This window comes from Cryptomeria japonica, chromosome 3 (assembly GCF_030272615.1).
Source record: "Cryptomeria japonica chromosome 3, Sugi_1.0, whole genome shotgun sequence".
Classification (NCBI taxonomy): domain Eukaryota; kingdom Viridiplantae; phylum Streptophyta; class Pinopsida; order Cupressales; family Cupressaceae; genus Cryptomeria; species Cryptomeria japonica.
This window is the reverse complement of record NC_081407.1, coordinates 274,638,998-274,927,355: the sequence shown is the minus strand read 5'-3', so window position 1 is coordinate 274,927,355 and position 288,358 is coordinate 274,638,998. Positions and strand designations below refer to the sequence as shown.

The 288,358-nt window shown below is 37.3% G+C and overlaps 3 protein-coding genes across 9 annotated transcripts; 2 read left to right on the top strand and 1 right to left on the bottom strand.

Moving 5' to 3' along the window:
* The first annotated feature begins 10,956 nt into the window (after nt 1–10,956).
* Nucleotides 10,957–13,193, top strand: LOC131063909 (RAN GTPase-activating protein 1). The gene has a single exon (XM_057997878.2). The coding sequence runs from the start codon at nt 11,109–11,111 to the stop codon at nt 12,759–12,761; it is 1,653 nt and encodes a 550-aa protein (XP_057853861.2). The 5' UTR covers nt 10,957–11,108; the 3' UTR covers nt 12,762–13,193.
* A 44,304-nt stretch (nt 13,194–57,497) lies between these two features.
* LOC131063886 (cinnamoyl-CoA reductase-like SNL6) lies at nt 57,498–60,034 on the top strand. Of its 2 annotated transcripts, none has more exons than XM_057997836.2 (6): nt 57,498–57,692; nt 57,913–58,082; nt 58,405–58,593; nt 59,037–59,190; nt 59,390–59,576; nt 59,672–60,034. In XM_057997836.2, the coding sequence occupies exons 1-6, from the start codon at nt 57,563–57,565 to the stop codon at nt 59,778–59,780; spliced, it is 939 nt and encodes a 312-aa protein (XP_057853819.2). In that variant the 5' UTR covers nt 57,498–57,562; the 3' UTR covers nt 59,781–60,034. The 2 variants fall into 2 exon arrangements, with proteins under 2 accessions (XP_057853819.2, XP_057853818.2); XM_057997835.2 differs by having other exon boundaries at nt 59,384–59,576.
* A 33,889-nt stretch (nt 60,035–93,923) lies between these two features.
* Nucleotides 93,924–281,271, bottom strand: LOC131063905 (uncharacterized). Of its 6 annotated transcripts, XR_009111181.2 has the most exons (15): nt 280,982–281,271; nt 279,248–279,350; nt 277,713–278,054; nt 254,689–254,825; nt 254,051–254,200; nt 240,143–240,244; nt 238,976–239,140; nt 238,537–238,647; nt 207,420–207,517; nt 206,783–206,906; nt 152,253–152,342; nt 101,110–101,154; nt 96,045–96,249; nt 95,878–95,895; nt 95,119–95,252 (listed from the first exon to the last, which is right to left on the bottom strand). XR_009111181.2 is itself a non-coding variant. In XM_057997873.2 (14 exons), exons 1-14 carry the CDS (start codon nt 281,066–281,068, stop codon nt 94,675–94,677), a joined length of 1,896 nt encoding a protein of 631 aa, XP_057853856.1. In that variant the 5' UTR covers nt 281,069–281,269; the 3' UTR covers nt 93,924–94,674. The 6 variants fall into 6 exon arrangements, 5 of the variants coding, with proteins under 5 accessions (XP_057853856.1, XP_057853859.1, XP_057853855.1 ...); XM_057997873.2 differs by lacking the exons at nt 95,878–95,895; nt 96,045–96,249 and adding an exon at nt 93,924–94,719 and having other exon boundaries at nt 94,932–95,252; nt 277,713–278,030; nt 280,982–281,269; XM_057997876.2 differs by lacking the exons at nt 95,878–95,895; nt 96,045–96,249 and adding an exon at nt 93,924–94,719 and having other exon boundaries at nt 94,932–95,252; nt 277,713–278,030; nt 279,248–279,361; nt 280,982–281,268.
* Nucleotides 281,272–288,358: the final 7,087 nt, after the last annotated feature.

Here is a 288,358-nt window from a genome sequence, read left to right as displayed (position 1 = left end):
ACCTATTGTGTGAATGCGCGAACCTATCTGATTTATGTGTTTTTCATAGTTTTTCTTATTTTGAATAATTTTTCCGATTGGATTTTTGTACCAGAGGCTTGTTTGAGGTTTGATGATGATTTCCAGAATTGGTCTTGATCTGATTCGATGCTTTTGCATGGTTTTATGCTTATTTGTCTTCCTACATTATTGTGGTTGTATTTGCACTCTCTCCATGTTGATAAGCCATGGATGATGAGATGATTATGTTGTTATTTTAAACCAGCAAGTGGATTGGCCTTGCTGTGAGGCTATCTTCATATTTGATGGCAAATTTGATGAATTGATATGACTTTGTTTATTGATTGGCCAAGAGGCTCATTTTTTATATTTGATGTTGTTGTAGCCTTGTATATGTTGTAAAAGTATGTGTGGATGTTCTTGGTTGTATATGAATGTTATATTTTTATATTTCATTACGGTTTAGAGCCTCTTGTGATTTATTATTGGGCCATGTTAGGGGGAGTGGGCTTCCATGTGATGACTGAGGTCACGAGAGATAGGCTTGCATGAGGTTCCTTTTAAGGATGCATGAAGTATAGACCACTAGGGCACATTGAGAGTTTACCTTGATTTGTAAATAAGTGATAACCTGATAATTGATGGGTTGGGTAGCTAGATTCATTAATAAGATAATAAATTGATTTGAGCCTCACGACTTAGTCCTAGGGAGGATGTTTTAGGATAAGCATGAGAAGGTCATGAAGACGGTAAGCTAATCTCCCTTAGTCTCTCATAGGTTGAGATGGATCCACATGTCCATTAGGCTAGTGCCTTATGTTATTATTGTTTTGAGGATGGCATGTGATGACACTCCACTCCTACATGTGTCCCCCTTGATGATTTATGATTATGCCTTACTGGATGCATTTATGTGTTGATGAGTTATACGCCTCTGGGAGTTTATTCTTGTTATTGTGGGAGTTCTTGCATGAGAGTCCTTGTGTGATTAGTCCCTTTGGTTAAAGGTGCCAGTTTAGGTTTAGAGTGTGTGTTGGGACCTTGTGTGGGGTGGTTCCTTTGGTTCCACATGGTCGGGTGGTTGGTTCTTTTTAGCCATTGGGATGTTCTCTTGGATTCTTCGTGCGTGGATGTGGATTCTCCTTCTTGATGGATCATGGATGTACTTTGTAGCAGATTTATGTAGTGAATATGATGGAATCCATCTATGTAGTATCTTGTATGTGGTGGATGGAATCATGTAAAAGGAAGATCTATGATCATGATGTATTGTTATGTAAATATATTCATAAGTAGTTCATAAATGGTAGTTAGGATATGTCATGATTCGTAAATGTGGCAATGAGATGTATGAATATGTTCTTGTTAAATGAAGGGAATGATTTCATGTACCCAAATTTGGTAATGGAGTTGCAATTGAAATAGATGTGATTTACGATATGATCTTCTTGTATTGGTTAGAAAGGAGTTTTATGGTTATTCTTTATGTTGTGATTTAATATGTGAAAGAACCTCAAGAAATGGAATAATCTTAAATGTAAGTATTGAGGATGTTAGATAATATGGATAAGCTTTAGATGACGATGTCTCTATGTGTGCGCATTGGAAATTAGGAAAAGTATGCATAGAATGCAAAAAGGATTATTGAAAGAAAATATTAGGAGTCTTGTGTTATGCATTGGGGTCACTGTCAAATGAAATGATCATGTTAGGAAAGTGGTTGCATAGTAATGGAATGTATATCATGCTTGATAGATAGTAAATGACTTGTATATGATGTATGTTGTGTACTTGTATTGAAAGTAATGGATTTATATTGTTATATGTTTGTAAGTTAATAAATCAACTCTATGATTGAAGGATTAGAGTGACATTGTTCTTGCTCATGCTTAAGTAAAGAAATAAGGGAATTAGTTTATCATGTTGGTTAAAGAATGAATTATAGTTTATACATTATGAGTAGATAATCATAATAGATGGAATGAGATCATGTTAATATTATATACAATTGATGCAGGTCTAATTGGATTAGTAAAGATGGATTATACCCATGCATTAGGATTGCATTATCATGGAAAAGGATAAGAGCAGGTAGATAGGAAATGATGGGTTACAACACATTTAGATTTGGTGCATAAAATGAATGTAGGAATATGGGGTTGTTTGCATTTTTAAAGAAGGAATGTAATATGTTAGTAAAATGGTAGAATGGTATGCATATCATGATGGATAGATAATTTGGTAGGTTGCATATCTCATGATTAGGAAATTAAATATGATGCATTAATTCTAGATGGAATATGTTTATCATGTGAGTAGGATGTCATTATGGAAGTTAATTAAGTAATGACGTTGAAGTACCCTAGGGAAAGATTAATGATGTTATGTTATTTCCGCTTGCGTTAATTAGTGAAATGTCTAATGATGCATGTTCATAATGGATAAATGATAAATGAATGTAGTTAAATTGAGATGTTATGTGTTACGCTAGTTGTTAATAGATGTTAATAATTTTTTTTTATCCCCATTAGTGTGTTACATGTTTAGTTTCTATAGGGTATCTTAGTGGGCATTACAATAGACATAGGGATTCAAAGGAGTATTCCCCCCTGCCTTGGTCCTTTATTTTCATCTTCTTTTGAAAATATATGGACAAAGACTTGAGTTTTTCCTAATTATTGGATGATGAAGAAGCTTGGGCCTCCCTATTATGTGGTACTAGAACATTTTGTGTCGCCCTCATAGTGTCGCAATATTGAAAGGGGTTGGTGTCTACTGATATGGAGATCTCTTGTCCATTGTAAGGGAGCTTGAGGCATTGATGATATGTAGAAGGTATTACTTTATTTTCATGGATCCAAGAACGACCTAAGAGTATGTTATATGTCAAGTCTATGTCGAAGACTTGGCAAATTGTGTCCTTCAGCACAGGCCCTACCTGGGTGGGTAGCACCACTATTCCTTCTGATGACCTTTCTTCATCATCATACGCGTTGATAGTGGTTTTCTTTTTGGGATCAATAGCTTTCTCTGAGAAGCCCAATGCATGGATAAGTTTTGAGGTACATATATTTAGGCCAACTCCTCCTTCTATTAGCACTCTTTTCACTCGATGTTTATAGACTAGGACTTCAATATGGAGTGGGGTATTGTGTGGATGACTCAAAGAGACATCATCATGCTCTAAAAAAGATAGGTTATGAGGCACCATCATATGTGCCACATGGCTTGGAATCAATTGACGTCCAGGTTGTTTGGAACTGTAGTATCTATAAAAGCTTGCTCCAAAATGTTCTTGTGTGTTGGTGAGATTTTGAGAAACTCTAATATTGATATGTGGGCAGGCATCTTTTGCAATTGGTCTACCAAGATGTATTGAGTCTTAGGAAGAGTTGTTGCTTTAGATGTTCTCCATTTCAAGACATATTTTTGTGCCCTTGTTGTCACATTTACCAACACATATTCTTGTTTATCCTTGATTTTTATGACATTCACTTGGTTGTCATATGTCGATATGTGATTAATGATGTTATCGTAGATGTCGTTTATGTGGTCTCCTTTGTTGTTGGATGTTGTTGCTCCTCCCTTGTCATAATTAGGAAGGGGATCTTTGAATGCCTCATGGTCACCATTGGTCTTATGACCATCAACCTTTATATCACCCTTTTCTATCATGTCTTGACCTAGTTTTTTTAACCTTAGGCAATCATTTGTGTGGTGCCCCTTGTTTCGATGATAGTCACAATAGTGTGTCATTCCACCATGGTGGTTTTACTTGGGGTTCAAAATTGCCTATGTTTGACAATATGATGAGTTTGTTTGCCAAGAGCTCTTGAAACACAAATTTTAAGGTTTGTCCCAATGGTGTGAACGTTCTTTGATATTGGGGAGGTGGAGTGTTGGTGTTACTCCCTTGATTGTTGATCCCTTGATTGTTGTTGTTCCCTTGATTGTTGTTGTTTCCTTGATAGGTAGTGTGTTGATAGTTGTTAGTGTCTTGATTGGTATTTCTTTGATTGTTGTTGGGTGGTGTCCTACCTAATAAATTTAGCGTTGGTTGCTTGGATTTGACGTTGTTGGCATCAACCACACCATCATTAACAACATTCTTGTTCCTAGTCCAAAACTTGGATTTGTCTGAGTTGTTGTTGTATTGATTGTTATAGGTGTTTTTGTTTGATGAACTAGCACCTTCCTTATAGAATTTGAGGGTTCCCTTCTTGATCAAGGCTTCTTCCACTTGAATGCCATTCTCGATTGACTTTTGGAAAGTAGTTAGACATTGTATTTTGAGTTGATAACTCATTTCATCATTCAAATTGTCTATGGAAATTTCCATTTTCTCCTTTTCCGACATATCACGTGGGTACCTTGAGACCATGCACCTCCATCTTTGTAAGAACACCATTAAAGTTTCATTGTTCTTTTGTTTTGTATTGGATATGTCAAGAATGGTGACCTCATGTTGGATATTACAGGAGTATTGTGAAATAAATTTGTTCACTAACTCATCAAATGACCTGATAGGAGGTGTGAGTTTTGAAAGCCACTCCATTGTTTTTCCTCCCAAACTTCTTGGGAATAGCATCATCATGTAAGTGTCATTATGGGCAAACTCCAAGCTCATATTGCAAAGTTCCCTAACGTGATCACGTGGATCACTCTTACCATTGTATTTGTCATACTTTGGTATATCCAAGTTTGGTGGGAAGGGTATCATGTTTAGCCTTCTATCAAAAGGATAAGGACAAATGTCCTTTAAAGAGTGCCTTGTCGTGGAGCTTTGTTGCATATCCTGCATCTGTCATTGGAGTGCTTGGAGTTGTTGTGTGATGTTGGCTAAGAGAACATTTTCTTCGTTGAACCTTCGATGATGGGCATCCCCTTGTTCACTAATGTTGTTGTAATTACGAGTATCATCTCGGTCGTGAGTGTTGTCTTGGTCATGGGTGTCATCTCCTCCCAAGTACTCTTGATTCCGAGTATTGAATGTGTAGGCCTTTGCCCTTTCTCTTGGGATTCTTTCATTCCTTGAATTTTCCATGTCAAAATCCTCGGGAATCTTGACTCCTTTACTATTTAGTATGAGGAGGTATTTTTGTTAATCTGAGTCTATAAGCCTTTCCATGCGTTTTTGGAAAGTGACACTTTGTTGGCATTGTTGGATGAGATCCTTGGTGATTTCTTCTTCCCCCGTATGTGTGTATTCATAAAAAGGATTTAACTCCCTAAGACTCATGCTTGATTCTGGTTGTGAGTCCGATTTTTTGTCTTTTCGAGATCAAGTGACAACGGGCATTAATATACTTCTAAATAAGTGAATTCTTCTTCTCTTAGCGGGGTTGATATTTCTTCCTCTCTTGGTGGAGTTGGTGGTTCGGGTCGAGCTTCGTTGTAAGTGATGCAAATTTTTGGAAAGAAAGTGGGATTGATTTTCCCCCTTTGTTGAGACGTTGGTTGAATGCTGCCTTCTGAGTATAAGCTCTACTTCTCAAAGGCTCTTCGTCAAACTTGTTGGTTTTGCCTTGAAGATATAATCGCATGTGACATAAGAAGATACAATGTTATACAAAGAGTTGACGGTTAATGTAGAGAAACTTTCTCCTCTTGATAAGCTCCCTAGGACTTGGTTGTCTCTTCTTCAACTTAGTCTTTTGACGAAGACTTCTTCTTCTCAAAATACGAGGAGTGGTCATACAAATGATCAAAAAGTTGATGATGTTGGTTGATATGGATACTTCGTTTTGAATACTCAAGCTTACTAAGTCGAATAGAGGGTTTGTTCAATAGGCCCCTATGACAAAGTATGTCAAATGATATGGATCAATTTTCATGATATGGAAACTAAATTTGATAAACTTGAATACCTAGCTAGGTATTGTTGTTGAGATAGTTTGGATGATAAATTATGATCACTTGGTTTGATAATCCTCTAATGTTGTTGGATGAAAGTCTTGCCTAAATATAGTTGAAAAGTTGATAACCACCTCAAACGGTGCTTTGTTGGATTTGAAAGTCTTCTTCACTTATGATTTCTCCTTGTTTGAATTGATTTTTGAGTTGATTGATTGATATTTTTGTAAGATGTTTTAAAATTTGTGACAAGAATACATAGCACACATGAAGACAATGGTCATCCTAATGCTAAACATTTAGTGTATTCTCTTTGAGGATGTGTTCAAATCCCCAATTTTTTCACTGGTTTGGATACAAATAAAACACACCAAATAGAATCTTTATTCAAGGGTCATTGACATTATCATAGCCCACAACTAGATACTCCTTCAACTCAAACAACCGTGTCACCCCTTAGAGGGTGCCCATTTTTTTGCGTTTTTCGAGAAATTAACCCAAAGAGAATTGCTCCTGAATTGAGTAGTTATCTTGGGAGATGTATGGTGAGTGATCTTGGGGGCGAATTCTTCCCCATCCTTGCACTATGATATTTCCAATGTATGGCAACTGACTCAGCTCAAAGTTTCTACTTCTATGGTTCATAGTAAAGGTTTCATTCGGCGCAACAAATGATAAACTCAATTAAGAGGCTTCCCAACCTTTAGAAAAAAGGTTTTTCACATCACAAGGATACTAGGGGAAGGATATCAAATACTCACTTTTGTTGGAGGGGATTTTCATCAGCCTCTACTTTTGATTATAGTGGGTTGGTAAACTTGGCAATAAAGTTGTTGCTCACTTGGGTCGTACCCTTCTCACTAGCCCCCTCAGGGCTTCGAGAGGCCCTCTAAAGGTTGTAAATGCTTGGAAGTAAATAAAGGATGAAAAGAATGGGTTTGGCTTTTTGGTCACCCAATTAAGGGGAGAACATATACCTACCACTCAAGACAAAGCATACAATGTTCTTTTTACCCTTCAAAGCAATGATTATTTAAGTCCTAATTGGAGATGTTGCTCCAATCAAACATGGTGTTTATTTTAGCCCCACATAGCAATTATTTTCTAACTAAGAAAGTGAAATCATGGTCAACAAAATGAAAGCACATTGCTATAAAGTAAATTGATTTTGCAAAAGGAACAAGTTGATTGTTCTTTTTAACTTGCAAATAAAGATTGATTGTGAATTTTACCTTTGGAAGAAAAGAAAGATTTGTTGTTCTTTTTAAGACCAAATTGAGGTGTTTTGCTCCTAACTTGCAAAAAAAATTCGATTTGTGGTTCTTTTTACATTTGCAAGTGATGTTCTTTTTAAGCCCCAAAACAAGTTTGATTCATTTTAAAGAAGCAAAATGAATTTGTGAGGTTTTTTTTACCAAAAAGGAAATATGAATTCTTTTTAACCAACTTTGAAAAAGCTAAAAAAACAAAATCCTAATTTAATTCTTCCAACCTGCAAGAAACTATTAGAAACCTGTAAAAAAATAGTTAGCGAAAATTCCAAACACTTAGTGGGCTAGACAAGCCTAATTTGCCAATCGAGATTACAAATTTTTTGAACTCTGTGACAAACATGCTAAAACAAAGCATAAATGCGCTAAAATAGAGAACACAAGCGTTAAATTGTACTGCAAATGTGCTAAGCTGTCAGAAGTCAGAAAATACAAAAGATGTAAATGCGCTAACATAGAGGATAAATGCGCTACGCTATACTGCAAACGCGCTATAACAGTGAACAAACATGCTAAAATAGAGAACAAATGCACTAAAACAGAGGATGAATGCGTTGAATCATACTGCAAATGCACTAAAAGATTTTAGAAAGTTTCTAGGTCGGACCTGCACAAAAGCGTTAAAATTTTGATACATTCAGGGGTCTAGCCCTATGGTGGGTGCAAAAATGTGCACCTAATTTGTTGGGAGCTTGCAATACAACAAGCAAACATCAAATGCACCCATGAAACATTATATCAAGAAATATGAATGAAGAAAACATGTTCATCAAACCAAAATTGCTCAAAACCGTCTCATGGTCCTCTATCTCCAAGGATCTTCAAGATTCAAGGTGGCCCTCACTTGGAAGAGCACTTGATCTTTAAGATGGCAACCTAAAGAACGAGATTGAAGGATGAACTATAATCAAAATGGATGCATCTAAGATCCTAGTGATTAGATGAAGAACTATTGATATGATATGCAAAATGGAGGTGTATTTCCAAATTGAAAGTGATGTAATTAAGATAAGACGAAGATGAGATGTGAGAATGCTGTGAAATTGATATGAAATTAAGATAAATGATGGTATAATACATTATATAATCTAAACTATGATACAATTAGGATGACCTAGATTCTTGAGAATGAACCATTGGAGCTCCTTGATAACCCACACAACAAAATAATTATAATATGGATGCATAAAAAGTGGATTGTTTGATATGAGACAAGGGCTCATTTTATAGAGTGGGAGGTTTGAAAACCAATGGTCAAGATTAAAAGGGTGATCAAGGACTTCTATTGAAAGGGAATGAGGTCTCAGGTTGGAAGGCTTAGCCTTGTGACAAGTGTCACAAGGAGAAGTGGGTGTAAGGGCAACTATGGTCCTACATGTGTGGTCTGAGGTTTGAAAGCTTAGCCTTGTGACAAGTGTCACGAGGGGAAGTGGTTGCAAGGGTAAATATGGTCCCACATGTGTGAGCAACCTTGGGAAGAACAAATATCCTAAGGGAAAGGGGGATGTGTGCTCACAAATGTGCGAGCAACCTTGGGAAGAACAAATATCCTAGGGGAAAGGGGGATGTGTGCTCACACATGTGTGAGCAACCTTGGGAAGTCCAAGTGGATTAATTAGGATAATGAGGGGATTATATGAGTTCTAGAAGAATATTAGCATACTAATGAAAAATGTAGGAGAATACAAGTGGAGGAAAATAGGCATTTTTCGATAAAATAAAAAGATTTATTTTAGCCAAAAGGGTGCAACTTGCATTTGTAGGATTTTGCAAGTGGGGGGACTATTCACAAATAAATAATGATTTATTTAAATGCAAAGGAATTTTTAATCAAATGTTAATTCAATTAAAAGGGAAAAGGCTATTAATTAAATAAATAAGATTTATTCAATTTAGTGGGTAAAGGGTACTTAATCATACCTTAGTTTAATTAATGGATTAGGCTAGAAGAAAGGGTAATTAATCAAATCTTTAATTTGATTAGTAGGTCAATTAGAAGAATAGGGATATTAATTATACCTTAGTCTAATTAATATGATGAATAAATGATGAATAAAATTCATTTAATTAGTTGTGCAAGTTTTAGGTGTCTATAGCTCCTACCGAGGTTGTTGCATTTAACATACATGCATCAACTATATATTCAATGATCTTGATCCCTATCAAAGAAATGCATCCACTACAAGGACCAACATTAACAACATTTCAAGAAGATATAAACACATATAAGATACATATTGATTGATGATATGAGCTTCATAGGGCCAAAGTTATTCTTAAAAATAGACACAAGACTACATGAGGCCTTCCCACACCAGCAACATCTATACTTCAATGGAGTGTCTATAATATTGATCATTGACCTCACGCAACTACCACTTATAATGGACAAACCTATCTACACATCACACTCATTATAATGGACAAACCTATCTACACATCACACTCATTATAATGGACAAACCTATCTACACATCGCACTCAAATGCTAAAACATTATGGAACCAATTTATGACTGTTGTCACCTTGCAAACAATTTTATGTTGACAAGGTGAGACTCCAACACAAAGACAATTTCATCAAATGCTGCAAAACATATGAAATGTAGAAGCAACCCATGAAGATTGACAACTTTTAATGACACAGACAGATAATCATCTCACATCGAGTGAAAAGGAACAATTCAACAATTCAATGCACCTATTTGCTACCAATGATTTAGTTAGACATCACAATAGTATAATGTTATAATTGTTGAATCATCCAATTGCAATAAGTATCCCAACAAGCACTAGGACCAGAGTAGACAATGCAATTGACGATGAACAACTTGAAAAACGTGTCCTACTTTGTAGAGGGAAACACATCATGCTCACAAGCAACATACGGACACAAGCAGGATTGGTAAATGGAGCCCTTGGTGAAGTTGTTGAAATCATTTATAGCCCTGGTTTGAAACCACCAGATGTTCCATTGTATGTTGTAGCAAGGATCGGTAATTATAGTGGGCCTTCATGGAATAAACATGACCCTAAATGTGTATCGATTATACCTATATCACTAGGCATCTGAAGGTATATACCACTCATGATGGCATGGGCTATTACCATACACAAATCCCAAGGTCTAACTTTAGACAAAGAAACAATTGATATTGGAAAAGTAGAAAGGCAATGACTAACATTTATAACCATATCTAGAGTTAAGTCATTAAACGATCTTCACATTCATCTAATGTTATCCTTCAAGAGATACTCGAAAATGCAAAATAATCCATACACAATTATAAGGATAAAAGAGGAGGCTCGATTGCGACAACTCTGTCTCTAAAAAATGAAGGTACACAACCCTCAATCCTTTCTACCTTGGCACTCTTCTGATTTTCCATGGAAGCTAAACCCCACTATTACAAATTTCTCTTCTCTAGAATTCTCTTCCATGCACTCACAAATTGTTACACAATTCAAACCTCAAATTATGCATATTAGCTATTTACTCAAGCTACAAATTTTCTTCTCACATACGACAACTTAATCTACAATCTAACCATCTTGTTGCTTTTGTTTTACAAGTCTTCAAGATACATGACATATATCACAGAATCTTGTTATCAAAAAACAAAAACAAAAAAATGAAAAACAGAACTACATGTTAATAATATTACACCAAAATATATCTTTCTATCAACGTAAGTATTCCACCTTGTTAGAATACAAGTGCGCTAGTATATCATTATATTTGATTTTATGTACCGAAACTTTAAATCCCCATACTCCCATTATAATACGCCTGCGTAATTACAAAGAGAAAATATCTAATCACTATTAACAAAGAGATATGACTCCTAAAAAAACAAAAAAGAAAACAGACAAAGAGATATGGCTAATTTCAACTTAACTTTTCCAAAATGAATATCTGAATGAAAGAGAAATTCTTCTTCTTCGGGTTGTGGCGGACCAGAGCATTTTTCTTTTGATAGAGTTCATGGAAACTACCCAGAATCATGGAGAGAGAGGATTTTCCGTCAAGCTGTGGCCTCCGAATGAGAACACCCGCTTGATGCTGATAGAGCGCATGACCAGTAATCTTTCTTCGGAATCCTATTTTTCCAGAAGGTATGGTCTTCTGAGCAAAGAAGAAGCTGCACAAGATGCTAAAAAAATAGAAGAAATAGCATTTGCTGCCGCAAATGACCATTCCAGTAGATACCCAAGTGCAGATGGGAGTTCTACTGTGCAGGTTTATGCAAAAGAATCAAGCAAACTAATGTTGGAGGCTCTTAAGCGAGGACCCTGCACAGCCAAAACAAGAGACCTTGTTGCTGGGGACGCATTCTGTGAAACTGCTGAATTGAAAGAAACTGTTATTGATATATCAGGAGGAACACCAAGATTTGTTGACGAAGCTTTAGCCACAGAGCTCTTAAGGCCATTAAAAGAGCCTGGGAATTCTTATACAAAGATATGCTTCAGCAACCGAAGTTTTAGTCTCGGGGCCGCCTCTGTTGCCGAAAGGGTTTTGATGGGTGTTCAAAAAAATTTAACAGATGTGGACCTTGCAGATTTTATTGCTGGAATTCCTGAGGCTGAGGCTCTTGAGGTTATGTCCATATTTTCCTCTGTATTAGAAGGGTGTATGCTGAGATCCTTGAATCTTTCAGATAATGCACTAGGAGAGAAGGGCATTAGGGCTTTTGGATCACTCTTGAAATCGCAGAAAACATTGGAAGAATTGTTTTTCATGAATACTGGTATCTCCGGAGAAGCTGCAAGAGCCATCTGTGAGCTTCTTCCATCTGTTGAAAGGATTAAGACTCTGAATTTCAATAACAATATGACAGGAGATGATGGAGCAGAGGCCCTTTCAGAACTTGTTAATAAATGCATTGCTTTGGAGGATTTTCAATGTTCATCAACCAGAATAGGTACTGAAGGTGGAATTGCTTTAGCAGGGGCTTTGGGGAAAGGTAGCAGGTTGAAAAAGCTCAATTTAACGGATAACATGTTTGGGAAAAGAGGTGGGGTTGCTGTGAGCCGAGCCATCTCTGGACATCTAGGTCTCACAGAAGTGTACTTGAGCTATTTGAATTTTGAGGATAAAGGGGCAATAGCTATTGCCAAAAGCCTCAAAGATGGAGCTCCATCTCTCAGGGTTCTTGAGATTGCAGGAAACGAAATCACTCCGAAAGCAGCTCCTGCTTTGGCAGAATGCCTTGCTTTAAAAAACTTGCTGGCAAAATTTGTTGTATCAGAAAATGAACTCAAGGATGCGGGATTACTTATCATATGCAAAGCACTTTTGGAAGGTCATGATCATCTCAAAGAACTTGATTTGAGTACAAATGGTATCACTGGAATTGGAGCAAAGGTTGCAGCAGAAACTGTTGCAAACAAGCCTGATTTCATTCTGCTTAATATTGATGGGAATTACATTTCTGAGGAAGGAATAGAGACCATCAAATATGTGCTGAGAAAAGGTGCCAAGGGTGTTTCTGTGCTTGGATCTCTGGAAGAAAATGATGAAGAGGGTGGAGGTGATGATGAAGAAAATGAAGATGATAACGAGGATGTGGATGAGGAGGAAAGTAGTGATGATGATACGGAGTTAGAGGAGAAACTTCAGAGGCTGAAAGCTTAGTATGCCATGGAGATTTTTAGTGTAGGCATATGCATTAGGACAATTTTGGATACACTAATCCCTTGAAGGTGAACTTTCACAAGTTTAGCACAATTTTAGCAACCACAGGTAAGTCCTTTTTGGCTCTACAGTGGTAAGTCCATTTCCTCTTTTCTGATTGGGAACAAGCTTAACCTTAATCTGAATATATGAGCCCTACTATATGAACTGGAGGGTTCCTAATGTTGCAATTGTTGACTGTCATGACTTTGGGTCCTGTTTTTTTAGTTTGCATTACTGACGGCATTGAAAATATCGGTCATTTTGCCATCATCTTTAATGATGATAGGTTTATCAGTAAGAGCCCTTGTTCAAAAGGTCTGCTTGTGCAGCAGCTATCTTTATAAGGGACATGCTTATTAATCTATGAATGTCTGATGTTTAAGATTCAAATGTTTTTTTCCTTTGGTTTTATTATTTATTATTTTTTCTCTTATGTTTTGTTTTTCTATATACAAATATGAATTTATATGAATATCTGAAATAATTTTAGTGTTTTAGTTGAATTTATTGTTAACCCAGGGACTTTTATTTTAAATCTTCTTCCAAATTGACAAAGCTTTTTATGCTTGTAATAGTCTCAAAATTATTATCAATGTTGCATAATTTGATTATGAAATTAGAGCTACTAAGATGGATTTTGATTGGATATAATATTTTTTAGGTTCTTTCAATCACATGTTTGTTTAAGGAATTTTATAGTACTACTTTTTGAAATATTCAGCTGTCTGTAAAACAATACAGCTATCAGCTAAGAGACAAAAGATAGTATCTGTCAGGGTTGATGAAGATTGTCAAGTTCGGAGAGATACAAAAACTTATATGCGAGCATTTTCCCACCAAAATAGGATCTATTGCATCATATAGCCATGAGCACACACAAGAAATTCAAGAGCTGAAACTATAGGCAATATGCATGTAACCCAAAAATGCATCAAGAGAAGGCTGAAGCTACTCCTTGTACTCATGGAGGAAATGCTAATCTCTTCTTTATACCCATAATTCCTTTTTTCAGGAAAATCAGGAATAGGAGGGATCAGCTCTAGAGAGAAAACAAAATTCAGGCTTCATCTGTGCTCTTCTACATCTCTAGGATAACTACATTCTGTGCCCTTAGTTGGTTCATCTTCTTCTGCAAGTCTGCTAACATCTAACATACGGTTTTTGTCTAAATGATTCATCATTATTAGTCACTAAAGATTAAATAACCATCTTTTCAACCACCGTTTGATCATTCTTCCTTGCCAGGGAGTTGCCGGAATCTGTTATTGCTTTTCTTTATGCAGGCACTACAACATGCCTCACCTGCTCTCACCATTCTTCAACCAGAAGCAGGAGTCTCTCAGCCTGCGTTTTTTGGCTTCATTCTCCACCTGCCAAAGCAATTCTCTACAACATTTCTTTTCAAGTCCTGTCACAGCTCAAACCAAGCATGGTAACCTAATTCTTTTCAGTCAACTCTCTGATTGCTAAGCTAGAATGTGACTGATTAAAGTCATGTAGTTTCCACAGTCCATGCAGATTTCTGGATTACACTGTGTGGAGATTTTTCTCATGAACATTTCGGATCATACTACATGATCTATCATCAGGATGAAATTAGAGAGCAGAGTAATTACTTCTTCTCTGACTGACATATCACTCTTAATAGTCTCAGTGCTATCGCATCAAAAATGTTTTTGGCCATCGTTATTCTCATTGTATTGATTAACCCTGTTTTATTTAATTTCTTCCATAGTGATAGTTAAATAGAAGTAGATGCTTCTAAGTTCTTAGTCATGGCACGAGTGTATTACACTTCGATGCCTCTAAGTTTCTTGAATATCTCTATTTTGCTTGAGGTCTGAATATAGATAAATTCAACACTTTTTGTTTGTTCAATAGTAACTTAAGGTCTCTCCAAGCTTCTTGCTTAACAGGGTGCAAAAGATCTGGAAGCCTAAAAACTCTGTAATTAGTTTAAAATTTAAATATAAAGCATCTTTACATTTCATCAAGGAAACACATTCCTACCTAAAAGTCTTGGCTTCCATTTAGCAATCCATCATCATATGGTGCCGACATATTATCTACGTTATTTTCTACCTAGCTTTGTTTATTATAAAGGAACAAAAAGCATACAATCACTCCCAGAACTATATCCCAAATCTTTGGGAGGATATGATTGGAAAGATGGGGATGATGACAAGTGTACATGGATTGAAAATAGGGATGAGGACGAATGTAAAGGATTGGGAAATCATGAGCAAGAATATATCCTTATGGATCATAGAATTTATGAAAACTTATTGCAAAGATCAATGAGCTTGGTCTTTATCCATCTACTTGTTGCAGTTTCTACTAGTCCACAAAAATAAATAATTATTCATACTAGAACATGAAGATAATCTTGTCAATATTGTTTTTGAAAATGTTTCAATTTATTAAATGCAGCCTGGTCTTGTAAAAATCAAAGGCACTTTTACCATCTAATGCAGTTGGAAAGCATAGTGCTCTGTCAAACCTCCTTTGAGGTGTGAAGATTAGCATAAGACTTATTTGGATTAAGATTATGATTCTATGTCCACCCTTTGTGATGGCTTCTATCCTAACCGTCCTTGAGTTTTCTCTTGCAGAATTTCCATGAATATAAAGCCTTGATATTTTTTAGAATAGGCATCAAATAGCAATGGATTTGTTCGAAAATATCTGGTTTATAATTGTGAGTAAAAAAAAATTCTACAGGGTTAAGGATATTTTCTTAAAAGCTACTAGAGAATGATTCTCATGAGTAAATCTTGTTGCATCTGACTTTCTTACAATTTCAGAAATTTGAGGGAACATGCCTGATACAGTGCTTAATAAATTTAGACTTTAGTCTTAGGTCTCCCTCAGAGTGAGGAAGATTGGATATGGAATGACAGCACTCCTTTTCTCGTATATTCCATGAGCTGTTTATGTTGGCTTTCTCCTAGTCTTCATTTTATTAAACAATTTTACTAGTAAATAAAATTGAAGTCTTCACCAAGAACATGACACTCTAGATCAAAGGCTTCCTCAGAGAAAAGATTGAGCATATGGGCGATATGAACTATTAACTTGCAAGAGCTCTGAAAGTGTGTTAAGCATTTTTTATGGTTTTGTCTCAAGCCTCAAGATGTATAGAATTGGATTTACTGTTGGTTTTCTTCATATCATTAGAACTCTTGACTCCTTCAGAATTCTCTACTTGGCTGTCTGTTGGGAAAGAAAGCTATTTTGCCTGTACTTAGAGCAAACTTATGGCATGCGGTTAGTATAAAAGTTCTGAATCAAACATGGAAAAATGATTATTTTTGAATAAGAAAACAATGATATTCCATCCCCTTTGGATGACAAAGTATTCGTTATGTTCAATGTATTCTCAAAATGTTGAAAACCAAGCAGAGTACATTAATTTAGAGTTTGCCCCCGTGACTCACCTACTGTCGCCGCTGGCTCACAGCTCTGCTCTCCACCTACTGGTTCTGCTCCTGATGCCACTCCTCTGCAGCAGCTTGCTGTTGATCCCCTGCAGCCCCCTGTTGTGTCTCAACAGCAGGCTGTTGCCCTGCAGCAGCATAACTTTGGCTTTAGTGATGGTTTCCAAGCTGGATCCTCACTGCTTGAGCATTCTTTTGATGGTCCCAATGATAGTATCGCCTGGACGGTTGTTTGGCGCAGGCGGAAGGGGAAGTCCTCCCCACCCCCCCAAACCCCCTCTGGTCATGGCTTTGGAGTCCATTCTTCGCCCCCCCCTCCCCCTTGTGCTGGGTTTGGGTTGTTGAAGGTCTGATAGTTATTTGTTTGGGGCTTGCTCCCATATGTTATTGTGTTGTACTGCCTGCAGGCTTTTTGTTTCTGATAGTCTATGACTATGTTTAAGGGTTGGCGCCCTAGTTAATGCTGCTTTTTTAATAAAAACAACAACAACAACAACAACAACAACAACAGTGCTTTCATTGAGAGAATACATCCTTTATGTACAATGGGCAGAGCCCTTCTGGTGGATTCTACGAGTATGAACATAGGTAATTGGATAGCAAAGATCTTCATCTATAAAACAAAGGGCATGGAGTGAAACATATGAGGCTAATATCATGGCTGTTCAATGGATTTGTTCCCTTGCTTTCTTGGTGTTATAATTTTTTTTAGTAAATGTTTTTAAAAATGACTTTTACATGATATAAATAGTCGATTTGGAATATTGACACCACTCAAATGTAAGTGTTTTTTGTTTTATTTGATAACAAGTAAAGTTATTTATGGTTTTGTTTAATTTTACTATTATTAGGATATTTGATTGTACAAATTAAACTTTTTAATACTTGAACCATTTTAATGGAAATGTCTACCAATTTCATTATGAGAGTGTTGGTCTTAGGTGAACTTGAGGGTGTGGATCTAGGGAGTAGTAAGTGGGAACGATTAAGCTCACTTAACTTGCTACCCCATTTGCTTGATCTTGGGAGAAGCCCTATGTTTAAATATGCTTGTTTTGGAGTAGTATTGAGATGTTCAACATCCAAAGAAGTTTTGATGCTTCAATCTTGTGAGAATCATTTAGATGCAATGAATGCTAAGTAGATCATTTTGCGCTTATGAGAGTTAGGTTCTTGTGAACCACTACTCATGAAATATGGGCCAATTAATTTGGCACAAAAATTATATAGTTGGATCTTCATAAAGCATCATATAAATTTGATAAATTGTGAAGAACACCAACTATTGAATTAAGAACAAAAAATCCTTATATAGTTGAGTCTTCATAAAGCATCACATAAATCTGATGATTTGTGAAGAACACTAACTACTCAATGAACACACAAATTCCTTTGCACATAGGTTCTTGTGAACGATGAAACATGAAATACAGGTCAATGAGTTTGACTAAAAACCTACATGGTTGAATCTTCACAAAACATCACATAATTTTGAGAAATTGTGAATAACACCAACTACTCAATAAACACATTGCACATCTTGAATAACTAATTGAAAATCTCCATACATGTGAACATTCCCATAAAATTCAGCAATAAGTATTACATAATAAAATTTAGAAGCACTCATATACCCATAGTATAGTCTTCACAAATTTGATATCTTCAAACAATATGCAAGTAAAGCCCTTACAGGCAAGATGTAAATTTAGTTACATTGTCACTTTGATGGCCAAGGTTCCATGAGTAACTAAGGATAAATTCCTTAGCGTTGCATTTTTACTACACCGCTTGCGATTGCTAGATCGAAATTGGACTATAAGCACCATAAAAAATAGAGCGATTTGAGGATAATTTCATGATATGGAGTATGCTGCTTGGAAGATAATTTGGCATCTGTTTTCTAATTAATAACCAGCCAGAGTTCCTCATTGCTCAAGAATTCAAAAGGCCGTTGAATACTAAAAAGAATATAAATAAAACATTTACAATGCTATAGATAGTTTTGCTAGTAATAGATTAGGGATCCTCACCCCCATCTTCAGAGACTAGCATTTCTATCTTTATAGTTATTCCAATGTATTTCCAATGAGCATACATGGGGAGAAAGTTTGAAAGGATCTTCAAGAGGTTTATAATCAAATGAGGATGATTAGGGAGTCCTTTTGAGTGGAAGAAATTATGGCCTTGGACAAGTGTACATTATGTTGGATCCCAACCTTGGCCTTGGTAAGTTATCATATTTCACATGAAGAGTTGCATGGTTGGAACAAGTTCTCAATGGTTTCATCAACTTTGTAATATTGAGTACACCAATGTGGTTCAATGATACCCTTGTTGACCAAGTTATCACTAGTGAGGATTTTAGAGGCACAAATTGGACAATTATAAAACTCAACTTTACGAATTGCAAAAAAGTGAACTAGATGTGTTTAACTAGGGGAGGCTAATCTCTAGAGTTTCCTTGCTTTAAGAAGTTTGGCCCTTCTTTAATAGAGAAATCACTCATTTTGGAAGTTAGTCATTGAGCAATTTATCATCTTGGTCGTGGTAAGTTGGTTTGAATTCATTAAGATTGTCTCACATTGTGATTGCTATAGAAGGTGACCAAATTCACCACAAATTTAGTCTGATCAATTATATTTGAGTTTTTTTGAATCCTCAACTTCTTTTGCTACACAACATCTTTGTTGAGACAATGAGAATGGGGTTATTTATTGATGATTGTATCACACCAAAATTCAATCTTATTACAATTAAATCACAACCATAAAATACGTTTAGAAAGCAAGTCAACCAAATTTTACCATTAAGCTTTGAATTTTGGAAGACCCACCTTTAGGATTGATCCTTGAAGGAAGATTAACATGGTTGGATCCAATATACATAGCAAGGAGGGTTGGGGAGCTACAACTAGCTTAGGTCAAGTATAAATACATGTAAGAAAAATGGCGAATCTTCGAGCTACCACTTAACTTGTCCTTGGTGACTATTTGGCAATGGAAACAATTTTTTCCCTTTTTGTTTGCCTTCCTCCTTACCAAAAAATCGTTCGAACAAGTTTTCCATTTGTTGAATGCATTTCCTAGGATCAAAGTAGATAGACAAGGTGTAGGTAGTCATAGAGGTAAGGATAGCTTTATGAAAAACTAGTCTGCCTACAAGTAATAACTAGGAGTTGGATAACATTGTTATCCTTTTTTGGATCTTTAAAAAAAGTTGTGCTAGCAATATTTGGCCAAATATTCAAATATATCCTAATGAATTCCTTTATAGAATCAAAGGAGCAAAGGAAAACCAAGGTCCTCACTAAGGAAGTTCTTAAGAGTGTAAAAGTTGTGAACTCAAAGGCATTGAGAGGAGATCCAAATGTTGATTTACAATATGAAACTATTGCAATACATTATTTTTCAAATGTATGCAAATTTTAAATTTAATTATTTAATATTTGAATGACCATAAAAGATTATGCATAAGCATAAATCAACAAACCATAAACATGCAATCCATAACCATATTTAGATGGAGAAACCCCTTCGAGAAAAAAATTCCTATAGAGAAAAAAGGACATATGAATCAATCTTCAATGATCACACTTCTACCAACACACTAACAACGCTCAACAAGCATCTATGTACTTGTAAAATATATCAAACCACTATCACACCTCCAAAAAATAGGCAAAGAGAGGCAAAAACATAAATGGTTTGATCAATATAATGGAGGTCCCCAAATCACGATATCATGTAAAAACCCCAAGTGTACCTTGGAGAGCATCTTTTGAGAATAGTAAACATAATTGTCGACTTCACATGGACATCACATCAACACAATCAATGTATCCTCAAATAGTATATACAATAATCACAAGGACATTTTTGACTCATAACTCTTCATTGACTCACATCCTCAATCATGTGCAACTCTCCATTTTGGAGAACATAACCTATGTGGATCTCATTTGTTATGACAAGATTCTCTATTATATAAACTTAGCTCCTAGAATTGGAAAATAGTATTAGTGAGTCCAAAGTCAAATATAATTGCCATAGTCATATTCCACTACGCTTACGAATACTGTAAACTACTATCAATATTCTAGAAGAATCTTAATACAAATGATTTCTCTATTACAGCCTAGGTGTCTAAGTAAACATTCAAAAATTGTTGGAGATACATAAAATATACATAGGATTTGCTAGGTTAATGATAGCTTAATTCTAACATTCTCCCACTTGGCATTTTAGATTTGCAAATACATGCATAGGAGACGATTGAATTAACTATAAGATTCAAGGTCCATGACCTTTCTACACCAAGGAAATTTTTTTATGACCACTAGCTTCACAAGAGAATTTGTAACATTTTCTTGAGCATTAACCTTCTTCAACAATAACTTACCATTCTCTACTATCCTTGGCACAATGTGATACTAAACATTAAAACATACTTATTATGAGCAAGGTATGTGAGATCCTTGGCGAAATAGATAATACTCTAATCGTCACAACCAATTTTAGCCACCTTACAATCAAAACCAATACTTGCACGAAGTCTCGATAACCATATGACCTCCTCAGAGGAATGCATAGTAGCCATACACTTTTTTTAAGTTATGGACAAAGAAGTTGGTTGCCACTTACTAATCCAACTCAATGCATTGCTAAATAGAGAAAACATAACCGCTAGTGGACTTTTTACTATTCAAGTCACTTTCTCAATTTGCATTCATAAAGCATTCAATTTGGAACACATATGTAAAGAGAGCTTAGTGTCAACATAGAATATTCACAGATTCATCATCATGTATACTAAACCACTGCAAAATGTTAGCAACATACTTGCTCTAACCTAACCAAAGCTTCCTATACACTCAATCCTTGTTGGTATTGATTCCATAGCTATATTTTATAACACCCACATCTTCCATATCAAATGAGCTATAAAATTAAGTTTTGAACTCCCTAATCCACACCTTGCTGTTATTGAAAAACATGTCATCTATATATAATATAATTATTAGAACATGATTAATAATTTTAACATAAACGCACTGATACTCCTCACATATAACAAAATTCAAATTCAATATATATTTATTGAACTTTTGGTACCACATCTTGGGTGACTATTTTAGATAATATACTAACCATTTTAAATTACAATTTAAGTGTTCCTTTTCCTTCACAACAAAATTATCAGGTTGCATATACATATCTTCTTCAAGATATCTATACACAAGTGTAATATTAATATCTATTTGCTTAACCTCAAAATCATTAGTTGTATCAATAGATATAGGAATCCAATAGAAGTTAACTTAGCAACATGAGATAAAATTTCACCAAAAACGACTAACTCTATCTAAGAGTAGTCCTGGGCATTATTTTGGCTTTGTATCACTCTATCTTTGTATCATTTTAATTGTCTATTTATTATAATTTTCTTCTTATACACCCACTTGCAACCAATGAGTTTCTTTCTCTTGAGAAAATTCACAAGATCCTAGGTATCTCAACTATTTAGTGCCTCCATTCCCACCTATATTATTTTCATCCAAGACTCTCCTCTTTTGAGAGATTGCCTTCTTGAAAGTCCTAGGTTGATAATCAATATTCAATAAAGAAAATACACAACATAAATTGCGTGGGATATACTTGCATTTTGGGCTCCACAGACTCTTGGTTCTCCTCAAGGTAATAAGAAGGGCTTTTTTTGTTCTTCTATATGCACATCCTACACATTCTCATCTTAATTCCAATCTAATTCCTTTTCTTCTTCTCTATCCTCTAATGTGTCAATTTGTTCTTCTATATATGAACATTCATGCTTCTTGACCTTAGTCTCAAAATTTATTATTTTATTTCTTCCTTTTCCTTTAGCTATTTAGAACCTTGAAAAGTACTAAACTCTTAAAAAATCATCTCTCTAGATTAAATTGTTTTTCAAGTTGCTGAATTTCAAACCTTCAAACCTTTTACATTCTTACCATATCCTATAAAAATGTGTTTATGAGATTTTGGATCCAATTTGGATCACTTTCTAAGCATGATAGGGGGTAAGACATGGGTTTAAATGTTACAAAAGTGGGAAATGAGTTAATTTTATGAAATTTTAAAAATGATCCCAACAATGACCTTGAATTTGGTTTTTCATTAAGGACATGATCCAAGATAGGTTAGATTTGAAGAAATGTTAATAAAAATAAAGAATGCATATGTCACAGATTATTGACAAATGTTCACAGGCTAAGCAAACACCTCATTAAGTCTTGAGGATCATGAAATAGTTTATGCATTTTTGCATTTGTATGCAAAAAGTAATACAATTGTCCTCCATAATAAGAGAATGCCAAATTTGTTGATCATCATAGCTTTTTATAATGCGTTTTCATATGCTAGGTATACATAGTCACATAATGTTGATGTTAATCATTTAAACAAATTTATTTTACCATGTGTTTTTAAACACATCTAGTGTTGGTGTATAATTTGAGGTGGATCTTTTCTTGATTAATGGGGCATTTTATTATTATAAAGAATACATACTACATCATTAATGCACTCAAATGTCAAAATTGTCATTATGTGATAATAGAATTTGATAATTGTGTGGGTGTAGTATGGGTTATTAATAAGCCAAAATTTGTGCATCATTTATCTCTGAGAAGGGGCATTCATACAAAAATCCCTATTAAAATGGAATGGGCTTTATCTATACTCATGTAAGAAAGGATGACATTGGAATTATATATATATATATATCTGGAGAGGGGAGGTTTGATGTCTCAAATCTTGGAGAATATTGCCACCATTCTCATTTGAGTGATATCTTAGCTAAACCTATTTTGTGCCACACTAGCAAGCCACACTATACTAGCAAGACACATTATACTACGTAATCAATGACGATGATCATTTTAGCAAGTTGTGTTATGCTAGTTGACCAATGTTGAAGGAAGTAGTAACAATGATCAAACTAGTAATTTGTGCTATGCTAGTTGATCAATGCTTGTCAAGGGATCAAAATATTAAGCCACACTATGCTAGATGATCAAAACAAAGGTTAGTTTCTAGAGATAGATTGATAACCACACCTTAGGGGGGTTATGTAACAATCAAAACCACTTCAAGGGTACAAAAATGATTGACTATAGCAAGAAGGAGGCCTCATATGCCCTCTCTTAAGATGTCAACATATATCCATGTTGATATCTTAAGGAAGATAGAAATTCATATCAAGGATAAAACACCTTCAACACCAAGGATATCCTAAAAAATTGCATGCATTCCAAGCTAGGAAGAATATCTGCATAAAGGATACAATTCTTTAAGCAAGGAAGAAATAGGTGTAAAGGAGATATCTTGCAACAATGTAAAGGGATCCTTATCAAGTACACATGATTATCAAAGGGGGAGGAAGTGATAGTTTTCTAAAGATATCTACCTCTATAAAGAAAGGAGATTTTCACACAAAGATGCCATGTTCAACACTAAAAGGGGAAGGAAATCAAGAATACACACCTTCCTAATTGCTAGAAGAGGGATACTCGATGAAGTATTGCACACCTTCAACACCAAGGAGAGATCATTTAAAAGATATATGCTTTCAAGAAAGGAAGGGGTCCTAAGCAAGAACACACACCTCCAATCAAGGATAAGATCTTTTTGAAGGACAAAACAATTTTATGCAAACCATTAAAAAAGATACAACTCAACAAGGGGAAAGTGGATCCTAAGGAAGGAGAAAAGTTTGAAAACTATTCTTGCCCCCTAGTATAGAGACAAGAACAATTAAGCTATTATGTTGCTACCCAAGTATGATAGCACATGAAATTATACCATCATGAATGACATTGAACCCCCAAAAGGTAAGCTACGAATGTCACATAGTGAGGATCAAAATAATAGGAAATAATTGTTATTTGGAAGGGAGAAGATAAAGGTGCCACTCATTGTCACTTGTCATTTGAATGATACCAAAATTGATAAATTGTTCAATTTTACACTCCAAAGCTTTCACAGTAGAATGACTGGATGCATTTGATGATACACACAAACATAATTTTTTTTTTTGTGATTTTGTTTATGATTTTTCCTTTGTTTTAGCCAAGGGAGAGCAATCAAGTTGGATTGAAGAATTTTGAGCAAAATACTCTCTTGTTTAGATGAAAAGTTAGGAGGAGACTTGACATAGATGTATTAGATAATGGATAAGGGTTTGTTGACAAAGGAGGAGGTTGGAAACCTAAACCTTCTTTAGAAAAGTGTGATGTATATTTCTCATGAGCCTCAACACATTGTTCCATACATCTAAACCATGTCCATTGTATCCATGTTTAGGAAGGATTTTAAAACTAACTCCATCTTCTTTTTCCAAATCAAATGAAGGATCATTTGTGGGTGTTGGAATGACAGGAGGAGAGGGTTCACTTTTAGTTTCAATTGGGTTGAAGTCTAAAGTGCCTTGGTCATCATGAAGACATGTGTTAGAAGGAGAAGAGGTAGATTGGATAACTGAAACACATGGCTCCTTCAAGGCTTCATTTTTGTATTGGGGGATTTTATATTATCTTTTAAAGGAGGTTGGAAAGTATAATGGAACCCAATTTTGATATAAGAAAGCATCATCAATAGGAGATTGTATTGTAGAAGGAATCATAGTGTTAAAGAAAGATATGCATTCCACTTATTCTTGGACACCATCATAAGGACTAGGATTAGTATTGATTGTGTAAAGTTGTTTGTCATGTATGACTTTTATTATGTGATGAAGAGTAGAAGAGATTGTTTGCATAGCATGAATCCACAGTTTACCTAGAAGTAGATTGCATGTGAGGGTATCTGACATGAGATGGATAGGCATGGGTAAAGTCATGTGCACTACCATAATAGGTAATGTGATTATACCTAATGACTGTCTACCAACATTATCAAAGCCACAATTAGAGAAAAGATTAGGTTGAATGAGAGAGATCTCCATATTGATCTTATGTAACAATTCTATGTTGCAAACACTAAGACCTAACCCATTATCAATTAAGGTACACTTTATCCTATGCCCATTAATGCAAGGTATGAACATGAGAGGTTCATGTTGATTATGAACTTCCAAAGAAGGCATTTCATCTCATGAGAATACAATATCCATGCATGTAATCAAATGAGGTTGCCACATCATTTGGTCTAGTAGAAGAGGAGTCGACTACCTTCTGTAAGGCTTCTTGGATCAATGTGTGGAATGTGGCTGAATTTTGAATAAAATCCCAAAGGGATATCTTAGCTAGAGTAGCATGGAGGTTCTTAACAAGATCATGCTCCCTACCAATATGTTGAGGAAGATGAGAGGGGAGGAAAAATAAGTTGAGAAGCATGAAGAACATTTGAATTGTTCTTGTTGTTATGGGTGTTATATGTGTGACCTACTACACGATGATCGGGTTTTTAAATAAGCTTATTACTTTGAGTGATTTGTTTTGCAAAGTTCAAGTAGTAATTAGGAGGTCTAGTTGGATTCTTAGCACCTTTTATATCAAGCACAAGTTTGTTTTGAGGTTGACGGGTATCTTGACAAAGATGGACAATAATTTAAGGTTTCACATGACCTAATACATTCAAATGTCATTGACATAACTTTGATTATTCTTGCTAGGAATAATCTATATGACCTAAAACATGAATTGCATTGACACAATTTAAAACACATGCAATCCTTTTGTAGCAATAATATATAGTCATTTCCACACTTTATCTAGAAACCATAAACATAATCATCCATCTTGTAGAACTTGATGGAAATCTATAATAACACAAGTACAATTATAAATTTCATGAGAGCTAATATCTTTCCTATAGTAATTTTTGAGAAAGCTAGTTGATCAAAGCTACTAAGCATTAAAATACACCAAAATTAAAGAAAATTTGAAAACATAATCTATTGCTACTTTTGGTGATGCAAGATTTTTTGTGGACCCAAATACCCCTACATAAATTAATATTGCATTATATAAGTGTTATAGTAGTCTTGGTATTTAAATAAAAAATTACTATTGTAATTTTGTGCATGTAATTGTAGCTATGTAAATCTTAAATGAAATAGTATTTTCATGTTCTTATAATATACATTTTTCCTTTTTATTTGAATGCCATGGTCATATTTTCCATTGCCAATAATTACAATAAACTCACTCTATTCCAATTGTGTATTAGTAGATTGTGATAATAAACTAGTAATAAATAAATAATTGTGTTCAAAAAGTGGTGATGTATCTAACATTTTTTATGGCATAATAAATATATATTAATTAAATTGCATTGAATGTTATATCAAATGTAGATTTGATGAATGTTTGCAAAAAAGAGCCCAATCATTGTTTTTAGGAAAAGTGTGACTCAACCTTGCAATTACATAAAATTGCTATTTATAATAACATTAAATTTGGGCACAAAATGGTCCAAATTTTTTCCCAAAGCAATGGACTGGCTAAATAAGAACGACGATAATTGTTTTTTACAAGATCATGTTCAGATTTGAAGATATTAAAGTTTATATTTTTGAAAGTTTCTAAGTCAATATTGAAGGCTTTAGAGGCATTTTTTAGGCCCAAAAGTGGTTGTAACAAGCATAGTGGCCCACAATTTGATATAGCATTTTATGAACCTTCTGATGCTTCAAATGACTCGTCAATCAAACTCCTAGATCAAAAGTCATGACCTCCAAAAGTTGGGTCTCTTGAAATGGGAAATATAAAAAATGAGTTGTAAAGGGGAGTTACATGTATTGGTATGTGTTTTGACACATCATAGGGCATCTTAGATTGGAGATAAGTTAGGCACCACATTTTGGGTGGTTTTAGCTCATGTTTTTGTAATACCGTTTGATGATTTCATGTATTATATCTCTTATATATTAGGTACGTAAGATGGAGGTTGTGTGTACCTTTGAATCTGTAGTTGGTGATACTCCTGTGAGAAGTTTTCTCTACAAGTATATTGTATTCTATTATTGATTTTTGAATAATATATTGGGTGGTTTTTGGAGTGTGGTGTTTTTCTCCTGAAAGGATTTTCCCCATGTAAATCATCGTGTTATGACATGGATGTTATTTGCGTTTAATTTATGTAGGTGTTGTAAAGATCTAATTTTTTTTGCATAACCATCCTCTCAAGATTAGTGTAGGAAGTTGTTTCGCTACCTTAACTTCCTTTCAAATGTTTTCCAGTACAATGCTCCTTGGTAGTTGTGGAGTGAACCAAAATTTTTCATTGGTGAATATGGATATAAAAAAATATTTATCAACATTAAATGATGTGAGCAAATATTCATAACCTAAACATTCTTTCCATATAGTGCGGGAACATAAATTATCAATTGATATTACCTCATCATACAATTCTAAAATATATTATAAAAGTATATATATCTAAAGTAGAAAAAAATCAAAGAGTTATAAGGACATGATAATAGGGTGTCTAACACAAGTAGCTTAGATAATATTGCACCATGTGCTATAGAATTTTCTTGGCTTTAAGATAATTTTTGACCATGATATACATTTATAAGAAACATAACATATGTTGCTAAAACTATCTCTTATTGAGTGTAATAGGTCATTTTTAAAGATTTTGGATGGAAGGTGTTTCATTGGGTATATTTGAACCATGACTGTGACCCATTTGAAATAAATTTCATCTATACATGTATGAAGAACTTCATGCACTTATATCATTGTGTATGATTAGACATTACAATATCTTGGTCATATTCTCAATGCCACATACACGACTAATAAAAATTCTGAAATATAGTACCAATTTTTAGGTTTTGGCTCAAACATCTTTCAATTCTAAATAGCGACTCACTTGAATATATTTTTTTATTGGAGTAAATTATTCTTATGTAATAATTTCACAATTCCATGGTTGATACTGGAAATGAACAACAAGTCATTATTCCTTATTTGATACTAGGAGATAATAAAATACATATCATGCATGATATATTGACCATACACCTATTTATTAAGAGACTATTGATATTGATGATGTAGAACTTGGAAATCATTATTGATGAAAATGTAGAAATACAGTGACAAGTTATGTCTAGGTTGGTTTCATTATAAGATTTATGGTTATGTATTATTAAGTTTCTCAATTGACAAGACTTCAAGACATGTATGTTTAGAACTAACATGAATTACCATATGCTTTTTAAGATATAAGCACACAAGTCATATTCATGCGGATTAGGAGATCTAGTTCAAGAATCCTTTAATTAATTTAGATGAAAGAGAACCTATTCAGTTGATGCAACGATGAGATATTTTGAACTACCTAATAATAATGAACCTCTTAAGGTGATCATTTAAAAAATACTATAAAAGGGAAATCCCACCTAATCAACTATATTAGGCACACAATAAACAATAAACTCGTTGATGGAGAAAGCCCCTTGTTGATATTTGTACCAATAAAAGTTTCTAATTTAAACATAGATGCCACTACAATTTGTGCATCCATTCCTATAAAGAATGTGTAATCTTTGAGTGCTAACCAATAATTTCCTATAGAAAGATATCAAATATATTCAATATATTCTAATTTATTTCAATGAATTTTACAAGGATTAAATTGTTTGTCAATATCCAAAAATGATTGAAATAATTATTTCCATCACATGGCACGAAAGGTTCTAGTGAAAATTTGGTTATCTTTGTTTGAAATCTCGTCCAATTACCTCGTGTATGAGATATATCGCCATATGTAGGTGTCTCCAATTATATTTCTAGGCTTATTAACATTTATTTATGTACATGCATGAAATTTTTGTAATCAAATTTCTTAAAAAATATACCTTGTGCTTGTACACAACACTTACATGGCAAAACATTGTTGACTACATTTTAGATGGTTGTGAAATTGGACATAGTTTTTGCCAATGAGGGCATGATCTTAAATAAGCTGAAAAAGTATTAAGAATGCAATTATAACATACAAGGGTTAAAAATTCTCATGGGATGAATAAATGTCTCCACATATGTTAAGGATCGTGCAATATCCGATGCATCTATCAATTTGTATACCACAAATAGTATGTTCATGAAATAATGCTTAAGTCACTCACTACACTAGTTGCATGTAGTACGTATGTATGTATCCAACATATGGAATCACATGACATTGATGATGATCACATGGAGATACTAGTTTTATTATACATGTTGGAAAAAATGTAATGTTGATGTGAAATTTATCAATGAATGCTAGCTTAGTTGATTGATAACTTGGTACTATAAAGGATATAACTTGTTGTCCAAGTACTTGATTGCTAGAGCTGTTATTGTATGTGATTGTGGAATTTGATAATTATGTGGATGTGTTATAAGACATTGATAATCCAAAGCTTGTCCTTATTCCACCGATTACGAGAGGTACTAATAAACAAATCTCCATAAAAGAGTGACAATGGAAATTAGTGATGTATAGAGAGTTGATATGACATTCATTAGTTATCTCTCAGAACATTGAATATATCACCACCATTCTTATTTGAAAGCTATTCTAATATAGAAAGTATTTATAACACTATTGTTAAGCAATTCATATAATGACTGAAAAATATAAACATATAATGTTAGAATGTTTAGTCAACAAGTTTTAAATATATATATACCTATCAAGTAGTTAATAACACATTTAGATATTATTATTAGTATTACTCTAATTTAAAATCATTACACAATGAATCTGTTTAAATCTACTAAAATATGTCTAAAAAATTATATGCCACTTTACAAAATATATGTTTATACTTCTTTAAGAAAATTACTTAATTCTTTCAAACTATAATATAATTATACAAACTAAAATTTACTTAATACTTTAAAAATGTAATTCACTTGTTGCTAATATCACAAGTGGCTGTAATATGTTGAATCAAAAGATCATATACAATGTTAATTCCTTCTCATATAAAAGAGATCCAAATTTAAGTCTTCAAGACAGATATTAGGCAGTTGTGCTTTTATATTAATATATGATGTCATGGAGACGACATTCAAAGGAGAATATGTGGAATAGAAAAGGTGTTTGATTTAGATTGGTGTAATATAATATTAAGTGAAAATTAGGTGCAAATGGGTTGTCTTTCTTTGTGTACAAGTATTTTCAAACGTTTCAACATAATTTAGTATAGCCCACAAGTAACTACCTTTTATTTTAATGAAATATTGCTTTCAAGGGAAAAGTACCTTTTTTAAATGGTCTAGGCTAAATTTGTAATTATTAGATTTGAGAACATGTATTGTTTAATTGGGTAAGTAATTCTATTGGATTGGCAAATTGCTTCTAGTAGGAGGAGAAAATTCATGTTGAAAATATTGTATAAAACGGTTTATATGTCATTGAATTTCAGTGGAATAAATGTAGATTTTATATATTTGTAACATGTGTCATTTTAAGGAACTTTAAAAAATAATATATTATACACACAACATATATATACATGTTGAATTAGTCTTTTATTACTTTTGAAGGATTAAAAAGAACATAATATACTATTAAAAAAAGCGAGTGGTAAGAAGACACACCCTCAAAGTTTATACAAGATCAATTCAAAGTAGAAGGTAAATGTAGTTTAAATAGGATAAAGCCAAAACATCAATAAGCATGGAGTTACTAAGCAATGAGACCAACATTAATGTAGGTAATTATAGTCATCTAGTTTACCCCAAAATTTAGTAGGGCTGGAACCATCATCAATAAGATCCAAGTGAGTGAGATAAACCTCATGCTCCTAGTCTTCATTTGTAGGTTACTGAACATGATCAAGAGACATAACCATCTCCAAGCAAGGAATCTTGCTAAAATTCAACTAGCTAGGAGCACCATGCCTATGAGAAGAGGTGAAAGGTAGCCAAGAAGGTTGAGACCAACCTTAGGTAGCACAATTTCTAGAGCTTTAAAGATAAGTGCCTAGAGACTAGTATTCTTAATCTCTTTTGGCAAGTTTATTGCAACCATGTTTATGCCCACAATTTGTAGAAGAAATAAGAGTTGGAACAATAGCATTGTGCAAGAGAAATTACCCTAGTTGTTTAAGCACTCATGCAGATTTGTTAGCCTATTCCTAGATATGCATAAACACATTATAGATAATAATAGTTTAATATACATAGGCAAATAAACATCAACAGAACAACTTGAAAAGATAGCTAATTTTTTCTCTCTTTCCAAATGCTAAAGAGATTGTTCACCCTAAAAGGATGCCAAATACAGATGAACTTAAATGTGATATAAAGCTAGTTGCCTTACAAAACCATATGCTATGAGAAAAGGTTAGATCAAAAGGGCTTGAAGAAGTCATGAATCCAAATTCAACTTTCTAGAGCTCTAGTGCAAAATGAAAAAAGATGCTTGCAAGTCTCAAGCTATCTATAGAAAGGAAAATGGAGGTTGACAACTCCTAGATGAGACAAGCAGGAGTCAAGGAAAGACATTGGTAAATAATGCACCATACAAAATGATCCATCTTAAGCTCAAGAATGGTTCCCTAAGTAGTCTAAAATTATCAATCCCAAGTGCCAAGAGAAGAGTGGAGAGATTGGTAATAGTTTAACTAATATGCAATTGGGAAATTAGGTGTAAGATACAAATATTGCTTATGGGTTTGTAATTATGAAATAATATTTTGAGATTCCCTTTCCAATCTTTCCACCAAGGCTTGAAGGACCTAACCTCAATTTTGTGAATCATATGGGTGAAATGGAATAAATAATAGTTTGGTATGACTCTTGATGTTGGTTAATCAAAATTTTAATTTGACTTCAAGACGGGATAATTTTTTTTTATTAGATTTGCTAAGAAGATGTGGCAAAGTTTTGAATAATTTGTTAAATAATTTCAAAGAATGAACCCAAGTAGATTTGACAAGAGAATAAACCCAAATAGCTTTGAGTTGTCGAAACTCAAGATGGAGGATATATTGGTTGATAGAGATCTATGGGTTGCTATAACCAAAAAGATGCCAACATGCATGAAATAACAAGACTGGGATTTGATGGATTAGAAGGCTAATGGTCTTGTGAGACTTTCTTTGTCTAACTATATGTTATTGAATGCCAATAATGAGACTACAATGGAACATTTGTGCAATAAATTATGTTTTTATTAGGCTAAATCCTTGGTAAACAAGTTATTCCTACATATGAAGTTGTACTATCTAAAGATGGAGGATGAAGGATCTATATCTAATCGACTAAATGTCTTTAATACACTTTTTGTCTAGTTGAGATCCATTGATGATAAAATGGAGGATCGCAATTGGTGCATGAATTTGTTGTGTTCTTTTTTAGATTATTGGGAGCACCTTTTTGTCAACATTTGAGTAACACTACTACCTTCAAGATGGATGAAGTGGTTGCATTGCTATTATATGAAGAGATGCAAAGAACGAACTTTTGAAATGACTAAGGAGGTTCTTTTGGCTCATAGTAAAACTAAAAAGAAGGGGAAAAAGAAGAACAAGAAGCAAGATAAGCCTCTATCCAAATCTCATGGGAGATCTAAGACTTTGGAAAGTATAATGTACTTTTCTGGAACTATGACAAATGTGGTCACTTTTGCAAGGAATGCAAGGAGAAGAATAAAAGGAAAAAGAAGATCCTCTTGGATTTATACTTGATAAATCCTCTTACGATGATAGTGAAGTATTTTTTGTGACCTTGACAATACATGCATCAAAAGATGTGTGGTTGATAGAACTTGGTGTGTAGACGACAAATTTGTTGCTAATAATAAATAATGTACTTTGTTTATGTTTGTTAATAATGGCAGTGTAATTAGTTCCCAAGAGTCATGTTGGTTGCTGACAGCTGGTAGTCTTAACCAATTGTTCGATACTATTAATATTGTTGTTGTATTAGGAGCAAGGGGATATTAATGTACCTTAAAATAAAGGAATATCATCTTACCATATTCTATGTTGAATATATTTTTCTATTAGTTGTATTATGTTTCTATGTTTTGTCTATTCGTTCTAAGTTAAAGTTGTTCCATTCAAGAGTGAACATTTTGGCATCATTTCCAATTCAAATCTTGAGGTCTAAGAGTACCTCGAGAGTGGCAACAGGCATGATAGAGTAATAGGCCAATCATTTGAACATCAAGTACTAGTAATGAAAAGTGACACCAAGGAAGAAACATTAGAAGATCGGTTGACACAAGACTTGGTAAACTTTTGGAAAGTTTCAATCAATCAGTATGTGCATAGGGAAGCTCGGGAGAGAGTGGTCCTTGAGAGCATGGTGTGCAACAAAATCTTAGTAAACCATGTGGTATTCGATCTTCTTAGGATAATTTTGAGGCTCTTGGCATGAAATTTGATTAAATTGCAAGACTAGTGGGAGGAAGGAACCAAGAGCAACTTCGACAACAAATACTACAACAATACAAAGAAAGGACCCATAGGGAGAAAGAAGAGTGGGACACTAGAAGACATCGTACCCCCGACAATTAATGTCTAGGCTACAACCAAATAAGGACCTAAATTCCATACACACTCGAGAGGAGGGGGGATTAGTAAGGATATCTCTCCGCCCGAGAGAGCAAAGTAAAATAAGACGACGATCATGGGGAATCGTTGAAGGTTTTGAGAGTCTAGTGAGAAGGAATCATTAGAGTGCCAATTGGAGCTATAGTCAGGAGAGAGAAAGATCGTGTACCTGGAGTATGTTGGAAGAGGTTTTGAGAGACCTACCAATTTTGGATAACGAAGTAAGTGAATATCTCGCCGACCAGGCAAGTAACCAAACTGTACATTCTACTTCAAGCAAAGGCTCCAAATCTACACACATGTACCAATACCAGCAACCCATCCATACAGTCAGTACCAAACGAATGGGAAGAAAGGAACCTCTAGACTGTAGTTGCCAATTTTTTTGAAATGAACTTGCATCATATCAAGAACCTGTCCTTGGCAGGGGAGTCGAGAATAGGGGGGTCTGAGCTGAAGACTTTGAGGAGGAGAGAGTATAGAAATGAAGAAGGGTGGAAGAAGGTGACCGAGGTGTAGAAGACGTAGAAGGTGGATGTGTAGAGGGTGCGCATGACCGAGAGTGTAAGAGAGGCACAAGAACCTGGAAGAGAGTAAGACAATCCAATCTTGTTGAATACACATAGTACCTTCCAAGTGAAGACAATGTTGATCACCCAGGAGAAGCAAAAAATCTCAAAATTCACAGGGGATGGATCAGAGGATTCTATATGCCATTGCAAGACTTGTATAGAAACATGGGAGGTGAATGGTTAAGATGACCAAGATTACTAGCTAAAGGCATTTCCTGTCACCTTACGAGGAATGCCATTGATTGGTATATAGACCTAGAGGCTAAGCACAAGGTAGGATAGACTGAACTAAATAAGGCATTTCAAGAAAAATTCAAATCGTTGAGAGATGACAATGAGATTATTGCAGAAATTAACAACACAAGACAAGGGAAGAACAAGATCGTACGAGCATACAATTATAGACTCAAGGAACTATTGAACAAGATGGAAAATAAACTAGTAGATGGGTTGAAGAAATAGTGGTTCATAGAGGGATCAATTCCATCCTTGAGAAAAAAAATGAAGGTGGTACCCTCATCCTCGTGCATTGATGCTTACAATAGAGCGATATACATAGAAAGTGAGTATAATACATTGAGGGTAAAGAAGGCCAGTGACAATGATAGTATGGGAGAAATCAATGATGGAGAATCAAAAACCATATTGGCCCTACAAAGGGATATGCTATGGATGATGAAGGAGTTAAAGGCATAAAAAATGACGATAAGGATGGTGAAGAGTTTTGGTGCACCGACTGCAAGGTAGAAGGTTTGACAAAGGCTACTTGCGTGAAGAAGTCATTCTATGACATCTATCAGGTATTGAGACATTCTATCAAGGAATTCTTGTGCAATCTGAAAACAAGAAGCACACAAGTGCTCTTTGCCCAAGGGGAACAAACAACCCCTTCAACCACACCTATAAAACCACCTGCTTGTTAGACTTGTGTGAATATTGTTGTCATTGATGTCAAACCAGCTATCCGGTTTGGACCGGATAGTGTATGTCGTCTGGATATTAGTTCAGATGTTGTGGATGTGGTATGTAAGGTTGTACGCAGTCAGTATATGCAGGTCGGATGTTGCTGTCAGATATTATATGTGTTGTGGATATCTTTGGATGATTCTTGTTCCAGATTTTTTGAGTGCACTTTGTGTTCTCTTTGATCTCGATATTAGTTATGTGTACCGGTATTAGTTGTTTGGTAAATATTAGTAGTATCTCTTCAAGCTTTGTGTTGTAGTCCTCTTGGTATGTGTGAAGTCTACATTTTGGAGATACTGAGCTTGATCATGTAACAATGGGTCAGTATTCTTGGTTCTGGATGACCCTACCCCATTCCGGTAATCTTGATATATGCATTGGCAATTGAAGTATGTAGAGGAAGTGTGTAGAAGTCTTGCAGAGGATGACATGAGAATATTGATAATGTGTTGGGGATAGTTGACACACTATTTTTTATTTGTGTCCTCCGGTATATATACATATGCATATGTGGTAGCATAAAAAAAGGATAAGTGTATGAAGGTGTGTGATGTGCGAAAGAAAGTTAGCAATGAAGATAGCAGTGCATGAAGTGTGAGTTGCAGATAACAAAGGCAGACAATGTTACAGTGGTGTAGTAGTCCTTTACCGGACCTGCTGTAGGACAGTTGTACAGAGATCTCTAACCGGATCTGCTGTGGAGTTTGAGATTTGTAATTTGAGCTTAAATTTAGAATTGATCCCACGTATTTGGAGATGAAATCCCTTTCAGTTCAACCTTTTTAGTTGCAGTAAGCATTTCTACAGTTAGCCATTTTTTTTATTTGTGTATCTGTAGTGAGTAGTCTGACAGTGAGCCACTTTTGTAATATGGTAGTGAGCCACTCCTTTTGTAAACACAAATATAACTAGTTATATTCTCCTAAGAGTTAACACTCTCTGTGGTTTTTCCCATTTGGGTTTTCCACGTATAAATTTAGTGTTTATCTTGTGGTTGTGTTCTTCATGTTTATTTTGCATTAATTGTTTTAGATCAGTCAAGTTTGTGATATTTTCTATGGAGGGTTTTAGTTGTGAAGAAAGTTTTTAAATCTATGGGAATATTGATTCACCCCCCTCTCAATATTCTGGTCCTTTCAAACTAATCAACACTACCAAATCTAATGCACCTCCTGGAGGGTATCAAAATAATAGATGAGAGAATAATAATAGCAATAAAAACACCCCACAAAGAAGAATACAATACAATGTGAAGGGCAAACCCATGATCCAATGCCAAAGTTGCAATGAATGGGGTCATTTCACATGGGATTGTCAGAGTGGTCAAAGTAACAATGTGTGGTTGCTATGAAAATGGTGTGGAATTGAAAACCACAAAGACACTGACTTATCAAAACAAAAAGGGGTGAACATGCTGGATGTAAAGGAGTCAGATAAGGAAGTATTGGTGATCACTAGACTCCAGACTAAGAAGGCAGTATATCCTAACCCCCAACGGAGAAGGAAAGGCTTTGAGAAGATATGGTTGATGGTGAATAGGCAATGATGGAGGAGAGAAGGGTTTTGAATGAGTCCATCAGTACTCTGCTACGGTCAAATTTAGGGAAAACTATCATGAGACAAATGTTGAAGGCCACCGTAACCGTATGGGTATCCTATCTTCTGCAAACCAAGCCACAATTGAAGATGGCCATTACCAATGTAGTTAGTGATGATGCAGTCATCCAGGAGAATAAAAATCCAATGCAAAAGCCAACATGTAATCTGGTCACTAATTCAATGTTACTAATGGTGGGCATTGGAAGGAAGCTAACTAGTGCAGGGGCACCAAGTTCATCATATTTTGCAAACATGATCTAGTAAGGTCTTTTGATAAATTTTGGTGTGTTAAGTATTTTGTCAAGAAAATAAGGTCATTTTAGACCATTTATAATGTTGAAGTAATATAGAGAGTCATTTTGAGTTATTATTATCATATTTTGCAAAATTGTCAAAAATGTTGTCATGAAAAGATGTAAAATTGCAAAAGTGCAAAATGGGAAGTTGAAAAGATAAAGTTGTAAAGGGGTAGTTAGATAAGTTAAAAAGTGTGTAGAAATTTATAAAGAGGCCTTTGTGAATCACTTTTACATTTTTAAGTGTGGAGGAAGGTGGCGAGGATGGTTGGAAGATGAAATGATTAAGAAACCTCATTTTTCTCTGTTTTTTTCCATAAATTTATTGCTCTTTTGTTCAGTACGGCTTGTATGGGCGTGCTGAGGGTTTGAATATTATATGGTTGGAAATATAATTTAATTAAAAAACTTTTGTATTCTTACCAGGTCAAAAGAAAAGGTCATTTAAGTTGTCTAATGATTAAATATTTCCAATTACCCAGTTCAGAAACTAGGTTTTTCCAGTGTAGCAGTCCATTTTTGAAGGTTATGTTCCAAAGAAAACTTATGAGATTTTGAGATATGTTATATAAATTCAAAATGGGTATCTAAAAGTGGTTTTATATTTTTGGTATGAATCTTATAGTGAAAGTTATACAAAAAAAAACCCAATGTGTTGTTGTATTTAGCCCTCATGATCAGATTACCAGTCAATTGTTTGTTGAAATGTTTAAAATAATCAAGTCAAATATGTTTAGTATCTTCCAAAAGGGTATCCAAAAATCTTATTACCTTGTTGATATCAGGTCTGGGTCAAAAGTTATGACCAGAATAGTCATTTTGGAGGACTACTAGGGTGTAGGCCTTGGTTGTGTAGACAAGATAGAAGTTGGAGTAACCAGTGTTATTGGGGGTTTCTGTGGGTTTATACATGTTGTATTTATTTTATTTAAGATGTTCCCACAGTTAGATTAAGACTTTTAAATCAAGAAGCCTTATTATGGTCTTGTAGCCTTGTAAGGGCATCGGTTCACTTGGGGTAACTTAGGTTTGTGTAAAGTGATAATGGAGAGTTAGTTGGGAACCATTATATGATGATTTTATGTATTTAATTTGAATTCTTGAATTACCAAGAGTTTGTCCTTGAGAGGGAAAATTACCTAATATGATTGTTTGTTTGGGTTGTATAGAAGATATTAGCCCATAGTTGTGAAATATGCATCATTTGTGTTGAGTTGAACCCTCCCTACTCCATCACTAACCGTAGTTGAGATGGAGATAATGTGATGCAATTTGACAAACACCATTGTCTTTGGGGCCTCAAGCATGAACGTACTAATAGAGGGAACATGGAAGGGGCTTGACAAGCCAACACTTTAGCCATCAACCTTCCATCTAGTAGGTACTAACCAACATGACATCAAAGCACTTGGGATGCTCATGGCACAAAAGGTCATCATTGGCTCTCAACATTTATTTCTGGACTTTGTCATCATCCCACTAGAGAAGAAGGCATACGACCCCTACTTGGAAGGGACTGGCCGATCATAGTGAAGGCAAGCCACAATTGGAAGAAGAATACACTCTCCATTGAAAGTGGTAGGAGGAAGTACATTATCAACCTACAGAGCTAGGAAACAAGCTAGGAATTAGCATCAGACTCAGAATATGAGAATGGAGGGTTTGGGATGGAGGAATGAAGGACAATGAAACCCAATGATGAAGAGGTGTTGGAACTCGGAAGCTGATTGGAGGATGAGACAAGCTCCCTCAATGGGTTGTTCTACTAGTAGATGGAGGGTTACAAAGTCTTCCACCCTAAGTGTAACATGTTCCAGATTGGGGAGATTGAAGAAGTTGGTACAAAGAACGCTTGGGAGATTGAAGAATTTGGTATGGAGAAGGCCACATTCCATCTGAAATATAAAGAGTACAAGGAGGGAGTGGTGAGAATAGATGATACACTTTCTCACCGGTTTGAGAGGGATAAAATGATAACATATGAGGAACCATACATAAATAAGGTATATACCTAGGGGAATAGACAACCTAAAGGTGATATTGGTATGGGACGACTGGAACCCTATACTTAAGACAACGACATTCAAAATATTTATAAAATATAAGGATTTCTTTGCATTGACATACAAGGACCTTAAAGGGGTGCCCCCATAACTGTGCGTACATAGGATCCCTCCTGTACTAGGTGCGAAACCCGTATGGAAGAGACCATACAATTTGAACAAAAATTATGGGGTGAAAGTGCAGGAAGAGAATGAGAAGATGTTGGAAGCTCGTATAATTTTCAAAGTAGAGACGAGTAGGTCTCATAGATTGTGATATCCTTGGGAAAGGAAGCAAATACAATCTAAATTCGTGTGGAATTTTGTTGTCTTAACGCGGCCACAATCAAAGATCCCTTAGATCCCTTCCCAATTTGTTTACCAATAGCATACTGGAGGAGGTGGCAGGCCACGAGATGTAATCATTCATGGATGAGTTTTTTGGGTACAACCAGATCAACATTGTTGAGGAAGACAAATTGAAGACCATGTTTGTGGTGGAGGATGGAGTGTTTATGTACAATCAAATGCCATTTGGGTTGTGCAATCCCCCAACCACCTTCTAGAGAGCAATATTCCACATCTTTGACAAAATATCTGTGGGCAACTTCAATGATTTTCTGGATGACTGAACTATTTACAATGGAATAGAAAACAACCTCACCACACTGAGGGAATGTATGCAGAGGTGTTAGAGGGCACAATTATCCCTCAACCCTAAGAAATTGTAGTTCATGGTACTGCAAGGCGAATTGTTTGGTCACATTGTCTATAAGGAGGGATTGAAGACAAACTTTGACAAGGTGGGGGTCATTGTTAAGATGGAGAGTTCAGAGGATGTGATAGGAGTTAGATCCTTCCTCTGACACATGGGCTATTACTAGAGGTTCAAAAAGGGCTTCACATAGATTTCATATCCATTGGATGCAATGAAAAGGAAGGGTGAACCATTTGTGTGGAGAATAGAGCAAGAGGAAGCATTCGAGGAACTTAAGTCTAGGTTGGTAAGCGCACCTATCCTGGTGTACCCCAACTGGGACAAGAAGTTTCATGTGCATGTAGATGCTTCAACTATGCCATCAACACCAGATTGGCATAGATAGGTAGGCAAGGGATAAACACCCCATTTTTTGCTACCCTCCTACTCTCCAAGGCTAGACACAACTATAGTATAATGGAGAGGGAGGCATTAGGCATTGTATATTCTGTGTAGAAGTTTTGACACTACTTGTTGGTGACACGATTTATCTTCTATGTAGATCACTAGGTGCTAATGTACCCAGTAAACAAACCAACCATCCAAGGGAGGGTGAGTAGGTGGCTACTCCTACTACAAGAGTTCACCTTCACCATTGTGGTACGACCTAGAAAGAGCCACGTCATAGTAGACCAACTCTTAAGGATCATGTCTGGAGAGCCTCCTAAAGGAGTGAATGAAGACTTCCCTGACACTCACTTTATTCCAGATTGTTGTGTTGCAAACCTGGTATGAAAGAATTGGTGAGTAACTATCTCCCTCCACATTTCCAAGGGACATGCCACCAAGCGAATGAAGGAAGTTGACCCTCAAGTGTAAAACCTTTCAGCTCACCAACGGGTTGTTGTAGAAGATGGGACTAGATCAAGTCCTATGAAGATGTGTGATGGAGGAGAAGATCCTGAGAGTGTTAAAGGATTCACACAAAGGGTTAGCCGGAGGCCACATGGGTATGGATGCCACCATACAGAAAGTGCTACTGGCAAGATTGTGGTGGTCAATCCTACACACAAACACTCGAGAGTGGGTACTCAGGTGTGACACATGCTAGAGGGTCGACAAGCCATTGAAGAGGGATTTCATGTTCCTATTCCCTTTGCATCCACAAGAATTGTTTGAAAGATGGAGTCTCAATTTTGTTGGACCATTGAAAGTGAGTAATATGCACTAGTGTTGGTACATTGTAGTGGTGACAGAACAACTTACGAAGTGGGTGGAGGGAAGGACATTGTCAGACAACATTGTAGTTATCACAACAAGATTCCTCTATGAATATATTGTTACATGGTTCAACATCTCCATCCGGATCACAAGTGATTGGGAGTACACTTTGTGAATCGTGTCATTTGGACAATGACGATAGAGTTCAAGATATTCCATAATCTGTTAAGTCCATACTACACGTAAGCCAACGAACATGCAGAGTCTAAAAATAAGGTGCTAGTGTCAATCATATACAAGTTAAGTGGAGTGGAGCAAGAGGATTGGGAAGAAATACCCTCATCCATACTATGCAGATACCACACCACGTACAAGGAAACAATGAGACACACCCCATTCTAGATAATGTACAAACATGAAGCAGTGGTGTCAATAGAGTACACCGTACTAAGCCTAAGGATTGCAGTGGAAAACCATTTGGGTGATGCAGAGAGATTGAACAAATATATTTTAAATTTGACTAAGCTAGACGAATGGAGGATGACGACATAGTAGGTGACATAGTTGACTCAATAGTGATGAAAGCTTTGGCATGACAAGCATCCCAGATAGATGAAATTCTGGATGAGAAAATTGATGCTAAAATATAACGACTATAAGGAACTTCGACCCAAGAAGTTCAGAGTTCATTGGTTGGGGCCATATAAAGTCAGGGAAGTTAGCTTGAATGGGGCAATTAAATTATCAACTTTGGACGACAACCCCATTTGAGATCCTGTAAAAGGATCAAAGTTGAAAATCTATAGAGAAAGGGAGAGGCCAATTGTGGCAATAAATATGTTAAGATATACAACCCGTGGAGATTAGATAATAGGAGAAAGTGAGGAACTTGAAGAAGACCCTGTAATCACCAAAAAATCATACATGCTAGATGGGGACTGGGCCAAGCCAATTATAGCACCAGAGGAAAGGCTGGCAAGGAAGAGTGTGGATGGCATCATAGTTTTGAGAATCCACAAACACCTTATTGATGCATTATTTGGCACACCTGCACTATGGGTGTAGATGAATGGCTACATATCGTATGGGTTCAGATGTAGAATACCATAAAAGATGAAGAGCATACCATATGAGTCAAAGGGAACATCGTACAGGGATAAGAAAAGAGTGGCTTCAAAGAGTTTGTACCATTCATACAATGAAAAATATGGAAGGAATCATACTATAGTGAGAGACATTTATACGAGGCATCATCATAGGGAAGTCTTTACAGATGAAGGGGGTGCAAATATTTAAGATTGTACATCATATATCACAACCCATCACCATATGTTGAGGGAGTGCCAAGGACTGTACAACACAAGAGGGAGGAAAAGTGGTACGATCAAAAATTCAAAATGATGAAAACTAGTATTAATAACCTCAACCAGGCCAAAAGAGGAGACCACTATAATAATGACCCGCTAACCACAAATAAAAGCTAGAAATTTCATTTAGTCTTTATCTCAAACATGGTAGCCAACAACGACAAGAGGAAGAAACTTTGGCCATGCATCCAGAAGGATGACCGAGTCACAATAGAGAACCTCATGTTTGAGATTGTAAGTAGTATTGAATGTCACACATGATGGCAAGAGGCTCTCAAGGACCACCCATTGAGGGCATCACTGAGGAAAGATAAAGTAGACAAGGCGATACAAATGCATATGTTCAATTTGAAGGAATATGAGCTAGTGTTGTGGACTTTGGTTGCAGGATATGATCGACACTCTTCAGTCATAGAATTTTAGGGATGTAGGGTTATAGTCTTTTATAGCCCAGGAGAATTTACAAGTGTTTGACACCCCATCCAAAGGACACAAGGTGGAAAAAACCTCTGAGAAAATGAAGAAAGAGGAAAAACAGAGATCGCTCCAACTAGTATGCAAAAGTGATTTGACTATAGATTAGTGGGAAGGGTTATGGAGGATTAATAATAACTGAGGGGTGAAGAAGAGTTATATCGCTACTATAGATTGGAGATTCATCCTATATCTGATAAAGAGTAAGCTCACGAGGGCTAGTAGACCCTTAGATATTGCAATTTGGATGATTCAATTGATGAATGGGATTATGGTTGGCATCGTCTATGATTGGGAGATTGTGCTTTCTAGGAGAATCAAAGAATTTTTAACTCTTAAGCATAAAACGTTCTATAGAGCCATCATTCCATTAGACTCTTTTTGGAGGCACTATGCACACAAGTACCTGTAAATGGATGGGGGTGGTTCCAATCCCTTAGTCGTGTCGAACCAAATAAGCCCACAATGTTTTACTAGATGCACTTTGACACACTCATAGCTGAAGACTAGTCTTATCCTAGGAAGAAGATACAACAAGAATTGCGGGATATGGAGCCAAGTGTTGAAGAGGAAGCTACCGAGGATGAGGAAAGCTAGGGAAAATAAGATAAAGACATTGTTGATGTTTCAGCCATGGAGAGTGAGAGTGAAGATAATTCATGCTGGGTGGCCGTACATGAGGACAAAGTGGTAATTCATCTTGAGTAGGAAGCAATGGAGAATATATTAGTTGAGAGGGATGACTTGATGATGGGGAGAGATGACTTAGTTGAAGGAGTGGTGCAACAATTGAAGGTTCCTACTGCGTCAATAGGTTCAAGCCATACCATAACATTTGCACCAACGAAGCTATCCCCAATAACACATTTTATTTCACCCACTATAATCAAACATATGGCAACACTAGAAGGGTTCCAGGAGGCCACCCCTATTAATGTTGCATGGCAAACCAACCCCCCCCATAGAAGTGTTTTGCTAGTTGTTCATGGTTTCACAGTGGCTACTGTACCAGTTGTTACAATTTCCACCATCATTTTAGTTGCTAGCATACCAATGGCCACTACCAATAGACTAGTTGCCAAGACCGTACCGGGAGAGACCATGGGTGTACCTGGTATACCGGACCAAGAGGTTGATGGTTTGTTAGATAGTTGGCTAGGTAAATTTGATGTGGCACCCAAAACACCACCACCCTCACCACGGTCCGTTGAAGGAACCCACCTTGAGGAGTTATAGTTAGAGAGCGGAAGGGCATAACAAATAGAGATGGAATTGCATCTAGAGAAGGTTGGCAGGAAGGGGGAAGGGGTTCTTGAACCACATTGGAAGAAAGTAAGTGGTCATAGACAATGAGGAGGAAAGCACGCATTTGGGGGAGTCTGGGTTGGTAACAAAGGAATATTGCAAGAGGGAGGAAAGTCGCATTGAGAGCTATGTTTGGGTTTCAAAACTTGACCCACAAAATGCCCTCAAGTTTGTACATCGATTTGTGGCAAAGTTAGATGATATTGTGTCAGTCAACTGAGGAGTTGCACAACTGGCTAGGCAGGTAGACATTGGTTCTCCATTAGCAACTAAGAGGCTCCCCACCTTCATGTGGGGTGGTTGTGAGGAGGAGTTCATATATCTCTTCATGTGTTGTGGATGGCCAACCGCAAAGACTCCAGAGATGTTGGAGACTTGGCATCAGGTTTAGATTGAGGGTCAAGGTGGACCCTTGATCACCTTGCAGTGCATGGAGAGCTCCTTCAAGGAAGCATTTTACCAAATGTAGAGGGAAATACACTCGACCAAGGAGGCTGAGGCAGAGAAAGTAGTTGCATTGGAGGAGGTTGTAGCAATACAGGAGAAGTTGGCACTCCAGGAGAATCTTACTAGAACAAAACAATGGCTGTGAGCAGCCCTGGAGGAGGAGGTGGAGTGGCACAAATCACTTGTTGTAGAACGTGATACCAAGCCGGTTGAGATGAAGGGCTACAGTTACAACACAATTGGAATAGAAAGAGAAGGATATTATGGAGATAGTACATATGGTAAAGATGACTCAGGAGTTTCAGCTTATTGCCGAGCAGGAATTGTGGCTCCACATAGAGAAAGTACATCACCTGCGATGACAACTTTCAATATCTTGACCTACTCTAGGGATGTCTTCTCACCCTCCTAGATATCAATAGTTGTGTATAGTCAACCCTGTTTTGTTTTGTTGTCTGGAAGACAACTTCTTTTTTTGGGGGACTGAAATAGACAACAAATATGCCACTAATAATAAATAATACTTTGTTTATGTTTTGTTAATAATGACAGTGTAATTAGTTCCCAAGAGTTGTGTTGGTTGCCGATGGTTGACAATTTTAACCAACCATCCAATACTACTTATATTGTTGCTGTATCAAGAATAGGGGGATATTGATGATGTACAAACATTACACTTGAGAATAAATGAATATCATTTTTCCATATTCTATGTTGAATATCTTTTGCTATCAATTCTGTTAATATGTTTCTATGTTTTGTCTATTCACTGTAAGTTAAAGTTGTTCTATAATGGAGTGAATAGGTGCATCTTTTTACACGACCTCACATCAAAGTTGGTTCATTAAGTATGAAGAGTTTAATTATGGGAAGGTGTACTTTGGTGATGAGTCTCATCTAAAAATTAATGGCTATGTAAGAGTCTTAATAGACTTCCTAATGGATGAGTGAAGGGGATAAATAGCTTTTACATATCCCTAGTTTGACACACAACATTTTATCTATAACTAAGTTGAATGATGTAGGTGTGTATGCTGTTTTACTGAGTGGAGAATGTAAGATGGCTAGAGGAACTAAGATTATTACTGAGGGTGTTCAAATAAGCACTCTCTTTTACCTAGATGCATGCATAGTTGAATGCAATATTTCTTCTATTTCAAAGAGCAAAACTTTAGAGTCATCATCCTCACTATTGGAATCAACAACTAAGAGAAAAATTGCATCTACTTTTGATCATCATGGTTTATTGGTACCTAATGGTTCTCATTCTTTGGAAATGTAACTTCATGTTGATAAAACAATGTTATGCCACCAATGACATGGTCATATTGGTGATAATGGTTGTAGAGCCATATAAAATATAAAAAAATACTGATGCGATGGATGATTGCAATATTGAGTTTGATATTTGTTAATCTTATATATATATGGAAAGAAAAATCATGTTCAATTTTATTCTAATTGTAATGCCTCGCTAAGAAACCCAAGAGGATCACACTAAAGCAAGGGAATAAAAGCAGAATTTTTTTTTTAAAAACATAACATATAATTAAAGTGCATTAAATTAACATAAAACTGATTAATTACACAAGCGGAAGACTTATCCAAATTCCTAAAGGGTTTCCAACGAAGATTTAACAATTTCCAAGCACACATTGATCCTGCTCTACACTCTCATAAGTGGGTTGTGGTGAAGGACTATGACGGCCTGAACGTCTGCCACGTCCCCCACCCCTACCTCGATTGCGACCACCTCCACGACCTCCACCTTTGGCTTTCCTAGCCATAATCCTAACACTACACGAGAAAAAGTTTAGATCTTTAGCAAGGATACTGACAAGGGAAACACAAACACTAAGACCTAACAAAAGGTCAAGTTGAATGGGCTCAATTTAAAACCAGAGTACCCAACGTTGAAACATGGGCTCTGACACCAAATGTAATGCCCCGCCAAGAAATCCAAGAGGATCACACTAAAGCAAGGGAATAAAAGCGGAAATAATTTTTTTTTTAAAACATAACATATAATTAAGGTGCGTTAAATTAACATAACACTAATTAATTACACAAGCGGAAGACTTATCCAAATTCCTATAGGATTTCCAACGAAGATTTAACAATTTCCAAGCACACACAGAGGAAGAATCTCAAAACATTTAATTTTTTTTGCAACAAAAAAAAAAGTAAAATCTACCCAACCTAAAAAACAATCCAGGAAGAAAATTGTAGAAGAGCTTCAATCCTGCACACCAAATCCACAATCCAAATTTCTACTCCCAAATGGTTTCCAAATTTTGGCTTTCAAAAATTCCTCCTTCACTTCCCATGAACTCACAGGTAATATAGGAAAAATATTTTTAACCTAAACTTTTAGGTTAAAAGTTTTCCTCAACCAATAGGAATATAATATTTAAAAAGTAAAAATTCTAATTTTCCCTTTTTCATGACACAATTCTTTTAATAAAAAATAAAAATCTAAAAGCTAACAACAAGGTCAATGGGAATTGCTTTTTATTTATTTTCTTTTTCCATATGAATTTAACTCAACATTTACACTAAAATTCTAATAGCATAGCATTTAACTTATTTCTTTTCCAAATAATTTAATACAACTATTTTTACAATAAAACATGCAATTTAACCATTTGATTTAACAACTCCATTTATTTTTACAATAAAAAATGCAATTTAAATCCATTAATTTAACAGTCAACTAAAGTCAAACATGAGTCTAAAAAGTCTGATCGAGAAGGGATACTACATTCTCCCCCCCAAAACTAGGCTTACTCCTGGAAGCCTAAAACAAATAAGAATAAAGCTCTCTCATCTTCGCTGCATCCTCTCATGTCACGGAGGTCTCATCACTTGGGTCCCATAGGACCCTTACCTGGTCGATGGTACGACCCTTGAGGGTCAAATCCCGATGCCGAAGAATGCGCACGAGCTCCATGGACAACTACCCGTCCTCAACCTGCAAAGTGTTCCAATCAAGAACATGAGTCACATCAGGATGATAAGGTCAAAGAATAAAAACATCTCAAAAGGGCCAACAAAATGAGATGCTAGCTTAGAACCATTTCCATAATGGATCACTCTTCCGTGGATGCACTCTCAAGAACACCCAGTCGCCAACTGAAAACTGGTGATCTAGTCTATGAGCATTTACATACTTCTTCTACCCATCCTGAGCAGCTACCAAATGCTCACGAATCTGCTCAACCTGCTGCTCCATCTCTCGAAGTATATATGGTCCTAAACGCACCCTACCCTCTAACTGATCCCAACTCAAGGGAGTACGGCAAGGATGACCATACAATGCCTAGAAGGGAGACATGCCTATGGCGCTGTGATATCCATTGTTATAAGAATACTCCACAAGGCAAAGATATTCACCCCAGCGTGATTGTTGGTCCATAACATACATGTGAAGCATGTCCTCCAAGACCCGATTCACACGCTCAGTCTAACCATCGGTCTTTGGGTGATAAGCTGAACTAAAGTTCAACTGGGTCCCCAAAGCATGCTGAAGTGAGTTCCACAATGCTAAAGTGAAGACATGATCTCTATCAGAAATGATCCGCCTAGGAATCCCATTCAACCTCACCACATCTTCCAAGATAACTCATGCTACCACTGCTCCTGTATAAGAAGATCGAATAGGAACAAAATGAGCAACTTTGGTCAATCTATCAGCAATAACCATGATGGCATCATGACAATGCGAAGAAATAGGCAACCCCACTATGAAATCCATGGAAATGATATTTCATTTCCAATCCAATACCAAATTAGGCTGTAAAAGCCTTGCAGGGTGATGATGCTCTGCCTTCACCCGTTGACATTCTAAACACTTCGACACAAAATCAACAATGTCACATTTCATACTAGCTCAATGATATATTTGTCTAAGATCTGTGTGCATCTTCTTGACACTAGGGTGTGCTGAATAAGGTGCACGATGGGCCTCAGTCATGATCAAAATATGAAGACCCTCCAAAGGAGGTATATAGATTTGTCCAAGATGTCAAAGAAGACCATCTTCCTCAAGATTATATCTAGAATATCTACCCTCTAATGGTCTTCTAGACTCTATCACGACTCTAACATCTTGATACCAGGTGTCCTGATGAAGAATCCCAAGAATTCTCTCTCTCAAGTCCACTCCAAGGGACAATGCTGCAACTTCATGTCGCCTACGACTCAAAGCATCAACCACTACATTCTCTTTCCCCTAAATATATCGAACCTCAAAATCACACTCACAGAGGAATTCCATCCATCTTTGTTGTCGAGCATTCAAGTTCGGTTGCGTGAAAATATATTGCAAACTACAATGATCACTATGCAACTCAAATCGACGCCCCAATAGAAAATGTCGCCATCTAACCAACGCATGCACTACAACTACCAACTCCAAGTCATGAACTAGATAGTTCAGCTCGTGGTCCTTGAGTTTGGGAGACTCATAGGCTACCACATGACCATCCTGCATAAGCACTGCTCCTATACCTTCTAAAGAGGCATCCGTGCATACCATAAAATCTCTAGATAGATCGGGAACTGCCAAAATCAGAGCACTAACAAGGAGTTCCTTCAAGGTACAAAAAGTTGACTCGCAATTCTATGACCAAACAAACTTCTTCCCTTTCCTCTAAAGAGAAGTGATCGGATGACCTATCTGGGAAAAACTCTGAACAAAGCGACGGTAATATCCGGCCAAACCCATAAAACTTCGAACCTCAAAAACATTGGTCGGCGCTGGCCAATCTACAATGGCTTGGATCTTAGAAGGATCCACGGATACACCTTCTCCTGAAACTACATGACCAAGATAGTTCACCTCTAACTGGAAGAGATCACACTTCGCCAAGTTGGCATAAAGCTAATTCTCCCTCAAGCACTGCAATACCTGTCGCAAGTGGCCCTCATGCTCTTCCATAGACCTAGAATAAATCAAAATGTCATCCAAGAACACAAGGACAAAATGATCAAGGTAGGTGCGGAAAGCCCCATTCATGAGGTTCATGAAAACTGAAGGTGCGTTCGTCAACCCAAATGGCACCACTGTGAACTCATAGTGACCATAACGAGTACAAAACGTCGTTCTATGAATGTTTGCATAAAAAATGCACAACTGATGATACCCAGATTTCAGATCAATCTTAGAGAACACCTTGGCTCCCTTTACTTGATCAAAAAGATCATCTATACGAGGCAATGGATATCGATTCCTGATGGTTACCTTATTCAACTATCGATAATCAATGCATAATCGAAGAGAACCATCCTTCTTCTTAACGAAGATAACAGGCGCACCCCAAGGAGAACACTAGGACGAATGAACCCCTTGGCCATCAATTCCTCCATCTGCAACTTCAACTCACTCAACTCTTGAGTAGTCATCCGATATGGAGCTCTCGAAATAGGTTCCGTACCAGGAATCAAGTCAATGCGAAAGTCTATGTCCTGCTTCAGAGGCATACTGAGAATATCCATAGGGAACACATCAACATACTCTCGAAGAATAGGGTGACCATCAAGAGCCATTTCTCGACCCTCTTCCTCATCCACATCCTCAAGAGAAAATGCAAAAAGTTGACACCCTGGACGCATACATCGCTTAAGTTGCATAGTGGAAATCATACGTAAGGATATCGATCTCTGAACTCCAACGATCCCCAGTTTCCTGCCATGATCACCTAAACACTCCATTGTCTTCTGATGACAGTCTAAACAAACACTATGAGATGATAGCCAATCCATCCCCAACACAACTCCATAAGACCCCAAAGGAATGTCTCAAAGGTCAACTGAAGTAAAAAAGGGTCCTAGGTCCAACTCACAACTGGGAATGAGGGTATCTATGGACACACACAAACCAGTAGCCAACTCTACTTGCCATCTATCCACCTGTTTAGCAGACACAAGCTCGCACCGCTCCACAATGAAGGAATAAATGAAAGAATCAGAAGCACTAGAGTCAAATAGTACAAAGATAGGAATACCACCCAACACACTTGCAGTCTCGATCACTATACCCTGGTGCTCAGCTTGGGGGTCATCAACCGCCGCAAAAACTCTATGGGATCTACTTGCATCCCCCACTGTTGGCTCCGATGCTGCTGGTCTCTAACTACCTGTATGATGAGAACGCTGAAAACACTAAGCGGCTATGTGGCCAAACTAACCACAAGAGAAACAAGCTCCCCTACTAGGTCCTCTACCTCCAAACGGCCCACTGGACTGCTGGAAACTTCCCCTACTAGGGGCCTGTGATACACCCTGAGAGGACTGTCTTGGAAAACTCTACCTATTCCTCTGCCAATTCCTATTCTTCTTAGGCTAAGAGTTGCCACCCTGCTGGCCCTGAAACTGCTTTGACCTCGACTGAAAACTTTGTTGTTGTTGTTGTTGCTACCCACCCTTAACGGGTGCTTGAAAAATCCTAAAAGGTGTTGCAATCTAGGACTGATTCCCTCTAACTCTGGAACCACTGTAAGACACACTCCCAATTTGTACTCCAGACTAACCACCGTGAGCACGACCAAGATTCTGCTCTACTATCCTGGCTTTCACCATGACTATCTCTACTGATACAGGCTCAAATACTCTCACTCCTCCACTAATGCGGTCATTTAGACCTCTCAAGAAGTGTTGGACTAGCATAGCCTCATCATTCCCAATACCAACATACTGTTTGAGCTCATAAAACCTATGCTCAAATTGATCCACAAACATGTCAAACTGGTGTAATGCATAAAACTCATCTGCCCAAGACTATCTCCACTGAGCTGAGAGAAAGTGTGCCCTAAATCTCTCCCGAAAAATCTCCCAAGACATGGTGTTAAAGTTTAACCCGATCCTCTCTTCCTCCAACCGCCACCAAATAGAAGCAAACCTCTCGAGACACATGATGGTGCTTCTCGCCATGGTGTTGCTGCCATACAAATGCATGGTGAAACACCTATCCAAACTAATCAACCAAGTCTCTACCTCAAGACCGATACCCAAACTGTCAAAGGAAGGAGGATGAGATCTCATCAAATCTCTCATGTGCCCCAAAATAACTGAATCCTGGTCAACTGGGACCTCTCTCCTCTTGGGAAACCTCTCTCTCTCCCTCTCCTCAAGATTCTTCTGGCGAGACTCTTCCATTTGAGCATGGCTAGGCTGCTCGACCTTAGGTCTAGGGCCAAGTTTGGCTAACACTTCCTGAAACATCTGCCTCAGCTCCTCCCTTTTGGGAACCTGCTCTACTGTGTGCTGCTCACTTTGATGCACAAACTGATCCTGCTCTACACTCTCATAAGTGGGTTGTGGTGAAGGACTATGACAGTCTGAACGTCGACCATGTCCCCCACCCCTACCTCGATTACGACCACCTCCACGACCTCCACCTTTGGCTTTCCTAGCCATAATCCTAACACTACACAAGAGAAAAAGTTTCGATCTTTAGCAAGGATACTGACAAGGGAAACACAAACACTAAGACCTAACAAAAGGTCAAGTTGAATGGGCTCAATTTAAAACTAGAGCACCCAGTGTTGAAACATGGGCTCTGATACCAAATGTAATGCCCTGCCAAGAAATCCAAGAGGATCACACTAAAGCAAGGGAATAAAAGCGGAAATAATTTTTTTTTAAACCATAACATATAATTAAGGTGCATTAAATTAACATAACGTTGATTAATTACACAAGCAGAAGACTTATCCAAATTCCTATAGGATTTCCAACGAAGATTTAACAATTTCCAAGCACACACAGAGGAAGAATCTCAAAACATTTAATTTTTTTTGCAACAAAAAAAAAAGAGTAAAATCTACCCAACTTGAAAAGCAATCCAGGAAGAAAATTGTAGAAGAGCTTCAATCCTACACACCAAATCCACAATCTAGATTTCTACTCCCAAATGGTTTCCAAATTTTGGCCTTAAAAAGTTCCTCCTTCACTTCCCGTGAACTCACAGGTAATATAGGAAAAATATTTTTAACCTAAACTTTTAGGTTAAAAGTTTTCCTCAACCAATAAGAACATAATATTTAAAAAGTTAAAAATCTAGTTTTCCCCTTTTCATGCCCCAATTCTTTTAGTCAAAAATAAAAATCTAAAAGATAACAACAAGGTCAATGGGAATTGCTTTTTATTTATTTTCTTTTCCCCATATGAATTTAACTCAACATTTACACTAAAATTCTAATAGCATAGCATTTAACTTATCTTTTTCAAATAATTTAATACAACTATTTTTACGATAGAACATGCAATTTAACCATTTAATTTAACAACTCCATTTATTTAATTAAATTAATAAATACATGGGCATATTAATTAAATTAGATACACCTATATGAAATAATACAATTCATTCAGATTAACTTTTCTAACTAGCAGGAGGCACACAAAACGAGAAATGACCACATGACAACTCACAAAAATAAAGTTCAAAGGACCAAGACTTGTATACCGATCAAACGGGAAAAATGACGACCGACTGACGACACTCACTTGAGTGTAACTGCGGATCAATTATAGGGTCTAACAACTATCACCTCCACTCCCATCAGACAAATAAGGTACACTCAGACCTGTGAAACCAGGTGGAGTCGATACCCCATACCTACCCGGTACTAGTACCTGCAATGTCCTACATCAAAGAACCGCACGTGCATATAGACAAATATATAAACAGACATGGCACACACACCGATGAAGGAGAATCGTGATGTTCCCTGTCTCACCGAGGTGAGTGAAGGAAAATCATCCCCTTGCACCCCATACACTTGCAAACACGAAACATGTATATAACACATCGCACATATAAAGTAAATGTGTCAGTCCATGACAGTAATCCATAAAATCACATTTATCATTAATAAGCAAATACTGCATGAAAGCATACACTATGAATCAAATTAAAGCATGTAATAATATCACATAAAGTTTGAATCAAATATAACAATAATGTATCCACTGAACAGTCAACTGAAGTCAAACATGAGTCTAAAAAGTCTGATCGAGAAGGGGTACTACACTAATTCTCACAAATTATTATCTTTTGAGGTGCTAGACTTGACACATTCTATGTTTTTGGTCTTGTGAGTGTTCCATCTATTCATTGACGACTATAGTAGAAGGATCTGGGGTTATTTACTTAGAAGGAAACATTGTCTTTAGTTGATTTAAATAATTTAAAGATTTTGTTGAGAATTGGAATTGTAAAAAGATTAAGAGTTTGAGGATTGATAATATTCATGACTTTTGTTTAGCATATTTTTATAATTTTTACATGGAACATGCGATTGAGAGACACAAAATAACACCATAGACCCCTTAAAATGGGGTTGCAAATAGGATGAACATGATGTTGATAGCGAGGGCTATGAGTATGCTGAGTGGAGATGGCATTCATAAAATATTTTGGGTCAAAATTTTACCATTGCTCACTATCTAGTCAACATATCTCCTACTTCAGTGCTTGTTGATAAGAAACCTATAGAGGTGTGGTTAGGAAAAAATCCATCATTAAGACATCTTCAAGTATTTGGTTTTGAGGAATATACGCATGTGCCTAGAAAGAAGAGGTAATATTTGGAGAACAAGGTGGTGGAGTATATCCTCATTAGTTTGGTATCCATGTTAAAGCATACAAGCTTTGTGATTTAATGGATGAAAGAGTCCTATTTAATAGAAGTTTTATTTTTATAGAGTTGAATCCTTCTCTCACTATTTTGTAGCCAAAAAATGAAGAGAAGAAAATTGGATCATGTGTTAGCATTTGGTGTGGGTGCCATTTCAGCTATGGATATAGATCCTTAATAGTTGCTAATGCATATTGATACATTTGACTTGAGTGTTTGTGTTTGGGATATTGGTTGAGGTAAGACTTATGCTTTGTTGTCGCAGATATTGCTACTTCTCTTTGGATGGATTCTTATCTTTATGTAATGGCATGATGGAGGATGGAAGCATTCATGTTTGAGATAGTGATCACCTTGTTTCTTATTACAGGTATCTCGATGAAGCACATGAACACTTTGATTCCTTGATGGTATATGTGGCTATGAGGATTGTTGCCTTGTTCATGTTTGAGGATATTTGTTACCCCTTATGTATGTATACAAGTGAGAGAATGTTAGGAATTAGGTGTTAGACACCTTGCATGATGTTTAGAATGTTTAATTTATTATTTTGTGTATCATACACCTAGGGGGGTCTAGAAGTATGTGCATCACTAGGAGTTAACATTCTTGGGGCTACTTTATGTGTTGTATGTAACATTGAGAAATATATTTAAAGTGAGGTCGCACATGAGAAATGTATTTAATTTAATATTGGGGAAATATTAATAAAGTGAAAACTTAGTACCCATTATTAAATATGGGGTCAATGGTTTTGTAATCTCATTATATTAGTCACATGGTTTTATGTAATACCACTTGGTGTTTTTTTGTGAGCTCGTTTCTATAAAAGAAAACACAAAGGTAGTTGTCCAAAGTTGGATAGTTGGGGTATTGAGTATTTTTTTGAATAGTGCATATGTGAAGCATGGCATGGAAAGTGTGGATTCATGCTTGCACACATGGAGAATGCATTGGAGAAGCTTGATGTTTCAGGGGTGTTCATGGAGGCTCTGAAGATGTGTTGTAATGTTATGTTGTTGAACAATACATGATTCGTGAATGCTTTTGAAGGTTGAGTTTTTCCCTCTTGAGGGTTTTCCTAGGGTATATCTCATGTCTTATTTTATGAGCATGTTGTCTATTCTCTTGCATGTTGATTTTGAATCCTTGTTTGCATAGATTTCTCTTGTAGATTATGTAGAATTTATCATTAGATGGTTGCAATTTCCTTTAAGCTTTGACCGCATGTAAATTGTCACGTGCCATATTTGTGGTAGAATTTTGTGCCAGTTTATGGATTTCTCAATATGGTATTTTATCTAGATTAACATCTATAAACCCTTACAAGAGCATGTGTTGGATTGATATTCTTGTAACTTCTAAATGTCAGAAATTTGAATTGATATCAATATAGCAACTAACTTCTATGGATTCATAATTCAATTGAGAGAGGGACACTATGAGGGCATAAGTAGAGGATAATTTGGTTCTCTCAAATGTAGCCCATCCTACTCATCTTGAGGAAACCATCAAAATTATAAAACCCATGGCCTACTCATAGATAAGCTTATCATTTCTCCAACATTATAGAAGTTGAGAAGCATTTGACAAAAGAATTATTCAACTATAGCACAAAGTTAGTTAGCTTTCACCAATAGCAAGTAAGTGATACATATTGGGAGCTACCCAATTTCATTGGGTTTAGATTAGATAGCCCTTTGCCAACAACATGCATGCAATGGAGACTATGATCTGCCCATCTCAAGTGCTCAGTAAATTAGCACTTCTATATTGAATGTGTTTGCTTCAAATTGTGTTTCTTTCATTAGGCATGGTTTTGAAGGTTTCAATTGTTGATACAGTCTAGGTGATTGATAGCACAAGTACTAGTCTTATATGTGAGGTAAAACCACAAGACATTATTATTAAGGAGTCAAATGTTTAGTGGGTTGTGAAAATATTATTAATGATCACATGTATTATGTGTTGTTACTCTTATCCTCTTGTCGATGATAATAACAAGTAGTATGGGATGCTTGTCTTGCCATCAAAACTGGTCAAGAAACAAGATAAGGATGACTCACTATGTAGTTTTATTTCCTTTGTTGTCAGCTTACTATAATGACCTATGTGTATATGTGATGTATGTATAAGTTGATCACTATATGTACATGTAATGTATGCATGAGTTGATCACTATATGTACATTATGTGGTTTTATGAAGATCAATATAAATTATATTTAATTTATTAACTTGTAAAAATAGAGGATTTTTTTTTTACTTGTGCACTATAAATGTTCCTAACTTTTTCTACATATGTTGCTATCAATGTAGAAAACACCCATCCCCTTGAGTAGTAAGATATCAATTCCATTTAAATTATATAAGATGTAAACCCTACCTCATCCCTTATGATACCTAATCATTATAATAAACAAAATTCAATTATTTCATAAATCTTTGTAAAACAAATAGTCTATAATTAACCATAAACATATTAAAAATGAATTTAACGAACTACATAATACATTTATTTTTGGCGTTCCCTAAAGTGACGCAAATTTCCAAATATATAACTTACACTCCATGGAGCTTTGACTGCATGTAAACAGTCCCGTGCAATATTTTGGGCAGTTTACGTAATTGTTGTAGAAAAGAATTTGCCACTCTAAAAAGTTACCCAACCAATTAAGTCTAAAGCATTTTAAAAACCTAACATGTTCTTGGATCGGACAGTTTCTTAAAATAGTAGGTAGTTCCTTGTGGGCAATACAATATTATGCCCAAATGTATTAAAACAGTAATGCAAAGAAAAGAAAGACATCTGTGGCTATCATATATGCTTCAGCTATTCTTTTATGTATAAATTTAAAGTAGTGTACAATCATGCTTGTTTCTTGTCCACCACGTAGTCCATCTGCACCTGATTTTCACCTAATCTTATGTACACCAATCAAAATCAGACACCCTTTCCAATCCTGCCTTGTCCTAACACAAATTCTCCCTTATCTCTCGTTTTCATGACATCACATTTTAATATAAATTCAGTTCAAACAATATATCTTTTTAACAAGTTAAAAGAAGTTATATTCTACAGAAGAAAGAATATATTGTCATAACAGCCCTTGTAGTGAGCATAACAATTTCTAGCCATTTTCACCATGGCTGTTCTCTCTGCAAGTTCTAAGAGAGTATGTGTAGTGGGTGCCTCCACTTATGTGGGAATCTGGATTGTTAAAGGACTTCTCCTTAGGGGTTACACAGTGCATGCAGCAACATTTCAACATGGAGGTTGGTTTATATGTTTTATTGTAATTTTTGTTTAATGAACATGCCCCTATTAAGTTGTAAGAATGTGTTGTATAGAACAATAAATCTTCTATCTCATGATAGTTATCACTAGATAGAAATGCATTCACTGAATTGCTGAGAAGATTGATTTGCCACATATATGAGTATATTAAGAATGTGTTGTAATGATATACAATTCCAATGTTTTAACTGGTAACAGGAGGAGAATCAGAGACAGCAAGAAAGTTGATTGAAATGGGTAGAGGTAATGAAGGATTGAAATTATTTGCAGCAGATGTGTTGGACTATCATAGTATTGTAGATGCTCTTGAAGGCTGCTGTGGTCTCTTCTATGCATTTGATCAGATTCAAAATGCATCTGGATATGATGTAAGACTCTCTTTCGGGACAAGAAATTGTGGAATTTAGATAGTTGTACAAGTTATTAGATAGAAAGGGCATTTTCTAAGGTGTATGGGACACAGAAAAATGTTACATATAAGGGACAAAACATCTACAAGCTTGCTCTTTTCACTCAATTGCTATTCAAAAAACTTGTCTCAAGCTATCTTTTCACTCAATTGCTATTCAAAAAACTTGTCTCAAGCTATACAATATTGTTAGTGTCTTTCTATGTATATTTGAGTATGTAGGTCATTGTGATTCTAAAATAATATTTGTGGGACTTGAAGAAATATTTTAAAACATGCAGGAGAGGATGGTGAAAGTTGAAGTTAGAGGAGCTCACAATGTGTTGGAAGCATGTGCTCAGACAGAGACCATCAAGAAAGTAGTCTTCACTTCCTGTTTATCTGCTGTCATCTGGAGAGGGGATAAAAAATCCACTGAAGATCTTGATGAAAGGTTTTGGAGTGATGAAGGTTATTGCAGAGAAATAAAGGTAAGGAAAATTTGCAATCAGCTAGGTGATTTGCAATGCTTTCGTCGTGTGTGTGCATGTGTGCGTGATTATTCATCCTTTTTAGATAAGAGTCAAGGACTGAGGGGTATCTACTTTGCCAAATTCATTTGGAGTACGATCTGAGCCTCATCTCTTATGATGTCAGAGCCTTGCACTCAACAAGACTTGACCCCCTGTGGGCTCATTAAGAACCTTTCAACGTCTTAGATATATTTTGGTTTTAAGACCTTTACTTATACTATCAATAAAAATTAAGTATTGGTCTAAACAATGAGATATATTAATACAAAGATGTGCCAATAATAAAATAAAGTGATAAAGAATTTAAAAACAAGTGTGTTTTCAAAATTATTTTACCATGTAACCCTTGTAATTGCTTAACCAATTTAATTATGAAGCATTCATTATTATGTGTTGTGCAGTTGTGGTATGCCTTGGCTAAAACACTGGCAGAGAAGGCAGCATGGGCACTGGCTATGGATAGAGAACTAAACATGGTAACCATAAATGCAGCTCTGATTGTAGGACCTGGATTTTCTACTCATAATTCAGCATCTACTTTAGCATATCTCAAAGGTTACATCTGAAACAAAAACATTGCTTGTTCATGACTACAAAATTATTGTATAATTAATATACATAAGATATAAGAAGGAAAATATGAAAATATTAATTTGGATCTCTTTTATATAAGAGAGAACTGTTATTATAACTTTGCATATATTTTGTTGATTCAACATATTCTGTTCTTTGTTCTTCTTGTACTTAGGAGCAGCACAGATGTATGAGGATGGGGTGTTAGCAAGTGTGGATGTGAGATATGTAGCAGATGCTCATATCTGTGTATTTGAAGATCCATCTTCCTATGGAAGGCACATTTGTTTCAATCAGATTGTTAACTGTGCACAACATGCAGTAGATCTTGCTAAAAGTTTAAGACCACTTGTGACATTACCAGAGAGGTAAATTATAAAGTATTCTGTAATTCTAAATGTATATGTATGAGGATGAGTGTAAGATTAGATCTTTGATAGTTGGTCACATGTTTTCGATGCAGTTGGGAGGACTCAAGGGTGTATCCTCAACGTTTAAGTAATATAAAATTGAGCAAGTTGATGGTGGGCATTGAATGCCAGACCATGAAGTTGGATGGGAGCCAATTTTGATGCTTTGGTATGCATAAATGTTTAATTTTAATTGAATATGGCTTGCTTAGTGCAATATATAAAGTCAAATATTGCAAATTTTGGCAAGGATGTAAATCTTAACAAGGTAATTTGTTAGGCCAAAGTCACCTCCATATGGATTGGAAATGTCTCCACATTATGAAGTCAAATCAGAGATACTGATAAATGATTAAACTTATATGAAGATGGCTATCTTATTTACTCTAATGTGGCTAGCATGAGGTTAAATCAGAGGCATGAAATTTCACATAATCTTATTAAAATAAATCTTCTTTCATGTAGGTAAAAACAATAAGCTTTGTTGTATGTGAATAAAAGAAATTTTTACCTATTTGTAGTTCTTTCGTTTAAACATAAGTCATTTAATGATATTCTAGAGTAAAATATTTTCAAGGTCTCTTTTAGTAAATTTAAATATATTAATTGTGTAATGACTTTTTAAATTAGAGTGTTATTAGTAGCATTGCTTAAAGGTGTTATCAAATGGTTGATAGACATAGATATTTATAACTTGTTGGCAAAATACTTGAACGCCCTATAGTAGTTGAGTACCTTAATGATATACCATACTTTTATTATATCAAGTTCTTTTTTAACTAAGCTAGTATTTATGATCCACGAATTGCACAAAAATATTGACAATTCATTAACACACAAAAGAATCAATCTATACAAATCATCATTATCATGTGATTGTAGATGTGTGGCATATACAAACACAACACATGCAACTAGCATGGTGAGTAACTTTAACGTTCTCTTACTGTAGGTCATTGTCATACTATTTGTGGTATATAAATGCATAGATGCAACAAATATTACATTCTCTTCAACATTTACTAGAACACATTTGTTTAACCCATAAGGATCTTCTCATTCACATATGTTGCAATTGCAATCATAATATTTTTTACCACTTCTCATAATCTAACTTGTTCTAGATCATGTTAGAATATTTGATCAAATATATAACTCATAATTTGGTGCTAAAAAATATACTTATAATCAACTCAATAAAAAAATATCACCTTAAATAACTAAGTTCCCAAGAATTGAAAATAGCTTATAAATACATACATACGTACATACATAATATGATTGATATCCGAACACCAAAAGTTCATGTCACCACTATTGCCTCTTTATTCTAGCAGGCCAATTAAGCCAATTAATAAAGTGGGAGGGAATCATAGGGTTCCCCCGGGAGGAGGGAATTTTAGTTCATCCATGCCGAATTGATAAATCAATGGGGTCCGCTGAAGTAGTTGGATAGTCCGATCCAATTAAGGAATAAGCACCCTTACATTAAAATAGTAGGGGCTTCGGCTCCTTCTGGGTATCGATCCGGATCTCCTACTATATCTGATCAGGATAGGGAACTGAATGTTCGAGTTAAGGGTCATCGGGGTGGGTAGGAGGATATAAGCAAATGCTGGGTAGTCAACTGAATCTGTGACCTGAACCGTTGCTTCTTCCTCTGATGCTGGTAGATCAACGGATTCTTAAACTGAATCAATCGACATCGAATTAATATAAAGGGCAGGCGGTCGCTGATGCTATTGAAATTGGTGGTTATATATGCATAAATGGACTGAGAGGTGTATATATTATAATTAGGATTTACTCATGTCTCATAATGGTAATAGGATTTAAGTAGATATGTAATGATGGGTCTTAGCAACAAGGCCATGTTGGGTACCGATGTACAAATAAACTCAAGAGGAAAATGAGGAAATTGGTAGGAAAAAAAATCCCCCTCCCCAAAAAAAGAAAAGAAAAGAAAGGACTAAGAAGCATACACAAAAGTGTATCCTAAAATCCTTGCAAGACAAGGTGCATGTGTGCCTCAAAAGAGAGTGAAGAGAAATGCAAAATTTTGCATAGTATCTCCCTTAACAATAAATGGCATATCTCCTTTGGAAGAATCTCGAGATATCAAATTACTAAATCCCCACTCAGGTGGAATGTATAAAAAAAATAAGATGTATAGATCTAGAAGATGATCATGTGTCTCGATGTTGATGCTAAATATTGTCTATACGATAAAATATTGAAGAATAATGACCATTGAAGTGTGAGATGAGTAGCATGATATAGTAGAGAGAAGGAGAATCTGGGCAAAAACATGAAGTTGTGTTGCACTTGGGGCTAATTGAGGGTAGTCTAGTCGAACTATCACCCAACCACGTGTCGCTGGCGTGGCACGTAAATGGCACCAAGAGTTCAGCAAGACTATTGGCTACATTATCTCGATTTTTGTGAGCGCTTGAGCTTAGAATTGTTTAAAATAATTCAAAATAGTTTGGTCGAACTCAGTCCGGCCAGACTCACCTATGTGGCAGCTAAATCACCTATTTTGTCTGTATTTCTGAAACTTTTCACTTCTGCTCAATTTTTCTTCAGGCAGAATATTTTTTTTACAAAAATAAAAAAAAATCCCTTTTGTAGAGATTGATTTCATGAATCTATAAATATAAGTTTTTTAGTATTTTGATTAATTTAATATTTTTTATTAATTAAACATTGCGAGTATGTTTTTTAAGTTAAAAAAGAAGCTGATTAGAAATTAAAAAATAAAAATATATGATATTAGAAAAAATTAAAAAATATATTTTTCACTAGATGAGAAAATATTCTCCAAAAAGGTATAATTGTTGTTTTGATAATCATAAATTTAGTAGACAAAAGGTGACACCGAGTGAAAACTACCAAATTTAGCTATGTTGGACTTCAAAATATTATTACGAGAAAAATATACATGAAAATTAAAAAAATAAATTTAACATTGCATATATATGTCCTCTATTTGGAAAATTAAAAAAAAAAAAGTTTGTTTTCATTTTGTTTGGTGATGCTGACTAGAACCCTTGATTTTTATCAATAAAAAATCTGTCTTTGAATATATAAAACAAATTTCAAATTTTATTTTTTTATTTTTAAAATAACAGACATAAATTTCATTAATATTTCTATATTTGAAATAAAAGAGGGGCTAAAATTTATTCAATCAAGAAGAAATACAAAGCTCGGGCATCAAACAACCCTATCAAGATCCACTTAGTGATCTAACTGTTGAGACAAACCCAAAGGTAATTGATACTTATCCACAATATTTCAGTTTTGCATTTGATCAGAAGCCCATTTGGCCAAACAATCCGCTACCCCGTTCTACTCTCTAGGGATATGAGTGAAAGTAACAAAATCCAAAGAAGCACACAAATTAAGAATCTTATTAGCAACCAAAACTAACTGCCAACTAACATCCTCAGAATGCTGCCTAGTCAACAGATGAACCACCACCTGCGAATCTAATTCACAAATGAGCTTGCTCCATCCAAGAGAAAAAGCACACTCTACAAAATACAAAATAACAATAGCCTCCATCAAATTGTTGGTAATATGATGATTTTTATAAACAAAAAAAATAAATTGAACAATCCCCATGCTATCTCTACGAACTCCACCAATACCAGTAGGACCTGGTTTTCCCCGAGAAGACCCATCCGTGTTGATTTTTAGAATGCCTCGCGGAGGAGGACACCACCTCCCCACCCTGTTTATCTTTCGAAAAGGTTGTCTGCATCTATTTCTAATGATTTCGTCATGTGGAGGAAGATGGAGACAGTTATAGAAAATAACATCACTAGGATCCACAACCTCCATCAAGTCACATTTTGCCGAAACAATTTTTACCAAAGAATAGAGAATTTTCCATCACAAGTGATGGGCCCCCAACAACACATCTTGAAAGATCTGACAATTCCTCTCCAACCAGATGTGCCAAATAATAAAAGAAGGGCCAGGAGTCCAAGCAATTTGAAGAAAAGAAGTTTTGATAGGGGCCTTACCCCATCGAACAAAAAACTCAGCCAAAGTAGAGACATGCCAACAAGCTTGATTCCACACATCCCACCAAAAATGTCAAATATGTCTAGTGAAGGAGCATTGGAAAAAGAGATCAGAGACACTTTCTCCACTAGTACAACACAACACACACATCAAGGGGCCCTAAAAACCACTCACATAAATTATCCCAAGTAAGACACTGATTGTGGACCACCTACCAAAGCATAAATAGAGCCCTCGGCTCCGCTAACAACTCAAAACATCCACCAGCCATGCACAACCACTTCTGAAATAGAAAACACTACCATGGCACCTCGTAAGAACAGACCCAACAAAACCGCTTCCGGAGTTGTTACTTCCACCTTATCGTGGCGCCCTTCATTCCTATCCGAACAAAAAATATTTTGTGCGACCTGCAGCCTGGCGGATAGCTTACCATAGAAAACACGTGATAGCTCTGGGGACATCCACAAAAGGGCATACAAACGGAAATAATACAGACAGTGCAAAGATGCCATGTGTCCCTATCTTTCTCAAGATGCAGGGTGGGGTCCAACAAAATGCCGAGTCATCCAAATTGAGCCACTTGGCAACCCCGCGTTCCTTCAAACTTTGAACATAAAAGACGGGTCATCAGGAGCAACATCGAGATGACACTTGGCATGTATGCTGAGCGCGGTTGGAAAGCAAAAAGGACAAAGGATCCCCCTGATCAAAATTCGGCCCACGAACTTCAACTTGAAATAATGTTAACAGTTACCACATTCATGGGATATCTTTGAGGTCTTATTCTTCCCATTTCTCTCTTTTGGAGAGGATTTTTTGTTCAAATTGTATTTTCTCCTTTTCTCTATTTATGAAAAATATGTATTTGTACATGAGTACTTTGTCAAGCCTTGTTATTGAGACATATTTTTATCATTTAGTTGTCTCCTTAAGTATCAATTAAGGAGGATGTCAATGCAAAATGTGTTATTGCTAAACTAGTTGAATTTATCTAGTTCCTAGTTCTAGTAGACACATTCACACTAGTTCATTTAATGGTTTAGTTATCTAATCTTATATACACATGACACATGATCTCACACTTGTCCCAAGTGTTCTACACATGTAACATATATTGGAGGGTTAATCAATATTTTTGTTCCACTTTCCCATTTCTTCCTTTTGCTACATAAAAAAGAGAGATCATTGTAAATTCTCATGTTTCATGATACTTTTTGGCAAATTCTTGTTGCTTTAATTTTGCAGTGGAAGTTCTTAAATAATAAATTCATAGTTTGTTGCTCCAACATCTTTAAGATTAATGAAAAATCAAAAAATGGGTTCAATGAGTAGTAGAAGTTTTTGATGTATCCACCTCAGAACAACAATCTACAAACACAACAACTTTGACAATGTAGAGAGAAGCAATACGATGCTATTTCACTAGCATGTGAAAATGAATTGAAATGCAATAAAATGTACAAACACCCCATATAAATAAAAATACGTGATGCCATAGAGATAAAAAATATCCAACTACCAACTACAAATATTAAATGCACTATGCAAATACTGACTAATATCTAATAATGAGATATGTCAACTACCTAAGTAAAATTAAGCCCATGTGAGTGGAATAAAAACAAATTTACACCAACACCGCCCCTTAAGTGCAACTTAGGGAGAAGATTATTATGCAATATGGGTCTCACGAACTAGGCCATCTTAGGTTACCCATGTACAACTACAATGCAATGCAATACCTCACAAAAAAATAAAAGGGGAAAGCAAAATGATTCAACCACGTTGTCTCTCTTGATGTAAACCCATATTTCATTCAATGTATGACACCTGAGAGCTTGTGCCAACTTCGTTTTCTCACATCGCTCACTGTAACTAGATTAGCAGGTACCAACATTGTTCCTCCCTATATGGGTAATCTCACTTATCTTTACTAATTAAATCTTAGCATGAATGGCTTGAGTGGGATGATTTCATCTTCTCTTTGTTTACTCACCAACCTTAGATACATAAATCTTGGTTTGAATAGATTCCATGGAAGCATACCTTCTTGCATGGGTAATCTCTCTTATTTTTACTCATTAGATCTTGGGGGGAATAGATTGAGTGGGATAATTCCATCTTGGCTTTGTTTGCTTCCCAACCGTATATACCTTAATATTGGTGTCAATGATTTCATTGGAAGCATGCCTTCTTACTTGGGTAATATCTCTTATATTTACTCCTTACGACTTTTGGGGAGTGACTTGAGTGGGATGATTCCATCTTTCCTTTGTTTGTTCACCAACCTTACACATCTTGATCTCGGTAACAATAATTTCAATGGAAGCATACCTTCTTGCTTGGGCAATCTCTCTTTGTTGCATTACCTAAGCCTTGAATACAATCAACTTAGTGGAAGCATACCAACTTCTCTTGGAAATCTCTCTTTCTTGAACTACCTAAGCCTTGGAAACAATCAAATCAAGGTAACATACCTAATTCCTTGGGAAATCTCTCTTTACTCCAACAATTGGATCTTCGAGAAACCCAACTAATTGGGATTATTCCCCTTTCATTTGGTCAACTTTCCTCCCTCGTAGAGTTGTACGGAGATGGCAACTGTTTCAATGAAATCATATCTTCTTCATCACTTCCAGCTTCTTTAGAGCTTCTAGTACTGTCGCTAAACAATCACCATATGATTTTAGAAATGTTCTTTCGAAACCTTACAAGGCTAGTAACATTGTTCTTATCCAATTGTGTGTTAAACATTAACAAAACCTGGATTCCATCATTCTAGTTAATGGAGTTAGATATAAAGTCATGTATGATTGAAGATGAATTTCCGCCTTGGATTTCAACACAGTTTCAGCTTAATGTACTTAGTTAATGTCAGTCTTGTGGGAAAAATTCCCTCTTGGCTATGGGAAACCAATCCTCTATTGTATCATATAGACCTTTCAAGCAATCATTTAGAAGAAAGCCTATTCCCAAATACTTCAATATTGATGCAAGTAGAATACCTAGATGTGTCTAGAAATGCATTAAGTGGGTATATCACATCAACCTGGTCTCCTACTATGAGGGTATTGTTACTTAATGATAATATGTTTTGTGGAAATATTCCTCCTACCTTGGGAAGATTATCTCAACTTGAGCAATTAAATGTTGCTAATAATCGATTCACAAGCAATATTCCTTCAAGCTTAGGCAAATTATCTCAACTCCAACTATTAAATCTCGCAAATAACAACTTGACATGATTGATCCCTATAAGCTTGTCCAAATGTTCTTCTCTAATTTTTCTAAATTTGGGAAATAATAGTTTGGAGGGAAGCTTACTACATGAGTTCAGTAAGCTAAGTGAATTATATTCATTAATTGTTCATAGCAATAACTTGAGTGGACCATTCCCTCTATCAATAGAAAATTGTTCAAAGTTGCAGGTTCTTGATGTTGGGAACAACTTATTTGAAGGTGAAATACTAACATCACTTACAAGTCTTTCCAAGATAAGAGTGTTGGTGATGAAAGAGAATAAATTTTCAGGCAATATTCCTCTAGAGATAGGTCAATTATTGAATCTCCAAATCTTGCTTCTTTCTTCAAATCATATCTCAGGCCCAATTCCACACACAATTGTATCATTGGAAGCAATGTCAATAGAAAGCCAAGATGGTTTTATATTGAACAATTCACAAGTTACTTATCAAGATGGATTGTATATGACTTTAAAAGGCACAATTGAGCACTACACATATATTCTTTCCACTCGCGTAGCTATAGATCTCTCAAACAATCAACTGGAGGGAGAAGTTGGGAGAAGTTTCTAATTTTGGGAATTTGAGGGGATTGAGGCTTCTAAACCTTTCAATGAACAATTTGAGCGGGAGCATTCCAAATAGTTTGGGAGAAATCACCCAGCTGGAGTCATTAGACCTTTCCAAAAATAAATTCTCAGGACAAGTCCCTATTGAGCTTGAATTTCTAAGCTATTTGGGTTCACTAAATTTATCAAACAATAATCTTTCAGGAAGTATACCACAAGGATGACATATGACTAACACATTTGGAGAATCCTCTTATTTTGGGAATCCAAATTTATGGGGATGTCCCCTACCCCAAAAATGTTTTTGGCCACAATTTTCCTCTCCTCCTTCAATTTTAGTTAAAAAATAACAAAAAGGCAATGAATATCCATGGTATAAGATAGCAATGGGATTGTCCTATGGAGTAGCTTTCGGAGGGATAATATCATTGATCTTGATAAGCATAAGTTGGAGGAAAAAGTACTTCAATAAAGTTGATACAATCTTACAATTTTTGTTTCCATGGATGAAGAATTTGACATTATGAAAGGATACATCTACAATTCAATGAAATATTACAGGTAAACTCGAAAGTTTCTTGTCCTCTTGAAATCTATTGTATAGCTCAAGATATTATAGTACTAAAAGTAAAAAAAGAGTATTGTTTTATGAATATATATATATATATATATATTCATCATATTTTTGGTTTATCAAATTTTTTCTTTTTTGCAATACATTCTAATTGAATAATGACATTATTTGAATGTTACTAATATATATCTTTTTGTACATGTATCTATTTCTAGTTGGGATAGGTTCTTTCTCTATTTAGCCAACATAGCTTGATGTTTTCTTTGCTTGTGGATGATACATATAGAAGATCATATCAATTGCAAATGTGTGGATTGTGAAATATGTGAGCTTGAGGCAATAAAGGTGTCTGGTGGAAATTTTGAAGTTGAATTGCTTAATAGTTGCTTGAGGCAATGAGTCAAGAGCAGCTACATTCTAAGGAGATTGTTGGAGGTCGTGAGCTGTAGGCTTATTCATTGTATCTCAAAATTTTCATGCATCCTACTTTGAGGTAGTGAATCTCTTATGCAATTTTTTCTTCTTGTTTCTTGCTCAACAAGTCCTTTAGGGAGCAATGTTCTTCCTTAGGCAGTGATCCTTAAAACAAATTTGTAATCTTGTTCATATATTGTGAGTTAACACTCACCATGGTTTTTCCATATAAATTTGGTGTTCTCTTGTGCATTGGTGTTCATTGCTTTAGCTTTATTGTTGATATGCTCATCGATTTTGAATTTGAATTGTGCTAAAGGATTTAATTTTTTAAGGATATTGATTCATTCCCCCTCCCCTTCGTATCTAGGTGTGTGCCTCATCTCTATCTTATGTACAAATTTTTCCCTTGCCTTAAAAATCATGAATATCAAAATAATTTGAGAGCTTTTTGAGGACAAACTTACAATGGAGTTTTCTTAAGAAATAGTAAGTCACTTTATGGTTACTACATGGTAGTTGGTCAACAATGATCCACCACCTACCCCAAAAGTTATTCGTTATTTTTTGGGTTGTACCAATATATTGGAAATCTTTTGCAACTTGTTTCTATTGATGCATTATTTTTTGAGTTGATGAACAATGTACATTATTTATCTTTAATTTTTTTTCCCTTCACTAGATCTCATAAGATAAATTTGCATTGTAAAATTGATAATGACTTTGTCTATGGCTTGCCATGTGTTTATTTATCCTATAATGTAATCAATGTGAAATTGTAGGAGTTTGAGGAGGTTTTCAAGGTCATGTTATTCTACCTTATTTTGTTCATGAATTTTATGAAGTGGGGGATTTTTAGGTGGAGGGTGGTTGGGATTGGTTGAAAATAAAATTCATTAAATCAAAACCAATTCTAGGAAATATACTTTAATCTTAACTTAAACTATTAAAAAATTGATATAATTTACCTCTTGCACATCAAAGCATTATTGAGGATGAGATGGCTCAAATTTAGCACAATGGCTCAAATTTAGCACAAGATATGGTCATGCTTTTTTCCACCCATGTATTTTCTCTTAACAAAGAAAATAGAATGAAAGAAAGTAGTGCTTAGTTGCTATTTTAAATTTTTTTTGTCTATATAACATGAGTGTGTTATAATGCAAGACATGTAGGTTTAGATTTATCAAACCTAAATGTGCTTGAATCTACAACTCAATTGAACCTTAATATACTTGCATTTTAATGTGAGCACGTTCTCTTTATTTCATCTCTAGGCCTCATCTTTCTATATAATGTTTAACTGATAGGAAAAAATTGTTTAAATTGCAAGTTTATTTCTTTTGTTGTCATTAATTGAAGAGTAACAATTTAAACTGTTGATGTTTGTAGCTAGGTCGGATTCCTTCTAAGGCTGACCTAGTGAATAAATGCCTAATTGGCCTATCAGCCTTAGTCGTTTAAATGAGCTAGGATGAAATATAAAATTCAAAGTTTGTAAGGGCCAACTCATTAAGTTCGCCACCCTATGAAAAGTCACATTGCTTTGAGGGCCGACCCTTTGTGAAAGGGTACCTCTCCCTCATGTATATATGGAGTGCAATTTCATCCTTTGAATCATCAATCAACGAATTAAAGGAACAAATCAAATATTAGCAAGGAAGATTGAATACATATGTGAAGGAGCAAATCACATAATACTTGAAGGATAAGATCACATAATACTTGAAGAGCAGATCAAACTCATATCATTGTGAGGAGATTGATCATGTATTGAAGAGCAATTATATTGCAGAGCTATTTGAGGAGGACCGAATCATTTGCCTTCTACATTCAGCTTCTTACAACCATCTGAGATCTTGCTTATTTTTTAGCAGATTGATATTACAATTGGCTTCATCATTGGGCCACATTGTAACTGACTTAATTCAATATATAAGAGACATTATTGTTGGGTTTTTCTCCCTCGAGTAGGAGGGTTTTCCCAGGGTATCTCGGTGTGTTCCTTGTTCATTGTGTTAGTTTTCCTAATTGCTATTAATCTAACCATAAAACAACATAAACTACATTTAGAATTTGCATGATCTAGATAATGTTTGGTTGAATATAAATAATTAAAGAAAAAATGGACTAGTTTTATTGGCTAAGAAGTATTTTTAAATATATGATTATTATTGTTTAATAAATTAGTTGTTGATGATGTCATTGTTTAATAAAAAAGTTTGATGTCATCTCCTTTAAACTCCCATGTCGGCGATGAATCATGGAGTGTGATTCAAAACGTTGATGATAATTGTTTTTTTGCATACAATCGAATCCAAGCATCAAAAGAAATATTAAACATTTTATTGCATATATTAGTCTATTTGAGAGCAGGGTCCTTCTAGTGGGGTAGCTATTGCTGTTAAAGATGTGTCACATGACCATGATTGCATGATCTAGATAATGTTTGGTTGAAAAAAAGGAAAAAAGAAAAAATGGTCTAGTTTTATTGAGTCTAAGAAGTGTTTTTTAATACATGATTATTATTGTTTAATAAATTAGTTGTTGATAATGTTATTGTTTAGTAAAATAAATAAAGAAAAAATGGTCTAGTTTTATAGAGTCTAAAAAGTATTTTTTAATACATGATTATTATTGTTTAATAAATTAGTTGTTGATGATGTCATTGTTAGTAAAATAAATAAAGAAAAATTGGTCTAGTTTTATTGAGTCTAAGAAGTGTTTTTTAACACATGATTATTATTGTTTAATAAATTAGTTGTTGATGATGTCATGTTTAATAAAATAGTAAAAAAAATGGTCAAGTTTTGTTGAGTCTAAGAAGTGTTTTTTAATACATGATTATTATTGTTTAATAAATTAGTTGTTGATGATGTCATTGTTTAATAAAATAAATAAAGAAAAAGTGGTCTAGTTTTATTGTGTCTAAGAAGTGTTTTTTAATACATGATTCTTATTGTTTAATAAATTAGTTTTTGATGATGTCATTGTTTAATAGAATAAATAAATAAAATTTGGTCTAGTTTTCTTTTGTTGTCTTTCATTGAAGACTACTTTAACAACTTAAACTACATTTAGAATTTGCATGATCTAGAAAATGTTTGGTTGAATTTTTTTTTTTTTTAAATGATCTAATTTTATTGAATATAAGAAATGTTCTTTAATACATGATTATTATTGTTTAATAAATTAATTGTTGATGACGTCATTATCTAATAAAGTGTTTGATATATTAAACATTTTATTGCAGATAACAAGTCTATTCGAAAGCAGGGTCCTTCTAATGCAGTACCTATGGTTGTTAAAGATGTGTCATATGACCATGACTGCACCTATAGGTCAAATTATTTCGTTATCACAAACAAATGGCACCTACAGGTAAAATAAAGAATCATATAATTTTTTAAATGAAAAAAAAATCATTGACTGTTAATAAATCAGCGAAAATGTCTGAGCCAAGATCATCTGCATTTCCATCACCAATAGCCATCTCTTTACAGAAGCTACTAACACTGTTCCTACCTGTTTGGGTAATCTCACGTATCTTTACTCATTAAATCTTAGCATGAATGGCCTGAGTGGGATGATTTTGTCTTCCCTTTGTTTGCTCACCAACCTTAGATACTTTAATCTTGGTTTCAATGATTTCAATGGAAGCATACTTTCTTGCTTGGGTAATCTCTCTTATATTTACTCATTAGATCTTAGCCTGAATAGATGAGTGGGATAATTCCATCTTGGCTTTGTTTGCTTCCCAACCTTAGATACCTTAATCTTGGTGTCAATGATTTCATTGGAAGCATGCCTTCTTACTTGGGTAATATCTCTTATATTTACTCCTTACAACTTCTGGGGAGTGGCTTGGGTGGGATGATTCCATCTTTACACCTTGATCTTGGTAACAATAGTTTCAATGGAAGCATACCTTCTTGCTTGGGCAATCTCTCTTTGTTGCATTACCTAAGCCTTGAATACAATCAACTTAGTGGAAGCATACCGGCTTCTCTTGGAAATCTCTCTTTGTGAACTACCTAAGCCTTGGAAACAATCAACTCAAAGGTAACATACCTGATTCCTTGGGAAATCTCTCTTTACTTCAACAATTGGATCTTTAGGAAACCCAACTAACTGGGACCATTCCCCTTGTAGAATCTGAAACTACTATGTCTCCTCAGAGCCAACCGATTAATCAAATTAAATAACAAAGAACACACAATAACAACAACCTTGTTTTTTGGAATTGCACACACCAATTTCTTTATTGAAGCTTAATAAGAAATTACATAGAGGCTGTGTATATAAAGAATTTGCAGCCTAGAAGAATTAATAATAACTGCAGTTCTAAATATATTCCTAGCATTGCATGGAAAGCTACTAAGGCTCTCAAACTAAAAAAAGAAAACTACTCCCTAAATTAAGAATACAATAAGTGCATGCACAACATGCTTTATTTACTAAAAACAAACTCATGCAAAAAACAAAACTAAAAATAGTCCTAAAGATTAATGCATGTTGGAGTACATGCTTTATTTGCATGAATAAACAAAAAACTAATTTAAACTAAAAGTAGCTTATGCATGGTGATGAATGGATAGCTTCATGTCCAAACTGGAGTTGCATGGAGCTACATGCTAGAGTAGCATCACTTATCAACACCCCTTTCATTTGGTCAACTTTCCTCCCTCATAGAGTTGTATGGATATGGCAACCATTTCAATGAAATCATATCTTCTTTATCATTTCCAGCTTCTTTGAAGGTTCTAACACTGTCGCTAAACCATCACCAGATGATTTCAGGAATGTTCTTTCAAAACCTTACAAGGCTAGTAACGTTGTACTTATCTGATTGTGTGTTAAACATTAACAAAACCTGGATTCCATCATTTCAGTTAATAAGGTTAAATTCCACCTTGGATTTCAACACAGTTTCAACTTAATGCACTTCACTTAGTTAATGCCAGTCTTGTGGGAAAAATTCCCTCTTGGCTATGGGAAACCAATTCTCTACTGTATCGTATAGACCTTTCAAGAAAACATTTAGAAGGAAGCTTATTCCCAAATATTTCAATATTGATGCAACTAGAATACTTAGATGTGTCTAGAAATGCATTAAGTGGGCATATCACATCTACCCGGTCTTGTACTATGAGAGTATTGCTACTTAATGATATTATGTTTTGTGGAAATATTCCTCTAAGCTTGGGAAGATTATCTCAACTCGAGCAATTAAATCTTGCTAATAATCTATATTCCTTCAAGCTTAGGTAAATTATCTTGACTCCAGCTATTAAATCTTACCAATAACAACTTAATAAGATTGATCCCTACAAGCTTGTCCAAATGCTCTTCTCTAATTGTCCTAAACTTGGGAAATAATAGTTTGGAGGGAAGCTTACCACATGAGTTCAGTAAGCTAAGTGAATTATATTCATTAGTTGTTCATAGTAATAGTCTGAATGATTCATTCCCTACCTCAATAATACATTGTTCAAAGCTACAAGTTCTTGATATTGGGAACAACTTACTAGGAGGTGAAATACTGGCATTACTTACAAATCTTTCTAAGCTAAGAGTGTTGGTGATGAAGGAGAACAATTTTTAGAGCAATATTCCTCTAGAGATTGGTCAGTTAATGAATCTCCAAATCTTGCTTCTTTCTTCCAATCATATCTCAGGCTCAATTCCACACACAATTGTTTCATTGCAAGCAATGCCAATAGAAGGCCAATATGGTTTTATTTTGAATAACACAAAAGTTCCTTATCAAGATGGATTGTATATGACTCTAAAAGGCACAAATGAGCACTATACATATATTCTTTCCACTCTTACAGCTATAGATCTTTCAAACAATGAATTGGAGGGAGAAGTTGATCCTAATTTTGGGAATTTAAGGGGGTTGAGGCTTTTGAACCTTTCAATGAACAATTTGAATGGCAGCATTCCAAACAGTTTGGGAGAAATGAGCCAACTGGAGTCATTAGACCTTTTCCAAAAATAAATTTTCAGGACAAGTCGCTGCAGAGCTTTAATCTCTAAGCTATTTGGCTTCACTAAATTTATCAAACAATAATCTTTCAAGAATTATACCACAAAGACGACATATGACTGGTACATTTGGAGAATCCTCTTATTTTGGGAATCCAAATTTATGGGGATGTCCCCTACCCAAGAAATATTCTTGGCCACAATTTTCCTCTCTTCCTCCTCCTCCTCCAAATTTAGTTAAAAAAGAAAAGAAAAGCAATGAATATCCATGGTATAAGATAGTAGCAGGGTTGTCCTATGGAGTAGCTTTTGGAGGGATAATATCATTGATCGTGATAAGCATAAGTTGGAGGAAAAAGTACTTCAATAAAATTGATACAATCTTACAATTTTTATTTCCATTGATGAAGAATTTGATATTATGAAAGGATACATCTACAATTCAATGAAATACTACAGGTAAACTTGAAAGTATCTTGTTCTCTTGAAATTTATTGTATAGCTCAAATATTATAATGTTAAAACTCAAAAAAAGTATTGTTTTTTGAAAATATATATTCATGAGATTTTTTCGTTTATCAATTATAGATTTTTTTACAATACATTCTAATTGAATAATGTCATTATTTGAATGTTACTAATGTATAGCTTTTTTCTTTTAAATTCTCTTGCTGATCTCATAAGATAAGAGATATTTAATCAAGATTGTTCCAACTGATCTCATAAGATAAGAGATATTTAATCAAGATTGTGCCAAAATATTAAAAAAATGCATTAGATTCATTGAAGAGTATTTTCATTTGCACAGGCACATAATTGAATTCACATCAAACAAGTTTGTGCTAGGATGATTGATGAAATACCGACACTACAGTTGTTCATGCCATCTTGGAGCCTTGTTTTTCAATATCATTGGCCCACTTTCTGTAGCGAATTCTTATAACTGAAAAAAAAAACTTGCATGCATGAATTGCTACTCTACATTCTTTGAACTAAACTTCGTAACCGCGCTGACCGTAACTTATCGAAGTAAAACACAAGACACAGAATGCTGCTTGTATCAAGGCCAAAAGTATCATAATACAGACTCTCTTCCATTAAAGGACCATAGCAAGGGCAGTCCTTACCTCTGCAAGATTCGTTACTATTATTGAGTATCAAATGCCCCTTACAATCTGATCGAGTAGTCAATGTGTGTGCCCTTTGATGATATTAATATTCAGACATAAACAACAAATTCAACTTTCATCCTATTTCAATTAAACATTAGGTGCTTATCGTTGCCCTCAATTGCATCTTGGTAAGTTGTGAGCAACTGGACATTTCATCATGAATTTATCCATCTGGCAAGTTGCTGCTCTCCCTTCTGCAATGGCCCAAATAACAAGTGACTGCTCTCGTCTATAGTCACCTGCTTTGAAGTTTTCTGCAATGTTATGCTCTGGTCCCAGAAAGCCCAATGCTAATAAAACAAACTCTAATTTATCAGTTCTAGCCTGAAATTATTGAAGTCACGCCAAAACCTCTCTTCCATTCAATAAACTTGCTCTACTCTCACGGTCAAACTTATCAAATGTAAAAACCGTATATCTGCAGGAACTTTGTTACCAAGAAACTTCAACAATCTCAGCAAGAACTAGCTCTCTTGTAGGAAAACTACGAGTAAAAGGTCATTCTTTCTACCATGGCATGTTTCAATTGCATCCCCATCAAAGCTTCGAAGGCTTTATCAGGCAAGAAAACAAGAAAATAACCAGTGGCCCAACAAAAGAAGTTATATCTACTGAGAATGTGAATTCTCTAGGTCATTTGATCATTTATTTTCTCTCTCTTTTCTCTTAGATATCTCTTCATATTTCTGAAGTTAAACATTTAAACATTTATATAAATGATGAGTGTAGACTATCGAAGGCTTTATCAGGCAAGAAAACAAGAAAATAACCAGCAGCCCAACAAAAGAATTTATATCTGCTGAGAATGTGAAGTCAAAAGGTCATTTGATCATTTCTTTTCTCCCTCTTTTCGTTTGTTTGCTGTCTCTTCATATTCAGAAGTTAAACATTTAATCATTTATATAAATGATGAGTGTAGACTGTGAATTTTGTTGTAACATTGAATAGAATTTATTGAATGAAATTTATTGCCCTGCTTTTTCATAAATGTAATCTTTAATAACAAACCACCTGATTTGTTGTGTTATATTTTTCTATGGTTTCTATTTATATTTTACTATTTGATGTTATTTAATCCGCTCTTTAAGCTCAACCATATTCTTTTCGCCTTCTTCACAAACAATTCAAGCAAGAGGGAAACAACAACAGTAACATTCATACCAAAAAAAAATATCATTTGATTGATTCATCAATAGCTAGTTGTCAAGACTCAACACCCGATGTCTCTCTACGGCTCCATTTATTTATTTTTTATCTCCTATGTTCAACTTTCAATATCTGAGTCTTGGTAAATCTACTTTCTCCTGGCTTTTCATTGCAAGTCTGCCTTCCATAACCTTGTCCATGTCCACGATAATGACCATGAGAGCCTTGGAATTCTCTTCCTGACCTCCTTTTATGAGTGTGCATCTTTCTAATTAGGACAATCCTTCATGCTTCTATTATCTTTGTTGCAAGCGACACAGCTAGACATCGTAGATCAGTTACAATTGTTGAGCGAATACTTGGAGAGGAATAATTAGCTAGTGAGCGAGAATCTAAAAGCAGAGTAAAACTTAAAACATTCTAGCATGAACAAGTTTCAAAGCATGTTCTTTGTCCAAGATATTCAGCATGATGAAATCCAATTGTTTGGGGGAGACAAACAAGTATACCCTGTTCATCCCGTAAAAGTGTTGCAACCATTTCAGTTGTCCTGCCACGAACTGCAACAACCCTTTTTGTAATAACCCTCTTCCAATAATCCTTTGGTGCCCTTTTTGAAATAATTTTGTTTCAATGTCTTGGATTTGCATATCTGCATAGTGACCATGATAAAGGATGACCCACAAAAATGAATATCACTTTTATTCACTTCAAGATCATTTTGAAAGTTATATTTAACACAAGAATCAGTTTTACTGCAACAGTCAGCAAATAGCACCTTCTCCATAGCCCAAACTGGAGGACTCCAATAATGCAACAGCAAGCAAAGTTCTCCACACCATGAAAAGAGGAAAGCTTATTCAATGCGCAATCAATCCCTAACAGCTCTCATGCAACTAGAAGAAAAATAACGTGTTCTCTCTCTAAATGTAGACAGTGTTTTAAGAGTTTTATTTTTACCATTGGGTGCCTATGACCTATTTTGAAATGTTTGGGTCTTTTGAACATGACTTAAGACTGTAGAAACTCCTAGACTAAGAATGGTTATCCCATCGGATCTTTTAAAACTTCTTAAATGGTTATTTAAGTCAATTGACGTAAACATTGTTGAAAATATTGTCATTGATGTTAAAAAAATCAGACTGAGAGTGACGGTGATACAAGGAGAAGGAATATATGCTAGCAGTGAGTTGTTATTGAATGAATATTAGGATTCAAATGAAATGAGATGAGGAATGGATGATGAGGAAAAGACAACTCTTGTAATGAAGCAAGATATACAGAAAGATTTTTTTTTTAAATGCATGATGTAGGTTGTTTCCTCTTCTTTTTTTTTGATGGAGGTCTAGACCTGCGAGCTGCCAGTCCAGCAAGGGCATGAAGCCCGCTAGGTGTCAGCCCAGAGAGGGCCTGCACGACGTAGTTTTTGCCACCCGATACAGGGGCTCGAGCTAGTAGGTTGAACCTCTTCGACTAAGGGCCAAGGACTGAGGGGTATCCATTCTGTCAAATTCGCCCGGGGCACGATCCTGGCCTCATCCCTTATGAAGGTATTGTTAGAAAAATCAATTAGATAGAAGTTCACAAAATGTGTGAAAAATAGCAAGAAAATATTTTTATATGAAGGGACATTATCTTTCTCATGAAAACTCTAAATGAGGCTTTAACTATTTTCACTAAATAAAAGAATAAATTATTTTTAAAAGGGAAATTTGTGTCTAGATTCATTTTTCTTATTTCATGTAAGGATAATGATGAAGAAGGAATTAGTTTTGATCAGAATTTTAATAGTCAATAAGGAGAGTTTTGGGAAAATTTAGTGTATAGATGAAGTATATAGTTTGGCAAGAATTGTCCTTCATCTTTAGGTAGGAGAAAAGGAATCAATAAACTTTGTAACAATCATTTTAGCAGTTTAGTTTACTCTTTGAATTTGGATTGTATAAATAGATTAGTTTCTTCAAATATTTCAAAAGGTTATTTTAACAAGAAATTATAATGAAGTTATAAAATACTGTTATTTTGACTTAAGCGTGTTATTTTGAAGAGGGGGAATTATATTTTTAGGAGGAATTTATTGCTAGATCTCTTTTCATACAAATGATGTCAACTTTGGATTGTTTATTATTAGTGATTATAAAAATTTTAACCATCAACCAAACTAATATTTACATTTTTAAAAAATATTATTAATGGATATGATAACTTGTAATGAATTTTTGCATTCACATAATCAAGTTATTCCTAGATTAGAAGTTCAATTACTTTCTTACATCTATTTCTATGATGTATTATACAATTAATTTAATTGTGTACATTTCTATACTAAATTACCTAATGGTGGTTATCAAGCCTACATATTACTAAAAAATTGCTTACTAAATTCAAAGTTTTGATGTCAAATTATTATAATGTTGAGTATAATTTGATAATTATTGTTACCCTCCACAATATCTTATACCTACTCTCTCAGCTCCATTTCTTTCCAACATCCTTGATCCTCATTCATGCCATTATATTTTCTTAAACACCCTACTAAGCATGGTCCTCTCTTCACTTTCTTAAAGTGTACTCTATATTATTCATCGTATGATCATATGTGACCTTGTATTACCCTTCTACTTATCTTACCCGTTGTTCTCCTATATCTAAGATTTGACTCCTTATCCTTACTATATTTCTACTTACCCTGTGTGACTATTCCACATCTAATGACTCTTATACCTTCCTTGATGACAACTCTTCTAATATTTCTACTTATTCCTCTAAAGAAGATGATGTGACCACTACTTATTATGATTTTTATGATACTTGAGACCCTCATTTATACTCTTTCTTTAAACACTAATTTTTTCAAATATTATTAATGAGATACATTAAATTATGATATTGAATCTTAACCTTATAATCCTCTAGTTTTTTTTCCCTTCTTTATCATGGATTCGATCCATTATAAGTATTCTCCTCCTTTTAAAAAAAGTATTGATTATTTTACCTACCACCATTAAATAACCATTTTCCCTTTCACCTAATACCATTCATACACCTCTTAAAATATCTTCTTCTACTTCTTATGACAATCTACCTTCTTATGATGCATACCAATTCACTCTTTTCCATCCACCCTCTCCTCCCATTAATTTTGTGCTCCCTCTTTATGATTTGTAACCTCTGCACCTTCCCTTCATAATAATAAACATGCACCTCTTTATCCTCCCTTACAACATATTTTAAATTGTACATGAGGATGTCTTTTCTAACACATGATAAGAATAGTACAATTGATTCCTTAATAAATAGCACGCTAGATGCATTTTATGCTAATTTTTTTAACATTCCACTTTCTCTAATAATTGTTCTAGAAACATGATGCATCTTCTTTGTCTACTTCTATAATTCCATCTACTTTTTTAATGGAAAATATAAGTACATGTGTAGTTTCTTATATTTTTATGTATGTGTTTTAATATGAAAAACATATTCTTATTTCTTTGTTTCCTAGTCCTTTATATGACCACACACTTGATTGGTTTATTTTGTGAAAACTACATTTTACTTATTGCCATGAGAACATCCACCCCTAGAAAATGTGGTATAAGGTTTATCTTCATTCTCTCTCTCTTTGAATAAAAAATTATTCATATTTAACATAGATTATCATACAATTGTCTATACACATAATACTAGATGAAGTACGAAGGACGCATTAGTTCTAACCTCACCTCCCTTTACTACTATCAATCTTCATCCTCCATTTTATCCCACTAAATAAAATGATCTCATAGAGAGATTACAAGCCACATAAGCTAAAATTTCCCTTGGGATATCCTTCAAATATTTACACATAGAGAATCCCTCTACAAATACCTCTACAAATATAAAATAACTAAATGTTTGACCCATTGAGGTTGATTCTATATTTGTGTCTCATGTATCTAATGATATAGATATCATAAATTTTCTTCCATTAAAATCCATTACACTACAATAATTCAAGAAACTATTCCTCTCTTGATTGGCATGGATTATCATATGACTAGCATTGGTTGTGATTTGGTTGCCAATAGTTTGTTGGATTGGTTGGAGGGACCAGAATACTGAGAGGGGGGAGGGGTGAACCAATATTCCCATAGATACTAAAAAACTTTCTCACAACTTCTTAATGATCTATTAGATCAATTAAGCACATCAACATGAAATACCAAATGCAGAATAAACATGAAAAAAGAGCCACAAATGGAACACCAGATTTTATACTTGGAAAACCCAAATGGAAAAAACCTTGGAGGGTGTCAACTCTCAAGATAATATAACTAGTTATATGGTGTTTACAAAATGGGTGGATCACTACCAGATGGCTCACTGCCAAATTACATAAATGACTCACTGACATAATTCTCACTGCAAAAGATAAAAATGAACTTAGGAAAGTTGCATCTCCAAATGCATGAAATCAATTCTAGACTAAGCTCAAATCTCAATACACAAAACTTAAAGCAGATTTGGTAAAAGATTTTTGTATCACTAACCACACACACCTGCAACAGATCCGGTAAGGGACTACTACAATATTGTACGCACTTTGATTCTTGTCCAACTACTCCATTGCCCACAACTCACACTTGTCCTTTCCTTACACATACATCGCACCTTTTTCTATTGCCTCACACTCCTATATCTCCATACATATCCACACAGACATATATATAATATATGTACCTGAAATCTTACATACAAGGATAATATGTCATCCAAGCACAAGTAATATGTTGCTTGGATCAACACGTTATCCAATAAAGCCTTAATCAAAATCATGATAACCAAGTCGACCTTTGCAAGATCTCTACATGCTTCCTTGACACAATTCATTCATTGATGCATATACCTTAATTACTAGAATAGAACAGGGGTCATCCAAACGCATAGATGTTGACCCATGAAAACAAAACTCCAAGCATAGAAACTCCAAACTCCAAAATATGAATGACATGCATACCACAGATATCAATTCACAAAACATAATTGAAATAGCTGATATCGTAAAACACAACTAATACTGGGGCCAAAAATAAGCATAACTCGGGATTTTGGAGATGAGGATCTTTCGGAAGTGACTCTAATAGATCATCTACACCTTACTACACCATATCCCAGCAATACCAAAACTACATGTAATTAACAACACATTATAAGGTTTTAAGTCACAATGAATGATTTCCACAAAGCAACAATGATGTAGATAATCCATTTCTTGTGTTATTTCTTTTGCTATTTTTAAACGAACACTCAAACATAATCTACATCCATCTTCTCCTTCCAATTAGAATTATCTTTTCAAGCATCCACTTGATATGAATGAAAGAACCAATACTTTAAAACCAAGATTAGAACAAATTTGAAATAATTTTGATCACATTGCTATGCTTGAGTCTTTTTCAGTCATTTCATTCCCTTGAAAACTTTGAAAATAATTCTTGTCTTGCAAATTGAAAACTTTAATAGTAACATTTGTATTGTTGTTGAGATTCTCTTATAAGGAAATCCAAAGCTACCAACCCCTTTAGATTGGACCATTCTCTTAGGTTAAGTGTTGAGATCAGAGGGATTTCAACTAATAAGTCCCCTTGTTAAAAAAATAGAAACAATACAAAATACATAATGAAGATTGCAATGCCAATCATAATCGATACATAATCGATACTATAGCCTTTTTATATACTGAGATAATGAATGTCACCACTCAAATGATCATGGGTTAGTTTGAGAACTTGCAAAGAACAATAATTTGCAAGAGTGGATGGAATGGAGCCTTCCAATTCATTCTTAGACAACCTAGGAATCCTAAGGCGAAAAAGCCTCCCCAGTTGTGGAGGAATGTAGCCATAGAAGCTATTGTTCCCTAGATCAAGCACTCTAAGAAAAGATAGATTGCCAAGGAAAGGAGAGATGGTGCCCACTAAAGACATACTTGTGAGATTCAAGGAAACCACGCGTTGATGATGGTGAGAACAAACCACACCAGTCCAATTACAAAAGGAGTGATAGGGAGACCAATCAAACAAAGAATTTTTGCAGCCTCCTGAAAGAGAATGCTTGAAAGCTAAAAGAGCTTCTTCATCAGAATGATAAGAAGGAGGAGAAGAACAAGAAATTGGTAATGCAAACAGAAATAATGAAAAGAGTAGGAGATGTAATTATTTGCCATCATCTTGGAGTGCATCCACTATTATAGGTGTTAAGAGTGTTTTGTTTAAGGAAATCTGATTGCTATTTAAAGGAGGAATCGAATTCAAAAACGCGTTGTTGTCTCTTCTATCGTCAACTCCCGCATTCTGTGCTTTGTCTGTTTTTGCGAATAATTAGCAAGGAAAATAAGAGAAAACTTAGCGAGGGATTTTATCTTTGTATGCATTTAATCTTAGTCTTTAATTCACGTCAAAGAAAACTTCATTCATATTCAAAAATTGCGGAATGATTGAGTGTTTATCATTGAGCTGTGGAAAATCGGATAATCTGACCGAGTGTTTGTTCTTCATTTAGAAATTTATATTTAAAACTAATTTTTTATTTAAAGTAGTAGTCAAATCTGAGATAAACATAAATAAATTATATTAGTAGCATATCTGTTTTAATATATCTTATTGTCTAGAGATATTTTTTTATCAAAATCATTTAAAATTTTGAAATGGAAACGATTTTGTTTACTTTAGTTAATATAAAATCATTTAAAACTTCAACATGGAAACATGTAAATTTTGTTTGTTTAATACTTTGAAAATGGAAACATTGTCAATGGGTCCTTGGCCTCTAGTGAAGTTCAGTAATTCTTAATGAGTCCACTAGGGATCAAGTCTTGTGGAGTACAAGGCTCTAATACAATAAGAAATGAAGCTAGGATTGTTCACCCAATGAATTTGTCGGAATGCTTACCTCTTAGTCCTTGGTTCTCAATCAAAGAGATTTCAGCCCAAGGCTCGTGTTTCCAAATCGAGTAGCTAAAACAACTTTGTGGATAAAAAGATCTCCATAAAAAAAATGAAAACATTCAAAGAGTCTATTGTTGGCATTTGAAGAGTTTACTACTTGCATTCAAAGACATTTGAAGAGTTTATAACTGACATTTGAAGAGCTTATTGCTGGCATTTTGTTTTTCTTTCAGTAATATGTTTTTTTTTTGTTAGTAAAGGCAGAGACGAGAAGTTTTATATTCATTAACATATTAAAATACAAAATAAAACCATGCTACCAGGGGCAACTAATCATTAAATGAGTCTAAACAGAGAATTAGGAAATAAAACAAAATGGAGGATTTAGGCCTCCAACCAAGTCCATATTAAATTGATAAAACATTAGACCTAGAAACGTAAAAAAAGAAACAGAAATCTAGTCAACAAAGCTAAAACCTAACTTGTAACGACCCTATTCATGGCTTTCCAAAGAGGTTCCAACTCGACCACCACTTCTGCAGAGCGGAGGGCGGCCTTTGCCTCTGCCACGACCTTGGCCCCATCTGTGGCTACCTGCACTAAGTAAACCCCTACAAGTGCGCCCTCAGCCACGAACACCCACATTTGAGATTTGAGATTTCGCCAGCCCGTCACCATTTCCATTACCACCTTTAGCTACATTCTAATTTTCCGCCAACCCAACTCCACTATTCTCCTCATCGGCCTTAAGGAAGCCATTCAAAATGGCAAAATCTTTAAAAATCACCTCCTTATCCTGGTCCAAAGACATATTGGTTATAACCCACCATTTGAGATAATCTATCGACATCTTAGCAAACTGCTTGTGACTCATGAGTGCAAGTCCTTTAGGTCCAAAAGAAGAGGGTAGAAAGTTACGGTGTATCAAGATCCCCTAGTCTAGGCAAGCCCACACCCCTCAATGAATATTTTAAAGCTCTTTCTAATCCACCAAGCAATATTACCTCAAACAATTTCATAAGTAGAGCTCTAACCTCATCTTTAGAAATGTTGCAATCCAATAAAGAGGCGACAAACTTGGATGAGATTTGCGTATTATCTCTATAATACTCCTTCCTATCCAAATGACCTTGTCTGAGCACCATTTTAGTTGCCAAAATCACCATAAGGTTAATAGTGCGGAGAATTCTTTTAAGCCTCAAATCTGAAATCTCCTTAAAAGTGCATTGTCGATTAGGATTGATTAAAGAAATTGGAGTGTCGACCCCAAAATGAGCTATGAGTTCGGGAAAATATTTATGATGATTCTAGAGGGGCCCTCGGAGGAATCTTCCACTATCAAGAAAATAACCAGAACTTTGCTTTAACAGATGAGACAAAGAAAGATTGTTTATGCAGAAATAACTTAACCAAGAAGCTAGGAATAATGCTTATGACAAACAGTACCACTTCGTCTGTCATCATTAATAAGGGTAGTCGTAATCTCCTTACAAACACGCCAAATTGGAACAAAAAAATTCCAACGGAATGAAAAATCGGACAAGATAATTTAAAGCATTAACTACTCCATCCAAATTAGACACAAAACAAGGCAAGTGGACTATAAAGTCGTCGTTAGTAAAGAAAATGTGAGATTGCTCGGGGATCAAAAAATTTTGTGTGGATCTTATGAAATCATGAGTTCAAACACCTTACCAACAATCATGGTGCATTTAATTAGCGCCCCCCACCCCGCTTCACTCAGAAGAAAATTTAGCCTTCCGCCAAATTTATAGGCCCTCCAATCTGAATAAAAAGTTTAGCTCCAGTTGCCAAAAATAGGTAACCTCTCTTAGCAAGAACGAGAAGAGATATGGGCCCGCAAGTACCACTTGGGCTAAATAAGCACAGATAGGAATCCACATTAGCCAAAATTGCAACATGAAGGTCCAGATCATTTAGAAAGAAGAAGCAATAAAAGAAAAGTAACGTTGAGCCCCGAAGTGCATTGGAGAAGAAGATCGTTAACATTTAAAAAAAAATTGGCTGGAAAAGAGGGAGCTAAATATTTGAATTAATTTTTTTAGCACAGAGGCTCAACAAAAAAAGTGTTATAGTTTCCTGCAAACAAAGGTCATCTGACCACCATGAGAAATCAACTCCTTCCACAGCTGACTTTGAAAGCAAGTCTGCCTCCCCATTCGCTTCCCTATATATATGTCGACATGAGAAATTTTACAAATTCCTCATGATTGAAAGGATTTTCACTAACAAAGCTTGTAATCTCATATTTGGGGTCTTGACCGACATAACAGTGTTTATAGCAATAGCGGAATCCCCTTCAGTCTCTAAAACTTAATTCCTCTGTTAAGGCATTCTGAAAGACCAATTAGAAGGGCACTGAATTCAACAATGGTATTGGTATCTGGGAGAATGGGGCGAGAGATTTTCCCTTTGACTAAACCTTCATGATCCCTAATTATGCACCCTATTCTAGACGAACTTGGATTACTCTTATAGGAACCAGCAAAGCTCAATTTTAACCATCATCATTAGTCCATTCCACCTCAAATGCATGCTTGCATCCCAATCAGTAAAATCCTTTTTGATATTTTCATTCAAAGCTAGTTTGATGTTGATATTTTCCACTATTGATGCTTCTATAGAGATGAGAGTTGATTCTACCTTTCTTGCTTTGTTGTCAAAGATTCTCTTATTTCTTTCCTTCCTGATTTCCCATATTAGAGTAGATGAGTTGATTTCTCATAATGAACTAAGGAGGCCATTTTTGGCCTTATAGGCCAACCCTGAAAACAAGTCACTATATCATTAGGGAGAGCTGAGACCCAACCGAGTCTAACACACAACCACCTCCAGCATTTGGTAGAAAACAGGCAATTTAAAAGCAGGTGATCAACTGATTCTTCATGTGCCTTACATAGAACACACCTACAAAGTCCTTCATATCCATCTTCTTGAATCTTTATGTTGTTAGAATCTTCCTTTTAAGAGCCAACCATGCAAAACCCCCTGCTTTTGGTATTATCTTTCCACTCTAGAAGAGTTTCTGACAAATTCCTAAACTATTATTACCCTCTTGATTAGCTAAGAGAGAATAACCAACCTTGACACTGTATTGGCCAGTCTTAGAGGGAGTCCAAATTAATGAGTGACGACCACTTCTAATGATCACCTGGCGATTCTTTAATATCTCTTGCAATTGTAGAATTTCATCAATGGGTAAAGGCAATCCTTCAAAAAATTTCCATCTCCAATTCATAGAAGGATCATTCTCTGATAAAACTATGTAATCTCTAAAGAAAACACCCCAATTTTGTTTACACCAGGATCTCAATCTTTGTATTGAAATTAAGTTATTTATGCATGTAGATAGCCCCCCCCCATGAGTCTTCCCAAAAGAGACAAGATGATCCATCATGGATATCCCATGTAATGAAATCTGCCATAAGGGGTTTGTTCCTAATTAAGAAATTCCAAATTCTAGAACCCTTTGGGGGGTTACTAACTCTCAGTAGATTATTGGTGTTTGCATTGTTAATATATTTGACCTGCATTAATCTTACCCATCTTGTTGATGGATCTTTGATCATTTTCCAAACAATCTTTTCTCCTAATGCTTGATTTTGGAGAAGTTGATCTCGGATGCCCAAGCCACCAAGAGCCTTTGGTTTACAAATTTTATTACATGCAATCAGAGCTATTTTATGTTGTTCCTTTGTATTTTTCCAAAAGAAATTTCTCATTTTCTTAAAAATGAAAGCATTCATCTCTGTCATTAAGGCCATATATGACAACAAATAAATGGGAAGGGCTGAAATAACTACATGAATCATGACTAATCTGCCTGCCCAAGATAACCATTTTCCTTTCTAGGAGTTAACATTAAGATCAAATTTAATTTTCAAAGGATCCCATAATTAGAGTTCATCAAACCTTTGTCCAATGGGATGCCTAAATAGGTACATGGAAGACTGCCCTTTCTACAGTTGAGAAGTTTCAAAATTCTTAGCTCCACTGGTTGAGAGGTTGAGAAGAAGAAGATTTGTGATTTCTCCTTCTTGATCAATTGGTCTAAAGCCTTTCCAAAAGAGGTTAAAAGATTTAGAAAATTATTTGCTTCTTTGACTTTGGCAGAGCCAAGAAGCAGAATATCATCCACAATTTGTTGATGAGTAGCAATAAAATTCCTTGTTATCTTTACCCCTTCAATCAGCCCATTGTTCTGAAAAAACTTAACTGCCCTACGAAAGGCTTCTGTTATTATAATATAAAGAAAAGGAGATAGGAGATCTCCTTGACAAATCCCCCTAGATGATGAGAAGTAGCCCTCGGGTTTCCCATTAATAAACACTGAGAACTTGGGGGTTGAAATGCATTCAAAAAATCTTGTTGATCCATTGACCGTTAAAACCAAAGGCATGCATATCCTTACATAGAAAGCGCCAATCTACATTCTCATAAGCCTTCGAGATATCTAAATTTATGATCATCCCTACTTTGGTTGTGTTCTGAAGAGTACGAATAGCTTTTTGAGATACAATTACCCCATCCAAAATGGATCTCCTTGGAACAAACCTGATTTGTTCTTTTGATATAATGTTATCCATTAATGGCTTTAATCTATTTGTCAAGACTTTAGATAGAATTTTATACACCGAGTTGCAAAGAGAGATAGCCCTGCAATCTCCCACTTTAGAAACTTTTTCTTTCTTTGGGATGAGGGCAATAAAGGTATTATTGATTTCCTTCAAGATATTCCCAAATTTTCTAAATGACTCAAAACCTTCCACCAGCTCTAGTCCTAAGATATGCCAACACTTTTTACAAAAACTAGTAGGAAAACCATCTAGGCCAGGTGCTTTATCAAAGGGAAGTTGGTTAAAAGAGCCTCAATAACTTCCTCCAAAGAAAAGTTCTCTGCTAGTCTCTTGTTCTAGTCATCTGAGATAATTTTAGGAATGAATGCAAGGAATTTGTTTTGTTCCTTAAGATAAGATCCGGCCTCATTATTTAGAAGGGTGGTGAAAAAACAGATAATCTCTTTACTAATTTCCTAAGGATCTTTAGAGACACGGTTTCCTTGAACCTCCAATTTTAAAATTCTATTTCTATGCCTCCTTAGCTTGGTAACATTATGAAAAAACTTGGTGTTTTTATCCCCCACCTAGAGCCAAACTTCTCTTGACTTTTGCTTCCAAAATATTTCCTCCTTCATAAGGATGTCTTCATATTCCACCAATAATTCCCTCTCTATGGAAAATTCCTTTTGCTTCATACCATCTCTGATGACCTTTTCATTCAATTCCTCTAACGGAGACTCTAAGGAACTTTTTGTTTCAAAAATGTTCTTAAAATGAGAGACATTCCACCTTAGTAAGTTTCTCTCGATGCTTTTCATCTTTGCCACAAAACAGTACAATTTTGAACCCTCAAAACAATCCTCTTTCCACCATTCTTCTATCAGGGACAAAAAATATGGGTCCTTCATCCACATATTGTCAAATCTAAAAGGGGCCTTTGATAATTTGGAATCCCCCACCATACTTAAAGTAATAGGAAAGTGGTTTAAGCCCGAACAGGGGACAACTTTGCACTCTAAGGAGAAGGCAAATGAGGAGAACTCTCCAATCTAGAGTAACCTACATATTTTCTCGGCTATATTATTGAAACCAAGTCTTTTGTTAGTCCAAGTGAAAGAATCCTCGGATTCTACCTCAAGTAAGCCATTCTTGTCTATCCAATCATTGAAATCCTGTTGAGATCTGGCAAGCCTGTTTAATCCTCCTCTTTTGTCCTTCAGGCCTCTAATAGCATTAAAATCTCCCCATATGAAAACAATCTCATTTTGTAACTGGGATAACATTCCATCCAAGTCTGACCAAAAAATGCTTTTAGAAGTGAGAGACACAGGGTTGTGAACATTAATCAGTTTAAAAGAAATGTTGGTTGAGAGAAGTTTGGCATCCACCATCAACCAATTATTATCTGAAGCCACTTTTTCTATCTCTACCAAAGAAGGTTTCCAAATTATAAGAAAGACCCCAGAAGGTCCCTCGGCTTAAACTGCAAGGAATTTAGATCCATAATACTGATTTTTAAGCCCATTTCCAAAAGCACTAGCTTGCTGAAGATTGAGCTTTGTTTCCTAAAGAATGATTATCTTTGCATTGATCAAAAGAATTCTTCCCTTGATCAAGCAACTTTTGTTAGAGGCATCGAGGCCCCTAACATTCCAAGATAAGATTTCCATTTCTGTTTAGAAAGGGTTAAGCCCTTCCTTACTTTCAAAATGTCTTTAATCTTAATCTGATCCTCTTCCTCACCCTCTAAAGATCTATGCTCACTAAAAGATTTTCTTCCTCTCTTATGAGAAACTATGCCAAAATCAGGTTTGGAATTGCCCTCAAACAAATGTTTGATACCCAGCTTTCTCTTTTCTTTAACTTGAGCATAAAGGGCAGTGAGAGGGGTATCCAAAACATTTTCAGGTTTTTGTTCCTCCACCATACAATCCTTTAAAAGCCTTTGAGTATTTGAGTCCAAACCCACATGAGAAATCAAAGGAGATTGTAGGGGATCTTCCCAAGAATTTGGAAATTCTGAAGAAAGGGAAATCTTGGCCAACTTCTTTGAACCATTCTCGGGGGATAAGGAAGTCATAGAAGAGGGATTAAAGCAAGGAAAAACATTTAAAGATTTTGGCTCCCCAAGTCTAGAATGGATAGGAGATAATCACGGAGAATCCTGGACCGTATACGCCTGATTTGGAACTTGCTAACTCTGTAGGGAACCATCCATATTAGCTATTGTGTTGATTTCCTCGATAATATCTTCTTTCAGGCATTATGTCTTTGAGAGGAGGTCCGAAAGAATAACACCATTAGATTTCGATTGGGCTTTTTGAGGATCAACTCTATCATCTTTATTCTTTCTAGGCCTTTTCCTTTTCTTCAATACTCGCTTATTAAGCCCTACCTAAGCTCCCCTGTTTAGGAAGGGCACTTTTTTGAAGATCTTATGTTTTCTCTTAGAAGCACCAATGCCACCAAGGGCAGAAGGGGGATCCGGGGGATCCTGAGCCTCCACTAATGGATTTGGAGAATCTAAACTACAATGAGGCAAAACGGGGTTCAAAATGGGAGGGGCAAGAGAGTCCCCACCCAAAAGAGAAAAAACCTCAGAATTAAGGCGGACATCAACTTGACTTTAAATGAAGATTTCATTATCTTGAAACAAAGGGCCTATTTGTCCTTTCAACGAACCTCTAGAAATAATCTGATCTCTAAGGAGGTACTTACCAGGGAGTCTGTCAAAGAGTCTTGTGACTTTCTGTTTCCATCTGCCAACTTCAGAAACTATTTCTAACTCTCCATAAAATCAAATATTTTAAATCAAACTCCACATAAATGTTCGCCACATTCCCAAGTTTTCCATTTAGAAAATCCTCTTCTATTCCAACCAGAGTACCCAAGGCATCTCCGAATTTTAGTAAAGCCTCAACACACCAAAACCCCGGGGGAAGGCCAATTAAATTGAGCCAGACTAGAGATTTCTTAATTGAAAAAGTTTGAGGGTCAAAACCAGGCATCCAGTATAAAAGATGAAAGAACGAGCCATGAAAAAAATGGGTTTTCCATGGAGGATACAATGCTTTAAGGAAAAATGCATTGTATTAGGAAAAAATCATTCTGCAAAACTCGAACAAAGACCAAACCTGGGAAAGACTGGAGCTACCAATCAAAAATCTCTTTACCCCCAAGGCCCTTTTTTACCCTTGCTTTGAATGGTGCTTCTCATTTAAAACCTTCAAGAAAGGTTGAGGGTTCTTCTTTTCTAAAGCCCTGGAAACGATTTGACTCGAATCTCCTCTAGAAGAAACGATTCCTAATTATGAAATCTGCAGCAAGCTTTCAATAGGGGGAGTGACGAAGAGAATTTGTTTCCTGTCATTGCTTTGCACTGCCATGTTTTTTGAATCCTTATGTGCCTTTTAAATTTGTGTTCCGGAGGAAAGGAGGAACTCTCCCACTATGAGAAGCCCGACTAGACTTTCCCTTACCCAAGGGAACTTTGTTAGCTCTCGTCGCGACTGGAATGTACCATTTTCTGGAATTAGAATGATTATCTTGGGGGCCTTACTTCCGTTAAAGGCACACTTGTTAAAGTCAAGAGATATGTTAAGCTCTTATAATGTTGTCATTGTAGAATTACACCTCTGAATGTAATGATATATTAAATTAGAGAATGTAAATCTTCTTTTTAAAATAAAAATGTAAATTTCTGTATAAATTTTAAACTAAGGTTTTGCATGATGTATTAAAAAAATCAAAATGACAATATGTTTGTTTTTAAAAGATAAAATTTGAGTTATTAGTTTCTCATCTCTATCATTTGGATAGATTTTTTTATTATTGTCATTAAATGTTGAGAATTATTGACATCTTTTTAATCTTATGATCTATCTTTTTAAAGATAAATAGCAATCAAGTCTTTGGAATGGAACTACTGTTGATATCTTTGTTACAAGATTTTTAAGCTATAAACCTTAAAATCATTGAACTCCCTAAATCCATCAATCAAATCTCTTGAATTATTGGCTAAACACATAGAAGACCTCTCTTGACAAAAGCGTGAGCAACAAGCAACCACTCATTTTTTTTGAAAACACAATAGACATTATCACTCTTACACAACTCAATAATGAACAAAGACAAAAAGTGATTTTAGAGTGATGAAAAACTAACCAACAACATTCTTGTTATAATATCCAAATCTTGCTTAGAAAACAATGAAAAAGAAGATAATATATTTTGAAAAAAAGAGAATTAGCATAATTATATGATTTAGTTCTCATGAATAGTTATTTAGTAGATACTATCTTCACAATTCAACCTTAAATATATCTTTCGAAAAAAATAATCATATTACATTTGAAACAACTTTTAGAATTTCCAAAAAATTGTGAGAATGAAAATTTGGAAGTTGTTTGTAAAAATTTGATGCCCAAAATTCTAATTTGGTGAAAGATATCATAAAATAAAAATCATAAAAAGTGACTTATATTTACTTATATTAAAAAAACACCAGCGAAACTTAAACACACAACTTACTTTGATTCCCCCTATAGTTCTACAGCACACTGCTACCTTAGAAATGCACCCTCCTAAATCTAATGTTGTACCCAAGCGGAGACCTTACCGCTTGACCACTCTCTTGACAATCCTAATGATAGTATCGTTTGGACAATTGTTTGTCGCAAGCAGAAGGGGAAGTTTTCCACGCCTCCCCAAACCCCTCCTTGTCAAGGCTCGAGTATCCCTACCCCTCCTTGAGTTGGGTCTGGGTTGTTGATGATTTCTAAGGTCTTTGTTATTGTATTGAGTTGTCGATAGTCTTTAACTATGTGTAAATGTTTTGTTGATAGTTTGTAACTATGTAAAGCGTCAACATCCTAGCTATCGTTGCTTTTTTAATCATAAACATATTAAAAGCAATCTCTAAGCCTCAATATACAATTATTAAAAAAAAATTGTTTATACATAATTAATTTCTTATTTTAATTTTTTTATTTACAAGATACACATATTTAATGTTTTTTTCTCAAATAATTTTTAAAATTTAAATCAAAATAAATATTGAAGCAAAGAAATGAGATAATAGAAAGTGATTAATCATTCTCATTTGAATAATGAAAAAAGTTTGTTTTTATATTGGTTTCTTATAAAACCAGATGAAATTGATATCTATATTTTATGAATGCCAAATTGAACATTTTGCGTCTCTTTTCAGAGCTACACTTCGTTAACATCGTACATTTGCATTTCAATATATATGTTATTTAATTCCTCCATCTCCATAGTAATTTTGTATTTTGCAACAAATATCTCATCAGATAAGTTCAACATACTCTTCACAATGAAATAACCATTAGATATCCAGTTAATTGCACATTTAACAATATTTCATTTTAAACTATTATGACGACAAAATATTGTGGGCCCTATTTTAAGATTCAAAAACTCTATAAATCATACAGTAGCTTTTCGATCAGAAATACCACTTTAAATCAGTCTTTACAATTTGGATTCTAATATTAAATTTATATGTTGTGACCTCATTTACTCAGCAACAATATTTCAACATTAACAATAATATCTTGAAAAGCCACACAACATCTACACAACTTCACTGGGTAGAACCAAAGCAACCTAGAAAGTGTCTATAGAATCCAACTGATTTGAGTAGCAAATTAACTAATTGATTTAGATTGGTAATAGTTCGATTACATTGAAAACCTTTTTACTCAATTACAAATAAGGTCGTTAGTATTTTTTATGCCAAAAGACTTACAGCAATTTTGCACCGTTTCTTTCAATTGTGCATATATAATTGAATAATCATTTATACGCCAAAGCGGCCATTGTTCACCAGTAACGATGCAGAGCTGCATAATTCATTAGCTGTCCATTCTTGCTGAACATGTATCCCCCAATCACACAGCATTTCCACGGTCAATTTTGATCATAGATCTGCTCTGTCTGGTACAAATCACTGAAGTTTCTTGTTACCACTAATATGTTTTGAATATTCCAATGCGTATGTTTTATGATATAGATGGATGAACATTAGGACAGGTAAAGGCTGTGAAACAATTTCCTTGGAGCAATCTTCCAGATCACGTGTATAGCTTTTCCAAAATTAGTTGAATGCCAAGATGTATCTCTCTCAAGCAAGGCACTAGCAATTTGCGAAGAAACCACCAACACTCGGGAGTTGAGATAATGGTGTTCATAATAAAACCATCAAAACAAGGACATTCGTACCATTGAACAGTTCCACATATAATAACAACACTCGTTGTCCATTTTACAAATAGCAATTAGGCATGAACATCTGAAGAATGTATTGATGACAAAATCGGTGCTCATAGCATTTTTAATAATTTCAATATTTATGAACCATACTAAATGGCTTTACAGAACTCGACCTAATTATTCCACTCAGTTTTAGTCTTCAATACACTTGAAGGGATCTGCATAGAGAATCACCTTTTGTTAGTGCTTCTTTTCAAGATCATTATCCTAACATTAAATTGTGAGATGAGACTGGCATATGAACGGGCAAATAGACTAGAATATTGAAAAACAAAGTTGGGCTTCCATGTTGCAGAACAGAATAAGCAACTAAACCTAACAGTTTATGGACATGCATGAATAAAAGAATGGTTCGATAATTTCAATCTACCTTCACATGGTGTGGCATGATCTTCACATCATAGGGCGTATGCAGCCAAGCCTCACTTGAGTAATTGAGAAAATTTTCTAGTTTGCTTGTATACACGTCAGCATATCGTTGGATGTTGTAAGCAAAAGCAGACTCCCTGCCTGAGTCTGTAAGAAAGGCTGCACCAAAGTAAGGATTGAACATTTCCTTCATTGCCCACCGGGACTTCTTTCGTTCTTCATTTAGTGCATCCAAAAGAACATTGTCAGCATCTCCTCTTGGGTTTTTGGTTAACAGTGAATGAAATTTTCCTAGCAATTCTTGTGCTATGTGGAATTTGGCCTGCAAGGATCAACAAATTATTGACATTAGCACTATTGTACTGTTTAGTCTAATGACAGCATACACCCACTTTACATCAATGAACTCAATTGGGTGAAATTCAAAAAGTATACTTCGATTAGATACAAATACTAGTTGAACGTAAATAATGATGCAAGTTGAGGTGTGTTTGCCTGCATACGCTAAATACAGTAACACCATGTTTATTAAAATCTAACACTTACAAATAGCAAATGAGAAATGATAGCAAACATATAATGGTGCCCAGAAACCAATAGAGCCTAATGTTTTGCATAGAAAGTAAGGACAAATGAGAGAGACGAAAATACATTATTCATTTCAGATGGTCATAACAGAGTTAAAAAGAGTGATCAAAATCCATCATCCACTGCATATGGTCATAGCGGGATAAATAAGAGAGACCAAAATACATCATCCACTGCATAAAGGATACCTGACATCACTATTTTGTGCTCTGAATCCCAGTAATGCTAAGGATTATAAGCCTAAAAAGGGTTCTGTTTCTCCCACAAAAAAAAAAAAATTGTGTAATGTGCCTAAATTAGAAATGTCCTAAAGCTATCAAAATATTAATTCCAAATAGTAAAATAGGTTAAAAGAATACCTTGTCTAGATCAAATCCCTGCACATAGATTAGAAGATAATCATAATTATATTATATTAAGTAAACAATCAACATTAGAAACTCTAAAATAATTGAATTACCTATTTAACAATACATTATTTAACTAGGAAGACCCAACCATAAAGGAAATCATGGGAGTGAGTGACCTTGATGGGGTGTCCTTGAAGATCCTATCCTAGGCCCAAAAGCGGATATACCATCTCTTTTGGCCCCATGTGGCCCATGCCATCCATATGGGGTGGCCTACCTAGTGATATGCCTCCCGACCTTATCCCCTCATCAAGTTATCCTGTCATGCTTTCCATGGATATCAACACTCTTCAATCTTAGAGGAAAACCAACAACATGAAACTGCAAAAAAAACAATACACAATAAATACCCTCATATCATGCCCTCAATATATAGACTCATGAAGGCCTATAAAACTATGAAAAGGCAATACCATAGAACCAAACAAAGTCCCAAAATACAATGGTAAGAATTTTCATGACCCACTTGAGAGAGCATTCTCCAAAATAGAATGCAACTCCTCAAGCAAATATCTTTCTACATTATGCAAGTTGACATAGGCCATCACAATAGGGTGCCCTGAAAGTCTGTCCTTCATAGGCCCAAAGGCAGTACCCTCTGTACCCTTTGGCCTCATGGGACTCCCCGGTCTTATACCATGAGATGGCGTACCTAGAAGATAACCCCAACACCGTTCCCCTACTTGTAATTCTCTCTCCCTCTATCATGGCTGGAAAATATTCAGAATACATGTTACGTAAATTAACTGCAGAGTACACTAATCAGGTTTATATTCATTATGACATAAGAAAAATCATATCAGCAGTGTATAGTTAATCATGAATATGTAGAAATAGGTATATAGATATTGATATGCAGAAATAGATATATAAACATTTTTACAGCACTTAATGTGTTTGAACAGAAAATCCATACCACACTGCAATAATCAGATGGACTGCCTGGGTATTAGTATCTTAAGGAATATCAGATTTGAATGCCTTCGACGATTGATCACTTTCCCCAACTACCTTGTTCTTATATCTTCCCTTATGTCCTTTTATGAAGGGATGTATTCCTTAGGACATATCTCTTCCGAGAGAAGCGATTATCATAGGGACATTACTTTTCATTAACTTAACTCTAAATAAACCAATCGCACCTCATATATATATATATATATATTGCTGTTATTTTTAATGTTTGCAAATATTAATTATTTAACATATTAACCACCAATCAATGTCAATAGAGTCTTAACTAAGCGCTGTCTTACAGGATGCACAATGCTTAATAACACAAGTCACTACTTCCAAATCACAACTCTTGTATTCATTAATCCCCTTCGAATATTACTGCTCTTAAGTCTTCCTAAATCTGACGTAGCATTATTTTGTTTGATGCAATGACACATTCCTGACATCCTCTGTGGATTTTCTGCTGATTACATGTTTTTATAATCATATCCACTTAAGGAGAAAGGAAAATTGTTCATATTAAATATTTAATTGATGGACAATTTCTGACAGGCTGAAGGTGGGTCCCAAAGTTTATTAACAAGTTACTAAGGTCCTTTTATTCTTATTTGGATGGGGCATGACACACTCAATGAACTTTGTAGATGCTCACATATGATACTATTATCAAGATTCAACTGCATAGGTTTTGAGTCAAACTCATCAATCCATATTTCATGAGTAGTTTTTGAGTCAAACTCATTGGCTCAATTAGAGATGGGTTCATGCAAACCACCACTGTGAAATGTGGGTTAATAAGTTTGACGCAAAAACTATGCAATTGAATCCTAATATTAATGAGAGACGAGTTCATGCGAACCACTACTCATGAAATATGGGTCAATGAGTTTGACTTAAAAACTACGCAGTTGAATCTTGATATTAATATCATGTATCTTGACACATTACAAAAAAAACCTCCTACTTATCAATTGATGAGCTAAAGGGGCTCTATGATGAATGATTCATAAGGCACAACACGTGCTAAAGGTTTTGCAAATGGGGTAGTAGGCTAAGTGAGTTTGACCTTAGGGGAAACTCCATGGTTAAGTGCACTTGAGACGAAGTAGTTTTGGGATAGGTGACCTCCTATGAAGTCCCAATGCTTCACCCTTGTGAACATCACCTAGATGCAATGTGTGCTAAGTGGACCATTCTTTCTCATCAAAGATGGGTTTGTCCAAATCTTTACTCATTAAGTATGGATCAATGCATTTGACTAAAAAACTATGCAATTGAATCTTGATATTAATATCATAACTTGACACACTACGAAAACTACATCCTACTTATCAAATGCATAGATTATTAATCTTCTACAAACAATTTAAACAATTAAATTGCATTAGTCCTTAGGATATGTAAAGTGAATAGCACACTTAATCTTGGCAATACTCACCCATGATAACACTTTGTATATCTATATTTGGGAATAATCTTTTGAATGTGATCTTGTGATGAGATCATCGATTACCCCATCCAAAGTCTAGAAGGAGCGTCCTTTTCCTCCCTGTCATGTCTTAAAGTGGATTTAGGAGTAGTTTTAAGAATTATAACTTGCTTAAAATAAGATAGAGGATATTATATATAGGGTTTATTTTTGGAAGTCATTGATTCTAAAATGTGGGTATGTTCGAACATCTTTCCTAGTTAAAAGATATAAATTTTGTATACTCAGGAGCATTTTTTAACCTGTGGATGTTGATACAAGTTATAGCCCCAAAGTTTAGCTCTGAAGTTCCGACCACAAAGTTACAGCTCTGAAATTATAGCTCTAAAGTTCCAACTCTCGAATTTCAGCTACAGAATTGTAGCTTCAAAGTTCCTAGCTCTAGTGTATTTTGTCTTCAAGGCAGCCATTCAAGGTTGCCTCCATAGCATTTCAGGAGGATCCCGAATAACATTTAGGCAGACCCATAGTTTTGTGCAGGCCAATTTTCCAACAATCTGGGCGTGGCAGGATTTCAAGGGATACAAAACTGTCATAATACTTCATCTGCGAAGTATATCCAGCATATAGAGTATAGTGGAGGAAGTTGTTTGAAGCTTTCTACAAATATACTTTTTCGACCCCTTGTTTTATGCATGCCATGAACAATGCACCAAAAGACATGGGAAAAAATGATTGGATCAAAATGTTTGTACCCAATGCAAGAGATGTACAAATGTTTATTTACAGTCACTACACATCACATGCACTGTTTCAGACCTTTTCCAACAAGAATTTTCTCAAACCTATTGAGACCAAATATTCCTCATACATCATTCTCTTCAAGAGGATGATTGAGTTGCGAGAGCCCCTACAAGTAATGGTCATAAAACAAGAATGGAATATATGGGACAAATCTAATTCAAGGCAACGGAAGAGGGTGAAGAAAGTCTTGAAGAAAAACGCTTTTTAGGTTGATGCCAAATACATCATCTCCAACATATCTCTAAAGTTTTTATAGTGATTAAATATGAGGACTCTAATGCTCCAAGCGTTAGGAAGGTGTATGAATGTATTGATCGGACAAATGAAGGTCATTGTACAAAAGGAAGACCCCACCTTGTAGTTCCACAATGAACACACTCAAGGAGGTGGAAGAATCTCAACACTCCTTTTTACATAATTTCCTATGCATAGAACCCAAGGTGGTATGTGCAAAGCCATAACTAAAGTGTTCCTATGATAGATGGTGAAAAAAGGCTTCATGAAGGCTATTCAAATATGTACAACATAAAATAAGCTGCCACCATTTGTCATGAGTGGAACAAATTTGCCACACAGGGACTATGTAGAAGAGGCAAAGTTGGTTAGGGAGACTATGGCATAGGCTGATCCAATACTATGGTGGAATTTGCATGGGAATCATTCACTAGCAACCACACTGGCCATTTTCTCTAGTAACAAATTTTTAGTTCCTCTATCTAAGAAAAATGATTCTACATATAGCTTGTTTCTCTAGGAACAAGCTCTAGGAAAATGCAGAAGCTTTTGTACGTAGTGCCTTGCGCCTCATGGTTCACAAGAGACTTACATACAAGTAGAGTCCTACATCACAATGTGATGTAGACCCAGAGGAGCCAGCACAGATTGATGAGGATAAGATTAAATAAGGAGTGGGTGTCCATTTGGAAGAGCCTCAACTAGATGGTCAATAGTTCTAGCAATGAAGAGTTTGCCAAGACATTTGAGGAGGATGATTAGATCATTGTGGCATCGACCCATTGTACGTGCATGTAATCATGACGTTTAATATAATAATATATTGAAATTTGGAATTTTCCATGCATTGTTGGTAACTCAGTTCAATTGATTCATTGTGTTTATAGTTTAACTTTACATAGAAGATAAATTGCAATTTTTTATACATTTTCCTATGACTAATTTTTCAGGTGCTATATTTAATTTGAGTCTTCGTCCCCAATCCCCAAATTTTGGTACATAGTCCCCCCATCCCTACTACCAATTGGGGCCTAGAATCAACAACTCCAACATTTGGAAGACAAAACCGGGACCCTAACTTTCTTCTCTAGAAAAGCTGCTAATCATACCTAAATAATTCTCTATGCATGTTGATCTCTATTAACTCTAAATTGCAATTATTTTCATTAGTTTGGTTCTCTAAGTTTATTGTATATTTTGGTAGAAAAATCTCTCTAGAAGGTTGATCTACCTAGTATTTTTAGATTTATCTCAATGATTTTTGTAGCATATGTTGTAGCACTTTGGTAACTTTAAACCATCGCCTTATGACCAAAAAGGCTTGTACAAGGCTTTGGGTCTTTTTGTAGATCATCCTTTATAGCATATATTGATATTCCTCTTTAATCAAAAAAAAAAAAAAGCAAATGCCATCCCAACATAGGCAACCTAATTAAATTTCAAACTTGGGATAAAATACAAAGTTATATATATTATGGTTTTCTTGTCTAAAAGACAACTTTTTAATTTCCTATGATAGATCTGATAAACAAAATGAAAGGGCCATTAGAAGGACAAGGCAGCTAACCAAGAGAGCATTGGGGATATTGTATTAAAATCGACTTACTACCAATCTTCCCTATGTACAATATATGTTTCCAATTAATATATAATCTCACTCCGATGATCCCCAATAGTCATTCATGAGGTAAAGGGCCAAAAAAAATCATGTATAGAATACAAAAAATGACCCCCCAAAAAAGTGTAAGAATTCTTACTTGTTGAAAGCGATATTTATCTTCATTTTGAATCATTATTTCCCTCTGCAATCAACAAAAAGGCCATCTTAATACCCTTAGAATATTGTGTAAGATGCAATAAGAAATAATTATTGTGCCACATTATTTTATTGCATATGAAAGTTCGAAAGATACAACAGAATGATTATTCTAAAGCAATAAGAGTTAACAATCCTCAAAAAATTTGTACTTGAGCAAATGTTTAAGCAGATTAAATATAGGAGGCACAATAGAAGACAAATATGTTGATTCTTGAGTTTTTCTTTTGTCAAATTTATAACCAAGATAAAAACAAACAGAAACATTGCATGGCACCGTCTTTCTGATGTATTCTTAATTGCATGTGTAGAATTTATCTTGCACCTAACAAATATATAAACATTTAAGCATACCAATTCCAACCTTAGTGCTGGAAAGAAAACAAAATAATAGTAAGTAGGGAACTAAAAATGGAACGCAAACAAAATAATAGTAAATGGGGAAGCAAAAATGGAAAGCAAACAAAATAATAATAAATGGGGAATTAAAAATGGAAAGCAAACAAGATAGTAGTAAATGGGAAACTACAAATGCAATGCAAAAATCCAAGCTCCCGATATGATAACCAAGGATAATAAAGATGATTAGCAATAAATATTGTAGCTATCATAAAAAAACCCAAAATAAACAAAAAGATTTTAGAACATGTCTTTTTCTGGAAGAGAAGAACATTGCAATTCAGTACAATGGGAATAAAACACTATCGTCACTATAAGATTACTACCCTTATGGGAGGGATGAGGATGAGAGCATGAGGCTCTTAAAGAGTTTATGGCTTAAAAATCTAAAGATAAGTATATTAAAAGTCTTACCTTGAGCTTTCTTTAGCTTCAAGCGAAGGTTGTGGTGAACGAAAACCAAGTCATTCATCTATTGTTGTGTTAGGCAGTTGCATTTCTTGGAATGTGCGTTCAAAGACACTCCAATTACGCTCACAAGCAGATGAGCTGCACGGCTATCTCAAAATGTGTATCACCTTCTAATATACATCTACTTCTCAAAATGTGAAATTTTTGCATTAACATCTCTTTTATATCTGGATTAACTCCTCTTCTAATATACATCTACTTCTTCTCCTTGCTTGCTGGAGTATATATATTGTTCCTTGCATATTTCACACACTTCAGAATATCCAATTCTCATAAAATATTTACCTCATACATTTCCAAGAGAGATGATTCCCTTAGAGACATCTTGTTTCATAATGGCTACGATTCCTCCAAGGGAAGCACCCTTCCAAGACTAATCACTATTTCTGAATATCAACAAAGGCTGTCTTTTCACATAATAAAATTGATGCTTTTGAATCTTAATTACTGCCAATTAAATAATCTTAACTTTAAATACTCTTAAATTGTTGCCTCCAAATTGTGTTAATTACTGCCTTATACAGTCTTGCTCCACTATATATTAATTGCTATCTTCTTTAAAAAACTTATCACTGCTATTTAAACTTAATCACTGCTGTATAAATGTTAATGTCTTCCTTAATTAAATTTGATGCTATCTAACAAATGCATCACGGCCTTTGGATATTAATTTCTTCTCTATTCATCAATGCCATTTTTTAACATTAATTAAACTTCTTTCCTCCATTGCAGCCATTGGGAGTTTTAACCTTTAATTAAATGTCTTTGGAACATATCAAGAAGGATAGTCAGCCTGCCATTGTTAATTGCTGTTATTAAACAAATTGTCACTGTTAAAACATAGCAGCTACTCACTAATTTCTTTATATGGGCGATTTAGACTTGGGCACTATCTTCCATATAGCTTTTGCTTTATAACAAATCCCTTAATCATAAATACTCCCTTCATTATAATTCGGTGCTCCTGCTCATACATTAAGAATGAACTAATGTCAGCCGGCATGTAAAGAAAATATGGTCGGCCAATCTTTCATATATAAGACTTATTTTATTTTAATCATTTCCTTGGAGTGATATCTTAATGATGTCGTCTTTCACTAAATACTATTTGCTTAATATACCAGATCATTATCCTTGGTACTTTGTGAGTAATTCAGACCTTGACATTCATTACATTAGCGTACTAACATCTCAAATTCTTCTTTAATAACATATTCAACTAGAATTGATACTTCCACACAGGTTGTACATCTCAATCCAATCTTCTCCTTGTATTTGGACATATCAGCAATACAATATTCTTTGAATAGTTTGTCATAGTAATCATAAATACTCCCTTCATTATAATTTGGTGCTCCTGCTCATACATTAAGAATGAACTAATGTCAGCCGGCATGTAAAGAAAATATGGTCGGCCAATATTTCATATATAAGACTTATTTTATTTTAATCATTTCCTTGGAGTGATATCTTAATGATGTCGTCTTTCACTAAATACTATTTGTTTAATATACCTGATCGTTATCCTTGGTACTTTGTGAGTAATTCAGACCTTGACATTCATTACATTAGCGTACTAACATCTCAAATTCTTCTTTAATAACATATTCAACTAGAATTGATACTTCCACACAGGTTGTACATCTCAATCCAATCTTCTCCTTGTATTTGAACGTATCAGCAATACAATACTCTTTGAATAGTTTGTCATAGTAATGTTTTGCCAACCTTGGTTCCTTTGAAGAATTCAGATCATCATCGTACTTAAACCACTGGTATGGGAGAGTGTTGATGTGTTTTTCATGCACATGCGAACACAGAATAAAATACCAAGGTATCTTATCCTCTCTTGAACAAAGTTTCCTCGAATGCTGAAGATTTCGCTGAAGGATCAATCGAGGCAACTCCAAGGTTCTTGTATGTAGGGTCTCTACGTGTGGATAAGCTCTTGCGGCATGATGTGATTTTGCTGGAATCACAAGGGGACTTACATTTGATGACCTGAGCGTCTGATTTACTTTGGATATCACTGAAACATGGGTCTTGACTCTTTACTGATCCTTGATTTTTAAAAAAGGGAAAAAAGGATAAGGGTTGGAGAGGAATCTAATTCTAATGCTAAGAATGTAGGACCAATGGATGACCTTTGGTGAAATTCTAACTAAGTCTTGCTTTGACATGCTATGATCATCTCTACAAGGTTAGTGCGATCTTCTAAGAATAGCTTTATGATGTTCAGATCACCGCTACAAGCATAGACACCATCAGGTTGATGCATATCAATGAAGAAGAGATAATTTAAGTTAAGCTTCAGTTGAATGATTCCAGTTGACTACGCAAGGTAAGTTTGCAATCAACAAACCGCTAGTAGTATGGATATACAAATTTCACCATTGATCATACAAATTCCTTCCATTCATCTAATAACATGAAATTAAATTTGAGAAGTATAGAGACCATGCAAATTGCCAAATCAACCCATAGAATTCACCATTTCTTCAATGAAGTTTACATGACTTTTGCAACAATGTCTTGACAACAATCTTTGCCTTCTCTTTCTACTCTACCCTAAAAGCTAATTGCTCTTTAACTACCACTACTGATTATTGACTATCTCTAACTATTCCCCGACTATTAACCTTTACAAATGAAGAGCCAAGGCTTTATATAGAGAGCCCTTTACAAATTGATGGCTCTGATTGACTAAGAATCAATGGCTAGGATTACAAGATAGAAACCCTAATTAGGGTTTGTTATAACACACTTCCTTAGCCAATGAGAAAATTACATTCAATGAGTGTGGACCAATAGGAAGTAGAGGTAGGTACACCGAAGTTTGTGCCATCCCTGATAAATTAGGTACATTGAATCTGGACATGCTAAGGTGGACCAATCCGATTGGAGGGAAAGTGACTGGGATGCCACCTTGTCTGACGTTTGATTCTTGGTTGATCCTCCTCTATCTTTGATGCGATGAATGATGCACTCCTTGATTCTCTATGTGCTTGATGAGGCTTCCTTACTATCAAGTTCTTCTTTCTTCGGTAGTATACCTCGCCTTGAAGTGTTGGTAAGGTCATTCTTCTCTGTCATCATGTGGGTCTTTTGTGTGGTAGAATGGAGTCTTTTGAGGATAGCCTGGAACTCCTCGAACACTTGTAGCCTTCCAACGCTTTAGAAGCATCTTGAGTCCTCCTCCATGCCTTTGGAACGTCCTTGATGATGATGAGCTTAGAATAGGTCATCCTTGTCCTGACCTGATTTTCTTCCATCTGCAAAACAAACCAAAAGATGATTAAGCACACATGATATATTTATCCCGGTCATAGCACTTTTACCTTAAATCATTAACAAAAAGGGATCAAAATGGAATTTGCTTTAGGATCCTCCCTAGGGACAGGCCTTATAAGAATTTCACTCTAGACCCTTTGGAAGGGTTTAGGAGTGAAATTTGCTATTTTGCTCAATTTAGACCTCATTTCATCATTTCATAATCTTAGGCCTAGCCTTCAAACCTCTTCTCATCATAATCTCACAACTAGCCCTTTGCCTAGCTCAAACAAGGTGAAAAATAAGAGTTTCAACGGATTTCGCCCTGGACCCTCTGGAAGGGTCAAGTGCGAAATTTGCATTTTAGGACAAAATCTTCACATTTTGTGACCACAACTTGCTCAAATGCATGCCTAAGGATGTTTCTAATCTCAATCAATACTAGGCTTGATGCAAAATTGGGAGCAAAATAGAGGTTTTAAGAATTTCACTCTGGACCCTTTGGAAGGATCAGGAGCGAAATTCTTCCTTAGGCTCAAATTCTATCATTTCTCTACTCCAAAATGCCTCCCAAGGCAAGCACACACTAGTCTTCTCTCCACCAAGGCCTAGGAATCCATGTCTTGATCTCAATCATGAGCAAACTAGGTGACTTTGAGAATTTCGCTCTGGACCCTTTGGAAGGGTCAAGAGCGAAATTCAAGATTTGCTTGTTTTCCTTCACCTAGATTCATTCTTCATACCTTGCTTTCCTTTTGACTTTCAACTTTGGATCCCTCTCTCATGAAAGCAACATTTGTTTGACCCCTAAGAAGGCCTGAAAGGAGAAATTCGCTCCAGATCATGGCCAAGGACAGGACCTTTAGAGAATTTCGCTCTAGACCCTTTGGAAGGGTCAGGAGCAAAATTCAAGTTTTAGCTCAATTCCTTCATATTTGATGGTCACAAGCTTTTCAAAGGTATGCTTAAGGAAATCTTCAATCTTAATTCACCCTGATCCACACTTGGCTTGACACAAAATTGAGAGAAAAAGGAGATTTTGGGAATTTCGCTCTGGACCCTTTGGAAGGGTCAGGAGCAAATTCATGTCTTGAGCTCATTTCTTCATTTTTTCAACTCCAATCCACCTCAAAAGGCAAGGACACATCACTTCACTTCCATCCCCACCATAAGAACCAAGGTCTTGACCTCATCTAAGGGGGAAATAGGTGTTTTCAAGAATTTCGCTCTGGACCATTTGGAAGGGTTAGGAGCGAAATTCATGATTTAGGACAAAATCCTTCACTCCTCCACTTCTAATCACTTCCTAAGGAAAAAAACATGTCAATCCACTTCAAACTATGACCAAGGAACTAAGATGTTGGCCAAAACAAGGAAGGAAATGAGGTTTATAATGAATTTCGCTTTGGACCCTTCGGAAGGGTCAGGAGCGAAATTCACATTCTAGGTTGATTTCACACTTCTTTGATCCAATCCACCTTCAAAATTGATCACACTCACCTCTCCTTACCACCATCAAGTCTATTTGCCATCTACTTAGCTCAAAATCCTCACTTTTCAATGCCTTAGGCCAAATAGGGGGTCAAATTGAGGATTTTGCTCTGGACCCTTTGGAAGGGTCAGGAGCGAAATTCACCCTTTGGCTCAAATCCTGACTTCATTTTCACATTTCTTCATCCAAACAAGTGAATTGCCTTCAATAATACTTGGGGCATGGATTAGTTCATAGTTTTGATCAATGTAGAGTGTCCTATAGAGGAATTCGCTCTGGACTCTTTGGAAGGGTCAGGAGTGAAATTCCTATTCTAGACTCAATTCAATATGGATTCGACTTGACTTTGCCTTAGACTCAACCCTATGATGCATTTCCTTTCATAACTTTGCAAATTCACTCAACCACTCACTGACTTAGGTGAAATCTTAGGTCCTTTGTGAAATTTCGCTCCTGACCCTTCCAAGTATAAGTGACATTTCCTTATATCTTTCTTCTTTCTTATACTTTAAGTTATATTCCATATATATTGTAAGGATGTTTGAGAGTGGTTTCGGACCTCTAGGAGTTATAATGCAAAATCTAGTTTTTGGAGGATTCTTCAATTTTCCAGACTTAGTCAAATTTCAAGATCAGGATGACATTCCAGACTTAGCCAAATTTCAGGACATTTGAAGATCAGGATGACATTCCAGACTTCTCCTTAGCCAAATTTCAGGACATTTGAAGATCAGGATGACATTCCAGACTTCTCAAGGCGAATTTGCTTTGTCCTTGATGTAAGGGATGGGACCTAGGAGGACATTATGCATTCAACCAAGGTTTGATTTAGCAACTTGAAGTGCGACCGGATAGTATACAAAAAACACCTTAGGAATGATCTAAATAACCCCTAATCACTCAATTGACCTGACCTCTTGAGGAGATCCACCTGCCTCAAGTAGAACCTGCTATCCTAATGAGCCCCCTGGTGACCCTTCAATGCAAAGACTAATAGCCAAGACCAGGCAACCAAGCAAAGTAGGGGTCCCCATTTGCAATGGGGCGATGTGTGAATACGTCACAACAGAGAGGAGGTCTGATATACCAACCTGTCCATTGATTAACGCCTTACGGCCTTTTATGATTTCCTTGACATAGATCACTTTTGACATTAATGACAACTTCCAACAAAATTGTTCAAACATTTGACATCAATGACAACAATTTTGAACAATCTATATAGCTTTGACATCAATGACAACATTTCCAATACTATCCCTATTATTTTTCATCCTACACTTCATAAACTCCTTGGCCATATCCATGGCCTTATACAAATACCCCATGGGAAACTTATCCCCATCCACTAGCCTCAAGACTTTTACTAGAGGCTCGGAATATTTTACAACTTGTTCAACAACATCCTAGAAAATAGTAGAATACGTGTACTCTGCCACTGTTATGCCATCTCCTTGATTTGTGAAGCCAAACTCCATCCACTCGTTTGAGACGAACATTCATTTCAAATTCTTTTTTTGTTGACAAAGAATCTGTAATGCAAGGAAGTGTTGCAAATCTTGTCACCCTTGATCAAACTAGCTCCTTGTCTTCTATGAAAGAGAGCATCATATACAAAACCCTCGTGTCATCATAGCTAAATTTGGTAAATGTATGAGCCTTCTCCAATACCTCCTTAACCCCTTTGATTTTTCCAATGTCCTCTAGGGTTAGATCAAGGCAATGTGTTGCACATAGGGTAAAAAACATAGAGGGGTATTTGCCCATCAAGAGTCTCCCAGAAGCATTATCTATAATAAATTGAACCACACTTTATGGTCCTACATCCTTGACTACCACATCATACATCTCAAACAATGCAGCTACAAATTTAATTGTATCTGATGGTTCCACACATTTCAAAAATATAGTAGCAATGTCACAAAAGACAAGGAAGTTGATGAGGGTTTGGTTCCTTCTATCTATCCATCCATATGACATAATGGTGCAACCACTATTAGCCCACTCTGATCGATGCTCATTAACATCCTTAACATATGTAATGCATCATTGAGCATGCCAACCCTTAATGTCTCGTAAGATGAAGCTTGAAACCTAAGACCTGCAGCTACAATAGCATCCACTATACCTTGGCAACATGGAATGGCAAGCTAGAGGGGTACCAAAAATTCACAATCACCTTCTTTTCTTGTTCATGGATATTTTTCCTCCATCTTGTACTCTCCAAAGTGGTCGGTGATCCTCGCGTAGTATGAGGTGCGAAAAAAACTAAGTTGCAGGGTTCACTGGTCTGAGGGCCTGGTATTGGTCCAGTTCGGTTCTAGTACTAGTCCTAGTTCGGTTTGCCTATAGGTTCGCCCTGGGTTTGTGCCCAAGCGAGCTAGTTTGTCTGAGGCGAACCCTAGGCAAACCCAAACGCTTGGGTGCCCAAAAACATTTTTTCTCCAAACAGCCACTTGAAATCTGATGATACCTCAAAATCTTACAAATATGTCTCTGACTTGACTAATAGCATTAAATTTGTGGTGAGGATTGGATCATGAAGGATGCACGCATAACCATGTTCAAGTGCACAGGACCCATTTTCAAGTTACAAAACACACTTAGTTTGATCAAGGTGTTGAATACCACCAACATGCACCCTTATATAAAAACAACCTTATTGCTCCTTACCATAGGGTCTACAGTTAATCTTGTATACCTTCAATCCTCCCAAAGTTTGTTTTTGCCTTACTATATACCAAAAAGTGACAAAGGAGACTCCAAAATGTTAAAAGAGTACCACCAAGGGCTTCAGAATATCCTCAAGATCCCAAACTGGAGCATTATTAATCAATGTCAATAGGCATCAAATCTACTGGTTTAATGATCAGAGAACAACATTGGGGTGAAGAACATTCAAATCAGAATGTTAGTGGTAGATGACCATAGAAAAGGGTTAACACAAGGCATAGGAGGTGTCAACACAAGTTAATCAACCAGAGTACAATTGGCAGGTAGCAGTGGTTTCCTCTAAGAGCTCCAGTTTGCTAGGTCTTCCGCTAATATAAACATTATTAATTGCAACTTCGAGCAGATATTTAATTGTTGAAATAATGATACTTGAACTCGATATTATTATTTTGATATTGAACTTGATGTATATGATGCTATGATGCTATGATCATGATGTTATGATTACAAGTTTATGGTGGTTTTGTTGTTTATATGATGCTATGTGACATTCTAATCTTAATTCATGCTTCTAGGCTGCATATATATATATGTGTGTGTGTGTGTGTGTGTGTGTGTGTGTGTGTGTGTGTGTGTGTGTGTGTGTGTGTGTGTGTGTGTGTGTTGTTGAAGAAGGTGTTGACGCAAATACCCTGAAAAACTTCTATGTATCATCTTCCTCTTCCTCATCGCAGTGATTCCTCCTAGCATCTGTAGAATTAGAACCTATTTCAACTCCAGTTCTTGCCTTCTTGGCCTTACCCCCAGAAATGGCGTCAAGAGCTTGTTTTACCTGATATGTGACATCTGCAAGGCATCTTGTGCAAATTGGTGGAGTTCTTTCCTGCTTCTTTTGTCAAATGTCATTTGAAGCAATAAATTTAGCCACTGATTTCACTCTAACACCAATTCCAAAGTCTTTCTAACATGGCATTATGATCAAAATTCAAAATCTACAAAACCATTTTAATTTGGTCTTTCAACATTTTAATGCAGTAATTGTGTGTTGATAAGTGATGCTCACCATTTAGAGAGTTAGTTAGTTATTTAAGATATGCATGAAGTTTTTGTAATAAAAAACATGGACAGACTTTTGTTTTAAGACTACAAATTACTTTTTAGAGGCTGCAATCTCTATAAAACGGGTGTGGTTTTTTATAATTCCTAACTTTCTTCCAACACTATTTCAGATGTTTTCTTGCAAAATTGATCCTTAGAAGTGTCTTCTAGCTAACGAGTCTTCAAGAACTGATCAGTGACTTCATGGCCAATTTCAATGTCTACGTTACAAGTTACAACTATTCATGATTATTGCTTAAAGCCTTAAACAAATGTTTTATGCTGCTGGAAAGTTGAAATAAAAAAATTCTATGCTATATTGAGTTGAGCTTTAAGGATGGAAGATTTCCATCTCTTGATAAAAACATGTGCTGACTCATTGTCAAATTGTTCAATAATAACAAAATAATGCAAATAGATTTCTAGGAATGAGTCGGAAAAAAAATTGCCTTGAAACCTTAAGTAATGAAATTCTTGTTAACTAAGGAGCTGCAAGCTTGAGAATACCACTCTAAGGAATCTATGGAATACTAAGGGCATATACATCAACTTAAACAATCATTTGAAGTTTCATTTAGCTTTTTTGTTGACACACATATTCACTTATACATTCTACCTGTTCGTACAGTCAGTCATCACTCTATGAAGCCAAAGCTATAGCTAATGATTTGCATGCCATCTATTCATAATTTAATCAAGTCAAACAATATACTACTGAGCATATTATGCATCCATGACTAATTGGATAATAGGATTTGTTAAAACTTCAATTGTATTTCTTATTGTGACTTACACCTGCTACAAATAAGTCTGATGCGGCATAAGAACTGACCGTTGCTACTCTGCTATATGTAAGATATAGCTACTAATAAGAGAGCAAGAAATGGAGTAAGATGTTGCTGCTAACTAGAGAGAAACGAATGGAGTCAATTCAATTCTAACAGAAACTGAATCTTCTAAAAGAAAAGAGGGTATTAATTTTTCACTTCTAGATCTATATGGTAGAATTTTTAATAGAAAAATAAGCCTCTTTCCTTTTTAGATGGATGTTTTGCTAAGCTATGGTAGCTGTTGTGGCATTTTCACACATCGCCCCATTGCAAATGGGGACACCCACTTTTTTCTGCTTTCTAGGATAGTTGTGGAGTCTTTTTAGCTATTAGCCTTTCACTTGAAAGAGGTGTAGTGTCTTAGGTGGCCAGGAGGTAATCAAGTCAAGTCTCTCTCTTTAGGATGAAGTGAGATCAGTAAGCTTTCAAGGCTTAGGAAATGAATGATTATATGATGATCATTCCATTTGATCATCATCATTGGCTTGCAAAATCAGAGATGAAGTGTTGAATCTGATTAAGGTAAATTAGAGAGAATGCTTGGAGGTAAATAGGCTAAGGTCTAAATAATCATGAAGTAGTTTTGGGCAAGGTGATTAAGTAAGCAAAATTGAACATCCTAAGGTCATTTCCTCCCTCAAAGCTGCGATCTAGCTTGGATTCATTTCCTTTGCCCCCTTCAATCCACGATCCACCAGCTAGCATTTCCTTTGGGGTGTCAAAACCGCAACCTCCCGTCAAGATTTTCCTTTGCCCTCCTAAATTTTCTACCTGCCTCACCCTATTGTCAATGCTCCCTCAAACCCTAATCACCTTCAGCTTCCTACCCTTCCACTTCACCTTCTTCCATCTCCCTTCACTTCCATCCCCTACCATTTCCATCTCCCTTCCTCCTTCCCATCCATCCTCTCTTCCTTCCCTTAGCACATGCTTCCTTTCCCCTCACTTCCATCTCCTACCATTTCCATCTCCTTTTGCTTCTTTCCTTACATCCCTTATGCCTTCACCACATTCCTCATCTATCTTTCCTTCCCACCTTCCACTTCACCTTTGCCTTCTCCTTTGGTACTTCTTCTATCTGCAACATGTGACATGCAAGATGGAAGACTTCATAATCCTCCATCTACCAATGGAAAAGTCCATTCAGCAAGCCCACCTCATCTTCAGAACAACCCTCCAGCTCTAAAACACCTTCATCATCGAGCTCCATCTTTTGTTTGCCCTCATTGATCCCAGAAGGTTCTTCTTCCGATTTGGGTTCCGAGGAGGATGCCAACTCCTCACTCACCATCTGCGTCCTCAAGTTGATCAAAAATTTCCGACCCCCACTTTCCATGGATAGCGTATTATGCTTCCAGTTGTGGTTTACCCTGGCCGCGATGAGCCATTCTCTCCCAAGGATTGCATCATAACCTTTCTTTTTAAGAGGGATAACTACAAAGTCCAAAATGAAGGGCTGAGTGCCAATGGTTACCTGTTGTGCCATGAGAGTCTAGATTGGCTTAATGCCATGTTGATCGACCCCTACCAGGTTAAATGTTGATGGCCACAATGTCGACTTCCCCAATTTCCTCCATGTTTTTCCAGGGAGCACGTTCACCTCAAATCCTTCATCGAAAATGGTGTCAGTGAGGATCATACCTAGTATTCCCATTTCTACTACAACAAGGTGTCTTTCGCTATTCACAGCCAGTAGCATTAGGTCCACTGAAGGGCTACCCGGAATCTCCGTGCGGAGTGTCGTCGTACGGATAGGCACATCTATGGCACTGGTAATGGCCTCCTTCAGTCGTGGCATAGTGCTGAGAAGGTCTCTAATTTTTATGGACACCTCTATCTGCAATACTTGTTTGAGGATATTTTGTTCGGATTCCACAGAAGTGCAGGTGGCCTCATTTGTTGTTTCCCTTTGCTCCTTCTTCATCTCCCTTTCAATGTTGGCCTTAGCTGCCTGTACCCTCTCCTTTTCCATACGAGGGTTTGGGTATGTAGCCTTTTTTGCTTGCGCCCGTATGATTGCCAGCGCCTCCACTTCCTTCGGTCTGTCGATGGTCAACAGGTTCACTCCTGACTTCGAGCAGTTCCCATCATCGTGGTCACCTAGACCGCACCATCTGCATAGGTTTTGCGAACTTTCAACCTTCGGGTAATCTCTGGCAAAATGGCCCCATTTGCTACAGGCTCGACATTGAATCATTGGTCGGCCTTTGGCATCATACTATATCCGACGGCTATTATTGGTGTTGCTTTTTCCATCCCTCTGGTTATTTTTATAGCCACCGGATGATGCAATTGTGTTGGCCAGCTGTTGTGGGGTGGTCGTTGCCGCAGCCGTTGATGGCTGCTTCTGGGTAAGGAGTAATTGTGCACCTTTGGTCTTCATGTTGTATGGGCACTCCTTGGTGGAGTGTCCCAACACCTGACAAATATGGCAGAAGGCCTTTTTAGGGCACATGCCTTTAGTGTCACCTTCCTTGCAATTGGCACACCATAGTTCCCCTTCATTTTTACTACTACTTCCCTTCATAGCTTTAAATTCCTTCATCATTCAATGCATATCTTTCTGTAGGGCTTGTACCTTCTTGCTTGATTCCTCGTCACTGCTGCTCCCCTTGGACGAGTCATCATCAAGCTTGTTTTTCTTTTTCCGGGACGTTTTGTCTTCGCTCTCTATTGGCATGGCCCTATTATAGGCATCTTCATAGGACGTAGGGGGGACCACCTTCATTTTCCTCTTCAAGGAGGATTTCAAACCCTCTACGAACCAACGCTTCTTCAATCCGTCGATAGGTTGGTTTTCCATCTTCCCCAACAACTCCTTGAGACACTGTACGCCCTCACACTTTCATGTTTATTCTGCTTTGTACTATAAATTTCAGCTACGATCTCATTATCGTCCCGAAGCAATTTGAATTCAGCCTGAAACACTTTCTTCAAGTCAGTCCATGTACCGACCTTGGCTTTGTCAACTTCCGAGTACCAATCTATCGCTACTCCCCGTAGCATAGCAGGAAACTGGGTCACCCACTCATCTTGGTTTGTCTGCCGATTGGCAAACCAAATTGTTTCGCACATTCTACAATGACGTACAAGGTCCTCCGTTCCATCCCCCGTAAACTTCGGCAATTTATGTTGCTTCGACATTGTCCTAACTCCCTGTGGTAGCACACTTTGAGTGCTCGGTCAGGTTGGAATCTGAGACCCACTCTGTCCGCTAGGTCGTGTGGGAATCTAAGACCCACTCTGTCCGCTAGGCCCAGTTGGAGTTACTCCCTGGTTCGATGCACTAGACCCAAACAAAACGTTCTAGCTACGGTGCTCTAGTGTCCTCCTGACACTCTCAGCCACTCCTGTATCCCCTACGCGTCTGTCTCCGGTGTGCTCCTCACTTCGTGTCCTTCCGTCCTCGGATTCTCTTGAATCCCTTCAAAATGGTGTGTACGGTTCTACTCCACTACAGTCACCAATCTCTTCCAACATGAGGGTCAAGTCCCCCAAAGGACGTCAAGTGTTCTCAATCAATTCAAATACTTGGCCATCTTCGACCAATCTCTCATCGCCATCACGGTCTCCTTCGGTTGCTCCTTCGACAAGTCTTTGTAACCGCCTTCTTCGTTTCGCTTGCTCTTCCAACCTCAATGCTCTCTGGACAGCCTCATGCTCGTCCTCTTGCCCCTTCTGGACACGATTCCTATCCTTATTCAACGTTACTGGCATCAATTATTTTCTCCATACGGGTTAAAAATCCTTTGTCGTCGATGACTCTCGTCACGTTCCTCCTCTTCTCGTCGGGTCCTTTCCTGGAATCGTTGTAAGATGTGTTGCCGACGATGTTCACTATTGGTCTCTTCCCTTTGGTCTTGGAGTTCAATTAAATTTCTTGCCAACAACCTCGAGAGGCTCCCCAGAAGATCGAACACGGGTGTGTTGACGGTGAGTTCACTTCATACGGTGTATTCAGGAACGGCTCTCTTTCGAGCCTCCCTCTACACGTACTGGGTGATGGAAACGTCCCACAAGTCGACCAAGTCCTTTGTCAACTAATTCTCTCATGCTTCGGCTTGGGTTTCCTCTTCGTGTGTATCGTTGTCAGTAACAATCAACTGTTGATCAAATGGTCGGCCCATTAGTGCCTACCACCTACCCCCATTGATCTCCGACATTCAAACCAGCAATGGCACCAAATGTTTTGCCCCATAGGGTATGTTTCAGAACATTACAGAATGCAAGCAAAACAGAATAGTACACATATGCACGAAATGTAGAGAACTCAAAAAACTGTATATTCATTAACGCCAACATTACAATGTATCTTCAGAACATAACAGCATCAGCATAATCATAATACTCTCCAGAGATTGGGGTACACAGATATATATACACGAGTGTCAACCGGCTGCCGGTGCCAACCGTCAACAACCGTCGACCAACCGCCGACCCCTAAACATTTACTAGCAAATACTAATTTTCCCGACAACACTTCCATCCTCCATCTTCCATCTCCCTTCCCTACATCCTCTATCCTCCTTCTCACATCCCTTACCCCTTACTTCCCTTCTACCCTTCCATCCTCCACCTTTTACCTTTACCTTCCACTTCTTTATCACCTTCCAAACCCGGGTACCTCCCTTACATCTTCATCAACCCCACATCCTTCTCTACCTTCCCTTCACTGCAGCATATCCTAAACCACAACCTTTATCCCTTATGCCTCCCCATCTCGCGACACCTTCCTTATCACCTCTTCTTCACCACATCCCTTCCAACTCACTATCCTCAACACCCTCCACTACCATGCCACATGCTTGGGCCTCACGAACTTCAAGTTGGAGATTAAAAAGTTTTAAGGCATTGTCAATGCCTACTTCAAACATTGACCCCATCATTTCCTTTGCTCCCCTCAAGGTGCGACCCTCCACTCAAAACTTCCTTTGCTCATGATAAAGCATGAACTGCCTTTGCTCATGATAAAGTGCGAACTTCCTCTCACCTATCCAAAACGCAAACTTCCTTTGCCTAGTAAGACTCACTACCTTCCACCAACCATTGTCTTTGCCCTCCAAAAAGCACGAACTTCCTTTGGATCGTTGTCTTTGCCCATTCCAAAGCACGATCACTTACTTTGATCCCCAACATCCACGATAAAGGAGGAGACATGAGTTGGCACCAATAGGAAGAGGAAAGGGCCGACTCTTATGAGTGGCATTTCATTTAAAGTGTGACCATTGGAAATGAAATAAGGAAAATAGAAAAACAGGACAAGTTGACCTTTCAAAATTGTAAATCATTCAATGAAAAAGAAAGCCGGCCAAAACGTCATACACAACTCCACACCTATAAGAGAGGGTGCTTCATCTCAATTAAGCACAAGTTAAGCAAAGTGATCTTGATTCAGACCTAACGGCAAAGCGAAATACAATCAAGGCAGCGATTTCTGTAGCAAAGCTTGATCATTTTATTGATCAAAATTCACCTCAAGGGGGAGTGATTTTGTTTTGAAAGACTTGGGCTAGACCGGGGAGTATTTTTTTTACCCACTCTTTGAGGGCAATTTGGACAGACTTGTATGAGTTTTCATACACAATCAGACCTGTAGCAACATCAAAGGCAAGATTATTTGAGTATCAGACCTTGGGAAGACATACAATCAGACTTAACATTCTATATTTGTCAAGGTTTTGTCTTTATTGATACCTAAACTATGTGATATAATTTCAAATCATTCTATTTAGCAGGTCTGAGGCGTGAAAGATGGGCACTTATATAAGCTAGACACCTACAGTTTACACTATCAAAAATTGCAGCATCCAAAAGAATTCAAGAATTGCTTTACAAAATGATAAGAGGACCAAGGATTAAGCCTAGATTGTGCAAGGAGTGGAAGGAGGAATTTCACAACTTAAAAGATAGGTTCAAAGGTGCATCACATGAAGACTGACCATCATAAAGGAAAATATATCAGCATCTTCAAAGATAGGGTCATCAAACACAAAGCACTACTGTACAAGGAATGGAAATCATCTACATCAAGGAGAGAACAAGAAGACTCTAAGCTTGGAATAAAGGATTTCCACCGCACAAAGAGGATAATATTATACATTGAAGATCAAGCACTCAAGGAAGGAAATTTGCACAATCTTAAATTTCCTCCAGAAATCCAAGAATCATTGCCAGTAAAGCAAGAGTAATCAGAGAGGGGAGTTTCAGGGCCAAGGTGATCAAGACAGGAGATAGTTTCAGAAGAGTTAATCAAAGTTAGAAGATGATGCAAATTTGGAATATCTCCTACCTTTGTCTCATTCATGATTGAGCTTGGAAATGTTGAGTAGATATGCCTCCATCACCGATCTTTGTAATGACTTACAAAGATCAAGCTAGCTAAGGTGGCGCCCAATCATCATTGATCCAATAACATTATTACAAGCTAAGGCATCCAATTTCACTGTACTTGACTTATCCATCAAACAGGACAACTACCACATGTGGGCACAAAGTCCAATGCACCTGCCCTCATCATCTATTGGTGAATAATTCAAGGAAGGGCATGTGTCCATTTTATTGTAATTCTATCATTGGTCAAGCATTAAATGCTTTGTTATGGGCGTAACAAACGCTAATTAGGGTTTCTATCTTTCGATCTTGGCCATTGATTGTGAATCAATCTGATCCACTCATTGTAATGAGAGTACTATATAAGGCTCCATTTCTTCATTTGTAAAGGAAAATAGTGAATAGTGAATAGTGAATAGGAATAGTTCAAGAATAGTCAATAGCAAGTAGCTAGCAAGCAAATAGTTAGCGTGGAGTAGGAGGAGAAGGCAAAGATTGTTACCAAGACATTCTTGTAAGCAGCATATTAATTTCATTAAAGATATGGTGAACTTTATGTGTTGATTCAGCAATTTGCATGGTCTCTCCTCATTTAAATTTTCATGTTGTTTAGATGAATGGAAAAACTTTGTGCATAATCAATGACGAAATTCGTACATCCATACTACTAACACCTTGCTGATTGTAAAGTGTCTTGCGTAGTCCACTGGATCCATTTTAGCCAAGCTTAACTTCAATTATCACTCCTTCATTGGTATGCCTCGCCTTGAGGGTGTCTATGCTTGTAGTGGTGATTTGAAAATCATTAGCTATCCCTAGAAGATCACACTAGCCTTGTGGAGATGTTTGTTGCATGTCAAAGCAGAACTTAGTTGAGTTTCATCAAAGATTGTCCATTGCTCTTACATTCCTAGGATTAGAGTAGCTTCCTAAACCCTAGCATTTTTTCCTTTTTTCAATTAAGTCAAGTGAATTTCCACATTCTAGCAACATTCCAACGACATTCAAGATTCAACATAAGTCCACCTTGTGATTCCAGCAAAATCACATCAAACACACTAAAGATCTCTTTTATTCCAAAAACTCAGCTTGCTATGTGTTGTGACCATTTCACACATCGCCCCATCGCAAATGGGGACCCCCTCTTTTTGCTCGTTTTTCGCTCGCTTTTGCTTTCGTTTTTAGGGTTTTGTTAGTCGGTTAGTCGTCTGGATTTAGGGTCAAGCCTTAGGGTTTTAATTTTTGTCTTTTCAGGCCAAAATCCAGTCGTTTTTGAGAGCTTTCGAGCTTCCTTTTCTAGGATGCAAATTTTGAATGCAATGAATTCGCCAAATTGGTCTAATTTTCAATTGGAATGTTAATGCAGAGCTTAAATTTGTCTAAGTATTGAAAGTGAAATGTGAATTTTGTCCGATTGAATATTTTGACCAAATTTTGACTTTTTTTGACTTTGATCTTGGGCATTGGAATTGATTTGTTTTCGCCTCGTGAAGTGTTAGAATGTGAAAAATCATGTTATTTTGGCCTGTAGGAGCAAAATCGCTCCTGTCCCTCAGTGAAGGACGGGAGCTCATTTTCAAATATCTCATCATCCCTGCAGAGTCCAGACAAATTTCAAGTTGGAAGTGATGGAGAACGGCGATATCTTTCCATTGAATATAAATTGAAGATTTTCATGAGCACAGAAATGCCTCCAGGAGGAAAATAGCTCCTGTCCCTCAGTGAAGGACTGGAGCTACAAATTCAATTTCGCCTTGTCCTTGCAAGATTTTGATGACTTAATGATTTGAGGACGTCCAAAGGAAGATGCTTTGCCAAATGAATATAATTTGAGATGCAGAAACGAAGGAGAATGACCTATATTGACCAAATCGCTCCTGTCCCTCTCCAAGGGACCAGGGCGAGGTACCTTGTAGCTCTCGTCCCTCTCCCAGGGACCAGAGCGATTTCCTTCATTATGCAAAATCCAGACAAAGGTCAAGGCAAGTTTACGTTCAAAAACAAGGAAAAACATGAGATAAATGCGTTGAATATAAATTGAAGATTTTTGGGACATCCATAACAGTGCTAAATGCCTAGTTCGCTCCTGTCCCTCAGGAAGGGACCAGAGCGATTTTTGATATAATTGATTTTCTTGCAAAGTTACAAACAATGTCAAGGCATGAACGAATGGAGTGAAGAAAGACGAATCCGTTGAATATAAACGTGGAACCTGGCAAGGTGAGATAAAGGCTACAAAAGGAGGATCGCTCTTGTCCCTCTCCAAGGGACCAGGGCGATACAATGGTAATATTACTTCCTATGCAAGTTCAAGGTCGATCCAAGTCAAGACAAGATGGCGAGGGACACTTCAAGACCTTTTTAGCAAGCACAAACATTCAAGGGTCGTCACAATGATGAAATTCGCACCCTATAGCCTAGATCGCTCCTGTCCCTCAGGAAGGGACTAGGGCGATGTTGAATGCATTAGTCATTTCATGCAAAATTTACATAAGGACAAGATGTTGCAATGTTTTAAAGGGTCCATGGTATGATAAAAAGATGATATACAAGGGTTTTGAACGTAAAATGATCATCATTTTGAGCATGGAGACTATATCGCTCCTGTCCCTCTCCAAGGGACTAGGGCGATTTGCTTTGGATTCCTCGTTTTGCTTCAAGTTCAAGCTAAGTCAAGACGTCATAAGATAGCATATGGTCCAAGGCATCGTTTGAAGATAATTCGCAAGAGTGTTGAACGTCCAAACATTGCCAATCAAGGTAAAAGCTCACATTGCTCCTGTCCTTTGGACAAGGACCAAGGCGATACTATCAAAAACACTCACGTTCCTTCAAGATCAAAGCGAAGCGAGGTTAGGAAGAGTGAAGGACGGCGTCTAGAGGACATTGCAAAGGAGATCAAAGTGTAAAGTTGCCAAGGTCAAGGAAAAGAACGTGGATCGCTCCTGTCCCTCTCCAAGGGACAAGGACGATGGTCCCTTTAATACGTCCAAACACATAATGAAGACAAATGGAATAAGCGCAAAAGGAATGAGCATAGATGTTATTCGCTAACAATGAAAGATCGAGGAGCAAAGATGCATATTGAACGTGGAAATTTGGAGATCGCTCCTGTCCCTCTCCAAGGGACAAAGGCGATGAACACTCAAAAGACATTTAAGTACGCATGCAAGATGATCAAATTCGAAGGACTCATCATGATGATCGATTTTCAACGCGAGGATGAAGGAGTTGGACGTAAGAAATGCAAAATCAAGATCAAAATCATGGATCGATCCTGTCCCTCTCCAAGGGACCAGAGCGATGAGGTACGTCCCTTCCTTTTTCCAATTTTGGCGCCAAGTAAGCAATTCGAATTTTCCTCAAATGCTAAATCAATTTAAAAATTGAATATCCATTTTATTTAGCATTTAATATGGCGTTATCTTTTATTAATTATTTTTTGCCTTTATTTAAAAATTGAAATTCACATTTAAAAAACGCAAGGCATTAATAATTAATTAATTAATTAATATAAAATCGATTTGGAGCGCTCAATTAAGCAAGTCGGCCTAAGGGGTGAAAGGATGAGCGCGCTATATATGAAGGGTGAGAGATTTCATTTTCACATAATCATTTTTACCTTTCTTCATGCGAATTAAGAAGAGGCGAATATAGTGCGAAGTGTGTTCAAAGGTGGTGCGAATTCAAACCAAGGGTAGCGCTTAGTTATCAAGGGTGGTGCGAATTTGAAGACCACATCAAATGCGAACTTGAGGATACATTAAGGCGAATTTGCTAAAGACTTGGAGGATTTGTTTGAGCGATTTGTCAAGGGCAAATTTGAAGATCATTTAAGACCACGTCTAAGGCGATACTTGAAGATCACGTTCACTCCAAGGGTGGCAAAGTCAATTTTGAGGAGACCACATTGAAGACTATTTTATACCTCAAATTTTGCCTAGGCGAATTTTGTTTTTGCATTCTAGAGTTAGCTCTCTATTGAGGTATGGCGATTTATTATTATTGCTTTATTCATTCATCGTCGTATTTCAAATTTTGAAATTTTGAATTTTGAATCTCTTAGCTCAATCGTTGTTTTTTAGGAAATGATAACTCTAGAGACTTATCATGAGGTTTCCTAAAAAACTTTATCTCTCTAATCACCGTTATTTATTGCAAAATCTATTTCTTATAATGAAATGTTGTGTAGGTATGGCGACCCCGAAGGCGGGAGCATCCACCAGCCGCTCGGCTCTCATGAAAGAAGATCAGAAGACCGAAGAGGTGGAGACCAAGATCGTGTCTAAATGGAGCAACATTGGAGATACAAACCTGGGGAACTTTAGCACGAAGAAGTTTCGAGAGGTCCCTTACATCGGCAAGCCATCACCTGTCGCCCGGAGAATAATAGAGAGTGGCATCATCAAGGCGGCCGGTTTTCCTCCAGCTGTTCAGTGCCACGAGTTGATGATCGAGTGTGCCCGTCACTACAATCCACAGTCCAGGACAATTGTGTCCAATGAGGGAAACACTTTGGCATACCTTTCAGAGGAAGCCATAAGTGAAGCCTTCCATCTTCCAGAGCACAGGGACATGATATACAAGAGCATTGAAGGAGCCAGATCAATGTACGATGATGATCCAGATGCTTGCCTAAGCATAATCAACAAGAACTGGCTACTCAAGAGTCGTCCCCGTCTGAGCAAAGTACCGAACACACCGCATCGGATTGATTTCCAGGAGGAATACAGAGATTTGATTACCATGCTCAACAGAGTTACAGGAGCACCTCATGCCTTCTATTTTGAGAAGTGGATGTTTTACTTCATCCAGGTGATTGTTCAGGGAAAGGGTACGATACATTGGGCTAGAATAATTAGCCATTGCTTAGACGTACAGTTGAGAAGACTCAGGGCTAATAAGTCCTTCCACATGAGTTCGTACGTCATCTATGCCTTAATCAGGAGCGTTGAGTATGCAGGACTACCTCACAGAGGAGTGATTGGAAGAGGACCCGGCGAGGTCAGAGCTTGTGAATCCTATACCTACTTGCATCACCCACCAGGGAAGAACTACAAGTTAGTCAATGATACTTTCACGATGAACATCACAAGGACGTTGCAAGGAGGGATTCACAACAGATTATCTCAAGATGCCCAGGAGTTCATCAAGAGGTACGGTGCTTGGTTCATTCAGTTTCCCAAGTTCACTTACATTAGAGTGCATGGATGTCCTTTACCTCCATACATGTTGCCGAGGTACCCGACAGACAGAGTTGTGTTACTTGAAGTAACAAGGCAGTTGGTAGCATATGTGAAGGCATTCAGACACAGACATCAGAATGGAGTTCAGGTACCTATTATTTTGGGTAATTCAGTTGAGGTATGTCCTAATGTCTTAGCCATGGATGACGCAGAGAAGGAGTTAGCCTTGTATTCTTTTTCATCTTTTGCTTGGAGAGAGAGCTTTGATCCATATGGACATTTAGAAGAGACGGTCGATAGAAGATTTAAACATGAGCACCAAATTGAAGATTTTATGATGAACCTCTTAGATGATCTCGAAGTGAAACGAAAGATACATTCTAGATTGCCTTTGGATTTCATCAGGAAATGCAGGATTTACAAAGTGGCCGACCAAGTTCAGGACAATGGCAGGCACATCCAGTCTTCATATGATAGAGAAAGCAAAACAATAAGGTTGGATTGGAATGAGCCCGAGGCCGTGGATTTAGATGATTTGATGGCACCAGTTTTGTCTTGTACTCGCAGATGGGTAGACGTTCAGCATCAGAAGTTGAGAGAACAAGGCATAGCTATGTCTTTTACTTTGGAAGAAAAACCAGCCGAAGGTGGAGCAAGTGTTAGTGAAGGCAATCCTAATCCTAGGAATTCAGGTGAAGGTAACCTTCGATGTGCCAGTGAGGGCAATCTCCATTCGAGAGGTTCGAAGAGAAAGGAAAGATCGGAAAAGAAAGAGTCTTCCAAGAAAAAGCAAGGTGCCAACAAAGATCAAGCACCAGGTACTTCTTCCAGACCAGAGAATAGAACAGTTCGAGTGGAAGAGTCCATGGAATCGATGGTACAGAATGACAGACAGGAGGAAGGACAGGCACAGCATGTTTCGTCAGATGGATCTCTCCAAGACTATGATCTAGAAGAAGATAATGAAGTAACATCTCCTCCCAGACAAGAAGAAATAGTACATAAAGAAATTCAAGTTCAAGAGACAAGATCGAATATCCCAGATTGGTTGAAGGAAAGATTAACCAAGGTGATTGTAATTGAGGACGAGGACAATGCAATTGACTTAGAGAGCCTTGTTGGACGTTCACATGTGATAACAGAGAAGAAGAAGGCTACAAAGATGTCCAAGATGATTCGAGATGAGACTGGATCTAGAAAACTGCAGATAGCTACACCGGCAGCAGATAAATATGAGGGTGAGATCCTAGCAGAGGATTATGATATACAGACTCTTGAGTTAGGACCATCCACAGCAGAGCAGACTTTAGATGATGCCACCGACACATTTGAGGCATTGAAGGACAAGTTTAGAGAAGAAGTGGAAAAGAATAGAAAGCTTGAGAGAGAGGTCGGTGCATGGAGGACATATTTCAGTCACATCAATGAACCTTTGGGACGTCAGGATCCAGTTAGATCACCAGTGCAGGCATTGCCCCTTCAATCGATCAATGAAGCAGAAAGATTCAGGAACCTGGTCCAGCGTACATGTAGTTGGATGGATAGATCTCATACAGTGGCCATAGAATTTGTTTCAAGGATGTCGAAGATCATTCATCAGGCTATCCAAGTTCTTGAGATAATCCATAGATTGATGGCAACAGTAGCTGCATTTGCCCATACCAAGGACGTTGTCATCCCTGTCTTGAAAGTAATAAGACACACATCTAGAAGAATTTTAGCGCAGGAGAGGATCTTAGAAGGTGATTCTCACAGTTTGTTTTAGTGGTCAACCTTACTCCATATAAAGAGTGTTCTCTTCGAGGACATCAGTGTTAGATGTGGTCAAGTTGAGGAGGTGATCAATCCGATCCAGGACAGAGTATTTGAGGTACTTCGTACCATTCTTGGCAGAAGGATCGAGGTCGAGACAGATGTGGATATCCAGGAATTTGAGGATAGAATCAAGATCATCTTTCGCAAGGACGCAGATATTACAGATGAGCAGTATGATCAGATGTATGCCACCATGCTCCTGATTGATAGAACAAAGGAACTTGAACCTACTTGGGACGCAGCTCTTCTAGATGCATTCGATCAGGTCATCCACTTAGAAGAGAGTATCAAGAATCTTCCCGAGATTCCAATCACAGAAATCGAAGGAATCGTGACAAAATTCATTGCATATGCTAAGAAAGAGAATTGGAAAGGGAATAAGATTCTAGATGAAAGGTTGTTACAGATGACATGACATCTTATTTCTCATTGGTTGATACCTCCTAGATTTTTGTGCCGAATTTAATATTTGGCTATGTATTTAATATTGTTCAGTAAAAGGAGGTCATTTGTAACAAACCCTAATTAGGGTTTAGGTGTCATGATCTTGTCCGTTGATTTACTTTCAATCTGGACCTTTCATTGTAACTGGGGATGCTATTTATACCCCCATTTTTCATTTCATTTGGTAATAGTTAATAGTAATAGTTGATGTAATAGAGAAGAGAGATTAAAGCTAGAAGCAATTTTATTTTGTAGCAAGATTGAGTCTTGAAGAGAGAAATTCAAGCAATTGTTGTACATGATGACTTGGAAATCAATAAAATATTGAAGTTATGGTGTTTTGTTGCAAATTTCTTGAGTTATCTTCATGGTTGTTTGATACACTTGAATCGTGCTCAATCGAGGTAGTCCTTAATTTGAAAGACTAAGTGTGAGATTTGATATTTGGTAGGATTCGCAATCCAAACCACTAGCTTCTTGCTGATTGTAGGAACGCCTTGCGTGGTCGACTGGAGAACACTTTGAGTCCTTAATCTTCAATTATCATTGTGTCTTGGATATGTACCTTCGTAGTAGTGTCCTTGGTCTTTGATGCATTGAACACCATTATATTACCTTAGAAGATCGCACTAATTTCAATTGAGTTGTTATCTTATGGCAAAATTGAAGTTGGTTGAGTCTTGCCAAATCTCGTCCATGCTAAGTCATTCACAGGGTTAGGCTAGATTAGACCTCTTAAACCCTATCCTTTTGCTTTTTTTTTGAAAGTTCCTTTAGTTTAGTAAAATCTTCGAACTTTGAATACGTAAGACCCCTTGGAGGAAACAGCAAATCACATCATACCACTAAAAAGCTTGTCCACACGTGGAGACCCCACTAAAAGAACCTTGGAGTCTACCTAACTGATCCTTTACGCGAATCTTCAGCAGTTAGAGACTATTTTCTCAAGAGAGGATAAGATGCCTAATGGTATTTTATTCTGTGTATGATTGTGTATAAAATACACGTCAACACTATGAAAGGTAAACTGCACTTAAAAAAGATATTGCTACCATCATGGTGTAGAATTCACAATGCACCCAACTCTAAATTCACTTGCTTGTGGTGCCAAGAAATTATCAATCAAGCCAAATGCTAGTTCGGATTGCCAATCCTATCCTGGGACGAGTGTATCATGGATAGGACTTTGAGTGCATACCTTGCAGCTAACAAGTATAGAAGAACAAAAGAACAAGGCATTGCTACATCATCCAACAATGAAGGAAGCCAGTTGCAAGTCGATGGCACAAGTCTACCTCATGATCAATGCATTGCAGACCTTGCACCTAAAGAAGAGAATGCTACAACTTCATCCCAAGAGGAAGAATCACAAGAAGATAATGTAAGTGAGCCGGTTGAAACAAAAGTAATGGCAGGCAATGATCAAGGTGTCAATCCAATAGTCAAGGAAGACAATGATTCGCATCCATTGCAAGAAGAGGAATTCCTTGAAGAGTTTTCATTCATCCTACAAAAGGAGATCCTTGAGAATGAATTGCAATAAATTCCAAGCATCCTTGGAGAGGAAGACAATCAAATGGATATGTTGAATGAAGAGCTACAGGTTATCAAAAGTGAGCCCAAATATGAAGAACAATTTGAGGGGGCGCTCAAAGACATCATCACCATCATGCTATTCGAGGGGGTGCTGAAAGATCTCATGCAAGAAGTACAAAAGGAGTCACTGCCGACATTGTTCCAAGACAAGTGAATTGCTGCAAGAGGCATGATTCATCGTCAACTTCAACCTCCTAAAGCATTATTGGAAGAATGGCCAGTTGATAGAATGATTCAACTTGATCAATGTATTACAATGAGTGATAGTTTTGCATACCTCGAATCCAAGGAAATTAAGGAAACAATTGAAGACGTTCAAGCCAACAAGATGGTGGTAAGCAATGATCAATGTTTGGAAGCATCAAAGCATGAAGTTCTAGAAAACATGGAAATTTGTGGAACAGTCTTCCATTTACCAGTGGAACATTCCATTCAAGGAACACATCTCATCTTCAAAACAATTATCCTGCAATGACCCCCGATTAATGTAAATGTGATATCCTGATACCGTATTCTTGTCAAATACATAACAATTTTAATTATTAATAAATAAATAATTATTAATTATTATTCATTTTTCATATCACCTTTTAATCAAATGCTACAAATAACATGAGTGACAAATAATAACTAATAAATAAGGGATAAATCTTGGTAAATACTAATTAATAATGATAAAACAAATAAATAAGAAAGTAAACCGTAATTTATAAAGGATAAACAAATAATGTTAAGTAATAAGAATAGCTTTAGAGCCGATGGAGACAATGAATTAAATTAAAACCTTAAGTCACGAAATGACTAAATTAATATAGGCAAAAAGGCCCCGCACAGGAGTCGCGCCCTTTGACGGGAACCGATCCAAACATATAAAACCACGGGGTTGCGCTGAGCAAAGGGGGGGGAGAGTGCTAACAGTGATAGCCACATTGGAAGCAAAAACCGTGGAAGGAGTAGAGCGTACCCAACATATCCAGGATACACCACTGGCAAGTGAACGGTAAGTGGTTTGCCCTAAACCGTAGTAAATACTTCATGAATAATGTTGTGGACTTCGAATCATACCGCAAGATAAATTAAAGCAGAATAGCCGGTAAATAACAGAGATACATTCTAAATTAATATATCAGAGATGCATTTAGAATCAAAGTTGCAGAGATACATTCAGAATTAGCATAATAGAGATGAACTCAGAATTGTAATGACACTTCTAGAGACAGAGATACACTCGGGATTATAATATAATAGTGATATATTAGTGATGTTAAATAACAATTACCATAAGGTTGTAGAGATACACTCAGAATTAAAACAGAGGAAATAGAGATTGCTTCAGAGGCAATTTACAGAGCTAGGGATCATTGAGGCATTTCAGAGCAGAATTGTATTTAAGTCCCTGATAATGTCTACAATGATTGCTCCTTTTAAAGGAGCCATAGAGACCAGAGGGCATAATTGAATGCCAAGATTCCAAGAGGAATCCAGAGAGAGATTCATAGGGAATCTCTTAGAGACAATATATATTGTAGAGGTTAACCATATGCATATGTTAGAGATAGAGAAGCTTGAGCAAGGGTGGGATCTCTGCCAAGCTTTGAGAACATTAATGATTTCACTCATTAATAGAGATCCCAAATAGAGACCTTAGGAGGACGACATCCTGGGTTGCTCCTAACTGAGAAATATTTCTCAATAGAGGGTTGGGTCAATCCAGGTAAGGTCCAACTAAGTATTGTATTCTTTTTTTTTATAGATAACAATAAGTCAGTTAACATTATTTGTTAAATATGTAGAATAACGTATAGCATTCTTCCTTGTATAATTGCACAAATAAATATATATGTCTAATTATCTTTCATATTGTTTGTATACTAACGTTTGTTTGCAGGACTTGAACGCCAAATAATCCAATCCCCAACTGGGAACATTACATATCCAGATCAAGTACCCCTTCATCATTCGGTCCCATGCATTTCCTTTCTTCCTCCATTCCCGACTCTCCATTCTCTAACTCTAATTTGGATGATGCCAACTCCTCATTGCCTGATTCCTCAGATTGATGACGTATTTCCTTCCTTTTACCTCGATAGAGAGCGTCTGTCATTTCTAGTTGTGTTTTGCCTTGACAGTAATCAGCCATCCCCTCCCAAACAGCACATTGTACACCTTCTACAACAGGATGACTACAAAATCATCACCTTTTGCACCATCAACGTTCACAATGGTTTGATACCGTGTTGGTCCAGAGGGTTGGTTTTCCGGGGCATTTCCAAATGTCTTCTAGCAAGACATTAACTCTCAAGCCTCCATCAATGATGGTATTTGTCAAGTTCTTCCTCATTATTTCCATCTCGACAATGGTCGACTTTCTCCTAATGCTCACCATCAACAACATGGGATTAGTAGCCTAGTTGCCTCCAAGTGTTGGTTCCACTATCGGTTCTTCTTGTGGCTTGCATTGATTCTCGTCGATTGTGTTGTGACCGACTATATTGGTGATTGCTACCTTCAATTGTGGCATAGTTTGTAGAAGATTTGTTACCTTTATTGGTATTGTTGTTTGCAACACCAGTTGTACTATATTCTTCTTTGACTCCAACCGTATTGTATAACTTGCGGCTTCATTGGAGATTCTTCTCTCATCCGCCATCACCCGTTCCATGTCACCTTTGGCTTCTCAAGTCTTTCCTTCTCCATACTAGGATTTGGTTACACTACCTTATTTGACTATAATCAAGTCTTTCCTTCTCCACACCAGGATCTGGTTACACTACCTTCTTTGACTGTAATCAAGTGATCGCCAAAACTTCCTTGTTTGGACCATCCACAACTAGCATATTAACTCCTTTTTGCTTTGGATAGTCGATATCTTCATGATTACCCGGACCACACCACTTCCACAACATTCCCAAATTGTTTTGACTGCTTTGACATTCTTGGGCAAAGTGACCATATTCATTGCACTTCTGACACTAGATTGTTGGTCTCCCCTTGGCATCCTATTGTATTCTACTCCTTGGGCCACTATTGTATTGTTGTACTGGTTATTGTTTCCTCGCCTATTGCGGTATCTACCAGGTGATGCATTAGAATTGTTTAGTGGTTTTGGAGGTGGGGTCAGTGGGGTTGATTGTTCTGCTTGAGTAAGAAAAACTTGTGTGCTTGTCTTTAGATTGTACAGGCATTCTTTGATTGAATGTCGCACTAACTAATAGATGTTGCTAATAGCTTCTTTGGAAAAATTGTTTTTATGTGACCCACTTTACAATTGGTGCACCATAGTTCCTTGCTTTCCTTAGAACTCTCCTTCTCGACCTTTAATTCCTTCATCATACCCATCATGTCTCGTCATAGGGCTTGGCAAGTTTTTGATTCTTCATCACCGCTATCCTCTATACTCTCATCACCACTTTCCCCAAGAGGATGTTTTGGATTCTCTCAATTTCTATTGACAGTGGTGTACGATGAGGAAGGTACCATCTTCATTTTCTTATGCAGCAGGGGAATCAAACTCTCGATGAACCACCTCTTCTTCAACCCATTAGCTAGCTAATTCTCCAGCTTAACCAGCAACTCCTTGAGCCTACGATTGCAAGCTCGTATGTTCTCATGCTTACCTTGTTTGGTGTTATAGATTTCAGCCACAATTTCATTATCATCTCTCAAGAATTTAAACTCCACCTTGAACGCCTTCTTCAACACTTCCCAAGATTTTGTGGATTCATCATCAAGTTTTGATAACCAATTAAGGGCTATTCTCTGTAGTGTTGTGGGAAATGCTCTCAACTAATAATCTTTATCGAACTAACCACCTACTATCCAAATAGTCTCGCACATTTTACAGTGCCTTGTCGGATCCTCCAATCCATTTCCTGTAAACTTAGGCATTTTTTGCCTATTGACATTTGGACTTGCCAAGGGAGTCACCATCCTTCTTGGTTGGTATGTACCCTGTGCCTTGGACCTAGTTGGATCGTTTTTCCTTCAATGTTCCAGTACTTCACTTGCACTCACACCATGTACAAGTCCTCTACACGTCCACCTTCAACATCTTTTGCACCCTAGTTACCTTCCTCTTTGTTCCTAGTCTCTCCTCTCCCTATGTCTTCAGCTCAGAGCCCCCTATTCTCGATTTTTCTAATATCGATAGTTGCTTTATGCAGTATAAATTATTCTAAAGTATCTCGACATCCACATTCTCAAGGTTTCTTCCTCTGTCCTCTTCGTCCGTACAAACTGTACGAATTGGTTACTCTCTGCGAACTTGGTCTCAAGATTTTCTTCTTCATCCGATACTAACTGTATAGATAGGTTCCCTGTTTGGTCAACAAGGTCTTTGTATGCTTCGTCGGAGAGTGGTAAGTGTCTTGCTACTTCTACCCACTCCCTTGCCATTTACTCACCATCGATGAAATTCTTCATTTCCTCCCAACTACAACTTCGATTGATACTGTGACTTTTCTTTCTTAGCGAACTTGGACTTTCCATTAATAGTCCTTTGTTTTCCACTTCTACAATTCTTCGAGTTGTCTTCATTGCTCACTTTGTTCTCTTAACCAAAGGGATCTTCTAACCAAACCTTCTGTGACTTCCTAACTACTTGGCATACATCTTTTATCTTTGTTCGCCTGCAAGGGCATTAATTTCCGAGGGTACATCTTCTAGTAGCGCAACGTTCTTCCTCCTCCCACTGGTTTCATTCTTCATACTGCTGTAGTATATGTTACCTCCATTTGACTAATACTGTGACTTTTCCTTCTTAGCAAACTTGGACTTTCCCTTAATAGTCCTTTGTTTTCCACTTCTGCAATTCTTCAAATTGTCTTCATTGCTCACTTTGTTCTCTCAACCAAAGGGATCTTCTTACTGATCCTTTTGTGACTTCCTAACTTCTTGGTGTACATCTTCTATGTTTGTTTGCCTGCAAGAGCATTAATTTCCGAGGGTACATCTTCTAGTAGTGCAACATTCTTCCTCCCATTGGTTTCATTCTTCATACCACTATAGTATATGTTCCTCCATTCATCTCGGCTCCTCTCCTCTCGAAGGTCTAAAAGGGAAATAAAATTGCGTGCCAGCAACCTTACCAGTCTTCAAAGAAGCTAGTCAACTTCGTCATTCACTATTAGGTTATCCCGGAATGCACCCTCAAGAACCTCTCACTAGAGAGTCTCCCTTCAAATGTATGAGTTAACTGATGCTTCCCACAAGTATACCAAGTCTTACGTCAATCCATCTTCTATCGTGTATTCCTCTTCTTCTGTTTTAGTTACTTGTGGTTCTTCCATGGGTCAACCCATTACATCGTCATGTTGCCTATCTATAAATTATATTTTTCAAATTCGTATCGGCAACGACACCAAATGTTTATTGCCTAACTCTACTAGTTACAAAAGTAAACGGAAATGTACATTAACAGAATATATAAACACAACAATATAACTCATTGTAGATATTCAAAAGATATAACTTGCATTACCAATTACCAATTTACCAAATGTAAAAACTATGCAATAAGTACAATGACATCGTGTTGACGTGTATTTTGTACACAGCCTAACACAGAATAAAATACCCAAGGGTACCTTATCCTCTCTTGAACAAAGCCTCCGATTGCTGAAGATGTCGCAAAAAAGGATCAATCAGGATGACTCCAAGGTTCTTTGATGTAGGGTCTCTACGTGTGGATAAGCTCCAGTGGTATGATGTGATTTGCTGGAATCACAAGGGGACTTACATTTGATGATTGAACTTCCGATCTGCTTTGCTGGACACAGGCTCTTACTAACTTAGATTTGAAAAAAAATGAAAAAAGGATAAGGGCGAAGAGAGGATCTAATCCTAATACTAAGAATGCAGGAGCAATGACTTGATTTTTGATGAAACTCTAACTAGATCTTGTTTTGACATCAATGGAACATCTACACAAGACTAGTGCGATCTTCTAAGGGAGCTTTATGATGTTCAAATCATCACCGCAGGCATAGATACCATCCAAGTTGATGCATATCAATGAAGAGGCAACAAATTGAAATTGAGCTTAAGCTGAACGATTCCAGTTGACTACACAAGGCAAGTCTGCAATCAACAAACTGCTAGTAGTATGGATATACGAATTCCACCATCAATCAATCACATTTCCTCCATTCATCTAATCATCTACCATCTAAGATTGAAGACTCAACAAGAAACCATGCAAATTGCAAGAAAACGACAAATTTCACCATTACTTCAATGAAAATGGAGTTTGTTTACAATCAATGGCAACAGTTTCTTGCCTTGTCCTCCTATTCTACTCTAATTGCTATTCTATCAATTTCTAACTACTCTCTATCTTCTAACTCTCTAGCTATTGCTAATTAGCCTTTACAAATGAAATGCCAGGGCTTATATAGTGCCCACAATACAATTTGATGGCTTAGATCAATTCAAGATCAATGGCCAAGATTTTACAATTAAAACCCTAATTAGGGTTTGTTACAACCATTACATAACATTTAATGCTTGACCAATGATAAAATTGTATTGCTTGGACACATGTCCTCTCTAGAAAAATCGACCAATGGATAGCCAGGGTACATCGGAGTTTGTGCCACCTTCCATGAGTTAAGTACATTGAATCTGGACATGCTGAGATGGACCTCACTGATTGGAGACGTGATGACTAGGATGCCACCTCATCTGACACTTGTAACTTTGGTAAATATTCAACTTGATGTTGTTGAGAAGCTTGCTTTAATTAATTCATCTGGAATTATTTGCTTCTTCAACGAGCCCTTGTTCTAACTCCTTGTGTCCTTGATGTGCAGGATGATGATGTACCTCGCCTTGGAACGTTGGATTGAAAGAGGTTGCCCATGTCCTTACTTGATCGTCCTGGCGAAGACCGTCCTGGATCCGGCTTGATTTTCCTTGAAGAGATCTCCATTTGATGCCTACACAACATTTCAAAATTAGTACCATGATTTTGCAATACATAACATAAATTAGAGAGCAAATTTTAGGAAACTTAATGATAAGTCCTTTATTAATCATTTCCTAAAAACGACTATTGAGCTATGAATTCAAAATTTCAAAATTTCAAAATTTAAGGCCATGACGATCAAAATTCGAAATTAAAACAAGGGATCTTGTCATACCTTACTTGAGAGCTAACTCTAGAATGCAAAATGAAGAAAATCGCCTAGGCAAAATTTGAAATTAGATGACTTTGACGTGATCTCCAATGATAAGGAACGTCCTCTTTGTCAATTCGCCACCCTTGGGGATATCTTTGATGTGTTCTTCAATGTCCTTGGCAAGTTTGCACAAATGGAAACCTCAAGTTCGCACCATCTTGCTTGGAATGAAATTCGCTCCACCTTGGATATCAATTCGCACTTCTTCCTTTGATCGCATATGAGATGAAAATGATAATGTGAAAATAATGATTTTCACCTCCCCTTTATAGGCGCTCACCTCTTACCACCATATAGGCCGACTTTGGTAAAGCAATTTTTAAACGATTTTTTAATAAGTAATAAAGGCCGACCTCCATATCTTAGCGCTCTTTTGATTTTTTAATTAATAATTAATTAAATGCCTTTGTTTTTAAATTATCAAATTCGATTTTTTAAAGGCAAAATAATTAATAAATACCAAGCGCAATATTTAAATGCCATATAATTGAATTTTCAAAACATATCGAATTTTAGCATTTAAAATAAATTCAAAAAAACTTGTTTGAACGCCAAATTTTGAAGATGAAAGATACGTACCTCATTGCCCTGGTCCCTGACTGAGGGACAGGAGCGATCCATCATGTTGGTCTTGATTCTTGCATTTTTTACGTCCAAAATCTCTATCTCCACGTTGGATTTGGCATGTTCGCTAGGATTTTTAAACTTGAGCGACTTGTCCTGCAAACAAATGTCCTTTAGGTGTGATATCGCTCTGGTCCCTTGGAGAGGGACAGGAGCGATCCCTACGTTTTTACTTGACATTCTTCGTTCTTGGTACCAATTCTTCGTCCATTACCTTTCAAAAGACATCCTTGATCTTGTGTGAACTTGCCTTGACATGCATTTGAAGGAAAATGAAGGACCCCATGCAAATCGCTCTGGTCCCTTGGAGAGGGACAGGAGCGATATAGCCTCTTTGTTCGATTTGATGATTGTTTAATGTTCAACCCCTTTGCATATCACCTTGTTATGATGCCTTAGACCTTGTGTGATCCGCAAAAACCTTGACTTAACGTGATTTTTGAGAGATTTAGCCAATATGATTAATATCGCTCTGGTCCCTTGGAGAGGGACAGGAGCGAACTTCAAGTTTTTGGGCTCATGCTTGTGTTCTCCAACTTGCAATTACCTTTATTGTTCAAAACAAAGTCTCTTGATTCCCCTTGATCGCTTGATGCGTGATAAACTTTCAAAATTTATGCCTTTATGCAAATTTCGCTCTGGTCCCTTCCTGAGGGACAGGAGCGAACCTAGGTTTTTAAGTGCAAATCCTTCATTTTGGCGATCCTTGTAACTTTGTGCTTCATTGAGATGCTTCGAAATGTCTTTGCCACCTCTCTCCTTGACTTGGAGTGGTTTGAATTTGAGGAAAAGGCAACATAACTAAGATATCGCCCTGGTCCCTTGGAGAGGGACAGGAGCGAATTTGTACTTGTAGTCTCCATCACATTTCGCCAGCTTCCAAATTTATCTTCAACGGTCTCGTAATGTCCCCTTTCATTCATCCATGCCTTGGAATTCATTGTATCTTGGCAAGAAATTTGTCTAAGACAAAAATCGCTCTGGTCCCTGCCTGAGGGACAGGAGCGAACTTGGGCATTTGGGTCCCTTGTTGACGTTTGATAATCTTCAATTTGTCTTCAACGGGTTCAATTCATCTCCTTCCTTGCCTTCAAACATAAAAATTGCTTGATCTTTGCCCAGATCACACCTTATGAAGAATTTTGCTCTGGTCCTTCAGTGAGGGACAGGAGCGAATTTGACCCTCTAGGCAAAAACTTCATCATTTCATTGTTTTTGATCAAGTCTGGATGCTCTATCATGCTCATTTCGTCCTTCACCATGCCTTTGATGTCTCAATTCGTCCAAACACGGTCAGGAATAGCTCAAATAAGTATTTTCGCTCTAGTCCCTTGGAGAAGGACAGGAGCGAAATTTGACTTTTCGCACTCTCTATCAGGATAATTTTTATGGAATATTAAATTTGAAAGTATAAGTGACATTTCCTTCTATGTTTATTCTTTCTTATACTTTAAGTTATATTCCATATATACTTTCAGGATGTTTGAGAGTGGTTTCAGACCTCCAGGAGTTATATAACAAAATCTAGTTTTTGGAGGTTTTTCAGTTTCCAGACTTAGTCAAATTCAAGATCAGGACATTCCAGACTTAGCCAAATTTCAGGATCAGGACCTCACTCAAGCCGGACTTGCTTATCCATGTGATCCCCTGGGCGACGTTCAAAATGCAAAGGCTAGCTAACAAAAACCTAAAGAACAAACCCTAAAAAGCAAAAAACATGGGTCCCCATTTGCAATGGGGCGATGTGTGAAAACGTCACAACACATTGGAGAGAGAGATGTCCTGACTACACACAACAACATATAAATAGTGTATCGGTTTGGACAAGACCACCAACCCGCACGTAGTCAAGAACTAATCTCCTCAATTACAAAACATAACAATATTTATTTAGCCGACTACAACTATGTACTTTAGCTGACTGCATTGTGCATGCATTAGTGAAAAGGGATTAAACAAAGTACAAGATCATTTGGAAGGAAATATATTTATGGCTATGCAAAGGAGTTCGGGTTTCAAAACCAATCATGAAATCTTAAGGATATTGTGATAGAGGATGCTAAGAACATTGTCCTGACTCCTAACACATGATGTGAACGATATCCAAGATGACACAAAAGTGGGGTTGAATCTTAGAAAATTATGTTAAGGATGTAAGAAAAAGCTAGTGGTAGAGATGTAGTTAATAAGTGTTAGTATGATGCAAAAACAGAGGTGTTTGGAGGCAAAAAAAAGCAAATTTATTCAAAATCAGTTCAAAATGAGAAAACGTATCTAAGCAAGGATAAGAGGGGGCAAGAAAACAAGCAAGACAAAGTGCATAAGATAACCAAGGAATAATCGACATCTGAAACTCGATCAAGTTTTAACTCAAAGCAATATTGAAAAGTTTCAAAAATGTTAGCTAGCATGAGTTTGAAGAATGAAAAATAAAAAACAGAGAAAAGTTTGAAAAGCTTGCATGCAAAGAGAAATGATTTGCTAGAACATTTAAATTTTCATGAACTGGTCACAAAATGCTTGCATGCTAAAGAAAAGAAATCATGGATATCAAAAAGGAAATAATAGTTTGCATCCAAAAGGAAAAGAACGCCCGTATGGTAAAAAGCTAGGAAAAGCCCAATGACAACTATGTGAGCAACATGCAATGGAAAACCCAAATTAAAAATTGCATGGATGTTTTAAGTTTAAATCGCTTTTAAATCTCTCTTGGTTGTGGAGTTTACTCTTTCTTAGTTAACAATTATATTAAATATGTTCATTTCCTTTGATATAATTGTGGGACATGTTTGGCTTTTCAATAGTATCATTTACCTTTCTTCTAAAAAAAGAAAAAGATGACCTAGCACCAGATGTGTAAGACATGCATTTCAATGTCTTGGGTAGTAATTGGCATTAATTTGGAAAATTTACTGCCACTTTGAAGGCCAACTCTCCCAACTATTTGTTACAAATACTAAAATTGTTGAAGATGGATGACATTATTTTTACTAATAGAAAGAAAGAGAAAATTTTGAATTTTGGTAGTAGTTCTATGAGTTTCTACAACAAGGGTCATAGAGCACGGGGACAAGGCTTTGGGATAAAAAATTTGGGAATGGCAGGGAGAGGGTGGCTATTGAAAAAAGATGCAACGCGTCAAGTTTCTGCCAATTGTGTGGAAGGAAAGAGGGAGAAAGGGAGAGATGGTTGAATAGATAGATAGGGATGGAGGGAGTGATATAGATGGAGGGAGATATAGAAACATAGAGAGGGATAGGGAGAGAAATAGAGAGAGATAAAGAGATAGTGGTAGAGAGATATGGATAGAATGGGATAGATGCGAATTGTTGTCCCACATGCACATGAATGACATGGTGATGGTACACACTTTTTTTTATTCATAGAATAGAAAATGAGAGGATGTGGTACAAGAAATTCAATTATTTGTGAATGTTGCAATCATTTTATTCTAGTTTTAGTTTAAATTTCATAGGATAGATAGTTGGCATCAAGTATTTGGGTCATCATTGTGTGCCATTATGCCTCTTCTAGCACGATGATGTCTTGTTACAATGGTGTCTTTACAACTCTACCCTCTACAGCTTATCTTCAATTATTTATATATATAAGAATCAATTGCTATAGCATGAAGTGATTATATCATAGATGAAAAACTCGGATTTTGCAATAACTCGGCAAGGCCAAAAAATTTTAAAAACTCGGGACTCGCCAAAACTCGGCAAAAAACTCGGCAAAACTCGGCAACTTTATCGAACATTTGAAAATACATTTTTTTTTTATATATAATTCAAAAACACACATTTACACCAAATTTGTATAACATATATGATTTCCATGATATATAAATCAAATTTTTTTGGTAATACATAGCAACAAATGCAAGTATCATAGCATAAACCAAAAACCAAGTGCAACATATGTATAAGAGTTCAATACATATCAACGTATCATAGTGACAGTCTCATAGAGTTATAGAGTCATAGACCACAAAACAAGAACCTCTGAAATCCTGATTACATATCAAGTTCAAAGTTTGGTATCAATGAAATTATGAAAATAAGAAATCATAAATTGCGTCTACGACTAAAGCTCAAAATAGATTGTGGCCGCTGGGTGGGTGGTGCTGAAGTAGTGGCAACATCCTCAACACTAACAGGTGCCTCTTCTGCATGATCAACCTCCTGCTCCTCCTCACGTGCTGCCACTTCCGCATCCCATTCCTCTCCTGCCCTCTCCAACTCACTCAGCTGCTCATTAGTAAGGAATGGATCCAAATCATTATCAACATCATCAGGAGAAGCAACCCATTCTGCTGCATATGGATCAATGTCATCCAAGTCAAGTGCTTCATGTGAATCTTGCCCTAGCACCTTCTTCTCATGTAATCGAATGTTGTACCGCACATAGACAAGATCATTCAAGCGTTGTTGAGTCAACCTATTGCGCTTTTTTGTGTGGATGTTCTCAAAAACACTCCAGTTGCGCTCACAACCAGAAGCACTACAAGGCTGTGATAATATGCGGATGGCAAGCTTTTGAAGATTAGGCGTTGTGGCACCATAATCTTCCCACCACAAATCTGCAAGGATACAAAATGTGATTTATAACTTGTAAAGATTTCAATAATCTTAAAGAGAGAAATAAATGGTAAAAATTAAACATATGTTTTTTTTTACCTGGTCGTAAGGTGGCTCTCCTACGTTTGCAATCAGGTGAAGAAAACAATTCCCCTAAGGCCTTCTTATAACTCTGCAACTCATCAAGTATCAGGTCTCGAAGGATCTCATCATCAACTAATCTCCGAATGCATGTGTCAAGGCCAATTCTAACCTCTGCATCTGCTTTGAAACTCGGAGAGTAAAAAAACTTGGGATTCAAGAAGTAGGCAGCAGCATGAATATGTTGGTGGAGTTGATGGTTCCACCTCCGATCAATTATGCGCCATATGGGTTCATACTTGGTCTTGTTTGACCCATACAAGTGTTGAATCGCCTCTTTGGCCTTATCCATGGCCTCATATAGATACCCCATGGAGTTATGATCCCCATCCACCATTCGTAGCACCCTCACCAACGGTTCCGACACCTAGATATAAAAAATCTAACAAAATCAGCAGATTGAAATATTAGAAAATTAAATAATAAATCATCAATTAAAGTTTCAAAACTTACATTGATGATCTCCTCCACCATCTTGGCAAAATTAGTATCAAAAATGGCAATCACAACCTTCTCTGCTTCAGGCTTTGTAGCATAAGGACTCCCCAACCATCTTTCACTCACGAACATCCGCTTCAGGTTGGGCAATGTAGCAAGTATGCTCTGCAAGGTGAGGAAATTGGTAGCAAAGCGTGTGACCCCCGACCGCACAAGATCCTTACCTTCAGTGTGTTCTCTCATAAGATTCAGGACCCATGTGTGATTGTAGATGTATTTGGTGATATTCCTTCCATCTTCAACCACTTTCTTTACCCAACTTAGTTTCCCTATGTCCTCAAGGAGCAAGTCAAGACAATGGGCAGCACAAGGGCTCCAAAATAATGTCGGATGTCTAGCCATTAGAAGTTTGCCGGCTGCCACATATGCAGCTGCATTATCAGTCACAACTTGGATGACATTCTGCACTCCCACATCCATCACCACTTCATCCAACATGTTGCACAAGGTCTCCGCATTCTTCACTTCATTGGAGGCATCAATTGATTTTAAAAATACTAACTATCCTCCTGAAGCAACTAGAAAGTTGATGAGTGTCCTGTTCCTACCATCTGTCCATCCATCAGAAAGAATGGTGCAGCCATTCTTTTCCCAAATAGTCCTTTGCTCTTCCACTAATGCATGAGTGTTTTGGACCTCATCCTGCAATAACGGTCCACTTACCTCGTAACGGCTTGGGGATTTGAACCCCTTACCTGCCACAGTCAACGCGGTGACCAATTGGTCCCAAGATGGACTAGAAATAGCATTGAACGGAACATCGTTGTAGATAAAAAATCTAGCACACGCCACCTTGGCTTGTTGGTGAGCCTCTTTATTCCATGCAGTGCCAAGCAATCCAGGTTGTGCACCAGGAGTGTTACGTGGAATAAAGAAGTTTTCCATGTTGCTGTCCAAAGTTCCCTTTGCTCGTATCCGTGGCCCAAGGGAAGAACCAGATGTCCCCACATCGGTATGTGACCCCATGGAACTCAAATCTGCCCTTGGGGCTGCCATTGCCTCTGCTGTTCTCTTTTTTGTTGCCTTCCTTTGATCATATGCTTCAAGCGTTGCTATTGCATCTCTCGTAGCCTCTTCAGTACATTCCGTACAGCTTGTGGTATCTCGGCATTGAATTTTTGCAAGGTGATATTTGAACCTATTAATGCCACCTTTTACAATTTTTTTGCAATGGTTGCAAAAAACATCTCCTCGTTTTGGACCTGGTCTCCCATGTTTCCAACAAGGGTCTCTCTTTTTGCCACCAACTTTAACTGTAGAAGCTGAATCCATTTTCTTTCAAAAAGATGTGGAAAAGAACCTAGCAAAAGAGAGGCAACATTTAGAGATAAATAACATTGTTACCAAAAAAAATCACAAACATCCAAAAATTACAATGACTGTATAACTGTATTTTATTTACAGTCAAAATAGATGACTCTAAAATTAAAATTTTTAATTGGTTGTGTATTTTTTTAAGTTTTTAACTTCAAATTTAAATTTAAATGAAATACTTTAATACACATTGACATTACACAGTTGACAGTCATTTCAAATGACTATGAGTATTTCACAATTGACTGTGTAATACACAGTCATTAATTACAATGTACATTAATGATTAATGTATTACACAGTCATCAGTCATTTGAAAATGACTATGTATTACACAGTCATTTCAAAATTTCAAATGACCGTGTATTACACAGTCATCAGTCATTTGAAAATGACTGTGTATTACACAGTCATCAGTCATTTGAAATTTTGAAATGACTGTAATGACTGTGTATTACACAGTCATTTGAAAATGACTGTGTAATACACAGTCATTTGGAAATGACTGTGTATTACACAGTCATTTCAAATGACTGATGACTGTGTAATACACAGTCATTTGAAAATGAATGTGTATTACACAGTCATTTGAAATGACTGTGACTGTGTAATACACAGTCATTTGAAAATTTGAAATGACTGTGTATTACACAGTCATTTGAAAATTGAAATGACTGTGACTGTGTAATACACAGTCATTTGAAATGACTGTGACTGTGTAATGATGACTGTGTAATACACAGTCATTTGAAAATTTGAAATGACTGTGTATTACACAGTCATTTGAAAATTGAAATGACTGTGATTGTGTAATGATGACTGTGTAATACACAGTCATTTGAAAATTTGAAATGACTGTGTATTACACAGTCATTTGAAATGACTGTGACTGTGTAATACACAGTCATTTTCAAATGACTGTGTATTACACAGTCATTTCAAATGACTGATGACTGTGTAATACACAGTCATTTGAAATGACTGTAAATTGTAATTACTAATTACTAATGATTGTGTATTACACAGTCATTTGAAATGACTGTGACTGTGTAATACACAGTCATTTGAAATGACTAAGACTGTGTAATACACAGTCATTTTCAAATGACTGTGTATTACACAGTCTTAGTCATTCGAAATAAAACAATACAAAAAGATACCTGGTTGTGCGTGCAAATGCAAACAATACAGTCATTTTGACTGTGTAATACACAGTCATTTCAAATGACTGTGTATTACACAGTCAAAATGACTGTGTATTTGAAATAAAACAATACAAAAAGATACCTGGTCGTGCGTGCAAATGCAAACAATGCAGTCATTTTGACTGTGTAATACACAGTCATTTCAAATGACTGTGTATTACACAGTCAAAATGACTGTGTATTCGAAATAAAACAATACAAAAAGATACCTGGTCGTGCGTGCAAATGCAAACAATACAGTCATTTTGACTGTGTAATACACAGTCATTTCAAATGACTGTGTATTACACAGTCAAAATGACTGTGTATTCGAAATGAAACAATACAAAAAGATACCTGGTCGTGCGTGCAAATGCAAACCCTATGCAAATCGCGTGGCGTTTTTTGCCTTCCGGAGTCGCGCGAGCCGCGAAATGGAATAAAGACTTCGGTTTTTTTTTTGCTTGCGACTTAAGTCGCGTTTTTCTCGCATTTTGTGCCGCGTTTCGGGCGGGTTTTGGCCATTAACGGCGATTATTTGCCAAAAAAATCGCGGCGAGTATATAAAAAAATCGCCCCGAGTATTTCCGCGATTAACTCGCGCGGGATTATGGATCGCGATTACTCGCGAGTTTTTGAATTGCTCGCCAAGTTTTTCATCTATGGATTATATAACTATTGAGAAATGAAAAGATCATTATTCGATTCCAATGAATCATCAATAACATTAATTAAATACAAAAAATATAGTTCTCTTATCATATACTAATTTAACTATATTATACTCACAAAGAAACACTTAACAATGACACTGTACAACTCGTGAACCACTTCATTTGCTTATTTCTACCTAATATTATTGTATTTGATGAATGGATTATAAGAACTTACAACACTCATTTCATATTCCTGTTCGGGAAAAATTTAGTATATATATATATATATATGGATATGTATACATATATGTATATGTATATATACATATCTTTACAATCAATTACAAATAAAAAAGTTAATTTCAAATGTACATTATATTTATTTATTTATTTATTATTGTCAATTCCCATTTACAATATTCATCACCATAGTTATAAAAAAATTATATTTAAAAAATACAAAGAATTTAAATATGAAAACTATATAAAACTTTACTATAAAATGTAAATATTAACTAATGTCTTTTTCCCCTATTTATGAACTTTTTACCTATCTATTTTAATTAAAATAAACTTTAACTAAAACAAATTTTAACAAAAATAAATTACAAAACAAATATAAAGAATAAATAAATAAAAAGATACAACTCTTACCCTATTGAATCAGATGGAGCGTGCACGAGCTTTGCTAGTCTGTGCTAGGGCATCTAAGCCCTAGCCCGTGGAGGGTCCGTGTTTGACCGTGCATAGAGGGGGGGATCTGTTTTATGCTTCCATGGGTGTGGCGGTTTTGTTATGGAGTTCGGTGGCTAGTGGCAGGGAGGACTGTCGTGAGGAGCTTGTTTTGAGTGCGGGTGCGGGGTGTGCAGGGTGGCTGGTGTTTGGCAGCAACAGTGGGAGGAGCTCAAGGGGTGTGGAGGGTAGTGGCCTTTTTCTCCCCGTTACAGAGTTTGGGAGGAGTGTGCGGCTTGGGTGGAGGGTTCGATGGGTAGGGTTTTGGGGTGTGGGTCTTCTTTGTGTCGAACCCTTCTCCTTTGTGATGTCGGCTACGAGGGGAGAAGCCTCAGGGGACTCTCCTGATATGGATTTTCGAGGTGCATTGGGCGCGAAATCCCCATCCCAAGGTATCAAGACCTTCGCTAATGATCTTTTTGTTCCGGATTCGGGGTTTACTAGGGAAGGTTTGTCCAATGGCTCTCGGATTTCAAAGATTAATGGATGTCTTGAGAGATGCAAAGACAGGCCGAAATTGGTAATCCCGCCTAAGATGATTGCCGACGATGTTGAATATTTCTCAAAGCACTCGTTATACTGTAAATTTTTGGGGATGACGGTTTCTCTACAGACTTTGGAGAATTGGGCTCAGAGGACTTGGGCACCGAAAGGGGAAAAAGATGTTTTGTTGTTGGCAAACAATTACTTCATGGTCACTTTTAATTCCATGGATGATCGCAATAGGATCTTTGAGGGAGGTCCATATTTTTATAACCAGGTGGGGTTGTTCATCAAACCTTGGCATGCGGGATTTAACCCTTCGGAGGTGCTCCCGAATCGGGTCCCAATGTAGGTTCGTTTACCTCATTTTCCAGTGGAATGTTGTCAGGAGGACGTGTTGAGAATGCTAGCTTCATTGCTTGGGAAGCCTGTTGGACCTTCAACGCAAACCTTGGGGAGAAAGGTTATGACTTTTGCTCGAATTTGTGTCGAAATTGATCTTAGTAAGCCTTTGCCAGATGCTATAGATAAGTGTGCGGGCTCTTACTCTTGGGTCTAACAGCTTGATTATGAGACTTTACCTTTCTGGTGTCGTCTATGTCATGCAAAGAAACGGGAATCACCATGAATCGCCTAAACACGGCGAGTCCGAGTCCGAGTCATGCTCGCCGAGTCTTTGGGACTCGAACTCGGACTCGTCCAAGTCTGGCGAGCAAACTTGCCAGACTCGCCGAGTTGGCGAGTTTGGCTCAAACTCGCCAAACTCGGCGAGTCTCGAGCCCCAAACTCGACTACTGCCTGAGTTAACTAAAATGACAAAAAAAAAACATTTTAAAAAGTTTTTTTTAAATGAATGGTCTCGTCTTTGTTCACTACAACCTCTGCCCAAGAATGAGAAAAATTAGGGTTACAACATGTCAGCCAATAAAAAAATAACACCCGACGCCTTTATTAAATAATAAGTTTTTTTGGCCTCGCGGGGCGCTGCCCCTTGACCCCGCCCTGTATCGCGACAAGGAGCGCGCAAGGGGCGCTGCCCCTTGACCCCACCTTGGGTGCGCTACCCCCAAACCCCCGTCAAAAAATTTGGGGGGAAACTGTGTTGATAGAAGTAGGGACAATTTAACCTCCGAGTCTGACACTGATTGGATCGACCAAGTAGATATAGAGGCTGAGACTGTAGCCATGGTAGAGGAGAAGCGAAGAGCACGAGCATAGATAGGAGATTCAGAGGCAGATAGTGACCCGGATGTTCCTGATGTTGGTGAGCATGGCATGGTATCACGGGGAGCGGCTATGGCTATCGAATCATCCAGGACCTACCTTAGACACCTTCGCAGGGGGTCGGGGCCAGAGGGTGCTGTCGTGCAGGCTCCTCTGAGCCATAGGCTTGAAGTTGTATTTACCTTTGGTATTTGTATGAAACATTTGATGATGATCATATGATGACATGGATTTTTTAATCCATGAGTTTTGTAATATTGTATACATTTGACAATATTTATATATCTATGTTTGTTATTTCCTTCAGCTACAATTTGCGTTTATGCTTATGTGATTGATGTATACTTGTGTATGTAATCAAATGAGCCGAGTTTGATGATGTTATTGTGTCTTTAAGGTGTATTCAATAAAGGGTGCCTGAAACAAGTTTTAAATCTTTTAAAATCTCTAAATTTCTTGAGTTTTTCACTTTCCCGAGTCTGGAGCCGAGTCTGGAGCTGAGTCCTGAGTCCGAGTCCGATTCGGCCTTGCCGAGTTTGAGCAGAGTCCGAGTCCCGTTTCTTTGATGTCATGAGTATGGTCATTTGCAATGTAAGTGCCCTAGGTCTAAATTGTCTGAACTTCAACCTCAACAGTCATCCTGTAACCTAGATGGGGTTGACAAAGGAAAAACTTCCATGTCTGGTGGGGTTGTGGGTGCTGATGGTTTTGTCCCAGTTAAGACAAAGAATAGGAACCAAGGTCAAAAGAGGTCTTTGCAGGAGAGTCGGGAGGAGAATACCTTTAACAGATTTGAAGCCTTGGATGATATAGCCAACAGGAGGTGAATCCGAGGATGATTCCTTTGGATCATAGTGCAACAGGGTTGATTCCTGATAGTGTGAACTTGGTTACTACCCAGGGTGCGCAGGCGGGTGCGAGTCATCAAACGGAGATGGATCAGCAGGTAGTGGCTCAGATGAGACCCATCTCTAGTGCTGAAGTGAAGATGGCTGGTGGGGATGTTTCTCCTGCAGCACAGAAATTGGACTCTGTTGGGGTTAAAAGTAATAAGATCTCTTTACATCTGGGTCTTCTTCAGAAAGACATTAAAAAAGGTGCAATAGAGAAGATTTTGAAGGTTAGCAGAAAGGACTTGGATAAGATCAAATTGATGGGGGAGAATTTGGTTGAGTCAAGGTCAGTTAAGACTCTGGATTCTCATTTTTCTAATCCCCCGAAATGATTGTGCAATCATGGAATGTGAGGGGCTTGAACAGTGGCCCTAGACAAAAAGTTGTTCGGGAGTTGATAAGGAGTCATTCTCCTGATGTCATTTTCTTGCAGGAAACTAAATTATCTGTGCAAAGTATGTTGGGTCTAGTGCCAAAGCTATGAGGGAGAGGCGAATGTCAGTGTATTGGGGCATTTGGCTCCTCTAGAGGTGTGGCTTGTCTTTGGAACCCCTTGAGGATTCGTCCTATATGGTGGGTTTCTTCCAGATCATCTTTATCTAGGGTTGCCTCTAGTCTTGAGACTAGGGAATATATATTGTTTACTAACATTTATGCCCCCACTGATCTTTAGGGTAAGCAGAATTTGTGGTCTCATATTACTTTTATGCGTGGGCTTTTTCCTTTTCATCTGTGGATTATGGCGGGTGATTTCAATGCCATGTTAGAGTTGAGTGAGAAGAACGGTGGTGTTATGCAGTCAGGGCCTTCTTCCTTCCTTCTTCAGGATAGTATATCAACCTTGAATCTATTTGACATCAAACTCGGTAATGGTCTGTTCACTTGCATCAACAGGAGGGTAGGGAAGTATTGGATTGCGGGTATATCAACCTTGAATCTATTTGACATCAAACTCGGTAATGGTCTGTTCACTTGCATCAACAGGAGGGTAGGGGAGTATTGGATTGCGGAGAGGTTGGATCGCTTTCTGGTTTCTAGTTTTTGGGTTGGTGGGGGGTGGTCCACATGCTCTGAGATTTTAGATTGGAGAGGTTTGAACCACTGGCCCATCAAATTGGTGTCTTCTTTTGCTCGGATCACTCGCATTCCCTCATTCAAATTCCAGCTTATGTGGTTGCGAGATCCTTCTTTGCAGTATCATGTTGCGGAATGGTGGAAGAAAGGGAGGCCGGCCTTTGGCACTGCTATGTACACTTTTGCCAAGCAGCTGCAATTTGTTAAGTTTCAGCTTAAACGGTGGAATCGTCAGTGTTTCGGTAATATTTTTCATGCTAAGATAGCTGCTCAATTAGAGTTGAATGGCATTACCAGAGAAATAAGAGAGCATGGATTGTCAGAAGCCTTGCTTAGGGAGGAAGACAGCGCAGTCAAGATTTTAGAGGAGTGGGAGCTTAGGGAGGAAATCTACTTGAAACAGAGAGCTCGTATTGATTGGCTTCAAGCGGGGGATAAGAATACTGCGTTCTTTTTCAACTTGGTGAAAGCAAAAAGACATGGCAATTCCATCCTTGTTCTAGTTAATGATAGAGGTGAGCAGTGTTTATCTTTGCAAGAGATTTCTCGGGAGGCTATGCAATATTTCCGATCCCTTTTTAGTGAGGATTCTCAGGGGGAATCAGAAGAGGAGAATCGAGGTCTTGCTTGTATTCCTTCTCTAGTTACTAGGGAGATGAATGAACAACTTATGGGTCCTATTTTGTTGGAAGAACTTAAGAAGATTGTTTTCCACATGAAGAAGGGGAAAGCTCCTGGACCGGATAGGTTTCCGATTGAGTTCTATCAAGAATTATGGGATACTATCAAGTTGGACTTATTGGAATTGATCCAAGAGTCCCAGAAGAATAAGCAGATGCTTCGGGCTTTGAATGCGACTTTCATTGCGCTCATCCCCAAATGTGATGGGGCTAACCGGTTAGGTCAGTTCGGCCCTATTTCTCTTTGAATGTGATTTATAAGATTATTTCTAAGCTTATAGCAGAAAGGTTGAAGAATTGGCTTGGGGGTATCATCTCTGAGGAGTAGAGTGGGTTTGTGAAGGGTCGTCAAATCTTGGATGGAGTGGTCATTGCTACTGAGACCATTCATTCTACGGCAACTTCCAAGGATAAGGTTATGTTTATCAAGTTGGACATGGCAAAGGCTTATGATAGAGTCCATTGGTCCTTTCTCCAAAAGATTCTTAGGGTTTTTGGTTTTGCTGATGAATGGATCCAATGGGTAATGAGTTGTGTTTCCTCTACCTCATTCTCTATGCTAATTAATGGAGATCATGGTGAGTTGTTCGGTGCATCCAGGGGTCTTCGTCAGGGGGACCCTCTTTCCCCGTACTTATTCATTCTTTTGGCTGAGGGTCTGGGGAGATTGATTAAGTATAATGTGGGATTGGGTATTATTCATGGTTGGAGTTGAGGTAACGACATAACCCCTCAGTCCCATTTGCAGTTTGTGGATGATACGGCCCTGATGGGACTTGCTAGGATCAAAGAAGCTATAAATCTGCGTAAAGTCTTGGATGTCTATCTTGCTGCTTCTGGCCAGTTGATCAATGAGGATAAATCTTCCAATCTCTTCTTCAACACACTTGGAGCTATTCAGATGAGGATTGCTCATATCTTGAGATTCCAGGTCGGTTCTCTTCCCTTGACTTACCTGGGTATTCTTATCTCTGCTGGTAATCCTCCCAAAGACTCTTGGCAGGGTATTCTGGATAAATTTCGCATGAAGGTTGAACATTGGACACACAGATGGTTATCCTTTCCTGGGTGGGTTCAACTGATCTAGTCGGTGGTTCATGCTCTTCTGATTTATAGGTGTATGCTCCAAGTGGCCCCAAAGTGGTTTGTGAAGGAATTGGATTCTTTGGCAAGGCAATTCTTATGGGCAAGCAACCTGTCCTCCTATAAGTGGAGTCTTGTCAATTAGGACTTGGTGTCCAGCCCGAAGCCATTGGGTGGGCTTGGTTTAAGGTAGTCTTCCTTATTTGGGGAGGCTTTGGCAGCAAAATTGTACTAGAGGTGGTATGTTGAACAGGATCGTGGCTGGGCTAGGATTTTATCCTACAAGTATATGTAGAGGATCCCAAAGGAGGAAATCCCAAGATATCCTCTTGTGGGAAAAGGCTCTACGATTTGGAGTACTCTCAAGAAAGGGGTTGCACTGATAAAAAGACTTTTTGGGATCTGTAAGAGGGGGGAAGAGGTGCTTTTTTGGTTTGATTCTTGGGATGGCTATCCCCCCATTATTGATCAGTTTCCTAATTTACTGAATCTTTGCCAGAGGTTCCTGAAGGCAGGGTAGTCTAGAGTGAGCGACTTTAAGTCTGTTTATAGGTGTGGGCAATTGGAGATGGTGCGATGGAAGGTTCCTAATGAATGGCTGGTTTTTGGTATGGAGGAAGACTACGCGGAGCTTCATGGCATTTTGGCTAGCAGACATTGTAGCTCCCTTAAGGATAGGGATAGACTTGCTTGGTCCCAGAATCCTAAGGGGGTTTTTACTATTGCTAGTGGGTACCAGGAGTTGTTGTCCCGTAGATTAGAGGGGAGGGAGGTGCACTGGTGGAAATATCTTTGGAACAATTTCTCTTGGCCGAAGCGTAACTGTTTTGCCTTGACTTTGGCTTTGAATAGATGTCTAACATGGGACAATATCCGTAAGCGTGGGTTCCACGGGCCTTCCATTTGTGTTTTGTGTGGTAATGGGGAGGAGGATTCTTCACACCTGTTCTTCAGATGCCCTTTCTTGTTGCTGATTGGGCAATACTAGTGGGGGGTGTGGAAGCACCCTTGTGTCCACACGGACTCTTTGGTGGAGTTTTGGAGCAGTTTGGGCAGGCCTCCTATTTCGTCCTCTTTTCTCCAAACTGTCTGGCACATTGGGCCCATTTTCATACTTTGGCAGATCTGGCTAGAGAGGAATACGCGGATCTTTAGGGAAGTCAGACTGCTAGTTCAGCAAGTGTGGAATAGAATCATGGGAGTGATCCAAGAGACAATGGAAGCTAAATGTGAGGTGAATTTTCCTCTGGACAGAGGAGAGGCTGATATAGTGAGTAGGTTGGGTTTGCAAGAGATGTTGCCTGTCTCAGCTTGTGTCAGGAGAGATAGACGTGCTATGAAGAAGGTTCATAGGGTGGGAAGATGGTTGCCCCAGCAAGATGAATCCATTAAGATTAACACCGATGGCTCCTCTAAGGGTAATCTGGGTCCTGCTAGGATTGGTGGTGTTGGTAGGGATCGTATGGGGGAGGTGGTTTTCTTCTTTTCGGTGCATAAAGGGCAGCAGTCTAATAATTTATGGAGGGATTAGCAATTTTCTATGCCCCGGAGCGAGCTTTTGAGTTGGGGTGGCGTAAGGTTATCTGCGAATCGGATTCGCAAATTATGGTTAATCTATTGATTGAGCAGAAGGTGAGTGGAATTAATTGGCAGCTGGCAAGGATTGTTCACCAGATTTTGCAAATTAGTGCTATGATGGAGAAGGTGTCTTGCATCCACATTCCTCGTGAATGGAATAGAGCAGTTGATTGTTTGGCTAAGTGGGCCTCAGAACATGGTGATGATTGGAAAGTTGAGGGTTGGGAGCATCTTTCCCCGTATTATTGTCAGGGCTTGCATAAGATCTTTGCTGAGGATATGGATAGTCATGAAGTTGGTTGATAATTGGTTGGGTTTGTTGTTCTCTTCTAGAGCTTTGAGGCTTTGGTTTTCTTATGTAATGCTTGTGTCTGATTATTAATAAAGTTTTTACCCCTTTATTCAAAAAATAAAAATAAAAAGATTAAATTTGATTAAGTCATAAAATATAACTATTAAATCAAATATTAAAATAATACATTCATTACTAAAAACTACAAATAAAATAATTATAAAATGAAATATTAATATACAAAATATATTATTTTTCAAAAAAAAAAACTTAAAATCTCACCTTTTTATCTTCTTCAAAATACTTGCCTATGAGAAAAGAATTATAATCAAATCTATTAAAGATGATGGTATTTCATTTAGAAATATTCATAAAAAATTCTAACCAACAACTTTATTATTTACTAGAAAAGAAAAAAATTATAATCAAATCTATTAAAGATGATGGCTATTCATTCCTCCTATTGATAAAAAATTCTAACCAATAGCTTTATTATTTAGTAGAAAAAAATTATATAGGCCGTTCTTATCATGTCGTAGGACACTTAGCTGCCTGTTCTTTTAGTGCATGACACCTGGTTCCAAGTACAAGACTCGTCAAAAATTATTATGGCATTATATTTGTGCAGGCCTCGGTTTTTTCATCAGCGGAAATATTTGACTTCATACATTTGAATTAAATGAATTAATATGTCATTTAAAGAGAGGAAAAATTGATGGCAATCTAGACTAATAAAAAGAAAGAAAAATGTTATTTATATAATTATGTAAAATAAAAATAAATATAAATAATAGAAATTTCATTTAAATTTTTTAATTCTGTGATATGATTGGTTAACTTAATGAAAAAATTGAATACATTTCTATAAAGTAAATACAATGTGATGCATTTCCAATGACAATCCTTCCCTTCTAGGTTTATAGGGTTTTTATCAAATGTTCCTTACAAAGTTTCTTTTAATTTTTATGTACCAAATGGAACAGGCTGTCCAGTCTTTGTGGAACACTGGTTTTTGGAGAGAGAGAGAGAGAGAGAGAGAGAGAGAGAGAGAGGAGCAAGTACAAAATAAATGGTATCTATAGTTAACATGCCATTTTTTTCTCTCTCATAACAACAAACAAAGTTGTATATGCTAGTCATTGCTCTGTTATTTCCTCAGGTAAATTACAATATACAACTCTATTGACATATTACATTACACTTGAAAATGCAGCATGGCCTAGTATGTCATATAAAAAAAGCAGTCTAGTAAATAAGAAATCTTACTTCAAGCTCCCGAATGATAGCAGCTGTTCGCCATCCAGCTTTTGCAGGCCCCCTTAAATCACTGAATAAATGGTCACCGAAATACATCACCTAAAGCAAAAATCATACAAAACATTGAATCAACGAACAAGTCAGAGTCTTAATAGTCCCAAAAAAAAAATCTTCCATATAAGGTCATTGGTAACACAATAACAAATGAAATAAAGGTATTTGCCAACATTGACTTGACTGTTTAGTGCAAACAGCAGGGCAACAAACAAAGACAACTCATTTTATTCGGCTGGGATAACTTTGTCTAAATGTAAATCTGTGCCTCCGTGCAGATTAAATAGGTTTATGGCCATTTCTATGACCAAGCAAACTCTAATTCAGCTTCAATGTACACATCAATATAACACTTCCCAAGATCAATGTACATATAAGTTTTAATTTGCTATAACCCAAAATTTCCCAAATAAAAGAAGAGAAACAGGACTTAATTCCTAGATACCAAATTCCATTTCCCATGACAACTGCCGACATAACACAGCAGACTAGTGAGATGGTAGATTTCTTTATGTACCATGTACTTTCTAAGCCAGCCTCATTAACCATTGGAGGGAAAGTCCAATTATAAGGCCACTAGATAAACTCAATTGCTTGCTCAATAAGATGATTATAAAGTGGCCTTATAAGTGAAATGTCATTACATATTATAAAACAAATGAGAGGAATACTCCTTATATAGAAAATTACAAAGGATCTTTCCCTTACAGGAACAATCGAAAAAAGAAACGCGAAAGATAGAAAGGAAACTTCTTAAAACTAACTAAAAACAAAAGACATAAACGAAAGTTTTTAAATACTAAGTAAATGACTAAGATGACCATTATATCAATATTACATTATTATTTTAATCCCCTCCCTTAATGGTCATCGTACTAATCTAGTCATTTGGCCACAAATGCATAGAAGGCTACCCCCTTCTCAAAACGCTCTAGGACATGAGCCTGCTAAAGACCCTCCCTAATTCTGCAAAACTTCTAGATATACCAAGCCTACCACAATCTATCTACCACAATCCTTCCAACTTGATGTTGGGTAACAAAGCCATCCCTCCCTTACACCAAGAACAACTTCTCAAAAACCTTTACAGTTCTAAAAGAACACAATTTTGTCCAAAAAAACATCAAAAGAAGCAACACCCACGATTTTGTAAAAATATCATCAAAAACCTTGTGCAAAAGAACACCGTTCACCTTCGAAACCCTAGGTGAAACCAAAACATTCTACTAAAAATCACAATTTGTGGAAAAATTTGTGCAAAAAATAAACAAACAAATTACAATTTTTGAAGAGAAAACCCTCTAGCAGAGAAAGAACCCATGATTTTTCAAAAAATCAAGCAAAACACCAAAAAAAACAGATATCCTCACATTGCGGCCAAAGCCCTTCATCTCGTGATAAAACAAAAAAAACACGTCACACTAAAAACAGGTCGCAACCCACAATTTTCCACAAAAAAAGCCTCCAAAAGGAACCCTCGATTTTTCCAAAAAAATCAATCAAGAAACCCTTCTAAAAATTTCTCACAAAAAAATCAAGAAAAAACCTCGATTTTATTTAAAAATCATCAAAACTTTTGAGAAAAGGGTAACACGACACTTTTTCATAAGAAATCATAAAAAACTTCTAGAAATAAACTCTAGGTAAATACCCACAATTTTTTTTTTTAAATTTGTCAAAAAAACTTAACCCACTTTGATACCATGAATGATAATTTGTTATATATTATTAAACAAAGGAGAGGAATACTTCTTATATAGAAAATTACAAGAGGATCTTTCCATAATAGAAATGACCGAGAATAGAAACACAAAAGATAGAAATGAAACTTACTAAAACTAACTAAAGATGAAAGACATAAACGGAAGTTTCTAAATACTAACTAAATGACTAAGATGACCATCATATCAATATTACAATATTATTTTAATAATAAGTAGTAAGCATCTTAATACTAATTCTCCATGAATAATTAAAATAGAATTATTAGAGTTCGGCCTTTCTCTTCTTAGAATTTTTTTAATGAAAGACACTTTTCAACTCATGGTAACTTCCAACTTACTAGTAGTTCAAACTTCAAACCTAGGTTTACTATGATAAGAAAAAAAAATGTGTGATTGATGTTTAAAGGTTGAAACTTTCCGAAGACTGAGGATTTCAAAGAATAATTGCCAACCAGAATTCCTTGGTATTCTGCCAAAACCAAATTGAAATATGTATGACGATACATTTACATAGAATTCAATCAATTTGTAATGTCCTCATTTTTGGAGAGGAGTTAATTAATTAATTTAATTAGTTAAGTTGTCCAAATTATTATTATTTTTCATGGATAGCTTAATTAATTATTTTAATTAATTGTATTGAGTTAATTATTTATAAAGGTATCAAATAAATTAAAAATTAAAAGATGACTTTATATTTAACTAATTTAATAAAGTGACTTAATTAAATATTATATCATAAAGTCACTTAAGTGAAATAATATTATTTCTAGAAGCTTCTAGCGATGGACTGAAAAAGTATAAAGAGAGATCTAGTTGAGCTTCAAGGCAGCCAAGAATTGATATTTGCTTTGTGGAGTTTGTGGAGACTAGGGTTATGTTGATGTGTCTTTTATGCACATGCGAACACAGAATAAAATACCAAGGTATCTTATCCTCTCTTGAACAAAGTTATCCGAATGTTGAAGATTTGCCTAAGGATCAATCGAAATAACTCCAAGGTTCCTATATGTAGGGTCTCTACGTGTGGATAAGCTCTTGTAGTATGATGTGATTATGCTGGAATCACAAGGGGACTTACGTTCGAATGCCTGAGCGTCTGATTCGCTGGAACTCAAGTCCTATTTACTCACCGGGAAGAATAAAGAAATAGCAAAAGGTGAAAGGCTGAGAAAGTCTACTCTAAGACCTAGAATGCAAGAAGGTAAATGAACGACTAGTTGGAATCCTACTGGGTTGGGTCTCACCATCAAGCTGAACAATTCAACACCAACTCAATGCGATCTTCTAAGGGATGCTTCGAATATGTTCAAATCATACACCATCAGACACTAATCACCATTCAAGTTAATGCATGAACAATAGAAGCGTAACGACTCGAGATTAAGCTCATTCAATGGCAATTGACCACCCAGGGCGCCCTTACAATCAGCAAGAGGCTAGTGGTTTGGACTAGGCGGATTCCAAGCGAGTGCATTCAATAACTTCCTCTATTCAATCTAATTATTTACCATCTAAACTGAAGATTCAACAAGAGACCATGCATATTGCAAAGAAACGACATATTTCACCATATCTTCAATGAAAATGGAGTTCATTTACAATCAAGGCAACAATTTCTTGCCTTCTCCTCCTCCTCTATTCTAATTGCTATCTACTCACTATTCTAGCTACTAACTCTTAGCTATTAACCTTTACAAGTGAAGAGCCAAAGCTTTATATAGAGAGCTCTTTATAATTCAATGGCTCTAATTGATTTACAATTAGTGGCTAGGATTACAAGATGGAAACCCTAATTAGGGTTTGTTACAACAAACTCCTTTAGCCAATGAGAAAATTACATTTCATGAGTGTGAACCAATAGGAAATCGGGGTAGGTGCCTCGAAATTTGTGCCATCACTGGTGAGTCAGGTACATTGAATCTGAACATGTTGATGTGGACCTATCTGACTAGAGGAACAGTGACTGGGATGCCACCTTGTCTCACACTTGCCTAGTCAATGAATGTTGTATTTTTCGATATTCAATGTGATGAAAAGCTAACTTTGATTAACTCTTCTGAAACCATCTGCTTCTTCAACGTACCCTTGTACTGGCCTTGGTTGATCCTCCTCTGTCCTAGATGTACTTGATGAGTGGCGCACCCTTCCTTGGCACTCTTACGTTTAATGAAACCCCTTCACGATCAAGTCACTCCTCCTCTAGTAGCTCATATCGCCTTGAAATGTTTATAAGATCTTTCTTCTTGACATCCTATGGTTTCTCCATGTGGAAGAATGAAGATCTTGAGGATAGCTTGCAACTCCTTGAACACTTGAAGTCTTCAAACACTTTAGAAGCATGTTGAGTCCTCCTCCATGCATTTAGGGTGTCTTTAATGATGATGGAACTTGAATAGGTCGTCGTTGTCTGTTCTTCCTTCTAGCCCGGTCTTGTTGATCTGCAAAACAAACAAAAGATGATTAAGATTACATGACATATTCATTCTATCATAGCATTTCTTACCTTAAATCATCAGCAAGAAGGCATTAGGATGAAATTCGTTCTGGACCCCTTGGAAGGACAGGCCCTATAATGAAATTCGCTCTGGACCCTCTCCAAGGACAAGCCCTAAAATGAAATTCGCTCTGGACCCTCTCCAAGGATAGTCCCTATAATGAAATTCGCTCTAGACCCTCTGCAAGGTACAGGAGCGAATTTAGCAATTTCACTCAATTCCCTAATCATAACTCATTCTTCAAGGCATTAGACTTAATAATTGTGCTCCTAGTTATAGACAAGTCACTTGCTCCCAAAAATTGCTTAGGAACGGGGTTATTCAAGGGCCTACGCAAAACAAAAGACCTCCTAAGAATTTCGCTCTGGACCCTTTGGAAGGGTCAGGAGCGAAATTTGCATTTTAGTTCAAATTCTATCATCTCATTGCCTCAAATCACTTTTCAAGGGCAAGTACAGATTAATCCTTTCCCAACCATGCCTTAGGAACCAAGATCTTGGTCTCAACAAGGAGCAAACTAGAGGTTTCGGGAAATTTCGCTCTGGACCCTTTGGAAGGGTCAAGAGTGAAATTTGCATTTGCACTCAACCTTTCATCATTTCCTTGAACTTTGCTCCTAGGCTAGGCCTTTGGGTCCTTCCCCCATACTATCAAGCCCATCTACCTTCAAAGTGATGTCCATTTCAACGTTTTTGGCAAGAAAATAGGCTATCCTAAGGATTTCGCTCTAAACCCTTTGGAAGGGTGAGGAGCGAAATTTGCATTTTAGGCCCAAATCCTCCACCTTTTCACCCCTCAATTGCTTCCAAGGCATGATGACATCCTAGCTAAGCCTCCAAGGCACAAAATTAGTCCAAATTTGAAGCAAAGGGAGGACTCTATGAAAAATCGCTCTGGACCCTTTGGAAGGGTCAGGAGCGAATTTTGTCTTTTAACCTCAAATCCATCATTGCCTTCATTTCCATTCAGTTCTTAAGGTGAGTATATATCTATCACCCCTCAACCATGTCCTAGGAACAAAACTTTGATTTAAACAAGGAGGAAATATATGTTTTTAGGAGAATTTGCTTTGAACCCTTTGGAAGGGTCGGGAGCGAAATTCTTCCTAGGCCCAATTTCTTCATCCATTCATCCTTTCTTTGTCTTGAATTTAACCTATCACACCTTCTCCCATCACCATCAAGTCAATTCGCTATCAAAACAAGGCTCCCTTAGTGCACTAGGTGAAATTGAGAGTCTTTCTAGGAATTTCGCTCTGGACCCTTTGGAAGGGTCAGGAGCGAAATTTACATTTTGCTTGATTTTCCATCACAAAACTCCATTTCACATCCTTTAATCATCAAAAACAAGTCTTTTGCCTTCAAAAAATGCTTGGGAATGAGTTAGTTCGTAGGTTTGAGCAAGATATAATGTTTTATGGAGAAATTCGCTCTGGACCCTTTGGAAGGGTCAGGAGCGAATTTGCTCTTTTGGCTCAATTCTCATCTTTTTTCACTTAGCTTTGCTTTAGACTTGATCTTTGATCCTTTTCTCTGCCATGCATGACCACCATTCAATGTCCTTAGTGAAGAAATAAGCCATCTGGAGGATTTCGCTCTGGAACCTTTGGAAGGGTCAAGAGCGAAATTGAGGAATTAGCCTTAAATATCACTCAAACATTCAAACTTTACCCTCACTCATATTGTCCTGGCTTTAGATCATGCTAACAAATCACCCTAAAGAAGCACCTAGCTCAAAATGTTGGATCACAAACACATCCTGACAATTTCGCCCAGGTACCCTTGGAAGGACAAGACCTAAAGAGGAATTTCGCTCTGGACCCTTTGGAAGGGTCAGGAGCGAAATTTTGCTTTATGGCTCAAATTCTCCAATTTTCTTCATCCCACTTGCTTGCAACTTGCTCACAAGGCCTTAGCATTCTCACTCAAACCATGGGAAGAAGGTTCATGATCCAAACTGAGGAGCAAAAGAGGATTCTAAGGAAATTTGCTTCTGTCCCTTTTGAAGGGTCAAGAGCGAAATTCATTTGTACTCAAATTCCTCATCACTTCCTTGACTACATGCCCTAGGTCTTAAAGGCAAGGCCACATTTGTATTTTCACTTAGACTCATGGCAAGGAACAAAGATCCATCTATTCCCAATCAAGTCTTAACAAGCTCCCAAGCCTAACCAAGAGGAAACTTTTTAATACAGGCCCTGACCTGGACCACCTACTGACCAATTTGAACCTAAGCAGACCACCTTATCTTAATGAGCCCTCTGGCGACCCTTCAATGCAAAGACTAATAGCCAAGAACCTAAAAAACTAAACCAGGAAGACTAACCCTAGAAAGCAAAAAGTAGGGGTCCCCATTTGCAATGGGGCAATGTGTGAATACGTCACAACAGGTTTCTGCAGAATATTGTCTTTGGGAATGTGTTGTGCGAATCGCACACCCATCCCCGTCTTGGACAGGGACCCCCAGTTTGTGCCTTTCTGTCCTTGCGGAAGAGGAAGGGGATATGAAGGGTCAACTGCCACTAAACCAAATTCGGCCTCTAGGGCCATATTGCGAACTTCAAACTCCCCAATTCTCACAAAGTTGCCTAAATGTGAAGAAAGAGTTAAAAGCCTGCACAGACGTTGAAATGCCGATTTTCGCCAAATGGGGGTTAAAAGTTTAAAATATCAAAACTTTGAAAAAAGGTCACAAACCCCCGAAATTCGCCAACAATGGATAAATTGCGAAAGTTTTCAAAAGACTCTATTTCGCCGAAGTTCGGCAGCTTAGGCGTAAATGTCAAGAGTTTAGAAAGTTTTCAAAATAGGTGAAAACCCCGATTTTCGCTAACTTGGGGAAAAAATCGCAGTTTTAAAAAAGTTTACAAAATGGGTGAAATCCCCGAAATTCGCCAATATTGGATAAAATGCAGGAATTTGTAAGTCTGCAAAGTGCCTAAAAATCCTGAAGTTTGCATTAGAAAGCTTAAAGTGCGAAAATTTAAAACTTTGCAAACCTCCTCCAAACCCCGAAAATCGCAATCCAAAGGGTAAGTGAAAGACATACAGAGTTTTAAAAAGCAACCAAAACCCCAAAATCGCATTACAAAGGTAAAATCACGTTTTTTTTAAACAAAGTTTGAAAAGGCACACAAATTACTGAAAAGCGCATTATGAGGGATGAATGAAAGAAAGTTTGAAAAACTTTACAAACACCCTCAAATCATTGAAGTTCACATTATGGAGGAAAAGTGCAAAAAATCCGAAGTTTTCAAACCTCTTCAAATCGCCGAAGCTTGCAAATGGCTTAAAAATCGCAATTCTTTTTTCATGAAATTTCCAAACCTCCCTCATTCACCGAAGTTCGCACTATGGGGATGAAGTGTTAAAAGTTAAAAGAGTTTTCAAAGTGCTCTATTCCTCCGAAAATCGCATTCCAAGGGTAAATCACGGAAGTTTTGAAGTTTGCGAAACTTTCCATTCCGCCGAAATCTGCTTTCCAAGGCGAAGTCGCGAGGTTTTCATAGTTTGCAAAAGTCATAAAACGCCCAAGTTCGGCAACTAAGACGAAGAACGCAGAGTTTGAAGTTTGAAAACTCCACTCCAAATGCCGAAGTTCGCGTAGGATTAAATCGCGAAGTTTATGAACCCTGCGAAGTGCAAAAACGCCATAAACCCATAGTCGCGGAGGAGTACGAAGGTCTGAAGAAAATCGCGATTTCAAACTTTGCAAAAGGCATGGAAATCCCGAAGTTTGGCAAAATCGCGGGGTATATGAGGGTTTTCAAGGGAGCAAAACCCCATTTTCGATGCCTAAGGGTTAAACGCAGAAGTTAAAAGTTTGAAGAACCATCCAAAACCCCCATATTTGTCGATTTTCGGGAGATAAAGGAAAACTTTTAAAAATAGAAACGCATTAAGTTACCAAGTTTGCAAAAACTCGTCTTGAGCCATGTTGGTTGAAAATTTTGTACACTCGTGAAAGCAAACAAAATTGTGGCTTCAACCACAATGTGTGAGTATGTGTTGACGTGTATTTTGTACACAATCATACACAGAATAAAATACCCAAGGGTACCTTATCCTCTCTTGAATAAAGTCCCTGATTGCTGAAGATGTCGCAAAAAAGGATCAATCAGGATAACTCCAATGTTCTTTTATGTAGGGTCTCTACGTGTAGATAAGCACCAGTGGTCGTTGTGATTGTTGTTTCATCAAGGGGACTTACGTATCCGAAATGCAGGAACAAGATTTCCTAATACTAATGAATTCCAAAAAAGATCAAAAGGGGGTAGGGTTTGCAAGAGATAAACTCTAATCTAATCCTAAGAACAACTCAATGTAGGCTAGACTTGGCAAGATCCTACCAACTTCAGTATTGCCAAGGAATTACAACTTTACTGAAACTGATGCGATCTTCTAAGGTGAATAATGATTTTCAAATCATCAAGACTCATAGGCACTACCATGAAGGTACATATCAATGACTCAATAATGAGTGAAGGTTTATGCAATCCAAATATTTCCAGTCGACCACACAAGGCGTCCTTACAATCAGTAAGAAGCTAGTGGTTTGGAGTATGAATCTCACCAAAGATCAAGCCCAACACTTAGTCCTTCAAATTTAAATACTACTTTGACTGAGAATGATTCAAGAAAGTAAACAACCATGAAGATAATCACAAGAATTGCAATAAAACACCATAACTTCAATATTTTATTGATCTCAAAGCCATCATAAACAACAATTGTTTGAAATTCCTTCTTCAAAGCTCAATCTTGCTACAAAATAACTTGCTTCTCCAAAAACTCTAAACTCTAACTATTTCTTATTGCTCTCTCTTAATTCTATTTCTATCTCTATATCAAAATGAAAAGGAGTGAGGGTATAAATAGCATCCTCAATTACAATGAACGGTCCAGATCAAAAGAAGATCAATGGCCAAGATTATGACACCTAAACCCTAATTAGGGTTTTATTACAAAAAGTTCCCTTTTTATTGCACAACATTAAATGCATAGCCAAATATTAAATTTGGCACAAAAATCTAGGAAACATAGACCAATGACAATTAAGGTGCCACATCATCTATAACAACCTTTCTTCTAGAATCTTATTCCCTTTCCAATGCTCCTTTTTAGCATATGCAATGAATCTAGACACGATTCCTTCGATCTTAGCAATTGGAATCTCGGGAAGATTCCTCATTCGTTCCTCCAAGTGGATAACCTGATCAAAGGCCTTGAGAAGAGTCGCATCCCATCCAGGTTCGAGTTCTTTGATTTTCTCAATCAGGAGCATAGTAGCGAACATTTGATCCCGTTGCCCATCTGTGATGACATTCTCATCCTTGCAAAAGATGACCTTGACTCTTTCTTCCAACTCTTGAAGGTCCACATCTGTCTCAACTTTGATCCTCCTGCCAAGAATGGTACATAATACCTCAAACACCCTGTCCTGGATCGGATGGATAATTTCTTCAACTTGATTGCATTTGTTACTGATGTCCTCAAAAAGAACTTCCTTCATCTGGAGTAAAGTCGACCATTGGAGTAAACTATGAGGTCCTCCATCCATTATCTTTTCTTGGGCTAGGACCTTCCTTGATGTTTGTCTGATTACTTGCAGGACAGGAATGATAACATCCTTAGTATGAGCAAAAGTAGCTACTGTTATCATTAGGTTGTGGATGATCTCAAGAACCTGGATAGCTCGATGAATGGTCTGCATCATTCTTGTTGCAAATTCAATAGCAACTGTATGGGATTTGTCAATCCAAGAGCTCATAAGCTGGACCAAACTCCTGACTCTCTCTGCCTCGCCAACTGATTCAAGGGGAAGTGCCTGTGCAGGAGATACTGCTGGATCCTGACGTCTCAAAGGCTGATTGAGATGGCTGAAGTAGCCTCTCCAAGCACCGACCTCTCGCTCAAGCTTTCTATTCTTTTCCATTTCTTCTCTAAGCTTGTCCTTAAGTGCCTCAAATGAATCAGTGGCCTCATCCAATGTCTGCTCGGCTGTGAGTGGACCAAGCTCAAATGTCTCTACATCATACTCCTCTGCAAGGATTTCACCTTCATACTTGTCCACTGCTGGTGTAGCTATCTGCAATTTCCTGGATCCTGTCTCATCTCTGATCATCTTGGACATCTTAGTGGCCTTCCTCTTTTCTGTCACTTCCTGAGAATTCCCAACAAGGCTCTCTAAATCAATCACATTATCCTCGTCCTCGATCACAATCACCCTTGTCAGTCTCTCCTTTAACCAATCCGGAATGGCAGATCTTGTTTCTCTAACCTGTATCTCCTTAGGCAATGTTTCTTCTTCTCTGAGAGGAGATGTCACTTCGTCATCGTTCTTGTCTTCATGTAGCTCATTGACTTGGAGAGATTGGTTTGATGAACGTTGAGGTGCCTGTCCTTCTTCATGTTTATCGTTTTGTACCATTGATTCCATAGATTCCTCCATTTCAAGTGCCCTTTTCTTCTGTCGAGAAGATGTGCCGGATGAACGATCTCGGTTGGCCTCTGGCTTCTTCTTGGAGGATTCCCTTTTCTCAGTTCTCTCTTTTCTCTTTGAGCCTCTAGGATGAGGATTACCCTCACTTACGCTTCGAAGGTTGCCTTCGCTTGTGCTTCTGGGATTAGGATTACCTTCACTAACACTTGTTCCTCCTTCTCCTGGCCTTTCCTCCGAAGTAAAAGTCATAGATATGCCCTGCTCTCTCAACTTTTGATGTTGCACATCAACCCATCTGCGAGTACAAGACAAAACTGGAGCCATCAAGGCACCTAGATCCAAAATTTCAGGTTCATTCCAATCTAGCCTCACTGCTTTGCTTTCTCGGTCATAAGATGATTGGAGATGCCTGCCACTGTCCTGAGCTTGGTCGGCCACTCTGTAAATTTTGCATTTCCTGATGAAGTCTAAAGGCAATCTGGAATGCATCTTTCTTTTTACTTCAAGATCATCTGAGAGATTCATCACAAAGTCCTCTATCTGAGGTTCATGTCTGTATTTCCTTCCGACTGTCTCTTCTATATACCCATAAGGATCAAAACTCTCTCTCATGGCAAAGAATGAAAATGAATATAAAGCTAACTCCTTTTCTGCATCATCCATGGCTAGAGCATTAGGACATACCTCAACTGAATTTCCTAGTATGATAGGAACAGGAACTCCATTTCCATGCCTGTGCCTGAATGCCTTCGCATACGCTGCCAACTGTCTAGTTACCTCAAGTAACACTATTCTGTCTATCGGATATCTCGGCAACATGTAGGGAGGTGAAGGACATCCATGAACTCTAATATATGTAAACTTCTGAAATTGGATGAACCAAGCACCGTACCTCTTCACAAGCTCTTGTGCATCTTGAGATAGCCGATTGCGAATCCCGCCTTGCAATGTCCTGGTGATGTTCATCGTGAAGGTATCATTGACCAGCTTGTAGTCACTTCCTGGAGGATGATGCAAATGAACATAGGAATCACAAACTCTAACTTCCCCTAGCCCTCTTCCGATCACTCCTCTGTGAGGTAGTCCTGCATATTCAAAACTCCTTATCAAGGCATATATGATGTATGAACTCATGTGGAAAGACTTGGTAGCTTTCAGTCTTCTTAACTACACGTCCAAGCAATGGCTAATCATTCTAGCCTAGTGAATTGTTCCTTTTCCTTGAACTATCACTTGGATGAAGTAGAACATCCACTTCTCAAAATAGAAGGCTTGAGGAGCCCCTGTAACTCAGTTGAGTAATGTTATCAAATCTCTGTACTCCTCCTGGAAGTCGATCCTATGTGGTGTGTTCGGAATCTTGCTCAGGCGAGGACGACTCTTGAGTAACCAGTTCTTGTTGATGATGCTTAAGCAAGTGTCTGGATCATCTTCGTACATGGACCTGGCTCCTTCCAAACTTTTGTAAATTATATCTTTATGTTCTGGCAAGTGAAAAGCTTCACTGATAGCCTCCTCTGAAAGATAAGCCAAAGTGTTTCCTTCCTTGGACACGATCGATCTGGACTGTGGATCATAATGGCGAGCACACTCGATCATCAACTCATGGCACTGGATTGTTGGAGGGAAGCCGGCCGCCTTGATAATGCCACTTTCAATTATTCTCCTTGCGACAGGTGATGGCTTGCCAATGTAAGGGACCTCTCGAAACTTCTTCACACTGAAGTTTCCCAAGTTCGTATCTCCAATGTTGCTCCACTTTGACACGATCTTGGTCTCCAATTCTTCATTCTTTTGATCTTCCTTCATGAGGGCTGGACGACTGGTAGATGCTCCGGTCTTCGGGGTCGCCATCATGACACCTACACAACATTTCACAATGAGTAATGGATTTTGCAATATAGAAATATAGATTAGATTAAAGATTGAATTTTAGGAAACTTCATGATAAATTCTTGAATTATCATTTCCTAAATATAACGATGCAATTTTGGAATTCAAGATTCAAAATTCAAAATTCAAAATTGAGGCTAGGACGATTCAAAATTCAAAATTTGGACAAGGGAGATCTTGCCATACCTTTCTTGAGAACTAACTCTAAAAAAGATGCAAAATTAGGAAATTCGCCTAGGCAAAATGAAAATTGGAGTCTTCAACGTGAGCTTCTCCTAGCAAATGCGCCTCCTTTATCAACTTCACCACCCTTGGGGTCTTCAACGCCTTAAGGGAAAATTCGCTCCAACTCTATCCTCCAATAAAGTTCGCACTCTTCCTTGGATGGAAATTTCGCTCCTCTCCCTGGATCAAAATTCGCTCCCTCTATTGCTCTTCCAAATTCACATGTAACAATGATTGAATGATGTTTTAAAATGCTTCAAAGTACCCTTCTTATATAGGCACTCATCTCCTTAATTACCCATAGGCCGACTTTAGAATTAAGGCAAATAATAAATAAAATTTAAATAAAAATGGAGGCCGACTTTTATAAAAAAATTGGAAATATAACCCCAAGCGCTCTCCCTTTTATTTAATTTAATAATTAATTAATTTAAATGCCTTTGTAATTAATAATTTCGATTTTTTTTAAAAAGGCCAAATCAATTATTAAATGCCTTATGCGCTATTTTAAATGCCAATTTAATTAAATAATTCAAAGTTTTTATCAAATTTTAGCATTTAATGTACTTCAAAATTTATTGGCACCAAACATGAGAGATATAAGGGATACTAACCACATCGCTCTGGTCCCTGGGAGAGGCGCAGGAGCGCCTTAGCCAACTTGGATTGATTTTTACATTCAAAGTCATTTCCTTTACGTCCAAACTGGGATCTTCATTCGTAACTTGGAGTTTGATCTATTCAATTTTTGAAATGAATGCCTCTTAGACCCTTTTCGCTCTGGTCCCTTGGTGAGGGACAAGAGCGATTTTTGCTTTTACTCCTTGGTCCTTGTCTTTTGAATCGCCAAATCAACTTGCGAGGTAGGCAATGATCATCTTTGTTTGTTCCACGCATGCCAATCTTGTCCTTTGCAAAGCAAACTTGATATTCTGGAGATTTTCGCCCTGGTCCTTGACAGAGGGACAGGAGCGAACTTTACATTTTAGCCAAAATTTGCCAAGCCTTGGGGTCAATTCCTTGTTTATCATCATCGAAAGGCGTTCCTTACTTTGCACAATTCTTGCCTTGGCGTGATTCTGGAGGGAGATGTTTGATTTCATAGAAATCGCTTTAGTCCTTGACTGAAGGACAGGAGCGAACTTTATATTTATGGCACAAAATTGTTGATTTTTGGACGTTAACTCCTTGTTCATCATCTTGTTAAAGACATTTGGGATCCTGCATGACCTCGCCTTGACGTAGTTTTTGAAGGGAACGGTTGACTTTATTGAAATCGCCTTGGTCCTTGACTGAAGGACAGGAGCGCCACTTTGTTCTTTGTGCGAACCCTTGATCATATCGACTTCCAATTGCCTTCAAAGCGAAAAAACATTGTTTCTTATTCCTTCTTGAGTCTTGCAAACAATAGTAATACTCTAAAATTAGGCACTCTTGAAGAGTTCGCTCTGGTCCCTGGGAGAGGGACAGGAGCGATTTAGGCAATTCCATCAAGTTTTGTGGTCCTTTGCAAACTTCGTTTTCCTTTAAAGCATTCCAAACATCATTTTGACTTCGTGTCTTGACTTGGACCCATTCAAATTCGGAGGGAGAGGCTAGATAACCAAGATTTCGCCCTGGTCCCTTGGAGAGGGACAGGAGCGATTTTGCATTTATAAGCTTATTTGTGTTTCGCCAACTTTCAAAATCATCTTCAACGGGGTGATCACGCCTTCCTTCCTTCATGTCAAACTTGAAACTTGTTTCGCTCTTGCTAAAAACTTGTCTTTTAAGAAAATCGCTCTGGTCCCTTCGAGAGGGACAGGAGCTATCTTGAAAATTCGCCCTGGTCCCTGGGAGAGGGACAGGAGCGAACTTGTGTCTTGGGTCAATTTTCTCCTTCGTGGTACATCCAAGTTATATTCAATGGGAAAAAACGTACTTTACTTGATCTCTTCCAAGTCGCGAAGTCATTTAATCTTGCAAGAATAAGGCAAACTTGGTGTTCAAGCTCCGGTCCTTCAGTGAGGGACAGGAGCAAACTTGTCATCTTAGCACATTTCCTTGTTTGCTAATTACTTCAAATTATCTTCAATGGATGAAACATGTCCTCCTTGATCTCCTCGAATCAAAAAATTGTCTTGGCCCTGCAAGGACAGTGCAACTTTGAGAAACAAGCTCCGGTCCTTCAGTGAGGGACAGGAGCGATTTTTGTCCTTAAGGTCAAAGACTCAACTTTTCATTGCAAACGACTAAGTCTAGATACTCCATCATGTTGATTTCACCCCTTATTGCGTCCTTGACGCTTCAATTTGATCAAGTAAGGCCAAAAAATGCCCCAAGTAAACCATTTCGCCCTGGTCCCTGGGAGAGGGACAGGAGCGATTTGGCCTTAAACTTTAAAATTTGCCATTTTGAGTCTCAAAAAAAATCTTCAAAACCTTCAATTCATGCTCGATTGCATCTCCCGGCGACCCTGCACAAGACAAATGAAACAAGTCAATAACCAAGATGCATAAAATACCAATTTCGCCCTAGTCCTTGACTGAAGGACAGGAGCGATTTTGCCTCCATAGGCCAAAATATCAAGAATTTAGGCTTTTAGGCACTTCACAAGGCATAATTAGGTCATCTCCAAGGCCAGGGGTCGCTTATCAAACTTTCCAAAATTTGGTCAAAATTCACCCGGACAAAATTGCACAATTCCATCATCAACACTTAGGTAAAATTCTTAGGTAAAATTTGAACTTGCTTTCAAAATTCCTACTAGACCTAGTCAGACACACCTGACATCCTGACAGACTCATCCTATTTCAAAATTGCAATTCACGCGAGGATGCTCAATAATCTTCAAAATTTGACTGGACTTCGGCTTGAAAATATCAAAAAAGGAAACCCTAAGGCTTAACCCTAGTCCAGACGACTCACTCATTTACTCAAAAACCCTAAAAGCAGAGAGAAGAACAGGCAAACCAAGCAAAAAAGAGGGGGTCCCCATTTCAATGGGGCGATGTGTGAAATGGTCACAACAGTATGAAACTCTCCTAATTAAGGGAAGGCTCCCCCTATCTATCTAAAACTGAAATAAAAACAGGATGGGACAGCAGTCTTCCTTTTTTCTTCAAGGAAGCCTATATCCTTTTCTCTCCTTAGAAAAGTGATAGCAAGAAAATGTATAATAATGGTAACAACTTCAAATGAAAACAAGAGAAAGGAAATGAAGTTTCCTGAAAGCTCAAAGACTCCCGTCACTTCCTTCGGGACGGGACAGCAATATCAAGCTCAAAGACTTGACTATTGGAAGTCCTATCTACCCTTTGCTATACTAAATTTTACAACGAATAAAAGACAACAGCTCAAAGACTAGAATAATCTATTCTTTCAACTCAAAGAAAAGAACTAATGCAAAGCTCAAAGACTTGCTGCTATTTCTTATCAAACAATATTTTTTCCTCAAGAATAGACGCAAGCTCAAAGACTTGCTGCTCCTTCTAGAGATTTTCCTATTTTAATTAATCTTCTCTACTTGCAGCTCAAAGACTTCAAATCAGATTAGACTAAGCTCCTTTAGAAACACTTTGCATGGAAGAAATAAAAAGATTCAAACTCAAACATGTAGCTCAAAGACTCAAAACTTGAGTAATCCTTCTTTATTATTCTTCAAAACTTTCAATTCACATACATAAGCTCAAAGACTTCTTGCCATAAATTTGGCAGAGTTTTTGCTTGCTTTCCAAACGATAAAAATTACAATAGACCCCTCAAGTATTTATAGGAGAGGAGTCATGAGAAAAAGATGCGAGGATCCCAACTAGCTTGAGAAATTCTCTCAACCACCTAGACTTATTCAATAACTAACTAAGACTTATTCCAACTACAATCCTAATTGAACACAACTTGTAGTTGCTTTACATTTACAAAAATGCAAGTAATGTGTTAACTTGCATTTTACAAAAAACACTTTTACATGTAACTTGTCAAAACAAAATTACAAATGCATAACTAAAACTATTCCATGTGTCTAAAGACACGACTCTAACTGCATCATCCTTTGTCTGTGATGATCTTCGTGTCGCTTCAGGATGCTAGAACTTGAAGTATTCTGGATTAGTGAGGGCATCTTCAACCAGAACGAGAATTTGCATCCTTAATGATCTTTGTGTCCTTGTCCAACGAACTTCAACCTTATCTTCTTGCTTGGGATAGTACTAGCTTTTCAAGAGGGAAATGGCTGCCTTCCTCTTTCCATGTCATGACCATATTTGTTTTGAAAGCATTATGTGCTCTCAACCATGAATTGTTGTTGTATCTCTTCTTTGTATCATCCTCCATTCTTGAAATCTGCTTGCAAAATAAGGCCCATGCCTTAATTCATTGATTTGGTAGGTCGTGTGTGCAAACCGGACTGACAAGGTAAGGGATAAATTGATGCAAAAATGGGCTCACAAGTGAATTTCAGGTTTTGGAAGCTGCATTACATGTGTGGGAAAAACAAGAGCATTAACTTGCAATTGTGGAGAACAAACATGCAACTTCATATGTGTAATGGGTAACTACAAGTTTGCACTTGTAATTGGACCTTTAAAACTCATTTACAAGTGTTTTTTGAGTGCATTTTGGACCAATTTCGGGTTCTGGATGGCTGACCGCAGGTAGACTTTAAATGGGAAAAATGAATGAAGGTGTGAAATGAGTGGATGAAATGGTATGTACGGATGATGGAAATGAATCTGAAAAGATTTTGGGAAGAATCTTCAAGAAAATGGGAAGAACTTTCAACATGTAATTCGGTTCTAAAAATCCGATTTTGAAAGAATGGGTATTTCTCATCTTTGCAACTTTGGAATTTCAACAAAAGATGGTTAAATCTTTTATCCCTAAGGGAAGAACAATTATTTTCATCCAACTTGTAATCGGGATTTAAAATCCCGAATACAAGTAAAGAGGGAAAATGGGGAAGAACAATGCAATTCTACAATTGCTTTACAAAGGGGAAAATCTCTCTCACAAAACCGATTTTTTTGGGAAGAACCAACATATTTGAAAACAAGAAAAATGAAGTAAAAACGCCCAAAATGTGGGTTTAAAGAACCACATTTTTTGCTGATTTAGCTCCAAAAACCAGTCAATATAACCTCCATTTGGCATGAAAGATGTTGATGATTGCATGAAAATAGGGTAGAAGCAAAAACGCCTTCCTTCCCTAAAAAATCTCCACAAAAAATTGCTTTGAAATCTTCAACAAATCAATTTTGCATGAAAATCGGGTTTTGGGAGACACATGACAAGTTCGATTTGTCCAAAATGAAGCAAATCAGGTTTTAGATAGAAAACAACAAGTTCGATTTTCACTTTTCCCTCTTTCATGTCAAAATCGGGTTTTTTAAGACAAATAGCAAGTTTAATTTTTCACTTTTCCCTCTTTCATGTCAAAATCGGGTTTTTAAGACAAATAGCAAGTTTAATTTTTCACTTTTTCACTCATCATTTCCCGCAAGTCAGAATCTCATTTTACGTCCATTTCTCCATTTTCGAATTTACAAGTATACTTGTATTCGGGTTTTAAAACCCCGATTGCATGTATGTCCTTTCCAACTTGTATACTTGCGAAAATTCTCCCAAGATCTAAAATTGGTCAAAGTCAAGATTTTCCCATTTCTACATATCTCCCCTCTTCCTCTCACAAAACCGTGAAATTCAGAGATCAATGTTTTACCCATTTGAAGAAGAAAAAAATGATATTTGCAGCTGATTATGATGTTGCCTTAACTCTTTTAAGTCTTCATCACAGCATTCCAGGTTCACAATCAATGTCAGATTTGCCGGCATCGCCAACTCCAAAGAAAATGAAATACAAATATGACAAATACCAGAATGAGGTTGCACCTTCCCAGGTTTCTTCTACTTTGGATCGCATCAGGGACACGGAAATAGGGCACGTCGATATGGCTGAATTCATCAACAGGGTAGAAGATCCAAAGGATAACAACTTGCAGCGGCTGTTGGACAGCCATATCCATCATGCATCTTCTTTCCCAGTGGCTGCCCTAGAACCTGAGTTTGTTCTTGCATGCGCCCATCATTTTGACAAAGAGTCAAGAGTCATCAAAAATGATGATGGTGAAGCTATAATTCGTCTTGATGCGGATACAATCGAGAAGGTCTTCAAAATACCTCCTGCACCTATTTATATGAAAATCACCAAAGAAAGTGCAGCAGAGTATTATGTGAAAAGGGAAAAAGATTGCAAGCGACACATCAATAGGTGGATCCAAGAGCCACGTCCTTCCTTCTCAAGATGGGCAAAGTTGTACCGTTGTGATTTCAAGTGGGAGATAGGAGACACCATCACTCTTCTCAATAGGATGATGGGCCTTGAGCACTCTAATGTCTTTGAGCCATGGATGTATCAATTCATCATATTCATACGGCAGTCGCATCACATTTCATGGGGTGAAATCATCAGCGATGCTTTGTGCGAACAACTTGCAGCAGAGTCGCCAAAAAACTGTTGGTTGAAAATTTTGTACACTTGGGGGAAATATACAAAATTGTGGTTTCAACCACAGCACATGAGTAAAAACTCTCCTAATTAAACGAAGACTGCTGTCCCATCCTGTTTTTATTTCAATTTTAGTTAGATAGGGGGAGCCTTCCCTTAATTAGGAGAGTTTTTACTCGTGTGCTGTGGTTGAAACCACAATTTTGTATATTTCCCCCAAGTGTACAAAATTTTCAACCAACACAGAATTTCCTAAAACTAACAAGTTCTCAAAAAAGATCAAAAGATAGGGTTTGCAAGAGATGAATTCTATTCTAATCCTAAGAATGACTCAATGTAGGCTAGACTTGGTAAGATTCTACCAATTTCAGTATTGCCAAGCAATTACAACGCTACTGGAATTGATGCGATCTTCTAAGGTGATTAATGATTTTCAAATCATCAAGAATTATAGACACTACCATGAAGGTACATATCAATAGTTCAATAATTATTGAAGGTTTAAGCAATCCAAATATCTCCAGTTGACCACACAAGGCGTTCTTACAATCAGTAAGAAGCTAGTGGTTTGGAATGTGAATCTCACCAAAGATCAAGCTCAACACTTAGTCCTTCAAACTTAGATACTACTTCGACTGAGAATGATTCAAGAAAGTAAACAACCATGAAGATAGCCACAAGAATTGCAATAAAACACCATAACTTCAATATTTTATTGATCTCAAAGCCAAAATAGACAACAATTGCTTGAAATTCTTTCTTCAATGCTCAATCTTGCTACAAAATAACTTTCTTCTCTCTAATATCTAAAATCTGATTTCTCTATAATATCTCCTCTAATATCTAATGACAAAATGAAAATGAGTGAGGGTATATATAGCATCCCCAATTACAATGAACGACCCAGATCAAAATAAGATCAACGGCTGAGATTTTGACACCTAAACCCTAATTAGGGTTTGTTACAAAAAGTTCCCTTTTTAGTTGAACAATATTAAATGCATAGCCAAATATTTAATTGGCACAAAAATCTAGGAAACATAGACCAATGATAATTAAGGCACCACATCATCTACAACAACCTCTCTTCTAGAACCTTATTTCCTTTCCAATGTTCCTTCTTAGCATATGCAATGAATCTGGACACAATTCCTTCGATCTCAGCAATAGGAATCTCGGGAAGATTCCTCATTCGTTCCTCCAAGTGGATAACCTGATCAAAGGCCTTGAGAAGAGTCGCATCCCATCCAGGTTCGAGTTCTTTGATTTTCTCAATCAGGAGCATAGTAGCGAACATTTGATCCCGTTGCCCATCTGTGATGACATTCTCATCCTTGCAAAAGATGACCTTGACTCTTTCTTCCAACTCTTGAAGGTCCACATCTGTCTCAACTTTGATCCTCCTGCCAAGAATGGTACATAACACCTCAAACACCTTGTCCTGAATTGGATGGATGACGCCCTCAACTTGATTGCATTTGGTGCTGATGTCCTCGAAAAGAACCTCCTTCATCTGAAGTAGAGTTGACCACTAAAGTAAATTATGAGCTCCTCCATCCATTATCTTTTCTTGTGCTAGGATCTTCCTTGGTGTTTGCCTGATTACTTGTAGAACAGGAATGATAACATCTCTAGTGTGAGCAAAAGCGGCTACTGTTATCATCAGCTTGTGGACGATCTCAAGGACCTAGATAGCTCGGTGGATTGTCTACATCATTCTTGTTGCAAATTCAACGGCAACTGTGTGAGATTTGTCAATCCAAGAGCTCATAAGCTGAACCAAGCTCTTGACTCTCTCTGCCTCGCCAACTGATTCAAGAGGAAGTGCTTGCACAGGAGACACTGCTGGATCCTGACGTCCCAAGGGCTGATTGAGATGGCTAAAGTAGCCTCTCCAAGCACCGACCTCTCTCTCAAGCTTTCTATTCTTTTCCATTTCTTCCTTAAGCTTGTCTTTAAGTACCTCAAATGAATCGGTTGCCTCATCCAATGCCTGCTCAGCAGTGAGTGGACCAAGTTCAAATGTTTCTACATCATACTCTTCTGCAAGGATTTCACCTTCATACTTGTCCACTGTTGGTGTAGCTATCTGCAACTTCCTGGACCCTGTCTCATCTCTGATCATCTTGGACATCTTGGTAGCCTTCTTCTTCTCCGTTACTTCTTGAGAATTCCCTACAAGGCTCTCTAAGTCAATCACATTATCTTCATCCTCGATCACAATCACCCTTGTCAGTCTCTCCTTCAACCAATCTGGAATGGCGAATCTCGTCTCTCTTACTTGTATTTCTTTAGGCAATGGTTCTTCTTCTCGGAGAGGAGATGTCACTTCATCATCATTCTTGTCTTCATGTAGCTCATTGACTTGGGGAGATCGACTTGATGAATGTTGAGGTGCCTTCCCTCTTTCAGGTCTATCATTCTGTACTATTGATTCCATAGATTCATCCACCTCAGGTATCATCATCTCTTGTCCTTCAACTTGACTTGTCCTTTTCTCATGTCGAGATGATGTACCTGATGAGCGATCTCGATTAGCCTTTTGCTTCTTCTTGGAGGGTTCCCTTTTCTCGGGTCTTTCATTCCTCTTTGCGCCTCTAGGATGAGAATTGTCTTCACTTGCGCTTGCTCCTCCTTCTTCTGGTCTTTCCTCCAAAGTATAAGTCATTGGTACGTTCTGTTCTCTTAACTTTTGATGTTGTACATCCACCCATCTGTGAGTACATGACAAAACTGGAACCATCAAAGTTCTCAAATCTGTAATCTCAGGCTCATTCCAATCTATCTTCACTGCCTTGTCTTCTCTATCATAGGATGACTGGAGATGTCTGCCACTGTCCTGAGCTTGATCGGCCACTCTGTAAACTTTGCATTTCCTGATGAAATCTAAAGGTAACCTGGAATGCATCTTTCTTTTCACTTCTAAATCACTTGAGAGATTCATCCAAAAGTCTTCTACCTGAAATTCGTGCTTGTACTTCCTACCATATGTCTCTTCTATATACCCATAAGGATCAAAATTCTCCCTTGAAGCAAAGAACGTGAATGAATATGAGGCCAACTCCCTCTCTGCATCATCTAAGGCTAGAGCATTAGGACATACCTCAACTGAATTCCCCAATATGATGGGCACAGGAGCTCCATTTCTATGCCTGTGTCTGAATGCCTTCGCATAGTCTGCCAACTGCCTAGTTACCTTGAGTAGCACTATCTTGTCTGTTGGATACCTCGGCAACATGTAGGGAGGTGAAGGACACCCATGAACTCTGATATAAGTAAACTTTTGAAACTGGATGAACCAAGCACCATACCTCTTTATAAGTTCTTGTGCATCTTGAGATAGTCGGTTGTGAATCCCGCCTTGCAATATCCTAGTGATGTTCATCGTGAAGGTATCATTGACTAACTTGTAGTCACTTCCTGGTGGATGATGTAAATGAACATAAGAGTCACAAACTCTGACTTCTTCGGGTCCTCTTCCGATCACTCCTCTGTGAGGTAGTCCTGCATATTCGAAACTCCTGATCAAGGCATATATGATGTATGAGCTCATGTGAAATGACTTGGTAGCCTTTAGTCTTCTTAACTGTACGTCCAAGCAATGGCTAATAATTCTAGCCCAATGAATTGTTCCTTTTCCTTGAACTATCACTTGGATGAAGTAGAACATCCACTTCTCAAAATAGAAGGCCTGAGGAGCCCCTGTAACTCGATTGAGCAAAGTTATCAAATCTTTGTACTCCTCCTGGAAGTCGATCCTATGTGGTGTATTGGGAATCTTGCTCAGGCGAGGACGACTTTTGAGTAACCAATTCTTATTGATGATGCTCAAGCAAGAGTCTGGATCATCTTCATACATTGACCTGGCTCCTTCTAGGCTTTTGTAAATCATATCTTTATGCTCTGGAAGATGGAGAGCTTCACTTATAGCCTCCTCCGAAAGGTATGCCAAAGTGTTCCCTTCCTTGGATACGATCGATCTTGATTGTGGGTCATAATGGCGAGCACACTCAATCATCAGCTCATGGCACTGGATTGCTGGAGGGAAACCGGAGGCCTTGATGATGCCACTTTCAATTATTCTCTTTGCGACAGGTGATGGCTTGCCAATGTAAGGGACCTCCCGAAACTTCTTCACACTGAAGTTTCCCAAGTTGGTATCTCCAATGTTGCTCCACTTGGACATGATCTTGGTCTCCAATTCTTCATTCCTCTAATCTTCCTTCATGAGGGTTGGACGACTCATGGATGCTCCTGCCTTTGGGGTCGCCATCTTGACACCTACACAACATTTCATAATGAGTAATATATTTTGCAACTTAGAAATATAGAGATAAAGGAAGATTTAAGATTTTAATTAGGAAACTTCATGATAAATCTTGAGTTATCATTTCCTAATTAACTACGCAATTTTCAAAAACTAAAGTTCAACATTCAAAATTTCCATAATGGTGTCAAGGGTGATCTCGCCATACCTCCTTTTGAGAATTAACTCTAAGAAATGATGCAAAAAATAGGAGAATTTTGGCTAGGCAAAATGTAGATCGAAGTCCTCCTTTTAGCAAAATGCGCCTCCATTAGTCTTCAACACTTAGGATAATTCGCTCCAACTAGACCAGATTTCGCACCTCTTTCTTTGCTCCTCAAATCGCACTTGAAGTAATGAATGAATGATGATTAAAATTGCTCAAAACACCCTCATTATATAGGGCGCTCACCACTTCACCTCTCCATAGGCCGACTTGGCAAAATAGGCCAAAAAAAATAAATAAAATTAAAAAAGAAAAGGCCGACTTGATAAAATGAATAAAAATAATACCTCAAGCGCTCCATCTTTTTTAATTTTAATTTAATAAAAAATAATTTTAAATGCCTTAATAATAAAAAATCGATTTTTGAGGCTCAAAATTAATTTATTAAATGCTATGCGCCTTTATTAAATGCATATTAATTTTTTTTTTTTTTCAAATATTTCGAAGTTGATGATTTTGGCATATAATGCGATTTGGAGGATGTCAACGTTAGGATATGGCAAAAAATAATGAATGCCAATGACTTCACTCTGGTCCCTTGGAGAGGGACAGGAGCACTTTTCTCGATTTAGACCTTGCATTCCTCATTTTCACGTTCAAAACTTCATCTAGGCATTTAAAATGGCGTTTTCAATTGGAGTCTTGAGTTTAATTCACTTGATTTTTTAGGAGGACGGTGCCTTAGGACATTTTCGCCCTGGTCCCTGGGTGAGGGACAAGAGCACTTTTTCACTTTTGGGCTAGGATTCTCAATTTTTTGAAGTCAAACCTTTGTTCACCATGCTTTAGAAGATCCTTCCCATCTCACACAACTTTGCCTTAGCATAATCTCGGAGGGAATTTGTTGTTTTCATAAAAAGCGCCCTGGTCCTTCAGTGAGGGACGGGAGCACTTTTGAGTCCATTGCATGAATTCTTGATCATATTAACTTCAAATTATCCTCCAAGCGTAGAATATCACATTTCACTCCATCTTGAGCCTTGGTAATAAAAATATCATTTCAAAATGCAAGGTAAATGGTCATATTTGGATATTGCGCCCTGGTCCCTTGGTGAGGGACGGGAGCACTTTTGCCAGTTGTCATCAAAATTTGCAACTCTCACATCTCAATTCCACTTTAAGGCATTTTAAACACTTTTTCAAACTTGCGCCTTGGCCTCAATTTGTCCAAAATTGGTGAGAAAGGGTAGATAACATGTTAAGCGCTTTGGTCCCTTGGTGAGGGATAGGAGCACTTTTGCAATTTCAAGCTTATCCATCCTTTGCTAGCTTCCCAAATTATCTTCAATGGGCTAATCATGTCCTCTTCCATTCATTTCAATCACAAACTCGCCTTGTCTTTGCAAGAGATTTACACTTTCTTGGAAAATCGCTCTGGTCCCTTGGAGAGGGACGGGAGCACTTTTTGGAAAATCGCTTTGGTCCCTTGGAGAGGGATGGGAGCACTTTTTACATTTTGGCGTACTTTGTTCTTTAAACCTCTCAATTGCGTCTAAGGCATAAAACATCATTCGCCCTTCCCATCCAAGTCAAGTTTTGCCATAAAATATCAAACAAAGAAGAGAAACTTGAAAAAGTGCCATGGTCCTTCAGTGAGGGACCGGAGCACTTTTTGTCATTTGGGTTGATTTACTCCTTTGTAGACCGCTTAAATTATATTCAATGGACAAAACATGCCTCCCTCAACCTCTTCAAATCATAAAATCACATTAACCTTGCAAAGATAGTGCGAATTTGAAATTCAGTGCTCCGGTCCTTCAGTGAGGGACAGGAGCACTTTTTGCCTTCTAAGCCAAATTGTCTCACTTTTCACCTCAAAATTTCTTTGCTAGGGAAGATTTCATCTTACTTCACGCTACGAATAAAAGTTAATGTCCAAAAAAGGTCTAAAATTCTGCATATAAAGAAAAGCGCTCTGGTCCTTCAGTGAGGGACAGGAGCACTTTTGACCTTCTAGGCAAAAACTTCATCATTTCATCGTTTTTTATCAAGTCTGGATGCTCTATCATGTTCATTTTGCCATCCACCATGCCTTTGATGTTTCAATTTAACCAAACATGGCCAGGAATGACTCAAATAAGTCTTTTCGCCCTGGTCCTTCAGTGAGGGACAGGAGCACTTTGCCTTGGTCCCTTGGAGAGGGACAGGAGCACTTTTGATGATTCAAACAAAATCCCTCACTTTTCCAAGCGAAAACCTCTTCAGGCAGGTGGAGAAAATCACTTGTTTTCCATTCATATCCAACACTTGGCCTATTTTCACTGCAAGATGAGGGAATTCAAAATTTCGCTCTGGTCCTTGAGTGAGGGACAGGAGCACTTTTCCCTTCAACCTTTAAAATTAGCCATTTTCTTGCCTTCAAAATCTTCAAAAATATCGAGTCACGTCCAAATATCACTCCGGGAGACATTGCACAAAACAAAGTAGAAAAGTCAATGACAAATATGCATTAAATAACATTGGCGCCCTGGTCCCTTGGAGAGGGACGGGAGCACTTTTGTCCTTTCTGGCTAAAATATTCAAAATTTAGGTCTCCAATCATTTCACAAGGCAGAATTAGGTCATCTTCAAGGCCAGGAATCAGTTAGCAAGCCCTCGCAAAACAAGAAATTGCACTTAGAATGAAATTCACCCTGGGCCTCCAATGAAGGACAGGAGCACTTTCTCTGTTTCAGGCATCATCTTGCCTCCAAAATTTGATCAAAGTTTACCTAGGCAAGAATACACAATTTCATCTTCAAAATGCTAACACTTAGACAAAAATTGAATTTTACCCCAAAAAAACCCTGACTAGACCTAACCTAGGACCTATTTGACTTTCCTGACAAACTCACCTTATTTCAAAAATCTCAATCTTTGGGAGGATGCGTAATAACTTTCAAAATTTGACTGGACTTAGCTTGAAAAAATATCCAAAAGAAACCCTTAAGGCTTAGCCCTAGCCCAGACAGACCACTCACTCACTCAAAACCCTAAAAGCAGAGAGAAGAACAGGCAAAACAAAAGCGAAAAAGAGGGGTCCCCATTTTTAATGGGACGATGTGTGAAATGGTCACAACAGGGCCCCACTTAGATATTTTGGAACAACGGGGAAACAGGTCAGTTGTGAACAGTTATGTCCAACTACCGGATAGACTCAAATTAATGCCAAAACAGTTGTAGGTGGTTGAAATTTAAGGTTGGTTGGATGAGTGAGAATTTAATGGGCATGGGTTAAAGTTGTTGGCTTCTGGAAGGCAGATCAGGACCCTTGGATGCAGTCCATCCTAGCCTCTAATTCAATATTGTAAAAACTGTAAAAGGCAGAGGCCTTTCTTTTGTAAAGGGTTAGAAATTTTTGTTAGAGAGTTAGACAGTTGGTTAGAATTTTGTAGTTAGATTTTAGAAGGTAGAATAGGTTAGATCTTAGCAGTGGCATAGAGATGCTGCAGAAATTGTTGTAATAGGCAGCTGAAATCAATATATAAACATTGATTTGGTGTTTATTGTCTTGTTTTCATCCTGTTTGCATGGTTTCTTTCAGCTGGTTAAATTTTAGAGTGCAGGGATTTTAATGGTGAAGTGTGGAGGGGTATTTGATGCATTTCTCATTCATACCATTGGGGGTCTACTGATTGTAGGTCACCGTGCATGGTTAGTTTGAACCCAAACTGTGCTTAGTTCAACTGTAGGTGTTCATCTTAGGCTGCGCCAGAATTGGGTGCCTAAAACAAGTGTCTTCGGTCTGAAAATCCTTCATCCCTTGGAGCTTGCACCGTTTTTGTTCAGTTGTGAGGGTATCTCTGGCAAAACAAGAACTGGTTTATCGAAATCTGTCTACCCGCTGCATCAACTGTTATCATCCTTGTCCTTAGGCTTCCTGAACCCTTCCCTTTTGATTTTATTTTGTAGTCTGAGAATCACAACAGACCACCTTGTTGCAAATCGTAAGTCCCCTTGTGCTCCCAACAAAACACATCGATCACTGAGTTATCCCGCAGTCAAGACCTAACAATCAAAACCTTGAGGTCGTCCCCATTGATCAAAGAAACGGCATTAGGGATATCCTTATCTCAAGAGAGGATAGGATACTCGGCAAGATCATTCTATTTTGTGTTGGCCAGAAGAAGTCGCAAGTTCAGCGATTTTAGACACGTCAACAGAACGAAAACTCCCATTGATAGCATAACTGAGGGAGTGAAAGATCTCTCAAGGGGTTGCATTGAGGAGGTGATACTTCAATCATCTCATTTGAGCTTCCGTTGGTGGCCAAGGGCCAATTTACTTGGATTCACTTGGAGATATTTTTGGCATATATGTGCATCGATTTTATTGAGAACATAAGGCGATTCATCTTAGAATCCATTTGAAGGTGAATAAGGAAGGTTGCAGGTGTAAATCAATCTGAAGCTAATTCGATCAGTCAGCCATACCCACGATTTTGCTTATTCCACCTTGTTCAAGCATCAAAGTCATCATTTGTTTGTGGCACTGTCTTTGGAGAAGGTCAACACTAATTTCTCAATGGTTGAAGGGAGACTTATTTGTTGGCAATCATTTGGTATCAGACCTATTGTGACCATATCACACATCGCCCCATCAAAATGGGGACCCCCTCTTTTTTGAGTCTTGTGTTCTCTTTGCCCTGTTTCTCTCTGCTTTCTTAGCTTTTGAGTGAGGTGAGTCAATGAGTGGTCCAGATCAGGTGAGTTGATGTTGGGGAAGCCGCCAATAGGTCAGGTTTAGGTCTTGTTTTAGGATGATTCTGAGAGAGCCATTGCACCTTGCCACGAGTTTGGGAAGAATCCTTAGTGTGGTCTTGCCTTTGAGATTTGAGAGCTTGAATTAAAGTGGGTCAAGAATGTGAATAAAGGAATGAGTTTTAGAGCAAACATCATCAAGGACCCTCCCCCCCTTTTTAGGGATTTGGATTCGTCATGTTAATGAATAATAAAGCAAAGATCAAGTGCAATCACAAAAGAAGAAAATTGAAGGCAATTTAAGGAAGAAAGAGAAATTCGCTCCTGTACCTCTCTGAGGGACAAGAGCGAACTCTCTTAAAGTAAGATTTCTTGCCTTAGTTTGACAAGTTATTGTGCTTCTAGGCTTTGATTGATATGAAGTTGACCTATTTATCCTTTGAAAGTGCCTAATGGTCAAGTCTAGACTTCAATGTTTGGCGAAATGAAGAAAAGATTGGTTGAAAACATCTAGTTCATGTTAAGGCCCAAAAGTGCACCCGATACTAAGCTATTAAAACCTAGTACTTTGGGTAAACATGGGGACAATCACAAGTCTGTGGGATATGATTGAACCTCCGGATAGGCCGGTTCCTGAAAAATGAGGTATCACTACTCTAACAAGACCTTAAGAAAAACCTTTGAGGAAAAGGGAGAGAGAATAAGAAATAAGGATGAAAGAACTGCTAACAACATAAACAAGGTGATACACCAAATATTTAATCTGAGAGATAACAGAAAAAAATCTTTTAAATGCACCTGTTCTACACATATGAATTCTCTGAATTCATGTCACAAAAAAGTGTTTCATACAAAGGGTTATTGCTCAAAAACTTGAAAGGAAATAACTTTCACAAACGATTATTTTGATAAACCACAATGCATGACCTGTGATTCATGCATGAGACAGAAAATTCAAGAAAGGTTATTTCACAAATAACACAAAAATGAAAGTTGTTCTCAATCACACAATGAAAAATAACTCAAAAATGATAAGGCATGAACTGATATCTTTATTGAAATCTTCTGTCAGAACTGCAAGATGGGTTACAAGATACAAAACTCAACTAGGCTTGAGAAAAAATCCAGAACCCTTACAAACTGAAATTCTTCCTTCCTTTATGCAAAAAGCCTTCCAAAGGCAAAGATAAGATGACTAGTGCTCAACTCAAAACTTCCTTGAGTGATCTCCAAGTCAAAAATATCTCCATTTCCGAGTAGGGAAAGAAACCCACACAAAAAGGCTTCAAACTCTGCATGAATGTGTGAAATCAGGTGTAAACTCTTGGTCAACTGAAGGTTGACCCATGAAATACTCAAAATCAGGCTCTAACTGCTAGAGAACTAGCCCAAACTCGTGAATAACTGCATATTGGGAATGATTTTAAAGACACATTTATAATAAATATTAATTGGATTTATAACCCATCCAATTAAATATTCATTTTACATTATCATGTGTATATGGAAGAAAAGTATTGAATCTTAAAGTTAAAAGCTGCAAAAAATTCCAATTTCCTTTTAAGAATATTGCAAGGAAATTTAACATGTGCAAAAATAATTAATTAAATATTTATTAATTATAAACATGTTGTTAGAAAATAGCAATTTTTTACAACATTGGTATAACTAATAAATATGAAATTAATTTACATCTTTTAAAATTGATAAGTCTTAAAAAGACTTAGGGGTTTTAAAGCCTCCCCACGGCTAGGCAAAGTTTATTTTCTAACATATAAGTGGGAGTTTGTAGAGACTTCGACCACCATGTATCTTGTATCTATTACTTCACATCTCATAAAATGAAATACAATCCCATCAAAATCAAGCAAAAGCAAAACAAAGGAGAATAAGGCGATGAAAACCTAAACTTAATTCATTTTGCATTGTGAGTTTTCACCGCTGAAGAAGTATGCCGCCGAGCTCCTAGGTTTTGGACAAGGAGATGAACAATGAAGACTGCGTGTTGACTTGTCTTCTTTAGCAGTTGTCTATAACTTCTGCTCCATCTTCGAGCTTGCAGGGATTGTTCTTAAATCACACCATTTTCCTCTTTGCAAACAAGAAAGGTATTTTCCGTTTTCTACATTCTTCGAAGACTCTTCTGCAAATCTTGGAGTTTTTATTTCCTGTTGAAAACTGGGTGAATGTGCATTTATTCACTAGCATTGCTTGCATTTTCCTATTGAAGAACTCTCTGAAATTTTTTGAAGCAAGCTATGTAATGACCTTTGCCGTTTCATTTTGTCTACTCTGCACATCTAGATTCGATGAAACTCTGAAATTCCTTTATATTTCTGAGAAACGGGCAGAAACTGTAGGTTATACTTGAATATTTTCGAAGAAGGAAAAAAAACTCTGATTTTTTTAAGAATAAAGCTCTGTTATTTCTGCACGAAAATTATGCAAATCTTCACAACACAAAACGTAAAATGGTTCTGTGTTCTTTCTGCACTCTTCTGAAAAGAATTCTGTATTTTCATGTTCTGGGTTCTCTGCATTTTTTCATTATTCCGACTGTGAATTCGACATTTGCATAATAAAGGAAACTCTGCAATTTTCACTTTCCCTTTGAAAATCAGCGAATGTACATTTATTCACCAGCTTTACTTGCATTTTCCCGTTGAAGAAGAACTCTCTGAAATTTTTTGAAGGAAACTGCATAAATGGATTTTATTTACACTTCTTGTAATCTCTATAAATTTCTGGGTTTTCCTTGTATCAATGTGTTGGGTTTTTACTGCATTCTTCGAAAGAATCATTTGGGGTTTTTTGTTGAATCTTAAGAAGAAATTCCTGCATTTTGATGGCAAAGGTCTCTCTGCAACTCCTTACGGAATTTATGGTTTTTTCTTGCATTTTTTGAAACTTTGCAACTGTAAACGAAATAAACCCTGCATTTTTATATGAAACCCTCTCTGTTATTTCTGCACGAAAATTTTCTGGAGCAATACATCTTTGCTGTCATAAGTTTCACTCAAATGGATGAATAGGTAATTTCAGCTGAATGAGCAAGTCTGAAACTTACATTTACCTTGTTCAGTTTTGCACCAATATCTGTTACCATCTTCGCAAAAGCAGTGTTTATTGTTGGTTGTAACCTTGGTTCTTTTGTCAATGAATCCCGATGATGAATTGGCTGAGCTTGAAATGTTCGTTGGCAAGGTTGTGACCTGACACTCCATTGCATTGCATAGTTTTGAACAGATTCCAAAAGCATTCTAATTCCCTTTACTGTTGCATGAAAATTTTCTATCATAGCTTCAGATTAACCTTATGCTTCCAACATAAATGTGGTTTTCCTTTCCATTTGTAATATTAATGATTGCTTGGCATACTCTTTCAGACCTCAGAACTTAGGCTCCCTTTCTGCATTTCCATGGCTGCCTTAACAGCATCTTATGCTTCCTATGTATACCTGCAAGCATCCTCTGAACAATCACATGGTTTTTATGAGCTGGGCTCAACCCTTGTTGGAGCCTCATTTAACCCCACTCATAATAAAACCTCTGAAATTTGCAATTCTTTACCTGTCTCTGCACATTAAACAAACAGTTAGAAAAACAATAATTCTCCAAGCAATGAAGGTGACCTTTATTCTTTGTCTTCCAACATGCTTATTTTTTTCTGTCAAGGGGAGCTTGATTATATGATGCAAATGTATAGGTAAGATCAGTAAGCATTCAGTCATTGCTTAGGTCATTTGACCTAACCCACTTCACCTTTTGATTTTTTTACAGGACAAGGAAGAGATTGGAAGAGAACGGATTCCAGAGTTGCAGACCTACGACTTCGAGAGCAGATTTACACCAGCCATATACCCCCAAACAATGGCTGGTTCCTTTCTTATTTTATCTATGCATTTGCTTTATTTAATTCAGTTTTCTCCTTTGCATAGGAAAGTAAGGATTACTCTCACGATCTTGTGTGAGAGAAAATTTATTTGTAGATTACTTCTCGTAATCCTTTCTTTTGTTCTGAAGATTACTTCTCGTAATCATTTCAACTGTATAAAATATAATGAATTAAATAACAATTGAAAGATTTCACTTATGTGACTGTAATCTTTGCCTAGGTACCAAAATTTTCCATTGAATTGTAAATATAATGAAAATTTCAGTAACAGTTCACTCATGTCCCTTCCAAAGGGACAGGAGCGAATTCTTTAGAGGTCTTTCTTTTGCCTTTGAACCAAGTCAAACTCTTGCTTCAAGCCCACAATTAATGTGAAATTGACCCATATCATTTGAAAAAACTTGAAAGAGTAGCGAGGTAATGAAGATGTTGGCCATGAAACATAAAATTCGCTCATGTCCCTTCCAAAGGTACAGGAGCGAACTATCTTAGAGCCTCCCTCCTGCCTCCACTTTGAACCGAACTCATACTTCAAAGCATTGATTGAGGTGAAGCTGACTTAGGTGTGCCCTTAGTAATGAATTTGAGCTGGCATTGATCATAAGACAAGGAAGAATTTGGGTGAACAAACCAAATTCGCTCATGCTCCTCTCAAGGGTACAGGAGCGAATTCCTTAAGAGAGAGACTCTTGCTTCAATTCTGATGGAATACTTAATTTCTAGGCCTTGTTTGATACGAAATTCATTCATTCCCACTCCGGAGAAGCTCTACCATATGACTTAGACTTGGAAATTTCACAAAGAGAGGAGAATTTGAACTAGAACATCAAATTCGTTCTCGTCCCTCTCAAGGGTACAAGAGCGAATTCCTCTTAGGTTCCCTTTGTGCTCCCAATTGGCATAAAAGTCTCATCCCAGAGTATTGATTTGGAAAGGATCAACTTGAACTCGCCTTTGGAAGTAAATTCAAGCAAACTTAGACTTGGAAATGTGAAAGGGAAGTTGAAATTTGAACATAAGCACCTAATTCGGTCAAGTACCTTCCAAAGGTATAGGAGCGAATTTTCCTACAAGCCCCTCTTCTCTCTCACTTGGATCAAAATCCTTTCTTCCGGGCCATAGTTGAAGCAAAATTGATTAAGACATGCCTTGGGAAACCATTAAAATGAGGTAAAATGAGGACAAATGAAGATTTTGAGCATTTTTGCCAAATTCGCTCATGTCCCTTCCAAAGGGACAGGAGCGAATTACATAGGAGACATGTACCTTCCAAAGGTACATAAGCGAATTTGCTTATAATTACTCTTTGACACCAAAATTTGAGCAAGGACACCTTTAAGATGCCTTCTTAGCATACCTCAAGGCTAAAACAACGTAGATAAGGTGAAGTGAGAGCAGTTGATCTAAATCTAGGCCTAATACCCCTAGTTCGCTCATGTCCCTTCCTAAGGTACAAGAGCGAACCCATGACATGGGCATATCTCACACCATAAAAGAAGCAAGTTACCTTGATCAAACGCTTGCTAAGATCAAAATTTCAAACATCTACCTTAGCCACCAAAACAAAATTGAATCTCAAGAAGTATAAGTCAGCTATCATATTATTTTTTTATTATTGCCTAAACAAGTCGGCTTAATAGGTAAAGGGTGCGAATTTTAATGAGGATGCCTATATAAGGGATAAAAGTTTTTCAAAGCAATCATCATTTCAAAAGCATTTTCTTCTACTTCTTTTAAGCAAACTTCAGCAGCAGCATAAGGAGCGAATTTCAGTACAGCAGATCCCTTAAGGAGAATTCATCACATTTTAGAATGCAGACCTGATTAATCCAAGGTGCTAACTCAAGGGGCGCTGCAAAGTCATCCAAAAGGAAGGTGATTTCTGCTGCCAAATATCATTTAACCTTTCTTTTCAGGTTGATTTCATCAAATCAAGGTGAGTACAATATTGTTTTTGATGGAAATTTAATGAAGATCTGAGTTGATTGAAGAATATTCCTTTTTCTTTTGTAAAATAGATCTTCTTTCAAGAGTGATTCATCATGTAATTTTGATTTGAAAATCGGTAATTAAGGCTAAATCTTTCATTTTCAAATTGTAATTCATAGGAGTATAAGGAGTATAAATTATCATTTTGACCTTGAATCAATCAAATTTTATGACTATACCTAAAACCCTAACTTAAACCCTCCCATAGGTGACGAATGGCAAACCCCAAGGCAAGTGGATCCTCTACTCGGCAAGCCCTCATTAAGGAAGATCAAAGGAATTACGACATAGAGACGAAGATCACATCAAGGTGGAGCAACATTGGAGACACAAATCTTGGAAATTTCGATATCAAGAAGTTTCGTGAAGCACCCTACATTGGCAAGTTGTCACCCATAGCCAAGAAAAAATAAAGAGTGGGTTTATTAAGGCCGCAGGCTTTCCTCCTGCAGTGAGATGTCATGAGTTGATGATCGAATGTGCTAAGCATTATGACTCACATTCAAGGACAATTGTGGCTAAGGATGGGACCGTCCTTGCATATCTTTCAGAAGGAGCTATAAGTGAAGCCTTCCATCTACCGGAACAAAGAAATATCATTTATAAGAGCATAGAAGGAGCTAAGTCTATATATGAAGATGATCCTGATACTTGTTTGACCTTCATCAGCAAGGATTGGTTATTAAAGAGTAGGCCTCGCTTGAAGAAGGTACCTAATGTGCCTCACAGAATTGACTTCCAAGAGGAATTCAGGGACTTGATAACCATGCTCAATCGAGTTACAGGTGCCTCTCAAACCTTCTTTTTGGACAAATGGATGTTCTTCTTCATACAAGTAATCATACAAGGCAAAGGAATAATCAATTGGGCAAGAATTATAATTGCCTAGATGTTCAATTGAGAAGGCTAGTCCCCACCAAATCATTCTATATGAGCTTATATGTTACATATTCATTAGCAAGATGTTATGAGTATGCGGGACTACCACACAAAGGCATTATTGGGAAAGCACCAGGAGAAATAAGAGTATGTGATTCCTAAGCCCAATTACATCATCCACCTAAGAGGCACTACAAGATGGTCAACGACACTTTCACAATGCATATCACCAGGACATTACAAGGGGAGATTCACCAAAGGTTGTCTCCAGAAGCACAAGAGCTTGTGAAGAAACATGGTGCGTGGTTCATTCAATTTCCTAAATTCACGTACATAAGGATTCAAGGATGTCCTTCACCTCCCTATATGTTGCCAAGATATCCTACGGATAGGATGGTACTACTTGAGGTGGCAAGGCAGTTGTCAGCATGTGCTAAGGCATTGAGGTACAAACATGGAAATGGCATTCCTATTCCCATCACACTTGGGAATTCTATAGACATTTGTCCTAATCTTCAAGTGGCTGAAAGTGCAGAAAAGGAGTTATCTCTCTGCTCATTCACATCATTTGCTTCACGAGATAATTTTCATCCTTATGGTTATGTGGAGGAAACTCTCGGGAAGAAGTACGAGCATATATTTCAAGTAGAAGACTTTTGGATGAATGTTCAGGATGATGTAGAGGTAAAGAAAAAGATGCACTCTCGATTATCCCTCGATCTCATCAGGAAATGTAAGATCTATAGAGTGGCCGACCAAGCACAAGACAGTGGTAGATATCTTCAACCTAACTATGAAAAAGAAGACAAGGAAGTGAAAATCAATTGGGATGAGCAAGAGGTCACAAACTTAAGGGAACTAATGAATCCAGTCCTGAGTTGCACTCGTAGATGGGTGGATGTCCAGCATCAGAAATTAAAAGAACAAAACATAACAATGACTTTCAACCTGGAAACAAGAGCAGAAGAAAAAGAAGAAGAAGAAGAGACGAATGCAAGTGGAAAAACTTCTTGTTCCAAGGGATCAAAAGGAAGGAAGGACCTGAGAAGGGACAATCATCTAAGAAGAAATAAAAGGTAAATTTTGATCATCCTCCTAGTGCTTCTTCCAGACATGAAAAGGAAATAAGTCAAGACAAGGATCAAAGAGAGCGGATACATGAGGCAAATGAATCCATTGAGTCTACAATACAGAATGATAGAATTGATAAACCGGATAAAGGCAAGAGGCCTCAAGAATCAGCAAATCAATCTCTTCGTATCCTAGTGTGTGATAATGATCAACAACAAGAAGGAAACAATGATGAAGCAACATCGCCTTTCACTTGGAGGAGCAAATGAAAAATATGCCTGATATCCCAATTTCTGAAATTGAAGGAATAACGTTCAGATTCATCGAATATGCCAGAAAAGAAAGAGATAAAGGGAACAAAATTCAAGAAGAAAAGTTGTTATGAACTGATGTGGCAATTCGATTCCATTGGAGGACGCTTCCTCGTCATTTGTACCAATTTCTATTGGCTATGCTTTGATAATGTCTATCTAGATAGGGTTTTATAGGGTTTTGTTTAGGTGTCAAAATCTCAGCCCTTGATTTTCATTTAATCTAGGCCATTCATTGTATTTGAGAGTGCTATATAAGCTCCACTAATTTCATTTGTAAAAGTTAATAAGGAGAATAGAAAGCAGTTAATAGTTAACAATTGATAGTGAATAGTGAGAGAGCAAAGAGCAATAATAGCAAGAGTTAGACTTGAAGAATTGTTGTTATTTGGTCATTGGATTAATGAAACATTGAAGTTATGGTGTTTTACTCAATCCTTGAAGCTCATTACATGGTTCTTCTATCTTCTTAAGCTAATCTTTTGATGATAATTTTAGTATTAGATTTCATAGTGGAATGTTGTATTTGATGCATTGTGAAGCTCGTTATCCATACCACTAGCTTTCTTGCTGATTGTAAGCGAGCCTTGTGTGGTCAACTCGAGCATTTTAAAAGTGTTTAAGTTCGATCATCGTTTAACCCTGGATTTGCATTCAATTGATGGTGTCTATGGTTGATAGTGATTTGAAAACCTTAAAACATCCCTAGAAGATTGCATTAGTTCTGGCAAAGTTGTTCGTGTATGGCGATGCTATAACTAGTTGAGTTTCACTTGTATTGTTTCTTCATCCATTCATGCTTGAGTAGTTTAGGATTCCCTCTAAACCCTCACCTTTTGCCCTTTTTTGAAAATCATTTAGTAGTATTAGGGAAAATCCTTACTGCATACCATATGCTTATCAATCGTTGAGTCTTTTCGAATCATAAATGCCCTTTGATGAAACGGTAATTACAACAACCAACTAGGCTTATCCACATGTAGAGATCCTACATTCAGAACCTTGGAGTCTTTCTTGGATGAACCTTACGCAAATCTTCAGCATCCAAAAGACTTTGTTCAAGAGAGGATAAGATACCTTGGTATTTTATTCTGTGTTCCCGTGTGCATAAAAAACACATCAACAAGACCTGCAGCAGTCAGAAGCCCACAATTTTGATTGGCAAGCCCAGTTCGTGCATCAAATCTGCTATGAGGCTTGAGCGCTTTCTTCCTAAAGGCAATCCGATGGTTTTTGGCATTAAGGGAGGGACTGTAGCAGGTATCATTTAATGGTTATTTTTTGAGGACTGCAAGAACAAGAGCAATTTTGAGAGGGAGTCTCTTTGGCATCTAAGGGACTTCATCTCCAGCATAAGGCAACTTGCTACCACCAGGTTCTTTATGAATTATTCATGCAATGATCATTTGTATGAGTGGTTGATGTAATACCATTAAATTGAAGCATACCACTAATTTTATGACAAAGGTCTAGGTCATTCTCTTGATTTAATTGTAAGGGAAGTATGCATATAATAAAGTCGCAGCTCTCTAATAGTTTATATCTATGTTCCTAAGGTTTATAGTCTTTATGTCTGTTGGCTGTAACTGCACATTTCACCCTTTTGAGATTCATGTATATGCATAGGAAGGGTTAAAGGAAGCTTTAGATCAGATCCTTGCAACATTATTTGTGCTTTGAGAACATTGACATTAAATGATATCAGTCTGATCATTCATACCAGCAAGTGTGAAGTCACATGCCAAGTGTTTAACGAAATATCCAAAGAATTAAACTCAGAAATTTACATCAGAATTAACAAGGAACATTATAGGTTGTCTTTAAAAGGTCTGAAGTTTTTCATCAGTCAAATGACAAGTAACTGCATAACAGAAAAGTTATACTAGCTGTCTAGTCTGCATAACACACAAGTTATACTAGCTGTCCAGTCTGCATAACACGAAGGTCATACAGTCTGAGAACTTGAACAGCAGGAAATCAGTTTATTGTTTAACAATATTCCTTGCATATTCAGTCTATCAACTGCAGGGGATATTTCACGATTTAAGTTAAAACAATTAGAATGCAAATCGACCCAAGTTAGGAAGAAAGAATTTAAAGGGTAAGGGGTCATATAAAAGAAGGATCAGAATTCATTCTTTCATGCTTCAAATTAATCTAATTCCAAGGCGAATTATGCAGAGCAGGGAGCAGATCTCAAGCTTATTCCATCAGACCTGAGCGAAACATGTAGCAGAGCAGACCTTACCTAAAGCAAATTTGTCCAGATTTTATGCAAGTCGTTACACCCTTCATCACTATGTGCAAAGGCATTACAAATCAGACTTCATTCAAGGCGAATTTTAGCCAGTTTAAGAGCAGATTTTGAGTGAATTTTATAAACACTAAGTGCAAATCAGGGTAGACCAAGTTCTGATTTTCAGATCACACCTGAGTGAAGGCAATTTTCATCATTCTTTCCTAGTCTAAATCATCATTTCCAGGGTCGGAAAATTCATTTCCAAGTTGAAGAAAGGGTTTAGGAAGTTTTCTAAGGAGTAATAATCATTGAACAAGGGCAAGTTTCTGCCTGATTTAAGGCAAATTTATCCAGTTTTGGAGCAAACTTGAGAAGACCTAGCTTTGACCTTCAAAATCAGTCCTAAGCAAACTGAGTTTCCAGCCTAACGGGAAGAAATTCTGCCTGATCTAGTGAGGATTATTCCAGCTTCATTACCTTACACATCACATTATGAGTCAGGCCTAATTGAAAGCAAATTTTCAGCAAATCTTATCCAAAGTTCAATCGTATTTCAAGATGACACATCAAGGCGCATTACCAGATTTGCATGTTCTGATTTTTCAATGTGATTTCCAGATTGGGAGGGGTTTTAGGAAGAGTTATTTGCTGAAGTATTAGTATTATTGTCATTAATTCCTTAATGTTTTGATGCAAAATCTTTTGTCCTTCAGGTTTGATGCATTGGGAGAACTTCACAAGAATGCACAAAGAGGTAAATCAACATCATGAAGGACTCCATCAGGATCATGTCTAACAAATTCAGGGTAAGTGTAAAGATGACATTAAGACGAGGAGGAACACCTCAAAGGCATAGGAAGGATTCACCAATACAAGGACATGATCCACACATTCAAGGATGTGGATGAAAGAATCAACAACATGAAGGGAATCACAAGAAAGAATTCCAAAGGAGTGAAGAAGCAGTTGTGACATCAAGGGTTCATTCCAAGGCAACATCAAGACTTCAAGACTGAGAGGGAAGCAACACCTACGCCCCACACTTTCAACATTGCAATACAAAAGTCGACAAGTTCAAGTACTTCAAAATGGAATCCATCAAGAACATGACGAGTCAATCACAATGAAGAAAATCAAGGAAAATCAATGAAGGAGATGTCAAGAAGATGCACATTTGCAACTTGTTCCACCATTCAAGTACATCAAGGATAAGGCAAATTTGTGACATGAGGATGATAGCAAAATCAAGAACTACATCAAGCTATACATTACAAAGTGAAAGAATTTAGGAACAAGTTGAGGTGGCATCCTATTAACTTTTAAACCATTCAAGTTGTTGTTAATTTCTGAGTTATCTTATGTAGATAAAACAAATGTCAAATTGGCCTAATCAGCCTTTGACATTTGTAGTTTATAATTAGTTAATTAGTTCCTTATATACTTTATTGTTCGAATGAATTATTAACTTATTGTTTATTCATTCATAATTGTATTTATCAATTTATTTATTCATATTCATTAAATAGCGGTGGATTAATTAACACGATTCACAAATGAATCGGTTCATATAAACCCGATTCATTTATGAATCGGTTAAAGATTGCAACCGTTGGAAAGGTCACGTATTCCAAAGGTGCTATCGATTATATATTTAAGGTCTCCTTCTTGTAAATTTGTTTTTCGATTGTTTTAATAAAGATATATATACGTCTATAAGAATACGAATATAACTATCATATTGTAATGTCCCCACTTTAGCAGTTGACCAAGTGTATGTGCGCTAGCCTAGCTCTACATGGTCCCGAGGACTAACGAAGGGTTTAAGGGGATCCTGGAGTGTTTTGGCCTAGTAATTTCCAGTTTGGGCTAAAACGGAGTTGATTTACTTAGTTTCAGGCATACTTACTATTTTTAGTAAGTCAGCAGGACACAACGGAGGCTAGCTTTGGTGATTGGATTCAATACCCCTCGGCGAGAGCTTTCCGACGAGCTATCACTCGCGCTATTCGGAGTTCGATTGCTAATATATTTTAATGCCTGAAGTATTATTAAAGTAACATTTAATTTAATTGTTAAATATTAAAGTGTTACTTTAATATTTATTTTATGGGGATGTGTGCAAATCAAAGGGGCACCCAAGGGAGACATGAGTGAATATTTTAATATGTTTTATATTGCACATCTTTTATCCCACATTGCTCAAGTGAGTTGGGTCGACCCTTGGAGAAAGAATAAAAGGAAGCTTTTGTGGCTTCACTCGACATGTTGAATATGAGAAGAAATTGATGTGTGAGTTGCAGATCCGTTCTTGGTATTAGGGGACGTCTATACTCTCTTGTGACATTCTAGACGTCATTCCTTTGGGGTTTGGCCTTTGGAATCCATTGCTATCAGCTTCATTAGCAGGCAAATTGGGTGCATCTCCAGCTACAGGCAGATTTGGTGTTTTTGCTCATACCTTCTTCACTTCTTGTCCAATGCTTATGCCATTCTGAAGGGATGATTTTATGAAGATATGGACTGATTGAAGACTAATTAATACTGTAGCAGCATTGTAGCGCAGCACTATTCACGTTACTGTAGCACGACACTATTCATGCCACTGTAGCGCGGCACTATTCACGTTATTGTAGCACGGCACTATTCATGTTACTGTAGCAGCAAGATGGGAAGTCATTGTTGGAACATTATGTCAAAAATACTGGAGTATTTAGTGAGTTGAAAAATCTGCTATGTATTTGATTTTATTAATTCTGGAAATAATATCATATCAGCAGTAGTTCAATCTTCATGTTGCATATTATTGTAATTTCCTTCTAGTTCATGTTATGTGATTTCAAATCTATGCAAAGACTTAAAAACAAACAAACATTTCATTTCCGAAGCCATAAGGGGGTTTAAACATTAAACGAAAAAATAAGGAGTTGGATGCAAACTGTTTGACTAAATCCCTATCAGCAGTTGGTTTAGTTTTTGGGCATTCTAGGGTGTCCATTACAGTGGTATCAAAGATTGTTTTTCTTGCCATCCTGTGAGGGTTTCATACGTCCAGCACATTAGTATTACTTGAGGAGAAACAGATCAAACCCAAACTTACAGAATTCACCAGAGATTGAAGAGGAGGGTGACCCTTTTTCAGCACCAGCCATGGGTGACAGAGATGGGGAAAGGGGAGAACCTAGCACTAGGGACATGCTCGGTGATCTTGCTAGGGGTCAAAGGGAGCTCCAGGCTACATTGCAGCAGATGGCTATAGCCATTACACAACATTTGACGAGAGCAGATCAAGGCAATAATGGCAACCAAGGTAATAATACCAATCATGGTAATAATGCTAACCAGGGAGGTGGACAGGGTAATGGAGGTAATGGAGACACATCGATTAACAGGGGAACCAGGACATATGCTAGAGAAGGTTCTTCTACTACGAGACCACTCATGCCACAGTTTCCTCTGAGACAGAATGACCAGAATAATGCCGGTCCTACACAGAAAGAGATTCAAGATATGATTATGGATGATTGGAGGAACTCTAGCCCTGAGTTACAGGCTGAGATGACATTCAGGGAATATATGAATGTTAGACTCAAGAATATGCCCATGAGAGGAAACCGACAACAGAATTATGAGATGAGGAAGAAGTTGGGAAAGTTGTCTATTCCATACTATGATGGTACAGGGAAGGCTTCAGCACGGACATGGGTCTAGAAATTAGATACTTATTTCCAGCTTAATCCCATGCTTGAGGAGGATGCGATTAAGTATGTTGCATTGCACTTGGATGGGAGTGCACACGAGTGGTGGCACCATGGTATGGTCACATTGGGCCATAACCAGATAGACACATACGCAGAGTTCACTGAGAGGTTGATTGACAGGTTTGATACGAAGGATCCAGAACTCCATTTCAAGGAGTTAGCCCAATTGAGAAAGTGGGGTCCTATCGACAGCTACATCTCAGATTTCCAGAGTCTATCAGTGTTGGTTACAGACATTTCAGAGAGGAGGTTGATTGTACTGTTTGTGGATGGATTGTCAGAGCCTCTTCGTGGTTGGGTGAAGGGACATGATCCCCTCACATTGCAGGATGCCATTTGGAAGGCGAGAGATCTTGCACCTTCTGCTTCTAGGAGTAAGTTCACTCCTAAGGATCCACACTTCAAGAAGGATAAGGATAAGAAACCTCTACATAAGGATTCTCAGCCTCAAAAAAAAGAATCAAAGAGGTTAGACGATGAGACACTGAACAAGTTGAGGTGGAAAAAACTATGTTTTCAGTGTAGGGAACCGTGGGATTTATCTCACAAGTGTCCTCTGAAGGCTAAGGCCAACCAGATGGAGTACTTCTCTGCTGAGGAGTCACAGTCAGAGGATGAGGAGCAGCAGTCAGAGTCTGATGGTGAGAGTAGTGCCACTGAGGAGGGTTCGGGGAATGAGAAGTCCCTAGCTAGATTGACAGGTGCTCAAAAGGCAATTACTTTTAAGGTGTGTGGCACCATACAGGGACAGAAGGTGGTTGCTTTGTTGGACACTGGGGCCACACATAATTTCATAGATTCACAGTTAGTGGCTAGGAGAGGGTGGCAAACTGAAGAACATTCAGGATTCCGAGTCATGGTAGCTAGTGGTCACAAGTTACTATGCACACAGAAGATTACAAATCTTTGCATCAGATTGGGAGATGGTTATGAGCTCCAGGATGAGTTCTATGTTGTGGACATGGGTGATTATGAAATTATCTTAGGGATGACTTGGATGGCATCGTTGAGAGATTTTACTCTCAACATGGAGCGAGTAGAGATGAGGTTCCAACATGAGGGCAGGACCGTGGTACTCAGAGGATTATCAGATGGCAGTTGTAGGGTAGTTTCTTTGAGGAGGATGGAGAGGTTGTTCAGACATCATGATGTTGAGTGGGCAGCGGAGTGCTTGAATATTCCAGCATCACCAAAGCCACGGGTTAAGAGTCATCCGCCTGATATGCAGGACATCCTTGATAGACATGCCAAGGTATTTGGCAGTATTCCACATGGCGTTCCTCCAGATAGGGGGATAGAGCACGTCATTGAGTTAGAAGAGGGGGATAAGCCCATTATGATCACGCCCTATCGTCATCCAAAGAAACACAAGGATGAGATAGAGACAGCCATCAAGGAGTTGTTGGAGATGGGGCACATTAGGCCAAGCAAAAGCCCTTTTACTTCAGCAGTTGTTTTGGTTAAGAAGGATGGAACAATGTGCATGTGCATTGACTACAGGGCCTTGAACAAGAAAACCATTAAAAACAGGTACCCCATTCTGAGGATACATGAGCTGATAGATGAGCTACATGGGGCATGCTTCTTCATTAGATCAATATGAGGGCAGAGGACATTGAGAAGACAGCTTTTCGGTGTCACTATGGTCATTTCGAGTTTCTGGTTATGCCATTTGGGCTAACCAATGCTCTTGCTACTTTTCAGAGTTGCATGAACCAAGTGTTCAAGGGGCAATTGAGGAGATTCGTTTTGATTTTCTTTGACGATATTTTGGTCTTTAGCAAGACATGGGAGGAGCATTTGCAACATCTTGAGGAGGTGCTATCAATCATGGAGAGAGAGTCACTGTATGCCAAGGAGTCTAAGTGTGAGTTCAGAATGACAGAGCTTTTGTACCTTGGTCATATTATCAGTGCAAAGGGAGTTTGGGTGGATCCTGAGAAGATTAGAGCTATTGTTGATTGGCCCACGCCTATGAACCTTACTCAGCTTAAGGGGTTCTTTGGCTTATGTGGTTTTTATAGGAGGTTTGTTAAGGGGTTTTCTCAGACAGCTGCTCCCTTGACAAATCTTACTAAGAAGGGGGCCTTCATGTGGACAGAGGCAACACAGAGGTGTTTTGAGCATTTCAAGCAGGGGATGTCTTCTTGTCCAGTCCTAGCTCTACCAGACTTCACGAAGCCTTTTGAGCTTCATTTTGATGCATCGGGTGATGGGGTTGGAGCAGTATTGATGCAAGAGAAGCACCCCATCACTTTTGAGAGTAGGAAGCTTCGAGCTGTGGAGAGAAGCTATTCTATTTATGATCGTGAGATGTTGGCCATCATGCATGCCTTGGCCAAATTCCGATCCTACTTGGTTGGAGGGAAGTTTGTGATCAAGACGGATCACGACAGCATAAAGTATTTCATGAGCCAACAAGACTTGAATGATAGGCAGCAGAAGTGGGTCACTAAATTGCAAGCTTATGACTTTGACATTGAGTTTGTCAAAGGGAAGAAGAATGTAGTAGTTGATGCCTTATCCAGAAGACCTCACATTTATGCTTTTGCAGAGATTACAAGAGATTGGAGGGATAAGATTATAGCAAAATATGTCGGAGATACTTGGGCTTCTGGTTTGATTTCGAGTACTATACAGGATGATCGCTATGAGGTGATAGATGGATTGATCAAATTTCAGGACAGGGTTTATTTGATTCCATCATCATAGTTGAGAGAGGCGATACTGAGGGCATTTCATGATGCGCCTACAGCTGGGCATCCGCGGGTCTTCAAGACCTACAGGTAGATCCGAGAGCGGTTCTCATGGAGAGGGCTCAAGGATGATATTCAGAGGTATGTCAGGGAGTGTGCAGTTTGTCAGCAGAATAAGGGAGAGTACACGTTTCCTGTAGGTTTACTACAGCCCTTGCCCATTCCGGACAGGAAATGAGAAAGCATTTCTATGGACTTCATCACTGGTTTACCACGAGTGCAGGGAAGAGATTGCATTTATGTGGTGGTAGATAGATTGACGAAGTTTGCTCACTTCTTTGCTATTCCTTCTACTTACACAGCAGCTCAAGTGGCAGATTTGTTCTTCAGAGAGATTTTTAGGTTGCATGGGCTACCGAGATTTATTGTTAGTGATAGGGATAGCAAGTTCATGAGCACCTTTTGGCAAGAGTTGTTCAGGCTGTGCGGTACAGATCTTACACCTAGTACGAGCTACCATCCTCAGACAGATGGGCAGACGGAGATAGTAAATAAATGAGTGGAAGGTTATTTATGAAACTATGTGACTGCGCAACAGAGAGCTTGGGTCAAGTGGTTACACATGGGGGAGTATTGTTACAATACCACATATCACATGACCATTAGGATGACTCCATTTATGGCATTGTATGGGTATGAAGCACCAAGCTTCATGGATTTGGCTTTAAGGGACAACAGAGTGCCCAAAGCCAAGGATCTGTTGCAGGATAGTCAGGATATCTTGAGAGCACTCAAAGAGAATATACAGCAGGCTCAAAATCAGCAGAAGTTGTACGCTGACCAACATAGGGTAGAGTGCAGTTTCGAGGTGGGGGACATGGTATATTTGAGGCTACAGCCATATAGGCAGTCATCACTCAAGAGGAGCGGAGCAGAGAAGCTGAAGCCTAGATTTTATGGTCCCTACAAGGTGATTCGCAGGGTGGGCGAAGTCGCCTATGAGCTTGAGCTTCCAGAGGGCAATCGAGTACACAATGTATTTCATGTGTTTAGGCTTAAGAAACCATTGGTCAAAGTGTAGTACCTTCTGCAGATTTACCCCCTTTGGATGAGGAGGGGAAGCTCGTGTTAGTACCTGAGGCTATTCTGGATACCAGAGAGAGGAAACTTAGAAACAAGATAGTGAAGGAGTATTTGGTCAGATGGAGAGACCTGCCGGAGGAAGATGCTACATGGGAGAATGAGCAAGTGATACAACAGGCTGGACTGAGATTGCTTGAGGACAAGCAATTTCAAGGGGGGCGGACTGTAATGTCCCCACTTTAGCAGTTGACCAAATGTATGTGCGTTAGCCTAGCTCTACATGGTCTCGAGGGCTAACGAAGGGTTTAAGGGGATCCTAGAGTGTTTTGGCCTAGTCATTTCCAGTTTGGGCTAAAACGGAGTTGATTTACTTAGTTTCAGGCATACTTACTATTTTCAGTAAGTCAACAGGACGGAGGCTAGCTTTGGTGATTGGATTCGATAATCCTCAGCGAGAGCTTTCCGACGAGCTATCACTCGCGCTATTCGGAGTTCGATTGCTAATATATTTTAATGCCTGAAGTGCTATTAAAGTAACATTTAATTTAATTGTTAAATATTAAAGTGTTACTTTAATATTTATTTTATGGGGATGTGTGCAAATCAAAGGGGCACCCAAGGGAGACATAAGTGAATATTTTAATATGTTTTATATTGCACATCTTTTATCCCACATTGCTCAAGTGAGTTGGGTCGACCCTTGGAGAAAGAATAAAAGGAAGCTTTTGTGGCTTCACTCGACATGTTGAATATGAGAAGAAATTGATGTGTGAGTTGCAGATCCGTTCTTGGTATTAGGGGACGTCTATACTCTCTTGTGACATTCTAGACGTCATTCCTTTGGGGTTTGGCCTTTGGAATCCATTGCTATCAGCTTCATTAGCAGGCAAATTGGGTGCATCTCCAGCTACAGGCAGATTTGGTGTTTTTGCTCATACCTTCTTCACTTCTTGTCCAATGCTTATGCCATTCTGAAGGGATGATTTTATGAAGATATGGACTGATTGAAGACTAATTAATATTGTAGCAGCATTGTAGCGCAACACTATTCACGTTACTGTAGCACGACACTATTCATGCCACTGTAGCGTGGCACTATTCATGTTACTGTAGCAAGGCACTGTTCATGTTACTGTAGCAGCAAGATGGGAAGTCGTCGTTGAAACATTATGTCAAAAATGCTGAAGTATTTAGTGAGTTGAAAAATCTGCTATGTATTTGATTTTATTAATTCTGGAAATAATATCATATCAGCAGTAGTTCAATCTTCAATTGCATATTATTGTAATTTCCTTCTAGTTCATGTTATGTGAGTTCAAACCTATGCAAAGACTTAAAAACAAACAAACATTTCATTTCCGAAGCCATAAGGGGTTTAAACATTAAATGGAGAAATAAGGAGTTGGATGCAAACTGTTTGACTAATTTCCTATCAGCAGTTGGTTTAGTTTTTGGGCATTCTAGGGTGTCCATTACACATATTCAAAACACGTATTTCTCAGGAAAATAATACAGCAATATTGTGTGCAGACTATATGCTTTCAGATCAATCAAGTGTTGATATTAAAGACACAAACGTCAGATCATTTGCAGACTAGAGTTCGTAAATCAGTCTCTGAGTCATCCCATAAAGGAAAGTCGATGATCTTCTTCAGTCAGGCACATATATACATAAAGAGAAAACATACATTCACATTGCAGATTGACAGACTTAAGTAGATATATACTGCAGTTTGAAATTGTCAGATACATACAACTGTTTGTATACAGTTCAAACTTATCATAAATCAAACTCGTAATATTCTGAAGTAGATCATATTGAAGAATATCTAATCTCTATTGTGTTATATACTTGAATTTGTAAAAAAATATCAATTATATAAATCTGATATAAATGTACTAAGTAAGTCTGATTAAATTTACAGTTGTGACAAGTCAGCACGTCCAGGTGCATTGGACAAGATTCATCTGAACATGGATATAGTGACACATGGCATTGCATTGGAGTCCGTTCAACATACCTAACCTCAATTCCTATTGGTTAGAACTCAAAGGAGGACATGTGTCCGATTCACTATAATTATTTCATTGGTTGAATGGAGTTTGCTGGAACAAAACCTAATTAGGGTTTTATCGTGTGATTTTGGCTATTGATTTGTGAATCAATTTGAGCCTTTGAATTGTAATGAGCTCTCTCTATAAGGCTTAGCCTTCTCATTGTATAGGTTAATAGGGGCTCAATAGATAATAGTTAGTAGTTGATCAATAGTTGGTAGCTTAGCAATTAGAAATAGAGTAGGAGGAAGCTTGTAATTGTTGCCAAGTTATGTGGAAATCAATTCAGTACTTTCATTGAAGTTATGGTGGATACATTTGTTGTGTTTCTACGTTTTGCATGGTTCCTTGTCACTTCTCAAATTTAGATAGAGTTCATTGATTATGGTGGATGCTTATGAAGATATTGTGATGAATTCCTTGGTTCATACTTTTTCTGGTTTGCTGATTGTAAATCACAGTGCAAAGTTAGCTTGAACCTTATTATTATACTAAACTCAATTGTGGATACTTGTTCAAGTTGCGCCAGCATTGGGTATTTGGGTGATGTATTCAAAGTATGAAAATCTTCCATTTCCTTAGAAGATAACATCAAGTTTGTGTAGTTGTTGTCATCATAGCGAAGAAAACCTTGGTTTGAGGGAATTTGTCTAAGCAACATTCATCATCATCATTGATCCTAGGAGTAGAGTAGTCTTTCTAAACCCTTTATCCTTTTGCCCTTTTTTCAAAGTAAGTTTAATTTTCCATGTTCCAACAAAGTTCAAGCTAAACATAAGTCCCATTGTGATTCCAGCAAAATCACATCACAATCATTGAGTCTATCCACGTATAAAAGTCAAGACCTGACTATCAGAATCTTGGAGTTGTCTCATTTGATCACAAAGTTTAACATCCGAGAAGTCTTTGTTCAAGAGAGGATAAGATATTAGTATTTTATTCTATTTATGAACTGCATAAAAAACACATCAACACAAACCTGTAACCTACTTTAGAATTGAGAAACCTCAAAATGATATGGGCTGTGATCTTCAATCAGCCCTCTCTTTAACTCAATAATTGTCTTAAAATTCGCCCTTCAAAATTGATAAGTTCTGATTGGATTTCAAATTTAGAAGCCTAGAACTTGACTGCAAATTTACTCCTACCGTGAGCTCCTGCGAAATGCTTCTTTCCCACGATTTTGGTCTGATTTACTTCCTTGCAAATCTGGAAATATTCCCTTTGATGCGAATTTGCTTGGTGAATTTGAATTTGAATTGTGGTTGATAGCGCACCTTTTCTTCTCCCATATATATGCATTGCATCATGGGTCGCATCTCTTCTTAACTAGGCTGACTTAGGCATTTGAAATGTTTGATTTGCCATTTGAAATTCAAATTTACCTTTGCTTGCTAGGCCGACCATAACCCCTAGTGGGATTTTAAGGCTATAGTATGAGCGCATTTGCATGGATGCCTGCACAAAACATGAAGTCGGCCTAATGCACTCATCTTGAGCACTTGCATTTAAACAATTATTAATAAGGGTGAAACGTTCAACACTTAATCGGATAATCCACACATACAAGGGTGGAAAATCGATAGGCACAAGGAAACTAGGAAGTTTAAATTTCCAATTCGTTTTTCTTCCATGCTTTAAATCTTTGTCAAGTTTTTTCATTCAAGAGTGGAAATTTAATAGGTAGGAGGAAACTAGGAAATTTCCATTCTTCCCTCTTAACCTTCCATTTAATTAATTTACATTGATTCATCTCCCAAGAGTGGAAAATCGATAGGTAGGAGGAAACTAGAAAATTCTTGGTTTTTTATCCTTCCCTGTTTGATTTCTCTTGCATTGTTTATCAATTTATCTAGAGGGTGGAAAATCAACCCCTAGGAGGAAACTACAAAGTTTGACTCTTCTTCATTTCACTGGCAAATTTTCACTTAGAGTGGAAAATCGACCCGTGGGAGGAAGATTCCATTTGCACTTTCTTTCCTTCAATTACACTTGCTAATTCGCTCAATTTCAAAGGAGTGGAAATTCAACCCCTAGAAGGAAACTAGGAAGTTTCCTTTTCTTCATTTTCCATTCAACGCTTAATCTCCTAGAGTAGTAATTCAATATGCACAAGGAAGGGTGGAAATTCGACCCCTACAAGGAAACTAGGAAGTTCTCCTCACCTTGACCTCTTTACTGACAAATTCGCAACATGAAAATATTTGATAACTTTACAACAACAATATTAACAACATTTAAAAAATTGTCAAAATTGTGCATTCACTTACACCATTTCATCCTAAGGACCCCTCATCTAAGCTAGCTCAATGTGTAGACTTTAACCAAACTTTTGAAAGTGAATAGCTTTTGGAGATCAAGAAATACTGCTACACCAACAAAACCCTAAAAAGCAACAAGACACCCAAGTGAAAGAGGGGGTCACCATTTACAATGGAGCGATGTGTGAAAAGGTCACAACAATAAGCAGGCTGAAACTCACAGCCTGAAAGAAGGTTTATCATCTCTTATTTTTCTTGTTTTATAAGACCACATGTAGAACTCAAAAGAGCTACAATCTTGTCCATCTCAAATCTGACGGATCCTAACAGACCTCAAGTTTATTGTGAAAGCCAAACCTATTGGCCCAAATGCGCAAATTTCAAGTCATGTAATGTCCCCTACCAGTACAGTGTCTGATTAACAGTAATAATTCTAATTTCTATTCAATATGTTTATAGCATCTATCAATCATATAATTATGGAGACATTTTTTTGATTAAATCTGAGAATATAATTCAGTATCAATCATTGACTAGCATTAACCAATTATCATGCCTGATTCACAATTAAAGAAATAACTCATAGTATAAGTCAATTCATAACTTAAGCCTGCTACCAATAGCTTGATTATGGATAACCCTGCAATCACAAGGGTAGACACACAAAATACCTACAAGCATACACACATTACGGTTAGCATAAACTATCAGCACTAACATGCTGACAAAGAAAACGTATTATAGGCTAAACAGGAGGGGAAGGGACTGCTTGTCTACCAAATCCAAGGGCTGGTTGCTTCTAACCCCCTTGCTAGATGGATAGTCTCCATATGCTTTCCCTCTAACCTTAATACTTTCAGACACTCAATTATCGTCTCTGTCTTGGGAAGACTGGCAGAGAGATTGTAACTGGCTCCTTGGCTTCATGGGTTTCTGACCACAAGACAGCCCCTCATTGCCACTGGTTACCTTCTCCAGTGCTCTTCCCAAGATAAAGTTGGGAACACTATCCTAACATTTCTATACAACACTCAGAAGATATACATCTACTACATTATTAATTTATTCCACAGTGGTAGCTAACAGAAAATTATCCATATTTTCAATCCTAATTATAGGAATTCACAGTATTATCTCCAGATTTCTTCCTACAGGGATACCGTAGTAAATTAAGGAATCGCTTCTTATCTGTGCATGACAGAATGTAGTTGGGCAGATAGTATAATTCCCAATGGTTCTTTCTGGGCGATATTCTCTTCTTCTAATTCATTATAAAACATTTACATATTTATTAATAACTAGTTATATGAATTATTATGCATTACTGCAGAAAAGTTTCTAAAAGATGTTATAATAACTATAATTATTATATTAATATCTATATTTATAACCATTATATTAATATCTATATTTATATTATTATTAAATTCTGTATATGATCATTATCAGGCTTCAAATCTTAATCATCATATTGAGCACATCACCATGCATGCCACCAAGAAGTGAATACTACCAATAACTTAATGACAGTTCCAATCTGATCTGGACAATCTTGCTGACAATTATTATATAGATAAATCTATTATCCTTTTTTGACTGGAATATAAGTAAATAAAGGTATTAAATTATATTATCAAATATTTATGTATTTTCTAATTATCAAATATATAAATTAATAATACCATTACTGCCTACAAAGCAATAATTATATTTAGTGGGGTGTAAGGGCAGACAGATCTGACATGCATCAGATCTGGTCTGCCACTATATAAGAAATTAAGAATTACTGTCATACGTGTTGCAGTCTATATTACTATTACTATTAAATTCTGCATTCAAACATTATTAGCCTTCATATGTTAAGTATACATGTTCAGCCTGTCTCCCCCAAAATGGAATCGATTCTCACTATATATATATCTTGCAAAATCAAATAGTTACATCTCTTAATCGCCTTTCTTCATTATTCAAACAAATCGGCTTATTATTCAGATCGCACCTTTCCATAATTAATTTGTTATTTCTCTCAAATCGCATATGTATGTTAATCGCTGCCTGATTTTGACTTCCCTTGGGCAGTGATAATATATTTACCTGTGTTTGATGCTATTCTCCTTTGACTGATATAATCGTCTTTGGATAATCGATCCTTGTGATCTCTTCTCAATAATAAGTGATAATTATGGTGGTGGTCATGCGATAAAATCAATGTGATTGCTAACTGTTTACTTCATGGGTTAACATAGCAATTTATTGCAGATCGATTTGCTTATCAAGATGATGCTTGTTCATACTCTTTCTCTGTTATTATTTGATAAATATGAAATTAATATTAATATTTAATAAATATAAATTATATATTAAAAAATCTTGTTTATTATTATTAAGATTTTATTTAGTTCATTCTTATTCATTTATTTGGTTATATATATATATATTGTATTATTTATTATTAAATTCTATTTTAGAACAGGCATTATCATGTTTTGATTGTTTAGATGGGGACATCACTAGTCAGCACATTCATCTTAACATCAACAGTTAGTTTTGTCATACAAACTCTGATTGTCAATCTGGGTGCTTTGAGATTCATGATGGATATAGAAATATCGTGGTGGTACAGAGCAGACGATTGGATTAGGATGTGGTACTAATCGTATTAATGAACTTTAATTATATCAAGTACACCAATGGTCGAGACTATAGAAACTTGAGAATTAGTACCACTCTATATATTGTATGAAAGTGTGATGTGTCTAAACATCAGGCATTGAAAAAAAATTATGGTTATGCATAATGTTTTGTGTTTTACAGCTTTAGACCTTTTCAAAACTATTTGAAATTCCTAACTTTGGACAACCTTAATGTCAAACGAACGAAACTTTTCATAGCTTCTTAATATGGTTCCAAGGCCTGGAAAAGTTCCCAAATCAGGAATCACACAAAGGCATGCTGGTAATGGCCTAGAAATATTCTCTGCAAATGTTTCCTCAAATGGCAACACCGTTGAAAAAATTTACTCATCCCAATAAATTTTTACACTGACAACACCAGTGGCAAAATAGACAATTTCTAGGAATTTAAATCCATTTAAATATTTTTTTGTATTAAATGCCAGGAAATAGTTATGACAACCCAGTTTATTTGCACAATAAATTTTATATCATGTCTTACAACCTTTGTGATGATGGCAAGCCAATGTATAGAAAAAATACTAGCATTTTGGGAAGATAATCTAGTCAGACCAAATGTGATTCTTTTGTGCATAGTTTTAACCCAAACTGATAAACTTTCAGTAGGCACTTGAGTATGAAATTGTGCTAACATATCAAACCAATTGGAGTTTCAACGTCTTAAGTGTAAAGTGTTATTTGTTTTCTGAAGCATACAATATATATTGAAGGATCCCTATATTCCAATTTTTAGAATCAAACATTTCCTGTGTTGCTTTGCTATTACCTATAGCCTGTGACCTCACATTTTTAATGGAGTTTTCATTTCAGACCATACCCCTTTCTGGGTTTTGGTAACCTAATAGTAGACATTTTGGCACAGATCATTCATAATTTCTTCAAAACTTACCGTTAACTCACAAATCAGTTGGGACATTAAATGATTTACTGCCAAACTATGAAACAAAGATAAAATGTACGCTTCTAGAGTTTATTTCAATTATCCAAAATAAAGAATAAACTACTAATGCTCAGAACAAACACAAAAAGAAATAATGACAAATAGAAGCACATTACAGTTGTTATAGCAACCAGCAAACCTACCTCATTTCCTTTCCATTTTGTTATTTCTAGAAAGGACTTCAAGCATCCATGATAGTATATTTTATGAGGTTCAAATGCATCAACCTTTGAAAATGTTAAAATATCCTTCTCTTTATCATAGTACCTACAACAATATAAACAGCATAATAAGACAATGTGCGTCCTAAATCTCTTAATGAGATTAACCAAATCCAACAACATCATGGATTAGCTCAAGCAAAATAATGGAATAGATTTAAACACAGTTCTTTATGATATCTTGAAAACAAGTATATAAACTAATGAAGTTCAATGCAAAAATATAGCCAAAATCACAAAGAAGGTAAATGTCCTGAATCTCAAATGCCATTAGCCAAAGCCAATTACATCATGGGTTGCCTCATACAAAACAATGGAATAAATTTATTCACTTTTTCTATAATTTCTCGAAGACATGTACATAAACTAATTAAGTTTAATGCAAAAATATAGCCAAAATTATAAAAAAAGGTATACATTTGATAACCTTTCCCACTAAAAGAAAAATCAAAATGTTGTTTCCATCCGTATTCAAGAAATTGTAAAGTTCTTTTGTGTTAAATGAACTGGGTTATATACATGATGAGAAAAAGAGAAATGAAGAAAAGACAAAGAGAACCTGAAAGGACGATCTGACATATAGAAGTTTGGTTTATCAGCAAGTGCAATGACAACGTCAAATAAATCCTGCCAAGAATCCCCCTTAACACCCAATTCCTGTTTCAAATAGTACACAAATTAGAGATAAAAATATACAAGTGAAAGTAACAACACATCTCTAATTCCTTAACAATCAATGAATGATCCAAGATTCCTCTTAATAAAGATCTTTCTTGTTCGTTTGTATGGCAAGTTCAAAGTGACTTCAATTAAGAAAATTGAAATCATCCAATAAAAGTGGATCATAAAAAGTCATCAAAGTTGGTTGAGTTAATCAATTGTTGTTGGGAGTGTAGAAATATTTAGAAGACAACTGTGCTTGCAATTTTACCATCAACATTTTGGATCACACTCTCTGATATACTGTTAACAGTTTTCCATGCAAAACAATCCAGAGGAAAATTTATTTTTGGACCAATGTGATGTGGACCAAATCTTGTTCCGTATTTCTAGTGGCTCACATGGATTGTTTATTTGGAAGTATCTACTAGGGCCACTCTATAGTTACATGTGGACATGTAAGGTGAGATTAGCAAATCATTATTCTTAGGCAACAAGAGATAACGGTTGGATAGTCCCATTGAGGCATCTGGGATAGGTGAGAAAAATCATTAGGAACTGCTTTCAATAATTTAAGATCCCAAGTATTGAGCCCATATGTATTGGAGCAGCAGAAATCAACAACTGTGAATTTTTCCTAGGCCTATAGAAATTTCTATAGATTATACAAAGACTACCTTTTGAGAGGAGGTAAGTTATGCCATCTATATTCCCAAAAGCAAACAACAATAGCTTTTGCTATGCTCCAAGTCATGGTATAAGAAAGCTGTTCAATTTCCTGTTGTAGAGCTAGAAGAGGTTTCCAAGATAAAAAGAACTGAAGAAAATGTTGGGAAAAATGGTGTCTTAACCTTGCATTTATAAGAGGTTACTATTTATAGTAAGTTTTCATTTGAGCACGAAATGGTGCGAAACTCTCCCTGAAGCTTCTGGTTGGCTAGATAAGCATTCCGGTAAAGTTGCGTTGCAAGGTCACAGCTAGTTTTGAAGATATTAAAGTTTTCGTCTTGGAGGGGTGCAATAAAATATTTAAACTTAATTTTGGGGACTTTAGAGGCTTCGAAACGCCCTGAAAAGTTGTCGTAACCGGCGAAGCGGGTTACGAGGTGATAGAGCACTTCGCGAGCTTTCCGACGCTTCAAACGGTTCGTCAATCGGACACCCGGTTCTCAAGTTATGGCCTCCGGAAGTTTGTACTCCTGAAATAGGAAAAATAATTTGTATCGGATACATAAATGAGCTGTAAAAGGGAGCGAAGCGTGTTGATGTGTGCTTTAACATGTCATAGAAGGGAGATAAGGTCGGCTACACCTTATTGGGTGGTTTTAGCCCATGGTTTTGTAATACCGTTTGACGGTTTCTTGTATTGTATCTCCTATTTATGAGGTGTGTGAGATAGAGGTTGTGTGTAAGAGTCTCATGGCTATTGAGTTGCCTCTGAATCTCTGATTAGTGGTACTCCTGCGAAAAGCTTGCTCTGCAAGTATGTTGTAATCTGTTTTTGATTGCTGAATAAAATATTGAGCTGCTTTTGGAGGGTGGGGTTTTTCTCCCGAAAGGGTTTTCCCGACGTAAATCATTGTGTTGTGGTATGAATGTTATTATATCTATTTCTATTTTCTGTAACTGTTGTAATGATCTGAAAAGTTTTGCATTACCCTCCTCTCAAGGTTAGTGTAGGAAGTTGTTTCCGCTACTTAACTTCCTTACAAGTGGTATCAGAGCCTGATCACCTTTGGTTTCAATTGTGGGCAGTTGGGTTTTTTGAACTAATCCAGATTTGAGTGGGAGCTTGTGCAGAAGACACTTTGTGATCTTGTTGCAGGAATATTCAGATGGCGAGATCGTCAGGGAGAATAGAGGTAGAGAAATTTAATGGAAGTAATTTTGAAATGTGGAAGCTGAAGATGGAAGATTTGCTAATAGATCGAGATCTTTGGGATGCTATTGATGCGAATGTCCAAAAGCCCTCAGATCCTACTGCGGCAACTCAGTATGATGTTATGGACCGAAAAGCCAAGGGTCTAATCAGACTGTGCCTGGCAGACTCTGTTCTAATCAATGTCCATGAAGAGAACTCTGCAAAGAAGCTATGGACTAAGCTTGGTGAGATGTATCAAGTGAAATCTTTATTAAATCAAATTTTCTTAAGAAAGAAATTGTATTCCTTGAAGATGGAAGAGGGCGGACGAATTGCAGACCACCTGGAAGCATTCAATATGTTGGTGGCTCAATTAGTATCCGTCGGTGTTAAGATGGACGAGGAGGAGAAATGTCAGATCTTGCTTTGTTCTTTGCCTGATTCGTGGGATTCTCTTGTTATGGCTATCGGTAGTACTTCTGTTGTTTTAAAATCTGAAGACGTGGTGGGTGCCCTACTCGGTGAAGAGATGCGAAGGAAGGTATCCATCAGTTCAAAGGAAGCCCTAACCGTTCGTGGAAGACCTAAGGAGAAAGGCAAGAAGAATGAGAAGCGTGACAAGTCCAAATCCAAAGGGAGATCGAAATCTCCTGGAAAGTCCAAAGTCATTTGCTGGAATTGCGGTAAACCGGGTCACATCCGTAAGGACTGCAAAGAAGAAAAGAAGAAGAAGAAAAAGAAAAGGTTCGATTCTGATTCTGAGTCCGACAAGGAAGATGGCGATGCATTTATTGCGGCTTTGGCGACTCATGCAGGTAATGATGCCTGGCTAATTGACTCAGGTGCATCTTTTCATATGACTTCCAATAGAGATTGGTTTTCTGAATATGAAGGATTTAATGGAGGTAAGGTGTACTTGGGCGATGATTCACATCTAGACATTGTTGGTCGAGGTAAAGTTAGAATCAGGTTTTCTGATGGTAGAATAAAAAGGATTAATGGTGTGCTGCATATCCCTGGATTAAAACGAAACTTGTTATCTGTGAGCAAACTGATAGATGCGGGTGTGCAGGTAGTCTTTTCTGAAGCAGGATGTAAGATGATTAAGGGTGCTATGGTAGTTGCTAGAGGTGTCAGGTTTGGCACTTTGTATAAGCTTGAAGCATACACTATTGAGTGTAATAGCACTTCTGTAAAAAGTAAATCTGCGGATACTTCACTGGAAGATTTGAAGGTTTCACCTTCAGCAGATGGAAATGGTTTTTGGGTACCTAAGGGTGCTCTTTCGTCTGAAGCAAAGTTACCTGCAGAGAAGACTATGTTATGGCACCAGAGACTTGGCCACATTGGAGAAAAGGGTCTAAGGACTTTGAAAAATAAAAACCTTGTTGAAGGTTTGAATGACTGTAACCTTGACTTTGATTTCTGTGAGCATTGCATTTATGGAAAACAAAACCGCGTTCAGTTTTACTCGAGTTCTCATAAAACTTGTGGTGTTTTGGATCTTATCCATTCTGATGTGTTTGGTCCAGTAGATGTCTCTTCGATTGGAAAATCCACATATTATGTTTCATTTATTGATGATTTTAGTAGAAGGACATGGGTTTATTTTCTAAAGAGTAAATCTGAAGTTTTTAGTCGTTTTAAAGAATTTAAAGCAACGGTGACTGGAAAGAAAATAAAATGTTTGAGAACTGATAATGGCGGTGAGTTTTGCTCTAATGATTTTGATAGATTCTGTAAAGACTGTGGAATTAACAGGCAGAAGACAACTCCGTATTCTCCACAGCAGAATGGAGTTGCAGAAAGAATGAATAGGACACTGATGGAAAAGGCTAGGAGTATGTTGAGTGGTGCTGGTCTCGAACAAAAGTTTTGGGCTGAAGCTGTTGCCACTGCTTGCTACCTGATTAACAGGTCTCCTACATCAGCTCTTGTTGATAAAACGCCTATGGAAGCATCGTCAGGTCACAAGCCTTCATTGAGACATCTTAGAGTTTTTGGTTGCGAGGCATATGCACATGTGCCAAAGGAGAAGCGAACAAAGTTGGAGAACAAGGCTGTGAAATGTATCTTCATCAGGTATAGTTATGGTGTGAAAGGATACAAGCTTTGGGACCCTGTTGCACAAAAGGTAATTCACAGTAGAAGTGTTATTTTTAGAGAAATTAAGTCTCCTTCTGTTACATTGCAGCCAGAACAGACTAAAAAAGAAGATGTGATTCAACTTCCTTCTACACCTGAAAGAGTTGAATCGAGACCTCTAGATAGGCAAGAATTTGAGGAGAGCTCGTCTAGCTCTGAATCTTCAGAAGAGGAGGAAGAACCTCCAACTCAGCTTTTTCGAAGGTCTACAAGACATAGACAACCACCTGAAAGGTATTCACCTAATGATTGGAGATGTATTTTTGCTCTGAATACTAGTGTGGATGAACCGAAATCTGTAGAAAAGGCATTAGGTATGAATGATGCAGAATCCTGGAAGATTGCTATGGAGGAAGAAATGGCAGCTTTGAAAAAGAATGATACATGGGATCTTGTACCATTGCCTGAAGGACGAAAACCTGTTGGTTGTAAATGGGTGTTCAAGAAAAAGATTGGTTCAGATGGAAGCATTGAAAAGTATAAAGCAAGGTTAGTTGCAAAAGGCTACTCTCAGGTTGAGGGTGTTGATTACGGTGAGATATTTTCTCCTGTTGCAAAAATGACGTCTATTAGATTTTTGCTTTCCATTGCTACTGCTTATGATTTAGAGGTTGAGCAAATGGATGTGAAAACTGCTTTCCTTCATGGTGATTTGGAGGAAGATATTTATATGACACAGCCGGAGCACTATGTAGTGAAAGGCAAAAGTAATTTGGTCTGTAAATTGAAGAAATCTTTGTATGGCCTCAAACAAAGTCCTAGGATGTGGTTCCAGAAATTTGATACATATGTGTTGAGTTTGGGATTTGAATGTTGTAAATCAGATCACTGTGTTTATTATAAATCTTATGGTGATCATTTCTTATTTATTGCATTGTATGTTGATGATATGTTATTCATTGGTAAAGGGAAAGGTATGATTTCAGAACTGAAGTCTCAGCTCGCCGCTAAATTTGAAATGAAAGATCTTGGTGCAGCAAAGCACATTCTTGGGATGGAAATTAGAAGAGATAGGGTGAATAGAAAGCTATGGCTAGGCCAGAGTAAGTATGTGAATTCAGTGTTACAGAGGTTCAACATGCAGAATTGTAGACCATTGAGTGTTCCTTTTACAGTTGGAACGAAACTATCTGTTTCAGATTGTCCTACATCCCCATTGGAGATGGAAGACATGAGCAGAGTGCCTTACCAGAGTGCAGTTGGAAGCTTGATGTATGCTATGGTCTGTACTAGACCAGATATTGCCCAAGCAGTGGGAGTACTTTCTAGATATATGTCGAATCCTGGTAGAGTTCATTGGGATGCAGTCAAAAGAGTCTTCAGATATTTGAAGGGTACTTCAGAGTATTCTTTGTGTTATCATGGTAATTCAGTTGGAGACATGACTTCCCTTGATATCCATGGTTATGTGGATTCAGATTGGGCAGGTGATATTGATAGCAGAAGATCCACCAGTGCTTATGTGTTTACTTTGTTTGGTGGTGCAATTAGTTGGATGAGTAAGCGACAGGCTGTGGTTGCTTTATCCACTACTGAAGCAAAGTATATGGCAGCTACTCATGCTTGTAAAGAGGCCATTTGGCTTAAGAGACTGTGTTCGGATATTGGAATAAAACAAGGTACAGTGACAGTTTACTGTGACAGTCAGAGTGCAATTAGCCTAGCTAAGAACCCGACATTTCATGCCCGGACCAAACATATTGATGTTCAGTATCATTTTGTTAGAGATATGGTCGAAGATGGTAGGGTGAAGCTGGTTAAGGTGGACACTTTGATGAATGTTGCAGATGCTTTAACTAAGGCTGTGAGCACAGAGAAGTTCAGATGGTGTTCAGAGTCTATGGGCCTTATGGCCCCTAGCAATTGATTCATTGTGTTGACATTCCCTTCCGCTCTTGCAAGGTGTTCGACAAGTGGGAGATTTGTTGGGAAAAATGGTGTCTCAACCTTGCATTTATGCGAGGTTACTATTTATAGTAAGTTTTCATTTGAGCACGAAATGGTGCGAAACTCTCCCTAAAGCTTCTGGTTGGCTAGATAAGCATTCCGGTAAAGTTGCGTTGCAAGGTCACAGCTAGTTTTGAAGATATTAAAGTTTTCGTCTTGGAGGGGTGCAATAAAATATTTAAACTTAATTTTGGGGACTTTAGAGGCTCCGAAACGCCCTGAAAAGTTGCCGTAACCGGCGAAGCGGGTTACGAGGTGATAGAGCACTTCGCGAGCTTTCCGGCGCTTCAAACGGTTCGTCAATCGGACACCCGGTTCTCAAGTTATGGCCTCCGGAAGTTTGTACTCCTGAAATAGGAAAAATAATTTGTATCGGATACATAAATGAGCTGTAAAAGGGAGCGAAGCGTGTTGATGTGTGCTTTAACATGTCATAGAAGGGAGATAAGGTCGGCTACACCTTATTGGGTGGTTTTAGCCCATGGTTTTGTAATACCGTTTGACGGTTTCTTGTATTGTATCTCCTATTTATGAGGTGTGTGAGATAGAGGTTGTGTGTAAGAGTCTCATGGCTATTGAGTTGCCTCTGAATCTCTGATTAGTGGTACTCCTGCGAAGAGCTTGCTCTGCAAGTATGTTGTAATCTGTTTTTGATTGCTGAATAAAATATTGAGCTGCTTTTGGAGGGTGGGGTTTTTCTCCCGAAAGGGTTTTCCCCACGTAAATCATTGTGTTGTGGTATGAATGTTATTATATCTATTTCTATTTTCTGTAACTGTTGTAATGATCTGAAAAGTTTTGCATTACCCTCCTCTCAAGGTTAGTGTAGGAAGTTGTTTCCGCTACTTAACTTCCTTACAGAAAAAACCTCTACTGTTCATGTTTTTCCTTAACAGTGGAGGCCAAGAGTGGTCTTATATATGCCAGAAATCCCAAGCAGCTTAAATGGCCAGAGCTTGATTGAAGAAAACAAAATTCCAGATTCCCAATCCACAAACTCATTTTGAGGTGTAAATAGTCTTCTAAGCAATAGATCTTAATCATAAAACTCAACATATTAAGAAAACGAATGTTCAGAAAATAATATATTATAAGCATTCTATCATCTTGTTATCAGTCAATGATGGCTTGAGGAAATCTCTCTTTGCATTTTCCATTGTTAGGGCTTTTCCCATAAGGTCAAGAATGTAACCTCTCATAACAGTGATAATTGTAGGTGGATTAGCAAGTTCTAGCTTACTCATAAGTTGGTAATGACATCAAAACTTGAGAGTCCAAAGAGTTGAATAATCAATAAGGTAAAGGGAAAAACATCCTCTTGTGAGCTTCCAAAAGCAGGCTCCCAAACACCACAATGGCATCTATCTTGGCCATGACCTAATAAACAACCTTCACCCTTTTATGGTTAAGAAAAATCCACCTAAAAACTCAAATAATATCGACAAACCTGAAATTCGCAGGTCTGACAATAATATCATGCTCCTAGGAAAAAATTTCTAGAAATAGAAATTTGTTGGCATATTCATCATTGTTGTCTCATAGTAGGATGTTTTAGTTTGTTATGTTTTGTTATTCTATCTGGGGTTATTCGTGTTATTTGTTTGTTACTTGATAAACCTTAAAGTGCCAGATAAAGCACATGATTGGCAATCATTCTTGTTTATAAATTTCACTCGTAGTGCAATATCATGTAGTCTTTTGGTTTTCAATTTGCTATTATGGTGTCAAAGCTAGGACACAAACCTAGGACCTTCCATTTTCTGTTCGAGTGCTCTACCAACTGAGCTACTAGCCCCTATTTGGCTAGAGGTTCGTCCAAAAAATCACATCAAGAGAAGTCATTTCAAAGTGGCAATACATGATGGGTGTAGAAGAAAAAACTGAAACATGGCAATGTTGTTGAAGAAGAGTATGCATTCTCTGCCCACACCTATTGTTTTGGTAATTGGATGATACATTACTGATAACGAAGTTACATACATAGCCAATTACAAGACAATGTTTCTAAAAGAAACAATCGTAAACTAAACAAAATTAGAAACAATCTAATCTAACAAGAAATTATTAAAATACAATATATGACCATTAAATAACTAATTAAATACTTTAATATCCTCCCTTAATGGTCATCCTATCAACTACACCAAGTTGCCCCCTAAATTTTACAAACTTGTCTGGACTCAGAGACTTAGTGAGGATGTCTACAATTTGATCCTCAGTTGGAACATACTTCAACTATACTAATCCATCTTCTACAAGCTTGTGGATGAAGTGACAATGAAACTCAACATGTTTTGTCCACTCATGGAAGACTGGATTTTTAGCAAGTTTCAGCACCCCTTGATTGTCACAATACAAGGGAGAAGGACTTGTTAAAGTTGTGAAATACAACCTCACAGAACCCAATGAACACCTGTATGCAAATAACATGTCACAACAATGGAAGATTCACACAACACAAAGATTGCTTAAAAAACCTAGAGCAAAAGAATGCAATAATAATAATCAAAAAATGAATTACAAAAGGGATCAAACCTAAGAGGAAAAACCCTAAAAGCAATTAATAATTAAAAATGAATTAATTATCAGTATTCCTAAGTTTAGCTTCCTAAATTTAGCTTAAGTGAAATAGAGAAAAGGTGACTTAATTGTTAAATCAATATGATTTAATTAATTAAGTAAACTAATACCTTTTACTCTAACACCCCCCTTAAGATGAAGATTGGGAGAAGCTAAAAAAAACTAAGGACTAGATGCTAGAAAGCTAAAAATGGGTTCCAGCAACAAGGCCTGATGAGGTACCCAAGTACAATGAAATCTCTGTAAAGTGGAGAAAAAGGAGAAAACCCTATGGGAACAAAACTCCTCTCCAAATAGAGATGAAAGCTCAAGTGAAGGACTAAGAAGCCTCCAAAAAAGAATGTTCCAAAAAATAGGAACAAAAAGCTGAGCATGAAGAATCACTGAAGCATGAAGAAGCTACAAACACTGTCATAGAATGATAGCTAAGATGCTGAAATAAGAACCTCCTCTGAAACAAGAGATGATCGGGATCATTAAGACATGAATCTGCATGAGTGCCCTCAATGACACTACTCGAATACGAATCAGATGGCAAACACAAGCAAACATCTAGAATCCGAAGATACAAATGGCACAAGTACCAACAGTCTGAAGAACTGATCAAATGAAAAATGGAAGGTCGCCTCCAAAAATAGGAATGCAAGAGTGTCCATATGGTAAGTATTCCATCTCACCGAAATGCATGGGTAACCAGCCGCTGCATCCGCCTAGTACATAGGAACAAATACTGAATACATAGCTCACTCCAACACGAAACCAAGGAAGCATTAGCACCAACAGTAGAAACCCCCCATAATGTTGACAAGGGATAGTTATTGAATGCATTGCTTTGAAATTGCTTATTGCTTATTGCTTAAGTTACAATGAAGGATATAATATCCTTATAAAGAAATCTAACTCTAAAGATAGAAACCCTAAATGGTGGAGTCTACAAGATAGACTGAGAGTTAAAATAAAATGCATGAATCAGTCATGTATGCACAAAAAGCATAATAAACTAATTAAATGCATGAAACTCTCGAAAATCTAAACATAGTTTGTTTTTCCTAGTTTGCATTATGCATGGAGATAATTATTAATTAATTATTCTTAATTAATTAATTAACTAAATAATAAATTATTTAGTGAATTAATGCAATTAAGTGAATAATTAATATATAAATTATTTATTCCAACAGGACCTGCTTGAGACATTTGCATGTCAGAAAACATCCTTCGAAGCCAAATTGCCTCACAAGCTACCTTAACAATTCCCCAATATTCTACTTCTATCAAGTAATGCAGCAAAGGAATGCATTGCTACGATGCATTGTAGCAGCGCTATGTGGTAAAAGCAATGATTTTCACTATTATAGTGACCACCAGAGAATGTTAATTATCTTCAAGTTTAGTGGTTGACCTTCATGAGGTCACTATCATCACCATTCATGGACAAATGATGCAAGTTGATACCTTCACCGATCTCAAATACTTCAAGTTCCAGCATCTTGTACAGCATGAAGACCTCTTAGACACAGGATGATGTAAATAGAGTCGAGTCTCAAACACTTAGATTAGTTTCAATCATGCATTTGTAATTTAGTTTTGACAAATTACATGTAAAGTAAAAGATCATAATTGCAAGTAGTCACATTACTTCCATTTTTGTGATTTGTAATCACATGTAAACAAATTACAAGTTGAAAGACAATCGGACTATAATTTGAATAAGTCATAGTTAGTTATAGTGGTTGTGGAAAAAGTTTCAGTTAGTTAGACTTCTCCCACATTTTTCTCTCAACCCCTCTCCTATATATACACAAGGGTGCCCTTTGTAATTTAGATCTTTTTAGCAAGCAAGAAAACTTTGCAGAAATTCGCAATCATAGAGACTTTGAGCTTTATACTTGTAAAGTGTTTTTCTCAAGTAATATCAAAAGGGGTTTTGGAAATTCAAACTTTGTGTTGAAGCCATACTTTTATGTCCATTGTGTTTTTGTGTCATAGTGGCATATTTCTTTGTATTTGCTTGAGATTATAGTGAGATTGTTGAAAGGAGCTTCAATCCGATTTCTTGCAAACTTTGTGCTACAAATATTGCAGATTGAATTCATATAGTTTAGTGTTAGGAGTTGAGAAGAGTTGCAAGACTCTGTGCTTGTGGTTGTTCCCATTTGAAGTGATTTGAAGGTGCATCATACTTGCAAACTTTGTATTGCCATCTGTCGTATATTGTTTTTGTTTTATCATTCTAAAAGGTAGATAGGATAGTAGGAATTAAAGACTTTGAGCTTTTCTTCTACATTCCCGTCTAGCGGAAGTGACGGAAGACCAAAAAAGAGAAAAGAATAGTCTTTTCTGGAAAAAAAAAAGAAAAAGAAAAGGACGTTGTCCCACTCAAATTAGATTAATGTTTAGTTAAAAGGGGGACCCTTCCCTAAAATTAAGAGAGTTTTATACTCACACTGTGATTGAAACCACAAATTTGCACATCTTCCCAAGTGTACAAAATTTTCAACCAACAGGTAGTAGCATGTTAAAGTATTCTCTCTTGGGACATGCATATTGAGTTGAAGCAATGCATACAGTGGTTTATCTTATAAATTGCGCACCAACCAAAGCACTTGAAGCATCACACCAAAAGAAACCTAGACAAGGGTAAAACCATCTATCTCTCATCTTCATGTATTTGGTTGCATAGCATACAAGCACATTCCTAAGCAAAAAAGAAAGAAGCTTGATGAGAAATCCGTGAAATTTATTCTTCTTGGGTACAGCACAAAGTCAGTGGCCTATCAAATTATGGATTCTACCACAAGAAGATGTACATCAACAGAGATGTCATTTTTTATGAGAAGAGTGAGTTAAGTCCACTTTCCACATGACTTTCCACATGACAACCTAATCCAATAGTGCTCTTATATTCAACATGGATGAGAAAAATAATAAGGATGTTGGTAGTCAAACTAACTCAACATCCACGAATGTCACATGTCCTATGCCAAAGTGGTATACTAGTACCACTCATGATGCAAAGCTAGATGGAGTCCTTGATACTTCAACTTCAAAACCAAGGACTTGTAGCATAGCTCATAATAAAGTGAATCTAGCACTAATGAGTTTAGTAATTGATAACTTTGAAGTTTTGAACCATCTAATGTTTAGGAAGCACTAGAATCAAAGCTTTGCAAGGAGGCTATGGATGTAGATTCACTCTCTAATGAAAAACGAGACTTGGGAGATTTATGTTGGCATTGTGTTGTCATTGATGTCAACTGGTACAACAAACCATGTGTTGTCATTGATGTCAACCGGTACAGCAAATCGGCATGTCATTGATGTCCCAACTGGTATAGCATGTTATATGCAAGATGGAGATCGGTGTATGTTAGTGGGAGATTGTTACCGGTATGTAGGCAGGTGTATTGTCAACCGGTAAACAGGTCCACCGGTAAGCAAACGTGAACCAACAAGAGCTGAAGAAAACAAATTGAGATGTGTCGGATCATACAGATTGAAGAATGAACACAAAACTAGAAGCAATCTTGGTTTTCATGACCTAACCAGCAGAACAGAGTATTGCATGAGATCAAGGTTAACCGGTTAGTGTATACAGGTAGTGTGACTTGTCGGTGACCAAGTATGAACCGACACAATCAAGTGAACTGGATGCCGACATAGACAACACGTGGACTCCAGGTGGCAAACTTGCAATGGTAAGTGAATAGTGCATCGGCAAGGTAGTTGCAGAGTAGGTCGACATTAAATGTTGACTGTGAGAATCACGGATCGAGTGCAGAAGATTGCGGCTTGAAACAGATCAAACAGAAACAATTGGGTTGACAAAGATCAAGGCAGATGAACAGGATCAAATATGCTAAACATAGTAAACGCATTGGAAGGATCAAAATGGCGATGATAGTGGATTTGTTGCAGGCTGCCAATCACAGAAAATAAGATTTGATTTGATCTGATATGGATCGAGGTCGGTGAAGAAAACCCTAGGTGCAAAAAATTTGAAACTCAGTTTTGGTGGGAAAGCTTGGGTATAAAGGCGCATATCAAAGATCAAAGATGATAATGATGCATGTGAGTTTGATGTGAAGGTGTGCTTCTGCAGATTGAGAGAGATCAGTCTGAGTGTAAGAGCAAAATACTAAAGTGACTGAGTGTTCGTGAAGAACCAGTAAGGAAGGTGAAACCGGTAAGGGTTGAAGTTACCGGTAAATAGTTATAGAATTAAACTATCTGTCTAACCGACAGTATTTGAACTGGTAAGACTGAAGCAGAGAGGCAGAGGAGAGTTAAACCGGCAGAGAGAATTGATTGGAGGTGTTACAAAATTCATTTGTAACAAGGTGCACATTATTGTATAGCTTTTATCTTATTGTATTTCACTGAGTGGGTGCTCGGTGCAGGGGTTGGTGCTCCTTTGGGTAGGTGCCCATAAATTGCTAGGGGTTGGTGCTCCTTGGGTTGGTGCCCTGAATCATTGTAATCAAATATTTTCATCGTGAGGCTGGATTGGAGCAGTAGATCTCCAACAGCATTTCTCACCGAGGTTTTTCCCACATTGGGTTTTCCTCGTATATCCTGTGTTATGTGATGTGCCTTTTGTGTGTGTTTGATTATTAGTGTTTTCATTACTTTACCGGTTGCACACACACAGTTTGAAACTATTTATAATCACTGATTCACCTCCCTCCCAGTGATAACTTGTGTTCTACAATCTACCACCTGGTAAGAAAGCCATTGGATGTAAATGGATATTCAAGACTAAGGATAATGAAAATGGAAGCAGATTCTTGACTATATTAATCCTCGCCCTTAGCAGAGACTTCATACCATAATAAAGAACCCAAACTACACCAACTCCCACTGCTCAAGAGAAAATTCACAAAAATACTTAGAACTTAAAGCTAGCAATTAGCTGTCTCCATGGTTATAACACATGGCCAAGCAAGGTTCGTGCCAACCCAAAATTCCCAGGTATTGCAAAGTAAGAAGTTGTTTCAACTTTAGGAATTCCTAACTTAACTTTCTATCTTCTATAGTCTTGAAAATTACTCAAACAAACAATCTTTATGCAAGGATTAGCTGAAATGGCAATACCCAAGCAGACAGTTCAATAAACTTCACGTTCTCCCCGAAATGATGTGGCATTGAATTTCAAACATAACCCCTCGTTTTCCTTAATACTTTTGTGCAACGCAACTTACACACATCAAATTGATACCTACAATAGTGATAGATAATCGCACATCCTAAGACCTTCCACTCATCACAGTATCCATCAATTTGTCTTCACGTGTCTACTTTCTTCCTTGACCCAATAAGAACAAGGACAATAATAATTGACAATTGACCTTTTCTTCAACAATAAAATTATTCTGTGAATAATTTGTCTGCTAGTTATGAGAGTCAACGACCAACTACTTCACAATGTTGGGACTAAACCAAACATCAAAGTGCTCCTCTCAACTCTAGTTGAAGCCCGACTCGAAAGAGAGTTTCACCCAATGCGTGAGACCATGTCATAATACCCTGAAGCTACAATGAAGGAAAGTTGGTTCATGATTCAAAAACTTGCGTCTGGAAATGACGAGCCATGCATGACATAATAAACAATGTGTCACAAAAGTTCAAAACCAAGGGATAAATTGATGTATGATTATTTAGACAATTAAGACCAAAAATAAACCTTTAGATATTAATCCTCGCCCTTAGCAAAGACTTCATACCATAATAAAGAACCCAATCTACACCCGCTCCCACTACTCGAGAAAATTCATGAAATTACTTAGAACTTAAAGCTAGCAATTAGTTGTCCCCGTGGTTATAACACATGGCCAAGCAAGGGCCATGCCAACCCAAAATGCCACGTATTGCAGAGCAAGAAGCCATTTCAACTTTACAAGCTCCCAACTCATCTTTCTATCTGCTATAGTTTTGAAATTAATCAAAACTCAGAATATTTGTCCTTTTTTAATAATGTTTTGGCTTTATGCAGTTTGTCTTCTTGTGAAATCAGCACTTATATAAAGCCTCAAATATATTCCAATTGATTTCTTTAAATTAAACATCCAACAATAAGAAGAATCACCAATAACCTTTCAGCAATTGTAGGTATTAACTTCATCCCTCATAAATTTATATATTGTAAAGACCTCATAAATTTCTCTTAAAACTATTGTAGCCCAAATGTGAATCCAGGCAACCAAGGCTGCACTCATCTATCACTCATGAAACCTCATAGGCTAGCAGGAAAACTAGCTCTGATACCACTGAAAGATCCCTTAAGAAATCTTCCCAAAAATTTCAATTTTTCTTCTCAATAATTTTGTCAAACAATTCCAGATTTGCCAAAGATAAATGTTGCTTAGAATGAAAGGCTTAATGTGTTTACCACTAAATTTGATAAATTAAATATAAGTCGCCATAAAAATGACAATGCATACCAAATACATGAGTAAAATATATCTTTATTCACACATGAAATTATTACAGAGAAGAAGACTAGAGATGGTTGGCCAAGGATTACAGTTGATCCGACTATATAGCACACCCATAGTTGAACTACTCGCAACTCGGCTCGACTCGCCAAGCCCCTGGGAAAAAAATTGGGGAAAACTCAAGGAAAACTCGGGGAAAACTCGGAAAAACTCGGCAAAAAACTTGGCAACTTAAAAACACGCTTAAACTTAGTAAAAAATGCATTTTTTTTGTAAAATTTCATGAGAAGATGCATCCAATGAGTCAATAAATGATAACACAAAAGAAACAAGCTGATTCTAGATGTATTTAAATGCAAAGTGTCTACAAAATCGCATCCTCATGAGGAATGCTGATGGTTGGAAGCCTAGAAGCAAAATAGTAAATTACTAAATAGTTTTTTGTAAAAACAAAGTAAATACATCATTACAAATTACAATTACAACTTCCTCTTCCCATCTCTAGCAAAAACTTGGGGAGAGGTAGAACTAGAGGGTCTAGACTGTCTAGTCGTATAAGTCTATTGTGGGCGTGACTGTGCCTCCTCGCTCGGTATGGCTGATTGAGACTCATCCTCCATCCTGGATGAAGCTATGTCTCCACCTGCTTCTGGCACTGGCAATGAATCCTCATCCTCATCCTCATCCTCCTCAATGTCATCCAGCCTGAAACAAAATCCACCCCCCTCCTCCATAGCCTGCCTCTCCAAATCAATGATGTCAGTGTCGGAAAACAATGGAGGTTGCTCCTATGATGTCCAATCACTGTAAGGATCTATATCATCCAAGTCAATTGGACCACCTTCTAGTTCCTCTACCTTCCTTACGCGCAATCGAAGATTATATTGCACGTAGACAAGGTCATTGAACCGTTTCCGCGCTAACTTGCTCCTCTTCTTCGTGTGGATTGCTTCAAACAAGCTCCAATTGCGCTCACAATTGGATGAACTGCAAGGCTGACATAAGACTTTGAGGGCAAATTTTTTGAGATGTGGGGTGTTTCCACCCCAATTTTGCCACCAAGCATCTGCAAAATAAATAAAATGGAAAAGTTAGAAAGCAAAGAGAAAAGAGAAAACATAATTTATCAATCATTTTAGTCTTTAGATCCCAAAATCCAAATGGCAAATGTTATACCTGGGGTTTGAGTGGTTCTTCCTCTCCTAGCCAACTCTGAAGAGAATAGCTTACCCCTTCCTCCCTCATAATTTTGGAGCTCACTCACAATGAGGTCTCTCTCCTCAACATCAGGTACCATCCTCTCAATGCATGTACTGAGGCCCTCCATGACTTCTCCATTCAAATCTGAGTAAGAACCTGTTGACGTGTATTTTGTACACAATCATACACAGAATAAAATACCAATAGGTATCTTATCCTCTCTTGAGAAAATAGTCTCTAACTGCTGAAGATTCGCGTAAAGGATCAGTTAGGTAGACTCCAAGGTTCTTTGATGTAGGGTCTCTACGTGTGGACAAGCTCCAGTGGTATGATGTGATTTGCTGGAATCACAAGGGGACTTACATTGAACTTCCGATCTGCTTTGCTGGACACAGGCTCTTACTAACTTAGATTAAAAAATGGAAAAAGGATGGGGGTGAAGAGAGGATCTAATCCTAATACTAAGAATGTAGGAGCAATGATTTGATTTTTGATGAAACTCTAACTAGATCTTGTTTTGACATCAATGGAACATCTACAAAAGGCTAGTGCGATCTTCTAGGGAAGCTTTATGATGTTCAAATCATCACCGCAGGCATAGATACCATCCAAGTTGATGCATATCAATGAAGAGGCGACAAATTGAAATTGAGCTTAAGCTGAACGATTCCAGTCGACTACACAAGGCAAGTTTGCAATCAACAAACTGCTAGTAGTATGGATGTACGAATTCCACCATCAATCAATCACATTCCCTCCATTCATTTAATCATCTACCATCTAAGATTGAAGACTCAACAAGAAACCATGCAAATTGCAAGAAAAACGACATATTTCACCATTACTTCAATGAAAATGGAGTTTGTTTACAATCAATGGCAACAATTTCTTGCCTTGTCCTCCTATTCTACTCTCTAACTACTAACTACTTTCAACTATTTCTAACTATCTCTCTCTAATTCTCTCTAATTCTTTTACAAATGAAATGTCTGGGCTTATATAGTGCCCACAATACAATTTGATGGCTTAGATCAATTCAAGATCAATGGCCAAGATTCAACAATGAAAACCCTAATTAGGGTTTGTTACAACCATTACATAACATTTAATGCTTGACCAATGACAAAATTGTATTGCTTGGACACATGTCCCTTCTAGAAAAATCGAACAATGGATAGCCGGGGTAGGTACATCGGAGTTTGTGCCACCTTCCATGAGTTAAGTACATTGAATCTGGACATGCTGAGGTGGAACACATTGACTGGAGAAATGATGACTAGGACGCCACCTCATTTGACACTTGTAACTTGGTAGATATTCAATTTGATGTCGTTGAGAGGCTATCTTTAATTAACTCTTGTTCTAACTCCTTTTGTCCTTGATGTGTAAGATGATGATGTACCTCGCCTTGGAACGTTGGATTGAAAGAGGTCGCCCATGTCTTGGCTTGATCGTCCTGGCGAAGACCGTCCTGGCGAAGACCGTCCTTGATCCGGCTTGATTTTCCTTGATGAGATCTCCATTTGATGCCTACACAACATTTCAAAATTAGAAACGTGATTTTGCAATATATAACATAGATAGAGAGCAAATTTTAGGAAACTTAATGATAAGTCCTTTATTAATCATTTCCTAAAAAAGATTGAGCTAGGGATTCAAAATTTCAAATTTTCAAAAAATATGACGACGAATAAATAAAGCAATAATAATTAAATCGCCATACCTTGATAGAGAGCTAACTCTAAAATGCAAAAAGGAAAAGATCGCCTAGGCAAAATTGGAGGAATAAACTAGTCTTCAATATGATCTCCTCAAAATTGACTTTGCCACCTTTGGAGTGAACGTGATCTTCAAGTATCGCCTTAGACGTGGTCTTAAATGATCTTCAAATTTGCCCTTGACAAATCGCTCAAACAAATCCTCCAAGTCTTTAGCAAATTCGCCTTAATGTATCCTCAAGTTCGCATTTGGTGTGGTCTTCAAATTCGCACCACCCTTTGATAACTAAGCGCTGCCCTTGGTTTGAATTCGCACCACCTTTGAACACACTTCGCACTATATTCGCCTCTCCTCAATTCGCATGAAGAAAGGTAAAAATGATTATGTGAAAATGAAAATTTCCACTCCCCTTATATAGCGCTTCACACCTTTTACCCACTTTGGCCGACTTGAATAAATAAAACCATTTTTTAAATGATTTTCAATAAAATAACAAGGCCGACTTGCTTAATTGAGCGCTCCAAATCGATTTTTATTAATTAATTAATTAATTATAAATGCCTTGCGTTTTTTAAATGTGAATTTCGATTTTTAAATAAAGGCAAAAAATAATTAATAAAAGATAACGCCATATTAAATGCTAAATAAAATGGATATTCAATTTTTAAATCGATTTAGCATTTGAGGAAAATTCGAATTGTTTATTTTGACGCCAAAACTGGAAAACAAAGGGACGTACCTCATCGCTCTGGTCCCTTGGAGAGGGACAGGAGCGATCCATGACTTTGGTCTCGATTTTTGCATTTCTTACGTCCAACTCCTTCATCTTCACGTTGAAAATCGATCATCTCGATGGTCTTTCGAATTTGATTGCCTTGTGTGCGCATATGGGTGTCTTTTAAGTGCATATCGCCCTGGTCCTTGTCCAAAGGACAGGAGCGATCTATGTTTTTCACGTTCATCTTGCATCTTTTAATTTCGATCTTTCATTGTTGGCGAATAACATACTTTACTTGTTCCTTTTGCGCTTGATTCATTTGTCTTCATTATGTGTTTGGTCATTTTAAGGGGTCATCGCCCTTGTCCCTTGGAGAGGGACAGGAGCGATCCATGTCCTTTTCCTTGACCTTGGCAACTTTACACTTTGATCTCCTTTGCAATGTCTTCTAGACGCCGTCCTTCGCTCTTCCTAACCTCGCTTTGCTTTGATCTTGAAGGAACGTGAGTGTTTTGATAAGATCGCCCTGGTCCTTGTCCAAAGGACAGGAGCGATGTGAGGCTTTTACATTGTTTGGCGATGTTTGGACGTTGAAAACCCTTGCGAATTATCTTCATACGATGCCTTGGACCCTCTAAAACATTGCGAAGTCTTGTCCTTACGTAAATTTTGCATGAAATGACCAATGCATTCAACATCGCCCTGGTCCCTTCCTGAGGGACAGGAGCGATCTAGGCTATAGGGTGCGAATTTCATCATTGCGACGGCCTTTGAATGTTTGTGCTTGCTAAAAAAAGTCTTGAAGTGTCCCTCGCCACCTTGACTTAACTTGGATCGTCTTTAAACTTGCGTAGGAAGCAACATCATCCTTGCATCGCCCTTGTCCCTTGGAGGGGGACAGGAGCGATCCTCCTTTTGTAGCCTTTATCTCACCTTGCCAGGTTCCGAGTTTATATTCAACGAACTCGTCCTTCTTCACTCTATTCGTTCATGCCTTGACATTGTTTGTAACTTTGCAAGAAAATCAATTATATCAAAAATCGCTCTGGTCCCTTCCTGAGGGACAGGAGCGAACTAGACATTTAGGACCTTTGTGGACGTCCAAAAAATCTTCAATTTGTATTCAATGCGTCCATCTCATGTTTTCCCTTGTTTTTGAACGTAAACTTGCCTTGACATTTGCCTGGATTCTGTCTAATGAAGGAAATCGCTCTGGTCCCTTGGAGAGGGACGAGAGCTACAAGGTACCTCGCCCTGGTCCCTTGGAGAGGGACAGGAGCGATTTGGGCATTCTAGGTCATTCTCCTTCATTTTTGCATCTCAAATTATATTCATTTGGCAAAGCATCTTCCTTTGGACCCTTTCAAATTGCTAAGTCATCAAAATCTTGCAAGGACAAGGCGAAATTGAATTTGTAGCTCCGGTCCTTCACTGAGGGACAGGAGCGATTTTCCTCCTGGAGGCATTTCTGTGCTCATGAAAATCTTCAATTTATATTCAATGGAAAGATATCGCCGTTCTCCATCACTTCCAACTCGAAATTCATCTTGACCCTGCAGGAATAGTAAAATATTTGAAAACGAGCTCCCGTCCTTCACTGAGGGACAGGAGCGATTTTGCTCCTACAGGCCAAAATAACATGATTTTACACATTTTATCACTTCACAAGGTGAAAACAAATCATTTGAAATGCCTAGGATCAAAATTCAAAAAAGTCAAAATTTGGTCAAAAATATTCAATTGGACAAAAATTCACATTGACTGCCAACATTTAGACAAATTTAAGCTCTGCATTAACATTCTTATTGAAAATTAGACCATTTTGGCGAATTCATTGCATTCAAAATTTGCATTCTAGAAAAGGAAATTCAAAAAGCTCTCAAAACTGACTGGATTCTGGCCTGAAAAGACGGTAATTAAAACCCTAAGGCTTGACCCTAAATCCAGACAACTAACAAACTAACAAAACCCTAAAAACGAAAGCAAAAAACGAGCGAAAAACAAGCAAAAAGAGGGGGTCCCCATTTGCGATGGGGCGATGTGTGAAAACGTCACAACATCTAGCGCCACCTTGAATAAATGTTGAAAAACATTTCAGAGATAAAGACTCAATCGACACCTAGAACCTCTGGAAAATTCAACCTAGCTCATCAAGAGATTAGAAAATGCACTCAAAGTAGAAGGAGAATCTTTAACCATATCTAGACACTTAGTCTTTGATTACCCAGGTGTGTGCAAGTGTATTCATTCCTCTCGACAAGACAACTATGAATTTCAGGTTCCCCTGTGATTAGCTACGTAGTTTATCTAAACTTCAAAAGCATCCTGGATAGAGCCTCGCTGCCAGTCAGACGTCCATAGTCCCGACGAGGTTATCGCCGCAAGCTCACGAACATTCCTCCATTGCCAGTCAGGCGTCTATAGCCCCGATGGAGTTATTCGCATATTCCCTTTAGCCAATTTTGATATTTCATTTCATTTCACTTTTCTCTTCATTTTTCTCTTTTATTTTCTCTTTTTTTCTCATTTTTTCCTTTTAATATTGCCTTTTTCTCTCCGTCAATTCCTTTGGCTCGTAAGCAGTGAAGCTTACTAGGGTTTGAGGATTGCGGTGGCGCTGAAGCCAGATTTTAGATTTTTCACCAATCACAGCTTTGCCCGAAAACCATAATGACTCGGAGTCTATTAATGTGTGAAGATATAGTAATCAACAGATGTCAGCATCAAGACACAGAAAATGATTCCCTTCCAAGTCAAATACAGGTCCTGATCAGATGATAAAGCTGAAGAGGAACAACCTCGGATTCCAAACACTTCATGAATAGATATCTAAGAAATGAGTCTAACATAAGATCCAGGATGTTGCCAGTGTATGAGCAACAACACAAACACCTTTCTCACAAAATGGAGGCTCCCACTCAAGACACCTAAACTAAAGCAAACCGACTGACAAACCGACCCAAAGCAAACTAAGCTAAAGCGCACACCAAAAGCAAACTACCTAAACTACCTGAGCCACACTAGATCATGAGTCAAATGACTCAAGGCAAATCAAGAACAAGGCTCAAAAGACCTCTAACCTAAAAACACGAAAAGAAAACCTACTCTAAACCTATATACAAGAGTCCTAGACTCGACACGACTCAAAGAAGCAAAATATATACATGACTTTACATGATTTCTCAGGTTGTGCAACAGGAGCATGGCAAACGTGATGGTTCTCAACCTAGCAAATTCATCCTTAAACACAGAAAGACAAGCTCTCACCATGCATCTCTCATACTCACACAAATTTTCACTCAAAATGATCAACTGGGGTAATTCGTTAGGACCATGATCAATCCAGATGCAAGTTGTTTTCCCAAAATCCCCATAATCAAAATCATAATAACTTTCAAAGCTAGGATTAAGGAAAGAGACAACCTGGCATGTTTCAGGCTCAGATGGCACTGCATTGTCGCAAGCGAGGTCACCAGCTGCTTCAGGAGGTCGCCATTGATGATGAATCATTCCACGAGTATCCACAACATGTTGATCTAGATTAGGAAATTCCTCTTGAAACAAGCTTAGCGCCCCTTTGAATAGCTCAAGATTCTCTGTTTTCACTGAGATATCTTGCATAAACCAGGCATCTTCATGAAATTTTGTTAGCATGTCTTCAAAAATGAGAGTCTCCTTGATGGATCGAGCTTCAAACATCTCCTCTAGTCGGTCAAATGTAATCTCAGGTGATGTCTTGTCTTCTTCAAGCTTAGTCTCAGGAGGTCGAAGCTGATGATGGATCATATCACTCACAGTAACTTGCTTATCTAGAAAAAAATTTGACGGTGATTCCATTTGCGTTTCCTCTATAAGATCCTTCAATACTTCCTCAAATAGCATAATGGGGATGAAATCTTCAAGCGCCCCTTTGAATTGTTCTTCATATCTGGGCTCACTTATGATAATTTGTGATTCTTCATTCAATATCTCAACTTGATTGTCTTCTTCAATGAGAACATTTGAAAACTCCTGCAATTCAATCTCAAGGATCTCCTTTTGTAGCATAAGTGAGAATTCTTCAAGGAATGAGTCATCTTCTCCTTTAATTGCTTGTTCAACTCCTAGATCTTCCTTTGTTTGAGTATTTTCAACTGATTCTTCAACTTTTGTTTCATGGTATTCTTTTTCAGGTGCTAGGCATGGCGAGCTATCCATTGTAATACATTGATCATCAGGTGCACTAGTATCGTCAACGTCCACTTGATCCTTCTCACATTCAGATGTTAGAGCAATGTCTTGTTCATAGGTTCTCCTAAATTCGGCTGCGAGATGTGCACCCCAAGATTTGTTCATAATACACTCTTCCTCGGACAAAGTTGGCATTCCAAACTGGTTTCTGACTTGATTGATAGCCATTTCACATACTGAGCAAGTAAATTCAGAGTGAGGTGAGTTGTGAATTCTACACCACAATGGTAGCAATATGTTTTCAAGACGCATTTCGCCATCCAAAATGAGTTGACTCTCGATCATCCACATGAAGCTTAGAAGAGGATCTTTGGTTTCTGGGACACTGAAGTTGCCTTCTTCTGTTTCTGGCCTAGGGACATCCCAAAAGAAGATTTTTCCCTGCGTTGCCGATTCTATCCTTGATAAGTACTTCAAGCAATGCATTTCATCATGTTCTTTTGTCTCATGGACTCGACACTGCCCTGGTCTTGCGAACTCGAACAATCTGCGTGGATAAAGTTGTGTATCTAACCTCCACCAAAGTTCAGGAAAATCAACTTGTTGCTCCTCGTGAAACTGTTGCCGCTCCATGGAGAAATCTTTTCTTTTTTGATTTCTTGATTTTTCGATTTTTTTGGATTTTCTATTTTTCACTTTTTTTGGATTTTCTATTTTTCACTTTTTTTTGGATTTTCTGGAATAAGAGAGATCTTGAATATCTCGGATTCAACTTGAACGTTCAACTGGTTTCAGCTTGATTCCTTCTTGCGTAAGTCCAACTGATGACCCAACGATCACCTTCCTTCTTTGTTTGAGAAAAAGCTTTCCACTGATCTTCCTTGGATTCAAGAGTTTGTGTTCACTGTCAGGCGCTCCTCAGGATCTGACGTTCAAATGCTCAGCCCTCCTTCTAGCGCCAATTCTGTTGACGTGTATTTTGTACACAATCATACACAGAATAAAATACCAATAGGTATCTTATCCTCTCTTGAGAAAATAGTCTCTAACTGCTGAAGATTCGCGTAAAGGATCAGTTAGGTAGACTCCAAGGTTCTTTGATGTAGGGTCTCTACGTGTGGACAAGCTCCAGTGGTATGATGTGATTTGCTGGAATCACAAGGGGACTTACATTGAACTTCCGATCTGCTTTGCTGGACACAGGCTCTTACTAACTTAGATTAAAAAATGGAAAAAGGATGGGGGTGAAGAGAGGATCTAATCCTAATACTAAGAATGTAGGAGCAATGATTTGATTTTTGATGAAACTCTAACTAGATCTTGTTTTGACATCAATGGAACATCTACACAAGGCTAGTGCGATCTTCTAGGGAAGCTTTATGATGTTCAAATCATCACCGCAGGCATAGATACCATCCAAGTTGATGCATATCAATGAAGAGGCGACAAATTGAAATTGAGCTTAAGCTAAACGATTCCAGTCGACTACACAAGGCAAGAAATTGTTGCCATTGATTGTAAACAAACTCCATTTTCATTGAAGTAATGGTGAAATATGTCGTTTTTCTTGCAATTTGCATGGTTTCTTGTTGAGTCTTCAATCTTAGATGGTAGATGATTAAATGAATGGAGGGAATGTGATTGATTGATGGTAGAATTCGTACATCCATACTACTAGCAGTTTGTTGATTGCAAACTTGCCTTGTGTAGTCGACTGGAATCGTTCAGCTTAAGCTCAATTTCAATTTGTCGCCTCTTCATTGATATGCATCAACTTGGATGGTATCTATGCCTGCGGTGATGATTTGAACATCATAAAGCTTCCCTAGAAGATCGCACTAGCCTTGTGTAGATGTTCCATTGATGTCAAAACAAGATCTAGTTAGAGTTTCATCAAAAATCAAATCATTGCTCCTACATTCTTAGTATTAGGATTAGATCCTCTCTTCACCCCCATCCTTTTTCCATTTTTTAATCTAAGTTAGTAAGAGCCTGTGTCCAGCAAAGCAGATCGGAAGTTCAATGTAAGTCCCCTTGTGATTCCAGCAAATCACATCATACCACTGGAGCTTGTCCACACGTAGAGACCCTACATCAAAGAACCTTGGAGTCTACCTAACTGATCCTTTACGCGAATCTTCAGCAGTTAGAGACTATTTTCTCAAGAGAGGATAAGATACCTATTGGTATTTTATTCTGTGTATGATTGTGTACAAAATACACGTCAACAGAACCCCCGAACCTAAAACGAGGGTTGAGGAAGTACTCTGCTGCATGAATGGGTTGGTGGAGCTGATTGTTCCACCTCCTATCAACAATTTCCCAAATGGGATCAAATTTGAGCCTATCCCCCTTGTAGTATTTTTTTATAGACTCCTTGGCCCTATCCATGGCCTCATATAGATATCCCATTGGGGTTTTATCCCCATCCACCAAGCGAAGAACTTGAACCAAGGGCTCTGACACCTACAATTGAAAAATACAAATTACAAAAAGATTAAAATTTAAATAATGAAGTTACAAATTAGTAATGAGAAACTTGAATCAAGAATAACTAAAATTTAAAAATTAAAGTTTTGAAGTAACAACCTTCACAATCTCTGCAGCCCTTTGTGCAAATTGGTTGTCGAAGACTATGCATGTGACAGCCTCTCCTTCAGGCTTCTTCGAATAAGGTGAGTTAAGCCATTCTCCACTCACAAACAATTGTTTCAAAGAAGTCAATGCAGCAAGAAGGCTTTGCAACGTCAAGAAAATTGTTGCAAACCTTGTGACACCAACTCTCACCAAATCTTTCCCTTGGGTGTACTGTCTCATCAAATTTAGGACCCAAGGGTGATTGTAAATATATTTGGTGATCCTCCTTACATCTTCCACAACTGGAGTCACCCACTCAAGTTTTCCTATGTCCTCCAAAAGAAGGTCAAGGACATGTGTTGCACAAGGTGTCCAAAAAAGAGTGGGGTGCCTCTCTTGGGAGGATTCTTCCTGCAAAAGAAGAATTTATTCTTAAGAAATATGCAACCAAGTAAAACAAAGCCACAACAAATGAAAATATTGCTAATGCCTAAAGGTGATAATTCAAAAAGATTCTACCTGCTGACACATATGCTGCTACATTATCTGTGATGATTTGCACCACATTCACTACCCCCACCTCCATGACGACATGCTCCAACATTCCAGCCAATGTTTATGCATTTTTCACCTTGCTGGAGGCATCAACAGATTTCAAGAACACTAAATTGTCCTTGCAAGCGACCAAAAAATTGACGATGGTGCGGTTCTTGCCATCTATCCACCCATCAAATAGAATGGTGCAGCCATAATTTGCCCATTCAATTTTTTGATCCTCCATCACTTCTCTTGCCCTAGCAACTGCATTTGTGAGCAACCTGTAAGTGCAAAGTGAAATTAGGTCTTAGTACACAATTTTGATTTAATAAACAAGAAATCTAAAAAATAATTAAAAATGAAATCAAGTGGACTATGTAGTAATATACTAACCTCCCACTCAAATTCCTGCGAGAAGGGGCCTTGTACCCCTTTCCTGAAACTGTCATAGCAGTCACCAAATTCAGCCAATAAGAATTCTCCGCCACATTGAATGCAATGTTGTTGAAGTACCAAAAACCAGCTACTGCAATGTCAGTTTTCTCATGTACCTCCTTATTCCATCCAGTGGCCTCTAATGATGGTTGTGCTCCAAGTGTGTTCCTGGGCACAAAAAAATCACCTATAGACCCTGATCGTGGTGATGGAAGTGGAACAGTGCCAGGTACTCTACTAGAGGAAGCAGAAGCAATGGGCAAGGTGATGGTGGATTTGCGGATACGTGGGCCACCACTATGCCCTCAAGTGCTTCTTGTTCCTCTTCAAGGTCAACAGAAACACCTTGAGATTCAGCTATGGCTGATCTCATGGCTAGCTTTGCCCTCTCCCTTTGCAATTTCTCCTCTTCCCCAGCTACAAGTAGGGCATTCCATTGTCTTTTTTATTTCTTCATTGATCCCAAGGCATGCTCTAGCATCATGCCTGTCTATTCCTGCAAGCTGGTATTTGAGGCGGTTGATGCCTCCATGAAGTATTTTCTCACACTTTATGCATATAACTGACCCAGGATCGGGTCCCTCATAGGCATACCTCCATGCCCCATCTCTAGCACCTCTAGGACGGGTGCCTATATATCCAGATGGGCATGGATCTAGTGGCCATTGCTCCCTTGCCATGATTAATTCTTACTTAACCTACACATACAAAGTGAAAAAAAAAATTAACATTTTAGATAAACAATTTAGCACTAAGCAAACTATCTACATTAGTTTAAATAAATTTAGACATCATTCGAAGTTTTCTTTTTTTAAAAGTAGGGTTTGAATTTTTTTTTGAAAACTAAATTCTTCAAAAAAATTGTGAAAATTCAACAAAACTTGTCAAATCTAGTGTTAAATCTTGTGCAAATAACTTAGAAATGATTTAGACTACCTAGGAATCATTTCTAATCAATCTAAATGCAACAAAAAATAAACAAATTGTTTTAAAAAAGCATAGATAAAAAATTAAAAAACTTACCTGGGAATCTGATTTTCCCTTCAAATCCACTTGGAATCACTCAAAAATCACTCCAATCACCTTGCAAGTCCTTCCAAGTGAACTTCCCCCTTCTCAACCCAAAACCCAATCAAAAAACAAAAAACGAATGCAGTTTTTGCCGTTTTCGGCTAATGTAGAAACGCGGGCGAGTTTTTACGTGTTTTTCTTAAAAACTCACCGAGTTTTTGGCAAAAACTCGCCGAGTTTTCGCCAAAACTCGCCGAGTTTTCTTGGCAAGTAGAAGTCATAACTACTCGCCAGGCCCAAGAACTCGGCGAGTGTGTCATCTATGAGCATACCACCTTCCTTGACGTACACAATATATTTAAAGGACCCGATGGTTGCTCAGAGGAACACAACCATCAACCAACTGACACATATAACTACCCGAGAGTGACAACAAATTTAATACGAACAATTAATACATTGCTGGATAACCGATATTATTGAACATAAAATAGATATTGTACGCTAACTACATAATGCAAGATATAGAAATTACCATTGACCATATTCCTTTCAATAACAAGAGAAATATATAAAATTGAATTGATTTGTAGGTACTAATACCTAGAAATTTACATATACCAATCTGGAAGAGTTTGCTGCAATCAAAAAATAAACATTGTGCACCTTATAATCTACATTCAGCTCTTACTCTTGAAACTGTGGAAACTTTTAATGTTTAAAATTTCAAAATCTGGAAATTTGTCTTCAACGAAGTCCTCACAAGTTTCACCAAACTCTAACAAGAAAAATTAATGTGAAATCTAATGTGACTTCGCCAATCACCAGCTAGGGAGGAATCTTTCACCCTTGAAACTGATCTTCCCAAGAGGGCTTGCGTCCACAAGAGGCTGAGATGGAACAAGTTCCAATCTCCAAAACCACAAAGGTTTCAATCCAAGAGAAACAATAAATTCAACATATCTCCATTTAGCCTCTCATTGCTCTTTTATAACCTTTTAGGAAACTCTTCAAATGCACCCTTTCAACCTCCTCTCTGCATATTTCTCTTTCTTTTTAATTTCTCACTTTAGCTTGGGAAATAATAAAGTGGCCCTCATTAACATAAAAAGTGGTCACTTAAAACTTACAAATTAATGACCTTATTAAATAATTAAAATATAATTTTAATTATTTAATTAACTTTTGAGGCCATATAAAAGGGGACATTACATACTAAGGTATATCCATGGTACAATGAATCATGGTTTGGAATATAAAAATAATGATCAATTCTTCTTGACATGGAATACAAATGTAGATTATCCAGGTTCTATGATTACAGGAAATCCACTCAAGATTTGTTTTCTTCTTCAGTTCAAGTCCTATTTCTTGGGGAAGTAAGAAGCAAGCCACAATTGCTCGTTCTTCAACAGAAATAGAATATCGTGCAGCAAGAGCAACATTTTGTGAAGCAATTTGGCTACGTTACATACTAGAAGGATTGAAGTACCTTAAAATCAACCCACAAACGTTTATTGTGACAATCAAAGTGTTCTCAAGCTTGTCCATAATCTAGTGATTCATGAACAAACCAAACATATTGAAGTTGATTGCCACTTCATACAAGAACATGTTCAACAAAACAATGTTCTATTCCAATTCTACTCTACTCAGGAACAACGTGCAAACATCTTCACCAAGCCTCTTGGATGTGTGAAATTTGATACTTTTCAAGATTCTCTTATTAGTACTTAAAACAACAATTTAATAAGGTGGAAATGTTGGCATATTCGTCATCGTTGTCTTGTAGTAGGTTGTTTTAGTTTCTGTTAGATACTTGATCAGTCCCAAAGACATTGAGAGGGGGGGGTGAATCAGTGTCTAACCGATATATGAAATATTTAACCTTGTTTGCAACTTTACAACCCAAATTAATGTACCGGTAAACAAGCAATAAAGAGAAATAAGAGAGACAGCATCAATGCACACCATAACACAAGATATTTTGGCGAGGAAACCCGGTAAGGGAAAAACCTCGGTGGGATTTGTGACCCACAATATTTACTCACTGACCAATATGAATAAATATTACTGATACAATAGGGGCCTACACATGCAAGAAGGCCAACAGCCTAGAGCTCACTGCTCAATCACAAAAAGGAGTCACACTGACTACAAAATTGGATGATTAAATCCAATGACAATGTACTGCTCAAAATAGCATCTACAATGCTTGATTCAGTACTGGTTTAAGCTCTGTCAAATACCTCTGCCATAACCTTTCTTCGCTCTACTCTGCTCTTATTCGCTCATCAAAATTATTACATCAAAATGCATATACAGATATTCGCTCTCATAATCCATTTGCATTAATCACCTATACATATTTTGCATACTTATCACATACCTATGTCACTTTCTAAATGACCTATAAGATCTCATACATATATGAGTCTTTACAATACATCATGCCGGCTATACAATATAATTACAATACAAAACAATATAATTTCCATGTTGGTTGGGGTGTCAGTAAGATCTTCTGTCAGTGTAGACTGGGTGCCGGTGTGAATAATCTTATTGTGCTTGCCGGTGCCGATAGATGATGTTTGTTGCCGGTGTATGTTGTGAACCATATTACCAATTGGTTGCCATCAATGACAACATCAACTATTCTCATCTGAGTGTAGAATGCCAACAGTTTCTTATATTTTGTTATTCTATTTGGAATTATTCATGTTATTTGTTTGTTACTTGTTAAACCTGTAAGTGCCAAATAAACCACTCATTCTCATGCATAAATTTCACTTATAGTGCAATATCAATGTAGTCTTTTGGATTTGATTTGCTATTAAAATTTGCCTTAGATAAATACACTATGAATGTTTGAAAATTAATACAAAAAATTAAATAAATATAAAAGTAATTAAGTATTTTCTTAATATCACCAATATTTGTCTTAAAGGTTGGTTCAGCCAGATCACATAAATATGCTTAAGGAAATGACTATATTTATTACAGTAATTTTATCCTACTTATAGAGAAGCAATCCCTCTCCTATATTTTGACATGGCCCTAGAGATAGCTCCTCTGAATAAACTCCTCTCCTTGCTTTAAGCAATCTTTCACTTTTGTATGACTATGTTTGCTCGATTCCCCTAGAACAATCTTTAGCCTTTGCATGGTTTTATTTTCTTTATTATATTATCCTAGAACAGAATTACACTTTATCCTCTTCTGATTAGAGTGAATTTATGCTATATCCTGTTGATATCATCCTAGAATAAGATAATTCTTTGTTCAGAAAAAAAAATTCTAATGTCAAGGGTCCTCCTAAAGAATCATACTGGGTTCTTACATTCTTGGTGGTGTTGCCTACTAAATCTATATACTATGTGTTTTTTATGGGCTAATTGTCCATGATGTTCAAACACCAATTCAAATAGCTGCCTCTTCCTCTCTTTATCCATGTTATTTATGTCTATGCTTAATAATAGATGTGTCATTGAAAACCTGCCAATTATAGAATACAAGCCACAAACATCTTACTAAATGAAATGCTTTACACAAAAATCAAATATCATACATGCAACTATGTGGGGATTTAACTATAGAACTAGGAGCATACCCAACACGTGGAACACATCCATTAACCTATATAAAGAATGTAGACAGTGTAGCTATGGATTTTCAAACTAACCTCAAACATAAAGCGCATCCCTCCGTCTACAAAATAAAAGGGCGAATTTGTCAGCAGAAAGAGCTTCTTTCCTCTTTCTCTAAGAGTTCTCAAGAATTTTAAGACTGCTGCCTGTCAATTCAAAATTAAAAATCCATATTAGCTCATTTTCTGCACACTGTCTCTTGAAACAAGGAGGATGTATTTTTGTCACTAGAAATTCAATTATAAGCAAGTGCCTTAAGTTGACACCAGAAACACTATTACATAAGTCATACTGGTTATATCAGTCTATACTGAGGATGACCCAGTGGGCAGCTTTAAGTACTTTTATTAGGAGAACATCGATCTAATTAATATTTTATTCAGATATCAAAGATCAATATAGATTTTTATCTATCCAGAGCACAAGCTTAAACTACTCTCTAAAATAGGTTCTGTATCAAAAAATAGTACTTACATTTTTGACTAAATATTTGCCTGGCTCAGCAAGAATTTTTTTATGTACAAGTCCGCTGCAGTGTACATGGTGAATTGCACGCTTCACGTCCTCATAAACATAAAATGCATCAAAATCCAGCTTTTGATCAACGAAGTGCTGAATAATATCTGATATAAGGCATGCCTGCATTATCAATACCTTTTGCCATTAACAACAATTTTAACAAAGACAGATATTACCACAAGAAACAAAACAGAAACTCACAAAATTTAACAATTCCACTGTTTTTAGAACTGTAAAGGAATCTGACAGGTTGCATTGCTAAGTTACTACTGAACTTTCTATAGCAGCTATTTGCATAGTACTGCAAGATGGGCTTAGATAGTGAAATATATCACTGTTGACATATTTTACTGCTTCCAGTTAGTATTTTACCTCTCTGCTCAAAGTTTTTTCCTTGATTCTAGTTGTATAGTTTTTAGTTTCATTTAATGGTGTTCAACAGATGAGTGCTTCACTGCTTAATGACTGGGAAAGAGTCTGTGTGGCTAATTGCATTGTTAAGTTACCATCAAAAGGGCCTTCATATAATAGCTATCTGCATGGTACCTACAGATGGGATATCACATATATTACTGTTTCCAGTTAATACTTCTACCTCTGTGCTCAGAGTTTTTTCCCTCATTCTATTTGTACATATTTTAGTTTCATTTAACGAGGTTCAACAGATTAGCACTTCACTGTTTGATGAGAACTACATATGCCTAGCATTAAGTCCAGTACTTATTGGTCTCATCTTAATCATCCAATCAACAAAACATCAACTTCACATCCAACATGCATATCACTCGCCTGAAGGACTGGAGTTGGAAGAACATCACAACACTACTATGTGCAAACTAGAAAGATACAAACCATGTCCAACATCTCAAAATTCCAGTCGCTGCATTAGTAAGGAACGAAAAGAGAATGCATATCATCAAGATGTCTTATTCTACCATTAACTTCCTAAGCATTACAATTAATCCAACTGTTAAGGACAATCACGACGGTGGACACAAGAACAAATAAATAGGCATCATTACAGTGCGCAAACCTGATGCAACACACATAGTTTTCTTCTGATTGTTGACTTAAGTTAGATAATCAAATAGTACCATCAATATTTCAAATGCACTTAATTACCTCACTAAAGCAAAAAAGGTCCATCAGACCAGTCAGATTTGTTGCATAGTCTCTGCTTATATGCCTGTTTCCGTAGATCTCTTCAACTTCTTCCGTACTCATCTGTTACCGAAATCAATAAGCACGGTAAGAAAACCTTCTCATAGGTTAGCAAAAGGGAAAATTATTTACCTATTTGAGTCTGCCACAAAATCTAATGCAGGCAATATAAATATAAATCTAGAAGTTCTCAAGGAAAACAAGAAAAACATTTTCCTCACAAAAAAACTTCTCAAGGAAAATTATTTACCTATCTGAGCCTGTTCCAAAATTCAATGCAGGCAATATCTAGAAAATCTAGAAACTCTCAAGGAAAAAAACAAAACAATCAGCATACAGTGCCTTTATTACGTTTTGTCAATATGGTTGTATCTGACTATGTATATGTTTGTCAATATGGTTGTATATGTCAATGTATCAATTGTTTGTTGATTTTCAGGTAGTCATAAGTGTCAGTTGATAGATGGTTGTTTTCTGTGTGGCAACCATTGAGCTTTTTCAATAAACTTTGCATAGTCAAGAAAAGAAGTATGATCCTTGGCTGATCATCTTTGATCTACTCCTGCAATAACTTCATGTGCGAATAAAGATATATTTTACTACTCTATTTGTTCATTATTTCAAATATTAATTTTATCATAAGGAAGAGTAACCATTTGACACCAATCTCTTAAAAGAAATCAGGCCCGATTTAAAAAATCCATGCCTTTAGACCCCAATAAATTGTAATGTCCCCAAATTTTTATAAAGTGGCTTAATTGAATTAGTTGATTAAGTTGTCCAAAAATTAATTTTATTTCTAAGGGCTGAATTTAATTATAAAATAAGTGAAAATAATAAAATAATAAAGTAAGTCACTTTATTAAATAAAGTTCTCCAATATTCAAGTTGGCCTAATCTATTAGATGTTTCCTGGAGCTCTTTATAAGGAGGCTGGTTGAAAGAAGTTAAGTATGCTTTTGAAATTGACATGATAATTTATGTTTTCTAGAGACGAAAACCTTCAGGAGTTTGACAAAAGGGTTGGACGAAAACCTAGCTCTTCCAAAGGGGTGGATTCGTGACGGAGTCTACATTTGTGCAAATTTGTAAAGTCTCCATCGAAGAAAAATTTGTAAGGGATTGTTTCAAAAATAAAGATATTTGCATATGTTTATTATTTGGGAAAAATAAAATAAGTTTACATTGTTATTGCATAATATTATGAGGAAGAGCTATTTTATTTGTTTCTGATAAGATTCTTGTTTTGCCATCTAAGGTTCAATGCTGCGGCGATTCTTATTCAAAATATTTCAATTTTAATATTTGATGCGAACTTTAAAATTGACCATTATGTCCAAATGTTGGTGAATAATATAATTTGTAGGCAAATAAATTTTTGACGGAAGATTTGATAATTGTATAAAGGCAGCTATTATTTGATCTTTAGCAGATTCATATTTCATTTGCAGAATATTATCGTAGCTATCTCTGGTTATGAACATCACAAAGGTCCGTCTTTGCTATTTAGCGCAGGAGCCTTCTTAGGAGTCGGCATCCTTCCTATGGCAAGCATTTAGATTCAAAGGTTAGATGTAATGTCCCCTTCTCACTGATGACCTTCCAGTGGTCCATTAGCCTATTCCTGAGACCCGTAGGCTAGGTGGAATGAAGAATGAGGGTCCAGCATTAATGAAACGAGGACTTACTATTTTTAGTAAGTCAAGAAATGGCCATTCTGGTGTTACTGCCCTACTGAGCTCTCCATGTTTTGCCTCTGGACGCAATGATCATGCTTTTCTGAGCATTAGTTCTTGACTTTCTATTTTTAGTAAGTGGCTGTGTGGCACAATTCTATTTTTGGCAGTAGACAGGGTTCTGATTCTGCAGCAGTTCTGTGGTCGTCCGGGCTCAGTTTCATCCTGGTTGTGATAATAATCAGTACGGGAGTCATTGGCGACATAATTAAATATTATTTTCCTTATCCTAAGGTTTAATATTTAATTAATTTGATTTTGCTACTGATTTATTATATTTGGGATTAATGTCCATATTTTTCCTAAGTATTTGGCGAGCTTCATGTTTATTAAGGAGATGTCGAATTATTTGAAAGAAATATTATTTTGTGACTTATCTCTAAATATTGGCCAAAGTATATCGTGGGTCCATGCCTTGGGCGTGGGATTTGACTTATGGGAAATAGCGCCACTTTTGGGGGTCCACATGTAGTGGAATGAAATGCAAATGCAAGGCGTTGAATTTGGAGGAATTGCATTTGGATTTGAGGAGTGAAGTTATAAATATGAGACTTGGGCTCCCATTTGCATCATCTTTGAAAATTGCATCATTATGTTGCCAGTTTGGCTACTGAAAATCTGAACTTCGAAGTTGGCTTCCTAGCTAAGTCTCAGTTTCGTACTTGCAAGATAGTACCTAGCTGTGTCCTTGTATTCCCATTGCTGATTGGTGAATGAGTTGTGGATTATGGAGTGTTCTATGCTGGATTTGAGTGTTTCTGGTTGCTGGTCGTGGGACTGCTGAAAGTATATTTTGCTCACACCTCTTAACTAGGCGACTCCATCATTTTGGGTATCGGCTCATCCTTCCTTCCTAGCCATGGCGATACAATGTGTGAGTTTTTAGCAGTTTTAAATGAGCAATGAATTTACTAGATAAAATCGAACTTCCCAGGTATAGCGTGGGTTTTTGCACTTGCATTGGGATGCGTGCCAAATGAATAGTGGGTTGTTTGGGTTGTAGTTTGGATTGGATGTTGTTGTTAGTGTTATATTGTGGGATTGGGATTGATTTGAATTGATTCGGGTGAAAAATGAGGGAGTTATGAGCATTTTGGTGTTTCCATAGGCTGCTGAATTGTACTTTCAGCCTGCAGATTAGTTGTAACAGAAAATTATATTCGTGCTGTAGAAATCTGCAATTACTCTTCTCATCTCATCTCTATTTTGTAAGGTTGTTTCAGTAGTACTGATCATCCCTTCTTGCTGCTCTTAATTGTAAACCCCACTGCATAAGTGGAAAAGGCTGGCTTGCCACCTTTTAAATTTTGTAATTCAGTTTTTGTACTCAGTCCTCCCACTGAATAAGTGGTCGGGTGATAAGTTCAATACAATGGTCCTCCCGCTGAAATATGCGGTAGAGTGACAGCTTAATGTAATGTCCTCCCGCTGAAATACGCGATAGAGTGATTGAGTTTCAGTTCTTGTCATGTTTTCCTTGGATGGTTTTGTAATGGACACCCCCTGTTCGGTACTAAATTTATGTCCTTTCTACTTAGTGTAATTTTGTCAAACAGTTGGCGTGCAAGCTGACTACTGGATTTTTTTTGGTTCTTGATTTGCTAGAGGATAAATTTGGTAAACTGGTATTTATTGTAAAGCTTTCAAGTTTATTCAATATAAAAATAACCAGACATATCAAATGCCAAAAGCAAGAGGATTAATGCTGATGATATTTATTTAATTCCAACTCCAAGCATACAAATCAGATTTGAAGAATATTACAGACCATATGATAATAAACAAATTCAAACCTGGACTCCACAAGTATAGAACCTGCTGAAAACACTGTTCACGCACTGTAGCTGCACTATTCACGGCACTGTAGCATTTTTACTATTCACGCAGCACTGTAGCAAAACACTGTTCACGCGGTACTGTAGCAAAAACACTGTTCACGCGGTACTGTAGCAAATCACTATTCACGCGGTACTGTAGCAAATCACTATTCACGCGGTACTGTAGCAAAAACACTATTTTCAAATCTGCACTTTCAAACCCCTGTAAAAACATCATGCGAGAGCACCAAATGAAGCCCAATGTGTTTCCTGAATGAAAACACCATTAATCCTCCTGACTGTGTCTTTCAACAGCGAAGAGAATGCTAGCAAAGAGGGATTCCGTCCTCCAAGCCCAATAATCAGATTTCTACGAAATCCAACAGCATCACATTAATTCATCCCAGCATATCCCAAAAGAGAGCTCTCAACCTCCATTTATATCTTCTTCCTGGATGCAAACACTTCATTTTCTCAATGTGGGATAATACATTTTAGAATAAAATATTATTTCCCACAATATACACATTAAAGGGAACTTTTAATATTTTAAACATTACTTTATATTCCCAACCTTATAATATAACTATAAAGTTAAATATTTAATTTAACTTTACACTTTATCGTTAAATATTAAAACCTTGTTGATAATCCCTTTAAATCATTGTCGCCTTCAAATATTTTCTAGTGATAATTATGCCAACCAGGGAAACACTAAAAATTCCAAGTCACTGCTTGGAGACTAACTTACTATAAATAGTAAGTGTCTAGAAACCTTGTCAAAGCAGCACCGATTGGCCTGAAACTGAAAACACCTAGGCCAAAATACCTCAGGATCCCACCAATGTCCTTGTTAGCCTTCGGGATCGTGTCAGAATAGGCTAACGACACCCCATATCATGTTGCGCTAAAAAGGGGACATTACAGTCCACCCCCCTTGAAATTGCTTGTCCTCAAGCAAATTCACTCCTGAATGTTGCAATACCTGTTCATTCTCCCATGTAGCATCCTCATCTGGCAGGTCTCTCCATTTCACCAAGTATTCCTTAACGATTCTGTTCCTGAGTGTCCTTTCCCTGACATCCAGAATAGCTTCGGGTACTAACACAAGCTTCCCCTCCTCATCCAAAGGGGGTAAATCTGCAGAAGGCACTACACTTTGACCAATGGCTTTCTTAAGCCTAGACACATGAAACACATTGTGCACCCGACTGCCCTCTGGAAGCTCAAGCTCATAGGCGACTTCACCCACTCTGCGAATCACCCTATAGGGACCATAAAATCTAGGCTTCAATTTTTCAGCTCCGCTCTTCTTGAGTGATGACTGTCTATATGGTTGTAGCTTCAAGTAAACCATATCCCCTACCTCGAAACTGCGCTCTATTCGGTGCTGATCAGCGTACAATTTCTGTTGATTCTGGGCCTGCTGTATATTCTCCTTGAGCACTTTCAGGATGTCCTGACTATCCTGCAATAAGTTTTTGGCTTTGGGCACTCTGCTGTCCCCCAAAACTAAATCCATGAAGCTAGGTGCGTCATAACCATAGAGTGCCATGAAAGGAGTCATCTTGATGGACATATGATAAGTGGTGTTATAACAATACTCTCCCATATGCAACCATCTGACCCAAGCCTTTTGTTGTGCAGTTACATAGTTCCTCAAATATCCCTCCACCCATTTATTCACAATCTCTGTTTGCCCATCTGTCTGCGGATGATAACTAGTACTAGGTGTAAGATCTGTACCACACAACCTAAACAACTCCTGCCAAAAAACACTCATAAACTTACTATCCCGATCACTGACAATGAATCTGGGCAACCCATGTAACCTGAATATCTCTCTAAAGAAAAGATCTGCCACCTGTGCTGCTGTGTAAATGGACGGAATAGCAAAGAAGTGAGCGAACTTCGTCAAGCGGTCCACCACCACATAGATGCAATCCCTTCCCTGCACTCGTGGTAAACCAGTGATGAAGTCCATCGAAATACTTTCCCATTTCCTATCTGGAATGGGCAAGGGCTGTAATAAACCTGCAGGAAATGTGTGCTCTCCCTTATTCTGTTGACAAACCGCACACTCCCTGACATACCTCTGAACATCATTCTTGAGCCCTCTCCATGTGAACCGCTCTCGGATCTGCCTGTAGGTCTTGAAGATCCCCGGATGCCCAGCTGTGGGTGCATCATGAAATGCCTTAAGTATCACCTCTCTCAAATGTGATGACGGAATCAAATAAACCCTGTCCTGAACTCTGATCAATCCATCTATCACCTCATAGCGATCATCCTGTATAGTACCTGAAATCAATCCAGAAGCCCAAGCATCTCCGACATACTCTGCTATAATCTGATCTCTCCAATCTCCTGAAATCTCTGCCAGGGCACATAAGTGAGGTCTCCGAGATAAGGCATCAGCCACCACGTTTTTCTTACCTTTGACAAACTCTATGTCAAAGTCATAAGCCTGCAATTTAGTAACCCATTTCTGTTGTCGGTCATTAAGATCGCGCTGGTTCATGAAATATTTAATACTGTTGTGATCAGTTTTGATCACAAAACGCCCACCTACCAAATATGATCGGAATTTGGCCAATGCATGCATTATGGCCAACATCTCCCTGTCATAGATAGAATAGCTCCTCTCAACACCTCGGAGCTTCCTACTCTCGAATGCAATGGGATGTTTCTCCTGCATCAATACTGCCCCTATCCCATCACCTGAAGCATCACACTGAAGTTCAAATGGCTTCGTGAAATCTGGTAGAGCTAAAACCGGACAAGATGACATCACTTGTTTGAAGTGGTCAAAACATCGTTGTGCTGCTTCTGTCCATACAAAGGCTCCCTTTTTAGTGAGGTCTGTCAAAGGTGTTGCCGTCTGTGAAAACCCCTTAACAAACCTCCTGTAAAACCCGCATAAACCAAAGAACCCCTTAAGCTGTGTGAGGTTCGTGGGAGTAGGCCAATCTACTATAGCTCTAATCTTTTCAGGGTCTACTTGAACTCCATCTGCACTAATAATATGCCCAAGGTATAGTAATTCTGTCATACCAAACTCACACTGACTCCTTGGCATATAAAGACTCTCTCTCTAAGATAGATAATACCTCCTCCAGATGCTGTGAATGTTCCTCCCAGGTCTTACTGAAGACCAAGATGTCATCAAAGAAGATCAAAACAAATCTCCTCAACTGCTCCCTGAATACCTGGTTCATACAACTCTGAAATGTAGCGGGTGCATTGGTTAGTCCAAACGGCATAACCATAAACTCAAAGTGGCCATAGTGGCATCGGAAGGCTGTTTTCTCAATGTCCTCTGCTCTCATCCTGATCTGATGGTATCCGGATCGCAAATCAATTTTGGTGAAGAAACATGCCCCATGCAACTCATCAATCAGCTCATCAATCCTAGGAATGGGATACCTATTTTTTATTGTTTTCTTATTCAATGCCCTATAATCGATGCACATGCGCATTGTCCCATCCTTCTTCTTTACCAGAACTACAACTGAAGCAAAGGGGCTTTTGCTAGGCCTGATGTGCCCCATTTCCAACAATTCCTTAATTGCCTTCTCTATCTCATCTTTATGTTTCTTAGGATGACGATAGGGAGTGATCATCACTGGTTTGGCTCCCTCCTCGAGCTCAATAACATGCTCTGCACCCCTGTCAGGAGGAACCCCATGCGGGATATCACTGAATACCTTGGCATGTCTGTCAAGAATCTCCTGTATATCTGGTGGATGACTCTTCACTCGAGGCTCTGGTGAAGTTGGCATAACTAAGCACTCTGTTGCCCACTCTATGTCATTATGTCGAAAAAGTTTCTCCATTCTCCTCAAAGAGACTACCCTGCAACTCCCATCTGAAAGTCCCCTGAGTACAACAGTCCTACCCTCATGCTGAAACCTCATTTCCAACTTCGCTAGGTTGAAAGTGAACTCAACCAGCGATGCCATCCATGTCATACCGAGGATGACGTCGTAATCTCCCATGTCCACAACATAGAAATCATCCTCCAACTCATAGCCATCTCCAAATCTAATGTGAAGATTTGAAACCTTCTGAGTACATAATAGCTTTTGGCCATTAGCCACCATGACTCTAAAACCATCATGCTCCTCTGTCTGTAAACCTCTCCTGGCTACCAACTGTGTATCTATAAAGTTATGTGTAGCCCCAGTGTCAATGAGAGATATCACTTTCTGCCCCTGGATAGTACCCCTGACCTTAAACGTGATTGCCTTTTGGGCCCCTGTCAAGCGTGCCAACGATCTATCATCCTTAGGAATGCTGCTCTCCTCTATCGTGTTACCCTCATCTGAATCGGAGTGCTGATCCTCCCCCTCTGACTCTGACTCCTCTACTGAAAAATACTCCATTTGATTTGCCTTAGCCTTGAGAGGGCATTTATGAGATAAGTCCCAAGGCTCTCTACACTGGAAGCATAGTTTCTTCTTTCGTAGTTCATTAAAGGTTTCACTGTCTAGTCCTTTTGATCCTTCTTTGGGTTTGTTATACTCTTTCTGAAATGGTTTTTTGTCTTTGTCCTTGCGGTAGGGAGAATCTGTTGAATGGTATTTTCCTTTGTATACCGAAGGGGCTAAATCTCGTGCCTTTTTAGTTGCTTCTGCTAAGGTGAGTGGATCATGTCCCTTCACCCAACCACGTAACGGATCAGCAAGCCCATCACAAAATAACACCACCAATCTCCTAGGAGAGATATCAGTAACAAGTACAGACAAACGCTGAAACTCGGCGATGTAAGCATCCACTGAACCTGACTGTTTTAACTGTGCTAGCTCCTTGAAATGTAACTTGGGATCCCTAGTGTCAAATCTCTCGATCAATCTTTCTGTGAATTCCTCATAGGATGTAATCTGATTATGCCCCAGAGTCACCATGCCATGATGCCACCATTCATGCGCAACGCCGTCCAAATGCATAGCCGCATACTTGATAGCCTCATCCTCAGGCATAGGATTTAGCTGCAAGTATGTATCTATCTTCTGCACCCAAGCTCGTGCAGTCATCTTCCCTGAAGCATCATAATAAGGCAAGGAAAGTTTTCCAACTTTCTTTCTTAGCTCAAAATTCTGATTCCTCCCTCCTGCTCTAGGCATATGTCTCATCCTCAAGTCCATATAATCTCTGAGGGAAATATCTGCCTGAAACTCGGGTCCACTGGCCTCCCAGTCCCTCCTGAACTGACCCTGTAACTCAGTAATCTGCGGTTCATTCACTGGTTGAACCGGATCCCTAGGTGGGAAGGTGGGTAGAAGAGGTCTCGAGCTCGCTGTTCGAGCTGGGCGTGCAACGTGTCTAAAGTTATCCGCCTCATTCCCATTGTTGCCATGTCCATTATTACCATTAATATTATTCTCAGGGCCATTGTTGTTGCCACGACCTCCATTATTATCATCTCCCCTATTGTTATCGTTTCCCCCATTGTTATTGTTTCCATTGTTGGCATCACCTGGATTAATATTGATGCCCATCTGTCTAGCCATAAGCTGCAACATCATGTCCATTCGCCTATTCTGCTCCTGCTGCATACGCTGCCCCTGCTCTAACGTACCCAGCAACTGTCTGAACATCACCTCCCCCTGATCTGGAACGATATTCCTCTCATCTCGGTCACCCATACTGCTGTCCTGATCAAAGAATATTTCCTCTATGTCTGTATGACTGGATTCTATGTCCACCTGCACGGATGAACTAGACTGCTCACTCTGACTATCCGGATTTCTATTTTGTCTGGCCCTGGTATTGCGAAAATTATAATGCCCCTGTCGCATGCTCAATCATACATTCTGGACCTGTTTTATTTCTGCAATATGTTTTGGTGAAAGTTTCCCACAAGATGGCAGAATCTTCTGCTCTGATACCACTGTAATGGACACCCCCTGTTCGGTACTAAATTTATGTCCTTTCTACTTAGTGTAATTTTGTCAAACAGTTGGCGTGCAAGCTGACTACTGGATTTTTTTTGGTTCTTGATTTGCTAGAGGATAAATTTGGTAAACTGGTATTTATTGTAAAGCTTTCAAGTTTATTCAATATAAAAATAACCAGACATATCAAATGCCAAAAGCAAGAGGATTAATGCTGATGATATTTATTTAATTCCAACTCCAAGCATACAAATCAGATTTGAAGAATATTACAGACCATATGATAATAAACAAATTCAAACCTGGACTCCACAAGTATAGAACCTGCTGAAAACACTGTTCACGCACTGTAGCTGCACTATTCACGGCACTGTAGCATTTTTACTATTCACGCAGCACTGTAGCAAAACACTGTTCACGCGGTACTGTAGCAAAAACACTGTTCACGCGGTACTGTAGCAAATCACTATTCACGCGGTACTGTAGCAAATCACTATTCACGCGGTACTGTAGCAAAAACACTATTTTCAAATCTGCACTTTCAAACCCCTGTAAAAACATCATGCGAGAGCACCAAATGAAGCCCAATGTGTTTCCTGAATGAAAACACCATTAATCCTCCTGACTGTGTCTTTCAACAGCGAAGAGAATGCTAGCAAAGAGGGATTCCGTCCTCCAAGCCCAATAATCAGATTTCTACGAAATCCAACAGCATCACATTAATTCATCCCAGCATATCCCAAAAGAGAGCTCTCAACCTCCATTTATATCTTCTTCCTGGATGCAAACACTTCATTTTCTCAATGTGGGATAATACATTTTAGAATAAAATATTATTTCCCACAATATACACATTAAAGGGAACTTTTAATATTTTAAACATTACTTTATATTCCCAACCTTATAATATAACTATAAAGTTAAATATTTAATTTAACTTTACACTTTATCGTTAAATATTAAAACCTTGTTGATAATCCCTTTAAATCATTGTCGCCTTCAAATATTTTCTAGTGATAATTATGCCAACCAGGGAAACACTAAAAATTCCAAGTCACTGCTTGGAGACTAACTTACTATAAATAGTAAGTGTCTAGAAACCTTGTCAAAGCAGCACCGATTGGCCTGAAACTGAAAACACCTAGGCCAAAATACCTCAGGATCCCACCAATGTCCTTGTTAGCCTTCGGGATCGTGTCAGAATAGGCTAACGACACCCCATATCATGTTGCGCTAAAAAGGGGACATTACAGGTTTACCACCAAGAGTTTAGTTTCTATCCTGATGGATAAGCAGAAGGGGCTGATGGATAAGCAGAAGGGGCTGGCTTGCCGCCCAGGCATTGTAATTTCCAGTTTGTTTTATGGTGCTAACGATCCCCAGAACACCGTATGCTCTCACCCTCCCAGCTTGGGCTCTCGGTGAACAAAAGGTGGAAGGGTTCCCTTTCAGCAGTTTGGATGATTTCTCTAACCTTAACGAGTTGTTGTGTTTACTTGTAACTCTTACTGTTAAAAACAAAAAAAAATTACTGGGATATTACATTAGACAAACATCAATAATAGTCTGAAGTTTTCCTGTTGGGATCGATATTGTGTGGGACCAAGGTGGCGTGTTTCGTTTCAAATATTGAAAATTGAGTCTTAAAGCCAAATTTCCTAAGTAGCAATCCTACTAGAGGATGGAGGCACGGGATGCTAGAAGACATTCAATATCCTCTCATCAATCACTAGCGAAGAGGCCACAAAATTATATTAGTGACAAAACAATTCGTGCCAAAATAACTAAAGCCAAGATCGGTTTCTAGGTGGCAACGGTAACGTAATTAGGACACTATCTACTTGTCTATAATTAGGTCCTTATTACTTCACTCACTTAAGCTAAACTTAGGTGCTTTTTTAGATTAGGTTAATAATAGCTTATGTTGTCTCATTAATTATGATTATGACACTTGGCACTAGCTAATTTAATCTTTCTTTAGGGTTTGCATCTAGGATTTCATTCATCGTTTTCATAAGGATTCATTCATTCATTGTTACATTTATCTGTTGTGCATCAATATACCAAGGTTGCAAGATACGACACCCCCCACTCACCCGGTACGTGTACCACTATACTAGGTACAAGTACAGGTATGGTATGGCACCGAAACAACATGGATATTGTACCCTCACGTCTTCAAAAAAACATGTTTTTTTTTGTCATGCCAGATTCATGAAGTTTTGTGGACTTCTTTTTTCTTTTTTTCTTTTTTTGTGTGATTTTACTAACCAATTTTCTTGAGTAATTTTCCCAGGGTTTTACTACACATTTGGCTCACAAGGAGAGCTTTATGGAAAATCCGAAGCTTTGCAAGAATCATAATTTGATGCTACCAACGTGCTCCTCTCCTCATAAATTGTCACCTCAAAGTTTAGCTATCATTCTATTACCGCCTTTACTTATAGTGGTCGTGACTTTGTGCTCCATTTCTCTATATTGCTCGTTTTTCAAAAAGCCAAGCAGTGGGCCATTGTGGAAATTAACTAATATGGAAGTGGACATGATATGCTTACTCCACAATTTGAAGGAGAGTAACGTGATTGAATCCAGGGGTGCTAAAAAGGTTTACAAGGTATTAATATCTAGTTGATCTGCTCATGTTCTGGATCCTCTTAAAGGATACCACTAGCCCATCGTGGAGAATTGGGTGTTAATACCTACATTTTTGGGCTTTTTTTAATGCTATTGTGTCTACATTGGTTTGTTTGGTATTGTCAAATTTGTCCCACAAATTTATATAAGGCATGAAAAGAAACCTAATTTTAAATTTTCTAAAGAAAAAAAGTAGCTTTAGTAATTGTATAGTTTTAATTATAAATGTTTTGATTTTTTATAAAAATAATTATATCATATAAATGTTAGTAGTTTATCTTTTATTAAACAAATCATACAGTTATGAGGGTAGATATATAATATTATAACAGACTTTTATAATAATCTAATAGTAATTAATTGATAATTTATTTATTTTTAAATATTTATTACTAATATTAAAACTAACTTTAAATATATTTATTTTTATTATATATTAATATATTAAAATACACATATATATTTATTAATTTTAAAATTTGTGTTATATATACGAGTATTTTTTTAATGAATGTTGTATCTTGTTGTATCCATATTAGGGGTCTTGAAAAATGGCCGTATCTGTATTTGATATTGTATTCGTATCCATTCCCGTATCCGTGTCCATGCAACTTTGCAATGTACTATTCTCAGGTTGTTCAGCAAATCTATCATGCTTGATCTCCATTTGTGACAATTGTTTAGCTTGCAGGTGATTCATGGGCTTGTTGGGTTGAACAAATAACTCCAACAGTAACCATCTCATATCCGTTGTGACTCAAGTGGTACAGATCTATGATGGCTGCACACACAACAATAAAGACTTAGTTCTCAACCTTTTTATGTTGTGATTGGATGCGTCTGTCCCCAATCACAATTATTATTCGTTTCTAGTTGGATATGTTTTCCCCCAATCACATTTGTTGAGATATGGTGATTGGAAGTGTTTGTCCCCAATCAAGGAAATTGGTAGTTATGATTGGATGTGTTTTTCCCCAATCCAAACTTATTGTAAGACCTTGGATAGATGTGTTAGTCCCTATCCTTGGTTCCATGGCTAGATGTGTTTATCCCTATCCTTGGATAAAAGTATAGTCACTCCTACTGAAGAAGCCTAATGAGGCTAGATCCACTATTGCTTGTCACAAGTAGATGTGTATCTCCTTATACCTTATTTTTTTGATGAGCTACTGAACATGCTCATCAAGTATTGTTAGTCCACTCATCCCCATTTAGAGAATGATGATATATGAGGGGATGTTAAGATATTACATCATTAGATTTGTTAGTGTCTTTAGAATACGTATATACTTGTTAGTTTGTTAGTACCCATTAGTGCATTTTTTATGGTGCACCATATGCAAATATTTATTTTGTAATTGGATGGCACTGTATTACGAGTTGTTAGAACTCACTTATGTAAGGAGAGTTGATAAGGGAGGTTTCCTATAATAGTGGAGATGAAACTCCTACAAATTTGTAATATGCATTGAACGAATCGAAATGAATAGCATTGTTATTCTAGTATTCCAAATCACTAATAAGAAATAATTGATAATTCAACAACAGATGAATTATGTGCTTCTTCATAAATTACAAATGCTAGAACTTGTTAGAATTGGAACTATCACTAAATAAATTCAGCTGAAAACCTACCATCATACACCATATCAAAAAGCATTTCTTTAATTATAAATTTATAACCAACATCAAAAGTAAAAAAGGCATGATGTGAATGTCCATAAATGACCAAAGTAGGTCAATGGGTCTCAAAACTATAGCCAATAATAACATCATAATATGTACCTTACGACGACCATAGTAGCATCCATCAGGTTCGATACAGTGGAAAAAGTCCAACTTTAATAAACATCCACGCTTTTTGTCATAAAAGAGTCCTCTTATAGGAAAATTTGGATCATACTGAAACTGTAAACAACTTTCTGGATATCTGTTCTGTCATGGGCACAACCATCTCAAAATTACATCAGTGATGGAAACAAGACAAACACTTTTTTTTTTCTATTTTCTGATGAAAAGGCTCTATCTATATATGTGTGTATGTATGTATGTATAGAAACATACATAGATATGTGTGTGTGTGTGTGTGTAAGAGAAGGCTGTAAGGCAGTCCCTAAGAGAGAAAACCAGGGGGTTGGCAGAAATGGTCAGAAATCAGATAAACACTTTGAAAAGAAGGCCAGCTATATGAAAGTATGAGTCATAACATGAGATATACTTAATGCATTGAGAAATCATCCATAAAGTATTAAGAAATAGGGATAGTCAAAGACTCATAAATTAAATTCAAATTCAAGAAAAACACAATTTGAATTTCCAGTGTTTGTTTACTCTGCAAAGAAATACACTGTCTCTAAGAAAGAATCCACGGATATTTTCTATTTCTTACACAAAGCTTATGCATAAATTACAAACTCAATTACCTCTTTGACAATATGCTCCTTTGCAAGATCATATATTAAAGTCTGTAAGCTCCCTGTGTAATGAGAAACTGTATAATCATAATCAAATCCATACACTTCGATATGATCCAACCTTAGGTTGTCATTTGCATAGATGCCTGCATTTCAAAACAAATAAAAAGTTAATAAATAAAGAAAAAGACAAATAACGAGTACATAGCTGATGTGTTATATCTTGAAGAAAACACACACACTTACACTGAGAAGGGGGGGGTGAATCAGTATAAGATCAACTTTCTCAATTTTTTAATTTAAAAATCTCAAAGCAATGAACAAAGCATTCACACAATTTAGATCTAACACAAGAAGACAAGATGCACACATAATTTTAAATGGAGATCCTTGTGGGAGAAAACTACAGCAAAATATTGCTTTTTATAATAACTTCTTAGAACTTCATAGGCTCCAACCCACAGGAGACACCAATCCCCTCCACTGAGCTCCAACTCAGCAAGAGACTCCAATCTCTTAAATAAGTGGCTCCAACCCCAGATCTCACCAAGTAGAAGGCATCAACCTTCGTGATGTTGGATGATAATGGTATTGATGGATCTGCCCTAGATCCTTTGAACAGCTTCAACAAAACTGCTCTAACTCTTCCCCAAAACTGCACTTATGTCTGCTCTGATTCTATCAATGAAGTCTGCCCAGAACTAGACTTATGTATGCTCCAAATCATCAATGAAGTCTGCTGCACTTATGTCTGCTCCAGGTCTGCAATACAGTCTGATATAATCTGCTCCAGATCTGCAACAAAGTCTGATATAATCTGCTCCTTTGTCTGCTCTTTATGGAAGATATATGCAATGAATGGAAGATTAATGACCTCCAAAGAACTTGTTTATATATGCCTACAATGACAAAGGTTGTACCTTTTCAAAGAGGTCAGTCTGCTAAAACAGTTTATGTTGAACACACCCGGATACTAAGCGGGGCGGTGTAATGTCCCCTACCTGAGGCGGTGTAATGTCCCCTACCTGATCTATTTAAATATACTAAAATTGATAGATTTTCTTCAATAAGTTTTTAACAAGTGCTTGTCTATTTTCCTCATTAGCTGATTAATTTCATTATTCATAGTTCTTAATATAGATATCAAACCTTGCTACTACTTCAGTTTTAAGGGAGAAGGGTTTACATATGTTACCAAAGTGCTTAGAGACCAACTACAATAGGTTCCCTCAAAGTTTACAGATCCAAGCCCTTACCTATCTTGGGTCTATACCCTCAAGGCTTATGGGTCGCTGATCCCCACCCTATCTTGGGACTTAACCTATTGCTTGGATTTAGACTGCCCCTCTTTGGAACATCTCAATCCCATCTTCTTAAATATGTAAAGTAATAACATGATTTAGACTGTAAGTATATATATTTCTTATGTATTATGAATATATATATGAAATTAAGTATGACTGTCATACATATTGCAGTCCATATTAGCATTACTATTAATTCTGCATAATAAAATTATTGGGCTTCATATATTAAGCATACTTATTAAGCACATCCCCATGCATACCACCAAGAACACAAATGTTACTGCCTGTAACTTGATAACAATTCTGATCTAATCTGATCAATGGTGATCTTACTAGATGCTTTTGATTCCTTTCCTTTATATCTCTCAATGTGAGGGAGAGGTCACACCTCTTCATCATGTATACCCTTTGGCAAGAGACACACCCTTTCACCATTAGCACCCTTTGAAAGAGTGCGACTCTTCATTATTTCTGCCCTTTGAAAGGGACACAACCTCTCATAATCAGATCTGCACTTATCATTTAAATCAGATCTGCTTCTCATTTCCAAATTACTCCCCCTCTCAAATGAGGTTCTCTTCTCCCTTTTATATCTCATTGTTGAGGGAGTCACAACCTTTCCTTTCATTTCTTTTGACTTTTCATTAACTTAATTAATTTTTAATCAATCATATTTAATTATATTTAATTATTTTATTTTATATTTTAATTTTATTATTATCATTTATTATTGAATTTTTCTGCTTCAACTTCACGTCTTCCACAATCCACACACTTGTAAATGATTTGATCATCTATATCTATCCTCCGCAAGCAAGGAAAACATTAATTAGGTCGGCTAGAACAGGAGACAAACAATGACCCTAACATGTCGGCCTTAAGAACATATTGCAGTGAAAGAGGTCCAATCCAGGAGATAGAGAGGACCTAAAACAATGTATTACATCTTTCCATGATGCCCCAAACATCAAACATACTAGCACATATCTTCCCAACTCAGCAAAAAGATAGCGTGTAGATAAAACGTGTAGCACTTAACCAGTCAGCCCAAACACACAACAATCAAATGGATTTACACGACGAGGCTCAAGATGAGTCAAAGCACGGCCCAAGAACAACTTATCACAAACTCCAAAGCTGGTGCAGACCCCCAAGTGCGTAGCACAATTAAGAGAATAAACCCTGTCGATCAAACAACCTCAAAACACCCAGAAAACCAACACCAGCCAGATTGTAGCACCAAAAAGATCAAACACTACCATGCGGACCACATAGAGATGTTCCTTAAACATTCAACAACCTTCCCATACACTTCTTTCATACTATCATGCCAAAACAAGTTGGTGCAAACAAAAACAGATATAGAGTTCTTCATACCTGAAGAGCCAAACACCACAGTCAAGAGATAGAATATTATCAAGCACACTTGCAGTAAACTTCGTCACCTAAGAACTTGTTGCCCCCATTTTAAAACTTGGCAAATTTTAAACTTTTGCATGTAATGCCATGTGTCAACTCCTCCCTAATCAAAGATATTCATAATCAAACATTCATGTTGAGTCTCTTTGTGTTTTAGAGAAGATTTATATGTGGTCTCAATCAAAATCCTCAAGGGCAATGCTACAACTTGCATATCATGGTATGAACTGATAAACAAGTCGCCTTGAAAGAATCTTGTCGCATTAAATGTGATGTTTGCAACATAGAAGTAGGTATGGTACAAGAGGACTGGCACTGTAATATTGTGCTAAGAGAATATTGTTGCCGGGAATAATCATTATGTTATGTTGTCATATTATGTTTATGTTGTCGTCGGTAATAATGATTTACGGCAGTCAGTTAGTTAGTTGTCCCGAAGGGCAATTGGACACGACGGTTGGTCACACCCTTTCGGGTATTATATATTGCATACCTTCCCTTCGTAGTGGCATCATGATAGTGGTATTTGGGTGTAATGTTATAAGCACTTGATGTACATGGACTGTTGAATTAATATAGAGACTGGCTATTTAATATATTTCCATTATGTTATGTGCATTTACTTTCTGCATTTAATCGTTTACTATATGTGGCAAACATTTGGTGCCATGTGCGGTGGGACCCCTACGATGCACCACCGTGCGGTGAGGCCCCGTGCGGTGGGACCCCGTACGTTGCACCACCGTCGACGAAGGTCACCGGCGTAGGGTGGAACTCAGTAGGTATTCATCCACCGTACGAGAGACCAATCACTGTACGGCACCAACCTTTGGGTGACCCCAGTCGCCATACGGGTTCACTCCATCGTCCGGCACATAACTAGACGGTGAAAGGAAAAATACCACGGCACGGCAGGGATAAAGGTGGTGATGGCATGTGACGAAGAAAAAAGAAAAAAAACGACGACCAGATTTAAAATCATTCGATGGAGTCTAGAACCAGGACACTGAAAAATTAGAGTGGAGAAGCAGGTTTTTGGCATCTTAAAATATCACAAAAATGATGTGCGCCATAGACTTCCGTGTGGTTTTGAAGGTGTTAAATTGGTGTGGGCGACGGGGGCGTTGCCCCTCGACCCTGCCCTGTACTGTGACAGGGAGCACACCTGGGGCGCTGCCCCCGGACCCTGCGAGGGGCACTGCCCCTCGACCCCGTCGGGGGCACTACCCCCAAACCCCCAATTTATTTTTGAGCTACAATACACTTTTTGGAGTTGGGCGAAGCGCATCCGGGAAGTCACGGTAAGTGTTGGGGTTGTTTCGTACTGTGAGAAAGAAGCCTAAAGCTAAGCATTGGCGGGGAAGCCATAACCCGTAGAGGGAGACGGATTTGGAGGTTGTGAACAAACAAAGTTTGAGGGAAGGCATTGCAGGCCCGTGCAGTCATATGACACCAAGGAGTTATTCAGTTCAGTTATCAGCCTTTGGGGAGTGTGATGGAGAATTTGAGGCGTCTCCTAGCCTTTGTGCCAGAAGGTTGTGGCCACTTCCAGGCATGAATGGTATGCTTTGAGGAACTCGGAGAATGTCTCGACTGGACATGAGGTTGCCTTGGTGGATGCACAGAGGGCTCCGGAGGAGCTGACCACCAGGTTGGAGGCAGTAGTAGCGTGAGACTTAGCTCAGCGTACCCAGGAGTTGGATGCCGAGAGGGCAGCGCGGGTGGCTATCGAGGACAAATTGGCTAGGGAGACAGTATCATTTGAGTAAACCGGCTATCTCAAGTGTTACAACAATAGGACTCAGAGAATTATGGAAAGTGTCAATGTAAGAGTTGATGAATCCTCTGAGAAAACTGAGGAAACCGGCAGTGAGCAAGCTGTAAATGAACCGGTTGCAACCTTCTGGGAACCGGTTGTCAGTCAACCAAGTACCAGTAACAGTGTTCTTGAACCGGTGAATGCTGATACTGATGAAGATGAGGATGAAGAGGAAAAGCAAGAAGAACTAGTCAAGACCATTCCTCGATATGTCAAGCTGAATCATGATCCTAAGTAGATCATAGGAGATAAGGATGTAGGAATCCTTACAAGAAGAAAGATCAAAGAAAACTCATGTATGATCTCTGAATTTGAGCCTAAATCATTCAAAGAGGCTCATAAAGATGAAGACTGGATCAAGGCAATGGAAGAGGAACTTGACCAGATAGAGAAAAATGGTACATGGTCCTTGGTACCCAGACCAGAGCATAAAAATGTCATTGGCACCAAACGGGTGTTCAGAAACAAGCTGAATGAGGATGGCACAGTGATTAGGAATAAAGCCAGATTGGTGTGCAAAGGATACGCTCAAGAAGAAGGAGAAGACTATGGAGAAACCTTTGCTCCTGTAGCCAGATTGGAAGGAGTTCGTATGCTTCTTGCATATGCAGCTTTTAAAGGCTTCAAAGTATATCAAATGGATGTAAAATCTGCATTCCTAAATGGTGTACTTGAAGAGGAGGTGTATATTGAGCAACCAGATGGGTTTGCCCTATCTGAAGACAATGACATGGTATGTAGGCTACATAAAGCCTTATATGGTCTAAAGCAAGCACCTAGGGCATGGTATGAGCGTCTACATTCCCATCTTGTGAAGATTGGATTTGAGAGAACAAGTGAAGATAGCAATATCTACTTGAAGTTTGAAGGAGATCAGTACCTGATCTGTGAGGTTTTTGTTGATGACATTATCTTTGGTGGAGATGACAAGATGAGTCATGAGTTTGCTGATGAGATGAAGAAAGAGTTTGAGATGTCACTCATAGGGGAGATTAAGTTCTTCATTAGACTGCAGATCCAGCAGATGAAAGATGGAATCTTTATCACTTGGTCCAAATATGTCAAAGAGGTGTTGAAGACCTTTGGCATGGAAGATAGCAAACCGGTTGCAAATTGTCAAAAGAGGATGATTCTGCACTAGTTGATGGGAAGGAATACCGATCAATGATTGGTAAGTTGCATTATGTAGTGCATAGCAGACCGGATATTGCACATGCAGTTGGCATTACTGCAAGGTTCCAGAAAAGTCCAAGAGAATCCCACTTGGTTGCAGTCAAGCGGATTCTTAGGTATCTGAAGGGAACAGTTGACTATGGATTGTGGTACCCATACAGCAATGATTTCATTCTGGAAGTATTCACAAACGTTGATTGGGCAGGTAATGTGGATGACCGGAAAAGCACAACCGGTGGTGCATTCTTTCTCGGTGGCAGACTGGTCTCATGGATGAGTAAAAAGCAGAGTTGTATCTCTTAGTCTACAACGGAAGCGGAGTATGTTGCAGCTTTCATGAGCTGCACTCATACAATCTGGATGAAGCATGTTTTAAATGGCTTCAAAATCCCTATATCTGAACCGGTAAGTATATTCTGTGATAACACAAGTGCTATCAATATTTCAAAGAATTTGGTTTTACATTCTAGAACCAAGCATTTTGAGCTTAAGTATCATTTCTTGAGGGAAAAGGTTCAGAATAAAGAGATTGCACTGGAACATGTTTCCAGTAAGGAGCAGTTAGCAGACATATTCACCAAGCCTCTCCCAAAGACTACATTTGTGCATTTAAGAGGTGAATTGGGGGTACTGCCCCTTCAGGAGGTGAACTAAAACTATTTGTTCCACATCAGTCAGGTATTGCATAGTCAAATGTTTGTTGATTGATGTGTTGAAGGATGCTACTCCTCAGGGGGAGCAGCATAATGGAATAGAGATGCTTGTGCCTCCACTTAGGCATTGTTGTCAAATGGGGAGAAGGAGTGAAGCGGAGAGATATCTTTGTATATTGCCATCAATGCCAAAGGGGGAGATTGTTGGCATTATGTGAACCGGTATGAAGACATAATGATATTGTATGTTGTCATTGATGTCAATATGTGATATGAAGTGAACCGGCATATGTGATATGTGAGAAGAGAGAACCGGCAGATGTGTGAACCAGTATACATGCCAAAGTGAAGCGGTATATTTGCTCAAGGTGAACCGGCATGTAGTTATGGGAACCGGCACGTGGAAGCATTGTATGACTACCGGTTGGTAGGTAGTTTCCACTTCAAGATTTCCGGTTGGAGTACCTCAAGCCTGTGTGACTCAATCGGTGATCTTTGTGTGATGAGTTAGCAGTATAACGGAGAACAGATCGTGTTGCCACGTAAGCCCTGTGCGCGTGAAGGATCTTGCATGAAGAAGACTATCCCTATCTACCTTGGGAATGTGCGAAGTTTGTCAAACGATGATAACGCATGATGGGTTATCAGCTGCCATGAAATCAGTGGATAATGGTCGATGGAGAATGTCTTGAGATCGATTCAAGATTGTGGCATTTAATGCAGTATGATTCAACGATCAGGATTGAACCGTTTGAATTGCTTAACCTAACAGGTTTAGGGTTTAGGGTTTTTGCTACCGACCTGTCTGTTTCCTATAAGGTCGATGTTGTGTTTCTTTCAAAAGTTGTTGGCAAAAGTTGTATGTGTGTATCCAAGGGAAGTGATACATGATTCTTGCCAGACCAAAGGAGAGAAGAGATACCTGCAAAGTGAATGTGTAGAAGGTGAAGAGGAGCCAAAACGGAACTGCATTAGCATTGAGTGTTGTTATCAGATCATTTTAATTCCTGTTGATCTTTAACCACTTCAACAGTTGTGAAATCCCTTAACAGGGTAGCCTTAACCGGCTTGATACAAATCCTTTAACAAGGTAACTCGAAGTTATTGAGTTCTGTGAAGCTATAGAGCTTTGGAGATCCTTTAGCTATTGAGTTCTTGAAATCCTCTAACAAGGTAACCCTAACCGGGTTTAACCCTTAACTGGGTATTATAGCCATCCCTTAACCGGGTGATCCCTAACAGGATCGGTTCCTAGCAGAACCTATTGTAATGTCTTTAACCGGACAAGGCTCCTAACAAAGCGGACTTCTAAAGAGTTCAAAAAGCAGCTTGTGGGTATTCATCCCCACCGTGGTTTTTCCCAGTTGGGTTCCACGTGAAAATATGTGTGTCATGTGTGATGCTTTTATCTTGTGATGTTTTGTTATTGCCTGTTAAGCTTATGATGGTTCAGTGTTTTATGCCTGTCTATAAAACATATTGAACTAACTACTGTGAAGATCTGATGATAGTTTACCTGTTCATGCATGAGGGTGTAATGGTACTATAGTATTGAGCTAAGAGGAAAGCTAAGAGAGTAACGGGTCTATTATTGTTTTAGTTGTTCTGGGTCTTACCGGTTGCGCTCTGTTTCAACCAATATCACTGTTTGCCAGTCATTTGGAGTATTTGCTGTCAAACCGGTTTTGGACTGTATTGTTGTCTGTACTGATTCACCCCCCCTCTCAATACCGGTTTGGTACTATTCGTTCATCATTGAGTTACCAATGTTGTCGTCAATAATAATGAGTTACGGCAGTCAGTTAGTTAGTCGTCTCGAAGCCCGAAGGGCAGTTGGACACGACGATTGGTCACACCCTTTCAGGTATTATATATTGCATACCTTCCCTTCGTAGTGGCATCATGATAGTGGTATTTGGGTGTAATGTTATAAGCACTTGATGTACATGGACTGTTGAAATAATACAGAGTGGTTATTTAATATATTTCCATTATGTTCTGTGCATTTACTTTCTGCATTTAATCGTTTACCGTATGTGGCAAACAAATATGTTGTTAGACACCTATTGGACTTGAACTCTAAAGATCCTGGAGACTATGTGCTACCATCAAACATCTATGCCATTGCTGGAAAATGGGAGAATGTGGAAAGGGATAAAAAGCACATCCATACACACAGGCGATCTACACAAAGTTGGAAAAATCGACTTGGCAGATGAGGCATTTGAGCTATCCAATAGAATGCATTAAAGAGATGTCATCTCATGGAATACAATGATTCCATGGTGCGCAGAGGTAAATTGTAGACAAAATTCAAAAACTTTCAAGCACAAAAATTGATGAGGTGCATGAAATAGGTTTGTGGAATGCTTCAAAATAACCTCATCTCATTGAAAGCAATTGGGACCATGAACTCTTGTCAATTTCTTCCAGCATAGGCACACAAATATTCATTGAAACAAAAAGAGCAAATCGAAACCCATTGTTATTTATATATTGATCGGTAAGTTTGTGAAGATCAATAACTTGATGACTACTCCTAAACCACTGATGATAGTTAAGCATTTAACTTCAACTGCAAGCTAACTTTTAAGAGAAGTTGACCAACTTATGGTTAAGCATGCCAATAACAAAAGAAATGGAGCCACTAAGAGAACGTTTTGCCTATCATTGAATTGGGGTAAAGTAATAAAAAGCCGTTCCATTAAATCACAAGCAAATTTGGTAAGTCTGTGCATGCTATTAAATTGCCAATCTTGAACTTGTTTGAAGTTGGATATAAAATGTCATTCAAATATTATCGGTTGCTTGCCCAAAAGGTGAAAATAGTTATAATTACCTAATCATTTAAACTTATCATTGAGTTGGTTTGTTTTATAAAGAAGCCTAAATATTAATTGACAACTTATTGGTAAGTTGGCTAAGACTTCAAAGGAGCGACGAGTTGTCTTAGTTTATGAAAATGCCAATGCCTTGTATTATGGTTGTGTTGACTAAGTTTATAAAGGAGCTGAACTTATTAAGTTATTTTAGTTTCCAAAGCAGCTGCAGTGAGCTGGTTTTGTTTGCAAGGGACCCGATGCACTCATTTATTGGTAAATCGTTCAAGTCTCACTTATTCATCAATGAATTGCTCAAGACTTCAAAGCTACCGATATACTTTTATTGGCATTATCGGCAAATTATCCAAGTTGGCAAAATGTGTGAAAGTGCAGATGCATTTATGAAAAAGTTAGTTATTATAACTAACTTGATATTGTTATAACCTCTACATCTTTTCACAAGCCGCCGCTATTTCGAGATGTTATCGAATGAAACACCGTGATTGCATAGTTTGCAATGATGGATTTGTTAAAAAAGCTTTAGAAATTTTCAAGCAAATGCAACTGGCTAGAGTAAAACCAAATTCTACAACCTTTACCTGCATCTTCCCTGTGCGCACAGAAATGAGTCTCAAAATAGGTTATGGACAACCATCGAATCACCAGCTACAAGCAGATTCAATTTGGTTCTTTATGCATGGGCAGATTTGAGTGCAAATTGTGCAGGCATAGACAAAATGCATTAATTGCTAAGTTACCAGTTCGGGTACAGGTACGGGTACGGATTCATGGGTACAGCAAAAAGATTTCCTCGCATACGGGTATGTGTATGTACATATATGTATATGTATATATGTACACACACATATAGCTGTGTGAAGTGCAAAAGTTGGATCAATTTCATTTTTCAAACATTTGACAAAATGCGGCCCTGAGTTACCGGGTTCGCCTATATAGGCCCCCATATTGCTCGAATACGGTTCGTGGTTCGTGGTTCGTATACAATACGAAATATGGTTCGGCAACTCCAATAGCTATACGCTACGTCACAGCATTTGCTTAAAATTCGTAGGGTTTTAAAGAGTTTTCTGTAAAAATATATTTGATAAAAAGCCCTTATATTTGCGTTTTTTTCCACATCAGAGGAGAAGAATCACTGGAATGATTCCTAAATTTCTTGTGGTGGCTAGTAGCGAGGCTGTTCTTTATCCACGAACAGTTGTAGTTGCAAGTCCAATTGATTCGAGGGGGAATGATACACAGTCTGTCTACTCTGTCTGCTCCAGCGACGGAGAAAATGAATGCCGTAATAATTAACATTCGGTTTTATTTAATCTTTAGGTTTGCTTTATTTTAAATTTTTCTTTTCAAAATAAAACATCTTTATATTTTATGTTTTATTTTTAAACTATGTTCATTAGTTATTAATTTTCAAGTTTTTAATAAATCAAAATTCAATGATTATTATATTATATAATAGATATATTATTATATATTGTATTATATTATATTATATTATATTATAATATTATTGATTTATAATTTTATTATAAAATATAATCTAATATAATATATGATAATGATATTATTATAATATATTATATTATTAATTATATATATATATATGTGTATATATAATACATATATATCAAAGATTAGAAAATCGCCCCAGACTCGTCAAACTCGGCGAGTCCGAGTCTGAGTTATGCCCCTCGAGTTTGGCGAACTCGGACTCAAACTCGTCCAAGTCCAAAGGGCGAACTCGCCAGACTCGCCGAGTTGGCGAGTTTGGCATAAACTCGCCAAACTTGGCGAGTCCCGTGCCTGGGACTCGGCCGGCGGCAAGGCCCAAAAAAGGCAAAAAAAAAACATTTTTTTAAGTTTTTTAACTTCTTTTTTTTATGTTATTTATCCTCCAACCCTAAAAGTGAACTTCATTTCATTCATTTGGAAAAATAGGAGGAGAAAAGTGAATTGTGAAGAAAAACAAGGGTGCATTGAAGAAAAACCAGCAAGGAGGAAGCTCAAGATTTCTTCCATTTATCACATTGGGGCTGCATTGTGTTTGGATTTGGTGCATCAAGAGTTGGATAGGAAGAGTTTGCAGCTCATTTCAAGCTTGTTGTAAAAGGTAAGATTGTTTTTTTGAAGATTTTTTTGTTTCTTGTATGCAAAAATTCCATTTTCTATTCATTTATTTTGAAAGTTTTACATTTTCTTCCAAAATCTTTTGTATGTTTATATGTTACTATGTAGTATGTAGTATGTAGTATGTAGTTGTACTATGTAGGGTTGTATGTAGGGTTTGTAAAAAAAAATTGTTAAAAAGTAACAAATTTTTTTTAAAAAAAATTTACAAACCCTACCTTAGTTTTTTTTAATGTATGTATTAATTTCATTTTGTATTTGTAATGTTTTATTGCAGCAAACTTCACTTTATTATTTGCCTCAACTTCAAGTTTCACAAAACTATCCTACAATGTCTACTTCAGCTTCTAGACCCCCCATTAGAAAGGACCCTGCTTGGAAATATCATGAGGATTTTCCAGGGCAAGGAAAGGGGCAAAGAAAATGTACATTTTGCAAAACAATATTCCATGGAGGTATATATAGACTGAAATACCATATTTCTGGTGTGCGTGGACATGATGCCAAACCATGCCTAAAAGCACTCCCTGAGGCCATACGTGATTGTTATGTAATGGTTGAGAAAATTGAAAGGAAAAAGAAACAAAACGAGGATCAAGCAGCCATTGGGAGAGAGGCAACTTTAGGAAGAGGGACACAGCTAGGTTGTGTTGGAGGCCCTTCTTCCTTACCTCCATATCATCCCACTCAGTTTGCTACTGTTGGTGTTGGTGCTTCTGCTTCTACTTCTGTAAGTGGCAGTGCCACTGCCACTTCTCATGTTCCTAGCACTAGCAGTTGTAGTGGGAGTGTTAGCATTGGGCCTAGGATCCGTAAATCTTGGTTGGATACCTTCTTTGTGCCTCGCACTACTCCTAAGTCCCAACAATCGCTTGAGAGCATGGGTTGGAACAAGGAGGTTCATGATGCCGCTAAAATGGCAGTTGGCATGTTTTGGGTCTATGGCAGTGTTCTATTCTTTACAGCCAGGTGAATTTTTTATGTTTGATTGTTTTAATTTTTATACTTTGATTCTTCATTTTATTTTTTCTCGTACATAGTACATACTTAACTTATCTCATTGAATTTATTTGTGGCAGGTCTCCTTATTGGCAAGAAATGGTTGATACCCTTACCATATGCGGGGCGGGGTTCAAAGCCCCTTCTGAGTTTGATTTGAGGGGACCCATTTTGACTCAATTGGTGAATGATGTGAAAAAGGAATTAGGTGAACAACGCCAGATAAGGAGCACTAAAGGTTGCACCATCATGACTGATGGTTGGACGAATAGGAGAAATAGAACTCTCCTTAATTTTCTTGTTTCTTCCGCAGGTGATTGATTAATTTTAGTTTCATTTAGTCTTTAATTTTTTATTTTTTATTTAATGGTTTATTGAATGATCATTGATCTTGCTTTTTTTTTTTTTTTCAGGGGGCACCATTTTCATCAAGTCCATTGATGCCTCCGCCCATTGCAAGAATGCCACCTACCTATGTGAGCAGATAGAGGAGGTGATTGATGAGGTGGGTGAGGAGAACGTGGTACAGGTGGTGACCGACAATGCAGCAAATTATGTTGCTGCGGGTAAACTTTTCATTACAAACTAATTTTGTTTGCAAATTAATTACTATTTTGTAACTTCATTAATTACAATGCAACGAATTATGTTGCTGCAGGTAGACTATTGATGGAGAGGCACCCATCTATAGTTTGGACTCCATGTGCTGCCCATTGCATTGACCTCATGTTGGAGGATATTGGAAAACTCCCATGGGTCAAGAGATGTGTAGAAAGGGCGAGAAATGTGTGCAAATTTGTATATAATCATTCATGGGTGTTGGCTCTTATGAGACAATACACAGAGCAGAAGGAGTTAGCTCGTCCAGGAATCACAAGATTTGCCACAAACTTCATCACATTGCAGTCCATGCTTCGCTCTAAGTCGGCCTTGAGACGTATGATTGTTGGTGAGAAGTGGTCTTCCTCATCCTATGCTGCCACCCCTACAAGGAAAGATATGGCAGACTGCATTTTTTATGAGCGAGACTTTTGGGTCCCTTGTGATGAGATAGTGAAGGTAAATTTTTTATAAATTCTACAATTTAACTTTTTGTTTTATAACTTATTATATATATTCTCTTATTTGCTCATTTTTCTAAATTACACAATATTTTCAATTTTGCAGTTTGTTAAGCCCTTGGTGGTTTTGTTGCGAATTGTGAATGGAGAAAAACCCGCAATGGGCTACATATATGAGGGCATGGATAGGGCGAAGGAGGGCATCAAATCCGTCTATGAAGGAGATGAGAGCAAGTATGGTCCCATTTGGGAGATCATTGATAGGAGATGGCATCATCAGCTTCATAGGCCCATCCATGCAGCAGCCTATTATTTGAATCCGGCATTCCATTTTATCCCTTCTTTCAAGGCTGATGTGGAGGTCCTTAATGGGCTATACTCGATCATGGAGAAGATGGCACCTACTAGTACTCCTCAGATAGAGCTTATTCGAGAGCTACAGTTGTTCTCAAATGCACAAGGGGAGACCTTCTCTCGTCCTATCGCCGAAGACGGTAGGACAACTATGATGCTAGGTAAAAATAAATTGTAAGGCTTAATTTTAGTTTTCTTGTATATTGTTAAATGAGTTCATGAGTGAGATTGATTTTATTTATTTTTCTCATTTCAAACTCAGATAATTGGAGGAGCTTTTTTGGCCCAATGACACCATATATTCAAAAGTTGGCCATTCGCATCTTGAGCCAACCATGCAGCGCATCTGATTGTGAACGCAATTGGAGTATTTTTGAGCACATACACTCCAAGAGGCACAATAGATTATCTGTGGAGAAGATGAATGATCTCGTCTTTGTTCACTACAACCTCCGCCTGAGAATGAGAAAGGATGCATTAGTTGGCATCTCTCCTATCATTCTAGATGAGGTTGATCCTGATGCAAAGTGGGCCACTGAGACAGATCCTACGGATGTCTTTAGTGATGATGACACTAATTGGATCGACCAGGTAGATATAGAGGCTGAGGTTGTAGCCATGGCAGAGGAGGAGCGGAGAGCACGAGCAGAGAGAGGAGATTCAGAGGCAGATACTGATAGTGACACAGATGTTCCTAATGTTGGTGAGCATGGCATGGTGTCACGGGGAGCAGCTATGGCTGTCAAATCATCCAGGACCTACCTTAAACGACTTCGCAGGGGGTCGAGGCCAGAGGGTGCACGCTCCTCTGAGCCATAGGCTTGTAGTTGTATTTGCCTTTGGTATTTGTGTGGAACATTTGATGATGATCATATGATGAAATGAATTTTTTATTCCATGAGTTTTGTAATATTGTATACATTTGACAATATTTATATGTCTATGTTTGTTATTTCCTTCAGCTACAATTTGCGTTTATGCTTATGTGATTGATGTATACTTGTGTATGTAATCAAATGAGTCGAGTTTGATGATGCTATTGTGTCTTTAAGGTGTATTCAATAAAGGGTGCATGAAACAAGTTTTAAATCTTTAAAAATCTCTAAATTTCTTGAGTTTTTCACTTTCCCGAGTCCAACCGAGTTTGACTCTGAGTCGGAGTCTGAGTCGGAGTTGGCCTTGCCAAGTCCGAGCCGAGTTCGAGTCCCATTTCTTTGATACATATATATATATATATATATATAATTTCTACATTGTTTTTGTACTAACGAACCCAAACCCCTTTTCAAAATTTTGTCGTACCGGTGTATTGGTTCTTCGAACCCGAACCAGTGCCCGAACCCGAACTGACAACCTAGAAAATGCCAAATCATTAACAACACAAGGAAAGTGATTTCACAAAACATAAGCAAACAGTTGCTACATATGCATAATGTAAATCAACTGAAATCAATCTCAGTAATGGTGGTATAAAGTTTACTAACCCCATGTTCATAGGTATAGCTCACAAATGCAACTGGAATGATATTTAATTGCTTGCTTGCTAGCACATTCTGATAAAAAATGTTGTCACAAAGTTGTGTGAGTGAAACTAAGGTTTTAATTTATTAAACTATGCTTGGGTACGGCTCTAGGTTTTTCCTAGGGGCATGGGTTCTCAGTGGGTTCTTCACAGAAGGACCCACCCACAGAGAACCCAGGCACTCAAGAAGAACCCAAGACGTACCCAATCCGTACCCATACCAGGACCCGAGCTAAAACAGAAGAACTTGATATCTTAGATTAATTGTTTAACAGAGTACCTCAAAGAGAGAACACATGAAAAGGATTTGTTAAATGCCTCATGTAATGTAACGATTGTAGAGAACACAAAAAAAGGATTTGTTGAACAAACTCCACAAATCATTGAACATATGTGTTTGATTGCACATCACCTATGGAATGCTATACACAACTTTTAAATTGTTTGACAGAATGCTCAAAAAGATGGTATCTCATGGTATACAGAGGTTGCAAGACAAGCACAAAATGCAGGTATCAATAAAGTTTTAGAATATTTCAAGCGAATGCAATTGGCTGGTGTAAAGCCAAACTCTTTCTCCCATGCATGGCTTTTGTATGAGAGCATGCAAACCACTTGATAATATATCACATAGTCATGCGACCTCATAAAATGCCATTGGATATAGGCAGAATGGACGTGTTGAAAAAGTATTAGAAACTTTCAAAGAAAATGCAATTAGCAAGTGCAAAGCTCGAAGGATAGAGAACTTTTGTCAACTGTTGGAGTCTTTATTCACTTAGGTTGAATCATAGACAACAAACCAAACTGTTGCCAGAATGCAAAGAGATGTCATCTCAAGGGATGGAATGAAACGACTGCAGAGCGTTCACAAAAAATGCATTTTGCAAAGAAGCTCTCAAAGTTTATGAATAAATGCACCCCCCTCTAGTCGTTTTAACCATTATATGCCTGCAACTTGTGGAATCACAGACAAACTGCATGAGTTGTTTGCCAGATTGCCTTTAACGGATGGCATCTCATGGATTGCAATGATTCTAGTAAACACAAAAAAAAATGGATTTACAAGAAAGCACTTCAAATCTTTAAATTAATGAAGCACTCTCGGTCCATCCTAAAGTTATCAAATGTAAATATGGGTTTTGTAAAAGTGAACACACTAATCTTTAATTAGATTGATTTGTTCAAATTCCAAATGGAAGCTACTCCAAAATAAGGAAAAGATTGTGATAGTCAATGATAAATATTGGGATCACAGTTAAGGGTGGTCGAAAAGATACAAAAGGTGGAAATGAAAATGCGTACACAAGAATTAATCATACATTATGAAAACATTCCTCTTATTCAAGAGAATGTCATATTCCTTGAAGGAAGAGATTGTCATTAAATATAGTTGAAGCACGTCCCTGAAAGTTAAGTTGTTAGTAAATGAATGATTCCCACATCAACATGTTCATATATCTATATCTCCAATCAATGTTCCCAAAGGAAGCTGATTCCAAGTACTGCTATCATAAATCTTCACAGCCATCATGTTTGTTTGGCACCATGGCACCATAAAAAAGCATAAAAATTGAACGAACAAAGACAGACAATTCTCAGTATCGAGAACATTTACAAAGGTATCAAAGATGAAGCAGCTGAAGATTGAAAACTACCTCAACAAGATCGATAACCTTGTCTTTAAGTTTCAAGTTGTTCTTTTGTTAAAGTGAGTATGTCACTAATTGTAACTAAATATTAAATTTTGGGCTTAATTTCTGTAAAAGATAGGTAAATCCTAACTTACTTCTAAAAGGTTGTTATTAGAAGTAATCATTGAGGTAGTTCTTAGAAGTGATAACTTAGGTAGTTATCCTAAGTGGTTATCTTAGGTAGTTATCCTAAGTGGTTAGGCTAAGTGGTTACATGGTAGTTATTTTCTCAAGCCTATAAATTGAATGCTTTTGCATTGTAAAAGGGGGACTTTTACAGAAGGGAAATTCTGGAGAAATTTCCAATGAGATTGTATAGGAACTTTTGGCTTCACACTTCGTGCCTAAGGGTTTTTGAACATGTACATTTGCAAAAAGATAAATAAAGAATGCATTTGATTCGTATGTCTTGAATGTTTCTCAGTTCTTATCATTGATTTCTTGTATGTTAAATTGACAATCCATTTGTGCATTTGTGTAATCCATTAGTCTTCAATTCAAATGATATGTGTAATTGATGAAACACAATCATACCCTAGTATCTTGGTTTGAAGGTGCTAAGGCAACTTGTTTCTTCATATGTCGAAATACGTTTTCTTTCTTTCATCACTATTGCATATCAAAACATAATTCCAAAAACCCCCTTGTAATTTGTCATCCGTTGTGAAATCTCAATTAGTATTTGTATTTCTACAATCAGGGTTTTTGTTATCCTTTTTCCTTAGTTTGTCTTTCTCCTTTTTGTACTTTCAAGTTAAAAGTACACAAAAATCCCATAAACCCTCATCATATGAGGGAACTTCCCCTCTCAAACACAGAGGAAGATTGCAATTTTGCTGCAATCTCTCCAATTATTGGTGTGGTTGTCATTGCTCTTCAGGCAAATAAGGTCAATTTTGGAGACAAAATCGCAGTGACAAACCTATTTACCAACATAACTAAGCTAAGACACTGCACAAACAATATAAGCATGTTCACAAAGCCGCAAGAGCTGAAACATCAATGCAAAGAAATGCAGAGCATTTTTTGCAACAGCCTTGACCAACAACCAAACTACCAACACACTGCATTCATCAAAAACCGTTTGCGGCAACACCAATGACCTTAAAAGATAGGAGTGCAACGTCCACAGCACATACACCTTAATAACCAAACCGCAAGACCATATCTTCAAATGTGGAGGAATGTGGAGCATTCTCCCAAACAATCTTCAACCACCTTCCTACATTTTCACATTTCAACAATCTACATAGAATAGAACATCCTTGTAGCACAATTTTCTCACTCAAGAGCAACAAGAGAGATAGAACAACATCTTATAGCATGCACAAGACCATCAGCATCATACCCACTTCATCATCATGCTTCTAATCCTCAAATTAATGCTTCTAATCCTCATCTTCATATGCTATCATCATGATAACATCTCTAACAACAAACAAGGAATGATATCCATCATGAACTTCATCACCATCACTATCACTACTCTTCAACATACCACATCATCAATATCATTATCAACATCATACAAGAGCAAGCATCAATGCAAGCACCAATGACTCCAAAACACACTAAATATAGACATCAAGACCAAAGAGGGTTGACATCCAAACATAGACTTCATCAATATCTCTACACACTATTGCACATGTGACATCAATGACAACAATCTCCAACAATATATATTTTTATTTGTTTTTAATCCTCCTTGATGGGTGTGCTAGCCATGGTGTCGTGCCTTCTTGAAAATGCATTAACGAAAATATTTGAAAATAAATTTTTAACCTTTCTCGTCCCTTTATTGGTGATTGCACCTAGGTTGGCCCATAACAAGTTGATTTATATATCATCCCTTCATTGGTGATTGCACCTAGGTCGGCCCAAAACAAGTTGATTTATATAAATATATCAAGGCAGATGTCATCTCTCATAGGGTCGGCCTTCTTCATAATTAAGGTAAATCTTGATAGGGGAACACTCCTTATGGTGAAGTTGGCCACTTCCATGCTCCATGTTTTTTTACACCAATGACAACTCAACTCGTCCAACATATCTTCTATCATACACACCATGAAATTTAATAAATAGTGTTGGTGTAATTAATTATTTATTGCACCTTAAGTTTATTTCAGTAATAATAATTAATATTGTTTACTTGGATATTTAGTAAACAAGAGCATGTCATCTCTTTGATTGGTGAGAGCACATGCCATCTATACCTCATTCAACTCCTTCATTGACGATAGTTAGGTGCCTCATCTCCCTCATCAAGATGAGTTCACTTGGTCATCAAGGTGAATTCAATTGACACCTCTGCTTCTGCAGTTGAGTCAATTCTTTAGTTAATAACTGCTCTCCTTTGGGAAACTTGTCACCTTGACTTGTGCATCCTAGAGCCTATACATTGTAGTCCATTTCTTTGTTTTACACACCTTGACTATAGATGCTAGAATGTTGTTATTCTTATTGTTTGCATTTAAATTTATTGTCATCTTATTATTGTTCTTGGGTAGAATTACTATGTTTATGCAAAATTCTAACGGATAGCAACACAGCATAAGATATGCATATTCATCTTGCAACCATAGAGTTCAAATCAAAAAATAAGTAATAACACATAAATGTCCATTTTCTACCTTAACCACAGTAGCACTTAGAGGAAACGAGTATATGCATGATGAATTTTAAATCCTTGTTTATATGTGGCAAAATTTCTACCACTCCATATTCTACAAAACAGATTCCATTTCTCAGCTTCTGAAACCACTCACATAAGTTTGGAGTATTTATTAGAAGATGAAAGAGAAGAAAGGATATAGCATTTGCAATGAATCTATTTAAAAAGAAATTAAATGGAATGCAAGTACCCTTCCACCTGAAAACTGCAATTGCAGTGTTGCACTCTTCATCTTATCTTGGCAAAGCAAACAAGGCCTTGCAAAGTGAAGAAAGATCTGTTAAAGCAGTTCATTTTTGCACAAAATGGAAGGTTGATTTTGAAATTCAGGCAGAATGAAAGTTGAAGAAACTATAGTAGAAGCCTCCTCAGATGATTGCATTTTGGGCCTACGGATCATAGATAAAAGTCAAAAACTCCTTAGAGGTCCTTCTAAACACTAATCACTATTTACTTGCTCTTTGAAGTTCAGAACTCATAATCATAAAGACCCATTACTACATATTATATCATCCTCATTTCTGCATATAGCAAACTGAGGAAACTCTACTGGTCAAGGCAGACCTTTTAAGTTGATGAATAAGCCAATATATTTCATCTCGAGCAACAAAAATGATAAACTTGCACTCAGATTTGAATTAACCTTGACCTGAGTAAAAATCTATTGGAACCCTCCAACATTGTTCCAAAGCAATCTTTAGACATAAGAATGTTTCACTCAGGTATAGGATATGTGGTTAACTTGCAGCAATTAGGCACAAGATGTAATGTCCCCAATTTTTCAAGTTCTCTAGCAAGCTTTAGTAGCTGACACTCTGGGTTCCCGTCAACTTGTTTAGAAGAGTAATCTAAGGTTTCCAATGAGCTCAGTTGGTTTATTGGAGTTAAACGCCACTTTCTGCAGTGATTTTTGGCCTCTAGATTGGTCTCCAAGAATCTTGGAGAGGCTGTCTAGTTTTAGTAAGTCACCCGATTGGCCTCATTTGCTATTATTCTTCATCAAGATCACTCTGGTGCGATCGGAATTTGATTCCGATGTGTTCTGACAAGGTTTCGCAAATTTGGTACATTAATGAGTTATTTTAATTATTTTACTAAGGTTGCTTAAATTTAATTAAAATATTTAATTCCAACCTTAGTGTTATAGCTCATTGGAACCGGGGCGAAAAGTTTTAAATCTTGGGCACATAAAACAGTGACCTTAAGTGTCAAAAAATTATTATATTTTGAAAAGGGTCATTTTCAAAGGAAAAAGGGAGTTTAAATAAATAAAGTGACTAAATTAAAGTACATCTATTTATAAAGTCACTTTATTTTAAAAGGTACACTTTATTCACTCATGAGGAAAGTGATAATTTAAAAGGAAATGATTTATCCCACATTCGCAATGTCTTGGGAAATGAGCCCAATGAAAGTTATAAATGGAAGCTGAGTTACCAGGTTCGACCCCCTAGACCCCTGGTACCGGTCCAGTACGGTCCGGGTTCAGGGTCCGGGTCCGGGTCCGGTTCGCCTATGGTTCGGAAAGGGTTCGTGGTTCACAAGCCTGGTTCAAACCAGGGCGAACCCAAAAGGACCCAAGGTCGAACCCAAGAGGACCCAAGTCGAACCCAGGGATCTGACAGCCCAAAAATGGATTTTTTTTTTGCAAAATTTATTTATTTTTGAATTCCACCACATAAAAAATTAAAATGACCCTATGTCTCAAGCCACACACCTATGCATCGTACAACCAAGAGAGAAGCACAAGTCTGTATGAAAAAACAAGTCAGAAAACACAATTCCCGTATGGGAGAATGCACCTTGATCAAAATTTTGACTTCTTTGGCCTTGTTCCTAACGTCTTAAAAAAGCAGAAAATTGATGCACGCCATGGAGTTCTGTGTGGGTTTGAAGGTTGTAATTTGGTGTTGGCGGCGAGGGCGCTGCCCCTCGACCCCGCAAGGGGCTCTGCCCCTTGACCCTGCTGGGGGCACTGCCCCTTGACCCCGTTGGGGGCGTTGCCCCAAACCCCCATTAGAGAATCCATTTGATGATCAAACTTTAAATTGTTGAAAGTAGAAACAATGATACTTGAATATTTTATCATTTTGATACTAAACTTGATGTATATGATGTTGTTATGGTATGATCATGATGCTATGATTACAAGTTTATGTTGGTTTTGTTGTTTATATGATGCTATGTGACATGCTAATCTTAATTCATGCATCACCCAAGAAGACCGCCCACAAGATTGTCTTACACATAAAGACACCCTTTTATTACACCATGCTCCCTAAGGCCCTAAAACATGGAGGCAACATATTAACACGCCATGAATTACATTCCATAACCTGATCCATAAGATAGATACTTCCAACGTCGATGACTTGTCAAAGAAATCAACGAGGAGAGAAGACCATTTCTATCACATAAAAGATGTCTTTGAACTTTACGCGCAAGGCTTGGAGTTCTACTTAAGGGCATGCTTGTCACTGTCATCACACTAGAGACCTATTGCAACAAAGCATTTGAACTTTACAAGAAGCATGCATCTAGTTTTCACCTGAATACATATATGAGCAAGTATAAATCTTGAATTCATCAATATCGTTTTCATCTATCACAATTACGTTTTTGAGACTCCTCTTTTTGATAAACTGTAATTTCTTGTGTAGAAACTTGATGTTCTTTTAATGCGTATCTTTCATTAAGAGTTTCATTATCACTCCTCAGCTTTCTATTTTTTATTTCACTTTATCCATTCCTTTGCTTGTCTTATAGTCTAAGACCGCAACTCATAAACACGTATGAGAATCCAATCAATAAAAAATATAACAAAAATTGTTAATTGAATAAACATAAAAAATCACTTAATATATGCCACAGACGTTTTAACACCTCTAAAATTTTGTCAGAAGCACCCAACTTACACACTTAAGCACCTCTTAAACTTGTTAGAGGTAGCCAAATTCCTTGCGATCCAAAAAATACAGTAAGAGAAAGGGAATATGTGACATCAACTGATCAATGTCTCAATTACGAGAACTCTGATGTGAACCATGAATCAACAAATCTGAGTGGCCCTCCGTCTGAATTTAGATAATATTGTCGAATTTGCGTGGCTTGCCTGTTTTAGTTTAACCCCCCTCTTATTTGGTTTTATTGCTTCTTGAGTTTAGTTTTAGATACAACATTTTTTGTTCTTAGATTTATTCTGCCACTCTTAGTTTATCACAACGTTTCTTTGAATCTTGAATTTCATCAACCTGCTTTGGCCATTCCTAGAAATTAAGATATTTTCTATCTAATAAACAATAGAAATCATAAGGTCGTATACAGATTCATTTAATGAATTTTCTCAATTACTAATTAGAAAAGAAAAGAAGGAAAAAAGAAGTACCACATGGATCCATTTTGGGCATCATACGCAGGGCTGCAGGAATATTTTGGAAACTCTGTCTAACTGCATCAAACTCCTCCCTGATTTTTGAAACATCGTCTTCAGTAGCTTTGCTCTCTAAGGAAGCTTGAATATTATCGCATTTCAATAACTCAGTTTCCAATAACTTCCCACTACTAAAACTCTGGCTATTTTCCGCTGTTCCACCAGCCCGATTTTCCTCTGTCTCGGCAGTTACATTTGCCTCTGTCCCAGCGGCCAGGTTTTTCTCTGTCCCAGCAGCGAGAGTTTTCTCTGTCTCCGCAACGTGAGTTTTCTCTGCAGCAGCATTCAAATTTTCCACTGTTACAGCAGCCACATTTTACTTTGTCAGAACCCATTTTTCTCTCCCTAATTTTCTCTCAAAATGAATCTTCACACCAATAACATTACACAATTCACTAATTACTTCATAATATTTATCAAACAACTATTTTCTAGGATCAGACCTCAGTAAGGTCTACTTTGCACTGTCTCATACATGACAGTTAATCTTACTGAAATAATTTTTGCTGACTATATATGTCAGACATATGCATATTCTCATATATATTGCAAACACACACACATATATATGCATACATAGACATTTTCTCGTATATATACATGTGTCTGTATATAGAAAGACGCATTCACATAAATACAAACATATGCTAATGCAAATATATCTCTGTACACATATGGATACAGATACATAATGAGCAAAATTTATTTCAATTAGATTAATGTATAAGGCAGTGCAAAGTAGACCTTACCGAAGTCTGATCCTAGGATGTTTGATAAACATTGCGAGGTAATTAGAAAATCGTATACATATATGATTTATCAAGTATCTCTTAATCTCAAGAGACAATTTCTTAGATCAGACTTAGCTAGGGTATTAATATACATATATACATACACATGCTTATTATATATATACATCTAAATGCCATAAATATTTGTCTAAATATAGATACATATATATCTGTATGTGCATAAAATATATATTTGTATGCACGTATATGGCACACATATAGTTATATATATAAGTATAAACATGCACTGGCTTATGTAAGTCGATATATACAAACATGCGTGTGTATTATAGATATTTATGTGTATACATAAAAAACTATGTAAATGTGTGTGTATGCCTGATTTTTTATGGGCTATTTTTTTCCGAATGGTTATTTTTAATAAAATTTCTCAAAACTCAATTCATCAATTATCAAATTCTTCAATAAAGGCTCTACAACTTTTCCTATAAAATGTACACAAAGTTTTTAGATTCTCCAAAACATGCATAAATTAGATATTCTATATTTTTACCTAAAACTGCCCAACAGTACTTAAATTTGTTTTCACCCAAATGTGCATAACTTATAAGTCAATTCTATATTTGTATATAAATTGATCGACAGTACATGACATTCTTTAAACTGGAAAGATTCACTTACCACTTGATCTTTGTAAAAACAAGTAATTCCTTAAATTTCAATGGCCTCGATACTAACCTTTTGAATGTATGCCACGCAAAGAACTCGAGGTAACAAAGAATGACCTTCGACTACCCCCAACATCGTATGAGTTATTCAATTGATATAATATGTGGCCGCTCTGCACAGAAACTAAACTCCGTCACATTGCATTTCAAATCCATGACAGAAAACTATCACATAACTTTCTGACGCAAATTTAGTGTTGATATTTGAAATGTTTGCGGACTCAACATGTAAATCCCCTAAATTAAACTCTCTGATGAAATACAAATGAGAATTCCACATAAATAAAGGTAATAGTATATATTGTAAATAATAATGGTCAGATTTTCAAATGGAATGAATTATAATAAATCACCAGGGCTTTTACAAAGAAGACCTGTCTTAAATTTTCAATAAATGTTGTATATTAAATGTAAAAAATGTTAAATATTAAATTTATCTGAACTTACTTGAATGTGGTGGATCCAGCAGACTTGAATGTGGTGGATCCAGCAGACTAGACCACGTCTAGTGAATTTAAATGTGTTAGAAAGAAAAACTTTTTTATAATGGAGACTTGTTTTCAAATCTCCACTGGACATATTACAGGTTGGATGTAAAAAATGTTCCCTTCAATTTAGAGTGAATTTGGATGTAGTGTACCACCAGACTATGTCAAGTACAAAGGTGAACTTCAATCTGAAGAAAGGGAAGCCCTTTTTTTATATTAGAGATCTGTATTCAAATTTCTGGTAGACATTATAGGTTAAATGTAAAAAAGTTGAATAGTCATTATTGAATTAAAAATGGACCAATCATTAAGAGGGCTGGTAGCTCAGAGCATCACAGCAGTAAATAGGAGGTCTTAGATTTGATTCTTAGCTGAGGGCTGGTAGCTCAGAGCATCCCAGCAGTAAATAGGAGGTCCTAGATTTGATTCTTAGCTGGTGTGTGAAAAGCTTGACTTGGTATAAGAGCCCAGATCAGTACAGCCAAGTCAAGTTAGGAGCACCAAGCACCTGCAGTGTGACATTAAGGGGGTTTTGAAAAATGAGCCACAGCTGAGCCAAAGATGAACCAGTCACCAAAGACCCTATAGCTCAGTGATAGCACACCCACCAACAAATAGAAGATCTTAGATTCTACTCCTACCCATCCATAAGATGTTCATAAATATAATGTAACAGATTAAGCCAGGTACAAGGATTAAGTAAATTTGAATTTGCTGAAAGACAAACCCCTTCTGTAATAGAAATCTGTATCTAAATCTCCAATTCAAATGTCACATGGTAAATGTAAATAAATGTTGAATAGTCAGTTTGGGAAAATTAACTTGGATGTGGTGTACCCATCAGACTAGACCAGGTATAAGGCCTAGATAAATTTGAGCTTGCTGAAAGAAAAACCCTTCAATAGTGACATTTAAGTTGCTGGAAAATATCGAATTTCGGTGAATAAGCTTGGATGTAATGCACCCAGCATATTAGACCAGGTATAAGGCTTAGGTGGATTTTAATTTGAACAAATTAACATGGATAATGGTGTACTCAACCTAGCCCAGCAGACAAGACCAAGTACAAGGTATAAGTAAATTTGATCAAAGAGAAACCTCTTCATTGTGACAGCTAAGCCGAAGGACATCGGCACATATATTGTCCGTTGTCATCTAAGCCGAAGCACATCTCACAAAAGAAATTTACCAGCAATAAAATAGTCGACGTAGATTTTTCTTTCTATTTAAAGATAGCAAGAATAATTTGCTCTTACCTTAAACGTAATGGTGTGCGTTCCATTGTGATGTTTCGGGATAATCTGAGTGGCCCAAGCAAAAGCTTTTCTTCTGATCAAGAGCATTTTGATGGCTGTTGGTCTCGAAACGCTGTGTTCTTCGCTGCTGATTTGAAATGGACGAGGAGGGAATCGAACACGGAATTTTTAGGAGTTTATTTCAGACACGGGAATGTTTTGCTTACCTTCCGCAAATATATAGGTAGCGATGAAAACTATTTTAGTCACGTGGACACTCTTTTCCTCGCAGACATGGGAACTAGTAATCATATTCAACGTGTAATGAGCACATTGATAGCTATTTGTAATAAATGTATTTTTAATGAGTTGGAAAATTATAAAGAAATGTAGATATTTTCTTAAGTAGTGGAAATCATTTCACATAACACATAATGTTAAAAGGGTGAATATATTGTTGATTGATTTATTTAATAATTTGAGGTTTGTGTTGTTATAGACTATATTCTTTCTTTTTTCTGAAGGGAGAGATGCACCATCTTATATATAAGTATATTGTTAGTAATTGAATTTTGAAAAGATATGACAATCTAGTAAATGTTACAATTATAAAATCATATTGAATGAAAAAATTTAATTATCAATGTCTACAATATCAATTGATATTTTTTCAAGTGTTAATGTTTATCCTTAAATTAATGAATAGTCAAAGTTCAAATTATTTTGATTGGTTGTTTGACAATAGTTGTCATGGCTAATCTAAATTATCAACATAAAGTTACTAGCAAGTGTCTAATATAAATATAATTATTTCCATTCAAATGCAACTAATAATATGAAAATAGTCAAAATGAGTTTGAGTATATGGAAGCTCTTAAGAGTCAACAATGTGTTGCCTAATTTGTAATTCAAAATCTATCAAGCCATGTGTCAAATTTTCATGTTTAGACATGTTGTCTTCAAATATTTGTTCAAATTTGTGAAGTTAGCATATCATAACTTGATGTCTTCTTTTAAACATATCATATCCACATATGTAGGTCAAATCCTCCATAATCAAAGTCAAACCTAGAAAAATTGATTTTGAAGTACAGTGTGTTATGACTTGGCAAAGATTCCTAAGACCTTAGCCCATGGTACCATAGTGATAAAAGCCCGAGATAATAAACACTTGTTAATATGAGCACATTTACCTTGTATTTTTTAGTTAAAGTTACAATGGACACAAATTCAAAAGATGCACAAGAGTTGCAAATCTAGCACTAAAACTTTAGACAATATATAAAAAATCTAGAGTTGACTGAAATTTATGAGGTTCAAACTAGAGGTTGCAAGCACGTTTTTCATCTTAAGCAATTGATCTCTTGAAAAGAAGATGCTAAGAAAATATTTATTCATGACCATTATTGTAATCATGAATTTTAGAGCACTTTGAGATACCATGTTATGCAACATTTCCTACCTCCTTTGTGAACAACAGTCATAGTGTGGGGGCTCACAACTATGGCTTTCGCTTTGGAGATGATTTTTCTTCAAGATTCGGCTCCTCGAATGCTATTTTTGGTCAACTATCCTTGCATCAAGAACACGAGAAGAGAAGGGATTGAATTTTAGGGATGTCCTAAGGTCCAACACTAAGGTTAACAATTCCTATGATTTCCTTCCAGCTCAAAGATATTTGTTCTGCTCCAACAACCTCTACCAAGGTTTACCGTCAAGGGTTGTTGGTTCTATCACTCCTCCATTTTCTCATGAATTTGGAAAGAGATCTTTATGATTCGGTATGTGTTGTGAGACTTTAAGTGTGGAGCCTATTCCTAAGGGTAAGTCTTTCAAACCTTCTTTGTCTTCAGTTGTTGATAAAAATGAAAGCTCTAAAAGGAGTAGGGTTGATGGTTCTTCCATAGTTAGGGGAGAGAAAAATCGTTCAAATTTATTTGCAACATTTTGGGAACATCCCAAAGATTTATGTAGATAGCCCTATGCATGATAGGCAAGAGTTCTTGGAGGGTCGTGCACTTATTTGTAAATCTGTTAAAAGATGGCCCAAGCTATGTAACCTTCATGCTTAGATAAATACCCATTGAAAAGATGGTTTGGAGGATGAGATTAGCATTTTTCCTCGTGTAAAGGGATTCTTCATTCTTGAGATTGAATCCATGAAGGAAAAGGAAAAAGCATTCAAAAATGGTCCATAGGTGTTTTAGGTAGAATTTTTATGTATTAAGGCTTGGCATCCCTCCTTTGACCCTTTCATCGAGACATTCACTTATACAATTTTTAGGGTTAGAATACCTTGCCACCCCATTTAATTATAGGAGTTATATTGTTTGCAATCCAGAGTTAATGGGCTAGAAAAAAAATTGTGTTCCTCAAAAAAGACAATCAAATATGCGAGCACCACGTGTGCTTAAATTTGTGTAGAAATAGACCTCTCCAATATTTTACCATCAGAGATTTCTTTAAAAGTTGGAAGAGAAATTGGAGGAAACATTTAGATTATGAAAAAAAGCCTTCAAATGTAGTAAATGCTTCTCAACGAAGCACCAAACATCTCAATGCCCAAAATCAAATAGTTCTGCTTTTGGAAAACAGTTTGAGCACAACGCACCTACTTAGTGGATTGGAGTAGAGTCTCACCATTATCAGATTTATTTGCAAACTAATTTGGACACCTCTGCTATTGCTTCAAATTATGGCACATACTCTATTAATACTCACACAAACACTCAATGGATGGTCATTGGGGCACATCCAAGAGACTCAATGGACACTATTCTTTCTGAGCCTCAAAAGAGCTCCTTGGGTTGTGAAGCTTGCATAAATTTACACCCCTCAATCACATCCTTAGGTTCACCAAGTTCAAATGGGCTCAATCCTAAGGTCGTTGATCAACTAGTTCAAGAACAAGGTGGTTTTGGAGGAAGGAACAACCCACTAGAGGAAGTAGACCAAAATACTTTGGAATCTTCTTAGCTCAAGTATGGATGGACAAAAGTTAAAAGGAAGAAATTATTTCCAAGTAAACATCAAATGTTATTAAAATATACCTCGAAAGAGGGTAATAGTGGTCAGGATGGATACCTCTCGAAGAAGGGACTCTTTGAGAATATAGTTATCTAGTGAACAGTTGTAATTTGGCATAGAAATTTTAGAAGGATACATTAACAACCAAGCCTTTACTTATCTATGATGTAGCACCCCTAAGGGGATTGAATGATGTACTTTTTTTATCAATAAATAAAACACCTATTACGAATTTTTTTAAAAATGAATTTTAGAGCAGTAAAAGAAATCAAAATAATATTAAACATATTACTTTAAAATTGTTGGATTAATTAGGATAATCACCTAATTAATTGTCTAACTAGGTCCCTTGTTACTTTATTCACTTGAGCTAAACTAAGGAGTGTTTTCTCTTTTATTAGATTGACCTTTATTTGGCACATGTTATCTAATTCATTATGATGTGGATTCTTGTCAAGCTCTCTTTTAATCTTCCTTTACAGTCCAAATACAGGGTTGAATTACCTATTCTATAAGGATTCATTATTTAATTGTAATCATAATATTTTGCGCGTCAACACAATTCCCAAGTTGCTGGGCAAATCGATCTTGCTTGGTCTACTTTTGTGATAGGTTTTTTTCTTACAAGTGATTATCAGTCTTGTAGGTTTGGTTTAATAACTCCAACACAGTGTCAAATCTCTAGACCTAGTATTTATTATTCAAATTTTGAGGGATCTCGCCTTGAGCAACTGTTTGGTGCACTTTGGGTTCAATCTAGCCTCACAATTGTGTTTAGAGCGACAAAAAATATAAAGATTAATGAGCCTATAAATTTTCCTATTTATTTCATTATTTATATCTCTTTAATCCATGTTTATGATTTCATTCCAAGACATTTCTATACTTTACCTTATCTCTATGAAGCATTAATTATGATAAATGATGATTAAAAAACATGTATATGTGTAGTTAGTTGATGACTAAATAATGGTAAATTATTATAGGAATGGTGATTATTGAATGTTAAGTATATTTGGAAGGATTGACTTGTTAATTGGTCCCCTATGCATTATTGAATGTTAAGGTCCAATAATGCATAGGGGTCCAATTATATGAATGATGATTATTGAATGTTAAGTATATATTCATGATAATAAAGTGGCACCATTCACCAAAAGTCGCAAACAAGAAAGGTGGCAAACATAGTCAAGCTTCTTCCATTTATTGTTATTATGGTTTTTAACTTAAAAATATGTTGCATGTGAATTTTAATCTATTTAAATGTACATTGAAAAATCTCTATTAAAAAATTTTGCCATAAAAGAGTCCAAACAAACTCTTTTCCAATTTGTCATATGACAAGTAACAGGACTCTACTTCCTAGTCATTGTTTTGTTGTCACTCGAAAGAATAATCATTTTCCTTGTTTAAAGGAATGACGGGACAAGTATTATGTGTTTGTTAGAGATTAAATTAGCTTATAAACTTGAATTTCTAATCAAGAAAGTAGCAGAGAGTAGATAGTAGATAGTTAGAAGTAGTATCATCATTTTGTAGTTGTAGTCGTAGATTGTATCTTCCCAATCAAGCAATTTACTTGTGTATAAAGTTTTGATCACTTAGCCAAAAGTGTAAATTACCCAAGCAAGAGCCACTTAAGGTATTTTACTTTTTTGATAGCTATATAGTAGAAGAACCCACAACAAACTATTGTGTTATTACATAGTTTCCTACAACAACTATTGTACACTTAGATTTACTTTTCAATGCATTCATGCTTTTAGTTTATTTTATGTCTTTGAATTTATTTCCTATACACAACTAATAGAATAACTTCTACAGTCTCCCATAGTGCACATACAATGATAATCCATTCCAAGTAAACATTCTCGGGTTGACAAGTAAATGTAGCTTCTAGTCTATGAAGGGTTGCTTAGACTGGATAATTATTCCCAAGTTATGAAAGCTATTAGGCCAACACCAAATCACAAGTATAATTAGAAGGTTCAACAAAGATCAACTATCAATCCAAAATTTGAGAAGTTGGAAAAAGACAAAAACAAATCAACAACAAGACCCTTGCATAGTGTAGTGTCATAAAATTGTGACCCTAACAATTATAACCACATTTGAAGTCCTCACCTTGGCGATGACATCCCCCTTCCTAACCAAGACCCCTTTCCTGCATTTTCACCCTTGAAACCCTCCTTGTCTAGGCTTTGTTTCTGCCTTAAACCATGTCTAGGCCCCAAAATAGGGTAGGACAGGGGTGTGGCACCCCTATCCCCACTCCTTAGGGTGGCCCTAAGATGGGTCTTCCCAATCCCCTATGCATAATTGGACCTTTGGGGTTTGCACTCCTCTTTATCGGCCTTCGGTGAATGAAAATTAATCCTCTATGCATGTATAAAAGGGAGTTGGTTTTCTCATTTTCAAGGGAGGAAAAGAGGAAAAATATACATGAGATACATTATAGGCAAAGTTCAAGCTAGGCAACCTCCATTGTCATTATCAAGCATTCAAGTCTTCTTCATTCATCCATTGGAGCAATATTACAACATTCATTTGCAAGCATGTGTGTGTGTCAGGGTTTTGTCATGTTACATGTCATTTCATGCAACACTTGTGATTATATTCAAGAAGCAAAGCAATCATCATCGACAAATTACAGATCTACAAGGTATACAATTCCATTATTTACATTTCAGCATTTGCAATTACTTTCTTTCAAGGTTGATTCCTCAATCGGGGTTTGACTAAGGAAATCCCCTATCCACAACCCTTCTCCCCTTATTTTATGCATGTGGGTTGCAGGTGAGCAACTGTATTTTCAAATTTGGACTCCACTTACAGAGCCAGAAAACCCCTTTTCGTTTTGCGGATTTTTCGGAGGACCATGTACACTTTCGCCATGGTCCTAATGACTTTTCTCCAAATTTGCAGGGTAGATTCTTATCAATCTAATTAGCTCATATCCGAAGTTACAACGTGATCCCGAATCGGTAGCTCTCATTTCACTCATTTTCTCTCTTTGTTCCACATAGTCAACAAGTCAACTTTCCTATTTACAAAAGAGGGCAAAACACACTTCAACCCTTGCAATCCACTTGGAATTCACATCCTTGCCTCCCTTGGATTTGGATCTAGTGGATTCAAGCCCCTCTTTCGAATGTAAAGTTTCCCCCAAGTGAAAATCATCCTAGTGACTTCCTTTCTCTCTCCTAAGTGGGGAGTCACTAGGGTTCAATTTCCCACTTTACACATAGATACTCATACCGTCTTGTTGTCATTTCTCCATTTACATGCACAAGTACAACAAATTTTGATTTAAGGTTTTTCCCTTTTTTCTCAAAATAAATAAAAATATAGTTTTTGTAAGTTACCTTTTCCAAAAAATCCCCAAAAAGGGGCACAGAAAAAAAAAATTAAAAAAAATAAAAAATAAAGAAAAAAATAAATTGATTTTCAAAAAACCCTACATTGTCTTTTTTGGGAAAAACAAAAAAGAGAACAATTTTTTTTGGTTTAAAAAAAATTAATAAAAAAATGATTATAAATGCCTAAGGGGTTGCACAAGCATGTACCTTACTGCATGCACGCAAGCTCGTACCCATTCCAAGTGCCCGTGAATGCATTGTATGGAGAGCCCCATTTAAAGTGCTTTGAATAGGGAATGTTCCCTATTTTCATAACATCTTTTAGCACCACCCTCTAGGAAGAATATTCTCTACTCCTAAGCATATTCCAACACTTTTTTAGGAGCAAAGCATATTATACTAATTTGTTGACTTTTTCCAGTGCTGAAAATATTTTGGGAATGTTCTAGTAATAATGTCAACATGTACTTTCCCCAAGTGGCCCCTAGTTCGCTTATTCATGTTTCAAAAGGGGGGCCTTTTTTTGTTTTGACCGTAACTTTTGCATATGGTGTCAAAATTGGGCAAATGGGATATTGTTGGAAAGTTGGTTTTGAACACTTTCTAGGGGTAGAGGTTTCATCTTCATATTTTGATCTTGGTTCCTATTATTATTAATAAATGTCAAAAAAATTATTTCTACTTTCAAACTCGTATCTTTTCATCACCATCTCCAATTTTTTGTGAACTTGCAGCATTGGAAAGAAGATTCAGAGCACTTCAAATATGTTTGTGCAATTTTTACAAAATCTACCCCAAGTACATTGAATTCATTTTTTTTATGTTTTCACACACTAATCAATTACTTGGATGTTTTGGCACCTAGAAAAAAATTATTTGTGGGAGAGGACTTTATTTGATTTTATTTACTTGCACTTAGGTTTTTGGGGTCTAATTATTCAATTTGAGGAGGTATCATAATTTTTCTTGTTTTTCCTTTTGTTATCGGCCTTATAAAGGGTAATTACAAGTC

Excerpts from the sequence above, each read along its gene's own strand:
- LOC131063886 (XM_057997835.2), top strand. The coding sequence starts at position 57,563 with ATGGCTGTTCTCTCTGCAAGTTCTAAGAGAGTATGTGTAGTGGGTGCC. Across the intron at positions 58,083-58,404 it reads AAAATGCATCTGGATATGAT|GAGAGGATGGTGAAAGTTGA; the intron begins GTAAGACTCTCT and ends TAAAACATGCAG. Across the intron at positions 59,191-59,383 it reads TACTTTAGCATATCTCAAAG|GAGCAGCACAGATGTATGAG; the intron begins GTTACATCTGAA and ends TCTTGTACTTAG.
- LOC131063905 (XM_057997872.2), bottom strand. The coding sequence starts at position 281,068 with ATGCTCTTGATCAGAAGAAAAGCTTTTGCTTGGGCCACTCAGATTATC. Across the intron at positions 254,826-277,712 it reads GCCCAAAATGGATCCATGTG|GCATCTATGCAAATGACAAC; the intron begins GTACTTCTTTTT and ends TTTGAAATGCAG. Across the intron at positions 240,245-254,050 it reads GCTACTATGGTCGTCGTAAG|ATGAGTACGGAAGAAGTTGA; the intron begins GTACATATTATG and ends TTTCGGTAACAG.
- LOC131063909 (XM_057997878.2), top strand. The coding sequence starts at position 11,109 with ATGGAAACTACCCAGAATCATGGAGAGAGAGGATTTTCCGTCAAGCTG.